The 247,806-nt window shown below is 39.1% G+C and overlaps 2 protein-coding genes and 1 non-coding gene across 6 annotated transcripts; 2 read left to right on the top strand and 1 right to left on the bottom strand.

Annotated features, from left to right (window-relative positions):
* The first annotated feature begins 28,573 nt into the window (after window positions 1–28,573).
* TBC1D15 (TBC1 domain family member 15) lies at window positions 28,574–105,126 on the top strand. 4 transcript variants are annotated; one of them, XM_058742024.1, is made up of 18 exons: window positions 28,574–28,705; window positions 55,628–55,726; window positions 56,264–56,338; window positions 61,689–61,827; window positions 66,670–66,880; window positions 74,977–75,079; window positions 76,743–76,793; window positions 77,093–77,290; window positions 78,359–78,487; window positions 79,031–79,134; window positions 80,150–80,244; window positions 87,603–87,719; window positions 93,584–93,684; window positions 97,718–97,817; window positions 98,197–98,294; window positions 102,073–102,189; window positions 102,700–102,786; window positions 103,788–105,126. In XM_058742024.1, the coding sequence occupies exons 1-18, from the start codon at window positions 28,676–28,678 to the stop codon at window positions 104,007–104,009; spliced, it is 2,076 nt and encodes a 691-aa protein (XP_058598007.1). In that variant the 5' UTR covers window positions 28,574–28,675; the 3' UTR covers window positions 104,010–105,126. The 4 variants fall into 4 exon arrangements, with proteins under 4 accessions (XP_058598007.1, XP_058598010.1, XP_058598008.1 ...); XM_058742027.1 differs by lacking the exon at window positions 28,574–28,705 and adding an exon at window positions 47,429–47,450; XM_058742025.1 differs by lacking the exon at window positions 28,574–28,705 and adding an exon at window positions 48,697–48,719.
* Window positions 65,808–65,911, bottom strand: LOC131484174 (U6 spliceosomal RNA). Its single transcript, XR_009248080.1, has one exon. It is a non-coding gene; the product is annotated as a U6 spliceosomal RNA (small nuclear RNA).
* Window positions 105,127–121,967: 16,841 nt separating the features above from the next.
* On the top strand, window positions 121,968–229,387 carry TPH2 (tryptophan hydroxylase 2). Its single transcript, XM_058742023.1, has 11 exons — window positions 121,968–122,505; window positions 125,027–125,179; window positions 127,706–127,889; window positions 128,000–128,100; window positions 133,066–133,133; window positions 155,182–155,378; window positions 160,740–160,875; window positions 187,248–187,374; window positions 217,404–217,499; window positions 227,084–227,217; window positions 227,348–229,387. The coding sequence occupies exons 1-11, from the start codon at window positions 122,401–122,403 to the stop codon at window positions 227,520–227,522; spliced, it is 1,476 nt and encodes a 491-aa protein (XP_058598006.1). The 5' UTR covers window positions 121,968–122,400; the 3' UTR covers window positions 227,523–229,387.
* The last annotated feature ends 18,419 nt before the right edge of the window (window positions 229,388–247,806 follow it).

Here is a 247,806-nt window from a genome sequence, read left to right as displayed (position 1 = left end):
TGTATTGTAAATGCTACCAGGAATCTAGATCATTGATGTTATCTCCAAATAATAGAATTTACCCTTATAATTACCACTTATATTCTCTCCAGAAGTGAGATGTTGATCTGTGCCTTTAACTTTTGAAATTCATCTTTTGACCTCCATTTGCCATATAGTTTTCTTCATAGATGCAGTCTGGCAAAGAGGGAATACATATTTTGTGGCTAGTAAAGCTGTTGAGATCTTCTAGAAAAGGGTGTAGATCGTTGCAACCAGCAGGAGCCTTACAATAATGTCTAAAGTACAGGGACTAAGTAAATCTTTATTCTTTTCTAAATTTCAAAATGTATTAGCTAGGTTTTAATAACTAAAAGCTGGGATTCATTGAATATATACATTCACTTGATTTTGTAATAGGCGTTGATTCTAGTATTTTGCTGTTCTATAATTTTCAGTCAACAAAAACAATAATGTATTTGGACCAAAATTCATGTTACATATATGTCTGGCTTCGATGTCTTTTCCCTTTTCAAAGAAAACAAATCACTCAGAATTCTGAGCAAATTTTCCTAAATGCAAGTATTATTATATTAATCATATGTAATGAAAAAATGTAAAAATACTCTTTTAAGAGTTTCCACTTTCAAGCAACAATGCTTCTCTTCTCAACAAATACCACTTTAATTTGATAGACTTTTAGCACTGCGTGTGCTCTCTGATCTATATATCATCTCTTCTGAGAAGCTGAGCGTGCTTTTAAATATTAGCCTTTCTACCACAAATTTTCAGTAGATAAATTAACATGGCAAGTTGATGTTACATGGCACACCCAGTAAGAATCTTATTCTTTAAGCATCTTGTCCTCTTCAGAGGCCTGCACGTATTTCTAAGTGCTTTACATTAAAGCCAAAAGATGAGCCTGTCTATCTTTATTCCCAGTGTGTCAGTTCTCACCTTGATTTTGATACTTCCAGACAACTGTATCATCTCTTCATTATCAAATACTCAAGAAAAAGCTAATACGACTTCCTTAAGTTCGAGCTTGTATAGAGCAATGAGAGAAAGGTGAGGGACAGCAGAGATAAAGTACAGTAATGTTGAAATACAACAGTGGTATTTGCTAAACTGTATCGTTGGTAGTAAGCTCTTTTAAGGAAACCATCACATGTAGTACTTCCTAGAAATGTAAAAGCTCATTTTTTTTAATTATCTGAGAATATATTCTAGGAAAAAAAGAATATTGTGAAAGTCCCCCTCAGGCACCCTCTCCCAAATGGAAAACATTGCTTTGTAGTATATACTCTCTTCAATTACCTTTTTGCTGTGCATTTATATACATATGTATTTACCTATAGAAATACATAGTTTTGTGGGTTCTAAATTTTTATATAAATTCTGTCTTACTACGCATATGTTTTGCTACTTGCTTTTTTCTCTCACCAACATGTTTAGGAACTGTTATGTCAGTATATGCATACTTTCATTTTATTTTCTGTCACATCTCTTTGGGATGTTTGCGTTTCAGGATAACTTCTGACCTTCCATGAAACCTTCCCAAAAGGAATCTTGTCACTTAGGTAGATTTCACTAGACTCCTAGAATGTAGATGCAAGCCAGCGCTTAGACAGAATCAGGGTCTTCCTTAAGCATGTGAATTGGGATATTAGAAAGGCATTTGCTGGGGCACGTGGATGGTTCAGTCGATTAAGTGTCTGACTTTGGCGCAGGTCATGATCTTCACAGTTTGTGGGTTTGAGCCCCGTGTTGGACTCTGCGCTGACAGCTCAGACTCTGGAGCCTGCTTCGGATTCTGTCTTTCTCTCTCTGCCCCTCCCCAACTCATGCTCTGTCTCTGTGTCTCTCAAAAATAAATGAGCAGTCGGGGGGAAAAAGGGCATCCGCTTATAATTCATTTGAAGTACATTACTTTTGGTCTACTGTTGACAATATATACAATTCAAAAATTTAGCAGTCTTTATTCAGAATAGGTTTTTATTTGAGGGAGGGAACGAAAAAGAGGGAAGGTATAGCCGACAGGGAAAGAGTACAGAGCAAGATAAAACAAGTCTCTACACAACTCGGAATAGTTACATAACAAGACTTCATGGCACCAAAAATTAAAACTTATGTTTGGTCTGTCTTTAATAAAAACAAGAACAGTGCCTTTTCAGATTTCCCTTCCCCCAACATCCCCCATCCCTATTCCTTTTTTTTTTTTTAGAGTTTATTTATTTTGCGAGAGAGACTGTGTGCTGTTAAAGCAGAGCCCAACGCGGGGCTCTGTCTCACGAATCTTGAGATCATGACCTGAACCAAAATCAAGAGTCAAGAGCTTAACCTACTGAGTCACCGAGGCGCCCTTCCCCATTCCTCTCAAAAGGTAACAATTGTTAACAGTTGGTATGTGTCTGTATCTCTCATATATGTTTTTATTTATATTTGGTCTTTATGAATTGTCAGTTTTCTGAAATCAACCTCTATATCAAATTCCAACCTCAATCCAACTGACCTATTTACCGAGAACAAACCAGAATCATATTTCTTTAAAGGACGTTAAATCAGTGGCGACAGTTCTTGAACTAGAAGTTAACTAGATTCTTAATATGTTTTATGTTTATCATAAATTAAGCTTGAAGAATAACTAGCATTCTGGGAAAGTCGAGTCACTGGTTTCTATATCTTGTGGAAATAGGGTTGGGAAAGAGGAGTGTGGTAATACCTGTGTAAGTCTGAGCTGGCCTTGTTCTCTTAGCATATTATCTTACTTGAGCATTACAGTTATCCCCCACAATTACTTTCCAGGTATTTCTGTCACTGTTAAGCTCTAGCTTAGCATGTGTGAGTGCCTTGACACAAAGTTAAGTGTATCGCCCCAGAACAACAAATTTATTCATATTTGACTTATAATGAAAATAATTCAAGGGGGAAATTAAGCAGCAGTTTACATGATTTTGTTAATTGTTTCTGGATGGTCTTATAAAAAAAATTAAAACACATTCTGCTCATCATGACTATTCTATCACTTTCACTCATTTATTGAGTGCCTGCTCTGTTCCCAGTGCACACAGCAGAGGAACCAGCCTTCCTTTAGAGTTAGAGCTTAGAGATGGGGAAAGATGACTTTGCCTATTGTCTAGGAGGTAGGTAGTTTATCTGTAGATATGAGGTCAGCTGAGCACACGTGTTCACATTCTGGGTGTGATCAGATATGTACATGTCAAACTTTTGGGGTGAGGTAATTAGAATGACAGTAGCTGAAGCTGATAGTGAATTTAAGGTAAATCTGGACGGAATGATTTTGAGTCTTGCAAATAATACATTCTCAAGCCAAATTACAATTGAATAACTTATTTTCTAGCTTCAAGGGGACAATTAAGTGATCCTTAAGCCCAAATTGCTTTTCCAAATTTTGTAATAGCAGTGAAGAAACAAATGCTTTTTGCTTATTTAGACGGCTGCTTTTTATTAAAGCTAGGGAAAAAATGAATTTTAAAAAGCAATTGTATTGTTTTCTTTGCTTTTAACAGATGATATCTTGTCGCCAGATAATAATCCAGGACACAATCCATTCCTAAGTCATAGTAGGCCAATTTGGAGAGTGTATCACAGTATAATTTGTGTCTTTCTTTCCTTCTTGCTTGCTTTCTTCTTCTTTTTTTTTTTTTTGTAGGCTCTCTGTGGGGCTTGAATTCATAAACCCAAGATCAAGAGTCACATGCTCTACCAATTGAGCCAGCCACGAGCCCCTAAGTTGTGTATTTCTTTTTTTTTTATGTTTATGTATTTATGTATTTATTTATTTGAGAGTAGGAGAAGGAGCAGAGAGAGAGGGAGAGAAAGCATCTGAAGCAGGCTTCATGCTGTTAGTGCAGAGCCTAATGCGGAGCTCAAACCCACAAATCGTGAGATCATGACCTGAACCAAAATCAAGAGTCTGACACTCAACAGACTGAGCCACCCAGGCACCCCAAGTTGTGTATTTCTAAATGCACTTTTCAAATGAGGAGTATGGGTCCCTTTTTTCCTATCTGAAATTGAAGACCTAGGCCACAAAGATAGCTTAACAAATACCTGGATTTTCTGATAATCTTTCCAATGCCTTTTAAGGATATTAAAAGTTAAATTATCAGTTCCCTTCTTGGCTCTTTTTGGGAGAAAATAGAGTGAAATCATCAGTTTTTAAATAACTATTTCATGAGTTAGCAAGAAGTAACATACTCATCTGTATTAATTCATTTGCACTAATTCACAAAAGAATGATTGTAATGATCTAGTGACAATTCTTCAAAATATAAGTCCTGTGAAGGGAAAATGACATACCAAGGACTTGATGATACTTTGAGGACCTTTTACTGTTCCCTGGGTGAAAAATTATTCATCTTGTCTAAAAGCTATACAATATAAGCTCCCCTTCACCCCCACCACCACAACGGAATCCCCTATTAATATTTTAAAGCCTGAAAATGTTTTAACTAAAGAAGTGGCATGGGTGGTTCCTCCCCTTCAAAGATTTTAAGGCCAATAGTAGTGGCACAGGCCTGGGGAAGAAATACTTGCTTTATCAAGTGGAGCTACTGACGTAGTATCTTTAAGATGCACACATGACTGATTTATCCTTGCTATGTAGGCAACTGGTATAGTTTGGAAATATTCTAACGTAAGATTGTACATGAAGTAAGAAGACTGATTTTCTTGTATAGTGTATAGAATTCAGTCTTCTGTCATGCATGTAAATATGTTTGGTTTGGATCTATTTGATTTAAGCTTTAATTGCTATTCTCTCCTTCCACCTCACATTTTACCTAAAATATGTAATTTTTAAATGAAATCATACATTTCTTTAGGAAACCTGCTATAGACAATGTATGAATTTCACCAGGAATGTTTAAGCAAATCTGAGACTAAAAATTTTAGGTTTTGCCTGCAATTTCATATGTAAATTCAAGAAAAAAATTGTAGCTAAAAGGCCTACTTTGTTGCAAAATATATATGTGACACTTCAAAGGATTTCAGTTTTGGGTTCCTTTAAAAGTAGGACCTGACAAAAGAGGTGTGAATAAATAAGCAGATTCAGAATTTAGCAGGCGCTTGGTATTTCTGTTTTCCTAACATTTTATGTAGAGCATTTTACTGATGCTCAGATAGATATATAAAATGTACTACTATAATTCATGCCTTCAAGGAACTTAAAATCCTAGGGGAGAATTATCTAATAGATGTGAGAGAATTTAGAGACATTAAATATGGAGGAGGTAAAATTAGTATCTGTAGAAGATAGTGCAAAACTTAAGAATCAACTGAAAGTATCTTAAAACTAATAAAGTCACTGGGTATAAAATTGGTCACAGAAATTAAAAGCTTTCATTTATATAAACAACAGCCAATTATAAGATATAATGGAAGAAAAAGCTCCTTTTAAAGTAAGAACAAAGAAGAAAATCCCTAGTAATAAACAGTATGCAAGACCACAAAAAGAAAGCTATGTTTCTCCTGGAAAGAAAGCACAAAAACATGGGGAGGCATATCATATTCTTGGATAGGAAGACTTACCAACATATACATGCCAGTTCTTTTTAAGTTAATCTATAATGTAATGCAATCTCAAAAATACCAGGATTTTCTAAAATTAGACAACTGATTCCAAAGTTCCTATGAAAAAAAGACTAGCCCGAAAAGCTCTGAGAAGCAGTGAGGACAGACAAGTCTTACAAAATATTAAAAATAGAAACTCCAGTAATTAAAAGTTTGGTACTGGCATATAACTAGACAGATGATTAGAATCAAATAGGTCTAAAATAGACCCAGATATGGGAAGTTAGCACAAGCTAAAGATGACATTTCAATTGAGTGAAGGAAATATGGCTTATTCATTAAAAGGTGTTAGGACACCTGAGTAGCTATTTGCAGGAAAAAATAAAAGTTGGATTCATACCTCAACCAAAATAAAATCAAGTTTTAAATGTGAAAACTGAAAAGCTTAAAATACTTGAAGAAATCATAGGAGAATCTTAAAAGATTTTAGTGTGGTGAAGTGTTTTCTAAATTTGATGTAAAATCCAGAAGCAATAAAAATGGTATGCACTACAAATTTATAATAATGTAGTGATATATATACATATCTCACTATATAAAATAAATTCTTCATCACAAAAACTACCATAAGCAAAAAGAAATTACATATTTGAAAAAATTGCAAATCATATCATGCATATTTTAATATATAAAGAATTCCTAAAATTCAGTAAGATAAAATTCAACAGTCCAAAAGGAAAAAGATCCAAAACTATAAACAGAGTTTCCACAGAAAATGATACAAATGACACAGACTGAAAATAAAAGTTCAACTTCACTGTTAAGAGAAGTACAAAATAAAATTATACTGTTATACTAGTTTTTAACCTATTTGATCAAGGAGATTTTTTTTTTAAATTTTATAAAAACACTGTGCTACATCCTAGATATTATTCATAAGAATTGGGGAACAAGTATTTGCACTGGTTGAGGTGTAAATTACAACAAGCACTAAAAATGGTGTGCTTATGTATTGTAGATTTACTCTTTTGACCACCAATTTTATTTCCTAGTCAGAAAGGTTGGGAAAAAATTAATTTCCCGGACTTTTTTTTTTGTGCTGCTAGTGTTCTGGAAGCTAATTAGATTTTCCCAATTATGTGTTCTCCGCATGACTTGAAAAGAGAAATGAGGTAGAGGCGATCTTTTGAGGTTCTTGCATGTTGTAAGAATATGGGAAATGTTCCCATGCAGCAGTGATCAAAGGTCTATTCTCCAACTTTCTGGATTTGGAGAAGTAGTGATGGTGGCAGGAACAACTTCTGTTCTTTTTTTTTTTTTTTTTTTTTTTTTTTAATATTTTTAACGTTTATCCATTTTTGACAGAGAGAGACAGAGAACAAGCAAGGGAGGAACAGAGAGGAACATAGAATCTGAAGCAGGCTCCAGGCTCCGAGCTGTCAGCACAGAGCCTGATGCGGGGCTCAAACCCACAAACCGCAAAATCATGACCTGAGCCGAAGTCAGTTGCCTAACCGACTGAGCCACCCAGGCGCCCCTTTTTTGTTTTGTTTTAAATGTTTATTTATTTTTGAGAGAGAGTGTGTGCAAGCGGGGGGAGGGGCAGAGAGAGGAAGAGACAGAGGATCCTGAACAGGCTTTGTGTTGTCAGCACAGAGCCCAACACGCAGCTCGAACCCACAAATCATGAGATCATGACCTGAGCTGAAGTCAGACGTTTAATCGACTGAGCTACCCAGGTGCCCCAGTGGCAGCAGCTTCTTAAAATAACATTTTAATCCCTGGATTGTGGTATATCTTCTTTTTCCAGTTTCCCAGGAGTGAGAACAGGTGGTGATAGCCTCTGGCTTCCAGCATGGCTCCACAATGACTCCAGAGGTAGTGGCCTCCAGTGAATCAGTTCTGTATCACAGTGGGATTCATTCTGGGAGGCTCCACTTAGATTTCTAAACCCTGATCTTTCAGCCCTTCCAATAACCTTTTAAGTACCAAGGTGCCTATAACAAGTGCCTTCATGTTTAAAATATCTAGAATGATGGGATGCCTGAGTGGCTCAGTCAGTTAAGCATCCGACTTCAGTTCAGGTCATGATCTCACAGTTCATGGGTTTGAGCCCCACTTCAGGCTCTGTGCTGACAGCTTGGAACCTGGAGCCTGCTTTGGATTCTATCTCCCTCTCTCTGTCCTTCTCCCACTCACGCTCTGTCTCTGTCTCTCAAAAATGAATAAACGTTAAAAAAAATTTTTTTAATTAAAATATCTAGAATGGCATCTGTTTCCTGCACTGAAAACTGCCTGATTGATTTGGCAATGGCAATCAGAACTGAAAATGTATTTCCTTTTGATCTTGCAGTTTTACTTCTAGGAATATATCCTATAGACATGCTTGTATGTGAAAGTAACGAGTTTGTAAGGGTTTTCAATGCATTGTTTGTAAACTGACATCAGTAGGGGAATCATAAAATCAATTATAGTGTATTTATATAATAGAATCCTAGGTAACTATAAAAAAGAATGAGCTTTGTATATTTAAAGGAAGTAATTAATAAGGCACATGAAGTAAAAAAAAAAAAAGCCCAAATGTCCATCAACGGATGAATGGATAAAGAAGATATAATGTGTGGATGGAACTGGAGGGTGTTATGCTAAGTGAAATAAATCATCCAGAGAAAGACAGATACTGTATGTTTTCACTCTTATGTGGATCCTGAGAAACTTAACACAAGACTATGGGAAAGGGGAAGGGAAAAAAAAAAGTTAGAGAGGGAGGGAGCCAAACCATAAGAGACTCTTAAAAACTGAGAATAAACTGAGGGTTCATGGGGAGTGGGAGGGAGGGGAAGGTGGCATTGAGGAGGGGCATTGAGGAGGGCACCTGTTGGGGAGAGCACTGGGTGTTGTATGGAAAACAATTTGACAATAAATTTCATATTAAAAAGAAAAAGATATGGTATGTATATATAATGGAGTATTACTTGGCAATCAAAAAGAATGTAATCTTGTCATTTGCAACTACATGGATGGAACTAGAGTATATTATGCTAAGCAAAATTAGAGAAAGACAAATATATGACTTCACTCATGAGGAATTTAAGATACAAAACAGATGAATATAAGGGAAGGGAAGCAAAAATAATATAAAAACAAGGAGGGGGGTGAAACATAAGAGACTCTTCAATACAGAGAACAAACTGAAGGTTGCTGGAGGGGTTGGGGGTGGGGGATGGGCTAAATGGGCAAGGAGCATTAAGGAAGACACTTGTTGGGATGAGCACTGGGTGTTATACATAGGGGATGAATCACTGGTATCCATTCCTGAAATCATTATTGCACTATATGCTAACTAACTTGGATGTAAATTTTAAAATTAATTAAAAAACATTTTTTAAAGACATTAACAATTAAAAAAAAGGCCAGGGAGCAGAATTCTGTCTACTGCTTTAAAAGAAAGTAATTAGCTTTGTTGACATAAAGTAAAGTACACATATTTAAAGTGCGCAATTTGACAAGTTTGACCCATGAAACCATCATCACAGTCAAGATAATGAATATATCCATCACCCCCAAAAGTATCCTTTTTTAAAATGTTTATTCATTTTTGAGAGAAAGAGAGGGAGAGAGAGAGAGCACATATAAGCAGGGGAGGGGCAGAGAGAGGGAGACAGAGGATCTGAAGCAGGCTCTGAGCTGTCAGCACAGAGCCCAATGTAGGGCTCAAACTCACAAACTGCAAGATCATGAACCGAACTGAAGTCAGATGCTTAACCAACTAAGCCACCCAGGTGCCCCACCCCAAAAAGTATCCTTATACTTCTTTGTAATCCCTTCCTTTCAGTTCCTCCTCATCCTTGCCAACACTTGATACGGGAAAATTTTAAAATTATAACCATTCAAATAGATGTATATATATCATTGTGGTTTTAATTTGTATTTCCCTAATGACAAATGATGTTGAGCATTTTTTCATGTGCTTATTTGACTTCTGTATCTTCTTTTTTTTTTTTTTTAATTTTTTTTTTTTAACGTTTATTTATTTTTGAGACAGAGAGAGACAGAGCATGAACAGGGGAGGAGCAGAGAGAGAGGGAGACACAGAATCTGAAACAGGCTCCAGGCTCTGAGCTGTCAGCACAGAGCCCGACGCGGGGCTCGAACTCACGGACCGTGAGATCATGACCTGAGCCAAAGTGAGACGCTTAACCGCCCGAGCCACCCAGGCCCCCCTACTTCTGTATCTTCTTAGTGACATGTCTGTTCAAGTATTTTGTCTGTATTTATTGATTTTTATATTATCTAGTTTTGAGACTTCTTTATGCATTTTGCATATAGGGTCTTTATCAGATATATGATTTGGGGGCATCCGGGGGGGCTCAGTCGATTAAGCACCTAACTCTTGATTTCAGCTCAGGTAATGATCTCATGGTTCCTGAGATCAAGCCCTACATCAGGCTCTGCACTGACAGAGCAGAGCCTACTTGGGATTCTCTCTCCCTCTCTCTCTCAAAGTAAATAAATAAACATTAAAAACAAAAAGTTATATGACCTGGAAATACTTCCTCCTGATCTTACCTTTTCATTCTCTAATGTCTTTCCAAGAGAAGTTCTAAATATTGATGAAATCTAACCACTTTTCCTTTATGGGTTGTGTTTTGGTCTTGTTTCTAAGAACTCTTTGCTTAGCTCATGGTCACAAAGATTGTTTTCCTATGTATTTTTCTGAAAGCTTTTTACTTTTAGGTCCATGGCTCATTCGAGTTATGTTTTTTATATGACACAAGGTAAACATTGAACTTTTTTTTTTTTTTTTTTTTTTGCTGCAGCCCATTTGTTGAAAAGACTATCCTTTCTTTATTGCTTTTGTTTGCATCTTTGTTGAAAATCATTTGTTCACAGATGAGTGGTTCTATTTCTGAACACTATTCTATTGATTTGGTTTTTTTTTAAACACATGTCTTTAATTTTTATTTATTTTTGAGAGAGAGAGAGAGTGTGCAAGCAGGAGAGGGGCAGAGAGAGAGGGAGACACAGAATCCGGAGCAGGCTCCAGGCTCTGAGCTGTCAGCACAGAGTCGGATGCAGTGCCTGAACTCACGAATGGTGAGATCAGACTTGAGCTGAAGTCCCACGCTTAACCAACTGAGCCACCCAGGCACCCTGATTTATTTGTCTATCTTGATGTCAACAGCACACTGTACTGATTATTATAGTTTTATAGTTGGTCTTGACATCAAGTAATGCTAGTCCTTGAGTTTCGTTTTTTTCCAAAATTGTTTTTGGCTACTTTAGGTTCATTTCCATATGAATTTTTTAGAATTAGTTTGTTAATTTCTATGAAAATAATTTTTAAAAACCCTGCCAGAATGCTGATTGGGATTGCATTGAATCTATAGATCAATTTGGGAAAAGACCTAATTATTAAATCTTTAAACCAATAAAGACAGTATAGCTCTCCATTTACTTAGGACTTCTTTATTTCTTTCAGTGATGTTTTATAGTTTTTAGTGCACAGGTCTTTCGCCAGATGATTTTCTAAGTATTTCATGTTTTTGATGTTATTGCAAATAATATTTCAAATTTTAATTTGTAAATATTTATTGCCAGCATATAGAAACAAATTCTACCACTTGATCTTGCATCCTACAACTTTCCTGAACTCATTTATCAGTTCTAATAACTTCTTTGTAGATTACATGGGATTTTTTAATACATATTATATCATCAGTCAATAAAAACAAAGAGATTTCTTTCTTTCTTTTAAAAAATTTTTAAAAAATGTTTCTATTTATTTCTGAGACAGAGAGAGACAGAGTATGAGTGGGGGGGTGGGCAGAGGGAGAGGGGGACACAGAATCCGAAGCAGGCTCCAGGCTCTGAGCTGTCAGCACAGAGCCCAACGTGGGGCTCAAACTCACAAACTGTGAGATCATGACCCGAGCCGAAGTCGGTCACTTAACCGACTGAGGCACCCAGACGCCCCGAGATTTCTTTCTTTCTAATTTGGATGTGTTTTTACTTCTTTTTCTTGCCGCCTTGCACTGGCTATAACTTCCAGTACAATGTTGAATAGAAGTGATTAGAATTGACATCCTTGCCTTATTCCTGATCTTTTTCATCATTGAAAAAGAAAAAAAGGGTAACCCGTATATATATTTGACTCCAGAGACCTAGAATGTCACCAAAAAGATACATAAGAAACTGATAATATTGGTTACCTCGGAAGAGACAAATTGAGTTAGATGGCAAAAGGGGAGAGAAACATTCTTCTTATTGGATATGTTTTTATTTTTATTTTTTAATAGGAGCCATGCAAATATATTGCCTATTCCAGAAAATAAATAAATAAAACTTAAGAACTAAAAATTAGGTGTATAAACAGAGCATTTGCTAAAAACAAAGCAAAACAAAACAAAAAAACTTAGTATTTTTGCAAAGAAATATCTTAAGAATGTGACACAAGAGATCACAAAGTTTAAAATTAACAAAGGTAGGTTTAATCATTTAAGAATACTTGAGAGTAGGTAATATTTACCATAGACTTTGAAAGCAAGACATGAATTGAGGATGAAGTAGACACTTTAAGAAGAAATTTGCAATGGCATGAAAATGGGAAGTGGCAAACTTTAGCAAGCAAATTGACTTGACTGGGGGCAGGGGGCACTGTGCCTGGTAGAAAAAATAGGAAGGAAAGGTAAGTCCTTCACAGAAGAATTAAGACTAATATAGACGGTAATTTTGTAACATTCAACCCAATACCAACCTAACCAGGCACATATCTACCTTCAATTTTCTTAACTCAGCTAACAGATATTTTTAATGATTGCCTGTTATTCACCAGGTCCAGTGCTACGTGTTGCATGTGTACCTAGCGGTGAACCAAATGGATGTGATCCCTGTTCTGATGGAGCTTAGTCTAGAGGGCACCTCTGGGCCTCAACAAAGTGAGCGACCTCCATGTTCCCCTTTGTTTCAAAATTTTGGCTATGTATTCGTTCAGTCTGATACTCTCTAAACACCCCTAACCCTTTGTCCATCCTTAGATATCTCCATCTCTGTAAAAACTCAAGTCATTACTCAAAATGCGTGACCCTCCTTCCTCCTTTCCATTCACACTTATCAGTATAGGATAGGAATTGAGACTGAAGACTGAAGCCAGATGCCTGGCTTTGATATTTTATGTTGTATTTCCTGGTGAGAAATGCAACTTTTTTGCTCTACTTCTTCATTTATAAAGTAGAAATAATAATAGTATGTACTTTGTAAAGTTGCTGAAAATATTAAATGAGTTATTACATATAGAGTGCTTAGAACACACTCAGCATGGTAAATTCTTAATAAATATTAGCAGTTGTTACTATTAGCAAAAGACTTCGCCTGTATTATTTCACCCAAGGCTAACACTTCCCACCAGCTCTATCCTACCTCCTCCCACCTGGTGGTCTTTTAATAGATGATCTCATTTTTCTCACAGCATATTGAACAACATTCTCTCTACCGCCCCTTTTTCTAGAATATAAACATGATCAAAAGCCTCCCACTCAAAACAAAATCCATCCTTAATTGTGAGCATCTCTTCTTCTTTCCTGTTTTATAATGAAATTTATTGAAAATCCACACTGGAACCTCCATGTTCTCCTACTTTCCCTTCATTCCTCAAAGTACTGCAGTCTTCAACTTGACCCCATCATGTCACAAAATTGCGTTTACCAAGGTTAAGCACAGCTATATTCAAGATGCCTCTCCTATGTTTTTCCATTGTACCCCAAGACCTCCTTACTACCTTAAAATTGTAACTTTTTCAACTATCCCCTCTAACATAGTATAATTTTTGCTTGTTTATTTTGTTTATATCTGTTTTCCCTGGTTAGAATGTAAAATCAAGGAGAACAGAAATTTTGTCTCCTTTGTTTACTCCTGCATCCCCATCACCTAAAATAATGCCTAAACATTATAGGCACTCACTAAATCTGAATCAAATGAATGAACACTGAGTTGTGATTATCTATTTTTTCTGTCTTCTGTGTTAGACCAGGAGCTACTTTGAAGACTGGAACTGTTCCTCCTATCTCTTTACTAGCTCTGTTAGCTCAGAGCCTGACCCAAATGGGACTGTGAATATGATGGATTTGTGGGGAGTCACTATGTTTCCAGTATTTTTGGTAAATGCTTCTGGAGGATACTCCAAGGCCTGAGAAAGTGGTTTTTCAATTTTTTTAATGTTTAGTTATTTTTGAGGTGGGGGGGATGGACAGAGAGGGAGACACAGAATCTGAAGCAGGCTCCAGGCTCCGAGCTGTCAGCTCAGAGCCTGATGCAGGGTCAGACCCACAAACCATGAGATCATGACTTGAGCCAAAGTTGGATGCTTAACTGACTGAGCCACCCAGGTGCCCCCCCCCCCGCCCCTCCAAAAAGTGACTTTTAATTTCTACTCGGCAATCTTAGAGCTCAATGAGCTGGTATGAGGATTTTGCAAACAATGGAGATTTAAATTGCCTAAAGAAATTGTATTAGTCAGTGGTCTCCAGAAAAAACAGGACCGATAGGAGATTGATTATCTATCTATCTATCTATCTATCTATCTATCTATCTATCTATCATCTTTCTATCTAGAGATTAATTGAAGGAATTGGTTGAGAAGGCCCCCAATCTGCCATCTTCAAACTGGAAGCCCAGGAAAGCCAATGGTATAATTCTTTTTTTTCCTTTTCTTTTTAAAGATTTTATTTTTAAGTAATCTCTCCCATGGGGCTCGAACAACTCCAAGATCAAGAGTTACATGCTGCACCAACTGAGTCAGACAGGCACACAGCCAGTGTAATTCAGTCTGAATTTGAAGGCCTGAGAACCAGGGAAGCTGAGTGTATAAATCCCAGTACCAGGGCAAAAGATGAGAATTCACAGTTCTTGCAGAGGGACAGGAAAAATGGGATGAATTTTTCTTCATCCACTGTTCATTCCATTCAGGCCATTAATGAATAGGATGATCCCTAAGCACACTGGGGAGGGCAATCTACTTTTCTGGGTCCATCAGTTCGAATCCTAATCTCATCCAGAAACACCCCCTCAAAGATACACCCAGAAACAATGTTTTAGCTAGGCATCTTGTGGCCCACTCAAGTTGACACATACAATTAACCATCACCCTGTTTATACCTTTAATTTGTATTATTTATTAGAATTCCTTAAAAATAGTTCTGCACCCCTATATTTATTGCAGCATTATTTGCAATAGCCAAACTATGGAAGCAGCCTAAGTGTCTACTGATAGATGAATGGATATAGAAGATGTTGGGGCACCTGGGTGGCTCAGTTGGTTGAGCATCTGACTCTTGGTTTTGGCTCAGGTCATGATCTCATGATTTGTGAGTTCAAGCTCCACACTGGGCTCCGTGTTGATAGCACAGAGTCTGCTTGGGATTCTCTCTCTCTCTCCCTCTCTCTCTGCCCCTCCTCCCCTGCTCATGATCTCTCTCTTTCAAAACAAAAAAATAAACTTAAAAAAAAAAAAAAAGACATAGCACGCGCGTGCGCGCGCGCACACACACACACACACACACACACACACACACACACTGGAATATTACTTAGCCATAAAAAATAATGTAATCTTGCCATTTGCAACAACATGGATGAAGCTAGAGGATATAATGCTAAGCGAAATAGGTCAGAGAAAGACAAATACCATATGACTTCGCTCATATGTAGAATTTAAGAAACAAAACAAATAAAAGGAAAAAAGAGAGAGAGAGAGAAAAAAACAGATTCTTATCTATAGAGAACAAAAAGGTAGTTACCAGAAAGGAGGTGGGTGGGAGGAATGGGTGAAATAGGTGAAGGGGAGTAAGAGTACCCTTATTATAATGAGCAATGAGTAATATATAGAACTACTGAATCACTATATTGTACACCTGAAACTAATATAACACTGTATGTTAACTATACTGGAATTAAAATAAAAAACTTAATAAAAATAGTTCTGCTGCTAAAGTAAGTTTGAAAATGTTAAATTTAAGCCAAAGACAAAGGAAGGAAAGCATAAAGAAAGAACATTGGACATAGTTCTCAACCCTGCGTGCACATTCAGATCACTTGGAGAATTTCCATACTGATACCTACACCCCATTCCCAAAAATCTTAGGGCTAAGGATTGAGCACAGATAGTTTTTATTTTACTTTTCTTCCCTTTATTTTATTTTAAATGTTTATTTATTTATTTTGAGAGAGAGAAAGAGTGTATGAGTGTGAGAGTTGGAGAGGGGCAGAGAGAGACAGAGACAGAGACAGAGAGAGAGAGAGAGTGAGAGTGAGAGAGACAGAGAGAATTCCAAGCAGAACCCATGCTGTCAGTGCAGAGCCTGCCTGGGGGCTCGAACTCACAGACTGTGAGATCATGTCCTGAGCTGAAATCAAGAGTCCGATGAACAACCTACTGGGCCACCCAGGCACCCTGAGCATAGACAGTTTTTAAACTCTTCAGGTGATTTTAATTAACAGCCAGGGTTGAGAACCACTGGAATAGGTAATCCTTGAGAAATGGGGCAAGGCTACAAGGGAAGTCCAAAGTTCTTCTCGAGAGAGGCAAAATGTCCCCAATGGTTACTTAAGGTCCTCTTTAGTAATAATGGGCCATAGACAGACCCTGTTACTGCATTTTTATAGGCATGACTAGTAATTGGATCCAGACACTCGAAGGGACATAAGAGCAAAACCAAGTAAGTACTTAATGGTTACTTTATGGGACACTAATAGGAACTAAAAAATAAAATAAAATAAAATAAAAAACCATTCTTCTTCCCTGAAGCTTTCTAAAAGGTTAATTATCAACCAGTTCTTTCAACCCTTAAATTACTTTCTGAGAGTGAATTAGAAAGAGGAACATGAATTCCATTAGGAGACTGTGTACTACCACAGATTAATTCTCCTTATTAAATGATACTGTGTTGTTCATTTGTCACCACAAAGAGGCTAACTTAATCCTTGTTTTGAGCTTGCATATTGAGCAATTCTGGATAATTAATTGCATGTAGAATGATAACCTTTGTAATAGGCAGAATCCAATACAGAGAAAAATTCATTCTTGGAATGCAATTTCAAATTCATAAAGTGAAATTTAGCATCTTAGAAAGAGGGTATATGAGTTTAATAGTATAGCATCATTATTCCTAAGGGAAATTTCCAATATTCTGTGATTCAATATAGACTCAGGATAAACATATGCTACTGACACTACCCGAGACATTCTCACAACCACATTTGATTTATTAGTAGACAAGTATGATTAATCAAAGGTTATGTAACGTTGGTCACAGGTACTTTGGTTTTTTGTTATTATTTTCTTTATGAAAATTCATTTCAGTAAAAGAAGAGCTCTCCATGTAAAGGACATGTTATAATCCAGTTCTTTGTAAAGAATATTTCATAAGATATATTGCACTTTTTTTCCTTTCAAATTAACAGGTTCTTGTGAGTAAATCTGATGAAATGGTTTACCATGAGAATTGCCTTTTACATTCCAAAACAAAAGCATTAAACAAAAGTTGACTTTAACAGAAATGGATATTGCATTATTTCTTCTGCGAGTGCCTGTACTTTTTATTTTGTAATGATTTGTGTTCCCTGATATGCTTTATCTCATGCTTGACTGATTACAAGTGTGAAGGGGGTTAAATGCATTCGCTATTGGCAATTTAGCATTAATTGTAATATGCTTTAATCCAAATTACAATCTGTCATTTCCAGTCAAATTGTGAAGCACTGTAATTGTATTTTAGAGTTCCACTGCTATTGATTATAGCTACCTCATTTGTGTTTTAATATACCATGACGAATTTGCGAATGGAAATACAATCTTGTAACAAGCCAGGAAACAAGTATTGTTCTTCCTATTATAACAGCTTGAAAATTATTTCTTAACAAATGAAAAGAGAAGGATATGGTAAGACAGTAAAGACAATTCGTTTAAGGATGAAAAAGACAAAAAGATTTCAATTTTCTAGCAGTGCATAAAAATAAGTGAGCCATAGATTTTTGAAAACCTTTTTAGACAAAACATTATAAAAATATTTTCAAAAATTAGTTTTGAAATCTACCGATACTAATACAAATTGCTTTAGTTTATCCCTTTGAATGGGTGTATAGTATCCCACAGCTTATATAAAATTCTTTCCTTGGTGCTCTTTCACATTGTTTTTACTATTACAAATAATGCTGCAGTGAACATTCTTATATATGACTTTTCATAACATGGGGAAGGTTCACTAAGGAATATACTTAGTAGTGGGATTTCTGGGTTGCAGAGTATACCTATCCATTTCACTTAAAAAAATTCAGGTAAGAACACTTAACATGAGATTCACCCCCTTGACAAATGTCTAAGTACACATTATTGTCAACTATAAGTACAATATTGTACAGCCAGATCTCTAGAACTCATTCATCTTGTTTGACTGTAACTTTATGTATGTTGATTAGCAATGCCCCATTTACCCCTTCTCCTATCCCCTGGCAACCACTGTTTCACTCTTGGATTCCATGAGTTTGGCTATTTTAGATACCTCATATAAGTAGGATCATGCAGTATTTGTTTATCTGTGAGTGGCTTATTTCACTTAGCTTCACTTGACTTATTTCACTGTTTTCAAGGTTTATCCATGTTGCCACATAGTTCACATTTCCATCTTTTTAAATATTTTTTTAAGTTTATTTATTTATTTTGAGAGAGAGAGAGCAGGAGAGGGGCAGAGACAGAGAGGGAGAGAGAGAATCCTAAGCAGACTCCATGCTGTCAGCACAGAGCCAGAACTTACGAACCGTGAGATCATGACCTGAGCCGAAACCACGAGTCAGACGCTTAACTGACTGAGCCACCCAGACACACCCAGATTTCCTTCTTTTTAAAGGCTAAATAGTATTCTTGTACATATACGCCACACTTTCTTTATCCATTTACCTACCCAATGTACATTTAGCTTCTTCCCACATCTGGTGATGGTGAATAATGCTGCAATGAACGTAAGAGCACTAATATCTACTTAAGATTCTGATCAACGTTCTTTGGAATGACGTTCTTTGGAACTCCTAGAGAAGGATTGCTGGACCATAGGGTAGTTCTATTTTTAATTTTTTGAGAAAGCTCCTTACAGTTTCCCATAGCAGCTGTATCATTTTACATTCCCACCAACACCGTGCAAGAGTTACATTTTCTCCACATCCTCACCAACATTTCTTGTATCTTGTCTTTTTGATAATAGCCATCCTGACAGGTATGAGATGATAACTCATTGTAGCTTTGATTTGCATTTCCCTGATGATTAATAACAATGAGCATTTTTTCATAGGCCTGTTGGCCCTTTGTATGTTTTCTTTGGAGAAATGTCTATTCAAGTTCTTAGCCCATCTTTTTTTTTTGGCTTTTTAAGTTTTTATTTTAATTCCAATTAACTAACATAGTGTTATATTAATTTCAGGTGTACAATATAGTGATTCAACAATTGCATACATCGCCAGGGCTCATCATGACAAGTGCATTCCCTAATTCCCACCACCTATTTAACCCATCCTCCCACCCCACCCCCAACCATCAGTTTGTTCTCTATAATTAAGGGTCTATTTCTTAATTTTTTTCTGTCTCTTTCTTTTCCCTCTGTTCATTTGATCTGTTTCTTAAATTCCACATATGAGTGAAATCACATCTTATTTGTCTTTATCTGATTATTTTGCTTAGCATTATACTCTCTAGCTCCATCCATGATGTTGCAAATGGCAAGATTTCATTCTTTGTTATGGCTTAATAATATTCATTTTACACATATAATCATTCATCTCTCTATATAGATATACAATGAATGTTACATGTATAATATTATATCTAACGAATATTATAAATCTAATGAATATTATATATCTATCTCTATCTGTATCACATCTTCTTTATCCATTCACCAATCACTGGACACTTGGACTGCTTCCATATCTTGGCTATTGTAAATAATGCCGCTATAAACATAGGAATGTGTGTATCCCTTTGAATTAGTGTTTTTGTATTCTTTGGGTAAATACCCAGTCATATGATTGCTGGATCATAGGGTAGATCTTGGGGAACTTCCACACTTTTCCACAGTGGCTGCACCAGTTTAATTTCTACCAACAGTGCAGAAGGGTTCCTTTTTCTCCATATCTTCATCAACACTTGTTTCTTATGTTGTTGATTTTAGCCATTCTGACAGGTATAAGGTGATATCTCATTGTAGTTTTAATTTGCATTTCCCTGATGATAAGTGATGATGAACATCTTTTTATGTGTCTGTTGGCCATCTGTATATCTTCCTTGGAGAAATGTCTGTTCATGTCTTCTGCCCATGTTTTAATTGTCTTCTGCCCATTTTAATTGTTTAATTGTTTTTTAATTGTGCGTGTGTGTGTGTGTATGTTGAGTTGTATAAGATATATATGTGTGTGTGTATATATATATAGTGTTTATTTATTTTTGAGAGAGAAAGGGACAGAACGTGAGCAGGGGAGGGGCAGAGAGAGAGGGAGACACAGAATCTGAAGTAGGCTCCAGGCTCTGAGCTGTCAGCACAGGGCCCCATGTGGGACTCGAATTCACAAAACACGAGATTACAACCTGAGCCTAAGTCACCGCTTAACTGACTGAGCCACCCAGGCACCCGGTTCTTTATATATTTTGGATGCTAACCTTTTATCAGATATTTCATTTGCAAATATATTCTCCCATTCTGTAGGTTGCCTTTTAGTTTTGTTGATTGTTTCCTTTGTTGGGCAGAAGTTTTTTATTTTGATGTCTCAATAGTTTATTTTTGCTTTTGTTTCCCTTGCCTCAAGAGACTTACCTAGAAACAAGTTGCTATGGCCATTGTCAAAGAGGTTACTGCCTGTGTCCTTTTCTAGAATTTTTATTGTTTCAGGTCTCAGTCTCACACATTCTTCAAATGAAAGAGCAGAAATATGGCAAGAAGCTTAGTCTTTGATGACCATGTTGAGGTGGTGAGTCAATCAGTCCTGAAACTGCCCTATCTCTTGAATTTTTATGTAAGACAAAACAAAATCCACTTATTTAATACAATTTTATTTGAGTGGTCTGCTATTTGCAGCCGAGGTATCCTAACTGATATGTATGTGAATATGTAACTGAATTTAAAAATACCCAATATGCAAACTTTGGAAATTTCCAAAAAAAAAAAAAAAAAAGGTCACAGGAAATCCCATATACCTTCCACTCACTTTTCCCCAATGGTAATTTCTTATTTGACTATAGCATGATACAAAACCCTGGAAATTGTTATTGGTACAACCCACAGAATTGACTCAGATTTCACCAGTTTTATATGCACTTATTTGTAATTGTACGTGCACAGTGTGCATAGTATGCAACTTTATCACATGTGTAGATTCATGTAGTCATCACAATGATCAAGATATGAAACTATTCAGAGGCGCCTGGGTGGCTCAGTCAGTTAAGCATCCGACTTCGGCCCAGGTCACCATCTCAGAATTTGTGAGTTTGAGCCCCACATCAGGCTCTGTGCTGACAGCTCAGAGCCTGGAGACTCCTTCAGATTCTGTGTCTCCCCCCTACCTCTCTGCCCCTCCCCTGCTTGCACTCTCTCTCTCTCAAAAATAAATAAACATTGGGGCGCCTGGGTGGCTTAGTCGGTTGAGCGTCCGACTTCAGCTCAGGGCATGATCTCACAGCTGGTGAGTTCGAGCCCCGCGTCGGGCTCTGTGCTGACAGCTCAGAGCCTGGAGCCTGCTTTCGATTCTGTGCCTCCCTCTCTGTCTCTCTGCTCCTCCCCCACTGATGCTCTCTCTCTCAAAAATAAATAAACATTAAAAAAAATTTTTTTTAAATAAATAAATAAATAAACATTAAAAAAATTTTTTAAAGATATGAAACTATTTCATCACTATCAGCACCTCCATACTCACCCCTTTTTCTTTCCTCCCCAATCCCCAACTCCTGGAACCACTAATCTGTCCTCTGTATCTATAATTTTGATATTTTGAGAATGTTATATAAATAGAATCATACAGCATAGTAATAATTCGAGATTTTTTTTTTTTTTTGCTCACCATAATTATCTTGAGGTCCACCCAAGTTGTTGCATGTATCAACTTCATTACTTTTTATTGCTATGTAGTGTTTTATGGAATAAATGGATCACAGCTTAATCATTCATCTGTTAAAGGGTATTTGGGTTGTTTCCAGCCTTGGATATTATAAATAATGTTTCTATGAATGTTAACATAAAGGTTTTTGTGTGTACGTAGTTTTCATTTCCCTGAGTAAATGCCCAAGATACAGTTAGTTGCTGGGTCATATGGTGAGTATATATTTAGTTTATATGCCCAACTGTTTCCCATAGTGGCTGTACCATTTTATATTCCCACTGGAAATGTATTTGCTTCTGTTTCTCCACATCCTTACAAGGATTTGGTGTTACCACTATTTTTTATTTTAGCCACTGTAATAAGTATGTGGTGATATCTCATTGCAGATTTAATTTGCATTTTCCTAATGGCTAACAAAGTTGAGTATCTTTTATGTGTTTATTTTGCCAATTTTATATCTTCTTTAGTAAAATGTATAGGGTGCCTGGGTGGCTCGGTTGGTTAAGCATCTGACTTCAGCTCAGGTCATGATCTCGCAGTTCATGAGTTCGAGCCCCATGTCGGGCTCTGGGATGACAGCTCAGAGCCTGGAGCCTGCTTCAGATTCTGTGTCTCCCTCTCTCTCTGCCCCTTCCCCACTCATGCATGCTCTCTCTCTCTCTCTCTCTCAAAAATAAACATTAAAAATTTTTTTAATGTCTGTTTATGTCTGTGATAGGCAAAATAATGGACCATCAAAGATATCATGCCATAATCCCCAGGACCTCAGAATATTTACACAGCTAAGGCACTTTGCTAAGGGTATGGAACTTGAGATGGGGAAACTCATCCAGGAGTTGAGTTATCCTGGATTATCCAGGTGTGGATTATCCAGGTGGTCCCAATCTAATCCCATGAATCCTTAAGTGGAGAAACTTTCAGGGAGAGCTGTGACTAAAAAATAAAGACCAGAGATGGAGAGATTGCAAAGATGGCATATTGCTAGCTTTTTTAAAAGTTTTATTTATTTATTTTGAGAGAGAGAGAGAGAGAGAGAATATGCACATAAGTAGGGGAAGGGCAGAGAGGGATAGAGAGAAGCCCATACAGGCCCAGAGCTGTCAGCATAGAGCCTGATGTGGGGCTCGAACTCACAAACCATGAGACCATAACCTGAGCCAGGATCAAGAGTCGGACGCTTAACTGAAAGGTAGGAATTTAAAGTGCGGGAAGAGAAAAAACAAAGTGGCATAAATGGTCAGTTATTAAAATCAACCAAGACCTCTAAAACAAAGGAACCTCAGTGTGGGGAGGTAGCCTGGCTCTTCATCTAGTCCTGTGGCTAGAAATGTATTTATTTGAAATAGCCATCATTGAAGTTGATTCCTTTGTTTTTCTTTTCAAGTTTTTGTATAAATTCTATTTATTTAATTGTTCTGTATAGATGTTGTCTGTGTGACTTGTCATGCATTTCTGCCCAGAGCCGCACATATACAATCATGGGGGCTTCGTTGGCTTGTACTCATTCCGTATCTGGCCTCAGGATAAGAAGTGAGCCTTCTGTTCCTGATGCCAAGAGGGCTAAATTTGCCTCACCTCCTTGAGCCAGACCAGGCTGGGCCCCTGGAATGGATCATAGAGAGAAGAGAAATATGCAGATGCCAATGCTCCTAAGATTGTGAGATATGATAAAAGAAACAGAAAAAAACAGCTTGCCGAGGACTGCACTTAGGCAAACTTAATGACTAACCATAAATCACACAGGGATAGTGTATATGTTGCCCTGGTGAGAACACCTTCCACTTCAGGAAGTGTCACCTGAAGGGAGGACATTCCACCCAGGACCCTTAACTGGGACTCCAACCGGGCTGTGGGCTGTTCACCACAGGGCTTCCTCAGCCAGAAGGTTGAGTGTTGTGAGTACCCGATTTGATATATCAACCCTTCTTTGTTCTCTATACTTCTCTCCCTCTTTGTGTTTATTATAATTATATATTCCCTTTCCCTTATAATTAATAAAGTTTTCCTCCACAAAACAAAGTGCAGCTATCATGAATTACTATTATTCAAAACATTAACATACAGTGTAATATTGGCTTCAGGAGCAGAATTCAGTGACTCATCACTTACATACAACACCCAGTGCTCATCACAAGTGCCCTCCTTAGTACCCATCAACCATCTAGCCAACTCCCCACCCCCCTCTCTCCATCAATCCTCAGTTTGTTATCTATCTTTAAAAGTCTTTTATGGTTTGCTTCCCTCTCTTTTTCCCCCCTCCCACACGTTCAGCTATTTTGCTTCTTAAATTCCACATATGAGTGAAATCATATGGTATTTACCATTCTCTGACTATTTCACTTAGCATCATACACTCTAGCTCCATCCACAATGTTGCAAATGACAAAGTCGATGCCTCTTTGCAGTGGATGCTTCTGCAGTCAAAGCTTAAGTCAGGCACCTGCATACAAAGAAAAAACAACCTGTCAGGGTTTATACCACAGAAATAGAATTTCCTCTAAAGCCTCTAGCCACCTTGATCTTAGGCCAGTGAGATCTGTGGTTGACATCTGATGTTTGTTTTCCAGCAATTAAGTTTGTGGTAATTTGTTACAGCAGCAATAGAAAATTAATGCAATTTCTTTTACCAATTGGATTTCTTAAAATGTTCAGTTTTGAGAGGTCTTTATAAAGTCTAGGTTTTAGTTCTTTGCTGGATTTGTGGTTTGCGAACATTTTACCCTAGTCTACAGCTTGTTTTATTTTCATCCTTTTCAGTCTTCTGCAGAGCAAAAGTTTTAATTTTGATAACGTTTTATTTATCAACTTTTCCTTTATGGATCATAATTTTGATGTCAAGTCTAAGAATTATGCTTCACCCTACATCCTGAATATTTTCCTCTATTTTTCTAATTATTTAAGAGATTGTAGTAAAATATACATACAATTTACCATTTCAGCCACTTTTTAAGTGTACAATTCAGTGGTATTTATTGTAATTAGAAAGTTTTCTTCTGTTCTCTGTATTGTTTGTATCAAATTACTTTTTTTGTTGGTTTGTTCATTTTGGCCCCTGCCTTTCAGCCTAACTGGGTAATGATTTCTGTTCATATTTAAGGAACTAAAACCAAAAGCTTATTGAAAGCTTTAGGTATACAGGTGGGGTTTGTTGCTATTTGGTGTTTACTGTAGGATGATGTGGTTGGTAATTTCAATGGAGATTTCTAACTGTTGGTACCTATAGGCCTGATTTCTTCAGCTGGTCAATTTACCCAGAGAGAAGTCCTACAGTCTTTGGCTGTCAGCTCTTTGGTCCTACTTTGTATAGTTAAGCACAAAAACAATGTTTTTAGTCTGACTGTTGTAAGAGTTCAGGAAAGGTGGAGGTCAGTGAGTTGTGGCAAAGTTGGTAAGTCTTAATAGATGATGTGTGACATGGGATTAGCCCTGAAAGACAAATAGGTCGGTTGGAAACTGAGGTGAGAGGGAATCAAATTGAATGGGTAATTAAATGTTGTAGTTTACAGAGGTGAGTAATCACTTTCAGCTGATAGTGTGGTACAGCTGACTAAGACATATATCAGCAATGAAGTCTCTAATTTCAGCCGTTAAGCTGCTTGCCACTTTGGCAAATCATTAATCTCCTAAGAGACTCAATTTCTTCAAATGAGAACATGGGGAGACTACTGCTAAGTCTTGGCCAGGTATAAATTTGCTTTAAGATACTTCCTAAAATTCTTTTACATCTTTTTGAGTGATGACTTTTTGAGTGATAAGTTATAGTTAGGGAGTGACTACATAGTTTATGGGAGTGAATTTAGGACTATAAAATTACTCACTCCCATGAAAACAGTAATTATTTTAAGTTATAGGGAACACCATAACTTTATTTATATTAAATTTATATTCATGATTCTTTAAAAAAATGTCCATTTGTTTCATGTAAGTGTACTATGATTTTTTTCTTCTAATACAGTAAAAAACTAAAACAAGAAAACAAACTACACTGAAATTCTGACCTTGTTTCTTCCCTTTGCATATATACAGAGGACATCACCGAAGAAGGAAAATGGTCTCTTTTCTCTTGAATGGAAAGCATAACTGTGCCATTTGTAAACAGAGAATTGAGTTAATTTGTTAAACAAACCCAGGGTTAGTATCTACTATGGGTCTGGCATTTGTGCCAGGTTTGGTGGTCATCGCAAAGAAAAGCATAGTCCATACTTTCCGTTAGTTTACAGCCTACCAGGGAAAGAAAGGCAGGTCAGTAAACCAAGTATTTTACAGTGTGATACCATGGATCACAAAGATGGATCCTCTGTAATTGATGTCTGCTTTGGCTTGCCTAGCAGCCATTCTCCTTTTTTGTAGAATGGTTCCTGAATTCTTCTCTGGGAATCACCCTTCCTTTCATTCTCTGTACTTTGGCGCTGTGGGCATATGAGTCAAATCTTGCCAATCAGAATATCATATATACTTTGGGCCACAGTGATTGGTATAGGGATGGTCCCACGATCCAAATTAAGCCAATCTGCTACAATTACAAAGAATCTTGGGACAGACACAGCATGGTATTCAGGGAACAACAGATATTTGGCTGTGGTTGGAAAATTGGGTCTCAGTGGCAAGAGTTGGGAAATAAAGCTAAAATGGTAGGCAAGAAGAGTTTATGAAGGGCCTTGCATGTTATGCAGGAGAATTTAGACCTTTTCTTGAAGAGATGGAAAGCCATAGGGAATTTAGGCAGCGAGTTCACATGATCACATTTATGCTTTGGAAAGATTAATCTGGTGTGGTTATGAATGATGGATTAGGGGAAAGATGAAGCAGAAAGCAAATGAATTAAGAGGCCACAGTAGTTGTCCATACAAGAGGTAACCAGAGACCTCAACTCTAGGATTGGTAGTGGGAATAGGAAGGAGACCCAATGGGGGGATGTTTGCCATGAGCTCTCCAGAAGACACATCAGAACTGGGTAACATGATAGCAACACCTTCGTGGAGAAATTGTGTTCTGGCTGCAGCTCTAATTGAGCAAATGGTAGTGAATTTCAGAGAACAAAAGCAAAATGTAAGTTTCATTTAAGACTGTGCTTCTTAAAGTTTAATGTGCATACAAGTCAACTGGAAATCTTGTGAAAATGCAGGTTTTGATTCAGTAGTTCTGGGGTGGGACCTGAGATTCTGCATTTCTAACAAGCTTCCAGCTACTGCAGGTCTGCAGACTACATTTTGAGGAGCAAAGATTTAGGAATTTTTTGAGGTGTGATGGGTCATTCAAGTAAAAAGGTCCAGTGGGCAGTAGGTGTTGGGCCTAGACTTTAGGAAAGAGTGAGAGACTTGGGCTGGAGATATTTCAGAGTCATTAGCACATATGAGGTGTGATGTCAGAATATAAAGATAATAGTCTAGGAAGAGTGCTTGGAAAAAAGTAGAAGCCCAAGGATAGCCCATGGGTAGTGCCAGCATTTAAGGGGCATCCAGAGGATGGGGCTTAAAAACATGGAAGTAGCAGATGAAACTAGGATGCCAAGTTTTCAATGAGAAGGCTTTAATTCGCAAATTTATTATATAAATAGTAACTGCCATTTGTGGGATATACTATTCGAGGCACTGTACTAAGGGCTTAAACTTTTCTCCGAAACACAAGGTGTAAGAAATGCCATATTAAAACATTCCTCTAACCACACCCCATTACTCTGAGTGGGTGGAAAGTTTAATGTGGGTCACTATTAAGGATCCACACACCACACCTAGGATGGTATGAAGGTTCTAGGGGGTCTCACTGAGCCCAAAACTTTTGGGAAAGGCCTCAAGTCTTCACTCAGTGTTGATTACTGCTAATATGCTTGCTTCCCCAGCTCATTTATCCCTTGGTGGTGAGCTGCTTTGCTGATTCAATGACAAGCGTAGGCATGGGGTCTTGGCCATGGTTGGAATCTGTGATGCTTAGTGTGCAGCCTCTTTAATGGAAACTATACATCTATTCCTTTTGAAGGTCTTGCCACCTTCCTCACTTATAAGGTTCCTGATATTCACAGAAATTTCAACCCTCCTTTTCTGTTATTCCCTTTGGTTGCCACTTATTCGACTAACCTCACAAGTCTCTAACCTCTCTCTATAGTTTGGAGAGAGAAGTACCTCAGTGGGTACAGGTGTTTTGATACAAATGGGTCATTTATTTTTACTGGGGCAAGGAAAGTCCCAGAGCTATCAGGAGTAGTACCCAATCATCTTCCGGCATTCCCCCCTGCCCCGCCCCCCGCATTCTTTTACAGCACTGATCACATCTTAGTAACTCAACAAATCGTCTTAACACACGTGTACTGTCCCATGAGATCCGTACAACCAATCCATGGGTAATTCTCATTTTACATCCTGAAGCTTGGATGAATTTAGAAACTTGTGTCACGTCACAGTTAAGTAAGTGTGGAGGAACTATCAGCTATGTGCTTTCGACTTTGGAGCAACGAGGGCGTGGTATTATCGCAATTCCTATCAAAATGCCTCCTCAAAAGGCCATGTGTGAGTTGCAGTGAGCAGACTCAAATTCAGAAACGTCACATACAGAAAGGGAAAGTCTCTGTATGGGGGATTCCTTTAACCCTCACCACAGTCCTACTATCCTGATTTTCAGATGAGAAACAGAAGCCGAAGGTGTGACCTACCCATGGCCACAAAGCCAGGACCACGTTTGCTGGCTCCCAATCTGTGTTCTTACCATCAGACCAAACAGAACTGGCTTGTGAGTGGCTCAGAGTCTCGTCCCAGGCAAACCCCGCTGCAAAAACACTTCAATTTAGGTTACCTCCTGGTAAAAATAAATTGGTACATGCGCGGAACGCACCAGAGGCTCCGCCCTAGCGGCCTCTGAAATCTACTCAGTGCGCCTGCGTCAGGCTGTTCCTCCCACCCGCCCCTTCACTCAGCGCGGTTCCCGCTACTCCCCGCCCCTTTCCCGCCCGGATATCAGCCTAGTTTTGGCGGATGTTGTTGTGAATCCGAGAGACACGTGAGGCTCTGCTACGTCATCACAAGCACGCGAAGGAAAAATGGCGGCGGCGGGTGTTGTGAGCGGGAAGGTAAGTAACGGCCGCGGCGAACGCCCCTACTTTTCTCTGGGACAGGGGTGCTTTGTTACTTGGAGGCCGGTCGGGGAGGGACGTGAAGGCCACTCTGCCTCAGGAACAGCGTGTGGCGGATGTAAGAGGAGAGGAGTTGGTCGTGTCAGCTGTTTTCTCGATATTGCCGGCTCAGTCTGGGAATTAGAGACCGGCTCCTGCTCCAAGGCCAACTAGGCCTCGGCTCTCTTCTCCCCTGCACTGCTCCGGAGCAAGGGGACATTTATTTGTATTGCCTTTTGTAAGGAACAGGTAGTTGCCTCGTTCCTTTTTTTTTTTTGTGGCTCACTTTTTCCTAATTCTAGGAAATTTTTAGATCTACTCTTCTGATTCCACTGTCTCTCTCTCTCTCTCTCTCTTTTTTTTTTTTTTTTGTCTTCCTTTGAGGCGTTAATCTAACTTGCCCCTGGCTTTCCCTGCTTCACTCTGCTGAAGGCATCTTTGTCCCTTTCGGGAGGAGCTGAAAACAGGTGCTGTGCAGCTGGGCACTTAGAAGAAAAGAGTGTATTGGATTCATTTTACCAGACTGCCGAGTTGGCTGGTGGTTGTGAGCAGCAGGGCGTGTTTCCACTCAGGGAACAGGAGATTTACACCATCCTACGCTTGTCTAGGAAGGCGTTAGTTAAGGTATTTATTTCCTAGGCGTCTCTACGATGTTCTTGTGGAAGTATCTGTGATGCTGTCTTAACACCTCCTAGTTAGCAACTAGGATTAGGTGCGGAGGAGATTTCGTTGTGTAGTGCATATACACCTTCCGAGAGCATATTTTAATGCCTGTTATTTAGGACTGTCAGGACATGCCACAGGCATCATTTCCCACTGCAGGAGTATTTCGTAAACAGTTGGGGCTGGTGATGACTCATCGAACACTAAAGACTACATATTTACTTGTCGCCGATAGCTTCCTCTGTTCTTTGCGTTTCCTTCATTTTCTCTATGTTGCTCTCCTTATCCCATTTTGAATTATTTGGCAACGTTTGTGGTTTGGTGTATGGACTACTAGACTTGGCAGAATAACACATTTGGTCTTGGTTTTGGTGTTACTTTGAAGTGTGACCTTGGGAAACTGAGCACGCATGATTTCTCTGTCCTTCATATTTTTTTATTTCCAGAATTATTACTGTTTGTATAGGAGTTGTTTAGGATTACATGAAATAATAAAAGCATTAAGAAGGATTTCATACTTCTGCGTATTGGCTATTTTAAATGATAGGTTGGTTGTAGTTTTTGGATTATTCATGCTCTTTGATTGCTGTGTTGGTTTTTAAGTCTTCATGGTGGCTGTTGATTTTCTATTTGACTCATTACATATTTGAAAGTTATCCTGCTTGATTTTCTGTCTGGACCGTTCCAGTGTAGATCTTTCCAAGGAGGGATCCTTTCCATTTGAACTACACTTCCCTTTTTCAGGTGTGGATTGATTTTGAGAGAATCTTTGAGGTGATGAAGCCCAGTTGTGAAATGTAAGACTTTTTTCACCCTTTCCTTCCAGCCACTCTTTTTCATAATATGACTTAAAGTTAGTCTTTTATTTCATAACTCTACTTCATCACCTCCTTTATTCTCATTGCAATACCATTACCATCATTCCATCTAAACCATTTTCTATGCCAAAAACTGCCCCTCTCCTAAATGATACTGTTATGACCAGCAGACCCCACTTATTCTTCCCTCAGTAGGTTCAGATCTAGTTTAATGGTATCATCATTCATGTGGTTGCATGTAAAACAAACCTGGAGACATCTATTTCAATAACAACAATTAATCAAGAACTGAGTTTTCTAGTTTACCTTAAAGACATTTCTGAAATTTCTGCATCATCTTCATTCTCCGTACTTAGTTCCTTTAGTCTACCTCTAGTCTTGAGTTCTTAACAGATTGTTCTCCTTGTTTGCAGTTTCTTTGCCCACAATCCTCTCTCTACACTACCACTGGAGGTTTTCTTTTGTAATGTATACATCTAAATGTACAAAGCTGATTATCTCTAGCTTTAAAAAAACAAACTATATATATATATATATTTTTTTTTTTTTTTTTTTTTTAAGATTTATTCATTTTTGAGAGACAGAGAGACAGAGCTTCAGCACAGAGCCCGACACGGGGCTCAAACCCACGAACCATGAGATCATGACCTGAGCTGAAGTCAGATGCTTAACCAGCTGAGCCACCCAGGTGCCTCCCCCCCTTTTAAAAAAATTTTTATATTATTTTATTTTTAATTTTTTTTTTAATTTTTTTTTTATTTTTAATTTTTTTAATGTTTATTTCTGACAGAGAGATAGAGAGCATGAGCGGGGGAGGGGCAGAGAGAGAGGGAGACACAAAATCCAAAGCAGGCTCCAGGCTCTGAGCTGTCAGCACAGAGCCTGACGTGGGGCTCGAGCTCACAGACGGGGAGATCATGACCTGAGCTGAAGTTGGATGCTCAACTGACTGAGCCACCCAGGCGCCCCTTAAATTTTATTTTTAACAAAATCTTTGTTACTGTCTCCATTAAAATACTACTAAAGGCTGCTTAACTTGGCATAAAAGGCCATGTTCCCTGGGCATGAGCAGTCAGCACAGAGCCCGGAGCCTGTTTCAGACTTTGTGTCTCCCTCTCTTTCTGCCCCTCCCCTGCTTATGCTCTGTCTCTCTCTCTCTCTCTCAAAAAAATAAATAAACATTAACAAAAAAATTAAAAAAAAAAAAAAGGCCATGTTCCATTCCTGGCTTTATTTTCTGCTTCCCTACTTTCTAGTCTTGTTCCTTTGGGAAAGGGGAATAGGGAAGAATATGTACACACACACACACACACACACACACACACACACACACACACACGTGTGTCTGTATATTTGAAAGAGTGAGTGTATATATGTATATGTATGTGTATTTCTTTATTCCCACACCCCTTTCCCCCCGCCAAAGTTTCAGCTAAGACCTGTCAAGCTTAGAAGCCTAGGGCAGTGGATATTAAACAAGGTTCACAAGAACCACATGTGGTACTTAAAAAAAATACAGATGCTGGACCACAGCCCAGCCTTATTGAATTAGAATTCTCATTGTTGAGATCTAGGATGTAGACTAACTTCTAACAGTTCTGTTTTGCTTGCTTTGTACTTTGAGCATAAGAAGTGATAGAGGAAGTTAATCTTTGTCATGTATAGAAGCGTTGTGAAGTAGCAGTTAAGAGTTTGAATTCTGGACCCAAACCAGTTTCAAAACTAACTTCATACTTACTAGTGATTTCAGTCAAATTACCTAACCTTACTGTGCTTCCGTCTTTTCATTTGTAATATGGGATGATATAGTACCTATTTTATGGGATTGTGAGGAGGATCAATAAGTAAATATATTAGATCTACCAATACATGGTAGATGTTGTGTGTTATTTGTAATCTCAGTTTCTCTGCAAGTCATTATTTAGGTTATGGCAGAATTTTAAAGATTTATAATATGATTTTTGGTATGGGTGTAAACTTCATTTTTGAAGTTAGCTCTTGTTCTAAATCTCATTGTTATTTTAGGAGTTGAAAAATACCTTGTTTGAGAAATCATGTAGTTTTGGGCACCTGGGTGGCTCAGTCGGTTAAGCGTCTGACTTCGGCTCAGGTTATGATCTTGCAGTTTGTGGGTTCGAGCCCTGTGCCATGCTCTGTGCTGACAATTCAGAGCCTGGAGCCTGCTTCGGATTCTCTGTCTCCTTCTCTCTCTGCCCCTCCCCAACTTGTGCTCTGTCTCTCTCTATCAAAAATAAATAAATGTAAAAAAAATTTTTAAAAATCATGTAGTTTTTTTTTTTTTTAATTTTTTTTTCAACGTTTTTTATTTATTTTTTGGGACAGAGAGAGACAGAGCATGAACGGGGGAGGGGCAGAGAGAGAGGGAGACACAGAATCGGAAACAGGCTCCAGGCTCCGAGCCATCAGCCCAGAGCCTGACGTGGGGCTCGAACTCACGCACTGCGAGATCGTGACCTGGCTGAAGTCGGACACTTAACCGACTGCGCCACCCAGGCGCCCCAAAAATCATGTAGTTTTGATGAATGAAGAACTCCTCACAGTAGGACAGTGGTTAAGGCGATGGAGCCTGATTGGGTTCAAACCCTGGCTCCACTGCTTTATGGCTGTTTTACTTTGGGTAAATTTCTTAACTTCTCTGTGCCTGTTTTTCTCATTTGTAAATGAGGGATAATAATATTTCCATTGTGGAATGGTAAAAAGGATTAATATTTGCAAAGCATTTAGAATAGTGTCTGGTGTCAAGTAAGTACTCAAGAAATGTTAGCTGTTGTTATTACTATGTTAAAGAAAACCTTTCAGACTCCTTAAAAATTGTAAGGTTATTATTGGTTAGGATATAATTGAATGCTGGTTTCTGCTGCCATTTTCCACAAAGATTTGAGCTATATAGTTATGTAAGATAAATTAGAAAAAAGGTAAAAGGGAAGTAAATAAGTATAAGAAAGGTAAATGGAACTGGAAATACTACAATTATTAAATAAACTGCTGGAGTGGGCCACAGTTTAGCTCTATGTTTTTTAGTGGCCCAAGTAAAGAGGGAACCCGATCCATTATAAGGATGATAGATCCACAGTAAAATAAAACCAAAAGCAAAACCCCCAAAAAACTAGTTTCTAAAGGGTAAAACAGAGAATAAACTCTCCTGTAAGTTCTTTTTACTGTGTAATATAATGTATGTACTATATGGCATATTGTATCCTTCTGGTAAGAAAGAAGGACCCTATAATACCCCTAGTATGCTGATGGTTTTATGCCAGTGGGTGGTTCAGTAGTTCAGTAAATACAGGGTACCAATTTGATGTCTTCAGGTCTCTGATGATATGACTAAATTCAAGGATATATATTTGCATATATATTTTAGCTGAGCTTTTGAAAGTGGGTTTGAGTGTGATTATAAACCCCGGTTAGTTCTTGGAGTTCAATTGTTGTTGTTGTTGTTGTTATTATTTTTTTTTTCTTACTATCTGTGGGTACAACAGTATGTTTTAACGTCAACCAAATAGGGAAAGTGACGTTCTCATATGAGTATTGAAGGGAGAAATAGGGACACTGCCTGTTAAGGTCATCATATGTCTTCTATAACTGGTGGACAGAATTGAATTAATGGAATGAGTTGAATTTACCTGCAGAGAAGGCAGGAGAAAGAAAATAGCCCGAAATAAGTTTTGCTTTAGATCCAGGTCCCTGATTGTTAACGTTTACTTTCACTTATTCAGCAAATATTAAGCACCTAATTTGTTACAGGCAGTATATTAGGTATTGGAGGTATATCAGCCCCTTACCTTCTGTCTTATAGACTTCAGTTCTTTAGAAGGAAAATATTCACTAGCACCCACCCCTTTATCTTGTGTAAATAAATGCAAAATGAATTTCAGGTCCTTGAAGTAAGTGTTTTTTGTTTTTTACTTGTTTTATTTTTTATTTTTTAAAATTTACATCCAAATTAGTTAACATATAGTGCAACAATGATTTCAGGAGTGGTGCTATTTTTAGTATATGTATTCTGAAGACCAGTAAACTGACTAATCATTAGGGCAGGGCCTAAAATGTTTCACCTGCCTAGATTCTGGCACAAAGTACGTATTCAGTGAGTAGGAACAAGCAAGAAGGTAAAGAAAATGATTGGGGACTAGAGTGGGAGAGATGGAATACTAAGAGTGCTCTTCTTTTGGAGTTAAAATGCCCTATTTTAGTACACTTGGTTTCACTCCTGTTTTTACTGTGATTGTTTTAGAATTTAGTTCTATTGAAAATAACTTGGGTGCCTGGGTGGCTCAGTCGGTTGAGTGTCCTACTCTTGGTTTTGGCTCAGGTCATGATCCCAGGGTCGAGCCCTGTATTGGGCTCTGCACTGAGTGTGGAGCCTGCTTGGGATTCTCTCTCTCCTTCTCTTTCAAGTAAATAAAAGAAAAAAAAAAGAACTTGAGACCTTTGGGAGATCAGCTTTATTTTTGTTAGTTTGTTTTGATGGCATTCTTAGTAGAAATTTATTTTGTACCTTAACTTTGGCCTCTTCTAATTCCTTTTAGATATGCTTATACCCCTGTGAAACCCTTGTGCTTAAGAAACATCAAGAATATTCTTAGTATCTAGATATTCCTGGAGAACTTTTCTTTTCCTACACTAGATCTTATAACATGGTAATACCTTCCTGGTGTAGAATACAATATGAATACTTCTTTTTTTTCTTTAGGAAACATTGGAGTACCTTTTGTATACTGAGTTCTTTGGACACAGAGTGGTTAAACACAGACTTTACTTTTGACATAATACAGTAGTTAGCAATTTTAACAAGTTATTTCAATTTATAAATTAATAAAAACATGATTTTTTTTGTGAAAGTTAAACTGTTAGGTCTTTGATGTGACATAACTGCTGGGACTAAATGAGAAATTATAACCCGACTTTTTAATTTTCACTTTTGAGTGGAAGATTTGAAATCCTTATGAAATCTATTTACTGTCTCTTAATATGCAATACTATAATGTATATGTAGTGTATGTATATGTAGTATAAGTGAATGCCTTCTCTTAGTCCTCATTATACCTCCCCAGACTTAAATTATTCCTGCCTTCCTGTCTGACATTGTTTGGCATACTGTTTTTTTGTTTTTTTTTTTTAAGAAACTTTTCTTTTTCTTTTTCTTTTTTTTTTTTTAGTGTTTATTTGTTTTTTTTGTTTTTTTTTTTTTAATTTTTTTTTTTTTTAACGTTTATTTATTTTTGAGACAGAGAGAGACCGAGCATGAACAGGGGAGGGTCAGAGAGAGGGTAACACAGAATCTGAAACAGGCTCCAGGCTCCGAGCTATCAGCACAGAGCCCGACGCGGGGCTTGAACTCACTAACCGCGAGATCATGACCTGAGCCGAAGTCGGCCGCCCAACCGACTGAGCCACCCAGGCGCCCCGTGTTTATTTGTTTTTGAGAGAGAGCGAGCATGACGGGGGAGAGGCAGAGAGAAAGGGAAACACAGAACTTGAAGCTGGTCCCAGGCTCCGCGCTGTCAGCACAAAGCCTGAGCTGGGCTCGAACTCACAAACTGTGAGATCATGACCTGAGCCGAAGTCAGATGCTCAACCGACTGGCGCCCCAACATATTGTTTTTAAGAAACAATAATAGTTCTGCCTGCCTATGAGAATTGTAACATCCTTAATATCTCAATATCTGTATAGCTTCACTCTCAGAATATCTGTGGTTTGTTACTCATTTTTTATATATTTTTTAATTTTTTAAAAGATTTATTTTCTAATTTCAATCCAAGTTAGTTAACATATAGTGGGATAATAGTTTTAGGAATAGCATTTAATGATTCATCACTTACATATAATACGCAGTGCTCATCCCAACAAGTGTCCTCCTTAACACCCCTTGCCCCTTTAGCCCTTCCCCCCACCCGCACCCCACCAGCAACCCTCCGTTTGTGTTTAAGAGTCAATTATGGGGGCGCCTGTGTGGCTCAGTTGGTTAAGTGTCTGACTTCAGCTCAGGTCATGAGCTCACAGTTTGTGGGTTTGACCCCATGTCTGTCTGGCTCTGTGCTGACAGCTCAGAGTCTGGGGCCTGCTTCAGAGTCTGTGTCTCCTTCTCTCTTTGCCCCTCCCCCACTCATGTTTTTTCTCTCTCTATCTCAAAAATAAATAAACATGAAAAAAAATTAAAGAATCTCTTATGGTTTGTCTCCCTCTCTGGTTTTATATTATTTTTGCTTCCCTTCCCTTATGTTCCTCTGTTTTGTATCTTAAATTCCACATAGGAGTGAAATCATATATTTGTCTTTCTCTGACTTATTTCGCTTAACATGTTACACTCTAGTTCCATCCATGTTGTTGAAAATGGCAAGATTTCATTCTTTTTGATTGCTGAGTGATATTCCAGTGTGTGTGTGTGTGTGTACTTTATCCATTCATCTTGTTTGATGATAGACATTTAGTTGATAGACATTTGGGCTCTTTCCATGCTTTGGCTGTTGTCAATAGTGCTGCTATAAATATTGGGGTGCATGTGACCCTTCAAATCAGCACTCCTGTATCCTTTGGATAAATTCCTAGTAGTGCAATTGCTGGGTCCTAGGGTAGTTCTATTTTTAGTTTTTTGAGGAATCTCCATACTGTTCTCCAGAGTGGCTGCACCAGTTTGCATTCCCACCAGCAGTGCAAAAGGGTTCCCCTTTCTCTGCATCCTCACCAACACCATTTCTTCTGTTGTTGATTTTAACCATTCTGACAGGTGTGAGGTGGTATCTCATTTTGGTTTTGATTTGTATTTCCCTGATGATGAGTGATGTTGAGCATTTTTTCATGTGTCTGTTAGTCATCTGGATGTCTTCTTTGGAAAAGTGTCTAGTGATATCTTTTGCCCATTTCTTCACTGGATTATTTATTTTTGGGTGTTGAGTTTGATGAGTTCTTTATAGATTTTAGATACTAATCCTTTATATGGTATGTCATTTGCAAAGATCTTCTCCCATTCCATTGGTTGCCTTTTAGCTTTGCTGATTGTTTCCTTACCTGTGCAGAAGCTTTTTATCTTCATTGGTCCCAATAGTTCATTTTTGCTTTTGTTTCCTTCCCTTGCCTGTGGGTGACATGTCAAGTAAGAAGTTGCTGTGGCTGAGGTCAAAGAGGTTGTTGCCTATTTTCTCCTCTAGGACTTTGATGTCTTCCTGTCTTACGTTTAGGTCTTTCATCCATTTTGAGTTTACTTTTGTGTATGGTGTAACAAAGTGGTCTAGGTTCATTCTTCTGCATGTTGCTGTCCACTTTTCCCAACACCATTTGCTGAAGAGACTGTCTTTTTCCCACTGGATATCCTTTCCTGCTTTGTTGAAGATTAGTTGGCCATACGTTTGTGGGTCCATTTCTGGGTTCTGTATTCTGTTAGATTGATCTGTGTGTCTTTTTTGCGAGTACCATACTGTTTTGATGATTACAGCCTTGTAATACAGCTTGAAGTCTGGAATTGTGATGCTTTCAGCTTTGGTTTTCTTTTTCAACATTACTTTAGCTATTCAGTGTCTTTTCTGTTTCCATACAAATTTTAGGATTGTTTGTTCTATTTCTGTGAAGAATGTTGGTTTTCTTTTGATAGGGATTGTATTGAATGTGTAGATTGCTTTGCGTAGTATTGATTGTGGTTGTTACTCTTAAAACAGCTTATGTTCTACATTTCTTTAGTTCTACAGTCATTACTGATTAACTTGTCCCAAATGAAAGTCACTGGTTTTTTTTTCCTTCTGTATTCCCTATCTCAGTGAATAACCTCATCCACTCAGTTTTGTCCTTGATTTCTCTTCTCTTCATCTTCCACATCTAATCAGTCATGAAGTTCTGTCACTTTGACCTTCTAAATATTTTTCTAAGCCATCTGCTTTTCTTCATCCCTACTGCCACAGCTGTAGTTCAAGCCACCATGAATCTCTCCTTCCCTTGGATTATTGCAGCTGTTCATTCTTGGCTCTGCAGCCAGTGTGTTGGCTCCGAGAAGGCAGGTCTGACCATGGCATTCCCCTGCTGGAACTTTTTCATGGATTTCTAGTGGCAAAGAGTTATCTTCAAGACAAATTCCAAACTCCCAAATTCTTGAGTGTGGTTTACAAAACTCTTTGTGATCTGATCTGGTCTCTACTTTTGTCCCTAAACTCTTTAACCTTTACTGTCTGATCTGGATTGTAGCCATGCACTGAACTGTTGTTCTCTGTGTAGAATGTATACTCTGCCAAGAACATAAACCTTCTGGTTAAAATTGTTTCTCCACGGGGCGCCTGGGTGGCGCAGTCGGTTAGGCGTCCGACTTCAGCCAGGTCACGATCTCGCGGTCCGTGAGTTCGAGCCCCGCGTCAGGCTCTGGGCTGATGGCTCGGAGCCTGGAGCCTGTTTCCGATTCTGTGTCTCCCTCTCTCTCTGCCCCTCCCCCGTTCATGCTCTGTCTCTCTCTGTCCCAAAAATAAATTAAAAAAACGTTGAAAAAAAAATTAAAAAAAAAAAAAATTGTTTCTCCAGGGGCACCTCAGTGGTTCAGTTGATTGAACGGCTGACTCTTGATTTCGGTTCAAGTCATTTTCCCAGGGTTGTGGGATTGAGCCCTGTGTCCTGCTCTGTGCAGAATGTGGAGCCTGCTTGGGATTCTCTTTTTCTCTGCCCCTCCTCTGTGTGAGCACCCTCTTCTCCCTCTCTCTCCCTCTTCTCCCTCTCCCTCCCTCTTCTCCCTCTCCCTCCCTCTTCTCCCTCTCCCTCCCTCTTCTCCCTCTCCCTCCCTCTTCTCCCTCTCCCTCCCTCTTCTCCCTCTCCCTCCCTCTTCTCCCTCTCCCTCCCTCTTCTCCCTCTCCCTCCCTCTTCTCCCTCTCCCTCCCTCTTCTCCCTCTCCCTCCCTCTTCTCCCTCCTCCTTCTCCTTCTTCTCCCTCCCCCTCCCTCTTCTCCCTCCTCCTTCTCCTTCTTCTCCCTCCCCCTCCCTCTTCTCCCTCTCCCTCCCTCTTCTCCCTCTCCCCCTCTCTTCTTCCTCTCCCTCCCTTTCCCTCCCTCTTTCTCTCTCTCTCAAATAAAAAAAATTAAAATTGTCATTCTCCAGGTCTCAGTTGATAGATATATCACTGTAGTTCAGTCTTTCTGATTTCTCATCCTGTTTTAGCCCTTAAGTCTAGATGAGATATCATTTATTAGGTCCTACTATGGTAGCCTATTCATGCTTAAATCATACATTGTAATTATTTGTTTTATTGTCCTAATCTCTTCTTCAGTTATAAGTGCTGTGAAGGCAGTGACTGAATCTTCTGTATTTATATCCAGAAGCTTGCTCTGTGCCTGGCACATTGTATGCATTAATTGTATATTAATTGGAGAAATAACTGAAAATGACATCTCATTCAGGAGCCTGTGCCTTCCATCACACTGTGCTATGACTATTTACTGGTTTACATGATGCTACTAGTTTCAGCAGACACTTTTTTTTTTTTTTTTGGTGTGTGTGTTCCTACTGACAGCTTTTATTCCTCACATTTCATTGAAGCTCAGTAAATTTGTTGAGTGTATGAGTAAAAAAAATGTGCTGTTTTGAAGGATTTGGTAGAAGTTATTTGCAGAGAGAAGGTGTAATGAAGAGAGAACAGAGAACACACATAAAAAGGTACAAAGGTTTGAGGGAAAGGTGGGTTCAGAGTGACCCAAGAGACAAAGTTTGCATGTATTAGGGAGTGTCAGGTGTTGATTAGCTGCAGAGGTAAAGTGTAGAGGATAGAGGGTAAAGTCAGAAGGATTTTAAGTTCAGGCATGGTGTGGTCACATGTACATTTTATAAAGATCAGTTTTGGCGGTGTTTACACACCTTACACAAATTTTTGGGAGATGACCAGATTGGGAGAAGAGAGACCAGAATGTTATTTTAGCAACCCAGGATAGCTATGATGAGGGGTCAGTGTCAGAGGTGAAGGTTTGAGGGATTTAGGAAATAGGATGGGAATGATGAAAAAGAGGATAACTGGTAGATGGAATGTCTTTGATAGAGGTGGGAATATCAGAAGAGCAGATTTGGGGTAAGACGTACTGAGTTTAAGATGCCTGTGGGTTATTGAAATGAAAATATCAAGTAGGTGCTTAGATATTTGGGTGTTGAGTGCATTAGAATTTCTGGGCTCACACTGGTATTTTAACCAAAAGTTAAAAATTTTCAATATGCTTGATAGTTTTAAAGAAATTGAATTTTTGTCACTTTTTTGTTAAATTTAGCTTATAAAATTCACATAGGTACTACAGTTCAAGAATGTATGTTTTGTGGGGTGCCTGGGTGGCTCAGTTGGTTAAGCATCTGACTCTTTTTTTTTTTTTTTTTTTTTTTAAATTTTTTTTTTCAACGTTTTTTATTTATTTTTGGGACAGAGAGAGACAGAGCATGAACGGGGGAGGGGCAGAGAGAGAGGGAGACACAGAATCGGAAACAGGCTCCAGGCTCTGAGCCATCAGCCCAGAGCCTGACGTGGGGCTCGAACTCACGGACCGCGAGATCGTGACCTGGCTGAAGTCGGACGCTTAACCGACTGCGCCACCCAGGCGCCCCTAGCATCTGACTCTTGATTTCAGCTTAGGTCATGATCTCACGGTTTGTGAGATGAACCCCTGTTGGGTTCATTGTGGAGCCTGCTTGTGATTCTCTTTCTGTCTCTCTCTCTCTGCCCCTCCCCTGCTTGCACATTTTCTGCTCTCTTTCTTTCTCTCTTTCTCTCTTTCTCTCTCCAAATAAACTTAAAAACAAAGAAAAAAGAATGTATGCTATGTATAGTAGGTATTGTATGTATGTATGTATAGTAGGTGTTGGGTTTCCATGTTTGAACAAAGATTTAGGGCAAGAATTTTATCCCTGATAGTAAATTTAAAATATTTGGGTTGAATGTTATCATTTATCTCTAGTTTTGGAAAATAAAGATTATGATATTCATAATATAAATAAAAATCCAATCCCACTTAAGTGTAGGAACAATATAGAAAATTATTTGCTATAATATAGTGCAACTTAATCTTTTTCAGCTTTTTTTGTCAGGAAGTAGCATGGTTAGATTGTCCCAAGTACATTTCTTTTTATGTAGAAACTTGAATTTCTTTTCCTGCCTCATTTTTGCCTTTTAATTCTAACTTTTGCTAAACTAGAGGTCAGCAAGTTTATTCTAAAACATTTGCTGTGGTTCCTAGAGTTCTTTTAGTAAGTTTCAATCTGGCATAGTTCCTTTGCTAAAGGAAAAAAATGCTGCAGTTTATGTTGCTATCAGCAGGCCATCATCATTGGGAGTTACAGACACATATTTACCTGGTTAGGCATCTTAGCAAATATTTAAAAATAGATAGTCGGGATGGTATGAGGCGGTTTTATTCGAAATGGATTTTTCTCCTTTCTTTGGTACTTCAATACATTGTTCTCTCCCCCCTCCCCCACCAAGAGGGTGGGGAGCACTTAGAATATTCTAGCTTGTGTAAAGATTTTACGTTCTTTATAACACTGCTAGGTACACACAGGCAAGGAACTTTATCTTGTTTATTTTCTGTTCTTTGTAATGTCTGCACATAGTAAGTGCCTAATAAAAGTTCCAGTTTGAATCAACTTTATATAACTAGCTTAGTACCATGAAGTGGCAGGTCTTTGGTGATAGTGTTTGCTCCCTGTAGACACTTAATCTGCAACGAAAAACATGGTGTGATTTAAAATTTTTTTCTTGAGGCGGGATTAACCTCCCCCCCCCATTTTAATTTTTTTTTTTTCAACATTTATTTATTTTTGGGACAGAGAGAGACAGAGCATGAACGGGGGAGGGGCAGAGAGAGAGGGAGACACAGAATCGGAAACAGGCTCCAGGCTCCGAGCCATCAGCCCAGAGCCTGACGCGGGGCTCGAACTCACGGACCGCGAGATCGTGACCTGGCTGAAGTCGGACGCCCAACCGACTGCGCCACCCAGGCGCCCCGTCCCCCCCCCCATTTTAATGGAACTATCTTCTACTTTTACATGTTTACGTTTCTATGGGGTTTTACGGTTTAAACAGTAAACCTCCCATGTAACTTATTTTTTTATACAGCTTTGAGGTACACTTGACAATAAGTTGCATATAGAGTGTGTAATTTGATAGTTTATGGTGTGTGTGTGTGTGTGTGTGTATACACTGTGAACAGTGTGTGTATATATACACTGAACCGGTCAGCACAGTAAAGATAATATTTTTACTGAAGTTTCCTCTTGACCCACAGTAATCTGTCACTACCTTTACCCTGTACACAGGCAACCATTGAGCTGCTTTTTGTCATTATAGAGTAGCTCACATTTTCTAGAATTTTATATAAATGGAATTATATAACTGGTTTTTTTTTGTATTTTTTTTAGTCTTCAGCAAAATTATTTTGATATTCATTAATGTTGCATTATTCATTTTTCAAAAAGTTTTACTTAAGTAATCTCTGCACCCCATGTGGGGCTTGAACTCATGACCCCAAGATCAGGAGTTGAATGCTCCTTTGACTGAGCTAGCTAGATGCCCCAGTTTATTCATTTTTATTGCCAAATAGTATCCCACTGTATAGGCATACCAAGATTTACTCATTTATTTACCTGTTGATAGACATTTGGATTTTTTCCTACATTTGACTATTCTAAATAGAGCTGCTATGAAAATTGGTATAGTCTTGGTATGAACAGACACATTCTGTTTTCTTGGGCAAATACCAAGGAGTAGAATGGCTGGATCATAATGTTCGTTGCATGCTTAGCTTTTTAAGAAAGTGCCAAGCTATTTTTCTAAGTGGGTGTACCATTTTACATGCTTACTGTGATGTACGAAAGTTCCAATTGTTCCACATCTCTGTCAACATTTGGTATGTTAGCCTTTTTAATTATAGCCATTGTAATAGATTTGTAGTATCTCATTATGGTTTCAATTTGCAGTTCCCTAATGATTAAGGATGTTGAGCATCTTTTCATGTGATTATATGTCATCCGTAAATCTTCTTTGGTAAAGTGTTCAAACCTTTTGTCTATTTTATTTTTGAGAGAGAGAGCGAGTGTGCATGCTTATGCAGAGCAGAGAGAGAGGGAGAGAGAGAATCTTACGCAGGCTCTATGCCCAGCATGGAGCCTTGTTATCAATACCTGAGCGGAAATCACGAGTCAGACTCTCACTTGACTGAGCCACCCAGGTTGTCCCTTGCTCATTTTATTTTATTTTATTATTTTTTTTAATTTTTTTTTCAACGTTTTTTATTTATTTTTGGGACAGAGAGAGACAGAGCATGAACGGGGGAGGGGCAGAGAGAGAGGGAGACACAGAATCGGAAACAGGCTCCAGGCTTCGAGCCATCAGCCCAGAGCCTGACGCGGGGCTCGAACTCACGGACCGCGAGATCGTGACCTGGCTGAAGTCGGATGCTTAACCAACTGCGCCACCCAGGCGCCCTGCTCATTTTATTTTAAACTGAGCTATTCATTTTCTTGTTAATGGGTTATGAGAGAGTTTTTTGTTTGTTTTGTTTTTGGGTTTTTGTTTTTTTGTTTTGTTTTTTTTTTCAGCAGGCAAAAGTTTATTAGAGTATAAGATTAGAAAGAATAGTATGAAAGTCCTCTTTACAGAGAGGAGACATTTGAAAATGACGTGTGAGACTTCTTACGTTCTGGATATAGGCCCTTTATTAGATACGTGATATGATTTGCAAATGTATTTTCCCTGCCTGAGCCTTGGCTTGTCATTTGGTTGATAGTGCCTTTTTTTTAGTTATTATTTTTTAAAAATTATTTTTTAATGTTTGTTTATTTTTAAGAGAGCACGCAAGTGGGGGAGGGGTAGAGAGAGAGGGAGACAGAATCCTAAGCAGGCTCCAGGCTCTGAGCTATTGGCACAGAGCCCAATGTGGGGTCGAACTCCCGAATTGTGAGATCATGACCTGAGCTTAAGTTGGACACTTAACCAACAGAGCCACCCAGACGCTCCTTGATAGTGTCTTTTAAAGCAGAAGTTTTCGGGACGCTCAGGTGGCTCCCGTGGTTAAGCATCTGACTCTTGATTTCAGCTCAGGTCATGATCTCACGATTCATGAGGTGGGGCTGAGGGCTCTGCGCTCACAGCATTGGGCCTGCTTGGGATTCTCTCTCTCCTTCTCTCTCTCTCTTTCTCTCTTGCTCTCGCTCTCCCTCCCGCTCTCCCTCCCTCCCTCTCCCCCTGTCCCTCTCCCACTTGTGTGTCTGTGTGTGCATGCATGCCTGCTCTTTCTCTAAGTAAATAAATGAACACTAAAAAAAGTAGAAGTTTTCAATTTTGTTGATGTATCCATTTTTTTCTTTTATGCTTCTGGTGTCATTTCTAAAAAATTTTTGCTGAACCCAAGACCATAAGATTTTCTGTTTTCTTCCTAAATTTTGTAGTTTTAGGTTTTACACTTAAATCTGTGACCCATTTCAATTTAATTTGTATATGTTGTGTGGTGTATGAATTGAAGTTTATTTTTTTGCACTCTGATTCAAGTTTTTTAATTACTGTGTGTTGAAAAGACTATTCTTTCTTTGCTGAATTGCTTTTCTACTTGTGTCAAATAAATTTACTATATATGCATTTTTATGTTGATTCCAGAATTCTTTATTCTGGACAGTCAATCTCTTTGTTTCTCTTTACATCAGTACCACATTTTCTTGATTACTGTAGATTTATGCTGAGTCTTATAGCCGGGCATGTTAGTGTTCCACACATTATTCTGTTGCAAGTCTGATTTGGTTGTTCTAGGTCATTTGAATTCCACACAAATTTTAGAATCTGCTTTTTACTATCTCCAGAAGAGCCTGCTGGGATTTTGATTGGCACTATAATCAATCTAGAGGTCAGTTTCGGGGAGAATGGACATCTTAACAGTATTGATTCCACTAAGCCATGAACATGGTGTATTTTGCATTTAATTAGGTCTTCTTTCATTTCTCTCAAATACTTTTATAATTTTCAGTTTAGAAGTCTTACACGTTATCTGTTAGATTTATATTTGAGTATATGATATTTCTTGAAGTTATTGTAAATGCTGTATTTAAAAACCTTATTTACTGATATGCGTGTATGTATGTAAATAATAGATTTTTGTATGTTGGTTTTGAGTCCTGGATCCTTGCTGGGTTTTCACTTAATTTTTGTAGCTTTTATGTAGATTCTACTAATTTTCCTATGTAGACGATTGTCATCTGCAAATAAGTTGTTTTACTTTTTCCTTTCCAGTCTAGATGCCTTATATTTATTTTTTATTTATTGTAATGTTCAAGACCTCAAGCATAGTGTTGAATAGAGGGATAAGATTGGAAATCTATCTTGTTCTTGATCTTAGGAGAAAGCATTCAGTCTTTAAGCATATGATATCAGGTGTAGTGTTTCATACATGCCCTTTATCAGACTGAGAAGGGTTCCTTCTATTCTTAAATTTGTTGAGAGTTTTTATCAGAAATGGGCATTGGATTTTATTGAGTGCCTTTTCTGCACCTTGTAAGATGATCATATGGTTTTTCTTTAAAAATATTTTTGCTATGGTGAGTTTACAGAGATTGATTTTTGAGTATTAAACCATGAAGTATTTTCCTTGTTTACATATTGTTGGATTCAGTTTGTTAAGTCTTGTTTAAAATTTTGCATCTAAATTCATGAGATATATTGGTGTATATAGTTTTATTTTCTTAAAAAAATTTTTTTTAATGTTTACTTTTGAGAGAGAGACAGAGTGTGAGTGGGGGAGGGTCAGAGAGAGAGGGAGACACAGAACTCGAAGCAGGCTCCAGGCTCCAAGCTGTCAGCACAGAGCCCCACATGGAGCCCAGACTCACAAACCGTGAGATTATGACCTGAGCCGAAGTCGGATGCTTAATTGACTAAGCCACCCAGGCGCCCCTCGTTTTTTTTTTTTCTTGTAATGTTTTAGTCTCATTTCAGTGCCAGGGTAGTGCTGGCTTCATAGAATGAGTTGGGAAGTTACTCCTCATCTTCAGTTTTCTGGAATTTGTGTAAGGTTGGAAAAAAATAATTTTGGGTCTTTTAAAGTTTGTTAGTTGATTTTACAGCACAGTATTTAGTGTGGGACTGATTTTGCCTGACTGTTGAGGCCAGGCTGCTCTGAGTACTTTACTCAGAGCCCTGTGAATTATGAGGTTTCCCACCCTTTGGGGAACAATTCCATGTGAGCCTGCATATTGTTTCTTCTAATAATTTCATGTGACCTTTCCTCCTAGCCTTTGATAATTTATGGACACGCATGCACTGACCAACACTCTGCTGACTACTCAGGGAGAGACCTCTACAGATCTCTTGAATTCTCTGTGCACTTATCTCTTCTATGGTACTCTGTCCTGTGAACTCTGACTTGGCTTCCCCCAATTCCCATCTCTGTGTCCTCAACTCCAGGAGACCACTAGGCATTGGCTGGGTTTTCTCTCACTTTGCCAGCTAGAAACTCTCTCAAGACAGTAAGCTGGGGCAGTTATATGGCCCACCTCATTTGTTTCCTTTGAACAGTCACTGTCCTTCATTACCTGATTAAACACACACACACACACACACACACACACACACACACACACACACTCTGTTTCATCGATTTGGCCTGCTTACTTGCTCGCTTTCCTTTTCTGTTTTTGTTTCCTGGTGGGAGGGTAAATCCAGTCTCCTGCCCTCTTGGTTGGAAGTATAAGGTATTATAGTTGTTGTTTTTTTTCTTCTCTAGTTTTGGTGGGATTAATATCTATTTCTGTTATATATCTTTTTTTTCTCAAGCTCAGGCTGAATGTTTGATTGTGTTCCAGATTTATTTCCTTGGTAGTTATGAACTCTGAGCTGGTCTTTTTCTTTCAGAGTTTTTGTAATAACCGTTTTATTCTTGTTGGTCTGTATTGGTTTTTTTCTGTCATGTGTCTTCTGAGAGGTGACATTGTCAACAAGACCTTCAAGAATTTTGTCAGATGCTGATTATGTAGAGAATGCCAGTAGATATTTGGGTAGCTGAAGGTCATCATCACCTCTAGAGAGTAGGTTTATATCAGTTAGTAATTTATATTAGTGTCTTTTTACCCCATTTCATTGGTAGTCTGTGTATATTCTATAACAATAGCATTCTTTCTCTTCTTTCACTTCCTTTTATTTTGCAGGTACACTTAGTGATAGGTGGTGCTCTTCCCTCAGATCTTCTGCTTGGTGTGTCCTTCCCTTTTGTTTTCTCAGGGTAGGTCCTTTTATTGTTGAAGTCATGTCCTGGTTTCCATCTGACAATATTCCTCCACTACCTTTGAGATTTGGTTTAAATGCTTTTTAAAACTGCATATTTTTCATTTATTACCAGTAGTTTTTAGCATTTTGGTTGTAAAACAAAACATAATACAGAAAAATGACACCTTTATAACATCATAAGGGAAACACCACTTTAGTCAAGAAGTAGTAGACCTTTGCAGCCACTCCAGAAGACCTTCCATGTACCCTCTTCTCCTAAGTAACTACTGTCCTTTTTTTAAAAAATATATTAAAAAAACTTTTTTTAGAGAGCATGCGTTCAAGCTGGGGAGAGGGGTAGGAAGGGGGAGAGAGAGAGAGAGAGCGAGAGGGAGGGAGGGAGAATATCCCAAGCAGGCTCCACGTTCAGCATGGAGCCTGACGCAGGCTCAGTCCCACAACCCTGGGATCATTACCTGAGCCAAAATCAAGAGTAGGATACTCTACTGACTGAGCCACCCAGGGGCTCCTGTCCTAACTTTTCTAGTACTTACTTTCTTACATTTCTTTACTGTTGCTAGGATTTTTTTTTTTAAGTTTATTTACCTTGAGAGAGACAGAGACTGTGCAGGTGGGGGATGGGCGGAGAGAAAGGGAGAGAGAGAACCCCAAGCAGGTTCCACGCTGTCAGCACAGAGCCTGATGTGGGGCTTGAACCCAAAAACTGTGAGAGCATGACCTGAGCTGAAACCAAGAGTTGGTTGCTTAACCTTAAGACTGAGCCACCTAGGCACCCCTTAAAATTGTTTTATGGTTCATTTATATTTGAGAGTGAGAGAGAGAGAGAGAGAGAGAGAGAGAGAGAGAGAGAGAATATGAGTGGGAGAGGGGCAGAGAGAGAGAGAGGGAGACACAGAATCTGAGGCAGGCTCCAAGCTCTGAGCTGTCAGCACAGAGCCAGACACAGAACTCAAACTCATGAACTGTGAGATCATGACCTGAGCAGAAGTTGTACGCTGAACCAACTGAGCCACTCAGGCACCCTTGTCTCAGTCTTTTTTCTTCTCCTAGCTTTCCATTTGCCAGCTTCTTGACATTAGTTTTCATTGCCCTTCACTTCAGTAGAATATAATTTTTTCTTGTTTTTCTTTCTGATATTTTTTTCCTGTTATGCTTATGAACTCTTTATCTTCTCTCAAATCTTAGGTAGTAGAAAGAGAGGCATTGCTGATGCCCTTTCTTTGCTTCCTGTAGCACAGAGGACCAACTCATGTTCACAACACTGGTAATTGGTGACTACTTCGGAGGGGAATATGAGCATATGGTATACTGGAATAATTTTGTTAGTGTCTGTATATATTGAGCCTTAAGTTGATTGTCGTTTTCATTGTGTACCCTTTGGACAAATAAAACTTTTCAAATCTCAACCCCAAAATAGTGGAAGAACCTCAGTCAAATCACTTAATGTCCTTGCATTTTTTTCTGTTACAAAGTAGGAATGATAACACGTATCTAATTGTGTTATGAGGATCAAATTGATAACATAGAAATGCTGTGTAAAGTAATGCATAATAGAAATACTACATGCTGATGATAATAACATTTTAACCTTTCTTTTTTATCTTGCATTAGAGATTATGAACAAAACCAGAGTAAAGAAATTGAAAACCTGTTTTACTAAATGTATTACCTCGGATGAAATTCCTGATATCATAATTATTCCCTGTAGCAAAATAATTTTTCATACCAAACAAGCTTAGAGATAGCTTTTCAAATACTGATTATTACCATTGACGAAGATAGGATGCAGAATATCCTATGGCAGAAAGATACTCATCAGGAATCAATTCACTTATAGGGTCTAATGAAGAAGAAATACCATTTTAACACTTTGTATAAGATCACAATTTTAATTGGACTTCTCTTTTTGTGTTTTGAGCTATTGTAGATAGTTGATACCTGTAGAGTTGTGTTTTATTAATAAGCTCATGTACTGAGAAACGAGTGATGAACAAACATATTCTGTAAATTAAAAAAAAGTGAAATGATTCCCTCAAAAGTGGAGTGGAGGACTTTAGGAGTAAAATATATGATTCGGGACGCCTGGGTGTCTCAGTCGGTTGAGCATCCAGCTTTGGGTTAGGTCGTGATCTCGCAGTTCACCAGTTCCAGTCCTGTGTCAGACTCTGTGCTGACAGCTCAGAGCCTGGAGCCTGCTTGGGATTCTTTGTCTCCCTCTCTCTCTGTATCTTCCCCGCTCACGCTTTGTCTCTGTCTCTCTCAAAAAATAAATGTTAAAATAAATAAAATAAATGCATGTTACAAAAGGGCCTACAAATTTCTTTTGTGTACTATTTAGTAGGAGTTCGGATGGGAGAGAAACCAAGAGTTTTTGTTAAAAGGCCTAATTGTTAGTTAACTGCTGCATTGCTTTATAAATTAAAGACATTTAAAAATTGTTTTTAGGCCTAAGCAGCATTATTTTCTACATCTAAGCAATTTCAGAAACTGCTTTTCTGTAGGGAAACCATGTGGAATTTTTCTGGTAGTTTCTTGAGGCAGTAACAATTGAGATTTAATGGATGAAGATGTTAGGAAATCTGAAATCCACTCCCTCCTTTGATGTGCATGTGGTCTTGAGTAGTCACTGAATAGCTTTTGTGTCTCAGTTTATTCTTCTGTAAAATGGAGATGGAAATAAGGTCTATTTCTGACACATTCAGTTTAGCTATGAGGATCAAAAGAGATCAGACTGCTTTGAAAACAAAGTCAATAGTTGGGGTTCCTGGGTGGCTCAGTCATTTAAGTGTCCAACTTCAGCTCAGGTCCTGATCTCATGGTTTGTCATGCTCTGTACTGATAGCTCGGAGCCTGGAGCCTGCTTTGGATTCTGTGTGTGTCTCTCTCTCTGCCTCTCTCCCACTTGCGTGCTCTTTCTCTCTCTCAAAAATAAACATTACAAATTTTTTTTTCAAAAAAAAGAAATAATTAAAACTGTCACCATTAAGGGGCACCTGGGTGGCTCAGTTGGTTAAGCAACCAACTCCAGCTCAGGTCATGATCTCCCAGTTCGTGGGTTTGAGCCCCACATCGGGCTCTGTGTGGACAGCTCAGAGCCTGGAACCTGCTTCCGATTCCATGTCTCCTGCTCTGTCTGCCCCTTCCCTGCTTGTATTCTGCCCCCGCCCCTCAAAAATAAACATTAAAAAAAATTTAAAACTATCATTAACTTTAATATTTGAAGTAAATTACATATTTGATGCAACTAGAACTTTTTTTTGTCCCTTTAAGTCTTACAAGACTTAATAAAGGTTAGGAGCTCAGTAAGTAAGTTTATTAATTTCATTCTATTTCTGGCAGAATTAGTAATTTGTATCGGTTAACATCACAGCCTTCAAATTAGCCGAATATGACTGCTTTCTAAAGACAGTACAAGTCTTGGTTTGGGATTGTGAATATTTGGACATGTAATTTGTCCCTCAAAAAGTACTAAAGAGTTAAGGAACACAGAACATGGAATGAGTGCAGCTTGGACTTTTTCATAAGATACCTAGTACTATCATGCTTTTTAGGTATTTTCCCAGCTAAATTACTTAGGAAATTCAGCTTTTTCTTAAATGAAAAAGAGAACAGACACTTGGCCAACATATGTATGGGAAAGAAAGAGTTGCTTAATGTGCTTCAGTTAGGTATTTTATTTGACTCTTTAGGATTCACTTACTTTATTAAGGTTCCAGAATCTGTTAAGTGTTAATGGTATCACAGAATCTTAGATTATGTTGTTAACGATACCAACCTTTTCTGGGTAAATAAGTGTCACTTTTTCTACTATGAGAACTATGAAGCTCTTGATTATTCTGTTAGCTGAGTCTTAGGTGAAAATATGCTAACATGTAGTTTCAGGGTATGTCTCTGATCTATTTGTCACAAAAACTTGAAATTTTAAGGGATTTTTTTTTCCCCTCTTAACCTTTTCCTACTTCCATATTGTAGCCTCAGATACATTATCCAGTTTAACCTCTTGTTTTAAAAATTGATAAGCTGAAGTCTGGAAAGGTTATAGTTTATACATCTGGAATTCCCTTTTCCCACTTTACTCATTAAAATTATTTTTTTATTACTGAAGCAATGTATAACTATATTTTAACTTCAAGATATTCAAGTCAGTTAGAGGCATTAAAATAGACAGTTACAGTTCTCTTTCAGCCTTTCCACATCCCATTCTTTTTTCAAGTAACTTCTGTTCACAGCTTTAAGTGTGTCTTTCCAGAACTTGTTCTGTGTATTACAGAGATTTAGAGAAACTTAAAAAAAAAAAATGTAGATGTCATATACTATATGTAATTCGCTGTTTTCTGTGTCTTTCTGTTCATTTAATGTACCATATTCTTTCTTAACTGCTAAATAGTATTCTCTGTAGAATGAATATCCCAGGATATATTTGATCATTTCCCTCTGTGGGATATTTAAATTCATAACTTCCCTTCTTTCCTCCTTCCCTCACCTCCCCTGATAGTGTAAATAATACTGTGAATAGTCTTAAACATATCTTTATGCATATGTGTGAATAAATCTGTGTACTTTGAAAGTTTTTACTTTTATACAAATAATACAGAATGTCTCCCACCATTTCCCAACTCATACTGTCCCCAGTCTTTGCCTTCTGCTTAATGCTGGCTGGTGCTTAACAACTATTACATTGAATGCTACCTTGGGTTTTTGAGATCAGAATTTCTCTCTGATCTTGATTACTAAATTAAAAGGACTCTTTTCCTAATGTACAAATCCATATCACAAGTGACTAACACTTGTGACAAACACATATCACAAGTGACTAACACAGAACAGGCAGTAAAAGTAATGTGGTGCTTTATAATGTAGTGGTTAAGAGCACAGTTCTGGTGTCAGACTGCCAGGATTTTAATCTCCACACTACTCCTTAACTACCCCTTAGTATTTGTGTCATCAACCTTAGACAAGTTATTTAACCTCTCTTTCAGTTTTCTCATTAACACAAATGGGCTTCTCATTCTAATGATGTAGTAGGATACAGTTATAGAGCCTGTGGTCTAGAGTTGTAGGGATTAAGCTATCATATGCGGAGTTCCCGGTGCATAAGTGTTCCATAAATGCTAACTAAAAACAACAGAATGCATACCCATTTACATTTTTAAAAGTTTATTTTTGAGAGAGAGAGTGAGAGAGAGAGAGTGTGAGCACACAGGGGAGGGGCAGAGTGGGAGGGGGAATAGAGGATCCCAAGTGGGCTCTGCACTGACAGCAGCAAGCCCCATTTGGGGCTCGCACTCATTAATTGTGAGATCATGACCTGAGTAGAACTTGGATGCTCAACTGACTGAGCCACCCAGTTGCCCCATACCCATTTACATTTGTAACTAGGGTGTGATGGTGATAGGTTGTGATGGTGCTTGTCTTGCATTGTTGGTCCACATGCTATTCTGAATAGTGATGTGTTTATATTAATAAAAGTTCTACATAAATATAAAATGTCCATAGTACCCAAAGCAGTCTATAGATTTAATGTAATCCCTATCAAAATACCAACAGCATTTTTCATAGAACTAGAATAAATAATCCTAAAATTTGTATGGAACCACAAAAGATCCCGAATAGCCAAAGCATTCTTGAAAGAGAATAAAACTTAAGGTATCACAATCCCAGATATCAAGATGTACTGCAAAACTGTTGTAATCAAAACAGTATGGTACTGGCACAAAAAGAGACACACAGATCAGTGGAACAGAACAGAAAGCCTGGAGATAAGTCTATGATTATATGTTCAGTTAATCTTCATCAGAGGAAGCAAAGTTATGTGATGGGAAAAAGTTTATTCAACAAGTGGCACTATGAAAACTGGATAGCTACATGTAAAAGAATGAAACTGAACTACTTTCTTTTACCATGGATTAAAGACCTAAATATGAGACCTGAAACCATAAAAACCCTAGAAGAAAGCATAGGCAGTGATTTCTTTGAATTTACACCAACATCTTTCTAGATATGTCTTCTAAAGTAAGGGAAACAAAAGCAAAAATAAACTATTGGGATCACATCAAAATATAAAGCTTCTGCACAGCAAAAGAAACCATCAACAAAACAAGAAACCCACTGAATGGGAGAACATATTTGGAAATGATATATCTGATAAGGGGTTAGTATCCAAAATATATAAAGAATTTATGCACCCCAACACCAAAAAAACCCAAATAATCCAATTAAACGGGCAGAAGACATGAACAAACATTCTCTAAAGAAGACATCCAGGTGGCCAACCGACACATGAAAAGATGCTCAACATCACTTATCAGGGAAATGCAAATCAAAATAACAATGAGATACCACCTCACACACCTGTCAGAATGGCTAAAATTGAAAACACAAGAAACAAGTGTTGGTGAGGATATGGAGAAAAAGAAATCTTCATGCACTGTTGGTGGGAATGCAAACTAGTGCAGCCACTGTGGAAAACAATGTGGAGTTTCCTCAAAAAATTAAAAATAGAATTACCATATGATCCAGTAATTCCACTACTGGGTATTTACCCAAAGAATATGAAAACACTAATTTCAAAAGATACATATGCACCCCTATGTTTATTGCAGCATTATTTACAATAGCCAGAATACAAAAGCAGCCCAAGTATCCATCGATAGGTGAAAGAATAAAGATGAGGTGTACACACCCCCCCCATTCACACAGTGGGATGTTACTCACCCATTAAAAGATGAAGTCTTGCCATTTTCAACAAGGATGGATCTAGAGAGTATAATGCTAAGTGAAATAAGTCAGAGAAAGACAAATACCATATGATTTCATTCATGGGGAATTTAAACAAACGAACAAAGAAAAAGACAAACTCAAGACTTAAATGTAGAGAACAAACTGGTGGCTATCAGAGGGCAGGTGGGTGGGGGATGGGTGAAATAGGTGAAGGAGATTGAGAGTACACTTAACCATGATGAGTACTGAGTAAAGAATTGTTGAATCACTATATTGTACACCTGAAGCTAATATAACTATGTTAATTGTACTGGAATTAAAATGTCTACATAAATGGAAACTGCAACTGCACTTTGTTCTAATCTTACATATGTCAAAAATACTTAGGTCTAGAAGTGATTATTTTATTTCTCTTTTACTTATTTTCCTAATGAAAAAAATTTTTTAGTGGTTTAAAATGGGTCCCAGGAATGGAATCTTAGTTTATAACATTATGCTTTTAGAAAATAAGGCTTACCTTTGTATGGTTCAGTTTACTTAGGAATTAACTTAAGTCTCCCTTGTATTGCCATAGGATGTTGTTCAGGGACCATGTTTTAATCATACTTACGTAACTATAGTGTTTTACGTATTCAGTAAATATTTGTGTGCTTGAACTACTTTAATCATTCCTAGATGGTCCTCATCATTACTCTTTAAAATTCCCATATTATTCCCTGAATTTCTATGCCATTTTGCTATAAAAACACACTGAAACAATCTTACAGTAAAATGTGCTATTCTAGGAATAGTTAGAAAGCAGTGATTCCTGGGGCGCCTGGGTGGCGCAGTCGGTTAGGTGTCCGACTTCAGCCAGGTCACGATCTCGCGGTCCATGGGTTCGAGCCCCGCGTCAGGCTCTGGGCTGATGGCTCGGAGCCTGGAGCCTGTTTCCGATTCTGTGTCTCCCTCTCTCTCTGCCCCTCCCCTGTTCATGCTCTGTCTCTCTCTGTCCCAAAAATAAATAAAAAAGCATTGAAAAAAAAAATTAAAAAAAAAAAAAGAAAGCAGTGATTCCTTATTGCATTTCATCTGTTCTTATTCTTGAGTATTTTCAGATCCTTTTTCAGTTTGAACCCAATATCTTGCTTAATGTTTGTTAATAATATATTTTAAGTGGAATCTGCTTGAGACACATAGCATTTTTGTTTATGGAGAAGATCAAGGTTGTGATTATCACTAAATCAAACTTCCATGCATAACAAAGCAAACTTCCTTCCAGTTTGTCTTAGTTTGAAGTGCTCTTAAACTTGAGTGGTATTTTTCAAATAATACATTTATATATGAAATAATCAGAAACGTGGTTCAGGCATTACAGGAATATATCTCACTTTTTTAAAACAAATGTTGAAACAGTACTTAATAATGTGTGGTTAATTCTTTTTTTTTTTTTTTTTTTTTTTGCTGTTCCAGATTATATACGAACAGGAAGGGGTCTATATTCACTCATCTTGTGGAAAGACCAATGACCAAGACAGCTTGATTTCAGGAATATTACGTGTGTTAGAAAAGGTGGGTTTCTAGTAAATGATTTTATTTATGATTGTTTATGGCAGTGGTTCATCGTTAGGGCATTGTTAGTTTGAATTTCATGTGTGAGGTGAAATTATGTAATTGAACAGTGGTTGTAAATTTAACATGAAAATGATGTTAGAAAAAAATACTTAATTAAAAATTTTTAAAAAAGATTTTAAGTAATCTCTACACCCAGTGTGGGGCTCAAACTCACTGCCCCAAGATCAGGAGTCCCGTGCTCCACTGAGTCAGCCAGGCACCCCAGAAAAAAAGTAACTTTAGATAGCCAGTAAAATGGCGTGGACTATTATAAAACTTATGTAAAAGTTGCAGTAATGTAAATTTTTTATAATGAATAATAATAGTTTAAAAATCTATATAACAATTATCAAATCGTTTATGATATTACATACTTAAAATGCTAATATTTAGTGGTTTAAAATTTTCATTTTGGGTTCAGGGAATTACACATAGGTGACTAAGAGTGTAAGATATTGCTGAATAGTAACCGTAGTCCATAATTTCTTTCTCTAGGATGCTGAAGTAATAGTGGACTGGAGACCATTGGATGATGCTTTAGATTCTTCTAGTATTCTCTACGCTGGAAAGGTATTTAAAAAAGAAAGGGTGTGACTAAAGGAAGGAATGCTATTAAGAATTTTTTTTTAAAGGTTATTTATTTATTTTTGAGAGAGAGAGAGTGTGAGAGCATGAGCAGGGGAGGAGCAGAGAGAGGGAGAGAGAGAATCCTAAGCAGGCTCCACGCTGTGAGTGCAGAGCCTGGTGCAGGGCTTGAACTCATGAACTGTGAGATTGTAACCTGAGCCAAAACCAAGAGTCAGACGCTCAACTGACTGAGCCACCCAGGCACCCAAGGAATGCTATTTTTATTTTTATTTTTATGTTTTTGTTTTTGTTTTTGTTTTTGCTATTTATTTATTCCAGTATAAGGAATGCCATTAAAACAATTATTTTTTAATGTTTAATTTTGAGAGAGGGGGGGAAACAGAGTGTGAGCATGGGAGGGGCAGAGAAAGAGGGAGACACAGAATCTGAAGCCGGCTCCAGGCTCTGGGCTTGAACTCAAACCATGAGATCATGACCTGAGCTGAAATCGGATGCTTAAGTCAACTAAGCTACCCAGGCACCCCAAGGAATGCCATTTTAAAATAACTTTTTTGAGCTATAATTCATATGCCATAAAATTTATTCTTTTAAAGTATACAATTCAGTGGTGTTAATATATTTACAGACTTGTGTAACCATCACCAATATCTAATTTTAGAACATTTTTATCACTCCTAAAAAAGAAACTACCTTTTAGTAGTACACTCCTCATTCCCACTTAACTCCAGCCTCTTGCAACCACTCATCTACTTTTCATCTCTGAGAATTTGCCTGTTGCGGACATTTCATCTAAATGGAATCATACAGTATGTGGCCTTTTGTGACTTGCTTCTTTGACTTGGTATAATGTTTTCAAGGTTTATCCATGTTATAGCACTTCTCAGTCCATCCATCCTTCTTCTTTCCCTCTTTCTTGCCTGCCTTCCTGCCTTCCTTCCCTGCCTTCTGCTGAACAACATTGCATTTATGGATATACAGTAATCCCCCCTTACCCATGTGGGATATGTTCTAAGACCCCCAGTGGATGCCTGAATACTATCAATACAGATAGTATTGAACCCTGTACATACTGTGTTTTTCCTATACATACCTATGATAAAGTTTAATTTATAAATTAGGCACAGTAAGAGATTAACACTAATAACTAATAATAAAATATGACAATAATAACAATATACTATAATAAAAGTTATATGAATGTGGTCTTTCTCAAAATCGTGATTGTACTGTACTTACCTGTCTTATGATGATGTGAAATGATAAAGTGCCTACGTGATGAAGTGAGGTGAATGATGTAGGCATTGTGAAGTAGTGTTAGGCTACTATTGACCTTCTGACAATATGTCAAAAGGAGGATCATCTGCTTCTGGACCATTGTTGACTGTGTGTAACAGACTGTAGATAACAAACTGTGGAAAAGGAAAACCACAGATACGGGGTGCGCTGCACCACATTTTGTTTATTAGTTGATGGATTTTTTTTTTTTTTTTTTTTTTTTTACTTTTTTAGGTTAATATAAATAATGCTCATGTGAACATTCAAAACAAAATTTCTGTATGGACATATATTTTTCTCTTAAAAACCTAGGAGTAGAGGGTCGCTTGGGTGGCTCAGTCGATTAAGCATCCGATTGTTGATTTCTGCTCAGGTCATGATCTCATGGTTGTGGGATTGAGCCCTGCATTGGGCTCTGCACTGAACGTGGAGCCTGCTTGGTATTCTCTCTTTCCCTCTCCCTCTGCCTGAAATCCACTCGCTCTGTCTCTGTCTTTCTCTCTGTCTTAAAATAAATAAATAAATAAACAAACATAGGAGTGTAATTGTTGGGTTATATGATAACTATGCATTTACCACTTGTATCATGCATGTGTTGACTTGTCACTGTGGAAGGTAGAGATTTCTATTTTATCTATTCTTTTTTATCTGTTTCTATTTTATCTCTAATTCCCTTGAAACTCAGTCTCATTTCTCCACATTTCTTCTCAGAATATTTAAACACAGATTCAGATTTCATCTTTTAGAGACCTTTCTTCCAGAGTCGTCTTATAGGCTCATTCTGACCTGGTTGCCTTTTTGGTTGGCTGTGCAGCAGTTGTCCTGAGGATTCTTCCCTATATTTTTATCCCCATTTCTTGTATCCTGTGCTGTCTTCTATTTTGGTTCACTCCTTTGTTTTCATGAAGCTCTAGTACTTCTGAGAAAAAGGGTACATAAGAACAAAAACATTTATTTTTTTTTAGACTTTTTTTTTTTTTTAATGGGTTATTTTTAAGAGAGAGAGCGGGAGAGAGGCAGAGAGACAGGGAGACTATCTGAAGCAGGCTCTGTGCTGACAGCAGAGAGCCTGATGCAGGGCTTGACCCCACAAACCATGAGATCATGACCTGAGCTGAAGTCTGATGCTTAACCAGCTGAGCCACCCAGGGGTCCTGCTATCCATATTCTGACTGGCATAGAATTATAGTTTGAAAAGAAATTACCGTCTTAGGTTTTTTAAGTTTCCTTTATTGTTAAGTCTAATAACATTCTAACTTCTGATCCATTGTATGTTTTTTTCATTTTAGAAGCTTTTATGATTGCCTCTTTGTTTCTAGTGTTTTAGATGTCCTCACAGTGAGCCATTGTGGTCCTTGATATCCATTGTTTTGGGCACTTGATGGGCTCTTTTAATATGGAAACTTGTGTCTTAGTTCTTAGGAAATGTTGAATTATTTCAGTGAGGATTTTTTTCTTCCTCTCCATTTTCTATTTTCTTTCTTTCTGGAGCTCTGTAGACCTGGACTGGTCCTCTAGTTTTCTAATCCTTTCTTTCCTATTTTTAATTTCTATTTTAATTCTTTTCCTATTTTTAATATTTTTATAGGAAGTTTCTTCAGTTTTATCTTTCAGTTCTTGGCTTTCTTGCCTTTTTAATTTCTGCTTTATTTTTAATTTCTAGAGCATCTTGTTCTAAGTGCCCCTTTTCCAGTTCTTTTTAAAAATAGCATCCTGTTCTTTTGTGAATATATCTTTCCTTATTCCTAAGGCATTTTGTTTTTATCTCTCTACATAATCTACTTTTAATTGACTTTTTTCCCCCTTGTTTCATTGGGACCTTGTCTTTTGTGTAGACACTTGCCTTTGATGTTTGGTAATCTTTGTGGTGTGATGCTTAGATTTAACAGCAGACAAAAAAAAGTGGTTGATTATACTCTGTAGGTATAGGTAGATATAGGTAGGCTTGGTAATTCCTTGGGGAATCTCTACTGTTAAAGCTAGATCATTTCTCTTGGGCTTATTAATCATTTGTCTGGAATTCCTGCAGATTCCTGCCTGGGAGGGTAAGCCTGGATTCCAGTGTTCTGAGAACGGAGTGGAGGAAGAGAGCTGGGAATCTCACCAATTCATTGTATAGATGGACTTTTAATAAATTCTCGTTTTCAGTGTGTTATCCCATTATTCAGTGTGGTTGGTTTCTCCTAATCCAGAGATAATCTGTTTTACTTTCTTTAATGAATAAACACCTCCAGCCTTCTGAACTTTTGTTAGTCCTCTTTTTAGTTTGACCTTTATCCTAATTTCCAAAAGTACCTGATCTACCAATTCCAAACCTTTGTGCTGGTGGGATTCTGTAGATGCTTCTTAACTTTCCCCATTATTCATTTCATTCATTTAGTTTTCTTTTCTTTCAGTCTGTTTCCATTTCTTAATTTTTCTTGTGCCTTTATAGTATCTTTCTTTTCTTACAAATTTTCCTTTGTCCCTTTTTAAAAAGAATTACACTAGCAATACATGAATGCATTCTTGTAAAAATGTTCGAGTAATAGAAACAGACAATAGAAGTTGAAGTCCTGCTTGACTAGAATCCTGTCACTCATCTGTCCCTATTTAGTGTATATCTTTCCAGACTTTTGTCTGTATATATTTCATTATCTGTCTAGTTTTCTTTCTGTGTTGCTAATTGCATATGCTGCATGTAGTTACACTGCATTGTTTTGCAACTTCTTTGTTTTATTTACTATTACTTAATAGTAAATAAATATTAACATATGTTAGTTTTTTAAACTATGGCCTAGTATTTCCTTGTCTACCCCCTAGTTTGTTTATTCACTCCTTCACTTATGGATGTTAGGATATTTTCAGTTTTTCATTTTTATAAACAATGCTGCAGTAAAAATTCTTGCATATGCCTCTTAGTATGCATGTGTTAGTATTTCTCTAGAATGGAAGATGTAAAGAGAATTATTTTGGTGACACACATGCATAGTTTGAATCTTAATAAATATGACTCTATTGCCCTTTTGGAGTCAGTACTAATTAGCATGGTCATCAACAGTGTGAGGTACCATGTCTTTACACTGTCTTTCATATTTTTTTTACTTGAATAGAGCAAAAAATTGAAGTTCATCTTAACTTTTCTTTGTTTCTGAAGTTGGACATCTTCCTGTATGTTTGTTGCTTCATATTTCTTTGACTTGCTTATTCCTACCATTTGCATGGTTTTCAGATTTGTTATGTGCCAATTTCTAAATAACTTGGTGTAGGTGTTTTTGTATTCTAGATGTTTTTCTTTGTCTGCCATATATTTTGGAAACATTTTCACCCAGGCTTGCTTATGTTTGCTATCTTTTATTGTATACAAATTAAATTTTTTGGTTTAAATTATTAGTATTGAATTTTAGACTTTTGGTTTTATTCTCTTTTAAAATGTTAAGTTGTATAGAACCATACATGTAGATACATTGTTTGTAGCTTTTAACTAATTTTTATTGAGAAATATGGAACCAATGATGGCTTAAATAAAATAGCCACCTTTGGCTATTTTCCTCAAATAACTGCAAATCTAGAGGTTTGGAGTGATTCTCCTCTGTTTTCTTTTATGGTCGTAAGATGGCTGCCATAATTTGAGACATTGTGGCTACGGTCAAAGCAGGAAAAAGGGGAAAGGGGATGAGGCTTTTATTAGGAAAGCAAAAGTATTTCCAGAGGCCCTGCAGTTGAGCTCTGCCTTTATTTCATTGGCAACCCTAACTACAAGGGAGTCTGGAAAGGCTTTTCTTTTTTTTCTTGTTTTTTGGGGGGGATGGAGTGGATGGCAAGTAAAGATAAGCAGGAGAGAAACAAGGATAGGAAATAGTGGTCAGTTTTCCTACCAGTGATGTCTGCCACAACCTATAGTTTTAGTTTATGCAGAAACTGAGAAAATATTATTAATTGAAATTAAATTCTAGTTTTAGTTCCTAAATATTTTATGTTACGTGTGTGTGTGTGTGTGTGTGTGTGTGTGTGTGTGTGTATATATATATATATATATATATATATATATATATATTTTTTTTTTTTTTTTTTTTAGGATTCCAGTTCAGTTGTAGAATGGACACAGCCCCCAAAGGAAAGAGGTTATCGGGGATCGGAACATCTGAACAGTTATGAAGCAGAGTGGGACATGGTCAATACAGTTCCGTTTAAAAAGAAACCACATACCAATGGAGGTATGAATTAAATCTTTTGAAAGCTTAAACTAATTTGCTACAATATAATATAAATAAAAGTGCAAAGAAAATTCTTTAATGTTCCTCTGTCACAAGGATGATTTGGTGCTTTAATACATATAACTCTTAATATTTTAATTATATTCTGTATTCATCTCTCTTTTTGTTTTGATGGTTGTGACTTTATAAAAAAAAAAAAAGGCTTTAAAAATACTTGTTCTGTTTTGTAGTTACTCATGGAAGAAAATAGAAACACTTTAAAAAATTGCTTTAGATGTCTCTCAAGCACATTTTTCTAGAATAAAAAAATTCATGTTATTTCATCCTAAAGCACCAGGGGGAGATGGAGTATATCACTAAACTGTACTGTTCTAATTTCAGTGCTTACTGAGATCTTCACAGCTCATTATAGTCTTCTATTTATATATGTTCAGTGACTATTCTCCTTTATATATTACATGTATATATTTAAATTTATGCTGCTATGCGATGATTATCAACATGTAGATAACAAAAAAGACCCAAGCTAACAGCCTGGCAGAACACATAAACTACCCCAAATAAGATTTAGGTAGCCCATCTGTGAGGTAGCCAGCCTATCTGTGATTCTTTTAAAAGTAGTAAATACATGTACAGAGTTAAAGTGGTTTTTTTCATAGTGATTAGTTTGTGTTTTATAGCTTAATTTTATCTCTTAATGATTTTGGTGTGAATTTAGGATTGATTTATCCACATTTGCCAAATTCAGAAAAGCTGGCCAAAATTGGCTGGAATACATACACTACATTTATATAGCCTTGTTATTAAGTGAAATTGATTTTCATCTGTGGCCTGGGGAATCATTCTCATATACAGTAGTTATCCTTTGTACTATATCATTTCTTAGAAACAATGGTAATGAAGAAGTTAATAGTAATTTGTAAGCCTTTGGTAAATTATAGTCAGCTCAGTGCTGGTGTTTTGCTTTTTTTTTTTTTTTTTTTCTTCTTTTTGGTATTCTCTTTCTACTGAAAGGGAAGATTTTTACCAGAACAATACTAAATATTAAGATAAGACCATAGGACTTTAGCGTATTTGGCATGTGAAGTGATTTTTAACTGCTTTAGATTAGGTCTTAAGAATTAATTTATGTGAATTGATCTTTTTCTGTTTGTTTTGTTGGTTGTACCTAATAGTATCTAATATTGTTGAATCTTTGAAAATGACAGGCTATGGGAATGAACAAAGGAGTGAGTTTTCATAAATGAAAGAAACATTGCATGTATGTGAAATGCTGACAATAAACATCTTTTTAGGTTAGTAGTTTTCAACTTTGGCTGCACACTGAAATCACCTAGGGAGTTTAGGCTTTTTAGAAAAATACTGATGCCTGTATTTCATCCTGCTGGACCCTAGGCATCTGTTTTTCAAATGTTGTCCTGTTGATTTTAACGTGCAGAATTGAGAACCTGTGTGTAGCTGTGTAGTTTAGCAAAATACTGCTCATATGGCTTGGCCATGCACTGTGACTTATAAAGCAAGGAGACTTTATTTAGCAATTATTAAAAGTTAAGGAGATATTTTCTTTTTTCCCAGTATTTGAAAACTATTACGATTGTGTATAGCAGTAAGCAATAATATTGAACCTAGTATGACGCAGTATGCATACACATGTACCTGTCTGCCAGGAGTTATGAAGTGCAGTGCATTCTGTCCCATCCCATCCCTTCCTCTTCTAGATTATTTCATCCAATTATATTTCATCAAAACTTCTTTCAAAAGGAGACATTTTCTAAGCTTGATGTTTCAAAATTCAAATTTATGCCATTATGAAACATTTTTATACTTTTGAATCATTTTTCTAGTAAAATTTTATTTTATTATAATTTTCACATTATATTTTTTACTTCTTTGTGTGACAAGGGAATTTGGAACAAAACATTTAAACATTAATTTTTTTTTTCATGTTTATTTTATTTTTGAGAGAGAGAGAGACAGAGTGTGAGCTGGGGAGGGGCAGAGAGACAGGGGGACACAGAATCCGAAGCAGGCTCCATCCAGGCTCTGAGCTGTCAGCACGGAACCCAAAGCGGGGCTCGAACTCACAAACTGTGAGATTATGACCTGCACCGAAGTCGGACACTCAACTGACTGAGCCACCCAGGCGTCCCTGGAACAAAACATTTTAAAAATTGACTGTCAGAGACTTAACTTTCTTTATAATTTTTAAGAGTTTCTATTGCTCAGTCTTTGTTTTTGTATATCAGAACAAATGTTTTGAAAATGTATCTTCCCGCAACAACAGACTGCCGTCATGTTCTGTACACCTATCCAAATAAAATGTTGTGTTCTTGGTGTTGATTCCATTCAAGACATATAGGGACTTATTTAACTGTTTTAGTTTTACTCTTCTGCTGTTGTGGTCAGTTTTCCCATGTCATTGTGCTGGAGATATGTTTTATATGTATTTGGTTACATTGTTCATCAGAACTAATTAGTTTTATTTACCTTTCTTTAAGAGAAGGAAGGAAATTTTGAGTTAACTCTTGGATTTATTAGTTTTCCTTTGTAACCATTTCTATTTTTGTTTAGCTATTGGTGGTAGACTAACTTGATGTTTCTTTTATGTTGACTTGGTACTAGGTTATTCATTTGTTCAGTGCATCTTAGAGTACCTGCTATGCACTCCTCTAGATATTGGGAATATAATTGTGAATAATATAAAGTTCTTGTTCTCATGAATCTTACTATGTTCAAGTAAAAGGACTTCTATAATTGAATTGTAATGTTTTTTTCACTGTTTATTAGAGCTTCAAGTGAGGAAATGTGTGAGGCATTTTCTATACATGAATATTTTGTATTTCATATGTGATGTATTTTTTCCATTAATGTGGGAAAATCTGTGTAAAATTTTTACTTTTGAATATGTACAAACTCCTAATAATTCATATAGCTTGCATGTATTAACATATATGATTTTCTGGCATTAATTTAGATTAATTTCTTTTTGTGTAATTTAAGAATTTAATTTAAAAAAAATTGTCTATCTAGTTTTTCATTGCTTTGAAAATATTTTTGGTCTTTGCAAATACCTAGTAGTATCTATCCTTTCTAGGTAGTCCAGACATATTCACATGTAAATGATTTAGGAAGACATTGGAAATTAGAATTGTTCTCACTTTGATATTAGCTTGTAGTGATGTTACGAGCTCTGTGGTATAAATTCCAGTGAAATAGGATGTACAGTAGTCAAATGGGCACATGGTACTTAATCCAGTACCAGCCTTGGATATGTGTTCACTATCTAAACTGGTATGGAACCTAGGCAGGTCACTGCATAGTTAAGTTACTCAGCCTTTCTGGACTTCCTTTCAAATGATACTTGTTTCAGTGTCCATGAAAAAGTGATGGTACCTGTAATCCTTGTAGGTAGAGGTTCTGTGAGCAGTAGATTTCTTTGTGTCAATTTAGGAGATCTTGTTGGAGGTGATGGAGCTATGGTGTTCTGACTATATAGGAAGGTGACATATGTGCAGGTCAACACTGATCTACCCTTTGATCAAGTTCTATAAGCACATATCTTCTATGTAGTTTTATGTTTGTGCAGTTGGTAGTGTGGGATCGAGTTAGTTAAGACCTTGAGTAACAGGACAGTGCAGCACTTCTTAGGAAATAACATTCAAGAAATGGTTTCTTAAAATTTCAGAGACATAACATGCTTATGTTGGAGTTAAAACAGGTCAAAATGGCATTTTTGGATACGAATTATAAGTAATAGTAGGAAACATTTTACCCTTTTGTTCTTTAAATTTTTATTTAGGTATTTATTAAGCTGCTTGTTATTATACTGTTCACAAACCTAGGATTTTAAGCTTCTGTAAATAGCTCACAAACTCAGAAAATGCTTTATTTTACGTTACTATAGTTTGGGTTGAACTGAGGTCTTAATTTAGTAGATGGTTGATGTAGTAAGATGATTGAATATGTTCATTCTCTCTTTTGTAAATGTCAGATGCTTCACGAGTTTGCGTGTCACCCTTGCATAGGGGCCGTGCTAATCTCCGTGCTGTTCTGGTTTTAGTGTATGTGCTGCCGAAGCGGGCACTGTATTCATTCTCTTTGAAGCACTCACAGCTTACTTATATTTTCGTCCTCAATTCTCCACTGCTCTTTGGGGTTTTGCAAATAAAATGTCTGTCTGTATATTTCTCCAATGTTATTTTTTTGTACCAGTGTACTTACCTTTACCTTCACTCAATATAGTCTAGTAAAAGTAATTGCAAAAGAAAGTGAGGAAGTAAAGATTTTTTTGTTTTGTTTTTAATGACTCCAAGAGCATCATGCCATTTGTATTTGGGGGGAGGGGGCAGTGGAAAAGATGAACATTTATTGAGTGTTTGCTATATAATTGGCACCACACTAGTTAGTCGACAAGTATTATCTCTTTTAATTCTTAGAATAACATTGGGAGGTAAGTATAATTATCTCCATTTTACAGATGAAAACTAAGGCTCAGAGAGAATCAGTTATTTGCCCCAGATCATTCAGTTAGTAAGTTGGTAAAGCTGCAGTTTGTATCCAGCCTGCCTACTTCCAAAGCCATAGTCATTTTTGGGCAAAGGTTATATTTTAAATAGGGATAACATTTTTTTCACTCTGTATGCAAGTAAGATAATTATTTAAGAAACTATTCTTTTAAGAAAATGTATGTTGCCATTTCTAATACAGGTAGAAGCCTGTAATATGAATGCTATAGTCATTCCCTAGGTTCAGCAGGTATCTGTTAGGCAGTCATGAAGAGTGCTGTCAGTACCTTTTAAAAAGGTGAACAAAAATATTTTGCCCCACTTTCTTGTTTTTAAGATGCTCCAAGTCATAGAAATGGGAAAAGCAAATGGTCATTCCTGTTCAGTTTGACAGACCTGAAATCAATCAAGCAAAACAAAGAGGGTATGGGCTGGTCGTATTTGGTATTCTGTCTAAAGGATGACGTCGTTCTCCCTGCTCTGCACTTTCATCAAGGAGATAGCAAACTACTGATTGACTCTCTTGAAAAATATGTGGTATTGTGTGAGTAAGTATCAAATTATTTTCTACTTATTGAAACTGGATTGTTATATTGGTCCCAAGGCAAACAATTTTTACTTGTCATTGGGCATCAGGGACCTGTGTGTAGATGAGGGCTCAAGCAGCTTTGTTCTTTCTGGGATATTGACTGCTTTGGATGAATGATTGAATAAAATTTTGCCATTTTAGTACTTTGGATCTGCAATGTATCACCTTATTACTGTTCTAAAGAAGAGTGGTCCAGTATTTTTTATACACATTTAAACGATGCATCAGTAATTTATGGATTACATATTTATTTAATTTACATTTTATTCCATATTATCTGTTTAAGATAGAATTTTATTTGTAATGTTGCAAATTAGATCTGGCAAACCTATGGCCTTTATAAAATTATTATAAGTGTGGAAGACAGGGCTTCCTCACTTTCCAAAAATCTTTTTGTCTTCTATTTATTCACCTATGTGCATTTGTACACACATACTCTTTCTTGCCTTCACTCCTAACAAATATATTTTGGTTATCTATTAAATTTCTGAGGACTGTGCTAATTGCTTGATAGATAGTAGTGAACACAATAGGCTTTTCCTAGATACCTGAGAGCATATGGTCTTGTGAAGGATGCCAACCAGTAAATGGCAATACATTGCAAGAACTAAGTTACAGTACAAGGTACTTTGGGGCTCCCAGGAAGGGAGGAAAGGTCCCTCATTCAGCCTAGTTGGGTAGGGGTCAGGGAAGGCTTTCTGGAGGAAGTAAGTAGTATGTGTTGAGACCTGACGAGTGAATGTTAGCATGAAGAGGAGATAATTGGAGGAGAGAGGTTTTAGATAGAAGGAAATGTATAAAACATGATGTAAGTAGAGAACAGAGTAGTGGGTATCACAGGGCAACATAGTAGGGGAACAGAAGGTACCAAATGTAAAGATCAGGCCAGAGAGCTGAGTAAAGGCTAGAGCGTGAAGGACGTGCTAAAATCGTTTTAGCCAGTTGTTCCAGTCTTCTAGGTGAGATTATAGTGGTATGAATGAGGAGAGTGACAGGAAAGATAGAAGTATTGGAGAAAAATATTTAGAGTTTGATTTTGTGATTGAGTGGGTATATGGAGGTAAGAAGGGAGAAGTTGAGCTTTTTAGTTTGGGGAACTGTAGGGATGATTGTTAACCTTGTTATAATGTTGTCACTTTATAATAGAGTAACATAATGCCTAATTTTAGATTATCTAAATCCAGGAGTGATCCAGAAGTTGGGAGATTTTGGCTGTGTCTTTCTTCTTTCTTTCTTTCTTTCTTTCTTTCTTTCTTTCTTTCTTTCTTTCTTTCTTTCTTTCTTTCTTTCCTTTTCTTTTCTTTTCTTTTCTTTTCTTTCTTTTCTTTCTTTTCTTTCTTTCTTTCAATATATTGTTGAGTTGGCTCACATACAGTGTGTTCAGTGTGGTTTTGGGGATAGATTCCCGTGGTTCATCGCTTACATATAACACCCAGTGCTCATCCCAACAAGTGCCCTGCTCAGTGCTCTCAGTTTGTAACTATTTTTTTTCCCTTCCCTTCCCCCATGGTCGTCGGTGAGGTTTGTCAAGTTCCACATGAGTGAAAACATATGATACCTGTCTTTCTTTGACTGACTTATTTCACTTGGCATAATACCCTCCAGTTCCATCCACGTTGCTGCAGATGGCAGGATTTCATTCTTTCTCATTGTTTGGCTGTGTTTTGTGATACGAAATTCTTCCCCCTACCATGTTGACCCATCTCTGACTGGCACTAAGCATATTGATCAGACTAATATCCATAAGAAAGTCCAGCCTGGTTGGCAATATGTGGGTCTTAGATCTTGAAGAAAGAAGCTATGAATAGGTTACTACCCAGGGACTTATTAATAAGTAGATTTCAGGAGGGCAAAGGTTTGGCTGTTGAATAGCAGGTGTTAGGGGGTTTTAGTACCATAGCAGGCTCTGTATCAATCAGTGTTGTGATGTAACTGTCACTACGAAGTTGATTCAATCTGAGACCATTGATTAAAGCATAGTATTAGGATGAAGTGGTAGTTCCTTTCTGCTCTTTACTGGTCTTTGGAGAACTAGGATTGGTTTTAAGCATTTTATCTGTCTGTCTCTTTTTCTACTTAGAGGGTGTGTGCACATACTTGCGAATGCAGAGGAAGGGCAGTGGGGGGGGGGAGAGAGAGAGAGAGAGGGAGGGAGGGAGAATTCCAAGTAGGCACCATGTCTAGTGCAGAGCCTGATGAGGGGCTTGATTCCACAACCCTGGGATCATGACCTGAGTCAAAACCAAGAGTCAGATGCTTAACTGAGCCACCCAGGCACCCCTAAATATTGCATTTTAAATGTGTTAGACTATCTATACTATATAGAAAAGATGACTAATGTAATGAGAAGGATCAAAGTGGTATCGTGGAAAACATTAGAAGGATGTAGGGATTTAACTTGAACAAAAGGAGTTTGGGTGCAACATTAAATAAAATCGAAACCTCTTAAAATGGTCAGTGAGATCCTGCCTTGCCTTATTAACTTTATCTCTTTCTGTTTTTAAAATTTTTGATAGAGTGTGTGAGCAGGAGAGAGAGAGAATCTTAGGCTTCATGCTCAGTGCACATGATCCCACAACCCTGAGATCATGACCCAAGCCGAAATCAAGAGCTGGATGCTCTATCGACTGAGCTACCCAGGCTCTGTTTACTTCTTAAGCCTCATCTTATGCCATTCTCTTTTATATTGTAGCCATATGATTTTCTTTCAGTTGCTGAAATGCCCCAGACTGTGGGCAGACAGTGTTAGAGTCCTATATGTATGTTCTCTCTTTTGCTTGGAATATTCTTCTCCCTTTCTGATCCCTAAGGTCTCAGTTTAATGTCACTTCCTCACAGCAGCTTTTCTGGGTGTCTCCTCTCCCGTGTAATGTAGGTTCCCACCCCCATTCTTTTTCATTGTCTCATTCCCTTGTTTGCTTCCTTCATAGCTCTTAATTGAATAATTTTATCTGTTTACTTTTTTACATGTTCTACTCTAGAATGTATGCCTACAAAGGCAGGGCTTGCATCTGTTTTGTTTACATTTTCTCCTCTAGGTTCCTAGCCACAGTGCTGGCACATAATACTTGCACAGTAAATCTCATTTGAATGAATAAATGACACAGTACTTAGCAATTCTACAAATAATTTTGAAAGGGTTGTTACAAGAAATATATTGTAGATTTGTTCTGTATGGGTCCAAAGAGCAATTAGAAGGTAACAGGTTGTAGCTCAGGGGTTAGACAGTTTTCTATCCTGGATAGGTTCAAAAAGAGACTGAACAATCACTTAAGTGCTTATAAGAGTATGGGTACTTGAATGTGTGTTGTACCACATTCAAGTGCTATTTTGATGAGAGTTGTAAATGAAACTTCTTTACTAATACAGAAAAGGAAACAGGAGTAAATACAGGAATCAGACATGATGGTAAAAATATCATTATTGGTGAGGCTTAGATAAGCATCATAATAATTCACAGGGGTTATTTATGTCAAGCATGCACCTTACTCTTTTCTGATCTCAGTAATCAAGTATGTCCTAGTGAAGGAGAGTTCGTTTAATAGATGTGCGTATTTCCACTTGAAAACACGAAGCCATGGGAATGGTGTTCCTCTGTGAGTGCGTGTGTGTGTGTGTGTGTGTGTGTGTGTGTGTGTGTGTGTGTGTATTTCATTCATTGAGTTTTGAGGAGCACTTATGTCCTGGAAGTACTGTGCTAACGGCTGGAAAGAGCAGTAATCAAAAAAGATATGGCCCCTGCCTTCATGAAGTTTGTACTGTTGTGGGAAAAACAAACATTACTTATACAAATAAACGTAATATTTCAGCTATAATAAGTGCTCCAAATAAGAGATATGTAGCACTGTGAGAGCATATAATAGGATAATTTGTAAGTTTTTTGTGTGTCAGTAGTAATTGAAGCTTTGAGAGGGAATGACATTAAGGGGAGGATAAAGGGTGATGTGAGCATCAGTGATTAATTGCAACCTTTAGTGACCTGGCCAAAGAGAAAAACCTACCAGAGGAGACTGCCCTCCCTATACTTTCTCCCCCCCCCCCCCCTTTTGGGCTTTATTAAATTTATAGTCAACCAGGGATATGGCTGTTCTGGGGGGAAGAGATAGCTTAAAGTGAGTCTGTCTGGGGCGCCTGGGTGGCGCAGTCGGTTAAGCGTCCGACTTCAGCCAGGTCACGATCTCGCGGTCCGTGAGTTCGAGCCCCGCGTCAGGCTCTGGGCTGATGGCTCGGAGCCTGGAGCCTGTTTCCGATTCTGTGTCTCCCTCTCTCTCTGCCCCTCCCCCGTTCATGCTCTGTCTCTCTCTGTCCCAAAAATAAATAAATAAAAAAAATAAAGATACCAAATGCCATTAGTCGTTTAAAAAAAAAAAAAAAAAAATAAAGTGAGTCTGTCAAAAACTATACCCCTAATACTAGCCACTTCTCCACTCTGTATCCTTCTGTGACACTGGGGGCTAATTTACTCTTTGCCCCCTGAATGGTCTGAAATGTGTAAGAATAGTACATCAAATATTTTATCTTCAAGGCCCCTCTATACCCTAAGTTAAAAATAAACACTTCCTATTCTCTTTCCTATCATAAATTATACCCAATTATATTGTGCCATAGAGAGTTCACCAGAGATTTTATGTTGAGTCCAAGTGGTAGAATACAGATACTCCAAATAAACTGTCACTAATATAAAAATTCCATATTTGTATAAGTCATCTCTATTAGATTCTTAGGGACATATTAAAGATACTTGTTCTTTATTAGTTATGATCTAAATAAGTGGAATTCTCCATTAAGTTGAACTCCAAAGAAATGAAAATTCCCAAATATTCTGAGGTTTTTACTCTACTAGATGTTGGCCATGGCAGTCTCATTTCCTGTCCCGAGAGCTGTTGTCGTAAGCAAAATAATGTTTCCAGAATCATGTTCCTGTGGTCAGAGATTGTTGTAGAGGCCAGAAGGAAGAATAGTAGTTCCGCAACCTCAGTGGCATGTCAGGCAGGCTCTGCCAGGGTCACTCTTCTTATCTTCTTCTCAATTCAAAACCAACAGAGAAAAGCAGACTATATTCTCTTTTTCTCTGTTTAACGTAAGTTGAATACTGTGGCTTGCATTTGTGGCCATCTTATCTTCTTAATACTTCCCCCTAATGAATTAAGGGCCTTACCATACAGATGAACAGAAGTTGTGAATGCAGTGGGGATGTGCCGCCTTGTTAAGAGTGAGAACAAGGCTGGGCCAGCTATGCACAGTCCTTCTTTCAGTCTCAGATCAGTCAGTGCAAAATAGGCCAGCTTCTTTAGACTTGTTATTTCTCAGATGGTTTTCTTATCTCTGGGGAAAAACATTCATTGATGTTTGTTAGTGATCTTTGATTTATTACCATTTAAAACATACTCAAGTAAAGAATGAATCACGAGTACATTTATGTTACCTTTCTGGAACCAAGTTGGTTGCTAGGATATGAATGAAGGTTGTAACACAGAGGTTCCAGTAAAATTAATTTGTATATTGGGACATTTTTACATTAATATATAATATCCACACAGTAAGATAATCCCTAAAAAGCCAAACTGGTTGTATCATCATATACCATTTATAAGATTAGGTTATAGACCTTCATTTATTCCCTTTGAGACATATGTGTAACAGAATATCATATATATAGTTTTGTTGTAAATATTCTGCACCTTTTTATTTTTATTAACTTTTTTGACTGATAGCCTTTGCAATGATATTTTTATTTCTTTCTTAATCTTTCCATATTGGTCCATTCTCAGTAGCAATGGAAAATAGTTACCACCACATCTCAGCACACAAAGCATTCTTTGTCTATTACCATTTCAGAATGTATTCTGAGGCCCTTGGGAGAGGCTCATTCCAAAGCCTGAAAAATACTTCTGAATTTACAGTAGATCTACTTCTATACTTGTGATATTAGACTATGGTTTTCTTTAAGCGCTTTAGTAGGCTCTAATAGAATTGCTGATGTTAACATCATTAAAAGTTTTGTCTTGCTCCTGCAGTGAGTTTTAAAGTCTTGAATAATGTTGTCATAAGATGTCAACTTCCCAGAATCCATTATATTTCCAGAATACATACATATAAATCCATAATATTTGATCTTTCCAAATTAAATCAGTGTGTTAACCTGGCAGGTGGAAGCGTAACATTATTCTGGAATGCCAGCTCTCCTTTTGATGAGTTCTGCAATTGCCTAGCAGTATACAACTTGTCTTTTGACCAATGTACTTTTAAAAAATGTTTCTGTTGATTTCTTTAGCTAAGGGCAACCAAATCTTAAATTTTTTATGTCTTTTCTCTCAGAACTTTTCCCAGCCCCTCATCACAGAGCATTGGGTATAAAAAGTGAAATCCTTTCTTTTTAAAAGAGTGGTTGTGTATTGGTTAGGCAGTCATTTCTTCTTTCCATCACTAATTTCTTGATTACAGTGTTAAATCTGGAGCAGTAGTGTAATTCTCTGAGGCCGGATAGGTACAGGTTACATATCTGTTCCCTTTATACATGCATAGTCATGTTTTGACTTTCGTGATGATTTTTTTATTTGGATTTTAAAGAAATAATTTGACTTAATTTATCGTTAGAAAAAAATAATAACCATAGTGCTAGTTGCATTGTGCCAGGACAAAGTATATTGCTCTGTTAGTTACTTTTCTTTTTCTGCTGCTACATTTAAAAGCCTTACCATTAAAAAATGCCTTGTGAGAACATATAGGTCTTCATATTAAGCATAATCCCAATAAGTGTTCAGAAACATAACACTTAATGAAAATTGAGCATTTTAAAAGTTATTTTTTTTCTGCCTCAAATGACTCAACCTCAGCTCCTTAAAAAGCCAAGGAGCTTATTAAGTTACTGTTGTCTCTGAAGACAACTGTTGTTTCTGAATGTGTAAGAATAAGATCCTGATTTGGAGTTCATATCCCCTCTAGCATTGCTGTTGCATCCTTTTATGTTAGAATTGGGAAGAGATAACTGTTATTAAAGTTCTTATCTCAAACATTTATAATAAACTAGAAGTAGATAGCAGTAACATAACACATTTAAGTTTTATTTTTTTTTATTTTATTTTTATTTTTTTATTTTTGGGACAGAGAGACACAGAGCATGAACGGGGGAGGGGCAGAGAGAGAGGGAGACACAGAATTGGAAACGGGCTCCAGGCTCCGAGCTGTCAGCACAGAGCCCGACGCGGGGCTCGAACTCACAGACGCGAGATCGTGACCTGGCTGAAGTCGGCCGCTTAACCGACTGCGCCACCCAGGCGCCCCTAAGTTTTATTTTAAACACAGAAAAGTTGTGGATTTATTATAGCTAACTTACTAAGGTATAAAACTTACTGAATAGAAAAAAGACTGGATAATTCATCTGATTACTTGAAATTAGATGTCTATTTGGAAAAGATTTATTCTGTAGTTATTAAGAAATGTGAAGAAAAACTTGCTTCTAGAGCTTAAGCCAGAACTAGACATACTGTACCTGAACTGTACCTTATAACTTTGTTAATAATTTTGTATGTGTTTATAATTATGTTAGCATAATTGATGATCTTTAACAAATAATTTTTTTATCTTGTGTTTTTAAATACCTTATAATGTAGTATTACCAATCTCTGGAATGAAGTTGGAAACCCTTTCCAAATAGGACATTTTCCTGTATTGTACATATTAAATATAATGATGAATCCTAAAGTGTGTTTTAACATTAAAAAATTTTCATGATAACAAAGGCAGATATATTTGTTAGGCTTTTCTATAATAATTATAAACAAAAATTTGAGTTCATTACAACTTAGTCCTCTTGGCTTTACCTAGAATAAAAATATGCTTTAGTCCTTTTGTATTTGTTTAGTATTTCCTGTTTCACGTTTGGAGCTCATTTAAGATAGTTCCTAAGTAGTTGCTAATATTGTATTAATGGGAAACAGTTCTAGAAGTGGACATTTGAGTTTTGGGGTAAAAGTAACTAGGCGTTAATAATTATTCAGGTAGTAATTGATCGACTGTGCTAGTGTTTTCTACAGATCCCTTCTTTTATTACAGATCTCCACAGGATAAAAGAACACTACTTGTGAATTGTCAGAATAAGAGTCTTTCACAGTCATTTGAAAATCTTCTTGATGAACCTGCCTATGGTTTAATACAAGTATGTTTCTTAATCTATTTTGTATTAATCTATTAATCTGATTGCATTATTTTATATCCTCCCACCTCTTACTTTCTCAGAGATTATGTGGAATGGGCAAGTGCCTCTGTATGTGTAAACTTTATGAAACTATTCTTCGTAAGTTTTTAAAAAGTTTTTATTTTGAGAGAGAGTGGGTAAGCACAAGTAGGGGAGGGACAGGGAGAGAGGGAGAGAGAGAGAATCTCAAGCAAGCTGTGCACTCTCAGCATAGAGCCCAGTGTGGGACCTGATCTCACGAACCGTGAGATTATAACCTGAGCTGTCATCAGGAGTCAGACACAACCACCTGAGCCACCCCAGTGACCCTATTCTCCATAATTTTTTAGAAATAATATGCATATTATTTTTAAGAGTCAGAAGCTTCTTTGGTTCTTAGTTACCATTAAGACAATTTTCCCCTTTGTTGTAATTCTGAAATTGGACATTAGATTTTTATTGTTATAGCTTTCACTGTTTGAATCAGGTGAAAGGTTACTGGGTAAGCCACTTTGAATTCATTAATGATAAACTTAAAAAAAATATGGTTTGAATTTTTTTTTTCATTTATTTATTTTTATTTACTTTTGAGAGACAGAGAGAGACAGAGCATGAGCAGGGGAGGGGCAGAGAGAGAGGGAGACACAGAATCTGAAGCGGGCTCCAGGCTCTGAGCTGTCAGCGCAGGGCCTGACGCCGGGCTCGAACTCACGAGCCGTGAGATCATGACCTGAGCTGAAGTCGGCTGCTCAACTGACTGAGCCAGCCAGGCGCCCCTGAATTTTTATTTTCCATTTAAGTAGGTTCATTTAGGGTCATGATAATCTAATCCCCCTTAAAGTATTTGAGTATATTCTTACATTTGACTAAAGATAATTCACTTAGCACAGGCAGAAATAAAGTTAATTTATTTTTCACTCAGATTTTTATGTAAACGAATGAAATCTTTGTTTATTCACTTATTCAAAAAATGTTGAGTGCCTACTGTGTCACAGTGCTTACTGTGTCTCTTTTTGGTTCTGAATGAAGATAACAAGATAAAGAGAGAACATTTGAGGAAGGAGGACAAGACAGCTAGATACCAATTAAAGTAAAAAGTGAAAAAAGTTTTTCTTATGTGAAAATAATCATTTAAAAGTTAGACCTTTAAAAAGTAACTAATTTTACTAAATATGAATAAGCAGGCAGTTTGGGATTTAGAAGTAATCCTAGCAATAGAAAAACCTTTAGCTGTTTTCCAGGGCAGCACTGTCCAGAACAGATTACACTCACTGGCATGATTTTATTAACCTTATACAGTAAAACCTTAGATTGCGAGTAATGTGTTCTGCAAAATGAGCAAGCGTTTTTAATAGATTTTAACTTGATAAACGAGTGATGTCTTGCAGTAGGAGTAGTACATGACACCCAATGTCACATCACAACTGAGCCACTGGTTCTTGAAATTTGCTTTGTGATACACGAGTCCTTTGGATTACAAGCATGTTTCCAGAATGAATTATGCTCGCAAAGTAAGGTTTTACTGTAATTAGATTAAAATGTCAGTTAATATTTAAATATTATGAGCTTTGAAACTTAGCTATTCAATATTTTCTGTTAGACTAGTTTGGTTGTGCACACTTCAAGAAATATTTTTTTTGTGAAGGCAGGACTGCTAGACAGAAGAAAGCTGTTGTGGGCCATGCATCAGTGGAAAGTAAACGCTGCATATATTTGTGCTGTATGCAGATCAAATAAGTCTGCATATCATTTGTTTATCTGGAATTCAATCAGTAGCATTAACTTGCTGTTTATATACTATTTTAACCAAATGAAAAATTGCCTCAGAAAATACAAATTTTTCTTTCCAGAAAAAAAAAAATTCAAGATAATCTTAGAATGCTGTTTTAGTTCTGATTTCCCCCCTTTAAAAAACATTGCCCTTTTGCCCATCAGAAGGTATTTTCATTCTCGATTTGAATTAATAATGCTAATGTTTTTCTTCTTACTACATAGAAAATTAAAAAGGACCCTTATACAGCAACTATGGTAGGATTTTCCAAAGTCACAAACTACATTTTTGATAGTTTGAGAGGCAGTGATCCCTCTACACATCAACGACCACCGTCAGAAATGGCAGATTTTCTTAGTGATGCTATTCCAGGTTTAAAGATAAATCAACAAGAAGAACCAGGATTTGAAGTCATCACAAGGGTGAGTGGAGATTTATATGAACATAGCTCTATATTCTAGCAAGAGAAATCCTTTTGAAACATGCACTGGATGTGCTAGAAATAGAAACTCGATTTTGGTTATATCTGCCTCTTTCTCATAATTCTTTCTTACAACTTTTTTGATAATTTACATATTCTAACAACTAGTACTTGTTCTGCCACCAAATTCTTGGGTTGTTCTTCATCAGTTACTGCTTACACTTTGTTAATTAAGCTGGATCTTTCTTTTATTACTTTTTGATAATAATGAACAGGTTGTTTGTTTCATTGAGTGTGTAGCAGTGAGAGAATAGTGTGCCTTGCATATTGTTCCTAGTTCTGTTCCTAGTTTATATGTTTTTCTCAGTAGGTGCCAGAGGCAGCTAGTCAGGACACTACTCTGAGGCTTTTATTCTCATATCAATCTTTTCTTTTTTAAGTAAGATGGATCTTTAGCCCGGAATTATGGCAGATCTTTATAAATGCTCAACAAGACTTTTGAATTCACTACAAGTTTAGGCTGTACATAGTTAGAATGCTATAAATATCTAAATTGTAATACTTAAAAGGTTTATCTTGCAGATGGCATTTTAAAATTACCAACATCTGTTAATTGAATAAAAAAACTGTAGAAAATACCAAGTGGAGCTAATGGATCATGAATCACTTCTGAGAGCTACAAATTTTAGTTTGGAAGAAAAGCTAATTTTAGAATATGATTAGTGGAATAGTACTGTCTTTTTAAATAATATAGCATACCATTTAATTTGAAGGGTCTCTTAAGGAATTTACACGTTGAATGTTTTATACTTACATAATTGAAACTCAAAATTGCAAATGTACTCCTATCTCTGAATTTATAACCCTGTTATTTATATGTTTAGTGGGAAGGAAAATGTATGGAATGCTGTTATAGTTCATAAGTTGAACATTGGAAAATAAAGGAAGATATTAGAAATGTTAGAAATCATGTCAGTAATAAATGGTATTTATTTTAATTTTTATATACCTTTATTTCATTTCACTGGTTAAAAAAGTGTACTCCTCATTCCTTATTTTCTTAATTTAGATTGATTTGGGAGAACGACCTGTTCTTCAAAGGAGAGAGCCAGTATCCCTGGAAGAGTGGACTAAGAACATTGATTCTGAAGGAAGAATTTTAAATGTCGATAATATGAAGCAGATGATATTTAGAGGGGTAAATACCTTAATAGGGATGATACTTGAAACTGCTGATATTTAAGTTTTCTTTCTTTATGGGAGGTGTTTGGGGAGTCAGGGAATGAATTCCTTTTTGATAAATGATGTCTTATAATCCCTGTAGGACAGAGTGAAGTCCCTTTGATGTCCCTGAGGGTTGAGTGGGGGAAGATACCATTAAGTCTAGGGAAAGATAGTCTTCTTTACTTGAAGTTCTGTGGGTTATGTGAAGGAGGCATATATGTACCCCAGTGGTAGTTTCCTTATCTAGTAAGATGGGGCTTAGAAAGACTAATCAGTCCCTCTGACTTCTATATAATCTACTGTATACTGTGCATTGTTGAAGCTTTCTGGCAGCTACTTAACATCGTCTGAATCTGGAGGTCAGGAACAAGGTGTAGTATTCATTGAATTGAGCTATTTTTATATATAAAACTATCTTTTAAATATTAGTCTTACTGTGTATTTATATGCAAGTTTTGTGAACTTAAAAGTATTGCATACTTTTTACGAATGCGTTTAATATGCATGTTTTCTTTAGGGACTTAGTCATGCATTGAGAAAGCAGGCATGGAAATTTCTTCTGGGCTATTTTCCTTGGGACAGTACCAAGGAGGAAAGAACTCAATTACAAAAACAAAAAACGTAAGTAAGGTCTTTTGTCATCAAAGAAATTAAAATAATTCACTTGTACAAATTTGTATAGTGCTTCTAGATGACTATTTGAAATAGATGAAGGTATGGGAAAATAATTTTATTTTCATCTTTTTAATTGAAAAATTATGAGCCCTGTAGTTATTTCAAACTAGTCATTTCAAACATTGCAGTTGTGTTGGTGAATATGTAGAAAGATGGCAAAAAAATATTCCACTTCCTTTATAAAAGCATTTTGCATAAATGAAAAATAAGATATGGATTTTTAAATACATCATTCATCTTGATTAAGTTTTACAATTTATTATGAAATTATAAAATGGCCCATAAGAAGTGTATTTACCATTTAGGTTAATTACCTTTATTTCCCTCGTGCTCTTGTAACATAAACTAATCTTTCATTTTTTTTGGAAGAGTGTTTCTCTAAGTAATTTCTCAGTCTTGAAAAGAAACAGAGGTGAACTTTCCAGGTACCCTTCATATTCCCAGTTCATCAGTTTAGCCTTTGATTTAAAGCTCACTCTGAATCTTTATGTGCGTATTTAAATTTTCAGACCATCCTTTCTCTTTCAACACCTTTGCAGTCCTCCTAAGATATTTCACATTAACAAGTTTGTGCAAAAACTGATTGAAAAATGGAACTCTTAGGTCAGATTAAAAAAATAATTTATAGATTTGTATTTGTAATTATTCAGAAACTTTAGTGGTTAAAATATTTAATAACTAGAATAATTTTAGGTATCATATTAAGGATTAAGGTAAATGCTTTCTTAAAATCATACGTAAATATTCTAGTAGTTTAAGTAAAGTTTATGGTAAATATAAGGTTATTTTTCCTTTGTTTTCACTCATGTATCATAACTTTAAACATTTTACTATCATTTATAACCTCACATCTGACTAGCATCATAAATGCTTTGATACATTGTTTATACAAAAACCCAATTAGAATTTTTAAAAATACAGTATTCTAATAGCTTTTTTTGGTATAAATTGTCTCCTGTAGTGATGAATACTTCAGGATGAAACTACAGTGGAAATCTGTCAGTGAGGAACAAGAGAAGAGAAATTCGAGGTTAAGAGATTATAGAAGTCTTATCGGTAATTTTTTCCTAATTTTAAAAATGCATGAGAGCAGTTTACATTGAAGTCTTGATAGGATTTAAGAAGTGAAATATATGCTACAGAGTAGGGCTCAAAAGAGATATCAGAATTGGAGAGTACATTAGAATATTTATTTGATGTTCTTAGTTGTTCCTTTTCTAATAGGATATGAATTCAGTCAGTATAAGTACTGATATATTTCATTTTCAGTTCTAAAATGTGAATTTTAAAAAGTGTTTAACTTTATTTGCTTATTTAATTAATTTTATTAAATTGTCTCCCTTATTACAAAAAGCAGTGTGTCTATTATAGAAAAATTAGGAACTACAGATAAGCAAAAAGAAGAAAATAAAGATTGGTTTTGTTTCTGTCATACAGAGATAACTATAGTTGATAGACATTGGTTTGTGTCTCTCCAGACCATCTCTCTCTAAATATGCATATAATTCATTTTTTTAATAAATGACTTCAGATAGTAAATGTTTGTTAATGTTTGAGAATTGAATAAGAATTCATCTAGGAATAACTATTTCATAAAAAAGAGATGTTTGACAGAATTTTACATCAAAGGAATTAGACTTATTTCCAGAGAGTAAGTACTGGGTCATCTAGCTCTTATGATAAAGGCCAGGTTGGTGTAAGTTATTGAAAGAATACATAGTTACTTCTGTACATGTCTTAAAGTTTTAAGTTGATAATCTCCATTTTACAGAAAACTGAACCATTGAAAGTATAATTGACTTGTCCAAGATCACATGATTTAATAAGAGCAGAACCCAGTTTCAGTGCTCTTAACTATCTTGTTAGCTAGCCTCTACATAATTTTAGGATAGCTTTGGATAGTAGTGGAATTTACTTTTTAAATTCTTATATTGCTTTTGGATTTATTTATAGCTTCATAAATAAAGATGGGGAATGTTTTTACCACCATGTTCAACATCACCTTCCCATGGAAGAAGAAAATCTCTACAAATTATAGTTAGAAAGCCCAACATAAACAATTTGGTAGCTTTTGTAAAGACATAAAGACAAATGATGAGATCTTTTTGGTAATAGTACTTTGGATTATAAAGTTTTCATTTGTTCATGTAAGTCATCTCTACCCAACATGGGGATTGAACTCACAACCCTGAGGTCAAGAGTTGCATGCTCCTCTGACTAAGCCAGCTGGGTACCCCAGTACTTTTGGCTGTAAAAGAATTTATTTTTCCAAAAAATAAATTATACTGGAATAAACTGTGTCCTTCCTCCAGTTATCTCAGAAGGTTGGGGATCTTGAGGCATGGAATTATCTGAAGTTTCCAACTGAAGTCCCCTGCTGTTTTCACTTTCAGTAGGAAAAAATGGTAATGGACTGTTTTTTCCTGCTTGAACATAAAATATTTGAACTGGAAGGGATCTTACAGATTAAGTAACTTACTTTTCTTTCTTTTTTTTTTTTTTTTTTTTAAGTGTGTGTGTATGTATGTCTTTATTAATATAAATAAGTAATCTTTTTACCCAGCGTGGGTCTCAAACTCACAACCTCGAGATTGAGAGTTGTGTGCTACCCCCAACTGAGCCAGCCAGGCACCCCTTAATTAAGCCTTTTCTTTCCACATGCTATGTCATCTTCCTTTTTTTTTTTTTTTTTTTTGTTAGGGAGCAGTGATAATGGTTCTGATAATTCTCAATCTTTCTTGTGTCTTATTCTCACTTCAAGGAGTTTGGAGGAAAAATGTAAACATTTCAAATCAAAAGAATTGAGCCATACTTTCATCCAGTTTTTTCATTTTTAGTTCAGCAGATAACAGACTTGAAGCCCAGAAAATGTTAGTAAATTGTCTTCAGTCATCTGTCTAGTTAGTTCCATAGCCCAGACTCATTCATACTCAGATCTGATTCTTAATTCAGTTACTTTTCAACTGTACCATACTTTCTACCAGTAGAAGTATATATAATAAGTTGGTTTTAAAGGATTCTTTTTCCATAGTACTTTTTCTCAAAAGTATTTTTTGGGGAAAGGTTGCCAAAAGCTTTTTGTTGTTGTTGTTGTTTTCTTTGGTATAAATTCATTTTATTAAAAAATACACAGGTAAGCTGTAGATCTTGTGGTTAGTGCCAACGTGTTGGATTTTAAGTATGAAAAGAAACTATTGGAGCATTTTGAATAAGACCATTTTATTTGTATTTTAAAATCAGTATTTCTGCTCTATGGAAAAATGGATTGTCAAGGTACAGGTAGGAACAGGGAGACCAATTAGTAGAGAACTCTAAGAGATGGTAGTAGTGGAAATGTAGATAAATAAGTGGATTCAACTTATATTTTGGTGATGCAATCGATAAGACTTTCTGATGTATTAAATGTGGGGTATGAAGAAGAAGAGAATTTAGGATGGGACTACATTTCTTGACTAAAGAAATTGACCAGTTGGTGGTGCTACTTATGGTGATGAAGAGAATGGGGGATGGTGAAATGGAATTAGATATAACTTATATACCTTATAGTGAGATATACAAATGGAATGTCAAGGGGCTAGTTGAGTAATCTGCAACAGTCTGGGTAGGAGATATAAATTTGGATATTATCAGTATAAACATCCTCGGGAATGGATGATATCATTTGTGGGGGGGGAGGGGGTGGTGGAAGGCAGATAAGAAGGCCCAGGAATCCTGGTCTTTACAGCACTGGTTTCTAACTTTGGCTGCATGTTAGAATCGCTAGGGATCTTTTTTAAAATCACATTTTATTTTAAACATTCATACATTCATTCATTCAATAAATATTTACTTAGTGCCTTTATGTACTAGGCCCTCCCCTAGGCATTGGGTATTCATGAGTGAACAAAACAGACAAAAGACTTACCCTCAAGGAGCTGTTATCCTTGTGGGGAAGAACAGACAGTAAACAAGATAAGTAACATGTGGTATGTTAGTGATAAGTGCTAAGTAGAAAAATCAGACAGGCAAGATGTTAGGAAGTTTATTGGTCATGTTGCAGTTTTAATGTGGGTGACCTGAAAAGGCTTTTATTGAAAAGGTGGTATTTGAGTAGAAACTTGAAAAAGGGGAAGAGTGAGCTATGCTGATATCTAGGTGAAGGGCAGTCCAAGTAGAAAGGAACAATGTATATTAAGACTGGTTTTCACCCCAGGTTCTCTGCATGTTTGAAGTACAGCAGGGAGGTAAGTGTGGTTAGAATGAGCTGGGATAGAGTATAGAAAGTAAGAAGTTCAGAGAGGAAACAATGAAGGAATAGGTACAGATCACATAGAGCCTTGTAGTTCTTTGTAAAGACATAAGCTTTTCCTCTGAGTGTGATGGGAAGCACTGGAGGATATTTAGCAGGAGTGATACGACCTTTAAACAAATCACTCTGGCTACTGTTTGGAGAATAGCTGTAGGGGGGCAGGGGTGGAAATAGATCATGTGAGGCTATTGGTATAATTTAGGCAAGAGATGATGGTTGATACAGAGTACTAGCAGTTGAATGAGATTTGAATAGAGACTTGAAGAAGCAGAGAGTGTATGCCATGCAGCTATCTGGACGAAGGGCATCTGGGCAGAGGGGAACAGCATGGTCTAGACTTGTTTGTCCTTCAGGACCTCCACATGTTTGAAGAAGAGCAAAGAGGAGACCCATGTAGCTCTCTAGATTGAAGTGAATGGGAGGGGTGGCATGGAATGAATGGATGGGAGATCTCAGCATTGGTTTCTATATGTATTTTGAAAGTTTGACACACAGACATACACACACACACACACACACACACACACATATGTATCTGTGTCAGACAAGGAGAGCAAAGACTCAAGAATGACTCCAAAGTTTTTAAAGTGAGTAACCAGAGGAATGGAATTGTAGGTTTTTAATTAAGACACTGAAAACTGTGAGAGAATCAAGTTTGAAAGGAAATATTTGGAACTTATTGGACATGTTAAGTGTGAAACTGCCTATTGGATGTTGATACATTAATATGTAGAGTTGGAATTATATGTATAGGGCTAGAATTCAGGGGAGAGAAGGGGGCTGGAGATAAAAATGTAGGGGTCATCAGCATATAGATGGTGGAGGACTAGATGACATTGCCAAAGGAGTGGTGTATTTAGAAAAGGAGGGATCCAAGAACTGAGCTCTGAGGTAGTACGTTTTTTTTTTTTTTTTTTTTTATTAAAAAATTTTTTTTGTTTACTTTTGAGATAGAGCACGAGCTGGAAGGGGAAGGGAGACAGAATCCAAAGCAGGCTCCAGGCTCTGAGCTGTCAGCACAGAGCCTGACTCAGGGCTCGAACTCAAGAGCTGTGAGATCATGACCTGAGCCAAAGTCAGATGCTTAAGAGACTGAGCCACCCAGGCACCCTTCTGAGGTAGTACTTTAACTTATAAACAGGAACAATTAGGAGAAATCAGCAAAATAGACTGAGAAAAGAGCCAGAGAAAAAAGAGGGAAAACCTGAGAGTTTTGACCAGAAGTCAAGTGAAAAAAGTATTTCAACAAGGAGTAACTAGGATGTCAAGTGAGATGAAGACTTGGGTTGACCATTGCACAAGGTATTGAGATCACTAGAGATTTTGATTAGGTTTTGGTGAAGTGACAACCTGATTGGAGTGAGTTCAGGAGGAAACGGGAGGAGTGGATTTGGGGACAATATATACAGCTCTTTCAAGAAGTTTTGCTCTAAACAGATGGAGACAGAATGGGATGCCATTCGAGGGAAAAGTGTGGTTAAGTAAGGTTTTTATGAAAAGAGAAACAATCGTATGGTTGAAAACTATGTAAGAAAAACTCATGAAACTGGAGAGGGAGACAAGAATTACTAGAGCAGCGTCCTTGGGTAGCCAGTAGAGTATGGATTTCACGCACAAGAGGAGGGGTTGGACTTAGCCACGATCTTGGAAGCTCATTTAGAGTGAGTGATAGGAGAGAAGGGGACTGTGTGAATTCAAATGCAGTTATGTGGTTAAAATAGTAGAATCCTATGGAAGTTCTCCTTGGATAACTTCTGTTTTCTCAGAAATAAGAAGCAAGGTGTTCATCTAAGAGCTAGAGTTGGAAGCTTAAAGATAGAGAAGATGTAAAGTAGTTCTATGAATGGGGACAGGGAATGGATGAAGGAAATAGAGCATGAGTGCCAGGCAGAATTAGGGGCCCACATGAGGTTACTGATGGCAAATGTAAAGTGGGATCTGTTGGGGTGGTTGTGTTTTGCTTCAGTCTTTTTTAGCCATAATAAGTTAAATGGAGAGTTGGTTTTAACGAGGGTTTTTTTTTTTTTTAACTTACTAATTTTCTTTCTAGAAAATTAGTTTCTAGAAGTACTTCCCTTATAAAATACTTTTATATATCACTTTTGATCCCTTTTTGTTTTCTGCCTGGTGTGTCACTTCTAAATATACAAGAGGAAAGAAATACACTTCATGAGGGTATAAATAATTTTTTACCACATTTAAAACCCCTATTAAGGCAGATATATTCTATATTATTGTTATGACTGTATAAATTGTGCTTGAGTTAATAAAAAAAATAAACTTATGTACCTGTTTGAGACCGAACCATTTTGATGTTTTTAAATGAAATTTTACATTTATTATGCTTTCTTTGGTATTGCTTTTCCTTATTTGTTTGATAAACGGTTCCACAATTCTATAGATATATACTTGGTTTTATTAAATCTAATGTAGTATATTTAAAAAAAAAATTTTTTTTTAACGTTTATTTATTTTTGAGACAGAGACAGAGCATGAACAGGGGAGGGTCAGAGAGAGGGAGGCACAGAATCTGAAACAGGCTCCAGGCTCCGAGCTGTCAGCACAGAGCCCGAAGCGGGGCTTGAACTCACGGACCGCGAGATCATGACCTGAGCCGAAGTCGGCCGCCCAACCGACTGAGCCACCCAGGCGCCCCTAATGTAGTATATTTTAATAGAAAGCTATAATATTCTAGTATTTTTTAAAAATGCCCTTATAGAATATAAACTCATGTCATCTTCTATTTGTTAGATTCTACTCGGTTGTAAAATACCTCCCCATCTCTTCACAAGTACAGGTTTACCCAGCTATCTGAAAGTAGAGCGTTCCTATGAGACCTTTCATAAGCCTAAATGGCGTAAAGCAAAGAAACAATTACTATTAGCTTATATGAAAGATTTCTTAAGGATTCCCACACCCCAAAAATAACCTCTTTTAGACTTTTTTGATACCTTAGGACACATCTTGTTAATAGATACACAAAATAAATTACGATAAAGCACAGATGCTCACAGACACAGTTCAAAACTATGGATGATTGAGGGTAAGTCCCGGGAAAAGAGCTTGGCGGGACCCATCTGGCTGCCCAGGGTGCATGCTGCCTGTTGAATGTTATTTTTGCTTCTGGACGTTTTTTGGAAAAGTGAAAATCCTCTTCGGATTTCTTTTGGTTAGTGAAAACGGGTACTAACGTAGGTCTTTTGTAAAAGTGAAGTGGTGTAATGCAAACTTCTGAAAAGCGGGAGTATCTGTATGGACAGTGTTTTCAATTTATTCAGTTTAAAGGGATGGAGTGCAGTGGGGAGAGGTCAGTTATAACTTTTAAACAGAATTGGTTATAGAATAAATTAATCATTTTGAATTTCTGTAAATTATTTTTTAATTTACTGAGGGATTCGTTTGGGGAAGACCATTAGAAAAGCCTTTCACAGTTAGCTCCATTTGCTAGTATCAGTGTTTGGGAATTGAATTGTCAGTACAGTTTGGGGTATGCTCATGGTAAAGCTTCCAAATCTGTTTTCAGTGTCATGAAATCATTCCAGCAAAATGTGGGTTTTCATTTTTTCAAAATTAATGCATATTGTTTATACTAATATATAAATTGAATAATGTATATATGAGAATAAGGAAGTCATTCGTCCTGAAGATGATTATGGAACATAACAAAGAAGTTGATAATGAATGAAGCAGATATGAATGAAACAAATCTCTTTGATTACACTTGATTGCCTAAGAGCTTTTTTTATTACCATTTTCAGATAATATGGCCTATCACATGCTTTCATGACTGGCAGTTTTATTGCTAACTAATGTGAATTATTACTTGGTATTGCTTTTAATTAATTAAAAGTGTTTTCTACTATTAAAAAATTTCTATGTTTAGATAAGAATTGAGAAATATTTGAAAGTATACCCATAAGGAAGTGGACTGATTTTTGAAAAAGTATTCCAAAATGTTACTTTATTGCATATCTGAAATAGAATTTGATGATTTTTTTTCATTAAGTGAAAGATTGGCAAGAGAGTGAAATTAGTACCAAGAAGAATTTTGTTCTTGTAAGAGGTAAGCTTTATAAGAATCTGTTTTTTGAAAGGTTTTCAAATATGTGATGATTTTCCTCCTTAGAAAAAGATGTTAACAGAACAGATCGAACAAACAAGTTTTATGAAGGCCAAGATAATCCAGGGTTGATTTTGCTTCATGACATTTTGATGACCTACTGTATGTACGATTTTGATTTAGGTAAGTTCTCCTCTGACATCCTAATTTAGAAAGATTTATGTATATTTATTTTAGAATTTAAATTTATGAACCTATTAGATGTATGTAACAGCTCTGTGGGCTAGTTTCTGTAGGGATTGTTCTACTGGACTGGAAACTTAGAAGGCTGTGATTCCCAAATTGTGCACTGAAGAGGACAGGGTTGTCACAGCATACTCGTGGGACAATGTGGGATATTTTAAATTTTTGAGAGAGATCGTGAACTCTGTAGGGTACTGCTGTAAGTCCTAGCTAAAGTAGTTCAGAGTTTCAACATTAGATGGTCACATTCCTCCTGATGAAGTTAGTTTTGCAAAGCAGGGCTTCAGGCCTTGCTGTGTGATTCAGCAAGTACTGTGTGAAAATAGATGAGGGACAGGAAATGGGAATGGTGGTTTCCAATTGGATTCCAAGGTTTGAGAAATAGTGTAGTGCCCAACAGGTGCTGAGTTCTTAGGACATAAATAGATATTAAGTTGTTTGGATCTAACTACTTAATAAATGGAAATGTTAGTTATTTTCTTCAGCTGAGGAGTGCTTTGGAAAAAAATTACTTAGATGTTAAGAAGTCTGTGAACTGAGAAAGTTTGGGAACTTTTATTTGGAAAACTTTTCTACTTTGTGAAGGAAAATACTGATGTGATGTCTTGGGCAAGCCATGCAGATAATTATCTAGGCCATGTAGAACTTCACTCTCTTTTCTTGATAACTGTGTTTCCTACCAAGAATGGGTTAGAAAGACAGGCTGAGAGGGGCAGTTGCAGCTTGCATGGGGAAGGGATGATAAGAGTAGAAAATATAAGGAATCGATATTTTAAGGGATAAGAGAACTTGAGTTGTTTCTTTAAAGGACGAACAGATTCTCTAAGCAAGTAAGTAAGTATAAGTAATGGATAAGTTTCTGAGTTATCTACCATGTGAGTAACTTCCAAGTAGAGAATGGTGGAAATAGATGGTTTCCAGATTATTTTAGTAGAGCTTGAAAAGGTTTTGGAAAAGGTAATTAGATATTTAATGTATTAAACCCAAGTGAGCCTTGAATTGTGGTACATTTTCTTCACTGTTTGTGTCTATGTAAATTCCTCTTGGCTTCTTTTATATGTTAGGGGAAGATGTAAACTCTGTGGATCTTGAGGCATCAGCCTCTTTGGTGAAAGTAAATGGAAAGACAGATTTATCTTTAAAATGTAAAATTTAGTCCTATCTATCACCTCAAATAATGAGCCTCAAATTGGATCATTGAAAACCTATTGGTAGAGTAGTGCTTTTCAGGTTAGAGAATGCTGTCATACTTGATTTTGACTCTCATAGCAGCCTTTCAAAGAAGTGGGGAAATCATTCCGATTTTATAAGGTTATATTGATTCAGAGAGTGACTCAAGGTTGTACAAGTAGTGAATATTGGACTGGAGTAGAGACCCAGGTCTTTATTTTCAGGCTGGCATTTTCACCTCTATACATCCACCACACTGACCCATTGCCATTTTACTGTAGGGAATAGGACCATTGTCTTAGGGAATGGAGGCATTGCCCTCTACTGTCAGATGATAATTTTGAGATAGGAATTCATGCATATTCGTAGGAGTTACTGAATGCTCAGTTTTTTCAGGGCGTAGTCCAGCTAACTGTATAAATTACTGTCTTCATTTGTCTCTATTAATCCCTTGTTCTTTCTGGGCAAGTACCTAAGTTATCTGAAACATAGTCAAGGTTCCTGTTAAGAACTCTGGCCTTGTAAGAAATCAGTGTAGTTTTCATAAAGCAGTGGACCAAATTTCTTGCCTTTTACTCATGGCAAAGTAACCTGGGCTGTTGTAAATTTACTCTTGTAAGTAATTCTGTCATATTGAGTTGTTTGGCTTCTTAGACCATATAGATGAGGTATAGGTATATTTACATTGAATACAACGTCATGAATAGTGAGGAAGGAGACAAAACTTACCAAAAGCAGACAGAAGAACTCAAGAATAATTTTTCGTTAGTGCAAAGGCACTACACTTAGGATGTTTCTTGGGAGATATCTTTTTTAATGGTGTATGTACATGATGATGATCCTAAATAACCAATAAAACATTAAATTATATTTGAAATACCGTATGTAAGAAGGCAGAGAGTGTCTAATTAAAAAAAATGATTTCTACCTCCTCCAATATTTTTTATTTGATACCCTAAGGGCTGAGGTTCAGTTAACCTGGAAATTGACCTATATGTAGGTGATTTTTTTTCTTTGCAGTGTAAGAAAGTGTGTGCTAGGATAAGGAGTTCATTTCTCATGCCCACCCCCCTCTGAAAGAAATTTGCTGTGGAGATAATTTTAGAGAACTACTTGCGAAATTGTAGTAGTGCTGATTAAGATGTGCATCAGTCAGCACTACTGCAGGATCTTAGTGTCACTGAATGCTAATTTAAACAGCTTTAATCTTTCTTTAATTAAAAGGAATTTGTACATTAATTCCACCCCCGCAACTCATGACATACCCCAAAGAACATCATGTATAAAATAAAATAGATTAAAAGCAACTAGAGTATGAAGATTAATTTGACTACTTGCTTCAGCTAAGACTTGTATAAGAAATATGGTAGTGATCTCATATGAAAGCTGAAGACTTAAATGATTAAATAAACTTCTTAGAAATTGTCATTCATTATAACTATATAATAAAGCACTTTTTTTTTCTAGACGAGAGGTACTTGGTAAATCTTTTGAATAGCACACTTTGAAATATTTTTATTATAGACTGTATACAGTCAGACCCAGTGAAGTACTCTTTTGCACTTTGCTGAATTCAGATCAAATTTCTTTCATACTCTAATTGGTTTAGCATTAAAAAAAATTTTTTTTTTAAATGTTTATTTACTTTTGAGAGAGAGAGAGAGAGCGCTAGTTGGGGAGGGGCAGAGAGAGGGGGAGACGAAGAATCAAAAGCAGGCTCCAGGCTCTGAGCGGTCAGCACAGAGCCTGACGTGGGGCTCGAACCCACAGACCGTGAGATCACAACCTGAGCTGAAATCAGAGGCTTAACCAACTGAGCCACCCGGGCACCCCTGGTTTAGCCTTTATGTTGGTCATTGCTTTCACTGTGTCAGTGCCATCTAGAGAAGTTCTGATGATAGCAATTTAGTCTTCCTTCTAACCCACTTACTCTTTTAAAAGTGTTTTTATTAGGGTTCTGCAGGAAAACAGAACCATTAAGATTCTGTATGTTTATGTATTTTTTGTGTTTATATATATATATTCTTACATATTTTAACATATATATCCAGAGAGAGAAAGAGGGAGAGAAAGAAAAGAAAAAGATTTCTTCTGAGGTGATTTCTTCTGAGGTGTAGGCTCACGCGATTCTAGAGACTGAGAAGTCCCACAGTCTGCTGTCTGCAAGCTGGAGACCCAGGAAAGCCTGAGAGCAGGAGAGCCAGTGGTGCAGATGCCAGTTCAGATCTGCAGGCATGAGAACCAGGAGCTGTAAAAGGCAGGAGAAGATCACTGTCCCAATTCAAGTAGCTACTGCGAGAGCACATTCCACCTTCCTCCATCTTTTTGTTCTGCTCAGGCTCTCCATGGACTGAATGGTGTCCGCCCACAGTGGGGGGCAGGGCGGGGCGGGCATCTGTTTTCATCAGTTCACCAATTCAGATGCTAATCTTTTCTGGAAACACTTTTAGGACGTTCACAGAAATAATGTTTAACCAGGCATCCGAGTGTCCTGAGGCCCACCCAAGTTGAGAGATAAAGCTAATCATCACAAGGGTGCAGGATTTTTAAAAAGCCTGTGATAAACTGGTAGAAATACTTACATTTAGATATCATATCATATGCCAATTTTCCCTGGCACTTTTCTCCAAATATTTTGGTAACTTTGTTGTCTGGTAGTGTAATCGGATGCCCACCATGGCAACCCAAGTGTTCTTTCGTGCTAATGCAAGTAGAGCCATACTTTTCCACAGGGTATCGTGTAGACCTAGGTTGATAGGAACATAGGAGTAGATGATAGGGCAAGGCTCAGAGCAGATAGAGATAGTAAGGTGATCCCGAAGTGATCTGAGTTGTCTCTCTGTTATATCTCTGATCAGAAGTTTTCTCAAGAGACTCTGGCCTATATGCTTCCTTGAAGTCCTTTGTTAAAAGTTTTATTCCAAAATAAGGAAGAGAGGTGTAGAATTGTAAATCATTTCTAGCAGAAATACCCTCTTCCCTTTTAAAATATATACTTTTAATGGCTTCAGTGCACATAGATTTTTGTGAATGGTAAGAATGTAAGCTTTGGACTTGCACATGAAAGACTATATTTTCCATGACTTCAAGCTACTATTAGAAAAAAATCTCTAAGTAACTTTAACAGATGTACCAAAGTTACCAAAGTTGAATGATAATCTGTATGTAAAAAGGTTTCATATGAACTTTTGTCCCTTTGTTGGTTCAAGAATGTGTCTTAAATCTGAAATCCATTGTGAAACAGTTAAGAAAATTGTTTTATAAGAGTTTTAAAGAGTTAAAGAGTTTTATAAGGTGGAACTAAAAAGTAAGCTTGACACGTTCAGGTGAGAAGCAAAACCAAGACTTTTATTTTTTAATTTTTTTTATTAAAAAAAAATTTTTTTTTGTTTAACATTTATTTATTTTTGAGACAAAGAGAGACAGAGCATGAACGGGAGAGGGGCAGAGAGAGAGGGAGACACAGAACTGGAAGCAGGCTCCAGGCTCTGAGCCATCAGCCCAGAGCCCGACGCGGGGCTCAAACTCAACGGTCCGTGAGATCGTGACCTGAGCTGAAGTCGGATGCTCAACCGACTGAGCCACCCAGGCGCCCCAAAACCAAGACTTTTAAAGTGAGGGGCCTGATTGTTTAACTTCACAGTTTTTCTTTTTAATCAAGGGCTGTAATTGTCATGACTGAGAATTATAACAACATCCAGAGAAAGGTGGTCAGAGTGGTAGTTTCAGGTACAAAGTATTGATTGGATTACACCCAGTTGCTAGCATTGGTTGTGCATAGAATAACAAGAGAAAGGCAAGAAGAACATAGATAGGGCTATTTAAAAGAAATACATAATTTTGTACTTCTTTTGGTTTAGATTACCAGTGATCTGGTGGCTAAAGCAGTTGGACCCTTTTTAAAAGTTCTTATTTTATTTGGTTTGTTCATGGCCATTAGGGGCTGTTGACTCTTGGGCCCTGAAATGTTTTCCCCCCTTGACTTTTACAACACTTTTTTCATTTGTTTTTTTCCCCCTTACTTCTGACTGGTCCTTCTCAAATGTCCTTTGAATATATACACTTACATTTGATGTTCCTGTGGGTTTTTTCTCACCTTTCCTGTTTTATTGTAGTAATTTTGCACATTAATTTTTAATGTTTGTTTATTTTTGAGAGAGAGAGAGTCAGAGTGTGAGCGGCAGAGGGGCAGAGAGGGAGGGAGACACAGAATCTGAAGCAGGTTCCGGCCTCCAGGCCATCAGCACAGAGCCCGATGCAGGGCTCCAACTAACGAACTGTGAGATCATGACCTGAGCCAGAGTCAGATGCACAACCGACTGAGTCACCCAGGCGCACCCCTTAATTTTTAATAATATTACCCTCTCTTGATAGTGATGACCACACTGAAGACATAATAGCAGCTATATATCTGCTTGGCATCTCAGTCTGTGACAACTCATCTTTCTTACCTGATTGCTAGACTTCCTCCTTGTTTGTTTTCTTTTCTCGGTAGACGTCAATATCTACCAGTTTCTGAAACCAAAGAAAAGATGAAATTTTAAATGAAATTGTAATGATATGCACAGAAGAATTACATAAAGCTTAGGTTTTCAGAGACATGATTGTTTTTTGTTTGTTTTTTCTATTCTTAGGGTATGTTCAGGGAATGAGTGACTTACTTTCCCCTCTTTTATATGTGATGGAAAATGAAGTGGATGCCTTTTGGTGCTTTGCTTCTTATATGGACCAAATGGTAAGAACAGGGGCTCCTTCCTTTAATCAAACTAATTTTGAAAAATTTAGTTATATAATCTTACATAAGATTGATATTTATTTTTAGCCAGTTATGGTGGAACTTAAAAATTGCTCTATGTTGTTTGTTTCTTTTTTCTTGTTTTAAAATGTTTATTTATTTTTGAGAGACTGAGGGAGAGTGGGGGAGGGGCAGAGAGAGGGAGACAAGAGACAGAGAATCCCAAGCAGGCTCTGCACTGTCAGTGCACGAGAGAAAAACCCACAAACAGTGAGATCGTGACCTGAGCCAAAATCAGGAGTCAGACGCTTAACCAACTGACTGAACCACCCAGGCACCCCTGTTTGTTTCTTTTTTAAATAGCCTTTTCAAGGGGCTTGAAAATACTGACATTGTTTTTAATACAAGAAGTAGATAGTAAGTGCCTGTAGCACAAGAATAATCAGGATTTAATATCAGTAAATGCTTGTGTTCTGCAGAAGACCTATGAGTCATTATAGAATATTGATGAAGTAGATGAATTCAGTTCTTGTGAAGTAGTTGAACTTTCATATCATCTGTTTCAGAGATAAAGCTTAGTCATGCCAAGTAATATCCTTACTTTTTGTGAACATTTTTGGATTTTGTCATTATAGTAACTGATTTTTCTTCTAGATCTCTGTTTGAACTATTTGTAATGGTGACACTTTCTTAGTAATTCATTGTTATTTTCTCAGAAGCATGTGATTATTAGTTGAACTATGTTTATATATACATATTATTACAAAGAACATTTTATCTATTGTCACTGATATATCTTGGAGACAGAATTCTGGGACAATAGCACAGAGTATTAACAGGGAAATAAAATAGAACAGTCTTCTCAAGTAATCTATTAGAAAGAAAAAAAAAATAGAAGAGGGCTAAGAGGAGATAAAGGCATATGAAATCCAAAGACCTGACTACATAAGTCACTGTACTGTTTCAGAGTAAAACTAATATACTTTCCGCTGGACCTTGAGGTTGGGTATTCAAATGGCTTGCTAGCAAGGGGATAAAGATATTGAATATATAATCATATAAAATGTTTCCTTGTAACATAGGGTTTAACTCAGTTTCTAGGATACGAATGTGGGATTTAGAAATAGTACCCTTCTCTTTTTTCTTTAGTCTATTCTTCCTCTCTTGGGAATTAGCTTGCCAGTTTTTCTTTGCCCTTCCAGTTTTTCCCATTTTTCCCTGTTTCTTTAAGTCTCTTATCCATGGTTCCAACTCATCCTCACTTCTACTTTTCCAAACACATATTTGATAAGATTTGATACTTAAAAATATCTTTTACTATTAAGTTAATAAGTATTTCGAACTGCATAGTCATGACCATGAATTAATGTTTTGGATTATTTGGAACGATTATTAATTGCAGTAATCTGCTAATATCATAGTTTGTCTTCCTTACCTTTTTGATTGATTTGATTTTACCTGCCTTCTTAGTTCCAATTACTCCCAAGTGCTCTAGAAACCTGAGGCATTTGTTATAAAGGTCTGTACAACTGATACTAATTGTATAAAAACTGTTGTCTGCCTTTCTTGTGTTTTTGTTGTTTATCCTCTTTTCACTAGAGCTAGTATGTTCCTTGATAAAAGGCTCATGTCTTTGTTTAACTAGTTCTCTGGTATGCTTCCAGAATTTTCCTAATGCCAACATGAGGTTTTTGTGCAACAGATTTTTGTAGAATAAACACATGAAGATTTCCCCAGTGCTTAGACACTTTAGAATTAACATGAACATACTGACTGCATTTTGATTTTTACAGTAATAGTTTCCATAAAATTGAGCCAATATTGACATGTGCAAAAAATGGACTTATGATGCCATATATATACATACATGCATGCATACATACATACTTGTGCATGTATTTAGGTCTCAAATGAACATCTGTAATACACACTTTACGGTCTATTTGTCATTTTTGTGTATGAAGGTTCAAATTCTTCTTTTTCATAGTAAATGTTTCTGTGTTTGCCTTTTCCATTGAGAATGGTCTGGGGATTTTTCTAGTCTTTATTCTAAAAAAATCTCTTAATATATTGTCTACTAACATTTTTTTCATATTTGAATAAAAGGGTAACATGTTGCAATCAAAATAATCTGCATGATTATTTTTTACTGCGTTGCTGTTGGTTTGGTGTCCTTAAATCCATACTGTTATTTGACTCCTTCTTTTTGTTTTACAGCTTTATTTCATGTAAGTTTTTATTTCTTTTGTGATGACTGAACCTGGTGTCCATAGATTTACTCTTGTTATATTTACTCACATCTAATGTAGGGATAGTCATAGGCTGTATTTATTATAGAAATATTATAGAAAGATTAGCAAAATGATCTAATGAACTTTCTTATACCCACCCATTCATTTTGCTGTGTAATTTAGTTCCTCCCTTCCTTCTCCTCACCTCCCTCCTCATATATATATACACACATGTGTATATATACATATACACGAATATATATGAGCATGTATATATATGAATATACATGTGTATGTATATATGCACATATATTTATTTACAGATGCAATTGAAGCCATTTGTATATCCATTGTTGATCTGATTTTCCCTTCTCCAGGAGTAGCTACTTTTCCAAAGTTGTCTTCTGTCATTTTTGGAGCGCTTCTTTTTATAGCAGAGTATGCCATGTTGGTACTCCCAAAACAACTCTAGCCTTTGGCTGTCATAATAAAAAATGATGCTGTTAATCAGAGAGTTAATTTTGCCTTTCGCTTACAGCTCTGTGTGGTAAATGTCAAGGAATGATATCCCAAAGGCTTGTGTCAATCTAGTAAACTAGTTCCTTAAGGCATAAAAGAAAAATCAGTTTTTTGAGAATGAGTAGCCTTAATTTTTTTTTTTTTTTAAGCTAAGAGTGATGCTGTGTCTCCAAAACTAAAAAAGAAGTGTGAGGGAAGAGATGTTGTCCTTAGGGTTTTTATAAGCATTAGGACAGTAGGCTACTGTAGAGGAGTTGGTGGCACATGGATAAAAGGGATCAGAATGATCTAAGGAACCTTCCTGTTATTTTGGTCTCATTATCCACCTCCCAACACTTGGGTAAAGTTTTGGTAAGGAGTTTACTCAACTTTGCAGATTATTTAAACTATGTAAAGTAAACCATAACTGTTCTTAAACTTTGTGATTTCAGGACCCCTTCGCACTCTTAAATATTATTGAGGACTCTGAACATTTCTTTATGTAGGTTATATATCTCTTGATGTTTATCATATGAAAACTTAATATTGAGAAATATATAAATATTTATTAATTATTTTAAAATAACAAACCTTTATACTATAACACCTATAACCTTTTTTTAATGAAAAGCAACTTTTCCAAATGGAAACAGTTTACTGAGAAGAGGGATTGTTTTCCATTTTCCATTTTCTTCAGTGTCTACTTTAATGGAAGACAGCTGGATTTTCTTACCTGCTCCTGTATTCATTCTATTGCAGTGTCACTCATATAGCCCTTCATACTTGGGGGAGAATTTAAAGTGCAAAATGTATATAATATTTTGGAATTGTCATGCAAATGATTTTGACTTCACAGATTCCCTAGTGTCATCAAATTTAAGAAATAATTCTTTAAAATGAAGTAAATGTTAAAGCTAAAATTAATTTTATTTTATATGACAATTTGAAGAAATATTTACCAGTGGAAGTGACTTGATAAAAGTTTATTTCGCAAGTGTGTATTTCTTTCACCAAGTTTCTTATTTGATGTAAGAAATAAGTGTATCCATCTGTAGCTCTGCGTTCTTCTTTAAGTCAAATGAATAGAGGAAAACAAGTAATCCTTAGTTTGATTCCAGGGATTTTCTTCCCTCCTTTTTAATTTTGCTTTAGCTTTTTAATTTGTTGTGATTTTTTTTTAATATAACCAGTGTGGTATAAATCCAGCATTTGTCCTTAGACTCTTGCTTTATCTATCAGTGATTTTGTACTATAAAATATGTATTCAGTATTACTTATGTGGTAACATTTATTTCCCTTTAAAGCATCAAAATTTTGAAGAACAAATGCAAGGCATGAAGACCCAACTAATTCAGCTCAGTACCTTACTTCGATTGTTGGATAGTGGATTTTGCAGTTACTTAGGTAAGTTTGGTTAATCAAATTATACACCCAGCAAGTTGTAGGGTAATATACAAAGAGAAAAAGTGTAAAGAACTGTCTGAAAGCCCCATATACTCTGTCACTGTTGCCTGAGTTCCTCTGAGAAATCAAAGTGTGGTACCAAACTATCTATAATTATGCCTTAAAACAGTTTATTCATAAAATGAATTATTACTATTTTATGGTTTTCTTTCAAACAAATTTGAATAATTGTTTCTTTGAATTAGTAAAGGCAATTAAATTTATAGGACTTCTAATAGCTTAAGCTGTGTAGAAGAATTTGAGTTTGAAATAGGTCACTGTATTCTGAGATAATTAACATAAGAGTAAGCCATATATATGTTTTTTTTCTTCTGTATAGAATCTCAGGACTCTGGATACCTTTATTTTTGCTTCAGATGGCTTTTAATCAGATTTAAAAGGGAATTTAGTTTTCTAGATATTCTTCGATTATGGGAGGTAAGTTCTGAAATTATTTTACAAATGTAATATTTATTATGGAAAATACTTTATTGTTCTATAGAGTATAAATGAATTATAATAGTCTAACTGAAATTTCTAAAGCAAGTATGTAATAAGTATAGTATAAATATGGTTTTTGTGGTCTCTCCTTAAAATTTTATGATCTTAAATTGAATATCTGGTCTTTGGAGCATTTTTCTATAAATCACAATCCTCATGAAGTTTCTGGGCCACTAGGTTTCCCAGAACAAGGTCTCTAGACCATTTATATTTGTGTTCTTTCCTTGGGAGGCTTGACTTTATGTGAGACTCTGATGCATTCTGGTATAGGTTTGTATAGAGTTCAAGGAAGTTTTGACAGGCCAGTCTGTTGAGATAGCACTTTGTAGTGTGAAGTATTGGGAGGGAGCTGACTTGTGTTTGGCTTTTTAAAAGAAATTTAAGTTAGAGAAAAATATTAATAATGTAATAAACATCTCATGAATCTATGACCATTTAATTTTTTTTTATTTCATTTATTTGAAAAATTTTTTTTATTATGAAATTTATTGTCAAATTGGTTTCCATACAACACCCAGTGCTCATCCCAGGTGCCCTCAATACCCATCACCCACCCACCCATCCCTCCCACCCCCCATGAACCCTCAGTTTGTTCTTAGTTTTTAGGAGTCTCTTATGTTTTGGCTCCCTCCCTCTCTAACCAGTTTTTTTTTCTTCCCCTCCCCCATGGTCTTGTGTTAAGTTTCTCAGGATCCACATAGGAGTGAAAACATATGGAATCTGTCCTTCTCTGTATGACTTATTTCACTTAGCATAACACTCTCCAGTTCCATCCATGTTGCTACAAAAGGCCATATTTCATTCTTTCTCATTGCTCAACGTCGCTCCTCATCAGGGAAATGCAAATCAAAACCACACTCAGATAATCACCTCACACCAGTCAGAGTGGCTAAAATGAACAAAACAGGAGACTATAGATGCTGGAGAGGATGTGGAGAAACGGGAACCCTCTTGCACTGATGGTGGGAATGCAAATTGGTGCAGCCGCTCTGGAAAACAGTGTGGAGGTTCCTCAAAAAATTAAAAATAGACCTACCCTATGACCCAGTAGTAGCACTGCTAGGAATTTACCCAGGGGATACAGGAGTACTGATACATAGGGGCACTTGTATCCCAATGTTTATAGCAGCACTCTCAACAATAGCTAAATTATGGAAAGAGCCTAAATGTCCATCAACTGATGAATGGTTAACGACCATTTAATTCCTACCTGATAGATATTTTGCTTGTTTGCACAACAGCATTGCAATGACATCATATTTAACACTAAGGCAAGTATCTTAATATTCAAATTTTCATGGATACCTCTGAATATGTCCTTAGAATAAATTTCAAGACATCTCTGAATCAAAGAGTAGTCAGTTTTTAAGGCTGTTGATAGATTTTGCCAAATTGCCCTCAAGAACAGGTGAGAGGTCTTTATTTTTTAGAATGTGCACAGCAAAGATAGGAAAGAAAGGTCACATTTAATCACTGACAGTCAGTGTTAATGGACTGACTGTTAATGGATCAGTGTTAATGGATCAGTGTGCTTTTAGAATAGAATATTGGTGTAATGACTAATTGCTACCTTATCTTCATAAAGATTAGGGATTACAGAAACTCTCCTAAGGAAGGAATGGGGGAAATAATTCATTTGGATAATAAATAGACTTCTGTATAGTGGAACTCCTGTGCCCTCTGAGTTTTTACAGCTGGAGACTGGTTCCTGTACTGTCAGCTACCATTAGAGAAGGTGATGTGCTGACAAAGGATCATTGCTTTGTGTAGGATAACTTCCTTTCTTTGAAATTAGAAGTAAAACTCACCTGTTCTTTACCTGGAATCATACTTAATTTAATGAAAATTTATTTTTTGAGGGTTGTCATGAAATTTAATCTTAATGGTTTGATAGTTAAGCAAAAAAACACAGTAATCATCACATCCTAATTTTCCAGTAAATACATTGTACTTTTCAAAAATGTATTTATTGTTTGTTTCTTTGTGTGGTTTTTTGGTTTGTTTTGGGGGGTTTATGATACTTTTACATTTTATTTGAGGGGCGCCTGGGTGGCTCATTTGGTTAAGTGTCCGACTTCGGCTCAGGTCATGATCTTGTGGTTTGTGTGTTTGAGCCCGTGTTGGGTTCTGTGCTGACAGCTTGCTCAGAGCCTGGAGCCTGTTCCAGATTTTGTGTCTCTTTCTCTCTGCTCCTCCCCTGCTCACACTATGTCTCTGTCTCTCTCAAAAATAATATTAAAAATTTTTTTTTTTAATTTTATTTGGGAAGTTGTGTGCGAGCAGGGGAGAGGGACGGATGGGGAGACCGAGAGAGAATCTCAGGCAGGCTCCACACTCAGCCTGGAGCCCAATGTGGGGCTTGATCCCACAACCCTGGGATCATGACCTGAGCCAAAATCAAGAGTTAGACACTCAACCGACTGAGCCACCCAGGCACCCCTCTTTATTTTTAAATTGGAGTATAGTTGACATAAAGTATTATATTAGTTTAGTGTACAACATAGCGATTCAGCATTTACATACATCACAAAATGCTCTCCATGATAAATATAGTTACCATCTGTCACCATACAAATTTATGACAGTACTATTGACTATATATATATGTGTATATACATACACATATATGCACATATATATATGTATATGTGTGTGTATATATGTATATATACACACACACATATATATACCCTATTGTACTGGAATTTTGTACCTCTTAATCCCCTTCCCCTGTTTTGCGCATCCACCCATCCCCTTTCTCCCTTTGACAACTACCAGTTTGTTTTCTGTATGGAATTATATTTTAAAGTTTATCGATTTGATTAAATAAATGTCTCAACTTCTTTTTTAAAAGATGAATTGAGAATATTATTACTATATAGCTAGAATAATCCTCAATCTGTTTACCAAATAAATTGAACTTTTAATGAAAACTTTGAGGTTAATTGCACTGTAATTAAACTTTCAAAAATTGGATTCACTCTGAAAATTATTCAACTTGAAAAGAAGTAAAACATTTCAGGTATTCTTTATGTGTGTCTTTTAATTTTTCCAGGTAAGATATTATTATGTAGGTTAACAGGAGGAAATTAAGGCCTTAAATTTGAGGTCATTATCTCTGTTTAGTACATGCAGCTATTGACCAAATGTTTTATACATTTGGGTATAAATTTTGGGTAGTTGATTCAGTTTTTGTCACAGTCATGGATATTCTGTGTTATGTAATATAATGTAGAGCTGTCTCTGGGTGGTTTTGATTCCATGCACTATTTAGCTGAATTTTACCATCTAGGATATAGCCCCCCTACCCCCCCCCCCCAACTTTGAGACTGAAGATGATTTAAAAGTGAGAAACTGAAGGCACAGAGAAATACTGAAAATGCCTCTAACCCTTATACCTTACTTATGATACAGCTTCTTAATTAATAACATTTATCATTTAGGTCAGGCTCGGTGATTTGCTAATTGTAGTTACTTAAAGTGCCACCATTTGGAATTCATCATATTCACATAGTGTTAAACTTGATGTTAGTTATTATGGATATAAGCTAAGATTTCACTTCCCTACTCCTCACTTCCTAACTAGAAAAACGGTGGCCTACCCCATCTAGGCACCTTCTACTTTGCATAGAAGTCATTTAGAGTTCAGCGTTGTTTCTGGGAGGGAAATATCTTAGAATTGAAATAGTTTACTAAATAGTTCTATTTTTTATAGGTAATGTGGACCGAACTGCCATGTAAAAATTTCCATCTTCTTCTCTGTTGTGCTATTCTGGAATCAGAAAAGCAGCAAATAATGGAAAAGCATTATGGCTTTAATGAGATACTTAAGGTAGTTATTCCTTTAATTTAGATTTTAATATTTTGGCTCTTTCTTCTGTTTGGTGGTACTGATACACAAAACATTTCCTTGGAGCTTTATTGAATCCCTTGAGTTAAAACTTATATCAATAACAGTACTAGGACTGACTCTCTGAGAATGACAGTTTGTTGAATACATATTGGGCAGTTATTTTTACCTGGCTAATTTGGAAGAAAAATAAATTTAACAAATGCTTTTTTATGTAGTTTAGTTTTTTAAAAAAATAATTGTCTTTTGCTTAGAACTTTGAGATGGTAGACTTGGGACAACTGTTGGATTTAATGTTCCATAAGCTTATTAGCTATTCTTTAACTTTAAAACTGAAAGATATATTGAATCTCTTGAATATTTGTAGTATGTGAATATTTTTATTTTACAGATTTTATGTGTAGTGAAATATAACTGGTAATAAATTGTTTATATAGTAGAATATATTAGTGCTTTTAGTTTCAATTATTTTATTTTATGGATTCATTTTAGCATATCAATGAATTGTCCATGAAAATTGATGTGGAAGATGTACTATGCAAGGCAGAAGCAATTTCTCTACAGATGGTAAAATGCAAGGTATACAGTGTTTTAAATAATTGTAAGATTTTTTTGTTTGTATGTTTTTGGTGGTCAAGAACAAATTTTTCTTTATAGATGTAAGATAAAGGCAGTTTTAGCAGGTTGAAGGCAGACACCAAGCATTGGCTAGCATTTTGTTTACCATTATGGGGTTACAGCACTTAATTGAAAACAGTTGATTAATTACGCTAGATAAGAAACATCGTACAGAAAAATGGCAAAAATAATGAAAACATTTCTGCAACAACTAAAGGGGGCTGTAGAATTGAAGTATTGATGTGTTATCCAGTAGAATTAGTGAATACAGACTAGGACCTCATATTAAATGTGGTATCCCCAAATAAAGACAGATGCTAATCAGAAATAATTAAATTAAATGAGTGGTATTTAGTCTATATCCTTACATTTGTATCAGTGAAGCTCTCAGATATTTCTGAAAACAAGGCAAATTTGATATGATCTGACTTTGAACTAAATCATTCTATTCTGATGTGTTTTGGCTTTCGTATTTTTATGAGAGTTCCTGTTTGGTCTTTGTGTCATTTGTTCACGGTTCCAAATACTTATGGTTCACTTCTACCAGCATTTATTTGATAGCTGTTCTGTTCAAAGTATGTGAGTGAGACACTTCTTTCTTTAAGGAACCTTGGGTATTAAGGGAGAAAGATAGTGTAAATAAGATTTCAGTTGATATCTAAGATACTATAGTAACAAGGAGAATGAAATAAATTCAAAATATTAGAAAACTTACATTTGTGGGAGTGGTAGGATGGGGTGGAGAGTGACTAATTCAGAATAGAACATCAGGGAACCACTTAAGAAAAAACTGGTTAGAATTTCATCTGAAGAAGGAAGCTGTGAGAAGATACGTAACAATTACACTGTTAGAATAATTATTCACATTCTGGAATCAGTGTAGTCTTAAGTCCAAATGTTATTTTGTGATTACTTTTCCTCTACAGTGAATGATGGTTTTGTGTTTGATTTTGCATATTTAGGAATTGCCACAAGCAGTTTGTGAGATCTTGGGGCTTCAGGACAGTGAAGTTGCAACACCAGATTCAGACACCGGTGAAGATGAGAGCGTTGCCATGACTAGTTGTCCTGCATCTACATTTCAGAGTGATGCCTTGCCCGTACTTGCTACCAGTGGAGCCAGAGATGACAACACAACACAGATATCAGTGTCCCCAAATGTTAGCAGATTAACACCTGCATGATCATTCTTCTTGCTTAATTTTTGAAGAGACACTTGGTTGCGACCTTTTTCAAGTACTTGAAAGGAGGAAATTTAAAATCTTGGTGTTGATCATGCTTTAAGGTTTATGGAAAGAAAGTGTACTGATGTTCTTGCATTAAAGCTTTACAAAGATTTAAACTAATTATTTTTGTAGTTACTTCTACCAAATAGCCTTTCCTTTTCAATAACATTCCTTAGTATTTTTATAGCCAAGTACATTTTATTTTCTTGCTGATGAACTGGAATTGGATAAATATTACAAGTGGATGAGTTGGAAATTATGCACTTTGAAAAACATTCACTTTGTTTACTCTAAGTTTAGTGGGTTTTGGAATTGATTAAATTAAATCTTAGGCTTCTCTATAGCGTTCTAAGCTGAGAAGTAGATTGTGTTACACAAGTGATGAAATAAAAGAATTTGTTTTTCTCTATTGTTTACAACAGTACTCAGCTTAAATATTTATGCTGGTTGAATGTGATTTAAATTGGATATTTTCATCAATGCAATTTAATGTGTAGATAAAAAGAGCTATTTCAACCATAATAAGTGGATTGGCAGTATATTTTTTACATTGAACTTTTCTTCACTTGTATATAAAGACTATATAATAAGTACTTATTTATGAGTATAAGAAAGGATAGGCATATTTTCTTTAACTGAATAAACTTGACTATTGATTTATATAACCTGATTTGACAAAAGTAATACATAGCTTCAGTATGATAACTTTTTCAGAACTATTTTCTTAACCAAACATTTATTTCATGAGACTACATTCAACCCTGTACCTTGTGTAATTTTAAAATTAATTGCTTGTAACCTCACTTTACTAATGTGTTTATTATCTTTCCTAATAATGCATTAACTGATTAATCAGGTCTTTAAATTTTTATAAAATGCTCTTTGCAGAAAGCTTATGTCAAAAATTTCAATATACTATCACGAGTCTCAAAAAATACTTTTTTGTATATGAACGAAGCTGTTGTTTTTACCATGCAGTGTTGCATGATTTTAAGTTATGTGGAATTAACATAACTGATTCCGTTTTAATTGTAATTTGTTAACTCCTGTACATATCATTAAATAAATTTGAAGTAGTGTTTTCAGTTAAATTACACTTAGAAGCAGTCTGCTAGTTCTTCACTGGAAGAATAAAAAAATCCAAGCTGGTCCCCAGGACATTTCCTATTTTTATGTTATTGAAACAATCTTTGGAATAAGTTATGGACGTGAGAAAGAAACATGACCCCTTTTATAACTGAAAATGAATTTTCATCAGCATGGACTTGGGCATAGTGCTGTCTTGGAGGATATAGTTGTCTGACTTGGGAAAGCAACTTCCTGCAATTGATGTTAATAATGTAAAATAAAAGTTATGCAGTTCTGAAATGGTCCAGTAGATAGATTTCCACCCCCCCCCCCAAAAAAAAAACCCTAGGGAACCAAATGAACTTTTTTCCTACTTGAGTATTAACTGACAATCATGACAGGAGAATCATTAGATTTTAGTTTTTAATATCATATGTGTGTTATCTTTCATCAGTTAATAATGAGTAAGTCTATTTAGACAAAAAAAAAAAAAAAGTAAACTGATTAGAAACTCGGCCTCTTCAGCCTTTCATTTCCTGCTGTTCAGGAAATTGCTTAGAACATCTTGATGTCCTTCTTGTTCTTCCTGGATAGGGGTTTTGAGAGGTTTTTTCCCCCACTATGTAATGCAATATCTACTTCGGAGTTAAAAAAAAAAATCTTAGCACATTTAGTAAGTTGAACTTCTGTCAAGTTTTATTATAAAACTACTTGTTAAAACATTTTTACTAAACAGTCTGAATTTCTGTATAGCTCATTTTTAAATAATAATACAGCATAGTGTTAGATAAAGTCTTAACGAGAGCCATAAAACCCACTTAGGAAATGCTATATAAACTTGAGCTATTGAGGTTGTGAAAATAGTTCAGGTAAATTGGTTAGATTGACTTCTTAAAGATTTATTTCAGTTTTCATAAGATGTTCCTTTTGTACCCTGATAATATGTAAAATATTAATACATATTATCTGGTATTTAAAGTTGTTAAAATTTAAGTAATTTCTGATTTAACTATAAAAAGTATTTTCAATTCTGATATGAGAGTCTGTGGGAGGCCTTTTTGAATTTAAGAACATCTCTATTTTGATTGTCTCATGTGTCTAAGTAGGATTCTTCATCTCTTCGTATGCTAGGAACTTTAGTCTTGGTGTTGACTAAAAAGCTTGGATAAGGAAAAGCTGAACCTGACATTTCCAAGGGTTTTTATGGATGCCAATGAATTCTTATGGGAATTTCATATATGTCCATTATTAAAGATAATTTGTATAAAGTAACCGAGAATGTTTATTGAAGAACCTAGAACTTTACCTGACTTTTGTGTCACTGTAACCAGGCAACATCCTTCTAGCTTGGATTTCTTTACTTGGGGCTTTCAGAAGATGTATGAATCTTTTACTGTATTTGAAGTCTTGTGTGCATATTTTTGGGGACAAGTCACATAGTTTAGCAAAGTGTCTCTCATTTTCTCCAGGCATCCAGGTGGTTCCTGAGCCTCCCTGAAGTTAGAGAACTGCCATTATATATTTCATAGGTTAACATTTTGACTTACGGTCTAGTAGACAAGTCTGTGAGTTTTAAAATAGTTTCTTGATGATAAGGTGGATTTGCCCTAGTTTGGGCCACCATTTTTAGTAAAAAGTGTGACAGTCATCATGGCTTATTCTATGTAGTTTTCCCCCTCCGTTCTACATTTTGAAGATAAATTTCCAGTGTAACTTTTAAAAACTTTTTTTTTTTTTAATTTGTTTTGAGAGAGAGTGAGAAGTGGAGGGGCAGAGAGAAAGGGAGACAGAATCCCAAGCAGGCTCCATGCGCTCAGCACACAGCCCGATGTGGGCTTCAACTCAGACACCGTGAGATCATGACTTGAGCTGAAATCAAGAGTTAGACACTTAACCAACCAAGCCACCCAGGCATTCCCAGTGTTACTTTATTTCTAAACATGAAACAGGATTAAATTTGAAGTGAATATGAGAGGTTTCCATCAGTATCTAGTGTCATTACCTGATCCTAAACATCTGTACTTTTAATGTGAATACACTGTCATTTGAATGTTGCAATGTATGTGGCCTGCTCTCCTCTTGGGTTCTTATATGAGGATTTTAAGTTGTAGATTTTTGAGTATTGTTCTGATTACAAATCTTTTTCTCACCGTTTTGTTAATAGATTCCTATTTTTTAGGTTATCCATCTTGACATAGGGAAAAACATTGTGTTGCCCTTTGATGCAAAGGTGGGGTGGGGTGGGGTAAGGCAATTTGGACTGGACATACTTCTGTAACTCTTTTTAGATATCCAAAGCACTTTTATTTTAGCCTGTGGGAAATTATACTGTTTACAAATTCACTGTAAAGAAAAGCTGATTATAACCAGAGTCTCTTTTTCTAATAACTGTCAGGAATCAGAAATACCATATTTGCTTAAAGTTATAATTGGAATGTTAGAATAACAGGGAGTCAGCTATTTAATATGCTTCTCAAATATCTATATGGTATATTGCTTCTCATATATCTATGTGCAAAAGAAGATAGAGTGAAAAGAACATTCCGATAGGCTTAGCTGTGATCAATGAGCAGTCCCATTTCTGATTCAGCTTTTTTAATTAAGAAGACTTATTAACCTCAGAGATGGGCTTTTGCTGGGACTGTCAATAAATAGATGTTTCCAACACCACACCAGTCTGGGGGCACCAAACCCAATGGGTTAGCAGACTGCTTTAAAAACACAAATAGGGCTGTTTCTAGATTGGTTTAGATACTGTATGGCCTGGTTGTACGAGGGACTAGAATCTCTTCATGGGTGTCACAGGCTCACTTTGTAAACCAAATTGCTCTCCAGTGGAGAAGCATCAAGGTACTTCTGAGTGCTCAGCAATTACACTGCATGCTGCTGTCACTGTTGGGCACAACTATGCAGGATACACCCAAAGGAAATTTAGGGCACTTGCTTTTTGTTAGCTGAGTCAAGTGTTAAGTGAGCCAAATGGAGTATTTGCTGACTAAGAAGTCATTAGCAGTTAACAGCATCTAACCCAAATAGGCAATGTGAAGACCAAATTGTTAAGTTTTCTGAGTGAAATTGTTTAAGTACTTTTACTTTTTGTACTCTTAATAGACATGCTATTATAAACACATAGGTGTTCCTATATCCTCTTCCTCCCAAAAAGACAAAATTCAAGATACATTCCTTTGCACATATTAGGTTGTAAAGAAGTTAAGTCTAAAAACTGAATTTTGTTAAATTGCCCAATTTAAATTCAACTTCTGAGTAACTTTGGGACAAATACTTTGTTTTGGTTTACAGAGCTTTTAAGGAGTCTAGAAAAGGCTAATGGACTTCCCAAAGAAGGGGAAGCCCAGTCTTATGGTTCTCACTAGCTTCTTTCACATCCTGTTACTTAACAGGATGTTAACTTACTAATTTGGTTTTCCAAATTAGCCTTTATGCTTTCTGTTTAGTATGTATGACTCATGCCAAAGTTTTACTGATTGGTGAGGATAGAAGGGAACAGAATCTCTTTCCTTGACATTTCATACCTAAGAAGGGTGACAAGCCCTAGTTTCATAAACTGAAACTTACAGAATGGGTGGGTTAGCCTTGGCCTAGGCACATCTTTTCTTAATTATGAGCTGATGGCCAGCAGATTGAATTCGGGTGACAGGATCTTGGGGCCATTACAGCCTCAACAGGATCCTTTTCCTAATCTATTCCCTTGGTCCTAACTTACAGTGGACTCATTCCAGACATGAGAGAGAACTCATTCCTTCTCTTCCTCCCCTCCTCCTCCTCCTCCTCCTCCTCCTCCTCCTCCTCCTCCTCCTCCTCCTCCTTCTTCTTCTTCTTCTTCTTCTTCTTCTTCTTCTTTCTTCTTTCTTCTTTCTTCTTTCTTCTTTCTTCTTTCTTCTTTCTTCTTCATTACAGCCTCAACAGGATCCTTTTCCTAATCTATTCCCTTGGTCCTAACTTACAGTGGACTCATTCCAGACATGAGAGAGAACTCATTCCTTCTCCTCCTCCTCCTCCTTCTTCTTCCTTCTTCTTCTTTCTTCTTTCTTCTTCTTTCTTCTTCATTACAGCCTCAACAGGATCCTTTTCCTAATCTATTCCCTTGCATGAGCAGGGGAGGGGCAAAGAGAGAGGGAGAGAGAATTCCAAGCAGGACACGCACTGTCAGCATAAAGCCTGATGCAGGGTTTGAACCCATGTGTGTGTACACACACACACAGTACATTTTCTTTACCCATATACATATATACACACCACATCTTTACCCATTCATCAGTGGATGGACACTTGGGCTGCTTCCATAGCTTGGCTATTGTAAATAATGGTGCAATAAATGTAGGGGTGCATGTGTCCCTTCGAATTAGTGTTTTGTATTTTTGGGGTAAATACCAAGTAATACGATTACCATATTGTAGGGGGAAAAGGAGATTCGTTGCCACAGAAATTACTGCTTCTTTTGGCCACTCTCTAAACTTGATTTTGCAATGCTTTTCACATAACCAGGTTGCTGACATTTCCATATCCCTTTTCAATTCTGTATTTCAGAAATAGACATAAAAAGGTAAGTTTAGAAGAATGGGAGTTTTTTCTATGAAGACTCAATAATTGTAAGCATTTCTTTTTTATTTTTGAGAGACAGAGCGTGAGTGGGGGAGGGTCAGAGAGATTGGAGACAGGATCCCAAGCAGGCTCTGTGCCATAAGCACAGAGCCCTATGCGGGGCTGGAACTCATGAACTGTGAGATCATGACCTGAGCTGAAACCAACAGTTAGATGCTTAACTGGCTGAACACCCAGGCACCCCAATTGTAAGCATTTCTTAACCATTTTGAGTTGGTTTTTGTGTATTGTGTAAGATCATGGTCCAGTTTCATTCTTTTGCATGTGGCTGAGCATATCATGGGATAGTTTCACAGTAGAGTGAATCCATGAAAGGCATGGCCTTGGTCTAGGGGGATCCCTCTTATTTTAATCTCTTTTCTAAGATTCCCAAGTTTGTCTGAAGGGCTCTCGCCTTGTCTGACAGCATCACTATGGATTTTAAATATATTACATGCTATTCTTTGTTAAACTTTGTCTTTAAAAACAATTTTTTTAAGTGTTTTATTTATTTTTGAGAGAGAGAGGGCAAACAGGAAAGGAACAGAGAGAAAGACACAGAATCCAAAGGAGGCTCCAGGCTCTTGAGCTGTCATCACAGAGGCTGATGAGGAGCTCAAACTCACGAACTGTGAAATCATGACCTGAGCCAAAGTCGGACGCTTAACTGACTGAGCCACCCAGGCACCCCTAAACTTGCTTTTAAAATCCTTAGGTAGCGTTGCATACCTTATTTTTCTTGTTATTTATCACTGATTTCAAAGTGTCTTGGTCATAATTTAGAGTTACATACCCATGTAAACACAAAGAATATGAATGGGGTACTTCTGGACAAATAGTGCAACTTGCTTGAGGCATTTGTTTCCTCAAGTAGTTCAAGGTGGCTTGGGGTAGGATGTGGATGCTTTCATCATCTTAAGCTTTATAAGGTTCGTTATGTGGACATAGGGTTTATCCCATAAGTTCTGGGAGTCAGATGTCAGGGGAAAAATTCAGTCAAACTGATGGAATTGTTCATAGTAGAAAATGTTCACTGAACTTAAGAATATGGAACAGAAAAGTGAAACTGGAGCCAGACAGTCATGGATTTGAGATCTGGTTCAGTTGCCTTGTTTTGTGACCATAACTGTTTTCTCTGAGCCTTCTGTTTCTCATCTGGAGGTGAAAAATAATACCCCAGTTGTGAGGAGTAAATGGAAAACATACAAAACGTTTAATGTGGTGCCTGGCATGATTAAGCATTGATAAATGCTATCATTGTTACTTGATGGCAACCAAATATCACACAGGCCATCTTTTTTTTTAAATTTTTTTTTCCAACGTTTTTTATTTTATTTTTGGGACAGAGAGAGACAGAGCATGAATGGGGGAGGGGCAGAGAGAGAGGGAGACACAGAATCGGAAACAGGCTCCAGGCTCCGAGCCATCAGCCCAGAGCCCGACGCGGGGCTCGAACTCACGGACCGCAGATCGTGACCTGGCTGAAGTCGGAAGCTTAACCGACTGCGCCACCCAGGCGCCCCAGGCCATCTTTTTTTATCTTAAAGCTCTGTGGTTTTTTTTTTTTTTTTCCCCTCAAAACATAGTATCCTACAGGAACAGCCTTGGGACACCATATGGTTTGTTTCCTGTTGACTGAGGTCATGTTGAGTTTAAGTCTTGAACCATGTATTCTGGTTTCATCTGAAACACTGACTACTGACTCCAAAGTAAAGCACTATCTCCCTTGTGCTTCACTTTTATCCTCTTCAAATTTTGCTTAAATGTGCTGGTCTTTTATCAGTCTCCTTTTATGAAAGTTGTTATAAAAACATGATAGGGAACACCAGCATATTTCTCATATTTTGCTTATTAATGAGGTCTGATCATTCTCAAGCCAACCCCTCTTGGTCAATATAGCAAATACAGTAATCATAAAAATTAAAAACAATCATAAGACCTATCTATCTGCAGTAAGCCTTTTTAGTAGTATGGGAAATTATGGTGTTTATTTGACAGTGAACATTTTATCAGGGAACAAATAGATGCCTAAGGTGGTGGGTTGCTGTTTTAAGTTATTTTTCAACCATAGGTAGGTTCAGTCAGACAGCAAATTGTCCTTTGTGATTTAATTTTAGATTATGTTGTTTAGATATCTGGTCGGTTGAGACAAACTTCTTGCAGAGTTTAGAGCTTTATCTTTGTTAATATTTCTCCCCTCAAAATAATATTTTCTGTAGTATTTAGGGGTACCCGAAAGGAATAAATATGTGTCCATTGTGTTATAAATACCTTCACCTGTTCTAATATGGGTTGAGGTGGTGGAGGCCACTTGTGTGGTGTTGTGTGGAAATGTGAGCATAGTCATATTGACTATCATGATTCAAATCAATTTTGATGAAGACTCAAAAGTTAAACTGACATTTTTCTAAGGTTTTAGTTGAACCTATGACTTTTTTTCATCCCGCCGCCTTATTTGTTTGGATCCTTTTGTAGATATTTAAAGTACCAGATAAACAGCTACTTCATTAACTATGTACATGATGTTGGTTTGTGAATACCTTGAAAATGGTGTTATGGAGGGGCCTGCTTGAGCTTCCCAAAACGTAGTCATGGCAGGCTTATATCATTTCCTTTAATTGATAAATTACTACTGCAACAAGGAAATACTTCATACATGGTATACATTTATTTTGGCATGGTATTCATATGGTGAAGTTGGAGGAACTAGGAGTGGGGTCGTGATGGTGAACAATTCCTGCCATGGAGCCTGAAGTTCACCCTGTAAGATGTAGGAGTCAGATGTCAATGGGAAGAAAAGCCAAGCAAACTAATTAGGTTGGTTTTGTGTTATCAAGTTGAGCCTTTTCTTTTGCTTCATTCAACATGAGTTTAAGCACAGAAGGCATGTATCAAATTTGCTTGTGACATAAACTTGAATGGCTGAAATAGTGGCTTAAAACCCGAACAATAAATTATTTAAGGACAAGATCAGACTTTTGTTGATTCCCAATTTCAAAATAATCATTATTGATTCTCTTTAAATTATTTCCATACTCTCACATTTCATATCTATTCTTTAATACCTTCATACCTGCTTTCTCCATTGCCTTGGGAGTAGCCAGGAGAATTCTTTCTTACTTTTAGTTAATTTCTTTTTATCATTTCCCCCAACACATATCTCTGCATCTCTAAAGCTTAGCTTTCTCTTGATGTCAAGAGTGATTGGAGTGAGTGGTAAGGGAAAAATAGGAAGTCCTCAGGGTCTCTCATCTTTTGCCTATAAAATGGAAGTATGTGTGTGTGGTGGGGAAAGTTGATAGAGTGGGAAGATTGGTCTGTTCCAATTGTGAACCATGTATATTCCTTGGTTTCCTTAGTCTATTTATATCACCTTTTTCTATATCTTTGTCCTGATTGTCAAAAGCCTCCCAGGCTGGAGGTCCTTCCATTTTCCAGCTGATTAAAGGATGGCCTATATTATTTCTTTCTTGTTTTCACAAATGCCTCAATAGGTATCACAAATACCTTTGTTCAGGACTCACTGATGTCCTTAAAATAAAACTTCCCTAATTTTGTAGACCCTGTCTTATTTCTTAACTTTTTACTCACATGGCCATTAATGATTACATGGCCCTCTTCATTTGTAATATTTTGTATTTGGATGTCTTCTCCAAAGGTTATAAACCAGTGCCAAATTTCTATCACTCTGGTTTCAGAATCAATGAGGGATAGGGATATATCTAACACTTTGAGCATCTAATATCTATCAGTCACTGTGATAAACACTATAAACACATTCCATTTAATTGACATAACAGGTCTATAAAATGTAGATATTAATCACCTTATATGACAGAAATGGAGGTTGAGAAACATGAAGTAACAGGTCCTCAAATATGTCTAGGTAAGTGGCCCAGCAAAGATTTAAACTCAGGGTGGTTATCCAAAACTAGTGTTGTATTTTTTTCTAATTTTATTTTTTATTTTTTAAAATTTACATCCAAATTAGTTAGCATTGTATTTTGATGCAGTATAATTTATTTCTAAAATTTTTAATTTTTGTAATTAATGTCACATATGCACATGGTTTCCATACGTTTTGCTGTTATGAGAAACTGTCTTTTTCCTTCTCCCCACTCTCTAATTTCTCTTCCCTGTTGGCAAGATTTTCAGCTTTCAGCTAATTCTTTTGGAATTTACTTCCATATCTCTTGATGCTATAATATGCTTGTGTTGCTACTACTTTAATTTTCAGTTTTAGGCATTGTCCACTGACTCCCCATCTTGGAAGATGTGGATTTACCCCTCTTTCCCCTCCCCTCAGTCCTCCCTATGCATATGCAAAATTCTGTATCTTTCCACCTGCCAATATAGTTGATACCGCAATATGGATTAGATCAAAGCAATTAGCTGAGGCAATTTAGCCCCAACATTCATTTTCCTTTGAGAGCTAATTCCTTTAAAAAAAAAAAAAAAAGATTAATTCTAGTATAGTTAACATACAGTGAGGAGCTAATTCTTATCGAGGCTTTTCACCTACTGATCTTATACATAATTCTCACTAATCCAACCCCACACTCTCTGCCAAATATTTAAATTGGGGCTTGTCAACTGTGGGCTTCACTGTAGGGTGATCTGACTGCTCCATTTTGTTCAGATGCTCTAGGCTTTGCCTAGCTGGAGGATAAATGCCTAGCTGTCAGCCTTCTGAGGTTTGTGAGTCTCAGTATCCAGTTCATTTAATCACTCTCCTTTCAGGATGATACCCCTATTCTCAACTTTGGTGCCTGTCAGTCCAGAGGCCCTCTATTTTACCCTCTCCAGAGAATAAGCTCCATTCATCTACTGGGGGCAAGAAGGGAGGTGTCTTGGCTATGTAGAATAGGGGCAGAAAATATAGGTCTTTATAGTGTCTTTAAAATAAATTAAAGAAAATAAATAGAGTGTCTTTAAGAAAAGATTTAAAATTAAAATAGAATTCTTATGCTGTAAAACTCACTCTCTAAAAACACTTCAGTGTTTTTCAGTATATTCACAAAGTTTTGCAACTATCACCCATATCTAATTTTAGAATATTTTATTATCCTGCAGAGAAACGCTCCACCTGTTAGTAGTGATTCTTACCTACCCCACCCCTCTTTCCAGTCCTTAGCAACCACTAATCTACTTCCTGTGTCTCTCCTTTTCCTCTCTTTTGCCCTCTTCTAGACATTTCATGTAGATGGAATCATAAAATATGTGGTCTTTTGTGACTGGCTTTTTTCACTGAGCATGTTTTCAAAGTTTATTCATGCCATAACACATATCAGTACTTCATTCCTTTACATTGCCATTTATGTATATACCATGTTTTGTCTTTTCATCAGTTGATACTTGAGTCGTTCCCACTTTTGGCTATTTGGGGTAATGTTGCTGTGAACATCCATGTACAGGTTTTTGTGGGGACGTATGTTTTCATTTTTCTTTTTTTTTTTTAATTTTTTTTTTCAACGTTTTTTATTTATTTTTGGGACAGAGAGAGACAGAGCATGAACGGGGGAGGGGCAGAGAGAGAGGGAGACACAGAATCAGAAACAGGCTCCAGGCTCCGAGCCATCAGCCCAGAGCCTGACGCGGGGCTCGAACTCACGGACCGCGAGATCGTGACCTGGCTGAAGTCGGACGCTTAACCGACTGCGCCACCCAGGCGCCCCTGTTTTCATTTTTCTTAGAGGTGTACCTAAGAGTGGGATTACTGAGTCATATGGTAACTTTAGATTTAGCTTTTGGAGGAGCTGTCAAACATTTTTCTGAAGCGACTACACTACTGACATATACCTAGAAGTAAAATCACTGGGTCATATGATAGCTATATGTTTAACATTTTGAGAAACTACCAAACTTTTCCAAAGTGGCTGTACCATATTTCCATCCCACCAACAATGTATGAGGACTTCAAGTTTCCCACTTCCTTCCAACACTTATGTGACTTTTTAATTTCAACCATACTAGTGGTTTGCGAAAATGTGTCTAATTGTGTTTTTTGATTTGCATTTCTCTAACGACTAATGATGTTGGACATTTTTTTCATGTGCTTATTGGCCATATACTCTTTGGGGAAATGTCTATTCAAATCCTTTGCCCATTTAAAAACTTCTTTATTTGTCTTTTCATTGTTGAGTTATAAGAGTTTCTTATATATTTGGGATACTGTCTCCTATGAGATACTTGATTTACAAATATTTTCTCCTAAACTGTGGGTTATCTTTTAATTTTTTCTGTCTTTTATTTTTCTGGATTGTGTTCTTTGAAGAACAAAAGTTTTTCATTTTGACGAAATCTTATTTATCTATTTTTCCTCTGAGTATGTTTTTTGGTATCATATCTGAGAAACAATCACCTAACCCAAGGTTATGAAGATATAGTTTTTTAACATTTGTTAAAAAGATTATTCTTTCCCCATTGAATTGAATTGGCACTTTGGTTGAAAATCAATTGACCATAAATGTAAAGGGTTTATTTCTGGACTCTAAATTCGTTTCCATTTATCTGTAAGTCTATCCTTTTGCAGTGCCACACTGATTTTGTTGCCCCGGCACCAGGTTCTTGAGTCTCAATGTCACAGAAATGAACACTGAACTTGAGAGAAAGAAAGCAGGCAGAGTTTATTAGAGATAGCTTGTATATGAGGGAGTCTACAAAAAAAGGAGTATCACTCCCCGAAGGGGTAACATGTAAGGCTTATAAAGGCACTTTTCCGAAGGGTTAAAGGCTGGGAGTGGGGAAGTGTCCTTCAGTCCCATGGTCATTATCTTGTGGTCATTACTGTTTAGTAGACACAAGACAATCACAGGATACCTCTCCTCGTGGTCAACATTCTTTAGGGCTCCTGGAAAATAGAGATACTTGTGCAAGCAGGCTTTAAATTGTTACTTCTAATTTTGCTCAGACAACCATTACTCCCATTAATGGCTGTTATCTCTCATTTGTTCTCTCTCCCAGAAAGAGGTATTTGTTTCTAAGCGTATGGAAACTTAACTTTTACCTCAGACCAGTGGCTTTAAGGGAGTTAAGTCCCTCTTGCTTTCCCTATACAGTCTCAATTCGATTACTGTAACTTTGTTAAATTTTGAAATTAAACAGAATTTGGACCAGTCTCTTCCAGTCTCCTCCATTTGCTTCCTCTTCTAGAGGTGTTTGAGCCTTTACGGGAACCTACAATATAAATTGAGTTGCTTCTCAGTCTTTGATAGCTTAAAGTTTAGCTTTCTCGGGTCTGCAGAATCTTCGATCACTCTTTCATCTCCTTTCAGCTTCTCATTTTCTGTTGCTGTTGTTTCTTGAATTTATGCTATTCTTTTGTGCCTTAAAAAGGAATGGAAATCTTATACTATTATTTTAGCTGGATTCCTGGAAGGAGCAGAAGTAGTTAAATCTATGTTCTTAATTAGGAAGTGTCTTTTGATATCTTATATAGATGATCTAGACCTGTGGCCTGCACTTCAGCACCCACACTCCTTTTAACTCCCGTAAACTGGGTTTTATGTTCTCTCTTTTGCTAAAACTGCACTCTTTAAAGTCACCAACAATGGTTTCATAGCCAAATCTAGTGGTCTTCCTCTGGTCCTCATTTCCTTCCTCTTCTCTTTAGTATTTACGAATTTATTTTTTTAAGTTCATTTATTTATTGAGAGAGAGAGAAAGCACAAGATGGGGGAGGGTCAGAGAGAGAAGGAGAGAGACAATCCCAAGCAGGATTCACACTGTCAGTGCAGAGCCTGACGTGGGGCTTGAACCCATAAACCATGAGGTCATGACCTGAGCCGAAGTCGGATGCTTAACCAACTGAGCCACCCAGGCACCCCTTTTCCTTAGTATTTAGAACTATTGACCACAAGTCTTTCTTATCTCTTTCCTAAGCTTTCACGTTTCACCTTGTTAATCATTTTCTTACCTGATGGCTTCCCTTTTTCACTCTACCTTTAATTGTGAGCATCTTCCATGGTTCAGTTCCTGGGTTCTCTTGGGTTTTATTTAGTTATTATGAAAACATTTTTAAAAATTGTAAAACACAGGGGTTCCTGGGTGGTTCAGTTGGTTGAATGTCTGACTCTTGATTTCAGCTCATGTCATGATCCCAGGGTCATGGGATGGAGCCCTGCCTGCATCAGGCTCAGTGCTGAATGTGGAGCCTGGTTGGGATTCTCTCTCCTTTGGCATCGTTCCCCAACTCTTGCTCTCTCTCTCTTAAAAATTTTTTTCTCTTAATTTGCTATTATTTATGTGTGGTCTAGATTAATGTATGCCACTGTCATTAACCCAGTCCCTCAAGTCAGATACTTAGAAGTTATTCTGGCACCTTTTTTCCCTGCTCTCACATCCAAGTACAGATGTTCGATGGATTTTATCCCTTAACATCTCTGGTTTTGCCATTGCATCCGTAATGCTGTTGCCTTAATCCAGGTCATCGTCTACTGGTTACACTATTTCAAGCCCTAAGTGGTGTGGGGTGGATGCCTTCAGTCTCGAAGTCTCCTCCAAGTTGCTTCTTGTCTAAGATACCAGTGTGGTTATGCTATTAACTTGCATAACGCCCTTCTAATTGTTCTCTTTCACCTGCAGCAAAAGGTGATGATAAAGCATAAAGCCCACCGAATGCCATTCAAGTTTTAGCAGAATTTGACCCTGCTTTCCTCCTTAGCCTTCTCTCTCCCAGGGCACCCTTGCCTCAAATCCATACTCCAGCATTGTTGAACAACAACAATTCTCTGTATATTTTCTTAAATTCTTTCTACCTAGAATAACCTGTTTTCTTTTTAAAAAAATTTTTTATTTCAATCCAAGCTAGTTAACATATAGTGTAGTAATGGGTGCAGGAGTAGAATTTAGTGATTCATCACTTACATATAATGCGCAGTGCTCATCCCAGCAAGTGCCTCCGTAATGCCCATCACCCATTTAGCCCTTCCCCCCACACAACACCCCTCCAGCAACTCTCAGTCTGTTCTCTGTATTTAAGAGTCTCTTAAAGTTTGCCTCCCTCTCTGTTTTTTATCTTATTTTTCCTTCCTTTCCCCTATGCTCATCTGTTGTGTTTCTTAAATTCCACATGAGTGAAATCATATGATATTTATCTTTCTCTGGCTGACTTATTTCGTTTAGTGTAATACACTCTAGTTCCATCCACATTATTGCAAATGGCAAGGTTTCATTCTTTTTGATCACCAAGTAATATTCCATTGTATATACATACCACATTTTCTTTATCCATTCATCAGTAGGTGGACATTTGGTCTCTTTCCATAATTTGGCTATTGTCAACAGTGCTGCTATAAATATTGGGGTGCATGTGCCTCTTCAAATCAGCATTTTTGTACCTTTTGGGTAAACACCTAGTGGTGCAATTCCTGGACCATAGAGTAGTTCTATTTTTAATTTTTTGAGGAACCTCCCTACTGTTTTCCAGAGCAGTCACACCAGTTTGCATTCCCACCAGCAGCGCAAAAGAGATCCTCTTTCTCCACACCCTCACCAACATCTGTTGTTGCCTGAGTTAAGTTTAGCCATTCTGACTGGTGTGAGGTGGTATCTCATTGTGAATAGCTTACTTTCTAGCTCCTATTCCATTCTGATTAACAAACACAAACACTTTTTTTGAAGCTTTTAAAATTTTATTTTTAAATTAGCATATAGTAAAATCAACTTGTGCAGTTTGAATTTTGACATGGAGAGATTAGTGTAGCCAACACCGTAATGAGGATATAAAATATTCCCCCTCAAACTCCCTCTTGCTATCCCTTTGGAGTCACACCCTCCCCCACCCATAAACTCTGGCAACCACTGATCAGTTCTCCCCCACTACAGTTTTATCTTTTTATGAATGTCATATAAATATACATGGTCTTTCAAGCCTGACTTCTTCCACTCGGCATAATGCCTTTCAGATTCATTCAGTTTGTGTATATTAATAGTTACGTTCCTTTTTTATTGCTAACAAGTATTCCATTTTATGAATGTCCCACAGTTTATGTATCCATTCACCCACCAAAGGACATTTGGGCTGTTTTCAGAACCTCTGTAAAGGTTTTTGTTTGAATACAAGCTTTAATTTCTCTAGCGTAGACACCCAGAACAAACTCACTTTTAAATATTCAGCCCAACTTGTACCCCGATGTTTATAGCAGCCCTCTCAACAATAGCCAAATTGTGGAAAACGCCTAAATGTCCATCAGCTGATGAATGGATAAAGAAATTGTGGTTTATATGCACAATGGAGTACTACGTGGCAATGAGAAAGAACGAAATATGGCCCTTTGTAGCAACGTGGATGGAACTGGAGAGTGTGATGCTAAGTGAAATAAGCCATACAGAGAAAGACAGATACCATATGTTTTCACTCTTATGTGGATCCTGAGAAACTTAACAGAAACCCATGGGGGAGGGGAAGGAAAAAATAAAAAAGGAGGTTAGAGTGGGAGAGAGCCAAAGCATAAGAGACTCTTAAAAACTGAGAACAAACTGAGGGTTGATGGGGGGGTGGGAGGGAGGGTAGGGTAGGTGATGGGCATTGAAGAGGGCATCTTTTGGGTGTTGTATGGAAATCAATTTGACAATAAATTTCATATATTAAAAATAAATAAATAAATAAATAAATAAATACATAAATACATAAATAAATAAATATTCAGCCCAGGCAATGCCTCCTAGGCGCCTCTCCCGACTCTCCTAAGGTAGCATTGAGCACCCTGTCTCTTGTGCTCCTAATGTCTTCTGTTCATAAGTCAATATATTTGTTTCACTTATTTATTTTCATGTGTGCTTCTTGCAGCTCATGTGTGATTTGCTTGAGGGTAGGCACTGTATCTCATTCATCTTTGCATTGCCAGAGCTCAGTTTCAATGCCTAACAGAAAGTGTCTGCGTAACGAAGTTTTGTTGAATTACACATCATCCCAAACCCTGTTCTAGATGAAATTATGTATGTGTGGTCTCTTGAGCCTACTTAGGTTTCCTCGTGTGGAATACCTAAGAGGCTGTATAATGTAATAGTTGAGAGCATGGATTTTGGAGGCAGACTGCCTGAATTTAAATCCTGCCTCAGCCACTCTTTAATTGTATGAACGTTTTGGCAAGTTACCTAAATTCTCTGTGCCTCAGTTTCTGCCTATATAAAATGGAAATAATAGTTACTGCCTTGCTAGTGTTGTTGTGATGATCAAACATGTTTTTACCTAAAAACATTCTTGGAATAGAAATTGGAAAATGCTAAGCACTCACCTATATTAGCTATTGTTATCATTACTTCAATCAATGTATTTTATATTTTTAATAGTAAGAAGTAGCATGATTTTACTGAAATGTTTTAGGACAGTGTTGGAAAATCTTAAAATCCTATATTCTAAACCTCGATGAATGTATTTAAACTTCATCTTACTGGGGCTGCCTGGTTGGTTCAGTCCATAGAGCATATGACTCTTGCTCTCGGAGTTGTAAGTACATGTTGAGTGTAGAGATTATTCAAAAATGAAATCTTTTAAAAAATAAACTTCATCTTCCTATCAGTTTATGAGAGCTGATTTTTGGAGGAAATTCATGCCAAATAATATTTCCAAAATTAGGTCAGATAATAATTATATTCCCTGGAGATTCTAGAAACAATTAATATCCAGTTAATACTAGTTCATCCATTTCTGTTTTGAACATTTTTCATCTTGTTTTCTGTACAGAGAAGCAGCACCAGCCCCAGGTTTTGTTTAGTTTTGCAGTCAAATAAATATTTGGTGAAGAGTCTTCCAGCCTTTAGGAGATTGATAATATTTTCCTGTGACATGGTGATTATCACTTACTAAAGTTTGAATAGTAAGTACTTCAATTGATCTATACATTTCAAATTGTTGGATTTGATCTAGTTACAAGTGGAGAGGAAAAATTCAGAAACCGTCAATAGCATCAAAGGAATGATATATAGGCATTTATTTTCCTTTTCCTTCTCACAAAGTGGAGAAGATTCTAGGGTTAGTGTCTCAACCACATATGTGGCTAAATCAAAGCCTTACATATCCTTTACAATACAATTGCCTGAATATCACCACACAGCGGCATCATAGGATTGGGAAGCAGTGCCTTCTATGAAAGCCATCACACACATACAGTTGTAACACATCAGATCAGAAAACACTTAACACAAAATAAAATGGCTTAAGGATTCAACAGTGCTGATCTTTCTAAAAATTTTTTTTTCCTTTTGGAAAGAAAGCCCAAAACCTTTGAACTCAGAGTCACCTAAAGTCTGAGGTTAGCTTGCCAGTAGCAGGTTTGAGAGATGAGAGCTAACCTCAGGGGACAGATGTTTTCTTTTACAAATAACATCCCCATTATGTATTGTTCTCCACCACCCACACCCAAACGACTGTTCGACCTATGAAACAAACCGCGACAGGAGCACAGATAACCCCAGCCTTCAGGTCTGTAATCTGATCGTGGCCATCGGCAGCCAGAAATGAGTTTCTTTCTAATCAGCCTTCCATCAGTCCCCAGTCACTCATATAAAGGAGCCTGGGGAGGGGACGATTCTCATTGCTCTTTCGTCAGCACCAGGGTTGTGGACAGAGCCTGGAGCAGTCGTCTATCTTACTCCCCTTCCGCTCTGTCTCCGCCAGCGCTGCTAACTGCCCCTCTAGTCCCCCCTGCTGCAGAGAAAGAAAATTACATCGGGATCCATGCAGCCGGCAATGATGATGTTTTCCAGTAAATACTGGGCAAGGAGAGGGTTTTCTCTGGATTCAGCAGTGCCTGAAGAGCATCAGATACTTGGCAGCTTAACAGTGAGTACTGAGTAGCTGGCACTCTAGACGAGTGTTTTCTAGGGTAGCCATCGTTTTATCCTTGCCATAGGGACACCTGATATAGACCAAGCACACACGCACACACTTGTTCCTCTATCATCTGTATACCCTGCTTCCCTGCTGTCTGCCTTCAGTCTTTCTTCTCTCTCCATAAAGTGGGTATATTGATCGCTATGTTCTCAACTTCCTTTCCTCAAAGTTTATAAGTAGAAAGTAAAGAAGTTCCTGAATATCAGGAACAAGAGGTTGTAGGAACCAATGTCTTATATCTACAACTAAACAGAGTGTGTAGAATTTTGAAAGGCCATTTATTATGAGTAGGAACAGAGAGAAGAAATTAAATAGATTTCTGTGATTCCCGCAAGATTATTGTGTCTCCTATACCTCTAACCATCTACAAAGCTTGTTTTTTTAAACACAGAAGTAATGTTTTCTATTCTTGCCTGTAGGTGCTGATTATTGGAATAAAAGAAAGTCTGGTTCCTTTCAAAAGTTTTCCTGCTTTTTTCATTACCCCATTCCCCCCCCCCCCCCCATTTTAATTGACGGAGTAATGAAAGCAATATACCACTTGCTTCAGTATTTAAGATAGTTTTTGTATTGAAATACTAACAGAATAAAAAAGGAAACATTTTGTGGGATTTTAGATCCTGATTTGAGTTAATAGTCATGTGATTTAATAAAAAAGACAATGAACAGAAAAATCTATTCAGATTCCTAGTGATTTAAAATATTAAATACGATTTCATTATTATAACCTCAGAGTTCATCAAACCAATTACAATTCAGTCTGTGTCATAGAAAGTTCTGTTCTAACGTTGTAGCTCCAAACATGTGCCAGAAGGTTGTATTGTACAGTGCATTATTAGTGGTAAAAGTGTTGAAAAGTAATCGGGGTAAGTTTTATAGAACTATTTAAATCAATTTGCAGAAAGGAGACCAAAAATGTAAATAGATTTTTTAACATCTAAATATCATGAATATTTGGATGAGATATTACACTGAGGAATTTTGAAGTCATAATGAACTGCTAGAAGGAAAACAAAGAACTCAGAGTTATGGCTAATGTATGACCCTCTTGTATAAAAAATTCTACTTAAATAGATAAGATCTGTGTGTTACGTGGTGAGGATAAGGCAGATGTTGAGTGAGAGTGCTGTGTCATTTGAGCCTTTAATGACTAAACATACTGTCAAATGCCAATGTCTGCATGAACTTTTTCTCTTTCAAGTCATATAATAAAATATTCATTTCCATGATATAAAAATCTGGTGAGTGAGGCAATGTGAAAATGTGAAACATGTAAAAATAAAGCTGGTAGGGAAATCAGAGGAAGAGAGTGACAAGTCCCTGTTCACTGGGTACATATCAAATGTACTTTTCTCAGTTACGTGAGAAACTCAGTTTCCTGAGACTGGTCTGATTGTACCAACTTACTACTTGCCAGGGAGAAACATCTCTGCTCAAGTCTTCGTTTGCGTATAAAGAACACAAAAAAGTACAACCTAACTTCATGTTGTCTTTTACATGAAAGTTCCCAGCTTTTTTATTCTGTATTTCTGACAATGTGATCCATCCAAGTTTCTGAAATCTGCCATTTTTTGTCTTTAACCAATAGGGCTAATAGTCATCACTTAGTCCGGTGTTACACTATCTTGAATGGCTAATGAAGTGTTAATCATGTTCAGTTTCTCAGCTTTTACTCTTTGCTTCTAATGATTAGTTTTCCTTCCTTCCTTCCTTCCTTCCTTCCTTCCTTCCTTCCTTCCTTCCTTCCTTTTCCTTTCCTCCCTCCCCTTCCCTTTTTTCTTTTATTTGTGGCTGGATTGTAACAGCCACTTTTCAGATATTATCGCTAACACAGATGGCCTTAATTGAATATGCTCCTCTGTGTTGAAGTTGTGCAGATATAGATTCACATTGACAACGTGGATCTAATTGCAGAAAGTAAGGTTATCAATTTCAGTGCGTGTCCTGACATATTTCAGAATGAAATGGGTAGTTTATTTTGAAGATTTAATTGAAACTAAAATTATTGTTGTGAAAAATGTTTGGTCTTAATTTTTGTTTTATTTACTAATTACTAGAGTTTCCATATTATGCAAGTAAGCTAACAGACCAAATTTCATGCTGTAAAATAAACCTAGAAAGAAAAGCAGGAATTATTTATATGTGAGACTTTATGATGGTCAGATTTTTGTTACTATTAAATAAAGTGAACCAAATCTGATCCCCCTGGGTCAGATTTCAACCACTGAGGGGTATCTTAGAGCACTTGGAAAATAGTGTCCCAGAATACATTGGATCAGTATTTATGATCAAAAGTTATGAGTTCTGTGGTAGCTTCTCTTTGAGTGTATAGGATTGCTGAAGTTTCTGGCATATGAATGGAATATCTGACAAAAACTCTGGTTAGGGGAACTCTGGAATCCTAATCAATATTTGTGTGTGTGTATGTGTATGTGTATGTGTATGTGTGTGTATTTCTACCTTCTTGAAGTTAAATAAAGCTAACTCTGGCAAAAATGATGATAAAAAAAGCAGCAAGGGGAACAGCAAAAGTGAAACTGGTCCCGAAAGTGGCAAGACGGCTGTTGTCTTCTCATTGAAAAATGAAGTTGGAGGATTGGTAAAAGCATTGAAACTCTTTCAGGTAAATGTAAAACATCATTACATAACTTTAAAAGTGACCATGTGCCCCATTACAAACCTGTCCTCTGCTATGAAACATCACTGAATCCATTTCAAAGAAACCAAATTTCATGAAGCTTTACAAGGGAAGTGTGTCTGCCAAACAATGAAATGAGCAGATTTGCGTCACCTATGTTTTATTAATTCTGAGTTAGCCTCTTAGAAATTCCTCAGACTATAGTCAGATAAGAAAGTCAGTAATTAAAAATGGGAGTCTCACACCTGAAAAAGCAAATGCAAGAGGAGCCAACAGGCTATCTTTAAATATCAAGAGCCTGCAGCCTTATTTGATTTGTTAACATTTGAGTTGTGTGCATGTTCTATGAGCACATTTATTGCCTAAAATGAGATACATAAGGAGAGGCATTTGGTAGTTTCCTATGCCTCATTGTTTCATGAATTTAATGTCTTTTGGAAAGATGAGTCAATCTCCCCATATATAAGCTAGGGCTAACTCTATTTTATAGAAATGTAGTAGCTTTTTTTCCAGGTCCAAATTGGTGGCTTGAACCCCCAAGAAAGAGCCTGGTTGAGGGGGAGGTTAGAAAAGCCCAGAAACACTGTTGCCCTCTGGAAACCTGATGGCTACCTTACTCTTCAGCAAGCATTGTCCCTTACAAATGCATCTGGTTTGGGGGCACTGGCTGCTGATTTGGGCTACAAGATAGGGAGCCCAGCTCTGTATGGTGCCTAGGGCCTGTCGGTGCAGTGGAAAGGTGATTGGAATTGCAGTCAGAGAATTCAGACTTGTGTTCTCCTGGTTTGGCTAATCACTAGCTGCTTCCTAGCTTCAAGTTCTTCATTTGTAAAGTAGCGGTAATCATTCCTACCAAACAAGGTTGTTGTGATACACTAATATGAGTGAAAGGGCTTTGTCAAAGTGTACAGATAGGACGCCTTTATTGTAAGGTCTCTTTGATGACCATAGAGGGGGAATTAGCAGCCTCATTTGGCAAATATTTCCTTGTTCTCTCTTGACCTGGAAGAAAGGATCAGGCCCCATTAACAGTGGTAATGGAAATCTGGGGAAATATTTTACACATAATTGTATCATCCAGGGCCGTCGCCATTCAGTGCCCAAAGGCAGGCCAGACTCCCTGGAGAAGGAGTTAGCAGCCCAGAGTTTTCACTAGGCCATCAGCTAGTCATGGGGTCAGAGCTAAACCGTTTAACCCATCCAAACCCCAGTTGCCTTGTCTAAAAATACCTACTCTGCTTCAACCAATGGACATTAAGAGCCCAAAGTGACACAGCATGTGTGTGAAGACTCTTGACCTTAATATTAGTCTTACCTTTATTATCAGCCGATTTAGAAAATGTGGTGTTATTGTAAAGGTTAATAAAAACAGAAATAGAGTATCTAGTTTCCTGGTCACAGGACTACTTTCTTTATACAGGGGAGGATCTGTTTGATTCGATCTTACTCTGTACTGGAAACCACCTATCCTGCTCCCGTGCTGAAAATTCTGAGGATTGTATGAGGAAATGTGAATTGATAATTGCAATATACCATCTGGTGTGATAGGGAGGTTTTGGCTTATTTAAGGGCAGGGTAGGGCGGAGAGGAGAACTTAGTCTTCAGTTAACTCAGGGGAAGGGTGGACTGCATCGCTGGGCAAATTTCAACCTGATAAATAAAGTATTAAATTGCCGCCCTCCCTTGAACACCTTATTGTAAGGAGAACTTTACCCCTGAAATCCGTCACAGGGTGAGGTTTGCAATGATGTATCCTTGCATGAAACTAGTCTGGAGGTTGCTGAAACAGAATAGTTGATAAATGGTCCCATTTAGGTGTGTTTTTTGGTTGTTGTTTTGTTTTTGTTTTTGTTTTTGCCTGTAGAGATACTTTCTTGGCTGCTTTTCTTCCTTTTCTTTTTCTACAATGTGGGTTACACTTTGGCTTGTGTCTCCCAACTATCAGTCGTTTTCATACCACCTGCCCAATGTCTGCCTCATTTGCCTGCCATTTGTACCATGTACTTATTTTTTCAAAGATTATTGTGTTTTAAACTTTAACTTATGAAGAAAACTTATACTGTTATAAAATCAGGGATTCGAGGTTAGTTATGGTTTTTTTTGAAACATATGAAAATAAAAATATAAATTTGGGGATCATATGATGATATAAACTAATTTCCCTCTTCCAAATAGCCATGTACACCCCCCAGCGGGATGTGGGCTGTTCAAGAAAACAATGATATTCATAATTATAATACATTTTATAGGGCCCTGTGTATGCTCTTTTATGCCCTCTTTTTTAAAAAAATAAGATGGGAAAAACTATATACAGTGTTTATTTCCATTAACAGAGGTAGTGGTTGGAAATATTTCCATGTTTTAGTCAACCAAAGAGCAAGGAGATGGTCTTTTCCTCCTCTGTGGGCACTTAGCACCTGTTCTTAAGAGTTGATTGAATAAGAACAGCCTGTGGCGTCCCTTTTATTGTGCCCTGAAGGTAATTTAGAGATGTTGCTTACATTTCCACAGGAGAAACATGTCAACATGGTTCATATCGAGTCCAGGAAATCCCGGAGAAGAAGTTCAGAGGTTGAAATCTTCGTGGACTGTGAGTGTGGCAAAACGGAATTTAATGAGCTCATTCAGTTGCTGAAATTTCAAAGTACAATTGTGACGCTGAATCCGCCAGAGAACATTTGGACAGAGGAGGAAGGCAAGGCCAGCTTCTCCTTGTCGGGTGATTTAGCAATCTGAGAAATGTTGCAAAGAGGAAAATACAATCTGTGAGCTAATATTTTTGAACTCGCACTGTGTTTCCAACAGAGCTAGAGGATGTGCCCTGGTTCCCCCGGAAGATCTCTGAGTTAGACAAATGCTCTCACAGAGTTCTCATGTATGGTTCTGAGCTTGACGCCGATCACCCAGTAAGTGTCCAGTAAGATCCATTCCATGCAGGCTCTTCCAGCTCCACGCATGTGCCAGCCAGTGTGCCATGTTGTGTGCTGTGACGCTTTATTGTAGAGCAATTTATTATGTATTCCCCATCACGGAGAGCAGACTTTCAAATGATAAAGCTTCCCTGTACATATGCGGTGGCTGGAAGCAGATTAGAAGGATGGCATTTCCACATAACATTTGTTCTTAAAAGGATTGGAGAGAGGAGGAGATTCAAAACCTTGGAGAATATTTCTGTAGTATTAGACAGCCTGAGATATACTTGCAGATGGTGACCCTTGGAAAAACGATGAACTGAAATTGATCACCCCTTTGAGAAATGAGGGAGGACTAGGCATTATTGGGCTCAGTGAGAGAATAAAATTCTCCTCGCTATTTTCCTTGACTGGAGGTAGTTAGGAGCAGAGTAATGTGGTGGGCTTCAGTCTCAATGGAAGGGCAGAGGGTTTTAGAATGAGGTTGTGATGGAAAACACATCTCTTCCCACATCTACTCTGAATCTATTTACCACTATCTCTCGTCTATTCCAATAAAAATGGCCACCTGTAAAGAAATATGATACGTAGGTAAGCATTTCCCATTATTTCCTACCTCCCCCTTTACATCAGTTTTTATTTAACACAAGAGACCTGGAACTTCTTTATGGTCAGAATGAAGTATAGTTAATAGTCTGGGAGAAGTAAGCAATGTACTCATTTGTTACAAGCACTTTTTTCCTGGTGCCCCTTGTCGAAAAATGGGCAGATAAAAGAGTGAAACCCAAGCAGATCAGTCATGTTTATGGAAGGGCTTTGCAGTCTGAGGGTAATGGTGTACAGTTATTCCTTTATTTTAAACGGAAGAAATCTAGAAATGTGACAGTGTGACTATACTGTATGCAGTGGTTTTGCAAGTGTGGTCCCAGGATCGGCCCCATCAACATTACCTGGGGGTTTGTTATAACAAGCCCACATCTAAGTTTGAGAACCACTGCTTTAGAGGAAACTATGACAACTTCAATAAACAAGGAAATTTTCAATCGAATTAGTCATTTCACGCAATATACCAATTCAAACCAATTCATAATATACCATTCAAGTAATGGTCAAACAGACCTAATTCAATTGCATTATTTTCAAGAAGCTGAATTTATCCAAAGATGTGGTGTGTTACATTTGCCAGTCTAAAATTTCAGAATAATTCACAGTAACTCATGAGTGACGCTCCCAAATGTTAGAAAAACACTCAAAAGTGCCTTTAATAATCATCCATTTGTTATCTTCCCCTTTCCCACTTCCAGAAGAGTCAGAATTAGCACAGACGCCTGATTTAAGAGTTTAGCAGTAATGGGACTTTCCGGATACCAGCTGTTAACTTGCAGGATGACCTTGGGCGAGTCCCTCTATTTTTGCACCTCAAATTCTTTATGTAAAAAGTGGAAATAAAATTCTTATTGACCTCCAAGGGGCGTTTGAAAAGCCTACTTAATAAAACAACTGGAAAGCATTTTGGCAAGAGTAAATGCTTAATCCCAGGGATGGAAATGCTGTATCATTCAGATCAGTGCCTGGATAGTAAATGAATTTTTGCTAACCTCGTATTTCCAAATGTTCCCCTTAGTCTAGTTTTTAAATTACTCGACCTGGAGAAAAGGGGTCAGCTTTGTTAGTGGAGCAACCACAGGAACCACTGACCTTGCTTTGAAAAAAAAATTTATTCCGATACTCAGTGTGAATTTTTCTGTGTTTAATTCTGTTCTGTTATCCCTAATTATACCTACTTTATGATACCTTCTCTTATTTTCTGTGCAGCCAGTTGAAATAATTGCAAGTACTTAGCAATCTACTATCTCACTTGTCATTTTTTTTTTTAATCACATGTATTCCTTTTATAAGCACGCCAAATGTTCGTTATGCAAAATCTGGTATTGGTAAATTGGTGTTTTTCGTAGGTTATTATTTGATGAGCACGGAGAACGTTGTCTAAGGACTTTGGGTGCCTGGGAATAATCTCAGTTTCAAGACAGGGATTATCGTGTTAGGATGGCACTCTTGCTCTTGGTTGGTTTGGAAGGAGCTGGGATGGGAGAGTCAGGTTGCTGAGGCTACCTAGAAAGGGTTAAATATCTATCTAGGTCAGTGTCTCTCAAACTTTAATGGACCAACAAATCACCTGGAGGGTCTTTCCAAAGTGCAGATGGGAGTTCTGGGATTCTACGTGTCTGGTGAGGTCCCAGCTGAGGCTTTCACTGGGGGTCTGCTACACTTTGAGTAGCAAGGATCTGGACTGGGAGGGTCTCTCAAAGTGTGATTCATGGCCCACCCATAAAGTGCTTATTAAAAATGCAATTCCTTGGAGCTCAGCCCCCTGAATCAGAACTTTCAAGATGGACCCTAGAATCTGCATTTGAGAGGATTTGCAGGAGATCCTGATGAGCTCTAGTGTTTTGAGAACGAATGTTCTAGCTCAACAATTGTCAACCTTAGCTTTCCATTCAAATAATCTGTGGAGAATTAAAAAACTACTGAGGCCAGTCTCACCTCAGAGTGCTGAAATCAGAACCTCTGGGAATGCATCTAGGTTTGGAGTATTATTTGTTTATTTATTTTTCTTTTAAATGTTTATTTACTTTGAGAGAGAGAGAGAGAGAGAGAGAGAGAGAGAGAGAGAGAGAGAATGCGTGCATGAGCAGGGGAGGGACAGAAGAAGAGAGGGAGACAGAGAATCCCAAGCAGGCTCCCGGCTGAGCATGGAGCCCAAGGTGGGGTTTGGTCTCACCAACCATGAGATCATAACCTGAGGTGAAATCAAGAGTCAGATGCTTAACTGACAGAGCCACCCGGGCGCCCTGGAGTATTATTTAAAGCTCCCCAGGGGATTCTAATATTTCACCAGCGTTGAACGATTTGGGAGAGCTGCTTGAGTGCCAACGCACACTTGGCTGAGCTCTTTAGGGTACTGGCTGGGTCTTTAGTTCTCCTTGATTTAAATGGAGAGAGGAAGGATGGGTATGCGACAGATATTCGCTGGGGACTAGGGTTGCCAGCTTTAACAAATAAATATATAGGATGCCCAGTTAAATTTGAATTTCAGGTAAATGAGGAATAATTTCCTGGTATGAGTATGCTCCAAATATTACAAGGGTGCCCTCTATTTTATCTGGTAACTTATCCCTGCCTTCAGTCCAGAATAGATGGCCAAGGAATTCTTTGTCCCTGTAATCACTGGTGTAGCTGGGGTCTCTTTTATTTTGCTAGTCCACAGCTCCAGCCTAGAAGCTCTGGATCACCACTGGTGTTTTCGTAACCACTGCCATCCGAGGCTAATGAGGCATGATGAGTAAATCACTCTCTTGCATACCTGGGAAAAGGTGCAGGTGTTTGCCAAGGAGAGGCAGTCGAGAATCTTTGGGAAGCCCAGCAGACAACGATGCTTGCAGGATGGTGTCTGGTTTGGCAGGAGCTGGGGAACAGGTGCTGTGCTTTTCACGTGACTCTTTTCCCTTTGTCAGGCCTTCTTTCCTCTTGAGTAATAAAGGTGCTTGGAACTCGTCAGTTTTAGCATCTTGGGCTGCTTGGTATCACTAGGGAGTTGAAACTTATACTTTCTCGTCGAAAGCAGGAGACCATTTTCAGGTCACAGACGCATTTGTGAATGTGGTAGCTACGGTCACGTCATTTTGCGTGTGCACATTATAAGTTTTCATAAGCCTGCCTGTGAATACTGGTTTGAAAATTCCCAATTCATAGCAGAAGAAAGACAGCACCAGCTTCTCTGGTGCGGGTACTTCATTTCTGCAGCGTGTTTGGGTGATCTCAGATACTCTCTCTGTCTCCTGCTATTAGGAGTGCTCTTCTGAGAGAAAGGCTGTTGGCAGTGGAAGTTCTTTACCTCAGCCCAGCAGACAGTCCTGAAGGCCAGTTCTCCTCCAACCATACAAGAGAACAGAATGATTTTCTCTGAGTTTGAGGTTCCTCTGACCAGCCCACCTTTGCAGAAGCATGCTAACCACAGCAGGGGTAGTCTAGGCCTTTGTGGGCCTGTCCCAGCTCTCCCCTCAGAGCCAGGGATCCCAGCGGCCCGTCTTGCCTGGCCTCCATTCTCAGAGTGGTCACTGCTTCCTGGCTACCTTTTAAGGTTGCAGGGGTTGCAGACGTAAGAAGTTAAATTGAAACAACTCCTTCTGGGTTTCCAGCAGTTTGAAGAAACAGCCCCAGAAAGAATTGATTGAAAGTACCTGAAGGAAAGGAGAATGGAAAGTCTGTTGACAAGAGGAGAGATTCTTGAGTAAACCAGGAGGTTCCTCTCAGTAGTAGTCCGCCTGACAGAACAGTGGCAGACAGGATGTTTAATTTCCCAGGTGCATGATGATGAATAAAAGTCCTGCAGTTGCTAACGACTAAAGAGCATCACGGGAAGTCACCATGGGATGGAACTAACTTGCTATGCTGTGCATGAATCCCTTATGATCAATTTTGCATTGTGTGGCTATCCTCCTAAAAAAACAGCAAAACCTCTTTAATTCATGCTAATTTGGGGATTCCGTGATTATTCTGAATGATAGGATTTTTAATAAATGTGCATTTATTGGTTATTTACACAAAATTACATTTAGGTTAACTTACTGAGTAACCGTGTTAGAGGGACCTGTTTTAATGAACAGGGTAAGATTGACTTGTGATTAACATCAATTACATGTAAATGATACTTGAACACCAAAGGGTGTCATTCACTTTAGCCTGAATTCCCGCGCATCCCAAATTAGTACAACCCAAATTTAATGAGGTTTTACTGTAAGCACAATTCGCTTCTGCCTGTGTCATCAAGATGGTCATCCAAGGATCGGATTTACATTTGAATTGAACACTCAAGAAACACCCCAGTGATTTTCTTTTAGGCCTTCTGCAGCTACTTTTTGGTACTTTGTTAAATAACTTAATCTCTTTTTGTTTAAGGGATTTAAGGACAATGTCTATCGACAGAGAAGAAAGTATTTTGTGGATGTGGCCATGGGTTATAAATAGTAAGTACCTGTGTAACTCTTTTCTGTGACTTGTTGCTGGCGAATTAGGGAAAACACACACTGTGCTAAATAGACCTGTCTTGTCTTTACTTTACCTTGGCTAAAATGGCAGGCACAAGCCATTTTAAATACTCACCAACTTTGTAGGGTTTCAATGCCAACACTGATGTTTGACATGCAGGTATAATTGTAAAATAATGAGTCCTGCAGGTCACAGGCCAAGTGCTACATTTTCACCATTGTCTTTGCTGCTTTACCAAGACAAGGTGCTGTTTTTATATACTCTGTAGGGTCTAGAAAATGTGTTTAAAAATTTTTTTTAATGTGTATTTTTGAGAGACAGAGACAGAGCGTGAATGGGAGGGGGCAGACAGAGAGGGAGACACAGAACTGGAAGGAGGCTCCAGGCTCTGAGCTGTCAGCACAGAGCCCCACGAAGGGCTTGAACCTACGAGCCATGAGATCATGACCTGAGTTGAACTTGGACACTTAACCAACTGAGCCACCCGGGCACACCGGAAAATGTGTTTTAATTTTACTTTTGATTTGACTTGTCAGTAATCTCCTTCGATGTTCAGTTTCCCCAGTGAAAGTAGAAGATTCAGCAGGATTGGTACAAGGGTTCATGTAAGCGGCGTTAATAAAAAATACATGTGTTTGCTTTACATGGAAAGGGAAATTCACTATAAATTGGAGGGCTTATGGAAGACTTTCTTACCTAATCCCAGATTAGGGTGGGGATAAAGTTGGAGAACCTCAGGATTGGGGTTAGGACCATGCATAATGCATGGTGCTAAGTAGCAGTGACAGGATGTTTGAGACCAGTAATGATGTCACCTGTTGACTGCAGGCCGTGTGTAGGAAAATGGAGTGGATGTTAGGATATTCTGCTCACATTAATAAAGCTCGTAGACCATCACACTGCTGCCTTTCCTTTGGTGTGTGATTGGCTACATGAACCTTGTCTTCAGAACAAAATGTAAATCCATACCCGATAGGAGAGATTCTTTCTTATTTTACTTGTGAGTAGTTGAGAAGCTTGACTGTCCTGTGGGGCAAATTTTCCTTGGTGAGAATTTCAGACATTTTGTGTGTTTTAGAGAGTATCAGTGTTTGCTTTATCCTTTTCCTCTTTTTTTTTTTTTTCGTTAAGGAATATAACACACAGGGGCTTAAAGCAAAGTCAAACAAAGGACCCCACATCACACCCATGATTGGATCAGTTGTTGGCTCATGTATAACTTCCTTTGTTGCTTTAGTGCTCTTCCCTTCCTCCTCCCAAGACCCAGACACCTTTTGTTCTTTCTCCACCATGTTTATGATCCTAAAAACCAGAACTACTTGGCACATGCTTTTCCACATGTGTCTCCTCCATTTTTTAAAATGTTTATTTATTTATTTTGAGAGAGAGAGTGAGTGGGAGAGAGGGAAAGAGAGAGAATCCCAAGCAGCCTCCTCACTCAGTGCGGAGCCTGATGTGGGACTTAATCCCACCACCCTAGGATCATGACCTGAGCTGAAATCAAGAGTCAGAGGCTTAACTGACTGAGCCACCCAAATGCCCTTGTCTACTTCATTTTTATTTCCTTTGTTCCAAGCAGCTTTATTTTTTTTTTAAATTTTTTTTTTTTTAAACGTTTTTTATTTATTTTTGGCACAGAGAGAGACAGAGCATGAACGGGGGAGGGGCAGAGAGAGAGGGAGACACAGAATCGGAAACAGGCTCCAGGCTCCGAGCCATCAGCCCAGAGCCTGACGCGGGGCTCGAACTCACGGACCGCGAGATCCAAGCAGCTTTAAAAAAATTTTTTTATTTATTTATTTTATTTTTGAGAGAGAGAGGAAGAAAGAGAGAGAGAGAGAGAGAGAGAGAGAGAGAGTAAGGGAGGGACAGAGATAGAAAGGGAGAGAGAATCCTAAGCAGGCTCCACACTGTCAGTATAGATCCTGATGTGGGGTTCTATCTCCTGAACCCTGAGATCCTGACCTGAACCCAAATCAAAAGTCAGACACTTAACCGACTTGAGACACCCAGGTCCCCCCGCCCCACCCCTCAAGCAGTTTCTTGACCGCCTTTAGCTTCATGTGACTTTCTACCCCCTCACAATGTCAGCATACATAAGGCTTGTCCTGGCCCAAGCCCGACCTCCTGCCCCATTTTTACCCTCAGCACCATCACTCACTAGCCCCATCTCCCATTGTTTCCCAAATTGCTAAGAGGGGACTCTGATGGGCTGAGCTCACTTTTTCACATTAGGGTCTGACGAGTGATTGTGAGACTTAAGATTTGCTCCTCTTGTTTCACAGATTGTCCCCAGGGGAACCATGTCATACATGGGTCCTCAGAAGGGGGGTGGGGTGGGTGGGACAGGTCATTAGGGCATGAACTCCCCAGGACATGATAAAAACTCAGTGCTTGGCAGAGCCTTTTTTTAAAGACAAAACAGATGGATAAATATGTATTTTATGCATAGATGATATATGTTAAAATATATGTATGTACATATATGTATATATGTGTGTGTGTATATATATATGTATATGTATATATAAAGGGTTTTATTAGCATAGTGATCAAGGATCTATCTCAAATGTTACTAATTTCTTCTTGGTAGATTCCAGAAACTGAACAAAGCAAGCTGATATTGTGGTGACACTGATAGAATTGGTATATATGAGTCAAACACTTTCAAAGAGCGTTGATAATGGGGAGTGTTTGTGTTTTAAGGAAAATATATTGACATGGAGAGAAGAGGCAAAGAACATGTAGTGAAAATGATGGAGGGTGAGGTTCTCAAAGCACTAACAAGAGTTTACATTCGCCACCTTCCCTTAGCTAAAGAGTAAAATTGAGTTGCCGTGTCTATGGAAAACAAAAGTAAAAATTGGTGGTTGGAAATGGTGGACATTTTTTTTCCTGCAAAAAGCTTATTGTTTCCATTGGGTCCACTACTCAGGAGAAGGCTCCAGGGTGGTTAAAAAGCTGCCTAGTGCCTGCAGGAAGGGACTCAGGCAGAAGCCTTGGCACCAGGGGATGCCAGAGGGCCTCTCAAAGAATGAAGTTTTGGAAGAGATACCTATGTGGCCCAGCCTGTGGAGTTAGCCAGGTGGTTGCCATCTTCTTGCTGAGTTTCACCTGCTCATCTAGGGAGTGGTTCTCTAGGAAGTCACAGAGCTGGGGGTCTGTGTTGGCAGAACCTGGGCATGAGATCCAGAGGGCCTGTTTCAGGTTCTTCTCCAGAACCATGGCAGCTTCCATGGCACCCAGGGTTTAACCCACTCACCCTGGGATGGCTTCTGTGTGTCCTGGAAGAGGGCCAGCCTGCTGTGTTGTTTTGCCTCTTGAAGAGGTGCTGGGCATCCTCGTGCTTCTCCTTGGCCAACTTGGGGAAGAAGTGCTCTGTGCCTTTCAGAGCCACATGAGCATGGTGGAAATAGAAGCCCAGAGAGAGGTAGGTGCAGGAGGCCAGCAGATGCATGCCGACCAGGCTGTTGATGGTGGCCTCCACCTCGGTGGAATAATTCTGACCAAATTGGGAGCTCAGCATTGGTGGGCGATAAACAGGCTATGCTCAAAAGATGGTGTTGGCTGGTTCCAGAGGCAGAGGGTGGCTGAGAAGATGATTCCAAAGGTTATGTATGAATGGAAAAGAGGTTGGAGGGTGGTGGGAGCCTGGGTCTGCTCCATTCAAACGCTGTTGCAACAGGACACAGACTTGCAAGACCCGCAGCTGGAAATGGTGGAGATTTTACACAGAGAAGGCTCTGGATGGAGCTGAAACATTCCAAGATCTGACCCCTGTTTGCAGGGCTAGGGGGTGCTTAGTTTCAAGGGCCCTGATGTTCAAGAGGCTGAGGTTGGCAGGAAACCACCAGTTCATCATTATACAGGGAGAAACTACTCTCATATGACTCACAAAACTCCCTGTTGTCATGACTCCAGAGAGGCTAAATGCTAACCTGAATGTTATTTGGTGGATATAGAGTCAAACCAAACGGTGTTTAAGAGAGTCTGGAATCCAGGGGCATTATAACCCTCTCCCGGGACAGTGCTGAGTCCAGATTGACTACCTCTAACAACAAAGAGATTAAAAACAACAAAATGATTAGAGCACTGGAGCCAGACAGTCTGGGGTTCAAGTCCTGACTCCACTGCTTCCTGGCTGGGTAATCAACCTCACTGTGCCTGTTTCATCATCTAGAAAGTGAGTCTCCAAATACGACCCATCTCCCAGGGTTGTAGTAAGGATTACTGAAGAGAAGGCACATGTTGTGTTTAGCACAGGCCCTGGCACACGATTTGTGATCGTGTCACTTATTATTATTACGTCTTCCCCCTTCCCTTTTGTCACAGTCTGTCTTCAGTTTCCAGTTGAACTATTATTGTTTAGCTCTTTAGCTATGTTAATACCATGCTGCCACCTTAACAAATACTGTAGCTCAAATGTCGCAAGAAGTAATCCTTAGATGAAAACGACTTCAGTTCCTCATTTAAAGACTGTTGCCTATACCAAAGCTTTCTGGGCAGAGCGACATCCTTCTTTAGGGAAAGATTTCATAGAAAGCAATCATAGTCCCATTTGTGTGTGTGGGAAGCTGCCACAATACAGATACAGATCGTCAGTTGCCTTGGTGCTTCTTGTAAGTTGCCAGAGTGAGGAAGATGCCTATCAGGAGAGGTTAGATCTGGAAAGCACAAACCCAGGACCTGTGGAAAGTAGAGAGAAAAGAATCATTCCTTAATGCCTTTTATGTCATTGCTGCTGTGGCTTCTCTGAATATGAGTTTGAGGATAGCTAAGGGCTAGCTATTTGTGTGTGTGTGTGTGTGTGTGTGTGTGTTTATATATGTGTGTATGTGCGAGCGTGCACACAAACCCATGGAGTGCTGGGGCTCAAGCTCGGGTTATGGTGCGTGTGGGTGTGGGGCACAGGTGGTAACGAATCCCAGGTGGGCCTGGCCCATTGTCTCCAGTTTGCCATGAAGTAAGTTAGGTTTCCTTTCAGTTTACAAAAAATAAAGATGCAATTTCTAATTGAAATAGGCATTTTTCTAGTGCTGATGGCTTTCTGAGAGCAAAGGAAAAAGATGTCAACACAATAATAACTTAAAATAAGCTCCTTAGAGTGGCTTCTGGCAGCATGCTACAATCTGATTTTCCAATCCGAAGCTTGGAACCTCCGGTCTGAGAAGCAGATTAGTTAAAATTGACGTGGTCCTGAAAAATCCAGCATGAGATGTCCCAGCAAATTAGTCCGGTGATAAAATTAGGGGCCGTTCTGACAGGTGGAGAGCAATTCAATTCCCCTTAATAATTAGCTAAGGCTTTCTGGACCCTGAGCAGGCAAATATATGGTGAGAGATACAGACAGAGATGGAGTACCGATGGTTGGGGTTGTTGTAGGGATTGGCACGATGTAGTGTGAGGTGCTGAGGGTTTAGGGAGGGAAGAGAACTGAAATGCAGAATAATAGATATTGAAACCATGGCCAAGAAGCCCTCTGGGGGATTCGTGTTGAATACTGTATTTTTTGTGATAGTCTTGAAAGGATAAAGCAGGGGGAAAGAATCAACACAAGCAGAGAAAATGAAAAAATTCCAGTCTATGATGAAAAAACAGCAGGCTCAAAGTGTGCATTACCATGAACCCGAAAGAGGAGAGGGAGCAGGGAAGGTGTCGGCACGCTGAGAACCGTCGATGGGTGCCACTCAGGCGAGTCTCTGATTGACAGCGCTGCTGAGAAACATGATTGATTACCCAGAGGTCCACCACTGCCTGCAGACATGCCTGAGCCGTGTGGCCACGAGTGTCGGGAAGGCCTAATTGCCTCACCAATAATAGCAGAGGAAAACATTCATTAGTGCAAATACTTCTCCATAGAAGACCTGAGAATGAACGCCCTGGATTGAGAGGGCACTGTTTCTAAAATCCTGTGTGAGAGAATGCGAATCACCCCCTGTTCTCCCCAACCCAAATAGAAGAAATTCCTGGATAAACAGAAAAAGAAGTACCCCTCGATGAGATGGTGCGATGTGCGTGCAGACTGTTCAGAGAAAATGGAAGTGCGTGGGGGGCAGATGGCATGTGGAGGAAGAGAAAATTATGACTGTGATATGGTAGCTGTTAGGTTTGTCCGAAACTATCCAGCTTTCTGTCATTGGCACCTTCATATTTTAACCTTGGCATTAGCTTTGCTGCATTTCTGTAGCTTTCACAATTGCTAGATTATTGGGGAAGAAGAATCAACAATACATTTTTTTTCAATTGACTAGAAATAAAAGCATTTTTCTTTGAGGGCTATTATAACGATTATTCCTCAACAGTATGCATGCATATTTAATTATATTTTTGGTGTGTGGGGGGTGGGAGTTATGTCAATCCATCTTACTCTCTTGGAAAGAGGCCCCGAGCTCTGACTTTAATTATGCCACTCTTGTTTGCTTAAATTGATTTTGAATATTATTGTGATTGTGTTTTGTTATGGATGTACTTTCTTCTGGTTGAAATTAAGGGAGTACATGAACCTTCCGTCCTTCTCAAGGGGCTACGTCCTCTTTTATTTATTATTTATTTATTTTTAGTCCATGGAATCTGAAATGTAAATAGGTAAATGCAATGTCAGAGGGTGAGGTAAACAAGGGAGATTCAAAATGGTCAGAATTTGCTTCAAGCTGGAAAATTCCCTGACCTGCCAAGAAAACTCATTTGACTTCAAATGAAGTCAGGGAACCACTTCAGTCCATCTCGCAGCCTTAGTTTTCTCCTCTGTGAGTTGGGGATAATAATATCTCTTCTGCCTTTCTCCTGGGAGTATTTTGAGGATTCAGTGAAATCAATGGAACATTGCCATACAGTGTACTTTATTCTTATCTCTCTCAAAACAATAATCAAAGAGTCTACACCAAAAGCCTGGGGTTTACTCAGACTCCTGGCCCACTTGGAGGGCCTTGGTTGCTTTCTCTGGTTTTTCTTTCAACGTGGGAGGCAGTGTGTGGTGTACTTAAGAGTGCAGAAGCCTGGGGTGAATTCCGGCTTTAAACACTTGCCAGCTGAGTGACTCCTACAAATGATTTGTCTTTTATGCCTCAGTTTCCATATCTGGGATACAGGGGGTAACTCTACTACTGCTTTTTAGGGTTGTTAAAAGGACTAAGTGAGCTAATATATTAACAGTACTTAGAACACCGTATAGGAAATGCTACATAAGTGCTTGCTAATATTAGTCTAATTTTTCTCACTTCAACTGGTCTCTCCTTTTTGTCTACCTGCATGTTCCAAATCTTTGTATTACCTTTTGGTTAGTACCCTTCTCCATTCCCCTTGGCCAAGACTCTCTTTAGGCCCTGAAATTGTCTGATTTTTTTACACTGTATGGGTTATTTATTGCCGTATAACAAATGACCCCCAAATTGAGCAGCTTAAAACAACAATTTACTATCTCACAAAATTTTTGAGGGCCAGGAATTAGAGGGGGCTTAGCTGGGTGGTTGTGGATCAGGGCCTCTCATGAAGCTGGAGTCAAAGTATTGACCAGGGAAAGCTTAGGGCTGGAAGATCTATTTCCAATATGGTCATGCACATGGCTGTTGGCTGGATGCCAAAGTTTCTTACAACATGGGTCCCTCTGCTAGGCTGCCAAGTGTCCTCAAGATAGGGCAGCTGGCTTCCCCCAAATCAAGTGGCCCAAAGGAAAGCAAGGTAGAATCTACCATGCCTTTTGTGACGTAGCCTCAGAAGGGACATACCATCACTCCTGATATATTCTCTTGTTTTCATTGCCCAACCCTGCCACCCTATGGGAGGGGACACATGGGATAGAGGCCAGGAGTCAGGCTTCACTGGAGGCGAAGGAGGTTGGCTGCCATATACCGAGGTTGTGTTCAATTTTATTTCTTCAAGACCCTCTCGAACAGCTCCGCCACACTGGGTCTAGTGTACTGTCTGTAGAAGTCCTCCTCATGAGAGCACAGGTGTGGCAGCACATGTGGAAGAACGGATAGACTTTGGAGCTAGAGGGAGCTGGGTTTGAACTCCTGCTCCACCAAATACGCTCGGGGGCCATGAGCGCTGACCTAGTCTCTCTGCGTCTCGGTGCTCTTACCTTAAAACGGGCACGATATTTACCCACCTTGTTGGTTGGGGGGATTACCAGTGATTACAGGGCCCAGGTGCTGGCTGGTGTAAGCTGGGGTTGCATCTATAGTAGATGTGATTATTATTATCATGTGTTAAGTAGCTGGTGTTCCTCGAATCTGTGTAATCATTCGTTAAGCTCATTTAAAATGAATAAAGGACCTTAAGGAGTGAATAAATCAGGGAATTTCAGGCACCATGGTGGGCTGGGTTAAAGAAGCTTTTCAAAAATATATGTGTGTATGTGTATGTGTGTGTGTGTGTGTGTGTGTACACTTTTCAGTTTCATGTAACTCCTGCATGCAGCTCGCTTCTTCAGTTGAAACATTGGCCCTCTCTCCAAGGCCTTCCCAGGCCAGTGAGTTTCAGCTAAGATTAGAGGGTGCGGGTTGCATCTGGACTGTGTTGGCTCAATCCCTGAATGGCTGATGGTGGTAGGAGTGTTCACTGTAGATACCACTCAGTTGGCATATTCGGGTAGTTTTTGCTTCTTTCAGTAAAATTCCTGCCATGTGCTGGACACTGCGCTCAACACTTTGCTTATGTTTGCTCATTTAACCTCACAAAAAAACCTTTGGGATAGGTGCCATTATTGTGCTCATTTTGAAGATGAGAAGACTGAGGTTCAGAGACCTTAACAAATCTGCTAAAGGTGACACAGCTGATCATGTTACTTGCATAAAAGCACCAGCCGTGGATGCTTTAACTTCCCTGAAATTGAGCAATCAGTTGAAGAGTAGGAAGAAAAAAGCGAATATTGTAGGCCTGGGTTTGTTTCCCGGATGACCAGAATAGATTCTGAATAAGGTTGCTTACAGGACTCTCAAGTGTACTTCTCTCTCTCTTTTTTTAAATTTTTAAAAATGTTTTATTTTATTAAAAAAAATTTTTTTAACGTTTATTTATTTTTGAGACAGAGAGAGACAGAGCATGAACGGGGGAGGGTCAGAGAGAGGGAGACACAGAATCTGAAACAGGCTCCAGGCTCTGAGCCGTCAGCACAGAGCCTGATGCAGGGCTTGAACTCACGAACCATGAGGTCATGACCTGAGCCGAAGTCGGACGCTTAACCGACTGAGCCACCCAGGTGCCCCAAAATGTTTTATTTTATATTTGAGAGACAGAGACAGCATGAGCAGGGGAGGGGCATAGAGAGGGAGACACAGAATCTGAAACAGGCTCCAGGCTCTAAGCTGTCAGCACAGAGCCCGATGAGGGGCTCGAACTCACAAACTGAGATCATGACCTGAGCTAAGGTCGGAAACTCAACCAACTGAGCCACCCAGGCCCCCCTCAAGTGTACTTCTCTTAAAGACACTCTCCATCGTTGCTCAAGAAGCCATGTCTGGGGGCGCCTGGGTGGCTCAGTCGGTTAAGCGTCCGACTTCAACTCAGGTCACGATCTCACGGTCCGTGAGTTCAAGCCCTGCGTCGGGCTCTGGGCTGACGGCTCGGAGCCCGGAGCCTACTTCCGATTCTGTGTCTCCTTCTCTCTCTCTGCCCCTCCCCCGTTCATGCTCTGTCTCTCTCTGTCTCAAAAATAAATAAACGCTAAAAAAAAAATAAAAAAATAAAACTTGAAAAAAAAAAAAAGAAGCCATGTCTGTAGCACTGCCATGTGACATAGGTGATATCATACACAGGTCGAAAATAGCAGTCACAGAACTAAGACTTGGCATTTTAAAAAGTCATTCTCTTTACAGAATTCTCAGCATATTTGAAATGCACAGTTCTTGTATGTGTTCGGTTCACTTAAGGCTTTATGGAGCCAGGACTTAAACCAGCCAGTCTGACTTCAAGGCTAAGCCATGTCACAGGGTGCCTGGAACATGTACCTGGCCCTGGCGAGGTAGAGCCATGTCCCAAACTGTGTAGCAATTTCGCCCGGCCTGCCAGGTCCTGTGTTCTTCCTGTCCTGCCTGAGGCCTGCCCCTTGTGGGATAGATGATGGAGGGAAATAAACACAGCTGCGCTGAAGCTTGAAAAACAACTGCCAGGGATTTGTCCCTCTCTGGCTTTTTCTAGTCGCCAAACTATTTATTTCTTGATTTTTTGATTTAACAGAATTGCACCCTTTGTGATTCGTTTGCTGTGAGCATAAGTACACAGCTACACAGAGACTCTAAAACAAAACAGCCCCAAATGGGGACTGGCATATTTGAAAAGTGCAATCACCAGCCCAGCAGGCACATTCAATTTGGGGGAGCTTGCGAATATTCTACTCTGCTCCATCAGAGAGAGAGAGAGAGTCCTCTCATTCAGCATGGACTGGCGATGATTCTAACCTCCTCTTCTCACCAAAGCAGAGGAGGGCTATTTTGCCATCCTCCTCTTCCCCCACCCACAGCCCCAGATACCACATGTCAACACAACTTTCTGGGACTGAAATGCCAAGCCCTCGAAGATGTTGAATAGATACATAGTATGGAATGGATGTGACTTCCAAGCCAGCATCTCACTTGTTGGGAGGTCTTCTCTGTTTCCTCTTGCGCTACATGACTCTGCAGGAGTCCCCTAGGTTTGCAAAGAAAAGGAAGGAGGGGGACAGATCAGAGACACAGGCAGGCTCCAGACCTCCAGTAGAACTGTTTGGCAGATACTGGTAGAGCCGATGCCACCCTGCGCTTACCTCCCGCGCCCACGACTGTCCACACGGGGGTTTCCCGACCTCAGGAACCTGTGGCGACTTAGCTTTTGTTTGAGCTGGAGGATTACCGATGCTGTGTCTTTCCTAGGAGGCATTTGCAATTATTGCAACTTGCAGAAGTATAACTGGGGTGGCTCCACTTCTCCACCTTCCTAGAAATTTCAGGTGACCCTAGCATTTCTCATTTCATGGGAGAAAAGTCATGATTTATGGATCCTGCTTGGTTTCAGAATGTAGCTAAAAGGAATACATTACTAACAGGAGTTATGAGTGCCACACTACCTATTTTTAGATAGGTGAATCTTAATTGGAAACATCACAAATAGAAGGTGGAGGAAGAATGAAAGGGAAAAGTTCTGCTTTCTTAACAGGGAAGAAAACTTAACGGTGGGGGGCGGCAAGTTTTTATCCTTAGTTCTATTTTCCTCATCAGTTTTGCTGGCAGATGGTCACCTTGATGAATTGTGGGCTTTGTTGTGATGTGGGCCCAAGCTTTAATTTTTTTTCCCTTCTCTGCCTTTTTAGGAGACGCACCTTAGAAGGCAAATATGTTTTCTCCCCTACTGAGCTAATTGTATCCCATTCCATTATCCTCCATTGATTTGCTTTCCCAGGTTTTGAATGAAACTGAGATATATGTGGCTGTTTGGGTACTTTGTGACTCCTGCATAAACACCAGTTGTTGATGCTTTAATTTCTCTGAAATGGAGCGGTAAATTGAAAAGTAGAACAAAACCAAATATTTGTTGTGCTGGGGTCATTTCCCAGATGACTGCAATGGTTTCTGAGGAAGGTCACATTAGGATTTTCAAGAGTGCTTCTTCTGGAGAATCTAAATATCTTTCTCTGCTCAGGAGGCCATGCTTCTTTTTCTTTTTCTTTTTTTTCTATTTAGCAACTTCCATCTGACATAGATGATATTATACACAGGTTGAAAACAAGAGCAGAAGAATTAAATGATTGGGTTTTTAAAAAGTTATTCTCTCTACAGAAGTCTCGGCGTATTTGAAATGCATAGTTCTTGGAAGTATTTAAAAGATGTCAGGCTTTATGGAAGAATCATTTTCATGCCAAATGTTTCTCTCTACCTGAAGTTCAGCTCAATGGCTGAAAGGAAGGGAGCCTGAGAATTGAAAGAAAGACAAAAGGGGAAATTGATTTGGAAAAGGTTTCTCCTTTTCAATTTTTGGGCTTGGCGGGTTTTTTAGATGTGCATGAATGCCTCAGTAGGATGTTGTCTGATTATAACATGGCTCCCACAGCTGGGGAAAACATTAGCACAGTATGGCCTGGTGTCACTGACAAGGACAGGAGTTGCACCAAATTCTAACTTCTTTCACAGGGAATGAGATATGAGTATTTTACTTTAAAATGATTTCCAGGAACATGAAGGATTAAAATTATTTTCCATGAGTCCTGTCTGAGAGGTGTATGGATTTATACAGAAGAGTGTTGTTTTGTCTTCAGACCTATTCCCAACCCTGCAGGGAAGTGATGAGATTTTATTCATTCCTTTTTGCCTGGAGAAAGGGATCCAACTGTACTGAGTACCTGTTAGGTGCTAGGCATTGGCCCAGGTGCTTTCCAGATGACATCATGTGATCTTCTCAGCATTGTATGGTTATCTTATTTCCCTCAGTTTCAAATGAGGAAACAGAAGCCAACTTCCATGCTTCCTACACATTAGGTACTTAGTACCTTGCACTGAGGTGTGTTGGTGAAGTGTGGGGTCCCTAGGGCTAGCCTTCTATAATCTGAATCCCTGCTGGGCCACTTACTGGCTGTTTGATCTTGGAGAGATGACTATGTCTGTAAGCTTCAGTTTCCTCAACCATAAAATAGGGATACTAACAGCCATTTAATTACTTGAGAAGGTGAGCATTATATGACATTATCCATGTGATATGCTATTATGTTCCTGTTATTGTTACAGTTAAATGAATGGATGGATGCTATTATCAGTTTCCTTAGGGCCATGAACTGTAGGGTAACCATATTCACTCATCCACCGCTAAAAGACATCAAGGCCCAGTAATTAGCAATGTTTGGTCCCTGTTGGTCATGATGCAAGATGTATGGGATTACATTTGGAGTCCTTGGAGACCCTGGGCTGGGTCTCTTCATTCCAGTGTGCCCTGAGATTTTGGCTGCTATTGAATTGCAGCTCTTTTCTGGATTGTATTCTCTGAGTTCCACTTCCTTCTGTATGTTGAACAGGCACGCATCGATGGATGTTAGACCCATTGTTGTTGCTCTTTGTATTTAATATCATGATAGTTTTGGTGGAAGAAAATCACTCCTCTAGAATGTGAAGAGGGCTTTCTGCAAGGCGAGAAAATGGTGGGAAGCCCTATCCTGGGGTGCATAGGACACATAAAAACAAATAATTTCCAGGAGTTAAATTTTCACTCTCCCTGAGGCTCCCTAGGTGTAATAGTTTATTTTCATTATGCTCTTGTAAAGGCAGCACCAATATTAACAATGTGAACAAAACAAACTAACGTTTTTGTTTGCCACCATCTGAAAGTTCCTTAGGGCCCATAGACTCATTTGCGAGAATTCATGTGCGCAAAACTCATTTGCAAAAGCAAATAAAATATGTGATCACAAATGCTCTTTACCTGACTGGCCTAGGGGACTAGCTGAAAATGAGTTTGTGCCTTTACGTTTACTCTATTGTGTAGCGTAGCCATCTCGGGCTGCCCGTCTCCTTACCAAATGAACTCTCATCAAGCCACTTTATTTATGTCAGACAACTCGAATGGCTTGAAATCCTGATATAACACAGATGGTTGTTATGTCACTGTACTGATTTGTGACTTTCCTTTTAGAAAAATAGCATTCAATCATCATGCTCTGTGTCTTTGAAAATATCTTTGAAAGTTCATTCCTTAAGATGTCCAGCAAAGGAAACATCCCTGTGTTCAGCTAAGTTTGGCTTTTATGTCCCCTTGGGTTTGTAGATGTTGCTTTGTTTCCTGATGAAAATTTAGGCTACAAGTAGGATAGGTGACAATGCCTGGGAAGCCGGAGTTAAGAAAATTAGAAAAAAGAAACCCTTACATATAAGGTATGTAGTACATAGGGATAATTGGAAGCTACCAGAAAACGTACTAAAATATCAAGGTCTTTGGACTTACTTTTTTGATAGCAATTACAATATGAGGCAGGGAGGTGCCTGGGTGGCTCAGTTGGTTAAGCGTCCGACTCTTCATTTCAGCTCAGGTTATGATCTCACGGTTCGTGAGATGGAGTCCGTGTGGGGCTCTGCGCTGACAGTGTAGATGGAGTAAGACAAATACATATCTGCCAGACTTTGTGGTACATACCTATAATTTTTCTCAACCCTTAAATTTGTGGTTTGCTTTAGTCTGATTGATTGATTTACTTATTCAACAAATAACATTTGTTGAACACCTGTATATTCCAGGCTCTTCTCTGGGTGACAGGGATGCAAAAATGAACGAAGCAAACAAAAATCCCTGCCTTCAAGGAGCGTATATTGTAATGGGGGAGTAGACTTAGTCGAGTATTATATTTGGATACGTTACTTCCCCCACCCCATCCCCCTGGTATTGCTGACAGTATTTCATCATAAAGTTATTGAGTGTCCTTTATGGTCTGAATTCTGAAGTGTAATTTTATCAAATGCAGGAGCCTTAGACGTTTTTCCCTTGGCTTTTGGAAATCAGAAAAAATGGCATTTGCTTTTTGGTTAAATTTTAATGGAATCCATCCACTTCTTAGGATTTTGTTTGTTCTGGTTTGTGGCAACATTTTTTCCAGTCCCGGAAGCATAAGCCATCTTCCTGTTGAACAATTGTGGACCTTTACAACTCTAGTCTGGGGACACCTGGTTGCAGGTGCTGCTGTTTCATGAAGGTGGTACCAACTGGCACAGAACTGGATGACATTATGGTCACCAGTTACACCAGAATCAGAAGTGACTGACTCACACCTCAGTTGTATGAAGTGTAACATTCTTGGTAACAATTGATAGTAAATTTTGTGAATGATGAATATTTCTTTTAAAAAAATTCCATTGGATCAAGATAAAGATTAGTCTTATAAGTTAGAATAATGTCAGTCTTACTCTTCTACGTTCTTCTATGTTTTCTTGGATGGGAAGGAAAGAGGATGGATTACAGAAGCTCCCTGAAAGTTATGCAGAATTCAGGGTATGTGGCACATTGCTTGTTGAGGAGGGCAGCATGTGGGTGCATCATAAGTCAAGAAGGAGCAGAGACAGAGACTTCCTGCCTTTATGTTTCCATACTCTTCCTCCAAAGGCCTGGTTCAAACCCTTAGCGGAGCTGCTAATTGCTAATGAGTTGCAAAGTTGATGGATTTTTACATTTCATCTCTTCTCATTTCCCTTCTGCAAACCCCCAGGTGGAAGTGTCAATCAAGAGAACTGCCTAAGGTGAGGAAGGGAGAAAAGATGAGGCAGAGAGGAGAGGGATAGTCTATTCCAGGCAGATAAACAGCTGTTGAATAAGTGAGGCATCTCCTGGCCCGAGGAGCATGTAATGAAAGCAAATAGAAAATGAGTTCATTCCTGTTTCTATCAGATTCCCCCGTCCCTTTAACCAATTCTCTGTTTACCTTCTGCTCTGCTTGGTTCTTGCCACCGAGGAGATCCAACTGTTTTCAAAGAGCACAATCTGCCTTGTGTTTCAGCCAATGTTGCCATCTTGATGTAAATACTATCAGTTGCAGCCTGTTACATCTTCCTCCCCTGAATAAGGGAATTGCTTCCGGACTCTGGAATTCCTCTAAAGATAACATAAGCAAAGAGAGTGCATCTCACATTTGGAATCCCACCAGCAAGGACTCCAGGAGGCAGCCAGGGTGTACCGCTGGAATCAAGTATTTTCCAATCCCACATTAAAAAAAAATGTATAAGAAAAATGTCTTGTGGTTGGACCTGCTGGAGCAGAAGATCAAAGAAATAGTTACATAAAACAAAAGGCATTGTTGCCTTATTCATCTGGCTATTGAAAGAACTCCCATAATTTCAGCCTCCCGGCGGTACGTGTATGTCCCTGGCTTTCAGTAGCAAAAATGTATTTGCTAAACAACTTTAACAAGCTCGGGACTTGCCTACAATGACTATAAATGTACCTGTCCCCAGTTATGTTTGTCTCTGTACTTTCCACTTTCTTCTCTCTGTGGGGACAAGGCAGGTTTTTCAGAATCATCCCCACTTTTAGGAAGCATGGCATTTAAACTTATAGGCAGAAAGATGCCTCCCACAGCCTTCAATATTCACAAAGGAGGTTCCTAGTCATCTCTGAGTAACATATTGCACCAGGGTTTTCTTTTTTCCCATCATCAAGCCTCAAATCTACGGTGACCACTGTAGTCCTTTCCCTGGTATTGTCTTCACCGAGCACTGGTTCCCTATTGTGTTTATAAAGCCTTAATTTACCATCTTTCGTAAGGGAACGGAATCGGCAGTGAATAGAAGCTACTGAAAGTTGGGTCTATTTTTCTCCAGTAATTTAGGAATCTGTGAATAATCATTTTGGCAGTTATTGAGAATTGTGGAATCCCAACTAATTCCATATACATGGAGGAGACTCCCTAAAGATCTAATTATAATATTTACATGTCATTAGTTTGTTGAGAAGTCTCATCTTGTTGGGGTTTATACCAACGGTAAAATGTTTTTATTTTCCCCACTCACTGCTTTCAACTGTGTTGTGTTGAATTCTACTTTCCTGCTGGGAAGCAAGTTCCTTAGCAACATCTAATTTGCTGTCATTTTCAATTATTAGTACAGTCTCATTTGGGTATTTAAAGCCTAGTCCCATTCATTTAAAAAAAGATTAATCTCAAACTTGATTCAAAGTGTATCCTCCTTCCCCCTCTGTTATTTGGAGTGAATGTGTCTGTGTGTAAATGTGCGTATGCTGGTTCTGAGACACCTTTTCTTCTCTCTTCAAAGACTTCGTTCCTCTAGAGTTAGAAGCTAAAAGGAGGGAGGGAGGTGGCTGAGAACTTTTTACAGGATTGTTAGAACAAGGATTACCCGGGTCTAGACAGATCCTTTCTGCTGGGGTGGTCTCTGTTGATATGGTCTCTGCAGAGCGTGATGTATAGTTTCTTGGGGTTGCACCCTTCCCCCGACCTCCATCCTTACAGACATGCGCCCTGCATCCCCTTGGCCTTGTCAGTGGCCACACCACCAACCCCTTCTCCAGGTTGTGTGCACCAGAGCTTGGAAATGAACCCCTCACAAAGCAGGAGTGTTGGGAGCCACTTCTGCCTCCTGAGGACTGAGCAGAATTAGAGGGGCTGAGGCCTCTGCATTTTCCTCCCAGGCACATCACATTGGATTCCACCAAAATCTCTAGATTTTGCTGGGCATCTGGCTCCACGTTCCTGTGAACTTCCAATTTCAGAGGACACATGTCAAAGGGCCCCTCTTCTTTCCCATAGAGCACTCTACTCCTAGCTTCCAGATACCCTCCTGTCCTCTGCTGCTCCACTGGTGGCCACACCAGAGTGGGGGGTCCCATGGTCCTGCTGCTCTGCCAGGGTCCAGCTGGGAAACGAGATGCCAGGTCCCACTTCTTGTGGGAGGTCCCTCTAAATGTTTGACATGTATGCGCACAGCCTACCCTCCTCACTTGGGTAAGGGGAAAGAACCTGCCTTTTCCTCAAAGGCTGGCCTTCCCCACAATCCTGCACATCTCTTATATCCTGTTAGACTGGTGGGTGAGGTTTGGGGGTGAAGTGGGAAGGATGGTATAAGATAACTTTTTTTTTTTAAGATTTTATTTTGAAGTAATCTCTACACTTAACGTGGGGCTCGAACTCACAGCCCCGAGATCAAGAGTTGCGTGTTCTATCCAGCCAGCCAGGCAGCCAGGCAGCCAGGCACCCCTGAGAGAACTTTTTTAGAAGTAGGACCATTTCTGCTGCCTTTTAATAAGCCCTGCAAGGGGCTGGCCAGCTCCAGCTGCTAGGGGCTTTCTCTAGAATGTGAAGTACTTAAGTGACTTTAGTTTTGGGCCAGAGCAGAGATTAAGGATGCTGAAATATTACATATACATTAGAATGTGTACCCACAGATAGATATGAAATGATTATGGGTATATAACATAGGCCCTAAAAAGGGCCTCCTGTCATCCTTTTCATATATAATTCACACACAAAAATACATTAATCCATGACAAGGGCAAAGAAGGGCAAGGCATTCTGTTTTCCCCATGACTACAGTTTTAATTTTTCCAAATGTCAAATTTCAAAGTTTTAAAAACATATATGCTTTCCTAGTGCTCTAAGCAGTATCTCCAGTCATACTGAAAGGGTTAAATAAGTGAATAAATACGTACATACTTTACGTGATCTATAAAAAAATGAAGGACCATTATTAATATGATTGTATAGTAGCTTTTCTATATATAAATATACATACCTATAAGTCTTATTTCAGTTTGGTACATGAAAACAAATTGGTGTCTGGAATACATTTTTTATTTCATTGGTATATACCAATTAATTAAGACTACAGACAATCTTGAGCCAGACTGACTGGGTTTTAAGCCTGGCTCCATGATTTTAGGACAAATAGCCTAATCTCTCTGAGCCTCAATTTCCTCATCTGTAAATGGGGATAATAATAGTGTCTACCACACAGAGTTGTTGTAAGACTCAAGTGGACTAATTAATAAAAAAATCACTTAACCTTAAAAAAGTGTCTGGCCCATAGTGAGCCCTCAAGGATGGGGTTTAATTATATACTCTTACTAACTACAGAGAAAAATAGGAAATTTCTTGTTTTTGCTTGGATATTGGTATTTTGAATATTAATGATAGAAATTAAATGGATCAAATTAGGATTTGCTTTGTGATGCTGTTGGCTTTTATTTATTTATTTATTTATTTATTTAACGTTTATTTTATTTTTGAGACAGAGAGAGACAGAGCATGAACGGGGGAGGGGCAGAGAGAGCGGGAGACACAGAATCGGAAGCAGGCTCCGGGCTCTGAGCCATCAGCCCAGAGCCCGACACAGGGCTCGAACCCACGGACCGTGAGATTGTGACCTGAGCTGAAGTCGGACGCCCAACCAACTGAGCCACCCAGGCGCCCCTAAACATTTACCTAGAGGGGCATCTGGGTGGCTCAGCCAGTGAAGCATCCGACTTCAGCTCAGGTCATGATCTCATGGTCTGTGAGTTCAAGCGCCATGCTAGACTCTGTGCTGACAGCTCAGAGCCTAGACCCTGCTTCAGATTCTGTGTCTCCCTCTCTCTCTCCCCCTCCCCCGCTCACACTCTGTCTCTATCAAAAATGAATAAACGTCAGAAATTTTTTTAAACATTTACCTAGTTACCTGGGGGGGGGGGGGTAGGGACTACAATGGAATGAGCTGTCTCAATACGATCAGGGTCAGCCTTACCTGCCATTGGGGTAGCAGCCATACAGGCAGCCGAGAACTCAGGGAGTAGGCTAATTAGCCATCCAGGCAGGACAGACAGGGGACACAAATGAAAATGTACAAGACTCTCCATATACCCAAGACTGACCCTGGAGATTCGTTACTCAGTAACAGATCTGTAAAACTCTTTGTTCCCATTCTCCCTCACACTTGCTTTCCTTCTGCTGTTTGCTGTGGGCTACATTCAGCTCCCCTTTGAAAGGTTTGCAGATTAGTATCGAAGGGAAAAGTTTGACCTAACGATTCTTTTCAAATGGCGTCTCAATATTTCATTTATTGTTTCAGCCTCATCGCTCTCCTAACTTCTGATTGTGCACAGCTCTTATTGGTTTTATTGGCTTACCTGACTCAAATAGATTTCGTTGAATTTTCTGGAACCAGAGGCAGACCATTTGTATATTTATTTCATCACATCCTTTCTCTTTTTACCTTTCCATTTCAAGCTTTCATTCTAAACTTATCATAGATGCTAAGTCTTAGCAGTCTTGATCTTCTCCGCAAATATTTGCCAGGTTGTAATTTTTTATTTGTTATCAACAGCCAAATTTAAACAAGGCTAATCTTGTTCTAATTTGGTTTGCATAAGCCCCAGTCTTGGTACTTAGAGAAAGCAAATGCTAATTTCTTGTTCTTTCTTACGTGTGTTTTCCCTCATGTACTGCAGTTAATATTTTTTTAAATAAAAATTATTTGGGGCAGTAGGAACCACATTTGGACCTAACATTTAAACAGAAAGCATTTTGGCAGGAATGCACTGAAGTATACAGAATGGTTGCTGGATCTGTTTGTTAGCCTGATCTTGTAATTGTCTCCTTCCCTTTTTTTGCTTCCTCAGGGGGTACTCCTGGTGGTCCCAGCTTGTTGAAGGCGCCCTGCAGCTGCTGCAACCCTGAGTGGCAATTCGCTGCCTGGTTGGGTTCCTGTGGTGGCTGCCTGCTGCAGGCTGGGTTATGTAGATGGCAGCGGTAGAATTCCTAGTTTGATGTGTATGTATTTGGACTTCCATATGTTGTGTGCATATATGTGCTGACTGCAGGACCAGAACTTCTGACTGAGTAGCCAAGGTGGGCAGTGGGAGGGGGGGCGGGGAGGGAGGGGTGCTGCAGGTGGCTGTTGAGTATGTCATGAGAGGTTTTCTCAAACCCTAATTCACGTTTAAAATAGGTATCTTAATCAGAGGCTAAATTTGGATTCTGGTCTGTCAAACAGTAGCTTTGTAAAGGCACATTTCCATACTCCCCTCCTTCTACTGGTCCCAGGCTGCCTCAGGAGCTCTGTTTCCTGCTCATGGCTACTGGCTACTGTTAGAACAGCAATTCCCCCTTACCCTTCTGTCCGGGAACTCACAAATCCTCCCTGGGACAAGGCTTAGCCTCCTCCAGGAAGCTCTCAGTGCCCGTTCCAGTCCTGAGTCACCTCTTGATATTCTAATCCAGGCATCAGCACTACTGCTTGTAGGTCAACTCCAGCCAGCTGTCTGGTCTTGTAATGAAAGTTTGATTAGGATTCAACTATGTTCATTTGTTTACATATTGTCTCTGGCTGTCTTTGAGATACAATGGCAGACTTGAACAGTTCTGACAGACACTGTATGGCACACAAGTTTAAAATATTTATTTCATATGGGGCGCCTGGGTGACTTAGTTGAGCATCTGACTTAGGCTCAGGTCATGATCTCATAGATCATGCGTTCAAGACACACATCAGGCTCTGGGCAGACAGCTCAGAGACAGGAACTTACTTTGAATTTGGTGTCTCCCTCTCTTTCTGCCTCTCCCCTGCTCATGCTCTGGCTGTTTGTCTCTTTCTCTTTCTCTCAAAAATAAATAATAACCATTAAAAAATATTTACTTTGTGGACTTTTGCAGAAGAAGTTTGCTGACCCCCTCTACTAAAGTGAGAAAGCTTAACGTATGAACCTACCAACATGATGTGTAATGAATGGCCCTCTTGGGAAGTTTGTAAAACTCTCACTTTAGAATTTAGTATAGTTTTTTTTTTTTTAAGATTTTATTTTTAAGGAATCTCCACACCCAGTGTAGGGTTCAAAATTACAACCCCAAGACCAAGAGTCACATGCTCTACTGACTGAGCCAGCCAGACACCCCAAGAATTCAGTATAGTTTGTTTGTTTGTTTGTTTGTTTTTTAGCATTTCCCAGACGTTTTATTCACTAAACAAAACAATCTCAAAATTACACTCAGAGATTAGGGTGACTTTCCCACAAGGGAAAGAGAACCCACAGGCAATTTCATTTTCTAGAGAAAACATCCTTTATTGCCACTGTTAGGTGATTGCAGAAAAGGCTTCCAGAGCACAGCTTTGTACCTAAATCAGTTTCTCCCAACGCAGAACTCTTACTAGTTATTGATCTCAGTGTAAGAACATATATCCTATCCAGTTTCCATAAGGATGTGTGAAGATATAACTTAATCAAATCATTTATATAGAAGTCCAAATACACAGATTTAGAAGGTTAGAATTTACTTAAAAAAATAATTCTTGGGGCATTTGGGTAGCTCCATCGGTTAGGTGTCTGACTTTGGCTCAGGTCATGATCTTACAGCTCGTGAGTTCAAGCCCTGCATCGGGCTCTATGCTGACAGCTCAGAGCCTGGAGCCTGCTTCGGATTCTGTGTCTCCCTCTCTCTCTGCCCCTCCCCTACTCATGCTCTATCTCTGTTTCTCAAAAATAAATAAATGTTAAAAAAATCAATAAATAAAATTAAAAAAAAATAATGGTAGGTATGAAGTGAGAAGACATTTAACTCAGTTACAGAGCTAGATTCATTCTTCGGTCTTCTCTCTTGCCCAGTGGCCAGCCCATTCCCAGGGTGGAGTACACGGAGGAAGAAACAAAAACATGGGGCGTTGTGTTCCGAGAGCTCTCCAAACTGTATCCCACTCATGCTTGCCGGGAGTATTTGAAAAACTTCCCTCTGCTGACTAAACACTGTGGCTACCGGGAGGACAATGTGCCTCAACTTGAAGATGTGTCCGTGTTTCTGAAAGGTAAGATTTCACACAGGCTGTCTCTTCTCTTCCCAGCCAACATCCTTGTTTGTCCACCAAGGACACACATTGCAGCAATGGCCCTTTTTACAAAAAAGGACAAACTCCCTTTGATTTAAAAAGGAGAGCACGGAAGCAGTGATACCTGGGACCACCTGCGGAAAGCAGAGCAGGGACCATGGGCAGGGAGAGGGACTCAGCTGTTCATACCACTCAGGGGCCCGGTGGGCTCTCTCATGGTTGGCTGTTTATGTGGTAAACCCCAAAGGATGTTTGCAAGTTCAGCTTTGAGATTTTCTGATCCAGGAACTACTCTGTGGGGCTACCTAGGGATAGATCGGCCTCAAAGGTGACATTTTATTTGCTTTGTTAAAAATTATGTACTGCATGAAGAAATATCATGGGTGATCTTGAACACTAGTGACTTTCCTTTGGGGGAAACCAGTCAATTAATCAAAGCAATTTTTGTATGAATAAATTATGTGCCAGGGACCATAGTCATGGCAGATATGGGAAAGAACAAGATGAGGTACAGTGATACCTCAAGTTCATGTCCTCTGCGTGGTCACTCTCCTCCCTGGCCCTCCTGGGACAGCAACTGGGAGAGCTTCTGGGCGTGGCCAATGGGGGTGGGGTTTCATGTGGCTGCACTCTCTCCTCTGAGCTTCACTGGGGTTGAGTCTCTGGGTTCTCTGTTCTTTCCTCTCCCCCTGTTTCCATCGTAGCAGTGGTAAAAGCAGAAGCCTTGTTGCCCTCCTCCTCTCCTGGGACTCACTTCCTTGCCTGCCTACCCTTTCTATCGGTGATACTTTATTATTTTTTAAATTTTTTTAATGTTTATTTATTTTTGAGAGAGAGAGAGACAGAGTGAGAGGCAGAGGGGCAGAGAGAGTAGGAGTCACAGAATCCGAAGCAGGCTCCAGGCTCTGAGCTGTCAGCACATAGCCTGACGTGGGGCTTGAACTCACGGAGTGTGAGATCATAACATGAGCTGAAGTTGGACGCTTAACCGACTAAGCCAACCAGGCGTCCCTATCGGTGATACTTTATTCTCTAGACTCACTAGGCCCACTTCTAAGGACCCCTCCCCTGACTTCCTACCCACCCTCCCAGCTGTGTAAATGTTCTTGGTTACTCGTTTCCTATCGCTGCTGTAACATGTCACCACAGATATAGTGACTGCATTACCTCACAGTGATGGAGGTGAGAAGTCTAAAATCAAGGTCTTGGCAGGGCTGCATTCTTTCTGGAGGCTTCTATTTCCTTGCCTTTTCAGCTTCTCGAGTCCACCTGCATTCCTTGGCCCCTGGCCTTTTCCTTACACCGTTCCAACTTCTTGCTTCCTTTGTCACATCTCCTTCTCTAACTCTGTCCTTCTTGTAAGGACCCTTGTAATTAGATCAGACCCACCTGAGTCATCCAGGATAATCTCCCCATCTGAAAATTCTTAACCTAATCACCCCTGCAAAGTCCATTTTGCCGCATATTCGCAGGTTCAGAACATTAGGGCATGTGGACATCTTTGGAGGGCTATTATTTAGTTTACCGCAGTCTCCAGGTATTGCCACGTCTAGCTTTGGCACCATCATGAACCTGCTCTTTTCTTTCCATCCCACTGCCACCACCCAAATTGAGGTCCCTATTTTACAGACTTGATGTCTGTATCTTCTCCCCTCTACCCTCTTGTCCACTGCTTCCAGATGAAGCTTCCTAAGGCATTACTTCCTTCCTGGCATCTCTGCTCAGAAGCTATCAGTGGCTCCCCTTTGATGTTACTGGGGCTGGATTTTTTTTTCTGTGAAGGCCCAGATAGTAAATATTTTAGTTTTTGTTGGCCAAGAGGCAAAATTGAGGCCATTATGTAGGTACTTCGATAACCTTTTAAATGTGACCATTAAAAAAAATGTAAAAATTATTCTTAGCTCATGGGGTATAGAAAAACAAGCTGGATTTGGACTATAGGCCATGCTGTGCTGATCTCTGGTGTATATAATCAAGTTCTGAATGGCTCAGCCTCAATTCAAGGCCCCCGACCCAGCTTGCCAAGATTGTCTCCTGTGACAACCATGCTGCACACACCCTCTGTTCTACCTGTGGGCTCTCCATACCCTTGCTCACGTTCTGTCTCTTGCTAGAAAACTCATTCCTCCTCTACCTATCAAATTCTACCTATTCTTCAAGACTCAGAGCAAGTCCTGCCACCTCTATGAATCCTGAGCATAACAGTCACCATGACCTTTCCCTCTCAGATTTCTTTGTAGATCATGTGTGTATCGGGAGAGAGACAGACATGGTCTGAGAGCAGGTACCCTGAGAACCACACCTAGTGCAATGGGAGAGCCCCATGTGTGAACACCACGCATCATATTGGTACTAAGACAAAGAGACTGAGAACCACTAATCTGTATCACTTAATTAGTGCCTAATTACATAATGTCTTAGGCTGTTGTTTAACTGGATTATATTCTCCCTAACGGCCTTGCCTCTGGCATGTCCCTCTTTGTTTCCCACAGAGTTATGTGCGTATTATAGATTTACCATGGGCTTGATTGCTCATATACGGGAATTGCTTTTTACCATGTTGTTTCTCAGACTCCAGTAATTAGAATACCATCCCATAATTTTTGCCACATCTGTCTCCCAACTTAATATTTTGATGAGAGGCGGTGTGGCATAGCACAGAATCTGGCTGCAGAATTCCTGGGCTGAGTTCTTGGCTGGGTAACCTCAATGAGGTATCCTAACCTCTCTGTGCCTCAGTTTCTTCTCTGGAAATGGAGATCACAATTTTAATCTACCTCGCAAGGTGGCTGGGAAAGGAAATAACCACTATACCTAGAAGCCCTATAGTTATTTCCTGATATACGTTAAGCACAGCAGAGTCTTAGTTATTATTGCTCTTGTTCTTGCTGTTATTTTCACAACCCTTACCAACCCAACACTGGGAGCTCAGTCTGCACCATTCATTGGCACCTAGCAAGCATAATGTAAATGTATGTGGTATTTGTCTGTTGACTGACTCACTTTTAAATACCTAATTTATTTAAAATTATTTTTTTAATTAATTAATTAATTTTCAATATATGAAATTTATTGTCAAATTGGTTTCCATACAACACCCAGTGCTCATCCCAAAAGGTGCCCTCCTCAGTACCCATCACCCACCCTCCCCTCCCTCCCACCCCCCATCAACCCTCAGTTTGTTCTCAGTTTTTAAGAGTCTCTTATGCTTTGGTTCTCTCCCACTCTAACCTCTTTTTTTTTTTTTTTCCTTCCCCTCCCCCATGGGTTTCTGTTAAGCTTCTCAGGATCCACATAAGAGTGAAAACATATGGTATCTGTCTTTCTCTGTATGGCTTATTTCACTTAGCATCACACTCTCCAGTTCCATCCACGTTGCTACAAAAGGCCATATTTCATTCTTTCTCATTGCCACGTAGTATTCCATTGTGTATATAAACCACAATTTCTTTATCCATTCATTAGTCGATGGACATTTAGGCTCTTTCCATAATTTGGCTATTGTTGAGAGTGCTGCTATAAACATTGGGGTACAAGTGCCCCTATGCATCAGTACTCCTGTATCCCTTGGATAAATTCCTAGCAGTGCTATTGCTGGGTCATAGGGTAGGTCTATTTTTAATTTTCTGAGCAACCTCCACACTGCTTTCCAGAGCGGCTGCACCAATTTGCATTCCCACCAACAGTGCAAGAGGGTTCCCGTTTCTCCACATCCTCTCCAGCATCTATAGTCTCCTGATTTGTTCATTTTGGCCACTCTGACTGGCGTGAGGTGATATCTGAGTGTGGTTTTGATTTGTATTTCCCTGATAAGGAGCGACGTTGAACATCTTTTCATGTGCCTGTTGGCCATCCGGATGTCTTCTTTAGAGAAGTGTCTATTCATGTTTTCTGCCCATTTCTTCACTGGGTTATTTTTAATGTTTATTTTAGAGAGAGACAGAGACAGAATGCGAGTGGGTTGGGCAGAGAGAGAGGGAGGCACAGAATCCAAAGCAGGCTCCAGGCTCTGAGCTGTCAGCACAGGGCCTGACGCGGGCCTCAAACTCACGAGCTGTGAGATCATGACCTGAGCCGAAGTCGGATGCTCAACTGACTGAGCCACCCAGGCGCCCCCATAAATACCTAATTTATTTAAAAAGGAAACTTTATAAGCAATGATATCCACAAATTCAAAGTTCTTGATGATATGTTAGTCACATATTTTTAAAAATTATATAAAAATAAGATATATAACTATTCAAAAAAAGACCAATCCTCTGTGCACCCCCACACAGGTCCTACATGTGGGATACACCGGTTTCATTGCATAGAAAAGAAGAAAAAGAAGAAAATAGACTTAAGTTTTTGATATTCTCTAGGGAAAAATCCAAAGGAAAAGCTTTTGGAGTGAACATATTATTGTTAGAATTATGGGTCTGAGGAGGCCTGAGAACAGGAATATTTTCATGTAGATACCAGAAATCCCAGGATGAACTTGTTTTATAAGCTTAATTGGTTCTTGCCTTTTAAAACCATTCTAGCCATTCTGAGACGCTCTCCTAATGAGATGAGGTTTTCAGAATGGGAGGCTTTACAAAGCTGGTGTCAGAGATAAGAGTAGTTCTCCCGTTGTAAATTTCCTGGGCCTTCATGAAAAGCAAGCATTAGGTAGTGCTTAAACTGAGAACACTGATGACCCACGGCCTAATTGAGTTAGCAGGATAGGGCAGTTTCATAGATTGCATTGTATTCCACTTATTTTGTTTCCTCTTACCATAGACCAATAGACATGTAGAGCTTTAGTGTATCTCTTCAAATTACAGAAATTAATATGATTGTTTTCATAATATCGTAGAAAACAGCAATGTGGAATGAAGGAGTTAGGTGGTATTGATGATAGAAAGCTGAAGTGTGAACTGATTCCACAAGGCTAGCGAAGGGGGTGAATTTACCGTGTGTTAACTGAACACATACAGGCAGAATGGATCCCCACCTGGGGGCGTGTGTCTTTTAGAAACATACCAGGTAATACGTGGTAAGCATCACTTGTCCTGTGAATTTGAGCTTTCTTATCCTAATTTAGCTTCTGAATTTAAATCTTTCAAAATTTTTTCACTTTTTCCCTCCATTTTAATAAATGCCTTGTTCCCCTGGAAACCATCATTTGGGAGTATATTTTAGTAATCAGAAACCACAAACATGATAGCTGTTAACCGTATACGTCATTCAGTTGTCAAGAGTTTTAAGACCTTGATTACTTTGTTTCTAGAACCTCCTTATAAATAATAGGACACCCTGCTTGGGCCCTCAAACCTTGTCAAATTAATACTTAGTTGGTTCTTTCTGTTGCCATTTTAGAAAGATCAGGCTTCACGGTGAGGCCGGTGGCTGGATACCTGAGTCCACGAGACTTTCTGGCAGGACTGGCCTACAGAGTGTTCCATTGCACTCAGTACGTCCGGCATGGCTCGGACCCCCTCTACACCCCAGAACCGTGAGTACCCACATTGGATGCCTAGGCTGAAGACCACCACACTGTCAAGTGGTCAGTGCTCACTGTACTTGGAAGTGGCTTAGGCCCTCTTTGATCTCCGAAGTAATCGTGTCGGTCTAGCCAGCGAGGCAAGCGATCGTTCAAAGAACCAAATTCCTCAGCTGGGTATGTGGGATCTCCGTATCCTCACTTAGGTTTGTCTCTTTAAGGTTATCCCAACACTGAGGCTTTGGCTTTGGCCCAGCTGTTGGTGATATTGCTCCTTAAAACATGTGTAATTTTTATAAAGCCACGGTCCCTATAGACCATTAGGATGATGTTGCATTTAAAGGAGCAGGGCTCAAAATGCCAATAATAAGGATAATCCCAACACGCCAGGTGCTACTCTCATCAACTCATTTACTCTTCACAGCAATCCCATGATGTAGATGATTATCTCCATTTTTACCGAGGGGAAGATGCAGGCACAAAGGGATAAGTCAGTGTTAACACAGCTGGGACTCACGTGTCTCTTCCCATGAGGAGGCTCTTCCATGTTAAGGAAATTCATGCACATACACCATGACAATTCTCATGACTGATTCCTTCTCCTTCAGTGTTTCACATCACCCCCAAAACTCAGAACTTTTTACTATGCTCTTCCTGCTGTCTTAGTTTCTTGAACACTCCTCCAGTCCTGCCTACCACCTCTAGATTTACATGGGGTTAATGATTCTTCTTTGACTCTGTCAGCTTTCTTTGAGAGAATCCACCTTTGGGGCTTTTATTCTCTCTCAGACAATGGGTGGCCAAGGGTTGGGTAAGCTGTGAACTCTCATGTGTTCATAATTTGGCCTTATCACACATGGATTGTAGTCTCCCAGTGTGAAACACTGGCCTATTTTCTTTTTTTTTCTTTAATTTTTAAATGTTTATTTATTTTTAAGAGAGAGAGACAGAGACAGAATGCGAGCACAGCACGGGCAGAGAGAAAGGGAGACACAGAATCTGAAGCAGGCTCCAGACTAAGCTGTCAACACAGAGCCTGATGTGGGGCTTGGACCCATGAGCTGTGAGATCATGACCTGAGCTGAAGTTGAAAGCTTATCCAACTGAGCCATCCAGGTGCCCCCAACAGTGGCACATTTTCTTTCTTTCTTTCTTTTTTCTTTTTTTTTTAAATTTTATTATTTATTTTTAAAAATTTATATCCAAATTAGTTAGCATATAGTGAAACAATGATTTCAGGAGTACATTCCTTAATGCCCCTTACTCATTTAGCCCATCCCCCCTCCCACAACCCCTCCAGCAACCCTCAGTTTGTTCTCCATATTTATGAATCTCTTCTGTTTTGTCCCCCTCCCTGTTTTTATATTATTTTTGTTTCCCTTCCCTTATGTTCATCTGTTTTTTCTCTTAAAGCCCTCATATGAGTGAAATCATATGATTTTTGTCTTTCTCTAATTTCACGTAGCATAATACCCTCCAGTTCCATCCATGTAGTTGCAAATGGCAAGATTTCATTCTTTTTGATTGCTGAGTAATACTCCATTGTATATATATACCACATCTTCTTTATCCATTCATCCATCGATGGACATTTGGGCTCTTTCCATACTTTGGCTATTGTTGATAGTGCTGCTATAAACATGGGGGGTGCATGTGTCTCTTTGAAACAGCACACCTGTATCCCGTGGATAAATTTCTAGTAGTGCAATTGCTGGGTTGTAGGGTAGTTTTATTTTTATTTTTTTTGAGGAACCTCCATACTGTTTCCAGAGTGGCTGCACCAGCTTGCATTGCCACCAACAATGCAAAAGAGATCCTCTTTCTCCACATCCTCACCAAATCTGTTGTTGCCTGAGTTGTTAATGTTAGCCATTCTGACTGGTGTGAGGTGGTATCTCATTGTGGTTTTGATTTGTATTTCCCTGATGATGAGGGATGTTGAACATTTTTTCATGTGTTGATTGGCCATCTGGGTGTCTTCCTTGGAGAGGTGTCTGTTCATGTCTTTTGCCCATTTCCTCACTGGATTATTTGTTTTTTGGGTGTTGAGTTTGATAAGTTCTTTATGGATTTTGGATACTAACCCTGTATCTGATATGTCATTTGCAAATATCTTCTCCCATTCTGTCAGTTGCCTTTTAGTTTTGCTGATTGCTACCTTCGCTGTGCAGAAGCTTTTTATTTTGATGAGGTCCTAGTAGTTCATTTTTGCTTTTGTTTCCCTTGCCTCTGGAGACGTGTTGAGTAAGAAGTTGCTGCGGCCAAGATCAAAGAGGCTTTTGCCTGCTTTCTCCTCGAGGATTTTGATGGCTTCCTGTCTTACATTGAGGTCTTTCATCCATTTTGAGTTTATTTTTGTGTATGGTGTAAGAAAGTGGTCCAGGTTCATTCTTTTTTTCAACGTTTTTTAATTTATTTTTGGGACAGAGAGAGACAGAGCATGAACGGGGGAGGGGCAGAGAGAGAGGGAGACACAGAATCGGAAACCGGCTCCAGGCTCCGAGCCATCAGCCCAGAGCCTGACGCGGGGCTCGAACTCACGGACCGCGAGATCGTGACCTGGCTGAAGTCGGACGCTTAACCGACTGCGCCACCCAGGCGCCCCGAGGTTCATTCTTCTCCATGTTGCTGTCCAGTTTTCCCAGCACCACTTGCTGAAGAGACTGTCTTTATTCCACTGGATATTCTTTCCTGCTTTGTCAAAGATTAGTTGGCCATACTTTTGTGGGTCCATTTCTGGGTTCTCTGTTCTGTTCCATTGATCTGAATGTCTGTTCTTGTGCCAGTACCATACTGTCTTGATGATTAGAACTTTGTAGTATAGCTTGAAGTCTGGGATTGTGATGCCTCCTGCTTTGGTTTTCTTATTCAAGATTGCTTTGGCTATTTGGGGTCTTTTCTGGTTCCATACAAATTTTAGGATTATTTGTTCTAGCTCTGTGAAGAATGCTGGTGTTACTTTGATAGGTATTGCATTGAATATGTAGATTGCTTTGGGTAGTATCGACATTTTAACAATATTTGTTCTTCCTATCCAGGAGCATGGAATCTTTTTCCATTTTTTGTGTCTTCTTCAATTTCTTTCATAAGCTTCCTATAGGTTTCAGTGTATAGGTTTTTCACCTCTTTGGTCAGATTTATTACTAGGTATTTTATGGTTTTTGGTGCAATTATAAATGGGATCGATTCCTTGATTTCTCTTTCTGTCACTTCATTGTTGGTGTATAGGAATGCAACCGATTTCTGTGCATTGATTTTATATCCTGCAACTTTGCTGAATTCATGAATCAATTCTAGAAGTTTTTTGGTGGAATCTTTAGGGTTTTCCATATACAGTAACATGTCATCTGAGAAGAGTGAAAGTTTGACCTCCTCCTGGCCTATTTGTATGCCTTTTATTTCTTTGTGTTGTCTGATTGCAGAGGCTAAGACTTCCAATACTATGTTGAATAACAGCGGTGAAAGTGGACATCCCTGTCTTGTTCCTGACCATAGGGGGAAAGCTCTCAGTTTTTCCCCATTGAGGATGATATTAGTGTTGGGTTGTTCATATATGGCTTTTATGATCTCTAGGTATGCTCCTTCTATCCCTACTTTCTTGAGGGTTTTTATCAAGAAAGGATGTTGTATTTTGTCAAATGCTTTCTCTGCATCTGTTGAGAGGATCATGTGGTTCTTGTCCTTTCTTTTATTGATGTGATGAATCATGTTAATTGTTTCGCGGATATTGAACCAGCCCTGCATACTGGTTCAATTTATACTGTGGTTCTTGTCCTTTCTTTTATTGATGTGATGAATCATGTTAATTGTTTCGCGGATATTGAACCAGCCCTGCATACTGGTTCAATGGTATGGTTGCATTTATACCTGCAACCAGGTATAAATCCTGCTTGGTCATGGTGAATAATTTTTTTTAATGTATTGTTGGAGCCAGTTGGTTAATATCTTGTTGAGGATTTTTGCATCCATGTTCATCAGGGAAATTGGTCTATAGTTCTCCTTTTTAGTGGGGTGTCCGTCTGGTTTTGGAATCGAGGTAATGCTGGCTTCATAGAATGAGTTTGGAAGTTTTCCTTCCATTTCTATTTTTTGGAACAGCTTCAAGAGAATGGTGTTAACTCTTCCTTAAATGTTTGGTAGAACTCACCTGGAAAGCCATTTGGCCCTGGACTCTTGTTTTTTAGGAGATATTTGATTACTAATTAGATTTCCTTACTGGTTATGGGTGGTTCAAGTTTTCTGTTTCTTCCTGTTTCAGTTTTGGTAGTGTATATGTTTCTAGGAATTTGTCCATTTCTTCCAGATTACCCATTTTTTGGCATATAGTTGCTCATAATATTCTCTTATTATTGTTTTTGTTTCTGTTGTGTTGATTGTGATCTCTCCTCTTTCATTTTTTATTTTATTTATTTGGGTCCTTTCCTTTTTATTTTTGATCAAACTGGCTACAGATTTATCAATTTTGTTAATTCTTTTAAAGAACCAGCTTCTGGTTTCATTGATCTGTTCTACTGTTTTTTGTTTTTTTTTTTTGGTTTCGATAGCATTAATTTCTGCTCTACTCTTTATTATTTCCTGTCTTCTGCTGTTTTTAGGTTTTATTTGCTGTTCTTTTGCCAGCTCCTTAAGGCATAAGGTCAGGTTGTGTATCTGAGGTCTTTCTTCCTTCTTTAGGAAGGCCTGGATTGCTATATACTTTCCTTTTATGACCGCCTTTGCTGCATCCCAGAGGTTTTGGGTTGTGGTGTTTCATTTTCATTGACTTCCATATACTTTTTAATTTCCTCTTTAACTGCTTGGTTAGCCCATTCATTCTTTAGTAGGATGTTCTTCAGTCTCCAAGTATTTGTTACCCTTCCAAATTTTTTCTTGTGGTTGATTTTGAGTTTCATAGCGTTGTGGTCTGAAAATATGCATGGTATGATCTCGATCTTTTTGTACTTACTTAGGGCTGATTTGTGTGCCAGTATATGGTCTGTTCTGGAGAACGTTCCATGTGCACTGGAGAAGAATGTATATTCTGCTGCTTAAGGATGAAATGTTCTGAATATATCTGTTAAGGCCATCTGATCCAGTGTGTCATTCAAAGCCATTGTTTCCTTGTTGATTTTTTGATTAGATGATCTGTCCATTGCTATGAGTGGGGTGTTGAAGTCTCCTACTATTGTGGTATTAATATTAATGAGTTTCTTTATGTTTGTGATTAATTGATTTATATATTTAGGTGCTCTCACATTTGGTGCATAGATGTTTACAATTGTTAGGTCTTCTTGGTGGATAGACCCGTTGATTATGATATAATGCCCTTCTGTATCTCTTGATACAGTCTTTATTTTAAAGTCTAGATTGTCTGATATAAGTATGGCTACTCTGGCTTTCTTTTGTTGACCATTAGCATGATAGATGGTTCTCCATCCCCTTATTTTCAATCTGAAGGTGTCTTTAGGTCTCAAGTGGGTCTCTTGTAAACAGCATGTAGATGGGTCTTGTTTTCTTATCCATTCTGTTACCCTATGTCTTTTGATTGGAGCATTGAGTCCATTGACGTTTACAGTGAGTACTGAAAGATATGAATTTATTGCCATTATGATGCTTGTAGAGTTGGAGTTTCTGATGGTGTTCTCTGGTCCTTTCTAATCTTTTGTTGCTTTTGGTATATATATATATTTTCATCTTTTCTCCTCTCAGAGAGTCCCCCTTAAAATTTCTTGCGGGGCTGGTTTAATGGTTACAAACTCCTTTAATTTTTGTTTGGGAATCTTTTTATCTCTCCTTTATTTTGAATGACAGCCTTGCTGGATAAGGAATTCTTGGTTGCATATTTTTCTGATTCAGCACACTGAATATATCCCGCCATTTCTTTCTGGCCTGCCAAGTTTCTGTGGATAGGTCTGCTGCAAACCTATCTGTCTTCCCTTCTGGGTTAAGGACTGTTTTTCCCTTGCTGCTTTCATGATTCTCTCCTTGCTGAGTATTTTGTGGATTTGACTATGATATGCCTTGTTGATGGTTGGTTTTTGTTGAATCTAATGGGGGTCCTCTGTGCTTCATGGATTTTGATGTCTGTGTCTTTCCCCAGGTTAGGAAAGTTTTCTGCTATGTGATTTGCTCACATAACCCTTCTACCCCTATTTCTCTCTCTTCCTCTTCTGGGACCCCTATGATTCTGATGTTGTTCCTTTTTAATGAGTCACTGATTTCTCTAATTCTTAAATTGTGCTCTTTTGCCTTAATCTCCCTCTTGTGGTCCTTCATTATTCTCCATAAGATTGTCCTCTATATCACTGATTCTTTGTTCTACCTTGTCCATCTTTGCAGCCGCAGCATCCATCCGTGATTGCAGCTCAGTTATAGCATTTTTAATTTCATTCTGGCTATTTTTTACTTCTTTTATCTCTGCAGAAAGGGATTCTAATCTATTTCCCACTCCAGCTAATATTCTTATTATTGTGATTCTAAATTCTGGTTCAGACATCTTGCTTGTATCTGTGTTGGTTAAATCCCTGGCTGTCGTTTCTTCGTGCTCTTTCTTTTGAGGTGAATTCCTTCATTTTGTCATTTTGAAGGGAGAAAAGGAATTAGTGAGATAGAAAATTTGAAATTAAAAAGTTGAAATTTAAAAAATATTAAAATTAAAAATTAAAAACATACACACACACACAAATTGAATAGATGATGCTAGATCCTAGCTGTGTTTTGGTCTGGGTGTTGAAAGTGGTTTGACAAATTAGAGAAAAAGAAAAGGGGGGGGAGAAAAAAAAGGAAATCATTTGAGAATTTGAAAAAATGAATACACTGAAGTAGACTAAAATGAGATGATGAGGGTAAAATAGAATTTAAGAAAATATACACAAAAGTAAAGAATATAGTAGAAAAAAATTAAAAAAATATTTTTAATAAAAATTAAAAATAAATATGAATTTTTTTCATTTTCTGTATTTAAGAAAAAAGAAACAAAAAACATAAATGAGATTAAAAAAAGAAGAGAAAAAAGAAATCGTTTGAAAATTTCAAAGAGTGAACACACTGTAGTAGACTAAAATAAAATGATGGAAGTAAAATAGAATTTGAAAAAATTTACATAAAAGCAAAAAATATAGTAAGTAAAATTAAAAATTAAATTAAAAATTAAATATTTTTAATAGAAATTGAAAGTAAAAACAAAGTTTTTCTCTTTCTGCATTCAAGAAAAAGAAAAGAAATGAAAAAGAAAAAAAAGAGAAAAAAAGGAAATTGTTTGAAAATTTGAAAAGGTGAGTACACTGAAGTAGACTAAAATAAAATGATGGAAGTAAAGTAGAATTTGAAAAAAAATTACACAAAAGTAAAATATATAGTAATAAAAATTAAAGAAAGATATTTTTAATAAAAATTGAAAATAAAAATGAATTTTTTCTCTTTCTGTATTCAAGAAAAAGAAAAGAATTGTAAAAGAGAAAAAGAAAAATGAAAATTGAGCCTGCTAGCAGATTAAAGTAGGACTGAAACTGCTTCATTTTCCCCTAGAAGCAGTCTATGTAGCTCTTTATACTCCATAAATTAAGCTGGCGGTGAGTCTTGTGTTCTTGAAGAGTGAAGTTGGCCCAGTTGGGCGGGGCTCAGTGTAACAGCTCCGCTCTCCACTAGATGGTGCTGCTAGCCTACTGGGGTGGATTGTTGCAGAGCTCGTAGGTGCGCATGCACATGCGTGGGAGTGATAAAAATGGCGGCGCCCGGCTACCCAGTCTGTTCTCCCCATCAGCAATCGCGCACCATCCTCTGTCTTCAGCTCTCGTCCACTCCCTGCTTTTTTACTCTCCGTGACCAGGCCCCAAGCAGTACCTCTCTCCCAAGTTTTGTCTCAGATGCGGCTGTTTATCCTGGCCCCTTACTTCCGAAGGACTGCGGCTTTGACCCCTTCCGCCCCTCTGCGGGAGGGTCTCACTGAGCATTGCTGAATGAGCAATGGCCGAATGTCGGCTGCACCCAGGAATGCCCGCTGGACCCTGCTGCTGCCGGTGCCCCAAGACTGCGGCCAGGTGCCAGCCCACCTCAGAAAAAGTTCGCGAGATAGTGTTGCAGCAGCTTTTCAGGGATTATGGAAAATCACAACACACATCTGGCACCAGGCTTCACCCTTAATGACCTTGTTCTAGCAACAGCAAATGTGGCTGTTCTCTGGGGTCTGCTGGGACCAGGTGGCTTCAACAGTCTCTACCAAATGTCCTTCTAGCAGTGGAACTGCTTTTCCCCTTGTGGCCCGAGAACCTCCCGGACTCCACTCTGTTCCTGAGGATTCGCCCTTCCCACCAGAGCACCGCCAGGTATTGAGCTGCAGAGTTGCAGCCTTTGCGCTCCCCTTGTTTACAGTCTTGATGGAATTTAAACCCTCTCCTTTCTCCCTTTTTAGTTTAGGCCCTGCGGCTGTTTCCAATTTTCCACTTTCTCTCCAGCTGCTTTTGGGGAGGGGTGCTTTTCCCTTATTCTCCCCCCTCCCCAGTCATCGTCCTCTCTCCGACCACAAAAGCACCTCCCTTCCTGTGCCTCTCGCTCCCCAAGTTCACTTCTCTGTGCCGCGTACCTGCTGAATTCTGTGGTTCAGGTTGTGCAGATTGTTGAGTTAATCCTCCAGTCAGTTTTCTAGGTGTGCAGAATGGTTTAGCGTTGGTCTTACTGTATTTCATGGATGCGAAACACAAAAAGCTTCCATGCTGTTCTGCCATCTTGGCTCCTACTGGCACGGTTTCTTAAACTTACTGAATTTTCCACTGCCTTCAAGGAACACACAAATCTCATCTCTGGGAAACATTCTCTTGCCATCCCCGTGCACAATCATTTTTTCCTCAGCAAATGTTATTTGCTTTCCTTATCATCCACTTATTACATGTATTTAACCATGCTAGGTTTTAACCTTTTAATTTGGGTCTTACATCTTTACTGAAATTGTAAACTACTTGAATATTTCTTTCTATTCTTTAAAAAAAAAAACACTTATTGGGAGATTACTATGTGCTTAGATTGTCTAGGAACAATGTCCCTGTCTAAAGACAATGTCCCTGTTCTCTTGGATGAATGAGTGGAGGTAGAGGACAATGGTCAGCATACAAACACCTAGGTAATATGATATTGGGTGTAAGTGCTGTGATGTGCTGAAAGTGCTTTAAAGACAAATAAAACAGGGTGAGAAGATGAATAGTAGTGGATGTTGCTCTTTTGGGTTGAGTCATCAGGAAAGCCTCTTGGGAAGTGACATTCAAACAGAGACCTGAATGCAAATATCTCCTTTTTTTTTTTTTTAAAGTTTATTTATTAGGAATTTTCTTCTTAACATTTATTTATTTTTGAGAGAGAAAGAAAGAGAGAGAGAGAGAGCATGCAGGAGGAGCAGAGAGAGAGGGAGACAGGCATTGAAGCGGGCTTGCTATGAGCATAGACTCCTATGTGGGGTTTGAACTCATAAACTGAGATTATGACCTGAGCTGAAGTCAAGAATCTGCAGTTTAACCGTCTGAGCCACCCAGGCACTCCTAGGTTTGTTTATTTATTTTGAGAGAGAGAGAGCTCATGAGCATGAGTGTGTACGGTGGGGGAGGGGCAGAGAGAGGGAGAGACAGAAACCCAGGCAGGCTCTGTGGGGAGCCTCCTGATGTGGGGCTCAAACCCGTAAACTGTGAGATCATGACCTGAGCGGAGATCAAGAGTCGGACACTCAACTGACTGAGCCACCAGTAGCCCCCTCCTTTTTTTCTTTCCAAATATTTCCTGGTAGAATATTCCAGGTAGAGAGAAAAGAGCAAGAGCCAAAGAGCCCAAGACTGGGAGTTGTCACTGGGTCTCTGCCCCCTTGGGCTCCGTTTGAATAAGCACCAACCCCTAATCTTACTCTCATTTGTTACCCATTGTTCTTCAGGACACTGGGGTTATCACTTTGCTTATGATGCTGTTTTACTAGAATAATATTGTGATTAATGGGCTGCCATTGATCTTCACTGTGGAGCAGAGAGTCCTTGAAGGTTGAAGCAGTTGACTAGCTGGTGGTGGTGGTGGACGTAGGCAGGGATTTGGGCTGAGCCTCTGAAGTTCCCCTCCTCCTCTTCAGCAGGCAGGCGGCTCACTGACCACGTAGGTCCCAGCAGGGTCACTACATTGCTTTTTAAGCTCCTTTCAGCTTCCCTGAAAGTGTTTTCAGGGTAAACAAAGGTTACTACTTATAGGACTCAAGACATTTGGAAAAGAAATGCTTCTTATAGTGGAGTGAGTACTCAAAGGAGCATTGTCAGAGTTAGAAAGGCAATCTCTAAATCTAGCCCAGAGGGTTTACAAATGGCCCTGTTTACAAATAGCAGGCACTTTGTTAGTTCCTTTTGAATAACTGGCCCTCGTGAGACCTGTGATAGCGTGCCAATAGGTATGCAGAGAGAGAGGGCAAAGAAATGAGATTTTAGCCACAGAGATCTATAAAATTTTGGGATAATGTGTTACATTTTTACCAAAGTACTTTCAGCCAATTCATTCGGCAAACATTTATGTGCAATGCTAGCAGGGAGGTGCAGTGGATTCAAAGATGAATAAAATATAGCAGCTGTTTCTTAAAGCAGCTCACATTCTGGCAGGGGAGATAGAAACATAAATAATTATGCAAGTGTGGTTAGGGCTATAATGAGGGTGTGTATAAAGCAGTCCTGAAAGGCTTTTCAGAGAGGGTATAAACTGAGTGAGGGTCTAGAAGGGTGGATAAGAATTTATGTTTTTGTACAAGGCAGGGTGGGGAGGGAGGGGAAAGCTTTCAAGTCAAGCGGACAGAAGTGCAAAGTTGTGGAAGCTCCCAAGAGGCATAAGTGAGCAAGGCTTGTTACAGCAGAGTGGCCAGAGCATAGGGTATGTATTAGGGATGGATTTTTTTTGTTTTTCAGTTTGCAGTGTAAATGATCATTTGTCAAACTTGGACAATTCTGTAGGCAACAGGGAGTTATCCAAGGTTCTTGAGCATGATCAGATAATTGTATTTGAGAAAGATGATGGGGACTGGGGGATGGGGAGGTGTAAAGAATGAACAAGTTGGAAAACCAGCAGGAGCTCACATTCCAGTGAAGGAATATAGTTTATAAGTTCTTGACCTAGAAAATGTCAGTGGGATAGGACAAGAGGTCACCTATTTGAAAAGTATCATCGCAATGGAATTAACAATATTTGGTGACCATGAGGGTGAGGAGAAGGTTCTCAAGATAATACTAAGGTTTTTAGACTGGGAAGCTGAATGGATAGTTTTTTTCTAAAAATGGCTGAGAATATTAGAGTAGGATCAGGCTTGGAAGGAAAGGGCAAGGAAGGGGCAAGGAAGGAGGGAGAGAGGAGGAGAATTTGGGATTGGGGCATGTTGTCTTTGAGGTGCCCAGGGGTGGACATCCTGGAGAAGCCCCTGGTAGTTGGAAGTAAGTGTTGGGAGTTCAGAAGTGAATTTAAAGCTCCCACTATAGATGTGAGTGTTTTCTTCTTCTATGGCTCCCATGACCATACAGACAAGAGGATGCTTAAGTCAGAGGATAGAAACCTGGGACTTGCTAACTTGGGTGTTTTACAGAATCTTTTTTTGGGGGGAGTGGGTTTTCTATCATTCATTGTTTTTTAAATTATTATTTTATGAGTACATAATACATGTACATAATTCAGAATTCAAAGCACACTGTGCACTTAATAAAAGGGGGCGGTGGTGACACCACCTGAGTGGTTCGGTCAGTTAGGCATCCACTCTTGATTTGGGCTCAGGTCATGATCTTATAGTTCCTGAGTTCAAGCCCTATATGGGCTCTGTGCTGACAGCGTGGAAACTGCTTGGGATTCTCTCTTTCCCTCTCACTCTGCCCCTCCCCTGCTCATGCTCACTGTTTCTCTCTCAAAATAAATAAATAAACTTAAAAAAAGCACACTGTAAACAGTGACTTCCTTTCCCTCCTTTGCTCCCTTGACACTCCCTTCACCTCCCCAGGAGACCACTGGTGCCAGTTTCCACTGCACCCTTCCAGAAGTAAACTGTGCAGACACAATTCTCTGTAAAGATCCCTTTAATTTGTATTGCAAAGTCCCAAGTCCCTTCACAGCTGCAGCCTTGAATGGATGGGGCACCACACGGGGAGTGCCGGTTCCTGCCCAAGCACTTTTCCAGGCATTGTCTTTGTAATGAAATCCCATTTCCTCAATTGAAAACCAACAGAGGGCAGATTCTCCAATTTGTGAAGTTCAACTTGGCCCCTGTGTTTGGTGCCTGTACTCAGTTTCCAAATAACCGCCTTCAATTGCCGAAATGTTGTAGTGGAGGCAGCGCTAATGAGACAAAGGTGAGCCCTGAAGACGCAGGTAGAAATGAGAGTGAAAGCTGCAAAAAGACATTATCTGAAAAAAGGATTTTATTTTCCTTTTCAGTCTGGGTAGAATGCATTTTGATATCCTAGCTCTCAACAAATATTGGGTTTTAAACATGTCTTTGGTCTTTTTCAGCATTTTACATTCTAAAGGCTCTGTGTTCTCTAAACTTGGCCAGATAGTGAGGCTTTAATTTAAAAAGTGATGGCAGATTGGATTGGTTCCTTGGGGAGAGTTTTCTGGCCTGGAGGACAGCGGTGAACGTTCTGGAGAATCAGTGACTCCTGGTTTTCTTGGTTGGGAGGACTGACTTGCTTTTCCCTATGTTTCTACCTATATTGAAAGGTTACTGGTTTTGCTAGAAGTGGAGAGATCTCCTTCTTCCCCTTATCCAGCACTCGGGGCACGGATTCTGCACATCACCATTGTGTGGCTACATGCTTTGATCGGCTATGATCACACGCCACTTTGTCACTGATTGAGTATTGAAGTTTATAAATGATTTCCTTTAAATAAATCAATTGGGTCAAATTCAAGGTTATTCCAACAGCAGCATCCTTCTCACTCAGTGGAAGGAGAGGGAAAGATGCAGAGATCCAGGGTGCATGGGTATGTGAGCATCACCCAGCATGTGAATTGTGGCACAGTCATTTGAGAAGGCCCACCATCTCCAGGTCTCCTCTCTGCCTCTCGGGAAATCCACTGTGGCTGTGTCATAGTGCACCCTCTGGCCACCTCATCTTTTAGAACAGGGTTTCTCATCCTCAGCACTGTTGACAATTCTTCGTTGTGGAGGGCTGTCTTGTGCCTTGCACGATGTTTAGTAGCATTCCTGGCCTCTATCCACTAGATGTCAAGAGCACCCTTCCACTGAGGCCAGAGGTGACAACCACACATGTCTGCAGATACTGCCAGTTGTCCCCTGAGGGGGGCAACATTGCCACCAGTGAGAACCACTGTTCTGGAAGAAATCTGACAGGTCATGATGACATTGTTGCTCTGTCTGCCAGTTATTGCTCTCTTTTCTTTGAGAAGCAGTCTGTAGACTTTGTTTCCTTTCTGAAACATAAATGCTGTATAGCATTCCCTTGTTTAACCTCTGTTGTTCTGTGTTGTGTGTAGAGAGAAAAGTCTGATCTCATTAAACTATAACTTCTGCTTCTCTTTCTGCCTCCTCCAAAACCCTATGCTCCGGTCACACTGCACTTCTCACCATACCTGTGATCCTGCTGGTTCATGCCCCTGCCCCTTTGCACAGGTGGTTCATTCTACCTGCAGTGGCTCTGGTAAAATCCTTTTAATTCTCTAGATGAAAGCTCAGTCACAACCTTCTCTGTGAAGTTTCTTCTCGTCGGAGCTGGATGATCCTGTAACACTTTGTGTCACTTCGATTTTAGCACTGACAACACTGAGTGGTAATTAATTGTGCACGTGTCAGTCTCCTTCATAAGATTGCAATGAACTCAAAGCCGGTTGGCACAGGCAGTGTGGAAGCAAGGAGGTCAGACTGAGGGAGCAGCGGATCCCCAAACCTGGCATATAAGGTGAAAACTGAGTCCTGTGTGGGCTGAAGCCATGGACAGTACTGCTATCAGGAGGTGCCAGGTTCGAGATACACTCAGAGTCCCAGATCCAGTCAGAGATGCGTGGAGTGAGGGAGCACAGGGGAGTGAATGCTGCAGATTTATTTGAAGCCCTGGGCATGCACGGTGTGTTGGTGAGGCCTCTGTCGGAAAGGCTGCAGCCCTGTATTGGGGGGGGTGTCCTCCCCTCTTCCCAGTGGCTTTACTCTGATTTCAGGGACATGTCTGGACACCCTTTGACGAATTTTTACACATTCACTGTCTTCAGGCAAAATCCTGAACCTTTACTGGTGCAATTATAGGCAGCAACTGAAGCTGTGAGGATAGGTCACTTGGCTCTCTTCAGTCACACCCAGTAAGGGGCAACCTATCCTGCTCATCTATTTTGTGTTTGGGATAAGGATCGTTTCAGAATAAAAAAGTGGTTATTCACTGTGAAGCTGGAGAAGAAGGGCAAAAGGAAATGTGCAAGTTGTCCCCACCTCCCCCTTATTACAATGAGGGAAAAAGAGCAAGAGAGGGAAGGAGGGAAAGAAACAGAGAGAGGAAAAGAGGGAAACAGTCTGCACTTTACATGGTGCTAAAAAGGTATATATTTCTGCCTTTGTGTAACTAACCCTAAATATTGTCCCACTTAAAAGGCAGGAAAGCTCATTGTCCTAACTTTAAAAATAATGTCATTCCAGGGTGCCTGGATGGCTCGGATCATGATCTCTCCGTTCGTGGGTTCGAGCCCTGCATTGGGCTCTGTGCTGATAACTTGGAGTCTGGAACCTGCTTCAGATTCTGTGTCTCCCTCTCTCTCTGCCCCTCGTCCATTCATGCTCTGTCTCTCTCTCTCTCTTTCTCAAAAAAAAAAAAAAAAAAACATTAAAAAAAATAATGTCATCCTGTGACATGTTCTAAGTTATATTTGAACTAATATTTAAAATATTACATTAAGAAGAAGTTCTAGGAGATTGGCAACTCCTGCCAAGCACTAGTGCAGTTCCCCAAGGGACTGCCACGTAGGGGGATGTGTCATTCATGTCTGACATGAATGACATGTCTCTCCTCCCCCAGGGAGAAGAGTGGATCAGGGAGGCGTCAGCATCTCTGGGTTTGTCTCTAGAAGCTTCTTGCTGGAGTGGCTGTGATTCAGTTGAGGAGTCTCAGGCATACTGGGAGGAGAAGCAAATTGTAGGCAGGGACCTTTCCCTCACTCCCTGGTTTGGTCTCTGACATCAGGCTTCTGGTTCTTACGAGGTGCTTTGGATTTTCAGATGCAGTATGTATTCCACTCTCCCTAGCTCTGCTTTAGTTCCTTTGATTTCTCCTCCCTGGGCATGTCCTTCCAGGGGATCTGCGGTCTCTTGCTCATAGTTTCTACAGACTCCTTGAATGTGTTTTGTGCAAGGTGGTTGTTGAACATCTGCTAACCGAATTTGCATGTGCACATGTACTTGTGTATATGATTTTCAATTACATCTGGAGTCCTGATGCCCAGTGGTATTTTAGAAATGCAGAGCTCTATTTTTTTAAATTTATTTATTTTGAGAGAGTGAGTGGGCATGTGTGCATGAGTGGGGAGGGGCAGAGAGAGAGAGGGAGAGAGAGAATCCCAAATAGACTCTTCACTGTCAGCATGGAGCCTGATGTGGGGCTCCATCGTGAACCATCAGATCATGACCTGAGTAGAAGTCAAGAGTTGGACGTTTAACTGACTGAACCACCCAGGCACCCCAGAGCTCTTTTTTTTTTTAAATTTTTATTTTTTAACATTTATTTATTTTTGAGACAGAGAGAGACAGAGCATGAACAGGGGAGGGGCAGAGAGAGAGGGAGACACAGAATCTGAAACAGGCTCCAGGTTCTGAGTTGTCAGCACAGAGCCCGACGCGGGGCTCGAACTCACGGACCGTGAGATCATGACCTGAGCCGAAGTCGGATGCTTAACCAACCAAGCCACCCAGGCGCCCCAGAGAGCTCTTTTTTTTAATTTTTAATTTTTAATTTTAGCAAGAGCATGAGTGGAGGAGAGGGGTAGATGGGGGGGGGGGAGAGAGAGAGAGAGAGAGAGAGAGAGAGAGAGAGATTGAGAGATTGATTCTTTAAAAAAAAAATTTTTAACGTTTATTTATTTTTGAGACAGAGAGAGACAGAGCATGAACAGGGGAGGGTCAGAGAGAGGGAGACACAGAATCTGAAACAGGCTCCAGGCTCTGAGCTGTCAGCACAGAGCCCGACGTGGGGCTCGACCTCACGGACTGAGAGATCATGACCTGAGCCGAAGTTGGCCGCCCAACCAACTGAGCCACCCAGGCGCCCCAAGAGATTGATTCTTAAGCAGGGCATGGAGCCCGATGCAAGGCTTGATCTTACTGCCCTGGGATCATGACCTGAGCTGAATCAAGAGTCAGAAGGTCAACCAACGGAGCCACCCAGGCTCCTCAGAAATGCAGAGCTCTTTAATAAGAAATATAGTTCGGGATGCCTGGGGCTTAAGCATCCGACTTCAGCTCAGGTCATGATCTTGAGGTTCGTGAGTTCCAGCCCAGTGTCGGGCTCTGTGCTGACAGTTCAGAGCCTGGAGCCTGCTTTGGATTCTTTGTTTCCCTCTCTCTCTGTCCCTTCTCTGCTCGTGCTGTCTCTCTCAAAAATAAATAAATATTAAAAAAAATATATATAGCTCAAGAAAACCATATTCTCCTGGGGCCAAATTTCATGCTTTCCTTCAGAAGCTGTGTGGATTGACTGAAATCTCAGAAGTGAAGAAGGATGGGGCAAGAAAACCCTATTTTCTAAGGCTACGTGCACACACACACACACTCACTCATTCACTCACTCCTGTATAGTCTGGTCTAGTTCTCCTCAACATAGGCCAAACCCACCCCGATCTAGATTTCTGAACAGAGGTGGCCGAGGCCTCATGGTACTGTACTGGATGCCCTTTGAAACTTAAAACATTGCCAGGGCAGTGTTGAAATACACATCCATAGCACATGCCCTCTACCCCTTGTCTGTTTCTCAGGGAGGAGCAACCAGGAATTTTAAATATAAATGTACATTCTCTGACATCAATTTTTTGAGGTCAAGCCAGTACAATATCTGTCTTTCCAGAAGAACTATTACCAAAGTAATAATGCAATTTTGTATCAGAAATGCCTTTTAAAAATGTTTTAGTGAAAACATTTAAAATATTCATTCTATTTTATTTTCAGATGTTGGGCTTAACATACTAGCAACAAAAATATACTTGGCACAGCATAGTATAAGCTTATTCAGTGAGGGAGTTCCTGACTCAGAGCTGCGCTGGGATGATTGATTATTTGGCACGTACTGATGTGGGTGTATCTTCTTCTGCTCTCTCCTGGTAGGCCACTTTTCAAATCACAGGGCGAACTTCCACCATTAGGAAATAATTCATGACACCACTGACAAATATTGCGATGTCTATTGCTATAATACAACTAAATGCATTCGCATTGAGGAAATTCTCTCTTGTCACAGTTGAACATTTTAGGGGCAATTAATGTTATCTTTAAATATAACTGTTTTAAAGTTTTAAAAAGGCTTTGCAGTCAGGTGATTTTTCTTATAATTACTGCTGTGTTTCAATTTTATAAGAAAAATAAAAGTGAATTATTTCTGACAGTATTTTTCATCTGTTTCTAAGTAAAGTGAATGAGTTTTATGCTTAGCCTTTGCTTATTAGAACAACAGAACCCTCTCTAAAACTGGCAGAAGATGCCATTTATTTTCTTTCCTTGTGGCTCAGACATTAATCCTCATTTGTTAAGTGATAGCATCAGTAGGTAAAGACGTAGGTTTTCACATTTATAAGAAAGGTTGGCTGCTCCTCTCCTGATCTAACAGATGCCTCTCACTAGGTCTGTAATGAGAGGAAAATAGGATCTTTCCCTTCTCAGTTTTCCCTCCTTGCTGCCATCTGAGAGATTCTGGGCATGTGAACTTGTCTGACTTAAGCCCTGACTGTTGTGGGTGTTTTTTAATATCGGGACTTGCTGAAGGCGAGTCCGGGCAAGGTCTTACCGCAGAGCTGGGAAGATAAGCCAGAACTTTATAGAGTTTAACCTTCATTCCTATGAACTCTCTTTAGCTTAAACCTGCTCTTTCCCATAGGAGCCTGGAGCGCAGAGCCAAGCTTCCTGCCTAGCCAACTGGCTTTCTCCACGGTGCTATTATCATTGTTGCTGTTCAGGATTACACAGAAGCATTCTGTGTTCTCAGGAAATGGCACGTTCTCAGAAAGCCAATCCCATCTGGCCTCCTTTTCTTGCATTTGAACCCAGAGCTCGTTCTCAGAAAGCCAATCCCATCTGGCCTCCTTTTCTTGCATTTGAACCCAGAGCTCGCACCCTCAGCAAAGCAGCCATCTTCGCTTCAGGACAAGTTTGGTTTGGGGTATTCCCAGGGCTAGTTAAGACATTAGAGGCCCCAAGACCTGAAAATATTGTCATTGTCTGTCTGTAGTAACAGGTAATTTCAACAACAACATCTGTAGTAGCAGAAGCAATAATATTTTTTGCTATTAACAAGTATATATTTATTGACTATTATGTACGAGGCACGATTTTAAGTATTGTATGTGGATGAACTCATTTAATGCAACAACCTTCTGAGTTGTTACTGTTATTATTCTGAGTTTCCAAATGAGGAAACTGAGGCACAGAAAGGTTAGGTAACTTGCTCAAGGTCACATAGCTGGTAAGTGGGTAGTCAGGATTTGAACTCAAGTAGACTTACAGCGTCAGCTTCTGTGAGATCAGCCAGTATTCTACGTTAAACAGTACCATTAAACAGGGAAACTCAAAACTTCTGCGTATGACATTGAATAGCTTCTTTCTTGGTTTTCTAATCACCAATTTTATAGGACGTAGTTGAGAGTAACAATCTTACTTTAATTTGGTGCCAGAACCTTAACTGCTGTATGTGCCTTTTGGATGATCTGGAGCTATGCAGGTCCTTTCTAGTCTTTGGTCGGTTGGGCTACCAGTTTTTGTTAGAATCCCACCCTCTCCTTTGGTCTTCACAGGGCCAGAGCCTGCCCTATTTATCAGGAGGAGACGTTTCCTCTTTCACCAGGAAGGGGGAGGGGAAGGGGACAGTGCTTCACTAAGGTGTGGAAATGCAGCTAGAAGGCTGCTGTGTTTGTCTCCTCAGGTGGAAGGACCTAGGGGCTGTAGCACCTGAAATCCTGGCCCCACTATCAGCTCTCCACATGACTGTAGGCAGCCACTTAACCTCTCTGTGTGAGGGATAATGAAATAATGCTTTGATCTTTGCAGAGAAGAAAAGCTTTATATAAATAGGTCCACTCTTTCTTGGTACCTCTTAAATTCCTGGGGAGGCTGACAGGTCTCCTAAAATTCCAGCTTAGTTACAAGGCCACGTATGTTCCTTAAGCCTGGACTCCCAAGTTTTCAATCATAAAATTGGGTCTAGTTTTGTGAGGTGCCTAAAAGCAAAAATACCCCTAAGACTTTTTATAGAGCCTTTTGTCTCAAGTGCCCCAAGCACTCTAACAATAGATATTCCATGAAAAATAAAAAGTCCTATACATTATTTAAAGCCTGTGCATTTTGAAACCAAACTGTACCTGAGTGTCTGCTGGAGCTCTGTTTCTGTTCTTGTAGGCTGTTATCCGTAGTGACTTGGGGTAAAGCCTTCAAATATATATAAATATATATTAGTGGATTCAAAGCAGGATTCTTTCCTACCCACCTCCAAGGTTTGCCTAACGCCACACCTGAGCCACAGTTCATGTTCCCTCAGTGCCATGTAGTCAAGGAGAAACTCATTTATGCACCTTCAGGTGTGGAAGACTGAGATGGCCTGGGAGAATTTTTTTTTAGGAATATTTGCATTTTTAAATTGCAAGTTCAGAAGAAGAAATTCAAAGTGATTGAAATTATTAGGCAGGGAAGACGTAACCACTGGTCATACCTCTTCACTGCTGTGCAGAGAGTTACATCTATTGACCTGTACAGAAGCCACCACCAAAGAGAAGGAAAAAGGGATCTACATTTCCCACACATGTTCTATTGGGTGGACATGATTCCACTCATTTTTATGAGGGAGGCAGGGCTGTCATCATTTTACAGATGGCAAATCCAAAGTTCAAAGAAGTCAGGTCGTTTCCCTGTGGCTCTACAACTAGGAAATAGCAAAACCAAGACCTAGTTCAATGTCCTTATGCTACCCTGGAAATTAGGAAAACTGTACTTGTGAGCCGCTTGGATTTACCTCTTTATGGAGCCGGAGAGCCCCATCATCACCACTCTGTTCAGTTGAGTTGAAATAGCACTTATCAAGTATCTATTATGTGCCAGGTGACCCAAGACGAACATGGCATGGCATCTGTCTTGGAGAGGATTACCAGATCTTGTTTAAGTGATAAAATATCTTCTGAAAGGGCAAACTTGCTGAGGTACAGTAGATGTAGGTGTAAGTATAATTTAATGTAATATGATTAATGATACATAACTTGTTGGGAAATAATGTTTTCAGTGGGTTATCTTAATCCTTGTTCAAGAACTCCATGAGATAGGGACCCATATAATCTCCATTCTAAAAGATGAGCAAACAGTCCATCTGTGCTGTCCAATGTGGTAGAGACATGGCTATTTAAATTTATTAATTAAAATTAAATAACTATAAATTTAGTTCCTCAGTAGTGCTAGCCACATTTCAAGTAGCTACCATACTGGACAATGCAGATAAAGAATATTTCCAGCACTGCAGAAAGTCCTATTGCACAGAACTGCTCTAAGTCATTTGCCTATGCAGGAATGTGGGAAATGGACTTGGGTCTGACTTCAGAGTATATACTTTCAACCATTATGTTATACTGTGTCCTTAATATTTAGTGAAATTTGGGGAGGGGGCAGAGAAAGAATTCAAAATTCCTTATTTTTTCAAAGAATAAGAAATATCTGAGATGATGGGGGAACTAAAGACATATCAATAGTTTCCCTTGCAACCCTTTTATGGTACGTGTGAGAGCTGCAAACTGTGTCTCTCACTGGATCAGGAAAGTTAGTACTTGCTATTTGCCCTTTTATGGAACCATAAGGTGGCTTTCTAAGAGTTATTCTAGGATTATGTCTTATTTACTTTTAAGCCTCATTTCCGAGCATAGTACTTGGTACATAACAGGCGTACAATAAATGCTTCTTGAACAAAATTTCAAAAAAGATAACTATAATATCTTCTGTCGGTCTCAAAAGAATTGTAGTGAAGAAGAGTAACATTGGTGGCCTTTCTGATGATTCCTAGGGGGAAAAAAGTAAAGATTTCCTCTAGAGCAATATCCAAGTGCTCAGCTTCACAGAAAGAGGGCCACGTATCTATTTATCTATACTGCAATAGGGGTAGAAGAGGGAGTGATCATAAGGGCTGCCTAAAATTTTATCTGGGCCAGATTTTACAGTATTCTATTTTAAATCTAAACCAAAGGAATTCCGTATTTGGCTCCAAGGAGATCACTGAAGGAAAATTGCCTCGATACCAAATGAAGTCCTGTTATCATCTCCTCGGTGCAGTAAAAACAAACCAAGTCACCCCCTTTTCGATGTGTCCCGGGGTGTTATCCCAGATTACTTGCACTCACCCACCAAATGTTGTGTGAAAGCTGAAAAAGATACCCAATTTTGCCTCCCAGCTCATCCTCCCGCACCATTTCACCAGTGCAAACTCCTCACCCTGCCCACTCATCTTGCTTTCCTTCCCATCATGATTTAGCTAAAGCGTTGGCTTCTGTGTCATTTAGAACAAACAAAAACTATAGAAATATGGTTTAAAAGACAGATGCACTGATTTGGGATGGGGAGCAAATGTTGGACGCTGGCTCACGGCGTCCTAAAGGCTTTAATTTACAGCAGAAATAAAAAGGAGTTGTTCAACACGTAGCGTGAGGAGTCAGCTTTGAAAACTGATAAGAGGAGAAAAATGCCAGACTCATTTTGAATGTGAACTTAACAACCAGGACCCTTATTTCCCCGTAGCAAGATGATCGCAACTTTCTTAGAATGATTTAAGAATTCCCCTGAGGCACTTTGCCCAGGCCCCTTTGTGGGCCCATTTCAGCAGGCTTTAGAATCCTCCTAACAGGGCTTATCAGAGAAGATTCCAATTTAGAGCAGCAAAAGTTTAGAGTCTGATATCAGCTCTAGCTTTTCTTTTTCCTTTTTTTTTTTTTTTCAAAAGGAGACATGATGTTTTACAGTGTTAACAGTTTTGAAAGGTCCTACATTTCCAGTGAACAGAGCGCTTTTGTGAAAAGCCTTCTGAAAAGCATTATTCAGGCGAAAATGCATCAAAGGGATGTGAGTTAAAAAGAGAAAAGTTTGCCGATGTAGAGATTGGAGGCAGCATGTGCTGACAGGTGCAATTATAGCCAAATAATTGAATCTTTTTAGAGAGATCTGTTGTGATAAGGCAATAGTTGTGGACTCACCTTGGAACCCTGTTCATAATTAGATACTCAGGGGTCCGGCTGTGGACGATACAACCAATGGAGGGATCGTGAACTATGTTATATGCAGGACAGAATCACTGTTGTACTTTGTAAAATAGGGCGAAATGGCATGATTTCAGCTCAACGGAACCTAATTAATGCAATGGTTGGAGACAAAGCTCAGCCTTTTCCCTCAGACTCCCAATAGTCTGGAACATTTTTCAGCCTCTAAAAATCATAGTCAATCCAAGCTTCTAGATCCTTTGGTGTCAAAGAAACTAAAAAAAATGTCAATTTTTCAAAGCTAAGTAATTGCTTTTATTAGTAACATTAAAAATCTCTTTGTTGTTTGCTTGAAGAGTTTCTGGACACTTCTGTTACCTTTGTCTACACTGCACATCTAAGCCAAAGACTGGGATAGGGAATGATCTGGTGTTAATTTCTGAGAATGTTGCACCAAAGTCATGAAAGACAATAAGCTTGTTTCTGGTCTTGAAATATGGGTGTGCAGAGCCTTGGCTCAATGAGAAGTGGACTTGCTATCCATATTGTCCATGCTGCATGCACACTTGCTCAGGAATCTGAGCTGCAGGTCTTTCTCAGGGTCTCTGTGTGGACACAGAGCTGAGAAGAAGACACAGACTACTGAGATACAACACAAATCATTTCTACTTTATCACAGGGCAGAGGGCATCCCTCACGCTCCATTAGTAATTCTGTTAGACATCTTGCTTCAGGCTTTCCTTTTAAGGAAATAGTGTATTCTGCCATATTGTATGATTTCTTTCTGTCAGATTTATTTCTTTTATCCTCTTCTCCATATAGTTGGATTACCTTGTCATTGCAATGCGATTAAAGGTTCTTAAGGTGGCTGAGAATTATAGGTTTCTGATAATGACACCTTAACTTAAAATCTAGGCGTTAGTTCCTTTTTTATTATAGGGAATTGACTCCTTAATGTCTTTGGATCTTAGTGTTTTCCTTCTTTTTTCCTTTGTAGTTGCCAACTTTTCACTTTTGCTTCTATCTTCATGTTTTTGAATTCCATTAGTACCTAGGTAGATAGAAGACTGTCCTCTGCAGCAGCCTTCTTGCAGTACCTGTCCCATAGTAAGCATTCAATATGCATTGGGTACAATAATCACTATTTTAGTTTCTGCTTACCTTGTTTGTTTATGTCACCTTCAGTACTTCCCCACAGTTTGACATCTGGTCTAGTTTTGGAATTATTATTGTCATCTTTTCTGCCTGGATAGGGAGGGGTGCTTTAGTATTTACATTATAGGCTACAATGGAATTACTCAGATTTATCCATGGTGGGCCACTCAATCCTAATTCCAACACCAGTGCAGACTGCATGGCCTTTTATTAATTTTTTTTAATGCTTATTTTTGAGAGAGAGAGAGAGAGAAAGAGAGAGAAATAGAGTGCAAGCTAGGGAGGGGCAGAAAGAGAGGGAGACACAGAATCCAAAACAGGCTCCAGGCTCTGAGCTGTCAGCACAGAGCCAGAAGTGGGGCACGAACCCACAGACCACGAGATCATGACCTGAGCCGAAGTCAGATGCCCAACCAACTGAACCATCCAGGTGCCCCTGCATGGCCTTTTAAAAAACTGATCACAGGAGCACGTCTATAGGGTCCACTCCCAGCATAGAACTTTTAGACCTTTAACTGAATCAAATGCACGTGAAGAAGTGATTAGCTACCTAGTGAACTATCTTTCACCACCTTTCATTATTCTTCAGTATTATGATGTCATTTCAGTAGAATTAAATTTGAGCAGCTCAAGATTACATAATCACATTGAGTGTTAGTTTCATGTCCTTGCTGCTTGAAGCCTGCTAGTAGAGCTCCAGAGCATCATCTGTTCTGACAGCGGGTCTCCACCTTGGCTGTGCCTTCTTAGCACCTTCAGTGCCTTTAGAATAATGCAGATACTCTGGTCTATCCCAGAGAGTCTGACTGAATTGGTTTTAGGTAGGACTCAGTCATGGATATTCTTAAAAATTCTCCTCAAGGAATGGAGGGCCACTGGGTGGCAGGAAAAGAGATTCACAACATACTGACTACATTTGCACTTGTGCTAACCAACTTGGTTAAGCTCTCTCCCAACCATGTAAGCTGTGCCCCCTCACCCATCCCTTCTCGTTTACTCCACATCTTCCAGTTAAAACAACAGAGCAGAAAGAGGACAGCTGTTTAAGTTGGAGGAATTTGATTTCAAATCTTGTCTGTCTTTTATTGAGATTGTGACCTTGGAAAGATAGTTAAATTTACATGAATTTTAGTTTCCCCATTTATCAAATGGGAATAATAAGTCTTCTTTGTAAGTATAGATAAATTAATATGATACAAGAGCATTTAGTACAGTACCCAACACATAATAGGAGCTCAGAATATGTTAGCTTTCTTTTCTCCCTTCTCTTTTTAATTTCTTTATAGGTCAAATGAAGGGCTCAGATAATATTTGAATTCTCCTTATTCCCTAGAATCCAATGAGTCTGATTCTCTGCCTTAAATAATATGAGTGGAGAGTAACTGCCATGTATTCTTTTCCACAAATCCAGTTCTGTGTAAAAAGAAAGCTATCGGCACACAGCTGACAGGGAATAAATTGGGAATTTCTTTTAGTATCCCATCTACACATTCTCCTTTGGCTACCCTTTCAACCTGATGTATCTGTGAAGTGGCTAGCCAAGGCTGGGGATGTGGTTTGAGTTGTGGGAACAAGATTTTTTGACTGAGTAATGCCATCTGTTTTATATGGGCATCAGTCTTGTACCCTTGACCACCATTCACTTGCTTCAACCATGTAACCACCCAATGTACTTTATACTTATGATAATAGTGGTAGCACCTGGCATTTATATTTTAGCACCTATTGAAAGTGATACACTTCAGAGGAGGCCAGGTGAAGTCAGGAAACATCTTTCAAAGACTACCTGGCTAATTACTTTTCGTCAAGAAAATAAAGTATTGCAGCTTCTCGATCCATTCCCAGAGAGTCATAGGAGAATTCATTCTAATATAGCTTGGTATCAGGGAACAGTGTGTGATTCGTGGCAATGACTCAGGAAGGCATCTGCCTTGCTTCACTGTGACACATACTTGCCTTTGCCTGATCATTTGGCTCCAAATGGAAGCTCAGGCAAATGAGAACAGACCTAAGCTTCTATTATTACCTAGTTCGGGCTGCCCAAAGCAGAGGACTGGGAAGGTTTTCCAACGTGCAGGCTCAAGGGAGTTGCCTGTGTTATAGGCAGATAAGTTGTTTATGGGAAAAGTCACTTTGATGATGACAATATAATCCCTCTGCTGTTTTCTGCTGTCCGCAAAGTGTAACATGGCAGGCAGTGCAACTTAAGTGTTAAAAGCAACAGTTTAGAAATCACCACAAGCTGGATTAAAATTTTGGCTTTATCCTTACAGCAAACTTTGTCTGTGAAGGGCCAGCTAGTAAATATTTTAGGCTTCATGGGCCATCTGGTCTCAGTCACAACTACTCAACTCTGCCGTTCTAGTCTAAAGGAGCCACAGACAATACATAAATGAATGGGCATGGCTGTGTTCCAATTAAACTTTATTACGAAAACAGGGAGTGGGCTAGATTGGCCTGCGACTATAGGTTGCCCATCCCTACTCTATAGGCTTTTGCACTAAGAAGTTACTTTAATTCTCTAACTTTCCCTTGAGGGTTAAAAGAGACAGTATTTGTCATAAAACACTTCCCATGTGGTTGGCATATGGCAAGCACTTGAAAATAGTAGTTGCTATCAACTTATTAAAAATATCGTATATCACACAATTTAAGATGCCATGAATTGTGAGGTGTGGCTGGATTTCAGAGATGTTAAAAGGTGATAAAAAGTCTTAGAACTGATGAAATTTGGTAACGGTAATTGATCATAGTAACAAGGTTCTATTTAGGATTTTAAGTCTTGTTCTACCAGTGACAGTTTGGACTTCCTGTATAACATATTTTTATGATGTTTTTCTTGTCAGAGACACATGTCATGAACTCCTGGGACATGTTCCACTACTCGCGGATCCTAAGTTTGCTCAGTTTTCACAAGAAATAGGCCTGGCATCTCTGGGAGCATCAGATGAAGATGTTCAGAAACTAGCCACCGTGAGTTCATTTTCAATGAAAAAAACTATTCTATTTATATCCATTTGTAAGGTAAACAAAGCTTTAGAGTCATTCATGATGATTACAAGGCAAATATTATGGAGAAGGCATGGTGACTTCAGTGATTACTGCGTTGTGTTCCTTTGAAGTACAATGTGTTCTTAGCTCATCAACCATTAAGATGTTTATATTTTATCCTTCTTGTTCAAGGAGTGGCTAGAGAGTAAATATTTTAGGCTCGCAGCTCATAAGGTCTCTGTCACAACTACTCAGTTAAGTCACTGTGATGCAAAAGTAGCCAGAGGCAGTATGTAAATGAATGAATGGTGGCTATGTTCCAATAAAACTTTATTTATAAAAGCTGGCAGTGGGCCACGTTTGGCTTGTGTGCTGAAAATCGTTGACTTCTGTTCTAGTTCAATGTTTCTTTTCCTAGAAACATTAGGAATACTAAAAGTTATGCATTTATGAAAAAGTAGGGTTGTACTTGAGGTTATCACTGATTAGTGAATATGGGTGTGGTCAGACACAATTTGAGACAGCCATGAGAAGCTTAGGCTAAACAATTATTATAAGTACAAAACCAGAGAAAGATTTAATAGTTACTATGTTCTCAACAAGGTTTTTTTCTCAAAACAAGCAATATGAGAGGAAAAATGTCATGTTGGTGGCTTCCTTTAAGATGCAAATCTAGCAAGCATATCTACCTTACCTTAACCCCATTTCGAAGAGACCAGGGTAAGAAAGAACAACTTTAGCACACTCACTTACACAGGGGCCAGCCATTTGCCTAAATGAACAAAGCTATCAGAGGAATTAAAAATGGAAGCTTAAGTTGTGTGTATTTGCTATAGATACACATTGATGTCACATCAGGCATGTAGGGATATTCTTCACTCCTACCAGGAAATACATGCTCTAGATTTCTTTTCTTTTCAAAAAAGTTTTTTGTTTTGAGAGAGAGAGAGAGTGAGAGTGAGAGAGAGAGAGAGAGAGAGAGAAGCACGTGTGTGTGAGCAAGCACAGGAGGAACAGAGGGAGAAACAATCTTACATTTTTTTTTAACCTGTATTTATTTTTGAGAGAGAGACACACACAGAGTGGGAGTAGGGGAGGAACAGAGAGAGAGGGAAACACAGAATCCAAAGCAGGCTTCAGGCTCTGAGCTGTCAGCACAGAGTCCAACGCAGAGCCCACAAATTGTGAGATCATGACCTGAGCCTAAGTTGGACACTTAACCTACTGAGCCACCCAGGCACCCCACGAGAGAATCTTAAGCAGGCTCCACACTGAGCACGGAGCCCGACGCCAGGCTGTTACTCATGACTGTGAGATCATGACCTGAGCTGAAATCAAGAATTGGACGTTTAACTGACCGAGCCATCCAGGCGCCCCTCCTACATTTCTTAAGACAACTGGCCCTTTCAGTTCATCTTTTGTGTCCTAGTTTTCATAGAGATATAAGAAATGAGAAATGTTTTTCTAATATAAGAGAAGCAGCAGTGCAAAAGCCATGCTGTTAGTGTCAATGTAGAGATGAATAATTAGTGGGGTCAATGGGGGCTTCAGTAAACCCATTAGAGCCTACTGCCGAAGGCAGGTCCTCAGTTTTCACTGGCAGCTGCCAGACAGGAGTGCAGGCTTTGTGTTGCCAGTTCTCCAAATTTTTGAGAGAGACTGGAAATCTAGATTTCTAAATGAATTTAAATGATTTTAAGATTTTGGCTCATAAAAAACATTGTGAGCTGAGGAAAATATATTTGTAGACAGAATCAGGATCTTAACTTCCAATTTGCAACCTCTGCCCTAGGGAATGTATCTCATATATATTGGCTATCTATTACTGCATAACAAATAACTCCAAAACTTAGTGGCTTGAAACAGCGAACATTTGTCATCTCATAGTTGGTGTTTGGGAATTCAGGAGCATCTTAGCCGAGTGGTTCTGGCTCAAGGACGCTCCTGTGGTTGCTGTCAAGATGTGGGCTGGGGCTGCAGTTATGTGAAGATTTGGGAATCTTCTGCCAAGAGAGTTCACTCATGTGGCTATTGGCAAGTCACTTTCTCTAGAGCAAGTAATGGGGGAGGGGGAGGAGGAGAAAGAGATCGATGTAGGGAGGAAGTTGTAATGACTTCTCTGACTTGATCACATGTTGCTCATGTCAGCCATATTATGTTCGTTAGAAGGGACTCACTCCAGCCCACGTTGAAGGGGAAGGAGATTAGCCTCCACCTTTGGAAGAAAGGAGTGTCAGAGTGTTTGTAGACATGTTTTAAAACCACCACACCACTGAGTTCTGTTATTTAATTCTCAAACCTTGGCTCTGTCTTTAAACTCCACATTTTAGAACTTTTTCCATGCCTGGAAGATTTCCCTTGAAATTTTCCTGGTTTCAGCCTTTAACCCCCTATAACTTGTACTCTTCATCAGGGATGAATGTACTCCTTATTTGTCTGACTCTGAACAATCACAAATCAGGATTCAACTCTGCCAGGCTCTGTGTGTGTCCAAAGAGAGGACGGGAAGGAATAAGGTAGGGCTGCATGGATGTGAATGTAGGTAGATCCTAGTGAGTGATCTTATTTCTTTTTGAAAAGCAGTAACAAAAAAGTAGGTTTGTTGGCCTTTATTTTTACACTCCATAAAGTGATAATTAATTAAGTCCATCATTCAAACTAGCATTCACCAAGAATATAACACGGTCCTCACGTTTGGGAAATTTGTAGCCTGTATAGGTAAAACTAAGATTTTTCAGAGGAGAGAAAGTTTGTACTGGGTCCCGAAAGATGAAAAAGTCAGCCAAGTTGCAAAGGGGGAAAGGGGGGGGGGGGACCTGAGGGACAGTTTCAGCCAGAATAAGAAATCTCTCTGATTTGGGCACCCAGCAGGGAATGCCTGCTCACCAGATTGCAGGGCCATGCTGAAAACAAGGATTGCCTTTTGTATTAGATATCTATCATTACTGTTAACAAATTACATATGACTTAAAACAACACAAATTTGTTATCTTACAGTTTCATTAAGCTTAGAAGTTTGACACAATTCTCACTGAGCTAAAATTAAAGTGTTGGGATGCCTGGGTGGCTCAGGTGGTTAGGCGACCAACTCTTGATTTTGGCTCAGCTCATGATCTCTATCATGGGATCAAGCCCTGTGTTGGCTGACAGCACAGAGCCTGCTTGGGATTCTCTCTCTTTCCCTCTCTCTGCCCCTCCCCCATGCTTTTGCTTGCTCTCTCAAAAAATAAGTAAACATTAAAGAAAATAAAATTAAGGTGTCAACAGGGTTGTGCTCCTCTCTGGATGCCCCAGGGGAGAATCTGTTTCTTTGCTTTTTCGAGTATCTAGAGGTTGCTTCCATTCCTTGGCTCATGGACCTCTTCCTTTGTCTTCAAAGCCAGCAACGTTGCAACTCTCTGATCTTTCTGCCATTGCCACATCTCTCTTCACTGACTGAAGCTGGGAAAGTTGTTTTGTTTTTAAGGACTTATGTGATTAGATTGGGCCCTGCTGGATAATTCACAATAATTTCACCATTTCATGGTCCATATTCTTTTTTAAAAAAAATTTTTTTTTTCAACGTTTTTTTTTTTTAAATTTATTTTTGGGACAGAGAGAGACAGAGCATGAACGGGGGAGGGGCAGAGAGAGGGAGACACAGAATTGGAAACAGGCTCCAGGCTCCGAGCCATCAGCCCAGAGCCTGACGCGGGGCTTGAATTCACAGACCGCGAGATCATGACCTGGCTGAAGTCGGACGCTTAACCGACTGGCCACCCAGGCGCCCCTCATGGTCCATATTCTTAATGATATCTGCAAATGTAATACTTTCTAGGGATTAGGGCAGGACATCTTTGGGGGGAGCATTATTTTTTGTTTCTATGCTTACATTTGCAAGGAAAAAAATGAATACTTGAATACTTGTATCTTGAAACCTATTATACTAGGACCAGTAAATTTATGGGATGAATATGTTTTCTTTTGGAACTTACATTCCTTAGCATGATTCTAATACCCTTGGCTATGATTGCCTTAGGTCCAACAGCTAAAAATGCTTCCGTCTGTTAGAGATCATTGGGTCATTAATCATGTTTCTCTCTCTCATTTTTTCATTGCCTTTTTCCTGGAATATACATGTACTTCTGCAAAAGCCAATCAATAGTTAGTCTTTAAATGGCTAAAGAATCCTAGGTACCATGAGGTAGGAATAAGAAAAAGACAAAAAGGTATACTTGCATCAAGGAGCTTTTGACCTTTCATCCACAAAAGTATGAAAATCCAGAGTCAGTGTGAGCTTTTATTAATATAGGTGAGAAGGTATGCAGAAGAAGTGGATTTAAGGTGAAGCTTCCAAATGCGTTTGAGTTCTGAATTCAGTGGTGGAGACTGGGGTTCAGAACTGGGAGCAGAGGCCAGCAGTTTCATTTCTTCTTCTTTTCAAAAAACATTTTTATTTAAATCCAAGTGAGTTGACATGTAGTGTAGTAACGGTTTCAGGAGTAGAATTTAGTGATTCATCACTTATATACAACACCCAGTGCTTATCACAAGTGCCCTCCTTAGTGCCCATGACCCGTCTAGCCCACACCCCCCTACCTCCCCTCTAGCAACCCTCAGTTTATTCTCTGTATTTAAGAGTCTCTTATGATTTGCCTCCCTTTCTGTTTTTATTTTTCTTTCCCTTCCCCTATGTTCATCTGTTGTGTTTCTTAAATTTCACATAAGACAGGTTCATTTCTATGTAGGAAGTAGCTGGTGACAGGTTAAGGAGGATCAAGTGTCCCCCAAGGGAGCCAAGAATCCTGCCTGGAATCTTGCAGTAGCTTTGACAGTTAAAAACAAAACAAAACAAAACAAAACAAAACAAAACCCAAGAGAGTAAAACTTGCAAAAGATTTTAACACAAAGATTTTGAACCTCTTCTAAATGCAGTGGAGAGTTGGTGGGGTGGGGGGAGTGGAGGGGGGAACTCACCATGGTTTTGTCTGATCTACTCATTTCTCTTTTTCTCATATTGCATGTGCCCCCACCCCAGCTCCCTTTGATTTCCTGCCTCTCACAAGCCTTGTGATTCCAGTTCCTTCCAGCTTTATAGACTCTACCCATCTACTCTGAAAAGTGTTTCGCAGGGGCACTCAGTTGGTTGAACATCTGACCCTTGATCTTGGCTCAGGTCATGATTTCTCCATTCGTGAGATCGAGCCCCATGTCAGGCTCTGCACTGGCAGTGTGGAGCCTACTTGGGATTCGCTCTCTCCCCCTCTCTCTCTGCCCCTCCCCCCTCAAAATAAATAAATATAAACATTTAATAAACATTTAAGAAAAAAGAAAATAAAAGTGTTTCGCAGACCAAAGAGAAATTTGGAAAGCTTTTCCTGTGTGCTGTGGGGAGTGTGGGGGAGAGACTCACAGTGTGAGGAGGCTAGGGAGAGAGATTTTCCCTGAAATGCTCCTAAAACTGTTGTTGACTTTAGAAACCATAACACATCTCTCAGTCAGAAACAAAGTGAATGGGAAACTGCTGGAAGGTGGTTTTGAAAGAAAGAACAGATTCTGGCCAGGCCATTTCAAAGTAACCCCTGGAATACATAACCTATTGGATAACGTGCATATTAATGACTCTCAAGCCATATACTGTAGCTAAAAGCCCAATTTAATGACCCAGTTGCAAAGACTAAGAGATTAAGGGCTGACTACGGCCTCACTGGGAGGTGTAAAAAGTCCAGTGGTAGGGGGAATAGTGTTGGTTGGGAGGCCTCTTAACTGTCCAGATGAGAAATGGACATGTTATTAGCTGATTTCCTCAAAGTTGTTCCCATTAAGTCCCCTGAAGATGTACTGGAGTAAAATGAGAGATGAGATGTACCAAAGGAGAAAAATCCATAGAGAGGACAAATGGAAAACCACAGAAATCACTATTTATGCAGCACAATGAGACAGGCCATATTATTCTTTTACTCTAGGTGAGATTTATATTATTAATGACTCTGTTTATATAGTGCCTGCTTTTCCTTGTTTAGTGAATTTAAGCACTTAGGAAATAGGGAGTAAAAGCAGACACTTAATAACTTTCTGTGATGTGCTGTCAACAAATCCATCCAAGGAAGAAAACAACGTCCAGTAGGACTAATTGGCCACCACTAAGTTCTGTTTCATCCAAAGCTGCTTTTGAACTTCTGGGTCTGATTTCAGAGGGACCAGGCTATTTGCCTATAGCGATATTGCTTCTTCTTGCTATATTTCTACATGATATTTATTTTGACATTTTAATAATGCTTAGCTTTGAGAATGAAGCTATCTCTGCTGTTTATGTAGCCAGTGGTTTCTATGCTCTGAGAACCATTTAAATGAAACTCTTTTGTATCTGAAGAAATTGATGATGATGCTTGGTAAATGTATTTCAAATGCATTGTTATACATGTAAATAATTTGCCCTCTGGTGGATAATGAATAAGGCCACTGGTTTTGGCAGCTGCACTCGTTTTATACTCATCATAGCTGTCCGGGGTCTGTGCATGATAGATATGCAAAAATATTCCCAGTAAGGGCTGCTTGGAGTGTGCTATGATTTTGAGACGAGCCATTTCCCACCGTAGTTCTGGCTTAAGTGGATTTAATAGATTAGTGTCTTCTTTAAGGGTTGTAAACTTAAATGCCTTCAGGGGCCAGATAGGTAGCAAACATGTGTGAAACAGCCTGATATACGATAATAAGGAGTGTAGGAGCCTGTGGAGAACTGGAGAATGCACATTACATCTAAAGGCCTTCATATCCAGAAATTAAAATAAAACAAAATGTTCTTTGGCTACAAACCATGTCTGCAAGCTGAAACAGAACTCGGCTCTCAGTCCCCAGCCCTTGTATCTGAGGTTAGAGTACATGTTAGACCTACTGTCATTCTTGAGGGACCAACCCATGCTCGGTTCATCTCTTGTCATAGTGGATGTTCTTAATTACCGTTTGCTGACTATTTTTCCTAAGAAAATAGTGTTCTCTAGAGGGAAGTATCCTATCGCTGTTGAGAGATGACTGGTTTTGAATTAAACTGCAAACAGTTACAAGCATGATTGCCATGCATGTGGGCTGAGCACATGTCAAAAGTTTATTTAACTAATTAATGAGGGAAAAGCAGGATGATAAATGCAGCTCAAGGAAGAATTTGCGAGACTGAGACCATATCGTCCCTGAAAGAAAGAACCTGGAATAAGGTGCAAAGTCGTTTGTGTTCTATGGGCAAAAACTACATAACCTTGAGGTTGTCTTTTCTCCCAGGCAGAAATCATTTGCGTGTCTAGTGGACAAAAATAACTTGCGATTTATCTATCTTCACAAGTTACCATCTAACTTCACAATGTCTGGGCCCTAATGAGTAGTAAATAGGAAGTCGGGAAAGCTTACGTTCCCTACATTAATGCTGCTCAAACCATAATGTATATAAAATAAGTTAGGGATGTTGTTAAAAGGCAGATTCTGGTCAGGTAGGTCCAGCATGGGGCCTGAGATCTGGCATTGTTTTGTTTGTTTGTTTTTGTTTCTTAAAATTTTTTTAAGTTTATTTATTTATTTTGAGAGAGACAGGGGAGGGACAGAGAGAGAGGGAAACTGAGAGAGAGAATCCCAAGCAGGGATTCAATGACGCAGGGCTCAAACTCAGGAAACTGGGAGTTCATGACTTGAGCCAAAACCAAGAGTTGGACACTCAACCAACTGAGCCACTCAGGTGCCCCAGGATCTGGCATTTCTAACAAGATCCCAGGTAATGCTGATGCTGTTAGTCAAAGAGGGTCAGTTGACCTGATAGGCCTGTGGGCCTAGTAGACAATGCTTGAATGTTTCATTCAAAAGACACATGGTAATCTTCCAGTCTTATTTCCATATTTTGATACTTTTTTTCTACAAGCTGGATTCATAGAGTATTGGGAGATTAATATTGTGTAATATGAGATGAGTTTATTTAGGACTTAGTCTGGGCCTGAAAATGAATGCTTGCATTTATAAGCGCCATGTCATTGGTTCTGTTTTGAGTGTCTACTCTTAAACTCCCCTGCTGCTTGCTCTTTGACCACATGACTTATATTATCCAATTTTATAGGAATGCATAAACAGAAACTTGCTGATTAAGTGGATTTAGGAATCAGTCCTAGAAAAATATCGATTTTGCTTCCTTCCCAACGTTGGGAAATGTAAAGGGGTGCCTTTCACCAAATGGTGCTTCCCATCTATGGTGTGTCCCGTCATGCAGATGGTTTCTGTTCAGTCTATTCATTTCTCACATCATGGAGGCATTTGAAACAGACAAAGCTGTGCACCACTTGTAAGAGAAAGCAATCAGTATGAATACACCTCAGATGTTTCCAAGCAGAATAAATTGGCCTCTGGCCTAGTTGGAATTTTCTCTCTACAGAGAGTTTTAGGTCATCCATTCAGTTCTGTTGACCCTGACACATACTTACCTTCACTTCATGATTGAGGGTTTCTGTCACTGGGTCTTGGGAAAGCTGATGAGAGAAGAGTCTTGGCCAATGGTAATAAAAGAATAAGCACTCTTTCCCAGAATATGTTCCCAGAACATTAGTCTCATGAAATGTTATTATGGGTTCTAGAAAAGAAGGGATCTATGGGCAAATATATTTGGGAAACATTGAGTTAAAAAAAGAAAACAGCTTTGTTTTTTAAAGTACTGAGACTTTTCAGGGACTCTAATGTGATAATGTGTAGGGTGAATCTCCACAGGTGATAAAAAACTTATTTCTCCAAACTTACCATGTTTTCCCTGTTTTAAGATGCCATTGATTGTAAAATATACTCTTAATTCAATAGCTTGTTCTAAAGGGGAAAAAAGACTTAGTTAGCAAAATTTTTGATATTGTTTGTAAGATAATGTTAAAATGTAAAAACAGTGAACTTAAGAATTAAGAAAGGACATTTGGGGCGCCTGGGTGGCGCAGTCGGTTGAGCGTCCGACTTCAGCCAGGTCACGATCTCGCGGTCCGTGAGTTCGAGCCCCGCGTCAGGCTCTGGGCTGATGGCTCGGAGCCTGGAGCCTGTTTCTGATTCTGTGTCTCCCTCTGTCTCTGCCCCTCCCCCGTTCATGCTCTGTCTCTCTCTGTCCCAAAAATAAATTAAAAACGTTGAAAAAAAATTTTTTTAAGAATTAAGAAAGGACATTATATGATTGCAGAAGTCTCTTTTTATGGAACACATGTTAGCATCCTATGCTATTAATATTCCAAGGAACACAGTTTAGGAGATACAAATCTGGAATGATTTTTGAAAGGGGAGAATTCATTGTGAACAGAGACCCGATCACTAGCTTAACTTTTTTTCCACAAAAGGATTGTCAGGAAATTAGTAATATAAGGTTCTGTTTGTATTTTATCAAAACAAATAATTTATTGGTTCCAAGTAAAAGAGTTTGCATTGATTGGAGCTTTTGATGGTCATGAATCAAGTGTGCTTGAATTTCTAGTTATAACCAGGACTTTCTCATGCTGAGAATAGTAATGAAATGTAGTCAGTCTTAAACTAATAATCGACTATAATTCACACTAGAAATGTAATTGCAAAGGTAACCTTAGTTTATGAATTGCTAATTAATATTTTCCTGCCTGTGGGAGGACATTAGCTTGTTTCCTGGTCTCACATCTTTGTCTACCTGGCTCAGAGTGGGGAACTTATGTATGCTTTTAAAAGACTTATGCCCAGCTCTAGTTCTTTCTGAAGATGGATGACATTAAAAATGACCATTTTAGTATCTCTACAGAAAGCTTGCAATAAGCCCCAGGCTTATTTATTCCATGCGGAGTCTTTGAACTAGTTCAGCTGTTTGGATCATTTGATACAAAGCTGACAAAAAGCTGGAAGGAATGCACTTTTATACATTCTTAATTGAGATGTTTGGGCAGATGATCAGTGTGTGTATTATTTCTAAGAGTAACTTAATTAAAAGTTAATAGTATCTATTCCAACTCATTACTTTCACTTTTATGTCTTCTGTGCATATAGAAAAATTGTAGAACCTACAAGGTGCTACATTTCTTCAGCTAGCCCCATAGAAGCTTAACTTTTCCAGTGTTTTCCCTTCGTGTTTTTTTTGCCTGGGTGCTCTAAGACCACACTTCCTTCTGACTATCTCTCTTCTGAGAACTTTGATATCAGAGCTAAGGCTATTTTCTCTGTTTGTGTATGTTTCACTTATGACATTGCCATTATGAGATGCCTTGCCAGCTATGGTGAGAACACCACGGTTATTTGGAATGAAAAAAGTGAGCTGTACATTGCCCACTATGGTTAGAAACAAATCCATTTGTAACCCAGAATAGTTGTGTATTTTTGCAACTCAAATCTTTCTTCGTCATTTAAAATTGTATCCTAGGGGCTTCAGAGAGCCATCTTGTAACTGCAGACGAGGGAAAAAAAGCTCAACAACCTACTTTAGATATTTGGAGACTCATAAAAATAGAGCTGCTTTGGTAGCTATTCATTCTGTGCTGCGAGTGAGCTCTGCGCCCTCTTAATTTTATTCATGCAGGAGCACCCCAGGCCTGCCGCTGGAGTCCCTCAGCACTTGATGAAGCTTCTTTTGGGGTGTCTGGTGGGCAGTATGCCGTGTGGTGTGATGTGCTGGAAGGGCCTAAACCCAAAGCTGGTCCAGTGGGGCTTGAGTGCTAGCTTTCTTCACTTTCCCCAGCTTGCCTGAGATATGATTGACATATGTTGTGGCAGTTTAAGGTGGACAGTGCACTGATTTGATATATTCATATATTGTGGTCTGATCAGTTAGCTAATACCTGCGACGTGTCACAGAATCACCATTTCTTTTTTGTGAAGATATAATCTCTTAGTGACTTTCAAGTATATAACACAGTATTATTAACTCTAATCATCATGCTGGACATTAAGATCCCCAGAAGTTATTCATCTTATAACTGGCCGTTTGTACCCTTTGACAAATACCTCCCCATATCCCTCACTCCCTAGTTCCTGGTAACCACCAATCTAGTCTCTGTTCCTAAGAGTTTGGCTTTTCTATATTCTACATATAAGTGAGATCGTACAGTATTTGTCTTTCTATGTCTGACTTATTTCACTTAGCATAATGCCCTCCAGGTCCATCCATTTTGTTGCAAATGGCAGAATTTCCTTTTTCCTCAGGGCTGCATTGAATGAATACCACATCTCTATGCATTCGTCCGTTGATGGACACTTACATTGTTTCTGTATCTTGGCTATTTTGGATAATAATACAGTAAACATGGGAGTGTAGATATCTTTTTATTTATTTATTTATTTTTTTAATTTTTTTTTTTTCCAACGTTTTTTTTTTTTTAATTTTTATTTTTGGGACAGAGAGAGACAGAGCATGAACGGGGGAGGGGCAGAGAGAGAGGGAGACACAGAATCGGAAACAGGCTCCAGGCTCTGAGCCATCAGCCCAGAGCCCGACGCGGGGCTCGAACTCACGGACCGCGAGATCGTGACCTGGCTGAAGTCGGACGCTTAACCGACTGCGCCACCCAGGCGCCCCTAGATATCTTTTTAATATTCTGTTTGCATTCCTTTTGAATATATATTCAGAAGTGGGATTGCTAAATCATATGGCAGCTCTATTTTTAACTTTTTGAGGGAGTTTTCCATACTATTTTCCATAGTGGCTACACCAATTTACATTCCTTCTAACAGGGCAAAAGTGTTCCCTTGTCTTCACATCCTTGCCAGCATTTGTTATATGAGTACCAGCTTTGTTACTTCCTAAACTTGTATTCTGAGACAAATCACATTACCATTTTGGGCCTCAAATGTCTTCTTTAAAACTGGGAGATTTTCCTCCCACCTGATGCTGAACGAGGAGCAAATGAAAGGAAATACTTCCGTGATGTGTGGCTTGTCATTATCTACCTCATACTCAGGTATGGTAGTACTCGATCTCACCATTACCCAACAAATCCTAACTGCAGCCAAGGTTCTATATTATTGATTTAATAATTTTAGAGTCATTTAAAGACCCTAAATCATCTAGCTCTTCATCTAGAGATAACTTCTTCCTGTGATTCAAAAGCCCTGACATTGAGCCCTTCTTACTTTTTCTTCTCAAAGTAAGCTAGTGTGCATTCATCAAGCACGGAAGATTTCTGCAGTCATTTTCATTTCCATAAAGATGTACAAGAGAAGGAGTTTTCTGGTTTAACTACAATGGAGTAGGCTCTCAAAATCTTAGTCTTGTATTAACAGAAATGTCTATGGTATAATTCCATTTCTAGCAAAAGCAGGGAGAAGATGGTTGGAATTTTTTTTTTTTTATGAGCTAGAATAGCAGAGGTAATATTATATCAAACTATAGAAATTTAATTACCCCATTCCACAAATGTAGTTTTCAAATAAAGGAGTCAAAAGGATTTTCAAAGCTATTCTTCTGAACTGTGATATAAAAACCCAGAACACATTTAGTAGATGTAAAATGTATTGCTGTACATTATGAGCCACCACGATGAATGGAAGCACAATCAGAAACACGACACGAGACTGAACACACGGTGATTAAACATCTCTTTGCTCCCCTCTTAGAAATGTTGTAATTTGCTTAGAGTTTTATATGCTTGTCACTGTAAGGATGGGCATTTCTGGAATATTTCTGATGAGTGGACTTCATAGTGGGAAGAGGTTTCCCAGAAAATGGAAATGCTGTCATTTGAGGGCTTAAATCCACACTGGATGTAAGTAAGAAATGCTGGGAGGGTGGGGAGGAATAAATCACCCAGGGGCCTCATCATTTTTCAGGGTCTGCTGGTCTGTCCTTTATAGTGTCCATAAACAACCATTCTCTCTGAAAGGAAGGGAGGGTGGATGCAGGGTGACTTGGGGACTCTGTTATTGAAAAGTCTTTACCAAAACTCTTTGTTTCTCCTCCTTGTTACACAACTGACATATAGTCATTGTAGAAAATTTTTTTAAAAAATGGATAAGTAAGGAAAATAATATAAAGATCATTTGTAATATCAGACCAGTGATAACCACCATTAACATTTAGTATAAAGCCTTCTTGTTTTTCCAAAGTCATTTTGGCATGTCAAGTAAGAGCTTGGTAAAGGGAGTCTTGGCTTTGGAAAAGGAGCAATGAGGTGTTCACCCATTTATCAAACACTTGTGCTGTCAGGAGAGACTGTATCTTTTACATCTACACAAGAAAGAATAAATTGGAATTGCTCTGGAGATACAGGGTTTATGACTTTTCACTCAGGTACACTGCAAAGTGGTCCAGTGAACATCATATGTAGCTAATGAGTTTCGTTTGCTTTTCCTTTTTCTTTCATTTTGGAGAAAAAAGTTAGCAGATGCCACTTTTTTTTTTAAATTAAAAATTGGTTTCCGTACATATTTTAATTTTCTATTTTCTAATTTTGCATTAGCTTGTCGTTATTGGTGAGTACTACTTTTATCTAATCGATATCCACCCCTCCTATTGTTCTCTTTCTGGGTAAAGTCATAAGTATCCTTCCCCATAGCACTTGATCTGATTCTTTATTAAAATTTTTTTTTATTTTAGGGGCGCCTGCGTGGCTCAGTCGGTTAAGCGTCCAACTTCGGCTCAGGTCATGATCTCACAGTTTGTGAGTTCGAGCCCCGCATCGGACTCTGTGCTGACAGCTCAGAGCCTGGAGCCTATTTCAGATTCTGTGTCTCCCTCTCTCTCTCTGACCCTCCCCCACTCATGCTCTGTCTCTCTCTGTCTCAAAAATAAATAAACGTTAAAAAAAAATTAAAAAAATTTTATTTATTTATTTTTTTTAATTTTTTTTTTTTAACGTTTATTTATTTTTGAGACAGAGACACAGCATGAATGGGGGAGGGGCAGAGAGAGAGGGAGACACAGAATCGGAAGCAGGCTCCAGGCTCTGAGCCATCAGCCCAGAGCCCGACGCGGGGCTCGAACTCACGGACCGTGAGATCGTGACCTGAGCTGAAGTCGGACGCTTAACCGACTGAGCCACCCAGGCGCCCCCAAATTTTTTTTATTTTAATGTTTATTTATTTTTGAGAGAGAGAGACAGAGCACGAGTGGGGGAGGGGCAGAGAGAGAGGATGACACAGAATCTGAAGCAGGCTCCAGGCTCTGAGCTGTCAGCACAGAGCCCAATGTGGGGCTCGAACCCACAAGCTGAGAGATCATGACCTGAGCTGCAGTCAGATGCTTAACTGACCGAGCCACCCAGGCGCTCCTCTTCATCTTTAAAATGAGAATAATGATAATATCATTGAGTCTTGCAGAGCTGTTGTGGACTAATGAGATAATGCATTGTAAACCTGCTTAGTACAGTGCTAAGTGTTTGATAAAAGCTAGCTAGTGTATTTGACGTGACTGTACTCTTAGCTGTCAAGGTGGCCACATCAGTAAGACTCAAGGGCAGGGAAGGCCCCTGTGTGACCTTGGGTAATTTTCTTTCAACAATTCAGTTTTCCCTTCTGAAATGCAGACTATGCAATTTATGTTACAAAGGGGTTTTAGACATAGATAGCATGCTACTTTGCAACGTGAAGTGTTTTAACCATAAATAATAAAGGTATGGCCTCCCCTAAAAGATGTCAAGCTTCTCCCTGGAGATGGAGGAGACCTCCCCAGAGTTAATAGCACACCTCCCCTGAGTGAACACAGAGAGAGGCAAGTTGCAGGAAACAGCTTTGGAAAACAATGAATAAATATTGTTTGTGCTGGTGAGAGCGCATGAAATATGAATTCCTGACTAAACTTTGCAAGCAGATTAGGAGTGATGCTGTTCATTGATACATGCAGCTCTCCCTTAATAACTAAAGAAAGCAATAAATTTGGGGTTTCACATCTCGGCTGCTCTTCCTCCTTACGAGTTCAAGTTTCTGAGAATTGAAGCCAGGTGTGTGGAGTTTGGCTGTAAGCTGGCTGCATTAACATAAGAGTATGCAAAGAAGCTATTGGAAGAGTTCCAAAAGATGTTGTTTGCTCCAGTTTTGATGCATTTTGGATGTGTCTGTTTGTACACAGGGGTCCTATGTTGGTGTCTAACTAGCAAGGTTTAAAAGTTCTCTGTAGTAACACATGGGGAGATACCGTAAATTGGCATACTTTAGAAACATTTAGATGTTCAGTGCTCACAAAAACGTTTTTGGGGCTGTTCACCCTTTCCTCTCTTAACACTAATGAAGAAGACTTACCTCTTCAAGATAAAAACCAAAGCTATAATTGGTGAGAAAAGGGGCATTGGATTCTGCTTCCTTGTGAGGGTGTTTTATCAAAGGCGTGAACTTGCTGTGTCCCTACTAAATATCTTCTCCACAACTCTGATAGAACCAATTGTGGCCCACTCATTTATTTATTGGTAAACATTTACTGAACATCTTTTATATGTTCAGGCAGTGGGAATTCAACTGTGAAGCTGGTAGACAGGATCCTGCTTCTTGGGGACTATTTCTAGTGAGGGGTACACATAAGTGAATAGGGATTTAAATATAACTTGGTAAATGCAAAGTTAGGGAAAGGAGGGCACTTAGATCAGGTTCAGGATGATCAGAGGTGATTTTGATGAGGTGGGGAGACTTTTCCCAGCAGTCAGATTGTTAATTTTTTATTTGCTGTTACATATGCTTACTGATAGAATAGGTGTTAATACTTTAGGAAACTTTTGCATCTCAATAGATTGTTTGCATATCAGAAAGCTCCTTTGATTGAGTTTCAGGAACTGTTGACCTGTAATTAAGCTCATAATCACCTATGCAGAAGGTAATTTCTCTGTAGAAATGACTCTGTAGAATCAGAGGCCTGAGATGGGATGAGTCAGCCATGAAGATATCTGTGATCTTAATCGCCTCAGAACAGAGAACCTTCATCTGAGTTACAGCTCTTGCTGTAATTGCTTGAGCATTTGATGTGTGCTTCTTCATTTGGGTCCCATGATGGCACTTCAAGGTAGGTGAGACTCATATTATCATCCCCTAACAAAGTCTCCGGTGTCCACAGAGTGCTGATTACACAATTGGTGCTCAATAGAAATTTGGTGAGGAAAGGAATCCCCATTATATAGATGAATACAGGGAGATTCAGACAAGTGAAATGACTTATCCAAGACCATACAGTAAAATAGTGGCAGGGACTGAACTATTAGATTTTCTCGGTCCTAATCTAGTACACCAGACCATTTCTCAGGAGTTTAGGATGTCAGAGCAAAGAGTGACGAGGTGAAGCAGGAGAGATATGCACTCAGTGTCCTGGAAGCAAATTATTGTCACAGATGCAGGATTCAGGCTAATGTCTGAACCTGGGGGAGGTTTCAGGCTAATGTCTGAACCTGGGGGAGGTGGAGTTATACACACACACACATATACACACATATACATACATACATATGTGTGTGTATGTGTGTATGTGTATACACATACACACATACACATCTTACACCTTGCTTAAATTAAAAAAAAAAAAAGTGCATTAACACATGAACATCCAGATTCCTAGCTTCTCTTAAAAAGACCAGTGTCTCGGGGCGCCTGGGTGGCTCAGTCGGTTGGGCGTCCGACTTCAACTCAGGTCACAATCTCACGGTCCGTGAGTTTGAGCCCCGCGTCGGGCTCTGGGCTGATGGCTCAGAGCCTGGAGCCTGCTTCGGATTCTGTGTCTCCCTCTCTCTCTGCCCCTCCCCCATTCATGCTCTGTCTCTCTCTGTCTCAAGAATAAATAAATGTTAAAAAAAATTAAAAAAAAAAAAAAAAAAAAAAAAAAAAAAAAAAAAAAAGACCAGTGTCTCTGGGAGTCAGACTGCCTTTACCTAAGGAGACAATTGGCCAGAGTTTAGTTATTGTTCTGTTAGAAGGGGTCCATGATCCTGAATGGAGAAGACATATTTCATCTTCAGTCTCCTGCCTGTCCCCCCTTTATTGTTCAGGGGAATCTGCTGATTAGAGGAAGGGAGAGAGAACTGAGGGATTGGTGCTCTAGGCTTGATATGTTTTATTTCCTAGCCAAAATTTATTGTGGTCCCAGGTCTCCTGAGCCGGGCTAATTGCAGCGCTCTTTCCCACTTGCAAGACTCAGAAGACGTGGCTTCCTTTAATGACTGGTTTCTAGTGCGTGCTCCTCTCTGGCTCCTGATGGGCCTGTGCTGTGCTACTTGGCTGATTCTGGGGCCACAAAGGAATAAAGGCACTTAGCCCAGTGCAAGCTGTGGAAGGATGGCTGCGGGCAAGCTAGACAGACGCCTGTATTTCTTGGCACACGCCAAGCCCAGCTATTAAGAATATGACGTGAGCATCAATTCTAGGGACCTGCAGCGTTCAGTCGCAGAGAAGAGGGGGCAAACAGTGTGATACAGTGCAGACATCATAGATTTTGGGGGTTAGGCATAACCAATTCCAATCCAGCTCTATCACCCCTACACTTGCCCAAGTTACTGAGCCTAAGTCTCAGTTTCCCCAGCTGTAAAATGGGAGGATTTAGCACTGGCATATAGTAAGAATTCAATAAATGTTAGCGATTCATTTTATTTATTTTATGGATAACTTAAGACTCAGAGAGGCTAAACAACTTTCCTAAGGTCAGGTGAATGGCAGAGCCTACCCTTGAACCCTGATCTTACACTCCCAAGTCAAAGTGCTATCCTATTATATTACTGTTGCAGTGCCTGCCTCTTAGAGGTATTGTGAGCATGATGTAAAGTGCTTAGCACTGTAGTGGAGAGTAGGTTTCAGTAAGGCAGTGGTTATTAGTAGAGATAGGGGAGCTCAGTTGAGCTGAAATGCTATCTGGAGGTTCAATTACCTATAGAACCCTCATTGTGACAGGGACCCCAGTTCACAGGTAAATCTTCTCAGCCCCATTTGCACATATAGATGGTTAGTGTTGACTCTGAGTGTGAGAGATGATGATGGTAGGGCTGATGGTTAGTGACTAGAAAAGAAACATGACTTCATTAATAAAAACTTAAGATAGAAGACTGCTTGGTGTAAGGGAGTGGTAAGAATGGCTTTCCCCACTAAACATACCTTTCTCATCAGTTTTCAGGTGTATAATTGTCTCCAGGATTCTTGGTCTTGCCTGGAAAGAAATAGGTGAGCAAGTGCAAGCTCTTTAGCCCTAATGCCTGGGAGGGTGTTGCTTTTAGTAATGCAGGGATAAAAATAAAACGACCCTCTAAAGGCAGTGGTGACTGCCCACAGCTTACTTGGGAGTCAGTAAAAACCTCATTTTTCATACTAGCCTCTGAGAGCTGACCTTTAAAATCACCACATCTGGGGAGAATGTGTGATTTGATGCAGAACATTTTAGGACATGCCAAAGGATGAATGGCTGAGAATGTGCTCATCAGTTTTCTTCTTCAAGGAGCTCAGAATTGCTTAGGTTATAAAAGTCAGTTCTTGGGCACTTCAAACCTACAGCATTTGCTTAAGTAGGTCTTCTGTGCAAAGTAGATTAAGCACATATATAAATGGGATGCTGATCCACCTACCTGCAATGAAATGGGGTGTGTGTGTGTGTGTGTGTGTGTGTCCTCAGGGTGAAGTTTAACCATTTCAAGGTAGCTAGTTACATAATAAGTCAGTAAAGGGTTGTTTGGAAAAAGATGGAATTGCTTTAGAAAGAGAACCAAACAATGTGAATTGCTTTGTTATGAAGATGCTTTATCGAGACTCTTGTACTACATTTGGGTCCAACGAGTAATACTACTGAACATAAAACCAGCTTTTGATTTGTGAAACTCAAAATAGCTGTAGATCCAGAGGGCTTCATTAAAAAGAAGCCTATTTGTATTCGTAATACCTTTGAAAGAGCCAGAGAATTTTGTGGAAAACAGCATTGGATGGGTGGTCATCTCACAAAATCATCTTCAGGAGAAAATAGCATCTGTTGGATCTCATATGTCATCATCTGCTCAGTGAAGGTCTGGGCAGTGATGCCAACAGAAATTCCTTGTGGTTGCTAATTCTGAGCAGTCTGGGCCGTGAGGCACTTCAGGGCCTGGATCTATCACACTTAAACTCCTTCACACCCTGACAATGCACAGTTAGCATTTTTCCCTGGCTAGTCTCCAGTTGCCTACAAGTTTCAGACCTGGCAAACTGAAAAACTCTCCCCCCATCATTTTTGATGAGGATCCAGAGGTCAGAATCAGTGGACCTTCAGAGTTACTGCTTGTGATGAAATAGGCCAGGGGCCACTGAACCACAAGACTACTGAACTTCTGCAGGAAGTAACTGCCAACCAATCTTTGAAGGCCTGACAGTAGGATGGCTCCTCCCTCCCTCAATGGCTTGGAGGACCATTGGCTGTCGTTGAAGAGATGTCAAGGGACAGATCTATTTCTGAAGCTGTAGGTGAAAACTGATTGGATTTCTACTGTAGGAGGGTTTTCATCTTTACAGAAAAGTCTATAATATTGGAATATTTGCTGAAGGTAGTAGTTATTGATCTGGAAGACTGGCATTGACCTGTTGCTTGGGCCACTGGAAAACTCTCCTTGCTTTCCCCTTTCCTCCCTCCTTCAGTATTTGCTGAGCACCTGCTGCATGTCAGCTGGGTGCTGGAGACCAGATATTAAACAACAAGAACAACCCAAACAAGTCAGACCCTGTCAGAGTTACCTGAAATTAGGGAGCTCAGAGCCTGGTGGAGACGACAGACAAGACTGGCAATATCCACATGGATCCAGAAGTGCTCTACCAGGAGAGAGGAGAGAGCCACCTAAGCTGGCAAACCAGCAGGAATTGGCAAAGGAGCTGGACAAGGACAAGGGCATTCCATGCAGAGGGAAGGTCATGTGCAAAGGCCTAGATGGGAAGCTGAAGAGAGCATGGCAGTCTGCACAGTTGCCAATAGTTGGGGAAGCAGAGGGTTGAGAGATAAGGGGAAGCAGAGGGTTGAGAGATAAGGCTGGAGGACGCAGGGACTAGGACACGGAGGGTCTTTTCTGCCATACAGAGAAGTGTGGGCCTTCACTTTAGGGCAGTGGGATGGTGAAGGTCTGTAATTGGGCCAGCACATGGCCATTGTGACCTGGAGCCTAGCCCTGGGGATGGAGTGTCTTAGAGTGAATTTTGTCAGGGTTTCAGGGGTGGGCAAACTGCTTGGGTGGCTCTCCTGCTGACTGCAAGCTGATCACTACTGTTAGTTCATCATAGTTCTTTTTTCTATTTCTTCCTTTTTTAATAATAAAAAAAATAGCTAGGCATGTGGGTGACTCAGTTGGTTGAGCGTCTGACTTCAGCTCAGGTCATGATCTCATGATTCTTGAGTTTGAGCCCCGTATCGTTCTCTGTGCTGACAGCTCAGAGCCTGGAGCCTGCTTCGGAGTCTGTGTCTCCCTCTCTCTCTGCCCCTCCCCGCACTCATGCTCTGCCTCACTGTCTCAAAGATAGATAATAAAACATTAAAAAAATTTTTTTTGGGGGCGCCTGGGTGGCTCAGTCGGTTAAACGTCCGACTTCGGCTCGGGTCATGATCTCACGGTTTGTGAGTTCGAGCCCCGCGTCAGGCTCTGTGCTGACAGCTCAGAGCTTGGAGCCTGCTTCACATTCTGCGTCTCCCTCTCTCTCTGCCCCTTCCCTGCTCATGCTCTGTCACTCTCTGTCTCAAAAATAAATAAACACTAAAAAAAAATTTTTTTTAAATAAAAATAAAAATTTTTCTTTTTTAAAAGATTAAAAAATACCATTAAATCCTGACATAAAAACTAGTAAATGTTAAATGATAAGTCAGGTGGCCTTTCTTTGAAAATGCTCACAGATAAGCTGGAGGAGGGACAGTAAAACTGAAATGGCCAGAGGGCTCTGAAACAAAATCATCCATTTGTTCTTGGAAGCAACCAAAAAAATATAGGAAGCAATAGTTAAGAGACACACAGAAAAATCCCAATCAAAGCAGTGCTGCTGAAAATCGCCTATGTCAATGTATTCTTCAATAAAAGTTGTTTTCTGCTGACGCTTTTTTTCCCCCTACGGATGTTCCTCTTATATTTGATGATCAATTTTCCACAAGGTTTGCTGTAATGTTTCCTCAGAGCTTAGGTTTTTACATTTTAATTCATTCGATGGCCATTCTTAACCTAAGACAATATATGCTGTTTCCACAATTCAGGATCATCGTCTTCTAGCTGACAAGACATTACTCAAATCCCAACCCTCCTCTTTTTCTCTACTTGTTTTTGTCTGTCTTGGTTTGAGGCGAATGGCTGGCAAAAGCGGTGGTCTCTACCGGTTGAAGTGGAGCCTGTGATCTGGTACATTCGATCATTTGGCTTACCTCTACCTTCCTTTGATGCTCATTTGGGGTTCCCAGAAGTCACCCTCCTCATGCAGGCCCCTGAAGTTACTCTTTCCACTTACTTCCCCTCTTCCCATTAATCCTTCTTCTAAGGGCCCATTAATCCTTAAAAGCCTAACACAAACTTCATATTCTTTGTGTTTGAGACAGATAAGCACACTGCAATTTCAAGACAGAGTGAGTTTGTGGGAAGATAAAAACTGCAGTTTATTATTATTATTTTTGTATTAATCTTGTCTCCCCAGTCATATTTAACAATTCTCTTTAAAAATTTTTGAATGTTTATTTATTTATTTTTGAGAGAGGTGGTGGGCCGGGTGGGGGGGGGGGGCAGTGGAGAGAATCCCAAGCAGGCTTCATGCTGCCAGCTCAGTGCCTGATGTGAGGGGTGAACTGTGATATCATGATTTGAGCCAAAATCAAGAGTCGGATGCTCAATCAACTGAGCCACCCAGGCACTCCCACATTCCACATGTCTTGAACATAGAGACCACATCTTTACCTACTTTTGTAATCTCAGCTGGAGTTCAGCACTATGGAATTTAGTAAATATAAATTGATAAAATGTGTTTTGATTAAGTTGTGACTTGGCAAGAGCTATACCGATTTTCCTTTAGAGGCTCATGCTGAAATATGAGTGTAGAAATCTAGGTGTAGCTACCATCACATGAGGCATTTGGACACTAGTACTTGGAATCTATACAGAGACTGGCCCCTGAATGTGTGAACACATGAGCAGCAGCTTCGTTTTGCCAGTGGAGGCTTTCAGATGTGGTGTGAGTGGCCTGTGGTTACACAACATCTGTAGCCCCAAGACTGCAGGAGACCAATGGATCTGGCTCTAAGTTTCTCACATTTCTTACACTCTTATTGTATCCAAGGCTAGCTTGGGCCAAAATAACAAAGCATGCAAAACCCCCTTTTCTGCTGTCTCTTGAAATCGGGTCCCTGAGAACTTCCCCCATCAGGAACCCTTGCTCTGGAGACAAAGCATTGGGGTAGTCACTGCATCCTGGTGTGATGTGGCTTTATGTGCTACTCTTGGGAGTACTTGTAGATCAAATGGTCAAAGGAACAATAACAAAAATTGATGTCTGGTGATTGGGGGACATTTCAGAGGCATGAGACTCTTCCAGGGCTTAAACAGTACAGTCCCCATTTTTACTTTTTATTTCTGATGGTGATTTGTTTGCCTTAACATTTCTATCCAAAAGCTTCCTGCAAATCAGGAAACAACAGATGCTGGAGAGGATGTGGAGAAATGGGAACCTTCTTGCACTGTTGGTGGGAATGCAAACTGGTGCAGCTGCTCTGGAAAACAGTGTGGAGTTTCCTCAAAAAATTAAAAGCAGAACTACCCTATGACCCAGCAATAGCACTGCTAGGAATCTACCCAAAGGATATAGGAGTGCTGATGCATAAGGGCATATGTACCCCAATATTTATAGCAGCACTTTCAATAATAGCCAAATTATGGAAAGACCCTAAATGTCCATCAACTGATGAATGGATAAAGATGTGGTTTATATGTACAATGGAATACTATTTGACAATGAGAAAGAATGAAATCTGGCCACTTGTAGCAATGTGGATGGAACTGGAGGGTATTATGCTAAGTGAAATAAGCCAGAGAAAGACAGATACCATATGTTTTCATTCATATGTGGATCTTGAGAAACTTAACAGAAGACCATGGGGTAGGGGAAGGGGAAGAAATTACAGAGAGGGAGGGAGGCAAACCATAAGAGACTCTTAAATACTGAGAACAAACTGAGGGCTAATGGCGGGTGGGGGAGAGGGGAAATTGGGTGATGGGCACTGAGGAGGGCACTTGTTGGGATGAGCACTGGGTGTTGTATGGAAGCCAATATGACAATAAATTATATTAAGAAAAACCTTCCTGCTTAGCTATCAAAGCTCATTCCTGTTCCAGTCCTATTGTCATTTGCAATTTAATGGAGATTAAGGGAATTTGGGCCAAAGGAGAGAAGATACCTGCTGCTTGTAAACTGAAATGATGTAGCTAAAATTCAAACCCCAGTAGCTGGGGATGGGCAGTAGAGGGGTGAGTGGGAGGGGACCTGGGACAGTTCCACCTTTCAACAATTCTTCGAGTATATATTTTGACATGCTACTTGTTCAAACTAGGATGGAAAGATGTTAGAGAAAACGCTGTGAAAGCAAGGCTGTGAGACACAGAGCCCCTTTTAAGTTTTTCTTTTATTTTTTTGCACTTATCAAAGTACAGACTCTGATGTTAGAACATCTTTGAGTAGCATTCTTCCTTTGCCCATTTGATATGATCTAGGCACCAAATAGAACAGATACTTGTAGCGCTTATAGTGGGGAACTGTGTTCTGGGGGTCCCAGTTTTACAAGCATGGGGTCTTATTTGCTAGATTATGAGGAAGTAGTGGTGGGAGGGTGTGGAGGTTGGAACCTGGATGGGGCTTGGGCAGTGTGGTGGTGGCAGGGACTTGGGGAGTGTGGGGTTATAGCTATATACCCATTCTGGAAGGATTTCATTATTTCAGCAACAGGAACTGACTGATAGTGGCCCTATGTTTGTAAGTGAACTTGTTGATGAGGAAAGAACACTGGATTTGAAGTTACGACATGAGCTTGACTCCTAGCTCTGCCTGCTATGAGTTGTGGAATCTGGGAAAGTCACTTAATTATTGAGTCTCTGTCTTCCCATCTATAAAATGGAAATGTGTAGTAATGACTGCTCTATATCCAGTTAGTGGTAAGATAGCAAGTCTATAGTCAGGTGACATCCCTGAGAATACATTTCTTTCTTTCTTTCTTTCTTTCTTTCTTTCTTTCTTTCTTTCTTTCTTTCTTTCTTTCTTTCTATTTCTTTAAAAAAATTTTTTTAACATTTATTCATTTCTGAGAGACAGAGTGTGAGTGGGGGAGGGGCAGAGAGAGAAGGAGACACAGAATCTGAAGCAGGTTCCAGGCTTCAAGACTTCAGTGCGGAGTCCGACTCGGGCTCGAACTCACGGACTGCGAGATCATGATCTGAGCCGAAGTTGGCCACTTAACCGACTTAGCCACCTAGGTGCCCCGAGAATACTTTTTTAAACTGGGGCATCTTCTGGCTGATTTTCCCTTTTATCTTGATGTTCTAACATCACTGTTGAATTGTTTAGCGATAACCTCAGGTGTGGAGGTGTTTAGGTTTGTATGCTCAAGTATCAAATTTTATATTTCTGTGTTTTTGAGTTGTTAGGTCTGAATTTTTTATGTCTTTTTCATCCCCCTCTTAGGTTAGGGTATGGGCTTCAAGCTACATGAGTAAACTTTAGACCATGTACAAGATAACGATAAGTGAGATCTCAGTGAGGACCTGAGACTCTTTTATGTGTAAAGTAAATCAAATTTAGCATATACCTTCTTGTTACATTTAGCACATCTCAGGACTTTTCTAAACTCTCTTTGCTAGCCTCTTTCTTTGTGCCCGTGTCCTGGAAGTGTGGATAGTGGAATTCTAGATGTGGAATGCTGTATGTGACTAGTTTAAAATATATACTACCTGTGTGTAAAGATCAAATATGTAGTGGAGGTGGCAGAGAGAACATTTCGCTTACTCCTCCCTTCAGTCAATTATTAAGTGATATGTGTAAGCCACCTTCCTGGAGAAAGTGAAAGACACCCAGGCTTCTTCCGGGATGTTTGTGTGTACCCTTTAATGCAATTTAAGATTATAGAAGGACTCTCAGAAAGAGGTTATATAGTTATTTCAAGGCATCCAGGGAGTAGGAGGAAGAGGGAGGCAAAAGGACCCTTTAAAAGGGAAATTGGAAGAGTAAATTTCTTTTCCATCACAAGTTCTTCGAAAAAAGTTGTATTTCTCTTTAACTGGAGTGCGTGCCTTAGCCAAAGCTTCAGGTACCTAACACCAAACAGAACAAAGATGTTGCACCGTGTTTTCATAAGTCACCAGGGGGACCAGTGTATATTTTGTTGGTTTGTTGAGTGTCTGTGGCCTTGGTTCCCTCAAGCTCGCCCTGCAGCCCATTTGGCTAACCAGAACGGTTGCGAGAGTGGTGTACTACCAGTAGTGATCTGAAGATGGCAGCATTGGGCGACCTATCTCCTTTTCTTAAGCACACGCCCCGCCTGGCACATCCAGGAGCTGCCTTCCAAGGCAGTGTTTGCATTTCAGCTTGTCACTCAGACTTTTTTTCTGCTTAATGACTGTATGTACGTAAATGATTCTGCTTTTCTTCTGTGGAAGAAGTCTGATCTATCATTCCTGTTTTGGTTTTTCAGTTAATGATTATATGTAATTATATTCAAATAAAATATTTATAAATAATTACATATAATTAGTGGTATGTAAAATGTGGAATTCATGAACATCAGCTCTGATGAAAGGTACCCTTTAATTTGGGAGGTGATTGTCTTCGTTTTATTTGTTTCTGTTTAAAAGACATCAGTGGCCAAGAACCTGCAGTCCTCTTTTACAGGTGTTCTTATGATGTTCAGGGTGTTTTGTTTTTTGTTTTTTTTGGCTAATAGGTAGGATATTTGTTTGGTAGATCTCTAGGGAATATATTATAGATCCACATCTGGAGAGAGTACTGTGGAGAACAAATTATGTTTTCTTAAAATTTTGGGAAGCAATTAGTTACCCTTGAGTTCTGAAAGGTCTCCAGGGGTCATCCAGTTCAACTCTAAGCAGGCTTTGCATTTAAAACCAGACAGAAGAAATGTGCAGCTGTCCCCCTTCCCTGTCAGTGATCATGCCCGGGGCACTCTGTCTTGTGAGATCTCCACGGGTATTGAAAACAGAAAGAGAAAAATTGTCCTGAGCAAGTCCATAATTCAAATTTTGCCAACACCTGAAGTTCTGGTGCATTTTACCATTTTCTTTTTATCTGTTAGCCACACATGGAGCTGCAAATGGAAAATGGTCTTAAAGTAAAAAAAAATCCAATTTTCTGGAGAGAAAAGGCTGTAGAAGTAGCATAGAGGCTTTCCTTGGTTGGGGACAGCAGGAAACCAAGGGAAAAGGTAGATAGTGAATGAGCAGATGGAGCTACGTAAGGTCAGAGTTTCTGGAAGGACTCCCAGACGAGGTATGGGGCCAGGGAGCATTCTGAGCGATGGGAAGGAGGATGCACAGTGACTCTTTCCTTTGAGCTTGCCCTGATTCTAAGAGCACATGGACCAAAGGACACACTGGTAGATTTAGCTTTGAACCTTTAGTTGAGTTGATGCAGACCTTTTAATTCCTGCCTTAGAATAGGATGGGATGCCAAATCTATGTGAAGACCTTGTGAATGGCACACCAGATTTTCTCAGCACCCCCTCCCACCCCCCACCCCCAGCCTGTTTTGATTTAGGTCATTTTGTATGCACTGAAATAGCATAAGAAAATTAAAAATGCTCTTAACAGACTGACCTAAATGCTCCTATAGCTGGCTCCATATGTGTATGTTGGAGGCTTTTGAACGTGACAGCGCTCTCTCTCTCTCTCTCTCTCTCTCTCTCTCTCTCTCTCTCTCTTTTACACACTCTTCTGTATTCAATACTAAGGCTCCAAGGATTTTACATCATGTGCTATAAACGCAATACAAGTTAGAGAAATCAGCCAAAGACACACTAAGAAGATACCATGAGATTCTAGTTTTCCACTTTTAGACTTTAATTTCTCCATTTTTGGTTGTAAGGGGGAATCATGCATCTATTAATCTTTTACCTAAAAACTTTAAAATGTGACTTGTCGAGCTCTTTGAAATTTGGAGCTCTAGATCTCTTAAATGTGACCATCTAGACTGGTCCTGGGTAAATCACTTTATCTCCTTAAACTTGAGTTTTCCTTTGGGTGAAACAATGCTGAACCTGCAGGACTCTTATTCTACAACTGTACAATCACTTCTCTTCATTGTGCCCAGGATTGTACGAAATCTTTTGGAGGACAGACTTGAGGGCTGTCTTTTAGCATTTGATCAGATCTCTTATTTTGGCTCTTCTCCTGAGGTCTCTGTGATACTGACTTCTCCCAATCCCCTGCCCCTGCTGGCTCAAGTCGTATTCTAAGTCACCCACCTCCCTTGCTCTTTGGCTGCCTCTGCCTCCTAACTGGTCTCTCTGCTTCCACCCCTGCCCCGCTGACAGTCTGTTCTTTACCCAGCACCAGCACGATCTTTTGAGACTAGATTAGAACATGTCTAGCTCTTGCCTGAAATCCCTCCAATGACTTCCCACCGCCCTTGGAAATACAAATCCGTTCCTGCCTTTGCACCTACTTCCTCTGCTGGGAGTGCTCTTTCCCTAAGATCTTTGCACAAAAGGCTGCTTTTCAAGTGGGTTGCAGCTTAAATATCACTCCCTCAGAGAGGCCTTCCCTGGCCACTTCATCTAAAATAGCCATCTCTTCTGCTTAATACCTGACACATTACATGGATTTATTACATATATAGCATATTCTGCCTGGAATTATCCTGTCTATCGATTTTTGTTGTTAAATCTCATCCTGGCAACAAATAGGCTTCACGGGATCAGGGACTTTGTTGCCTTGTTCATTGCATATCCTTAGCAACTAAAGCAGATTCTGGAATATAACAGGTGTTCAAGGAGTGTTTGTAGAATGGATGAATGAATGAGTGAATGAATGAAAGAATGAATGTCATGGGCAGAAGAACTACATGCCAGAGAGGTTATAGTCATATAGCTAAATAGAAGCAGGGCCAAGACTAGAACTCAGGTCCCTTCATGTGTTTCTTTCTTCCAGGTCATGCGGCCATACAGCAAGCCTGACTTGGAGATAATTCTCTCATTCGTTATTTACTCACTACATATTTATTGAGCTCTTATGTTTCAGACACTATTCTGTATCAGTGGTTCTCAAGCAGAAGTGATGTTGGTCCCTTGGGAACATTCTTCAATGTCTAGAGATGTTTTTAGCTGTTACAAGTGGGGTGGGTGTGCTTGTGACATCTAGTCTGTAGAGGTCAGGAATGTTATCGTCTATATGTTGTATAATGCACAGGATAGCCTCCCACAACAAAGAATTAGCCGGCCTGAAGTGTCAACAGTGCTGCAATTGGGACCCTGTTCCAGATGAGCAGATACTTACTCTCATGGAGTTTATAGTTCAGAGTGGGGAGACAGATGACAGTGTATATCATACATAAAGAAATTAAAGGCCATGTCAAAAAGGTGGTATGATGGGAAAGAAAGTAAGTCAGAACAGAGTGAGAAGGAGGGCTGGTGGGCATTGTGGGTGATGAGGGGAGGAAGGACTACAATTTTACCCTTTTGGGGAGGTGAATCAGGGAAGGAAGTTTTGCCTTGGGAGGTTTAGCTCCACGACTTCCAATGACCAGTGCTTTGGGTTCAGCCCATTGAACTTCACAGGTCATCCTCACGTTTAAAAAACATAAAACCCTTCTGAACAAAGGGACATCTTAACTTCCAAATGAAAATAGAGCACGCTGTTGTGGGCTAGAAATAATTATTATTTTCCACCCCTTTTCAGGGGTGTTTAAATTCTCTTTCTCAACACTGTCAGTGCTCTATCATCACGAATGCAGGGCAGTGTTAATTTGATGCAATGTGTATTGCTCATTGTCAACTTCTCACTTTTCTCCCAGAGCAAAAATAGTGTGATTTCAGCTTCTCTCAAGAGCATCGAGAGATTTTTTGGTTGCTCAGAGGTTTCTGTCTGTCTAGGCTGGTTTCTTTTTTTTAAAAATTTTTTTTTTAACGTTTTATTTATTTTTGAGACAGGGAGAGACAGAGCATGAACAGGGGAGGGTCAGAGAGAGGGAGACACAGAATCTGAAACAGGCTCCAGGCTCTGAGCTGTCAGCACAGAGCCCGACGCGGGGCTCGAACTCACGGACCGCGAGATCATGACCTGAGCTGAAGTCGGCCGCTTAACCAACTGAGCCACCCAGGCGCCCCTAGGCTGGTTTCTTAAACTCAACAGAAACAACTGTAGATTTTAATGTCTTGGGAAAGCTGTAGTAGTTGATGCTGGTAAAATTCAGGTCAGTGAAATGGTTCTTACTATATATGTTTTTATATATGTGTATATACACACATACATGTATCTACACACACATACATGTGTCTATGTGTAGCATACGTAGATATAGACTTAAGATCTCACTGAAAAAGTCAGCCTAAAATTGTGGTTTTGGTAATTTGGTAGGCGTGTACTTGCTCTTTTGGTCTTGCTCTTGTTTTTGTACCACAGTTCTTTACCAAACATTGGCACCTAGTAGGTACTCCACAAATGTTTGTTGAATGAATAAACAAACTGCAAAAATCAGTTTGAGATTACTGGATTCCAAGTTATTTTTCTACGTTTGCATGAACTTATTTATGTCAACTGAAACACAACTTGGCAAATACAGAAGCATATTCTTACGCTGGTATGACTGTGGCATAATCATTCATTTCTAAATCTGTAGTTTTTTTTTTTTTAATTTTTAAAATTATTGCCAAGGATATGAGTTGACTTATGGGGTTTCTGAATCCACCAAGCACAAGACTCTTAGTAATTAATACATTTTCTGTATACCTTTAACCTAGGGAGGGATTATTAATCAAGAGAATACATTTCAACAAGCATCTTGATTCAAAGGTATTTACATTGACAGTATTGAAGATATTATGCCCAGTGCACCTTTTTATTTTGGGTGCCATTTATTCTATAGAAGAACTGTGTTGACTAGTTCACTGGATGTGTGTCCATGGTTTTTTTTTTTTCCCCTCATTTTTTTTCTTTCAGTGCTATTTCTTCACAATTGAGTTTGGCCTTTGCAAGCAAGAAGGGCAACTACGGGCATATGGAGCAGGACTACTTTCCTCCATTGGAGAATTGAAGGTATGAAGCTGTGAATGAAAATATCCTTCCTGAGCAAACTGGTTCAAGGTCATGGAAAATATTGATTTGTTTGTCTGAGCAGTTCTACTCATAGGTACGTCATAAATATTTGATACAGGGGATGTGGCACCTCAGATGTGGGTGCTGACCTAACTTTTTGCACTTCTGAAAATGGGTCATGCCTTTCTAGGTGTGTGGTGTGGCTCAGATGGACGAGCAGCCATGTGCACAGATCAACGGGAATGGCAAACGTATGCTCGAGTGTTGAGTAACATACGACTGGCCTAAATTTAGTACTGAAAAGTGGGCAGCAAGTTAGCAGTGATCGCTTCATTGAAATTTCCTTATAAGGATAGCTTGGCTATTCTCATTTCTGTTATCCCCATGGCTCCCATGGACTCCCTAGAATTTCCTTTCCAAGGGGAATTTGAGATTATGTTAGCTTCTGTGAAATTAATGTGTATTAAAACGTTTGTGGACATATACAATTTGGGGGAAAAAAGCTGAAATATACCTATGTTCAGAGAGGTAGCTAATATGTGTAGTGATGCTTAGGGAATGCTATTTTTTTGCCTTAAAATATAGTAAAATGGTCATTTATTCAGAAATGTTCGGAACTGGATCATCTGATCATTTAAATCTTTTGGTTACTTAAGAAGTGCTGTCTATACCACTGGGGGACAGCAAGGTTTGATGAATTTAGAATGCAGTGTGATGTATAATCTGGAAGTGGTACTGAAAATAATTTAATCTTTCTTTGATTATCCAGAGTAAGATTGGGATTATCGACTATTTTAGGGTTTTTATTTGGGGTATTGATTATCCCTAGAGTCGAGTAATGATTATTGGAACGTCTTGGTTGTTTATATTCTTGAAAGATATAATTTTCCTGTACTTTTATTAAGTCTGTTTGCTTTATGGTGCCATTTATTCATTAATTCATTCCTCAAACATTTGATTGAACACCTACTATGTACCATGTACTGTGCCAGTCTCTAGGGAAATAAATAATGAAGGAGGAGGAGGAGGAGCAGGAGAAAGAGAAGGAGAAAGTGGAAAGAAGAAAGAAAGAAGAAGCAGAAAACAGCTACCTCAGACACTTAAATAGACCTAATTAGTATTGTAGGTGCTTTAAACATATTAACCCACTTAATTCTCATAAGAATCCAATGAGGTAAACAGTGTTATTATCACATATGAGAAAACTGAGCCAAAAAGACATTAAGGAACTTCCCCGAGGTGACACAGCTAATAAGTGTTGGAGCTGGACCCACGTCCAGTGGACTAGGCTCCAGGATTCCAGCCAGTAACCAGTAGGCTGTCCCACCTGGGATCCCTGTTATCAGAGAATTTACTTTCTAGTGCAAGGGGGTAAGCAGCCAATCTGCTAATGCAAACTGTGACCAGTGTGCCTGGCACTTACTAGGCCGTGCCTGGGAAGGCTCCTGATGAGGGCCTTGCTGCCCAAGCGGATTCTTGAGGAGTGGAAAGGATGAATAAGGGGAGGATGAGATGCAGGAAATAGTCCGGACAGCATTGTGTGCTCTCATCAAATCCTGGCCCATTTAGGAAGCTGCCTGAGGCTCTGCATGACTGGAGTAGTTGATAACATTTAACATGACAAAAGCCTGATGTAATGTGGTAATTTATTTTTTTTAAATGAAATCCTCAGCCACAAAAAAAGCATTTCAGTGCCATGACCAAAGCCCACAGCAATAGCATGATGTCATATCCCTGTAAGACCCATGCCTTCTGTGGAGTGCTTCTTGATTTCCATGAGAAAAGAATTAGAAAACGATGTGGCTCTTGAGCTACATCTATTTACATTCTCCTCAGAAAGTTTATAAGTGATGCCAGACACAAAAGAAACAAATCTCTCTCATTGCCCCAACTTTCGACAGGGCCCTCTAATCAGGTTAATGGGGCATGTGTAGGCAGCATTGGGGTGAATCTGTTGTTTTTGTTGCTTTTGGTGTGGACGGAAAAGTCTAGAAATGGAAATCAGCCAGGATGTATATACCGAAGGGCATTGTCTGCCGTGAATCTGGTTCTGGTCCATCACCTCTGGTCATTAGCATTCTTCCATTCTCAAATTTCTACATTCCACCATCCCAGTGATTGCTACTTTGGACCATTCTTACAATTCAGAAATTCTTTCTCCGAGAAGTATCTTCTGATTGTTCACAGAGAATACATAACACAGGATGCTTTCCATATCCCCACCCCTCCCCTCATCTCTGCCCCACTCTGTGCGAATGTCCGGAACCCTCACACAGCTTCTGAGTACTTCTGGCTAACTGTCGTTTGTGGGGACAGATGATAGTCCTGAACCCGGGGAGGGCGGGGGATCACTTTATTGATAGCATCGCAATAATTCCTGTGTCAAATGCATTTATGATTTTGAATGCAGTTACCTTTTGCGGTAAAGTCTTTCTTGTTGTTTTAAACTGCAGCCCAAATGTAGGTCCCAGCTAAGTTGTCGGAGGTTTGGGTGCAGTCTTTGTCACTTTTACATAAATATTCGTCTTCTCTCCTTGAACAAAACACATTTTAAAATTTGTTCTGTAAAAGGCTAAAATTTCTTGGGTGTAGATGTTGCATTACAGCGCCGGTCAAGGACTCCCAAGTGGTGTATCTCTAGCTCAGAGGATATCTTTCATTTTTGCCTCTTATTTTTTCGATGATTACAATGCTTATTTTTTGACAGCCTTTGAAGACAGAAACAAAATAAATAAGGAAAAGCTTGTAAAAGCTGTATGTGAGAACCACAAAGACTTCTTTTTTAACCTCATCAGTGGTTGTTCCCTCTCTTACCTGTTCTGTGATGTACTTTCAGGAATTCCAAAAGTGTGTCTGGGTAGGGTTTTCCATATCTTATTCACTCTGGGTGGCAGTTAATAAGGAGATAAATCATCTGGAAATCTGACTTTAATTTAATTTAATTTAATTTTTTTAAATTTACATCTAAGTTAGCATATAGTGCAACAATGATTTCAGGAGTAGATTCCTTAGTGCCCCTTACCCATTTAGCCCATCCCCCCTCCCACAACCCCTCCAGTAACCCTCTGTGTGTTCTCCATATTTATGAGTCTCTTATGTTTTGTCCCCCTCCCTGGTTTTATATTATTTTTTCTTCCCTTCCCTTATGTTCATCTGTTTTGTCTCTTAAAGTCCTCATATGAGTGAAGTCATATGATATTTGTCTTTCTCTGACTAATTTCACTTAGCATAATACCCTCAAGTTCTGTCCATGTAGTTGCAAATGGCAAGATTTCATTCTTTTTGATTGCTGAGTAATACTCCATTATGTGTGTGGAGATATATATATATATATATATATATATATATATATATATATATGTGTATATATGTGTATATATATGTGTATATATATATGTATACACACCACATCTTCTTTATCCATTCATCCATCAATGGACATTTGGGCTCTTTCCATACATTGGCTATTGTTGATGGTGCTGCTATAAACATTGGGGTGCATGTGTCCCTTTGAAACAGCACACCTGTATCCCTTGGATAAATACCTAGTAGTGCAATTGCTGGGTTGTAGGTAGTTCTGTTTTTAGTTTTTTGAGGAACCTCCATATTCTTTTCCAGAGTGGCTGCACCAGTTTGCATTCCCACCAGCAGTGCAAAAGAGATCCTCTTTCTCCACATCCTCGCTAACATCTGTTGTTGCCTGAGTTGTGAGTGTTTGACATTCTGACTGGTGTAAGGTGGTATCTCATTGTGGTTTTGATTTGTATTTCCCTAATGATGAGTGATGTTGAGCATTTTTCATGTGTCAGTTGGCCATCTGGATGTCTTCTTTGGAGAAGTGTCTATTCATGTCTTTTGCCCATTTCTTCACGGGATTATTTGTTTTTTGGGTGTTGAGTTTGATAAGTTCTTTATAGATTTTGGATACTAACTAGCCCTTTATCTGATATTTAATCATTTCCAAATATCTTCTCCCATTCTGTTGGTTGCCTTTTAGTTTTGCTGATTGTTTCCTTCGCTGTGCAGAAGCTTTTTATTTTGATGAGGTCCTAGTAGTTCATTTTTGCTTTTATTTCCCTTGCCTCTGGAGACATGTTGAGTAAGAAGTTGTTGAGGCCAAGATCAAAGAGGTTTTTGCCTGCTTTCTCCTCGAGGATTTTGATGGCTTCCTGTCTTACATTGAGGTCTTTAATCCATTTTGAGTTTATTTTTGTGTATGGTGTAAGAAAGTGGTCCAGGTTCATTTTTCTGCATGTGGCTGTCCAGTTTTCCCAGCACCACTTGCTGAAGAGACTGTCTTTATTCCATTGAATATTCTTTCCTTCTTTGTCAAAGATTAGTTGGCCATACGTTTGTGGGTCCATTTCTGGGTTCTTCATTCTGTTCCATTGATATGAGTGTCTGTTCTTGTGCCAGTACCATACTGTCTTGATGATTACAGCTTTGTAATACAGCTTGAAGTCTGTGTATTGCTTTTTAAAGTAAATGTTTATTGATTTATTTGGAGAGAGAGAGAGAACAGCGGAGGGTGGAGAAAGAGAGAGAGAGAGAGAGAGAGAGAGAGAGAGAGAGAAGGAGTGGGAGGGAGAGAGAGAGAGAGAGAGAGAATCCTAAGCAGACTCTGCACTGTCACTGTAGAGCTCAGCATGAGGCTCCATTTTTACTAACGGTGCTGGTTTCAGGAAAAGGAAGGGCCTGGGACTGGAGGTGTGAGCCATCTGAGCAGGGGAAAGGTGGGAGAAGTCTGGAGCCATTAGCACTAACTCTAGTCACAGACAAATCGAAGAGATTGTTTGAAGCGGGAATTTGTTCCTTGCCCCTACAGGAACTTATTCAAACCAATGAAACTTTCAACATCACTGAAAAAAAAAAAAAAAAAAAAGGTGTGATGCTGTTATCACCCAGTTGAGCAATAGGGATGTTGGTGGCACTTTGTACTTGGTTAGCAGGAGAAACATTTGGGGAAATTTAGAAAAATATATGCATACATGCATATCTACATATACAGAAGTATATATTTGCTGTTCAGATGCGGGGAGGAAGGAGAAGATGATTGCAGTGTGAGTGTAAGAGTGTTTGCAAATTCTTATTCAGAATCTAGGGCCCAAACTACCTCTAAACCTGATTTCACACTTGAGTTTTTTCCCAACTTAAACCAGTCCTAATATAGAGGGTGAGGATCACAGGATTTATGTGGAGAATAGTTGAGATAATAACCCTGTGCCTGCAAAGGCAGGTGGCTGGGAGGAAGGAAGATTTTAAATTGGTGAACTTGGGGCAGGCACTATTGTGGTCTAAAACCTGGAAGCCTCATAGCTAGGGCCATGTTTCCTTGTCTATGGGTTCTGGACCCAGCGGGGAGAAGAGCTGTATCAATGGTGGCAGGTGTGGCTGAATGCCTGTGTACACCGACATCATCTCCACACTGAGGTGGCAATAACTCAGCATACGGTGCTTCCCATGTGCCAGGCACAACCCTGGGGGGTAGATACTATTAGTAGTCCCATTTTTCAGAAGGATACTGGAATAGGCTTCCAGAGGTGTAATAACTTGCCCAAAGTCACATAGAAACTTTAGGTAATAATTAGGTTCTAGGCAACTTGATGTGGAAAAAGAGTTTTTGTATTTAAAAGGCTGTAATGGCAAATAAGTCTTCATTTGTGCACTGAAGGATTGTGTTGGGAAGTGTGGGAAGGCCATGCCTAGGCCATGGGAAAGTTTGCTATGGTCAGTTTGTGCTGCCTGGGAAGAGGGGGGAGATGACAGGGAGTGCAGTGTACCTGCAGGCCCTTTAAATTTTTTTAAAAATTTATTTTAGAGAGAGAGAGAGAGCATGTGATGGAGGAGAGGGGCAGAGGGACAGGGGATAGAGACAGTTTTAAGCAGGCTCCACGCTCAGTGTGGAGCCCATTGTAGGGCTTGATCCCACAACCATGAGATCATAACCTGAGCCTAAATCAAGAGTCGGACATTCAACTGACTGAGCCACCCAGGCACCCCTGTAGGACCTTTTAAAATAATATTGTGAGGAGAACTTTAGAATTCATGTGGATCAATCTTTTCAGTTTTATCAAAGAGGACACCCTGTCCCGATGGAGAAGTCTGACTCATTCGATATCATGCCTCTGGGACAACTGTGTTTAGGACCCAGGACTTGTAGCTCCCAGTCCTGCACACTTGTCTTTAGCACTGTTGGTAAATACAGAACAATCCTTCTAGACAGCATTTAGATGAGAGCAGCTGATTCTTAAGTACTCTTGCACTTTTAAAATGGCTTAAGACAAAAAGACTGTCAGCCACATTCTCTCAGCCTTATAAAGCCTCTGTCTGCCAAAGTCAGATAAATTCTTGCAGACCTCAGGATATCAGACTGTTAACGCTTTGGGAAGGATTCGCCACAAAGTCCCCGGGGACATCAAGTAGTGTGACTCCATGTTTACAGAGAATCCACTCTGGACATAGTGGGGAAGCATGGAGGCTGCTCCCTCACATGGAGGCAGCTTAGAGATAGACGCGGACAGGAGCTGAGAATCAAACTCAGTAGTGCTCCACTCCATGGGGCGTCAGTGGAGACATGGATGCTATTTCATAGACTTTGGGCCACATTCTAGTATTCAGAAACAGGAACCTCATAGGCTGCATGGATGTTCCTGGCAGTCATCCCACAGGTAAATGAGACCACTTACAGGTGTGAGCATCACCTCGTTTTTGGCCTCACCCACTGGTTGCCCCCCAACTCCAGGCTCTTATCATTCTCCAGGCGGCTAATCTTTGGGTACCACTATCACCCCCATAATTGTTAATAGCCAAGGAGCAGGACTGGTCCCATACCCCATGGATGGAGAGGTCCCCAGTAGGTAATTAGCATATTGGACACAGCAGGCCCCTGAGGATAGACTGCATTGTTGATAGCTTAAAATAATCAGCTCCCAGTTTTTCCTTTGATTGTTACATTAGGCAAATGTGATGTGTCTTGCCTAATGGTCTTTGCCTCAAGTTTTATTCTGTGAATCCATTGACTTTACTTGAAGTCTGGGGCACAGCGCTCTGCCTTCTGGCCTTTTTCTTGGTTTACTCTCCTCCCCTTTACTAGTTATAATAACTAAATGGGCTCATCTGAGTATCCAGTGGAATTGTCACATGATGATTCTTTCTAAAACTCCACCGATTTCATGGGGCGCCTGGGTGGCGCAGTCGGTTAAGCGTCCGACTTCAGCCAGGTCACGATCTCGCGGTCCGTGAGTTCGAGCCCCGCGTCAGGCTCTGGGCCGATGGCTCGGAGCCTGGAGCCTGTTTCCGATTCTGTGTCTCCCTCTCTCTCTGCCCCTCCCCCGTTCATGCTCTGTCTCTCTCTGTCCCAAAAATAAAAATAAAAAACGTTGAAAAAAAAAAAATTTAAAACTCCACCGATTTCAGTCTGTGTTATTGTATACACACATTCTGGAGGCCTCCTTTACACATGGTGGCTGCTGGGTTGCTAATGGCCTACCAAAGCCTTTTAAACCCAAGCAGATGAGTTTTGTCTCCTTCTTGTGCTTGTATTGACCCAATGAAAAGTCTTGGGCTCAGCAGGGATGCCCTGCCTGAGGGAGCAGAGGTTTAACTGTTTTCATGGTCTGTTTGGCTACCACTCCCCTCATGCCCCTGATTGTGAGCATGAGAACATGGAAAGATCAAGGACACTGAATCTGTCACTGTGCTTCCTTACATAGATACTGGTGAAGGGTAAAGTAAAACCCACCTCGAGTACATGGCTGCAAAGAAAGCCGCTTCTAATTCTGAAAACCACAGCAAGTCAGTAGGAGGCCTGTTCTTTGCAAAGGAGCACCAGCTCTCAGAAAAGGACATTTGTTTCTTGAAACCATGAAGTTGTTTTTAAAATGTGGACAGAATTATTAGTCATGTGGAACCCAAATCCCCTGATGTTCATGGCCCTGGATTGAATCTGGCACAAATGCATTTCAGGTGTAGTGACCTTCTGCTTTTAATGAAGTTGTTCTGTGGGCCAAAAAGAATGAATGAGTTCATTCCCAGAGGCCCTCTGCATTCCCTGATTCATATATGCATTGATCTGGACAATGCAACTTTGCAGGAAAGCAAATCACATGCAGATGGGCCCTCGTGCCCTTTCTCTTGCATGTTAGTCCTTTGGTCTGCAATTGTATTTTCAAACTTAGGGCACCACAGCCTTGTTCGTGGAAAACTGCAGCAAATCATCCCGTGCATTTTGAAATTGTTGGGGGTGTACCAAGAATTTGAACAGGAAAGATTTTTCAGCATTTCTCCAGGAAACTTTAGCAATCTACCTCTTGTACCGAGAGGGAGAAAAGTGCTTTGGGTGGAACCCAGATGCTGGAATGAAGTGTCTTCAGAAATCATCCATCCCAAACCTCTCATTTACAGTTATGGAAACAGAGGCACAGAAGAGAGGCCAAGGTTACCCAGCTTGACAGCAGTAACATTTAGAGTAGAGCCCATTTTCTCTCCGTTCAAGACAGTTTCTGCTGCCTCTTCTCTCACTCTGCTTCTCTCCCCCAACTAATTTACCCTTTTAATTAAGAAAAAGACAGAATCCAGAGGAGTATTTCTCGAAATATAGTTCACAACCACTGGAGTCTGAATCACCTCGGAAGCCTTTAAAATGCAGATTCCTGAGATTTATCCAGACTTGCTAAATAAAACTGAGGCCTGGGTATTTGCATTTTTCCCCAAGCTCCTCTGTCATCCTTATGCACATGAGGTTTGAGAACCATTAATCTAGGGACGATAAATAGGCAGGTGGCACGTGGCAGGAAGTGACCACTAACTTTCAGCATCAGTGAATTTATCTTGAGAAGACAGTCATCCATTGTTTCTTGCTGTTCTCAGGGCCAGTCATGTAGTGAGGTGAATGGAGCTAATGATGGTTCAAAGAGTAATTACATTGGCTTCCCTGTTTTCCTAACGCCTTCTCTGTGCATAACTGTAACTATTAATATTAGCTCCCTTTTCCCACCTGACAATATTTATCTGCTGTATATTGCTCTGCTGTACTTGCTGGAAGGGAAATGAATGCTTTGCAAGTACCCTCAAATATACAAACCCACTCCAGACTCTGTTGATACACAGTGCCTGGCCTCAAAATGTCTCACAATGAGGCCACAAATAGTTCAGTCAGAGTCCCAATTACCTTTCCACGCAGGTAATTATTACTTCTGCCATTTAAGTGAAATTTTAGTACAGTGCTTATAGCAATAAATTTAGGACCATATTTATGCTGTCTCCTTGCTTCTATTCATAGCATAGATTTAAAATTCCATTTCTTTTGGGATATACCTCTGAACTGTCCTTCCATATGAATTTGTCTGATAATACATAAAATAATACCATAATCTCATTTTTCCTCTCAGCTTCTAACAGACTTAAACAAAACAAAACCCCTAACACACATTTTACCCTGAATTTTTAGAGAGTACCATATTTCATGGCAGACTAGTAACTGAGCAGCTCTGTAAAAATACTGAGTTGTGTTACAGAACTGTGACATCATGGCATTTTGGAAGTCTCATTATCGAGTTTAATGGGTTTTGTGGTATATTTTGCAGCATGCTCTTTCTGACAAGGCATGTGTGAAAGCCTTTGACCCAAAGACCACTTGCTTACAGGAATGCCTTATCACCACTTTCCAGGAAGCCTACTTTGTTTCAGAAAGTTTTGAAGAAGCCAAAGAAAAGATGAGGTAAACTTGTGTTTCTTCCATCTCCAGAAAATTACTTTTTATTTTTCTGGCTCTGTTCCTTCCTTCTATCTGTATCTCCTATACCAATGACAGTTGATCACTTATCCCTCTATTTCTGTTTATTTTGCAGGGACTTTGCAAAGTCAATTACCCGTCCCTTCTCTGTGTACTTCAATCCCTATACACAGAGTATTGAAATTCTGAAAGACACCAGAAGTATTGAAAACGTGGTGCAGGACCTTCGCAGTGATTTGAACACAGTGTGTGATGCCTTGAACAAAATGAACCAGTATCTGGGGATTTGATGCCTGGGACCATTGTCATTGCCAGAATGATCTTTTTGGGGCTTAGCAGCAATTCAATCAATGTCATATAACATCAATAACTCTCTGAGTCATGGCTTGGCTACTGAGCATGCAATTCTGTACAATTCTGCATATCTCTATCTACTTGTAATTTACTGTGTTAATGTGTGAAACACCATAAAGAACCCAATGACAGATAACCACTCATTGTTTGAAATATTGTAACATGTTTAAATGTCTTAAGTAGATTTGACATTCTTGCTTGGTGTCCTTAACCAAACTGCAGCTATTTAAAATTTGTAACAAATAGCCCTCTTATGATTCTAGCTTATTACTTTTTCTTTCTCAGATCTGAGCTTTTCCTCTGTGTTCATTAGATAAAATGAAAATAGCAGTGAAACTGTTTCTATTTTCTATAGTATCAGTGTTTCCACAGCACTATTTGAGATAAACCCAGAATTGTGTGAAAACTCTCATCACATTAACAAAAGATACAGTATTCTGTTTCAAAAATGAAAACTAGTGAACCCACTGGTTGGAATGGTTTTTAGGTTGAATATTTATACAATGTTAGAAAAGAGAACATTTTGCAAATGGAACATGTAGGTGGCATTGACCATGTAGAAACTGAGTTGTGGCATGCTTTCCAAAGTATTTTGGAAGAAAATACTTCCAGAAAGGACATTAGGAAAGACTAAACAATGGGCAGAAGGTCTTGGGACTATGAATTTTATGCTGGAATAAAGAGAATTATCATGCTCAGGTGTTTAATCCATTTGTCTTAGAGAACAATAATATCATAGAGCCTGGGTTTCAAAACTGTGGAAATTGCGTCTCAGAGAAGTTAAGTGATTTGCCCAAAGCAGTGGTTAATTGTGCACTAACATTTCCAGCCCATTGCATGTCACTTTTGGATTGCTAAATTCAACTTGGTATATTTGTGTGTAGTAGAGAAGGGAAAACTAATACTTACAAAACTATGTTAATCGCTAAATAGGATTTGGTTTTTGATCAAGGGCTTCCAACAGCACAGATGTTTCCTCTCACGGCCCCCAAACCAAGCCAGATCTCTGAGAGTTTGTCCAGTTTGCCCAAAGTTTGGGCAAATTTGGGCAGATAATGGTGATGCACCACAAATCTCTAGTCATCTTTGCCGTAAGAGGTATAATCAGGTGACTAAGTGAACAAATAAAAATCTGAATGAGTGAATAAGTTTCGTCTGATTCTCTCAACAAACACAACCACTGTTCCTCACATTGTACTTTTGTCATGCAGAATGCTGGATGGATGAAGGAAAGGATGGGAAAAAGAGATGAGAAAGGTGACAAAATGACTTTTAAGTTAGCAATTCTACAATATTTGCTTAAGCAATTTCTAAGATGTTCTTTTAATAACAAATGGCATGTGATTTCAAACGAATTCATACTCATATGGGCCCATTATGAGTCAGAAATTTTTGTACTAGATGTACTTGGGAAGAACATGAAAAAGAGTGAAAATATGCATCAGAGAGAAGTAAAATGAAAAGAAATCAGAGATTTGAATAGTGGTTCCTTAACTAGTGAGGGTCTTTCGTTTCTGAAGGATTCTCAGAACAACTGAGTTTTGGAAAGGGATTTGGTAGACAGAATGTGACAGTTACACAGTTTAAATGCTATTTTAAATGGAAGAGATAGTGCCTTGAGAGAGTATTGGTGGTAGAGAAGTGATGAGCAAGCTGAAGCAAAATGATCTAGAATGATCAAGTAGTTGCATATTTCAGTAGTTTTATAGATTCCAAACTACATAGTTTCTTACATCTTGTTTTGCTAGGTCTAGATGACCCTGAGTAATTATTTACTTATAAATTCTAACCTAGAACAATAACCCAGAATAATAAGTCCAGAAAGTTCCAGAACTAGTTGCTGAATTTTCTCAAAGAGGAAAATTGGCTAAGAAACTCTTAATGTCTGCCTTCCGCCTTGTTTTCATAATTTGGTGTAATAAGTAGCCATCAAGGTTGTCCCTTTTAGCCCCATGAGAGGGGAGGTTCTCAGTTAAGTGGACTGGAAGAAGAATTATATTTAATTGTAAACAAATTCCCTCAACAAAAATAACACTTGAGCTATCTTCTGATTGGCTTTTTCTCCCCACATGTGCAAAATCTATGTTGTTTCAAAAATAGAAGAGTTGCAAAGTAAATAGGCTTTCCCACAGAGCTTATATAGGTTATCATATAAGGTGGAGGGATTACGTTATTCTTTTTAGATTTGTTCTCCATTTGGAAGAGCAGTAACCATGGTTTTCACTGTGTGAAACAAAGGAATCATGGTTTTCATTTGTCGTGAGCATTTAATATGCAAATGCTATTACAACTAATGGTGGGAAAAATCCTATAAAATTTAACAGCCATCATAGGAAAAGTGTTGGCAGAAAAAGTTCCCAAATGGAAATAGTACAACCAAATAATCACAGCTAGCTCCTTGTCATATTTGATACCTGCTTAGTATAACCATCTGTCTCTGTTATGACTCATGACTTAAGGCTAAATTAAATAGAATCAAGGGCAATTATAAATTTAAAGATGCTTGCTCACTGTCATCTCATTGTGAATTGCTACTTTATTTTGACTTTGCTGCTGACTTCTGTAACCGGCTAATCAGAAACCAACCCAAGATTCCTGGCAATGCCAGGTTTCTCATGCATCACACACTGGCAAAAGACAGCCAGAAATCTGATTAATCCAGTTTTCTTCTTGAAGCATTTTTGTCTGTTACAAGTTAGGGTCAGGCATCCAGTGTATGCTTGGATTATCAGTTTATTTGGCATGATGAGAGCTTAATAGATTGTTCATAAATTGCATCTTATAAGAGTAGGGAACTTTGACCCAACCAAGTTGCTAATTTTTTTTTTTTTTTTTTTTTTTTTTTTTTTTTTTTTTTTTTTTTTTACATTTGTGGTGAGGGTTGTGGAGCCTTGGGTTTCTGGCTTAGTCTCATTTATTTACTGTGTAATTTAGAAATGATGCTTTATGGGGATGATATATGTGTTCTTGTCTTGCTTGCACATAGTAGATGGGCCTGTGCCTAATGAATGCAAAGTATTGCAACATTTACCAACATGAAAAGTCTAAAATGAAAAACATTGCGCTTTAACGTGGAAGCAAATAGAAATACAAGGTTTCATTTTCAAATGGAGTCATGGCTCACATCATCTCATTTTCTTCATTTGAGAAGGAAAACATTAACACACGATGTAGTTGTCCTCTAATTCATTTGATCTAATTTTCAACTTCTAAAGAATCAAGCACTGATGCTTACTCTCATGAACCTTGTCTTACTTATAATGAAAAAGAAAGCAGTCCAGAGTATTCTAGTGTGTCTGAGTTTTTTTTTTTCTTCCTCTTCAATTTGCAAAGACATTCTCTTATTTTGGGAAATGATTCTTATGCAGATTGCCATATTTTGGGAAGAGGCAAGGGAATTAATAGTGAGATACTGCTTCTAATATTAAATTTGCATGTGTTCAAAATAAACCAGTTCTGGAACATGAAATGGTGATTCTTTATAATATATATGACCTGGGGCCTCAAAACATTTATTCAGTGGCTTAGACCGTATTAGGGACTGTATGAGACACTTTTCTAGACAGTGAAGATATAGTGGTAAATAAGGCAGAGAAAGTTTATGCCCACTTTGAACTTATATTCTGGTGGGCAGATACAGGCAAAAAGCCAGATTATTTGAGACCACAGCAAATTCTATGAAGAAATTGGAGTGATAAGGAGCAATGGGCAGGAGGAAGGAATAAGGTGGCTAGGGTAAGTTTTTCTGAGCAGATGGCATTTGACTAAGAGCCATGGGATGAGGAGAAGCCAGGCATGAAGAGACCCATGGAAAGAATGTTTCTGGAAGAGGGGACAGCAAGATCAAAGCCAGTGGAAGCCTACAGAGGAAGGACAAGAGAGCAGCATGGGAGGCAAGGCTAAGATAATATAGGGTTTCAGAGGGGGTCAGGTATGTTCTAAATGGAGTGGAAAGTCACTGGAGAGCTGTAGCAAAACAGTGACAGATCTGATTTACATTTTTAAGAGGTTACTCAGGCTGCTGTGTGGAAATGAATCCAAGGGGGATGGGAGGGTGGGGTAAAACCAATTAGGAGGCTATTGCAATGCTAGAGAGTCAGTATCTTGCTGGATCATGGTGGACGTTATTAAAAGTAGTAATTAAATAAGTTACACAGTTGGGTGGGTAGATTAGAACTGTCAGATGAAAAGTGGGGAAACTGGAAAACTGGTACCTGGGTTATCATTTGGAGAAGCATATATCCAATGATACCCTGTGTCTTTTGCAAATACTTAGTTTCCTTTGACAAAGTAATATTAGATTAAACTTTTTCTGGCAAGCTTAAGGATAAAAAGCCATGCAATTTTTTTTTTTCTCATGACCCACAAATGTTAACTGCATAAGCAAAAATGAAGTAGAAAATGAGGCATTGTAGGTGAACAATTGGTGGTGCTGACATTTAGGATAATTCAGGAAAAAAAGCTCCCTTATTTCCAAGCACACTAAACAGTTGTGTTCACTGTGCCATCCAGCCATTTCTGTGGGAATAGACTTCATAAAGCGAATCAGTTGTCTATTTCCACTATTCTTGCTGCCTTCCACCTCCCCAGATGTATATTTTAGATACCCCAGAAAGGTTCACTTGCTGTCATTTCTTCCTCTCTCCAAGAAGGACGGGTCTGGTGTAGCAGCTGGATGCACATTTCCTTCTTTGGGAAGATCATAGTGAGCCTGATGTTCAACCTAAGGGCGTCTGTGGTTATGGTGCCTGCAAACAGCATTCTCATAATCCAGTCTGGATACAGTTTTTATAATTGAACAACGGAAACATCTGACAGATGTGGGTAGGGTAATTTGAAAGCTTGTGGCACAAAGAAATCAAGTTCATTTTCTGTCAAAATCAAATCTTTAAAAAAGATGCAAACCTAGCCCTCATTTTTAGGTTGAGAGAGATAATCTTAATTATAGGAAGGTGCTGGGAATTTCCTGGTGCCTCCTTCCAGATCCCTTGCAGTCTCTTTACTTTTTAGCTTGTTAATTTTCATGGAACTAGCAAGATGCTGATTCAGTAGGTCTATTATTCCCAAAGGTTTGAAAACCACTGAACACATCTAATGTACAGCTTGCCCAATTTTAGGGAACAGCTAACTTCACAGGCGTTAATGAGGCCAATTATTGGCAAGTGAATTTGAAGTGAAGAACACATTAGGTTTGCCACTATAGCAGTTATTTGTTATCGGGATTGATTGAAACAAACTTCCTTTTGATCATTACATCTGATTGATCACTGCACATGGCATTATGAAAGAATGAGGTTCCCAAATCAGATAGATACTTGGGAGAAAAATCTCTACCTTGTAAGGGCAGAACATGTTCCCCTATCCATTTCAATGTGAAAGCCTAGCTATTAAGCTGGAATGGATCCTAATTAGCCTTCTCACAAATCTCTAAAACTTTTTGGTCTTTCCTGTTGAGCAGAATTTAAAAGAAGCCAAAATTCCTCCCTTTCCCACGTATAGTCAATATCAAAGAAAATAACTTGCAGGGTAATACTTACTGCTGAAAACGAGTGCAGACATAGAAATCCTGATTTGAAGTGGCATTGGAAAGTATAATTTGATTCACCCAGCCAAATGATTACTGCAAGTGCAGATCATCAGCACAGCCCGCTCCAGCACATTTGATTGGTGATCAGCGGACAGCTAATTGCCAGACTGAGTCTGCCTCTTGAGTCTCTGCCTGGGAACAGAGGGAAAAATCCCCATGAGTCCTACGTAGACTGGACGGAGGTTTTCCCACGTTGGAAATATGCCTTTGAGGCTGTTTGTCACTCTGCATACACTGGCCAGCTGCCAGTATCTACCAGTAACTGCAGCCCACCCCCCCCCCCCCTTTCCTTTTGTGAACCACCCACCCCTATGCTTTGTTCATAGCTTGGGTGAAGCTGATTCCACTTCCCAGTTCCAGGGATGGGCTCATGGCCAAGGCTTGGTCAATGAGCTATCTTACAACAATTGGTGCAGGGATGGGCCATGTCCATGAGGTGAGCCATGTCCTGAGGTGAGCCCTGGCTCTTTCTGGAACCATTGGGAAAGAGGTGTGCTGCTTTCTTCTGTGACTGGAAGGTGGTAGTTTGTGAGTCTGGAATTACTAGGGGCCAGCATGTAGGGAATGTAGGACTAAGATAAGAGATAGAGGCAATGTCTTAATGACATTGTTAAACCCATGGATTTAGCTGTGCCTGAAGCTAAATGTACCTTTAGACTTTCCAGGTCTGTGAGCTAATAAATGCTCCCTCCTCCCTTGCTCTCATTTTACTGCTGCTGTCACTGGCTCCAAAAAAGTACTAACGCCCAGGATAAAAGCACAAAAGGAGAGGCAGGAGATTTTAGACTTGCTTTCTTCACATTTTTCCACTTGGTTTTGGAAATCACAACTTCCTGAAGAAGTACTATTTATATCCTTCTGGCTTAGTCTGTGCCAGAGAAATATGGGATGTCTGACCCGTTTCGCGTCCTCGAGTGCTGGGAATGGTATGACGTCTTCCGGTAAGACGTGGCCAGAAAAATTGCTCAAGAGAAGCATTTAGTTGGGTTCTAGGTGGCTACTTGCAGTTCAATCCGTAGCCCATGATTTGTTCCATGGAAAAAGAATACCAAGACAAATTAAACTTAAGATACCATGGGGCGCCTGGGTGGCTCAGTTGGTTAGGTGTTGACTCTTGGTTTTGGCTCAGGTCATGATCTCAGGTTTTGTGAGTTCAAGCCCCACATTGAGCTCTGCACTGGCAGTGTGGAAACTGCTTGGGATTCTCTCTCTACCTCTCTCTCTGTCCCTCCCCCACTTGCACTGTCTCCGTATCTCTCAAAATAAATAAACTTTAAAAAATTTTAAAAAAGATACCTGTATAAGACTTTCTCATACCAGTTTTTTTTCTTACTTTTTCTTTTAACACCAGAACTCTTGGGAGGATCTCGTTTTCAATGGAATTGAGCAGCTTTAAACAAAAATTCTCCCTCAGAGTATGGCAAGAGAACATGGGCTTTGGAATCAGATACAGAAGTACAAAGTCTTGTTTTTCTGCTTACGACCTCAGTGATCTCTATAGACATATCGACACTTTCTGAGCTTCTGTTTTGTTTTCTGTTTTGTTTCTAAGTGGGATTGAAAGAATATATTTTTTATGGAATTATCATAATTAAATATTATATATATGTCTAACCATAAAAATTACTTAATAAACGTTAATTTCCTTCTCTTCTTGTTTTAAAATCTATCAGCACTTAAACATCTCCAGCTTGTCCCACACTTGTAGATGATGAAATCATTGTACCTTCATGGCCCAAAGAAGTACGACACCAGTGTTATGGGTCATTGTTTTTATTTCTGTGACTCTTCATACTTTTATTTGACCAGATCTTAATTGAACTGACTGAATCTCATTCAGATGTGAATCTGTAGGCTTGTGATCATTTGCATGATGGCCTTAAATCACTACCTGGGAATTCTAAAGCAATGGATGCTAACCGATTCAGTGGCCTCAGAGATGTTTTGCATTTCTCTGTGGACATCAAAATTTATATCTATGAAGTGGGAATAAGAATATAAAAGCCTGCTTAAATTAATGAAACAATATATAAGGTTGGAACTTTCTGGAAGAAACACGCTAAGCAAATCAAACTATTATTTGTAGTTCATTGAATCATGGCAAGTTGGCTCAGGGCCACTCTGCAGTTCTAGCTCAGAAAAGCTGAAATAGAGGGCAGAATGGTTGGTGGGTACATGTTCTAGTCACCAGTCCATGTATTACAAGGCAGGCCCAGCCAACCCATTCTATGTCAGAAGTACTGCATTCCCAAGGCTCTGTTTCAGAGAACAGTTGCTCGGGGCTGTCTCCAATGAAAATAAAATCCTGGTCAGAGGAAACAAATTAAGTTCAGAATATAAATGCATTTTATTTGTAAAGCAGGAAAGGGAAGTGCTAGGTGAAAATAGGAAATTGGAATATTATGTATTGGGAGAGCAATTCCCTTCATCCTCATAGCTAATGGACTGAACAAAAAGTGAACAATTTGTTTCATGTGATGATTCACTAACGCTAAGCAGCAAGGTTTCTGTTTCGGAGTCCCATTCCACATTCAGCTGCTTGTTTTGTAGTGCAGGAGCACAATTATCTGTCTATCTATTGCACTGCATAAACAGGATGGCTGAAATGTATGTGAGGAATAACCGTAACTGCTTAAATCCTTCCTGTTAAAGGAAGGAGCGAGGGAAAGGCAATATGGAGTGTCTCTTACTTACCTTAAAATAACCATCTGTTTCCTTTGTGATGTCCTCTTCTCTGGAGAATTCACTTTCTGAAAAATATTCTAATATGGGAAGGGGAACAGTAGCTGGATTCGATTTTACTTTGAGCTCCATTTTTGCATCCTTTTCATCTTGGTTTTAAATGAAACAACTTTGAATATACTGTTCTTTCTAATCACTAGCGTGGACGGAACAATTATCCTTGTGGTTGCCTTTACATGAGGATCTAGGTTAGGTGGGACCATAACTGACACACGAGGAGAAGGGACATTGGACATATGAACTGAAATGGATCCTCATTTCAGTAAACATTATAGTAAAATATTGATCAACTATTAGCTTTGTTTTCCACCCCTGAACGTTTATTTCGTTGACTTTTTTTTGTATTATTTGCATAATTTGGGTTAGTTTACAATGGGGAGCTTTATTACGTATGACTCATGGAACCCAAGAAGAGGGATGTAGTGGGCCTCCAAAAAAGCCTAGTGCTGGTAACTGGAAAGACTTCAGAATTTTCTGTCTTCACCTTTGCCTTCCCTGCACATCTGTTTAATTCTATTTTTTGAAACTTTTTTTTATCTTCTTGAAAACCTGCAGATGGGATTTTCTATTTACCCATCTGCATGGTGGAATATGGTGACTTTAAAACTCCTGAGTTTTACATGTTATAGTTTTAGCTAAAGACAGACTCACTGCCTCTGAATTCAAATTTCATTAAAATTTTTTTAAAATATTAAATATAATTTATTGTCAAATTGGTTTCCATACAACACCCAGTGCTCATCCCAACAGGTGCCATCCTCAATGCCAATCATCCACTTTCCCCTCTCCCCGACCCCCCATCAACCTTCAGTTTGTTCTCAGTATTTGAGTCTCTTATAGTTTGCCTCCCTCTCTCTCTGTAACTTTCCCCCCCTCCTTTCTCCCCCATGGTCTTCTGTTAAGTTTCTCAGGATCCACATATGAGTGAAAACGTATGGTATCTGCCTTTCTCTGCCTGACTTATTTCACTTAGTATAATACCCTCCAGTTCCATCCACGTTGCTGCAAGTGGCCAGATTTCATTTTTTCTCATTGCCAAGTAGTATTCCATTGTATATATAAACCACATCTTCTTTATCCATTCATCAGTTGATGGACATTTAGGGTCTTTCCATAGTTTGGCTATTGTTGAAAGTGCTGCTTGATTTCAAATTTCAAATTCTTGGGAAAGAGAATCTGATTGATCTGGTGTGGGTCAGCTTCCATTCCCGATTCAATTGACTGTTGGCAGAGTGGAAGGGTAAGGTGGTTTAAATATAATTGCAGAGACCCTTTCCTGTGGGCAGGGAGGCAGTTCTGGGAGAAGATGGCATGGGAAGAAACCCAAATGGGTTTTTATAGTCCAGACTACAACTATTGCCTCATTAAAAAAATCATTGTGCCTGATGGAGCTTGTCCTTAGGTCCTAAATGACCAGACTTGGGGTGGACTTTTACCCCAAATGTCTTATTTTTATCACTCCCTTTTGGATGTGCTAACTTCTCATCAAATGTTCCCTTTTTTGGAGTGGGTGAAGTGAGCTTATACTAGTGGTCAACACCACCTTTGGCCAGTCTATTCTCCCCCTCTCTACTCTTTACCCACTTTTGTATTTGACATCATCAATCTAACATGCAGGTTGGAAAGGTCCCTTGGTGGGCTCTTACAGTGGTGAGCAAAGAGGAGAGACAATGGAAACAGAGAAGGAGCATCAAGAAAAGTAGGAGGGTCATGAATGTGTGGTCCTAGAAGCCAAAGGAGAAGAGCTTTAAGGGTTATGGGGCTATGGACTCCAAAGAACTGAGCCTTCAGCCCCTGGAGGTATGAATGTAGCACCTGTGTACTGGATGTAATCATGAACAGAGCCAATCAAGTTCCATGCATGTGGGCTATATGTTCCTACTCAGATTCCTGCCTTATTCTAGGAGTGATGTTTTCCTTTCTATGGGAAATGAGATTAATTTTTTTTGTGTTATATACACACACAATGGAATATTATTCAGCATTGAAAAAGAAGGAAGTCCTACTATATGCAACAACAAGGATGAACCTGGAGACCATTATGTTATGTGAAATAAGCCAACTACAGAAGGACAAATTCTGTATGATTTCTATTCTGTATGAAACCATATGGTTTCAGCTTTGCAAGATGAAGTTTATGTGATCTGCTGTATGACATTGTGCCTATACTTTTTAAACAAACTTTTAAAGTTTATTTATTTATTTTGAGAGAGAGAGAGCAGGGAGGGCAGAGGGAGAGGGAGAGAGAATCTCAAGCAAGTTCCACACTGCCAGCGCAGAGCCTGATGTGGGGCTCAAACTCACAAACTGTGAGATCATGACCTGAGCTGAAATCAAGAGTCTAAGGCTTAACTGACTGAGCCACCCAGATATCCCATCATTGTGCCTATACTTAACAACACTGAATTATGCACTTAAAAATTTTGGTGAGAGGGTAGATCTTATGTTAAGTTTTCTTACCAGAACCTCCCCCCACCACCAAAATAAACCCCCAGTCCCCAAACCAAAACCAAAATAAAAATAAGAGGGCATGAGGAAACTTTTGAGATGATGGATATGTTTATTACCTTGGTTGTGGTGATGGTTTCACCATATGTCCAAACTCATCAAATTATATACATTAAATACATGCAGCTTTTTGTATATCAATTATCCCTCAATAAAGCTGTTAAAAATATAAATATATAAATTGGAAACAAGAAGATTGGATTATATAGCTTCTAAGACTACTTCCATTTTCAAAATTTATTTAACATATCTATAATAGTATCTGTAGGCCAGATTTTGTCCAGACTCCACAAAACCCATCTGCTCCTCTGTCATATGGCTGTTCAAGGTTTTCAGGTGTTTTCAGAGCTGATTAATCTGCCAGAAAGCGTATTACCATTTTCGAATATTTCTCAGGGTTTGCCTACCATATCACACCAGTCCCTTCCCTTCTATACCTCATCACTAATTGCAACTCTTTCTAACCATTTTTAGGAAGAGGCCAGTTTGAGTCACACAGGCAGACACATTTTCTTTCGTCTCAGACTCTTTTTAATTTTAGCTTTCTTTTCTACCTACATCCACAAGCAGCTCTGTCACGTTCATGGTGTGTTACTTTTCTATTGCTGCTATAACACTATTGCAACCTTAGTGGCTAGAACAACACAGTTTTCTAGGTTGGAAGTCTGGCATGGGTCTCATGGGCTAAAATCAAGGTGCTTATAGGGTTGCCTTCCTTTATGGAGACTGTAGGGGAGAATCTTTTTTTGTTTTTTGTTTTTGTTTTTTTCCTTTTCCAACATCGTGATTTTTTAATGCACTTTTGGCTCATGACCCCTTCTTCTATCTTCAAAGCTAGCAACGGTGGGTGGAACCTTTTATTGCATCCCTCTGACTATGCTTGTGTGATCACATCTGTTTCTCTGACTCTTCTGTTTTACTTCCTCACTTTTAAGGACTCTTGTGAATACATTGGGTCTGCCTGGTAATCCAGGATAATATCTCTTTTTTGAGGCCAGCTGATTAGCAACCTTAATTGCATCTGCAACCTTAGTTCTTTCTTGTTATGTTACTTAAAATATCCACAGATTCTAGAGATTAGGATATGGACATTTTGGAAGGGGGCATAGTTTTGCTACCTTGGGAAAGCTAATCAATGTCTTTATCTTAAAATGGGATATTATTTTTCTCATATACTTGGTGCGAAGATGAAATAACGTATTAAAAATTCATAGTACAGTGTCTTACACATGACAGATATATGGGGAAGAGTATCATTATTATTAATGTATTTTCTGGCACACCCAGACAAGAAGAATGGCTAAGAGAGAATTCTGTTAGAAGGGTTATTTTTCCTATTTAACCCCTCTTGTTGTAGAAAAAAATTTCAATATAACCTTTCTCCTGTAAAAAAAAACCCACAAAAAACCCAAAACAAAAAAACAATGTCTTTTCATTATAGGGTGTTGGGGAAATTACCAAAAAAAGTAAATAAAATGACATGCACACCTACCTCACAGACACACCTGCTCTTGACATTCACGCTCTTATAGTCTTAGAGGTTTTATAGCTAGAAGCAACAGAAGCTCAAATGAGCTCAAGCAAAAATGGACATTTAGTGAAAGGACATCTGTAAAATTCAAGTACATCAAGAAAGAAGGGTTTGCTCTTTTCATTTCTCTAAGAGAGAATGTTTTCTTATCTTTGCTTCTTTTTGGTATTTTCCTGCTCTTGCACACTAATTTTTTCAGCTTTGGACATGCATGTGGCTACTCTAGTTCATGGCCTTGTATTAGTTTCGGTAAAGGCTGAGCTGCTGCATCAAAGAGCCCCCAAAATGCAGTGGCTTAAAAGAAGTTTATTTCTGTCTCTCTCCAGGGTGATGGGGCAGGTCTGCTCCATGCAGTCATTCTGGATTCTAGGTTTCTTCCATCTTTTTGCCCTGCCATTCCCGAGAGGATTGACAGAGTCTGCCTGGTTGAAATTGGTTCATGGGCATATCCAGGTTTCCAATTCGTGGGAGGGAGTCAGGGGAGCACCATTTCAGGAGAAATGACTCATCTTTCAAGTAGCAGATAATCCAGAAGTTGTATAGCTAGCTTCTACTCTTAGTGCTTTGATTTGAACTAAACCACTTAACCACAATTTGCCACTAGAGGCTGGGAAATGTCAAATCTAGGTATGCTACCAGGTGCCCAGCTACAACCCTATTGCTGTGGACAAAGGGGCCTGGTGGATAACCAGCAGTCTCTGCTTTGACTTCCTAATTCAAGAACTCAAACTGCGGCCCCTCTTTAATTCCAAACTCTCTTTAGTGGGGCTCAGATTGGTCTAGGTTGAGTAAGGCATCTGTTCTATTTAGTTAGCCCTCATCTGGGGAGGGAAGATCATGGGAACCATGGCAATATCTTAGAGGTTCTGGGAGAAGATGAAGAAGGGGAAAGGCATACAAAGTGCCCATTTGTGTATGAATATATATACTTCCCCCCCCTCACCCCCTGATGTAGACATATAAATATATACACAAATATTTGGGGATCTCTCCTCCAAATCCATATATCCTTATCTCCATCCATCCATCCGTCCGTCCATCCATCTATCAATGTACATGTTACCAGTTCTTTAAGATTTAAACAAACTTGGCTTGAATTCACTGAGTCAGAGAACCTAGTTTTTCTTTTCTCCTGGGCATATGTCTAGACTACATTTTTAGCCTTCTTTGTAGTTAGGTATGGCCATATGATTGAATTATGGATAGTAGAATGTGGACCATAGAAATAATTTGCATGATTCTCTACTCTCTCTCTCTCATATCAAGAGCTTGCTGAATGCCCAGAGTGACCTTGGAATCCATGCATTGCATTGTCTGTCAGCCTGAGAATTTGAATAACTGTATGAAGCAGGACTTCTACCCTCTTATCCACCACCAATTGAACTCTGATGTGTAGGAAAAATAAAATTCTATGTTTTAAACCATTGAGATCTTGGAATAGTAGGTAGGGTTACCTTAATTCACCCACTAATTTCTGTGTCATGGATGTCCAATTATATTTTTATGGTACTGTCTCTGATTTCCTGTTTTTTTTTTTAAATATTTTTATCGTTTATTTATTTTTGAGACAGAGGGAGACAGAGCATGAACAGGGGAGGGGCAGAGAGAGAGGGAGACACAGAATCGGAAGCAGGCTCCAGGCTCCGAGCCATCAGCCCAGAGCCCAACACGGGGCTCGAACTCACGGACTGCGAGATCGTGACCTGAGTCAAAGTCGGACGCTTAACCAACTGAGCCACCCAGACGCCCCAGATTTCCTGTTTTATTAAAGCCTTGAAACTCACTTATCTCTCAACTTGGTTCTTTTCTTGACCACATTAATCCCGGTGGAAGAAAAAACAGCTTCTGTCCTTTATCCAGGTTATTTGTATGCATGGCATACTTTGCTGAAGGTTTGTGCAACCCAAAGAATTGGATATCTAAAAAACTCTTGTTCTTTTTTGTAAAGTTTATTTATTTATTTTGGAGAGAGAGAAAAGAGAGTGCAAATGGGGGAGGGACAGAGAGAGAATCCCAAGCTGGTTCCACGTTGTCAGAGCCCAATACAGGGCTTGAACTCATGAACTGTGAGATCATGACCTGAGCCAAAATCAAGAGCCAGACACTTAACTGACTGAGCCACCCATACACCCCTAAAAAATCCTTGTTCTTACAAGCCCTTACCCCATCTGCTGCTATGTTAGCTGGTTTCTTATTTCCTTTCCTCTCTCCCTTTTTCTTCTTTCTCCCAACCCCAAATTAAACTTTTTTTTTGCAGGGCAGTTTAGCTAGCTACTCTTTGACTGGTCCCAGCGTATCCAGGCTATCCCTAGAGAGCTTCCTTCTCTCTCTCTCATTCTCTCTCTCTCTCTCTCTCTCATACACACACACACACACACACACACACACGCACGCACGCACACCGTGTATGCACACACACATTCACCAAGACACCTAGGCAGCCCTTGAGCTATGAGTAGTGCTGTATAATATTGACCATTGTGCAAAAAGCATAAAAAATCCAGGTGGTTAGCTCCTTCAGGAAAAAAAAAATCAGAAGAGATGGCAACATTTCCAGATACACAAGTGCACATTCCCAGATATAAGTAGATGGAGCTGAGGATTGGTTGTCTTTATAGGCAGGTAACTGCTCTTCAGTAAACCACACCCCCACTACCACTATTCCATGTTATCTCTGAGACATGGGCCATTTCATTCACCCATGTCACTCGCCTCCCTCCTTGGGGTATATGAGCTTGCTCCTTCTTTGATGAAATCGTTTCTATCCTAATAAGAACTCAAGGCCCAACTCTCAAAATAACAAATATTATCCCCTATATACACACATTGATCATTTTGCTACTTTTCTGGTCTCACTGAAGACCCAACAACATATCAATGTACCATCATTTAACCATTTCTCTACAGTTGTTAATTCGAATTATTTGCAAACCTTTGTGGATAAATGTGTATTCACTCTCCATTTCTGTAGACTAAATTCCTAGAGGGAGCATCACTTGGTGAGTAGGTATGAAGAATTTATAGTACCTGATACATATCACTAAACTGTTGTGAAAGAGATGCTATCAGCAATGGGTACCAGAATTTTGCTTGCAGTAGTTAATAGGACTATAACTCAGTCTTGAATCACAGCTCCTACAATACCTGGAAGGGTTCTTTAACTTTGAACTTTCATTTTGACTGAATTCATGCTATGAGATGAAGAATATATAGAGTTTAGTATTTGGTTAACCTAAATATAGCCATATAAAATTTAAATGATGATAATGAGACCAGAATTTCAATCATCCTCATTAAAGAATGTGTATAAGCCTTAGTTGAATGTGACTGAGCAAATAGTTTTGTTTCTAGTTTTATCCCTTGTATCATACAAGTTTTTTTTTTTTTTTTTGGATCCTTTTCTGTGTATCTCATGGTGTTCTTGTTCCACTTAGAAGGCTACTTCCTTTGAACAGGACATTTCTTACTATTTGCAGCAAATTTTTAGTTTCCTTCTGCTTCTTAAAATATAGAGTCCATCAGTGTTCAAAAGGGATGGCTTTCCTCTTTTACCATGCTGAACACCTTTCATCTGTTCCTTACTACCCTTGCAATATTTGCCCTGTTTTTAGAGCCCTCTGCAGAGTTTCTCTCTGTCCCGTGGGCTGCCTGGTTCATCTAGCATTCTGGAATTGGGTGGAAATACTGGGTCAAATTGTGCAGTAGCATAATCACTGTTATATTTCCTATGTCACACTGTTATATATCCTTCTGGACTAGAGCAGGTCAGTTTAATTATTTACCTTCTTCATAACCACATTCATGCAGCCTACACTGGTGAATGATGAATGTAAAGTTACAACATAATTCATCATACCAAAACTCATATTCTAATATAAAAGGAATCAAAGGGAAACTTCAATGCAGAGGTTCTCATTTATTTAGGAATTCAGGAGCAGGCTGCCTTAAAGGCAAGTGTGTGGCCTTGATGCTCCTATAACATTGTTCCCATTCTGATAATGGCAAGACTTTACACAAATAACAAGGAAGATCAAAGTCACTGCCCAGTTCAACCAGGTGACGTTTTCCCATGTTTATAATGGACTTGCTTTAGGAATGAATTGTTTCATCTCCGTGGTTTGCTTGTCTAAATTCTGGTCTAGTTTAAAATAACATCAGAACCCTTTTAATCTAATGCAATCATGGCAGTAGTTAAGTTGGTTAATTGAAGAAGTTGTTTAAAGCAAGAAATTATTTTAAAAAGACACCTTATAGATTTTACCTGCCTTAAGAACATGTAAATTTATATTCATTCACCAGTATTATAATGTAGACCCATGGTCTTCATTTTTTAAAAGGTAATTATCTATCTATTTACTTATTTATCTATTTATTTATTTATTTCTAAAGCATACACGAATGGGGGAGGGGCAGAGAGAGAGAGGGAGAGAGAGAATCCCAAACAGACTCCGCGCTATCTGTGCAGAGCCCTACGAGAGGCTCGATCCCACTACCATGAAATAATGACCTGAGCTGAAATCAAGAGTTGGATGCTTTACCAGCTGAGCTGTCCAAGAGCCCCTCCACTGTCTTCATTTTGGGTATGTGTCCCCTGATTGGAGTTCTGCATTACCTTGCTTCCATCAACCACACCCATAATTTGAAAATTCTGATTTGGCTTCTTCATGTAGAGCAATAACCTAAGACATGGGCACAGCAACCTGGGTGCTGACACTTTCATTTTTATGATTCTTTAAAAATACTCTCCGATTGTCTCACTCACATCTAATCTGACAGCATATTTTTAGTGACTCACTTTTATAAAGTCTTTTCAAAGCATTCAGCATGGTTTTCAAAGAAGCCATGACTGTTTTGCATTCAAATATCGTGGACTTAGATGGTATTTCATTAAGTTATGCAATTACAAAAACAAGTTTAAGTGACATGTACAGTGCTGGGAACAAACATAGCTGCCTCTTGGCGAGTCTCCAGCTCGGCTGATGGGCACAGCATCAAGGGAGCTGGCTGGGGAGTGCCCTCTGCCAGTGGCTGTCCCACTGCTCTGGGCTCCAACAGAAGAGCTTTACAGGGATCCAGGGAGTATCAGGTAACCTGGCAAGTTGGTTAAATGGAGGTAGGTTAACAGAGTTCTACTATACTTCCAGGATCCCTGTTAAATGTTTTATAGGGAAATTCAAATGCTACTTACTATGAACTCAGTTAAGGTGTGAAATAAATATTTTGCAGAAACCCAAAACTTTTAATTTGAGTTTCTGGAAGATTTTATCTTTTATTTCACTGGCGTTCTCTCTAACACTCCTCTTGATGGGATTCTTGGCAATTTAATAGCAGAGCCCGGATGAATCTTTCAACACCCGGACTTCTCCTTTCCTTCCCCTCCACCCCCCCACATATCCTGTTCTCCAGCCTCCTGCAGCTCTTCATTGTCACTCATGTTCCAGCTTTGTTGTTGCCAATAACTGCAACCTCTCCATAGGTTCTGTTTTGGACTACTTCCCGCTAACACCACCCCAACTTTGCAGCTCCCTTCAGTAACCTCAACTCTGAAAATCCTGGTTCCCTCTTTTCACTTTCCCTCACCTGCCTTTTGTCCACATTTCCCTTCTCCAGCTTAAATTCCAGGGTCAATAATTATCACTCCCTTGCATACATCCTCAGCTGCCCTGATGCGCATTCTTGCTTTCTGAAATTTGTTGGGGAAAATTCCAACTTGAGTAAATCTTATCATCTTTCTACTCTGCGCCTATAACCATGCAACAGACTGTGATTGTAGACAAGCACACAAGTGTGTGGTTGGTCTCACTTTAAATCTGTGATCACTCACCCCAAGTGGGGATCAGGCAGCCTGACCTTATGTGGTCCATGTATTTTTCCACTCTCTCACATTATGTCCTACTTTCTCCTCTCTCTTTAAACTCCCATATTGCGTATTTCATCCCTCCCTTAGCTGGCCTTGCTTCCTATTCCATTGAGAAAATACAAGCAATCTAGAGGCTTTCCATAAGCTTCTATCCAAGACTATTTGCCTTCTAGCCCTAGTTCCATATACGCCCTCTTCTCTCCTGCTTATCAATCGTCCCCCTCTCCCCTTCATTAATTTTTCATCTTCTACTAGATCATTCTCATCAGCATATGAAAAAACAATGCCATTATCCCTACCATTAAACAACAACAATCCAATAAACTCTTCGTAAAATCTCATTTCTTCCTCTTGCTATTTCCCCATTTCTCTGCTCCCCTATGTAGCAAAACTTGTTAAAGACCAATCTATATATACTGACACTTTCCTCTTCTCCCACTATTTTTTTTTTTGAATGTTTATTTTTGAGCAGGAGAGAGAGAGAGAGAGAGTGAGAGCACAGACCTGTGGGGTGGGGGGAGGGAGACAGAGGACTGAAGCAGGCTCCATGCTGACAGTAGAGAGCCCAAAGTGGGGCTTGAACTCATGAACCCTGAGATCATGACTTGAACCATGAGATCATGACCTGAGCTGAAGTCAGATGCTTAACCAACTGAGCCACCCAAATGCCCATCTTCTCTACTCTTTAGAACTCATTCCAGCCAAGCTTTTACCCCTAGCACTCTACCAAAACTTAGTAAGTCATCAGACCTTCACACTGCAGGATCCAACGGTAACGTCTCAGTCTTCATCTCGCCTCACCTATCAGTAAAATTGGTCCAATGGCTCTCTTACTCCGCACATGGCTTGATTCATTAGGCTTCCAGGTACCATCTTCTTTTGGGTTTGCTCCTACACCTCTGCTCCTACTCTGTCTCCTTCCTTCCCTTAAACTCATTACATTGAAGTGTCCCAAGGCTTGGATTTCGCCTATTCGTTACCTATATTCATTTCCTTGGAGATCTTAACCAACCTCATGGCTTTAAATAACATCTAAGTGCCTATGACTCTTAAATTTATATTTTAGCCTCAACTTCTTGCCTGATATGTGTAATTTCTATCTGATCTCCACTTTAAAGTCTAATGGGCAACTCAAACTTAATATGTCCAAGACTAAGATTTTGGTTTTCTCCCCCAAACTTGCCTGTCTTTCAGGCTTCCTTATTTTAGTAAACACATCTCTATCAAGTTGTTCAGTGTATCAGTTAGCTATTGCTTCATAACAAATTATCCTACTCTCAAAGGATACTCTTAAAACAATAATCATTTATTCTTACTCATGTATCTAAAGGTTGATTTGGAATTGGCTAATCTAGATTGGCCTTGCCTAGGCACCTCTGCTTCAAGTTTCAGAGGCCAAGGCGGTTCTCCTTCCTGGTGCAGGTCTGTGGGTCACCTGATCACCTCTACTCCACTTGTTTCCTATTTTTCTGGAACAAGCAGGCAGGGTAGGGCATGTTCTTTTCAAGCTGATGGCAAAGATATAAGAGGGCAAGAAACAACGGGCAAGAAGCCTTACAAGGCTTCTTAAGGCCTAGGCTCGGAACCAGCAGGCAGTCACTTCTATATGCATGTCATTGGCCAAATTTGAGCTTGTGGTTGAGCCCAAGGTCAAGGGGTGGAGAAACAGATGATGCCCATATTAAGGTAATAAGAAGGATGCTGATGTTGGGAGACATGAGGAATTAGAGTCAATAATTCAGTTGACCACATTCAACCCAAATCCTCAGTGTCATACTTGATTCTTCTTTCTCATACTGGCTCCCAACATTTAATCAATAAATCCTGTTGACTCTACCTTCAAAATACACACCAAATCTGATCACATCTCACTACCTTCCCTCTTACCACTCAGGTCCCAGCCACCATTATATCTTATTTGGATTAATTATAATAATCTTTTATCTGGTGTCCATTCTACTGTCCCTTTCTCTTGGGGTCTTCTTTAATACT

This window comes from Neofelis nebulosa, chromosome 8 (assembly GCF_028018385.1).
Source record: "Neofelis nebulosa isolate mNeoNeb1 chromosome 8, mNeoNeb1.pri, whole genome shotgun sequence".
NCBI classification, from domain to species: Eukaryota; Metazoa; Chordata; class Mammalia; order Carnivora; family Felidae; genus Neofelis; species Neofelis nebulosa.
The sequence above is the reverse complement of the archived record's forward strand: the minus strand, read 5'-3'. Positions and strand labels throughout refer to the sequence as shown.

What these genes read in the sequence shown, in the direction of transcription:
- TBC1D15 (XM_058742024.1), top strand. Translation starts at nt 28,676, where the DNA reads ATGGCGGCGGCGGGTGTTGTGAGCGGGAAG. An exon ending in GTATTCTCTACGCTGGAAAG is followed by an intron (nt 56,339 to 61,688) that starts GTATTTAAAAAA and finishes TTTTTTTTTTAG; the next exon opens with GATTCCAGTTCAGTTGTAGA. An exon ending in GGGCCATGCATCAGTGGAAA is followed by an intron (nt 76,794 to 77,092) that starts GTAAACGCTGCA and finishes CTTACTACATAG; the next exon opens with AAAATTAAAAAGGACCCTTA.
- TPH2 (XM_058742023.1), top strand. Translation starts at nt 122,401, where the DNA reads ATGCAGCCGGCAATGATGATGTTTTCCAGTAAATACTGGGCAAGGAGA. An exon ending in AGATACTTGGCAGCTTAACA is followed by an intron (nt 122,506 to 125,026) that starts GTGAGTACTGAG and finishes ACCTTCTTGAAG; the next exon opens with TTAAATAAAGCTAACTCTGG. An exon ending in TGTGTCCGTGTTTCTGAAAG is followed by an intron (nt 155,379 to 160,739) that starts GTAAGATTTCAC and finishes TTGCCATTTTAG; the next exon opens with AAAGATCAGGCTTCACGGTG.